Raw genomic sequence first — 228,089 nt, 5'->3', positions numbered from 1 at the left:
CTTGCATTCCCTTCCAACAGGCTTATTCTCACCTCCTTGAGCACAATGTGCGTTCATATCACAACAAGCCCCACACGCACACTCATAGGTTCTTTGTCATGTACGTATCAATCGTATTCACGGTATGTTGGGTATACTGCTGGATCTACTTGATCTACTATTTCGCCCCCAATGCTCTGGTACCTCCAACCCCTCTGACCGCGAAGAACCCCTCTGCAATTCTGGTGAGGGGATGGCCTGCATATAATAATCGGGCTGTTGCACGTAACTTGAGCTAGTTATGCGAGAGTCGTGGCCCCGCTGGTAATCCTTCAGTAATGCGTAGAAAAATGCTGTGTTTGCAACAATACAAGCGCAGAGAATCTCAATAGACGCCCACTGGGAGACCGTTAGTTTCTTGCATCCATGGGCTGTAACAGAGCCCGGGCATGACTCACCATGGAACGAGATCTCTGTGATACTGCCTGGTTCAGTATCATGGGTAACCGTAAGATGGTGATGACAACGATGAGGCCTGCAATGCTGAATAACAAGATGAGTTGCACCTTCCTTGAAGAGATGTCAGTACAGAAGTCGAAAATTGATCACAAGGATTGACGAACATTTTGCCGTCCAGTTTGATGTGCCGGAGGATGGGAAAGGGAAAAACGATGAGGGCGATATCGGTGATGATGTTGAAGACGGCCATGGTAACAAGGTTTCCAAGCGCTCGGTGGCAGGTATCTAGGGTATTGCGTTAGATTCCGGTCTAGCATGAGCGTATCATGATGGGAGCTTACTCGTGCCGGAAGGATCAGGAGACCAAACCCTGTATGGAGTTTAGTGACTAGCATCCAGTGATTCAACATTGCAGGACAACGTACAAGTGAAGTGGTCGACATTCCGCTAGAGTGGGTATCAAAATAACAAAAAAAGTGACAACGATAAACCACCAGAGAGCCGTAGTGGCGGTTTTGCCCCAATGAAAAACGTCCATAAAACGGGAGTAGAAATTGAGCAAGCAGAGCTTCAAGGACCATAGGCTAAATGGAAGTTGAGTCAGCAAATCAGGCAAAAGAGGTGGACTGCATGATCGCCGCAGCAAGTCATCATGGGTGAGACGTAAGCGACATACAACAATGCATAGAATATCCGTGACGGGATAAGCAACTTGTGTGAGATGACGTAATATTCTTGAAGCTGCGCGACGGTGAGATTCCGCGCCGCTGCCTCCTCCTCAGTAGCAGGCCCGTAGGTATGCGTTGGGTTGAGTATGAAGGAGGCGACTATGCAGGTTGTTCGTCCGATGAGTGGCAGGATGGCGAAGGCCATGTAGGCGTCATCGACGTGCCATGTCCGGTGGCAGGAGTCGTGAACTCGACAGCGCGACAAGATGCGGTAGCCGCAGCGGACGAGGATGAGGGCGACGCAGATACTGGCCGTTACGATGTCGAAGGCCACGTCTGCTGACATGTTATCGGTGATGCTGGGTGCTCGGTGGCGGCAACGATGGCCGTTATGCTGGTGCTGACATGTTGGTTTTGTATGTTTGACGTTTTCGCAAACGTTACGTGCTGTCCGATTAAAGCAGAGCGAATTGTCGTTGGCCTTTGAAGGATCCTTCCTTGGACGAAAACGGCGATCCCCAGACCTCGAATCGTCTCAATGGGGACGTAGATTTGGACGATTGACGTTGACTTCCGGGTGTGGGGAAAAAAAGGGACGCAGACGGGACGAGCTGACCAGCAGGGCACAGGCAGGAGTTTTAAGAGAGCGGGCACGCAGAACGGGCCCTGAAAGAGTGTGGAAGGGAAGGGAGGGTATCAAAGGGACAGGATTCTGAGTCAGCTACTACTGCCACCCCAGCCATGCCAAGCTGCTTTTATTCTAGCTCTTTGAGACGCCGCGCGCGCGGGGTGTGTGTTGGGGACCGCGGGAGTGGAAGGCAGGGATGAAAGGGGATCACTTGGGGCGGCACAGGAGGCGAAGAAAAGGGAAGATATGGCCATTAAAAAGATGATGGTTGCCAAGGTGTAGGCGCTAAACTCTAGGGAAAAAAGGTCATTGATGATCCGGGAGTCTGGTCAGGGAGACGTTTGATTCGCGCGATGGCCCGGGGGAACGGTAACCGGCTACAAGGGCCTGTCTATTGCGACAAGCTCTTCTCGGGCTTTCGGGCCCCTAAGCAAGTCGAGCATCAAATTTCCCCGCATGGAGCGACCCATGCCTCCAGGAGCCAGTGATGGTTCGTTCTTGTGACTAGGGGGCGGCAGCGAATGTGGTGGTGAGAGGTTTTCCTTCCAGTTATGTACTGCTTGTTCTTTGTCGAGTTAAAAAGGAGAGTTGTGTCCTGCTCACGAAGTGCAGGAAACGGATCTTCGAGCACTGGTGCCTCGATTCAGAGGAATGCTCAAGGGCCCATAGATCACCTTGCATTGTGGACTCGGCGAAGAGTACCCTGCCTAACGGTCCATAACGACATCTGGCCACCTCGTACCATCTCTTTGAGTTCAGTCTAAAAGACAACCCCGGGAGGTTGGCTTGCCCGCCCCCTTGTCAGTTCGCAACCCTAAATCACCATTGCGTCCTAGCGCCCTCGACAGATTCGCACCATCGGATGGCAGAACCGGACTGGGCATTACTCCCAGGCCATCGGGGCAGGGTTGCTGACAGAATGTTTGTCGGGGAACTTGGGTCGATTTTGTCCGCCTCCGCATGCCGCCATTCCCCGAGGGGCGCACCAGCTTGTCCTAAACCACGTTAGGGGAGGCGTTGATTAATTCAATCAGGGCTGAGGTAACATCGCCTCTAGCTGGTGCGGACTTTTGCAGGCGTCGAATTGCAGTTTCCTGACGGTGATCTGCACGCAAAATTACGTGCAGTGTTGGGCGCGGCGGCCCAACGTTGTCCGTTCGAACTTGTCGATTTCTCCAGCAGGCTGTCGCTCTCCTCGCAATGGAGCCCAGGCGGATTGATCCTCTCTGTAGGGCCTTTCAAAATGAACCGCACCTACTATACCAGCGCCACTGCTTATGCATTTGTATTGTCTTTGGGGGCCGGTCCGTGGACCGTTCCATTTTCGCATGAGCCATTGCTGTGTCCATCGAAGGAATCAATCGCTAGTGGCTGAAACTCATCTCCGATTGGCAGAATGCGATATCAAAGGTGAGCATGAGTAGCTAAACCCTTTTTTTTTTTTTCGTTTTTGCAGACGGCAGGTCAAAGGATTTTGCCAAACTGATTATCCCCGCGTGATTTCCGAAACCAGCCTCCCTCGTAGGCTTGATCTCGGCAATTTCTTTTCATCTCACTGAGAATCCGCAATAATCATCACCTCGGTGTGGGGACACGTCCGGGTCGTGGGCATCGTCCATCATGGAACTTCTTTCTCCTGTCAGCGGGCATCGTATCAGGCGATCGCTATCATTACGCTTCTGAAGGTCGGCCTAAGACGAGAACACCTGATTTCTTCCTCCAAGTCTACGCTGATGCAACCTGTACCACCGAAGAGCCTGGTGCAGGCGGCGAAGGCACATCCGGTCAACAAATGCTCCACGAAATCCTGGAACTGATTGTTCATGTGTTGTGTTGGACGACATCGCCGATTCCAAGATTATTGTGGTTAGATAACTCGGTATTGATATGAAGCATAAAAGGCAGGGTTGCTGGTGAGCAGCGATGACCAGGAAATCCCCACAGAAGCATACGGCAAGTGTTGATCTCCAGACATTGAGAACCCAAATGGCAGGGGTAGGGCCATTGATTCCCGGACAGAAATATGCTCGCACGGACTACGCTTGCGACTAGTAGGGCTATGAGATAGCATGGCTTGAGCCTAGAAAGCGGTAGCCCCACTGTGAAAGGATCTCTGGGCTAGATTGCAGGCGGTCACATCATCGGGACTACTTGAACTGAGGTTGAAACCCATGAATGAGTGTAGCATGCTGAAGAAACAATGTGTCCGAGGATCTGAAGCCGCCGAAGGAGACCGACATTCCCAGCAAGTTCCTGCGCGTGGATACTTCTGATATATCAAGCCATGCGCAATTCAAGGTCTGCTCCGAAACCTGCGCTCTTGATTGCCCGGCGTAGTCGGTGCTTCGAGTCGGCAAATACGGGGTGGCCCGGAGCGGCCTGGAACAGTCGCTGTGCGGCACGATCTGAGGCGGCCGTAGGGTGCTGCGCGTTGTCTGTGGAGAATAGATACCCGTCCCCGGGGGTGGGACATACCGGTAGAGCCTCAATGTACCGTGGAACCCTCGTTTCCGGTCTCTCTGATTCGGGTGGCCGCAGAATGAGGAGCGATCACATGATGTGCACTCGGACTCCTCGTTGAACTCTAACTGCACGGCCTGCAAGTCTTTCTTATCTCGCATGCTTATCCGGCAGGCGGCGCCGCGGCGCCCAGCGCGTTACGGCAGCCAGATAGAACCCGCCGATCCCCAATTTCGCGCCATTTCCCCCCTCACACGTGGGGGGTTCTTCGTGCACGTCATTGGTGAGATACTTTCAGGTCCAAGCAACGGCAGGGAAACGTTCCATCAAGAGTGGTGTCCGGATGCTTTTGCTACCAGATGCCCAATGAGAGGCCGTTGGTATCATTGCTTTCAAGTGCGAAATTTCCTTTCTTCTCTTGGTTCCATAGTGGTTGGAGCCAACCAGACACGCCCGCCAGTTCTCGTCGATGGATAAACCGCGCTAGAAGTGGCCAAGACAGGGACGGCCAGGGAGAGAACGACGAGGACAGCATCAACGACCGGAGACAAAAGCACAGGAGTGGACACATCTGCAACAACATTAGCCCGTGATGCGATAAAAGGTTGAGGTTTGTCCAAATCGCCCCGCATAGAGGCAACTCGGCCTTTCAACCTCCTACATCTATTTCCCTCCCCAACCATCGACTGCCCGAAACACTGCGAACAAGAGGCAGCAATGGCGGAGGCGATGATACAGAAAAAGACAATCGACTCTGGCGCACCGGCACAGCTGTCCGACATCGAAGACAGCTCTACCAACTCAGCCAAAGACATTTTAGAAAATGACGGCGAAGACCCTGTGCTGGCTAGGAAAATGCACCTTGTCAATGACGTATGATCAGACCTCTGAGCTCTCGGTCTCTCGCCCGGATGCTACAGCTCCCTCCATACCTTAGATTGCCAGATTGGCACGAGAACCGAACTGACGTGTCCAGGCGAATGACGAAATCGGCTGGACGCCCTTCCACTGGAAGCTCTTCGTCCTCAATGGCTTCGGCTATGCGGTTGATTCGCTCATCGCGCTCGTCCAGTCCGTAACAAACACCGGCGCGTTTCTCGAGCTGGCGTCGCCATCCACGTACCGAAATGCCGGCACAGTCTCGCTGTATGTCGGACTGCTGATCGGGGCGATTTTCTGGGGCTTCGGCGCCGACATCATTGGGAGGAAGATCGCGTTCAACGTAACCTTACTGATCACCTCGCTCGCGACGATTGTGTCGGGCGCGAGTCCCAACCTCCCCGCATGGGGGTTTTTCACCGCGCTTTCGGCCTTCGGAGCCGGTGGTAACCTGGTTCTCGACCCAACTGTCTTCCTGGAGTTTCTGCCCAGCAATAAACAGTGGACTGTGACGGCGCTCGCACTTTGGTGGGGCTTGGGGCAGGCCGTGACAGGCTTCATTGCCTGGGGATTTCTAAGTAGGACGCGACGTCGGCAACTATTTCGCCCTGTGATGCTGATTTTTGGGTAGCTCAGGAGCGATGGAATTGCACAGAAGGGCAATCTTGCAATTGGTCGAACAACGCTGGTTGGCGATATGTCTCATTCACCGCTGGGGCTTTCGTCTTCGCTACCTCCGTTGCACGAGTGACAGTCATGCGCCTCAAGGAGACACCGAAATATCTTCTCAGCGTTGGGCGTGATGCCGATCTCGTCCGGAACTACCAGGAGATGGCGCAAAAGTACGGTAGGGAGTGCACCCTCACAGAGGAAAAGCTGGCCGCGTGCGGGCAGATTAAGAATGCCGGCCAGGACAGGAACAGCCTCAAGTTTGTGCTCCAAGAGTTGGTCGCCCATGTCAGGGGTCTCTTTGTAACAAGGAAGATGGCCCTGAGCACCACAATGGTATGGATGTCGTGGACGCTGATCGGCCTGGCGTATCCGTTGTTCTACGTCTTCTTACCGTGAGTGCACAAATAAGGACTTTGCGACTGTGTTTACAGACTGACTTGGAACAGATCATATCTTGCCTCAAGAGTACCGAATAGCGAAGAGACGCCCTATGAGACCTGGAGGAACTTTACATTGACCAACATATCCGGCATACCAGGCCCGATCATCGCAGGCTATTTAGCCAATCTACCTCACGTTGGCAGGAAGTATACGATGGTCATTGGTGCCCTCTTGTCGATGGCGCTCTTCTTCGCCTACACAGCGGTGAAAACAGCCGAGCAAAACGTGGGCCTGAGTTGTGCAATTGGTAAGCTGTTCCACGTTCCAGCAGATAGCGCACGGTATGGAGGCTAATGTATGAAATCAGCATGCTGCATTAACATTTATTATGGCACTCTTTACGCGTACACTGTCGAGGTCTTCCCCTCGGCCCACCGCGCCACAGGCAATGGCATTGCCGTCGCCTGCAATCGTCTGATGGGTATTGTTTCGGCCTTCGTTGCTACCGCAGGCAATACGACGACGACGGTGCCCCTTTATGTTTGCGCAGCACTTTTTGGTCTAATGGCAGGTGTCTCAGCTCTGTTTCCCTTCGAACCGTACGGAAGGCGAAGTTCTTAGACCTGTAGTCTGGAAATTGTTTCTTGAAACCCTTTATAGACGCATTTCTTCTCAGACAGAGGAAGAGGTGGGTATGTTGGGAACCAGTCTACAGATGGTTTCATCAAAAGATATACGTCGGCCCTCCACAGGCCTAGTTAGAATTTTTAGCTACCGCACGACTCAGAACCACCTTTGTTCCTGGTAAGAAAGTCAAGTAATGGCAGATCGCTATGTTTGCTTTACTTCAAAAATCTGAAACGCTTTCCGCAAAACCCGCTCGCTGCACCTATTTATCGGCCATCAAAGAAAACATACGCCGCCAGTATGCTGCTCGTCCCTCCCAACCATCACTAGATTATCTTCGCAGGTCGAAGACACTGAGCAGGGAAGGTCTACGTTGGCAGGGTTGGCTCTAGCCTGGGAGTCTGCCAGGCAGGAATACCTGATAATGCTCCTTATCTTGAATCGTTTTGGCCAATCTTTTCCAGGTTTGGCGTCGGCCTCGTTATTCCAAACGGCCTTGGTAAGAACTATTTTTGAATCCTCTCATTGATTCGCTTCACATTGCTTCTCGGATGCTACGGCGGCGAATCATTTGGATTAAAAAGAAGCGGTCTCGAGCTCAAGTTTTATTTAATATCCGACAAAAACATTGTCTACCAAACCAGTCGAAGACCCGCATAACTAGAATGGGTTTCCAGTCAGTAATAGATATTGTTACCTCCAACTCTTAACGATGCGATATCTAGGATTATAGTCTCTTCTCCAAGCACATGTCAAGACTGTGCAAGTTACAGAGTGCCTCCAATGGAGGACAAATGAGTATTTTATTTGTCTTTCTTTTTAGTTATTATGATTCAACAATGTCTCTCGGGAATGTGGGTGGCATGTGACTAAATATCGCAACGCCATTGGAACTAGATAGAGTTTCTATCAGATCCTGCGTGTCGTCTCCTTGTTGCTTCTCAGAGTCACAACTTCTCGCATACAAATCCTCTGTCGTCTCTGAAACAGCATTCATTCGAACCGGGTCCTCTCTGACAGACAGGCCTGTGGCCGTGGCATCCGTAACAGCCCAAGCCTGTTATACACTGGCCGCTTCCCGGATCACAGTGTTCGCCCCCTCCTCTGGCGCGTTTTTGCAAATATGAGCTCTTCTATGCTCTTAGTTAGCTATTTATAAAGCTTATTCTGACGGCTTTCATAAAGTACTTACCAAATTATCATCGATCTTGGAGGTGTGAGAATCAGACCCAGACGTCCGTCCATTCGCAATGTCATCGCTATCAGCTGCGGGCGCGGCAGAGATATTGGCGGCCGCACTCAAAACGAAGAAAACGGCCCAAGTTGCCTTCATCGTTGTGCTGATCAAGAGGTAGATATTTTGGCGTATTTAAATTGCAAAGGTTAGTGCAAATACAAAATTTTCAATGGTTCAAAGTCCAAACATGCAATGACAACCGAGCACCAAGTACGGCAGGCACAGCTTTATACCCTAGCGCTCAAGCCCCGAACATCTTCGTTTCTTACGCGTCACAGCGTGCACCATCCGATGGTCTCTATTCTGAGGGTTTTACTCCACTGATGGAGTAAAGGCGGTCAAATGTTCGAGACAAGTTCGTCTTTTGACCTATGGGTTGTTGACAAGGGCAACAATGCATGCACGTTCAGGGAGCCGGGGTTTAGATAAGCAACGAGAAGGAACCTGAGTCACCAGACAATACCGTATTCGTCCATCAAAACTTGTTTCAAAACCAAGATGCTGTCTTCATTGACATAAGAAGCTTGTGCCGCCGTTAAGACTGTTACTACAGCCCATCTACGTTTGATAATTAATGCGGCCAATATACTTCCTACAAGTTTATGTCAAGCTCTGGAAGGAGTGCATCATGTTTGATGTTCAATATAACGATCTCAAAATGGCACCGCCAGGCTTCAACAAAAGAAAGATAAGGGAAGGAAAAAGAGCTGGGGGAACTTGGCACAATGAGGTGCACAAGCTTTTCCAGCGGATGAACGGGCTCCTCAGGACCGCGTATTAATCTAATCGATTGGGCTAGCTGGACCATGTTCGCCGCAGACAATCCTACATCGGTGATTAGTACATCAGATGATGCAGAATTGAGATGAAATCACGCCTGCGAGCCCAGAATCGACACCTCTAAGTGCCTTCGGCCTCAAGACCGACGCCGCGTCACAGCGCGGAATAGGTGGGGCGATCTCAGACTTGTTGGTCAGTCGGCACTTTAGGTGCAATGGGTTGACACAGCGGAGCAGTTCCGACATTATGTCGGACCCAAACTGGCTGTAAGATCACAAGGGTTCGAACCCTATCGCATTTAATAGGAACAGCTCTTACTCAGCAATATTTCAGACCTTTCGATAAATATTTCGAGATTGGATGCAATGAATGCGAACGGTGTCAGTGTCGGTTGAGTGACGTTGCCGCCATACGGACTGTGATCACTAATCATGGGCATTCGGCGCCACTATGCGGAACTCGGCCATACAAGGTTATTTCGGAGACGTTTGCAGGATACATGCACCAAACCTGCATGTTTCTTCGTAAGCCAACAGAATCTTGGTCATCAGCAGAATGCACACAAGACGAGAAGCCGAGGCTGAAGTTGGTTGTATGCAAAGACTAAGAGGTAGGAAGGTGATTACATTAATTCCCTTTGAACGCATCATGGAATCGTTTAAAAATCTTCGAAAAGCTCGCAGTTTGGCCTGAAATGGTGAAAGAGCAGACCATCCACTTCCTCATCCTTCAAACACCTGCCACACCTTACTTGCTTGAAGAAACATCTTGACAATTTCCCGAAGAAAGCCCACCCACCACAAACCATGTCAACTGTTATCCGAAACATCACTGTATTTGCTGTAAGTAGCTATTTACTAGTAAAGTAACCTGGCCAAGATTTCCAGAAATTTCAGCAGCTGACTTGAGAAATATAGGCCAGCGGCAGTCTGGGAACGATCCTAGTCGAAGCACTGGACAAAGCTGGCTTCGTCATCTCAGCAATTACCCGACCCACTTCCCTAGCAACATTTCCTGAGAATATAACCGTACATCGAGTCTCCTATGACGACCTCGAGGGGCTTACCAAGGCTTTCCAGGGCCAGGATGCGATTGTGTCGACTATAGGAACCTTCGGCGCCAGCGAACAATTAACAGCCATTGAAGCCGCCATTGCTGCGGGCGTTTACCGATTCTTGCCCAGTGAATATGGTGGCAACACGTCATTGGAGGGTGTAATCAACTATCCCCCCTTTGCTCTCGACAAGAAAAGAGTTATTGATCGTCTTCATGAAGCTGAGGACAACGGACTCACGTGGACGGCGCTTTGCACTGGCATCTTCTTTTCGTGGGTTAGTCAAGTCAATCGAAACCAACAAAAGTTTAGTTGTGTACTTTCGTTCAGTCGGACTGATAGACCCAATAGGTTCTCGAACAGGGCAACGGAACACTTGGTTGGGACATCGCTAAGCGCGAGGTCACAATTTACGACTCAGGCGATCAGCAATTCGACACCAGCACCATTGACCAGCTCGTTTCTGCCGTGATCTCGGTACTGCACCATCCTGACGAGACGGCTAACCAGTACGTTTATGTCAACTCCTTCACGCTCACGCAGAATCTGCTGCTGTCAACTCTGGAACGCCTCCAAGGGGTCAAGTACGACAAGAAGGTGGATACAACCGCTGCCATTGTCGCGCGCGGCGAGTATAAGCTGAGCCATGGCGATAATGCAGGCGGTTATCCGGATATCGTGACCGGCTCTGTCTACGCGCCTTGGAGGTTTTCACATTTTGAACCTGCTGTTGTTGCGAGATGGAAAGAAACTCTTGGACTGAGAGAAGTAGAACATGTCGAAACCGTCATTTCTGAAGTTCTGCGGAAAAACGAGCTGCTGTTGTGAATGAGAGCTGCAAGAATTTAGTCATCTTTTATGCCTTTATTTAATATGTCATAGTCTTTCAGGCGCTCAATACTATACTCGTCTTATGCTTGACTCAGGAGGTTGGCTGCACCTGTCTTCCAGACCCTCTCTTCTAACAAAATAAACTGCATAAGTTATAAATAGTGATATTTCAACGGGGTGTGTTTTCTTCTCAAGATCCTCAAGTTTCCAACTTCTCTGAAGGAGTACCTTACCTGGATCTTGTATTAGAAGGTGAAGTTACTTGAATTCAGGACTCTTTGAAGTCGAAGCTACCACGAGATATATAAGGCGTTAAATTCTGCCCGCAGTTAACGGCGTCGTTTTTGTGACAGAAGCTTATTGCTAAGTTTAATATAATGAATGCTTGAATTAGAATAGAACGTAACAGATCGAGCCAGGAATGGTTGGCTGTCAAGGGAGGTAGCTAGCAGCAGCTTTGGAAGGGAATCTTTGCGTCGAGCAGGCGATGAGACATTATAGCAGTACAGCTGCGTTCATACGGGTGTTATCCCGGGGTTTTCTGTTGAGGTGTTGAGATTTGTTGAGTTTCTTTTCACATGGTCATGAATCTTTTGTGCCAGTGAACATAAATTTGACTTTTTAATGCACACCAAATCCTGCAAGGCATCAAGAACTCCCATAAAAGGTAATTGGAGCAAAACTTCAGGATCGTCCGCTGGTCTCCGTACTCCTCAGAACATTCTTTCGTTCCCCAGTATAGCCAACCCTTCTCATCCACCCCTCGATCGAGCTGTCTCTATCTGGTAGAATTTTGTCGAGCAGTTCGAAATCCCGCTTCAAGATTCTAGACTTGTACAGATTGAACCAGTTGGTGAAGTTTTGCTCGTAGGTCATGTTCAAGGCGTTATCATCACTGATTGATACGTACCCAACCTTGGTTGCGCCACGCTTCGGGAGCTTCGCCCAAACCGTGTCGTTCCAGTCCTTGGCCGGGATGTCCTTCCAGACTGCCGGCTTCCCGGTCACGTTCATGTAGGCAGCAGCAAGCTTCTGAAGTGTGACGAATTCGATAGCGATACCAATGTCTTGGCCATTAGCCTCCTTACGGTTCGAGAGCGCCCAGTCGACATAGCGGCCAAAATCCTCGAGACCGACAAAAGGTATCTCACCATCTTCACCGATGGGAAGGGCGAATATGGCAGTCCCGTCAGGTGAGAAGCGGGGGCTAAGAGTCTCGGCCAAAGTTTCAGCGTATGGACCTGAGCGGAAGATGGTCCATGACATGGGACTATCGCTGCCTTGACTCTTGATCCACTCTATGCGTATTGCAGTCAGCTTGGTTACTGTGCTAAACCTTGCGAAATGATATTGTGGACCCACCTTGAACCCGAGCTTTGCCCTCGTAATGGCCAACATACAAAGCAGGGTCATAGCCGCTCGCCTTGCCGTTGTAGTCTAGCCCACTGTAGATCAAGTGCTTGACACCGGCTCGAGCGCTAAGCTCGAAAAGACGGATGCCCCAAAAGGTTTCTGCAATCTCTCCCAATGCGAACCCATCAGTGTTGACAAAGACTGCATCTACGCGCTGAGCGACCTCATAAAAGGCCTCAAGGTCGTAGCCAACTTCAGTCTTGCTTAACACAAGCTCGACATTAGGAAGTACAGCCAATGCAGTGGCGTGGGAAGATGTCATGCTTCGGGTGAGGACAAAAAGTGAGTACTTGTCTGTTTCAGACAAGCCTCTCACGATGGCTGCACCTTGAGCTCCAGTCCCTTGCTGGGTGTTAGCCCATGTCAGAGTTCAAGTGGGGAGCGATTTTGACGACTTACCACCTACAATAAGAACACTCTGCTTGGTTGAAGCCATTGCTGCGGTTTCTACTTGCGCAATAAAGAGGATTTGGCTGGACTGAGTTGGAGATTTTGCTATTTGTCTGGTATTTGGATGGTTTTTGAAGGCGTTTTCAAGAGACTGATGAAGTTGTTTTTTTACCTTCAATTATAAAACTTCTGATGGCCAACTTATATACTTCGACTACTCTCTTTGATTTAACACCCGAAGGCATCCAAAGTTTTTCGTAAACGTCATTGCTTAGAAACGCTGGCTGAGTAACATTCATGTATGCAATCTACCTTGCTGTAAATCTCACCCACAGTCTAAGTGCCGGCACTCAGGAAGACGAACCATTTTTTCATGATTAGTGATCTTTTGTGCTGTTGTGCAGTTTGGGCTTATTCTTGGAAACAAAAGGACCAATCAAAACCCCTGATGGGAAATGTCGCTCTCATTTTCAACCAATGATAACTGCCGAGGCACAAGTTAAGGGTGTTTTACTAATAAAGCAGCCACTTCAACCACCCTTTCTAACCTGTCCACAGACCAGACCGGGCCTAGGCTTCTGTCAAGCGAAAACACAACTTATTGAAGGGAGGCACCCGAGCCCGCGCCCATTTTCTCTCCGCGAATTTGTTATTTCCTTCGCTGAGAGACCTGGCCCGCCTGATTCCGGGCCCAGCGCAGCAGCTGGTTAACAATTAGTCAAGTTGAGCCTTGGGACTTGACGAGCAAATGACGTAGGGTCTCGGCTAGATTCTCGAGAGTATATTTTACATCAATGGATGGCTATCCTTCGGCATTCGGAGAACTTATGTAGTCGAAAATACAACGAGATGCGCCGAACGAAAGCACCAACGCTGAAGTCTAATCATAATTGTTAAGAAGACCACTTTGAAGGCATCATCACGGCCCAGCGCTCTATATATCCCAATTGTTTCAAGTCAATCTCAAGTCTCGCGAATATTAGCAGCACGATGATTCAAACAATCGCCGTAAAAAAACATCCGTATATTATTGCTGCATGTATAGCTATTCGTCCCAGCGTTGCTCGTTTTAATGGTGGCTGAGCATCATTGTCTAGCAGTTACTCCTCTAATCAGTCTTAGTGACAGCATTGGTCTTCTTTTCGCCTGCCCTCTTCATCTCTTTCTCTTCATATCTAATGTTATAGTTAACATTTCCACCGAGGACGTCTCCAGAACGTGTATCGTCCGGCATGGCCGGCATCAGCATGTCATAGACTTGGTTAACGTGCGTGTACTGATGGTATCCGTTCCTAGCCAGCGGCGCGGCCTTGAGAATATCGAAGAGCTGCAAAATAAGAAATTAGACAAAAGGATCTGACTCATATTCTTGACTGATATTTCAAGCAAACCAGACAGGATGAGACTGTGAGGTGAAAAGAAACGGAATGAGTAAGAGGAATGTGCTACTGACCCCTTCTCCAGTGATGTATTCTCCCTTAATATGAACTCCCAAAACCCTTCCAATGACAATGTCCGAGTTTCCAACCAAATGCGGGCCGAACATCTGCTCACCATGTTGCTGGTTGGCAACTCGGTGGATAGAGTGGACGCGGCACTCGAGTGCAACGGGGGAATCACGGACGCGGGGTGGGCGGACCAGAGTCGAAGGGGCCTTAGCAATGCCACCCTCTTCGAACTCGTCGTTCCAGGTCTCCAGAGCTGAGGAGACCACAGACTCGCGAAGACCATAAGTGGGCATATTCCACACAAATTCGTTGGTCTCGATACAATTGAGAACTGTATCCTTGGAGCGGAGCTTGTAGAGAGACTGGTGACCAACAAAACTGGAAGGAGTTGTACCGTGAGCTGATGTCACAGGATTGAAAGAGTAATGCGCCTCTTTTGCAAAGCAAACAGGGTGAGTGTCTTTTGTCACACTTACAGGATAGTAGGGGGGTCAAACGAAACGTTGGTGAACTGAGAGAAGGCGGCTAAGTTGTCTTGGCCATCACGACTCCGGGTGCTGATCCACCCAATAGGCCGGGGTACGACGAAGGACTTGAAAGGGTCGTGAGGAAGGCCTGACTTCTCGCCCTTGGGGGGTTCGTAGAAGATGTCAGAGTACGATTTCTTGGCGTCACCTGAAGGATTAGACTCAATTCCTTGCGCATGTTGGTTGGAGGCGGACATGGTAGGCAGTTTCCGATAAATTGTTGTTTTCTTTGACAGAGAAGTGTAAATAGAGCTTGAGATTGATGTTTCTGTAAGAACACGTCTTTTGCTAGATGGCAGCCGCTGATACTTTATGCGTTCCTAAATCTTGCTCAAACCGATCGATCCATGGAGTACCACATACCGGGGGAAATGGTTTCACGCATCAGTCAGTCCCAAGCTGCATCATACCAAATTTTTTTTTTTTTTTGAAATTCCCCGTATCGGGGCCGTGTGTTGTTTTCATTATTCCGTACTATGTCCGTACCTAATCCTGGATTAGGATTGCCTCAAAGCATGTGTCTCGGTCATGATTGTGTGTGTGAATTTGTCGAAAACCTGATCAGTAATCATGATTTCTTTCTCGCGACCGCCAGATCCAGCAACCCGAGCCGAGGACATAGATTGTCTCAACCCCAACGTATGACAACTAAATCAGCTAGTTATATCCCTACAAAATGTAACCATGACTGCATGTATCTTAGTAAGTGTAGTTTGAGCCACTAAGTTCCGCAGCTCGACGAAGAAAACTAAACTTGGGATGGCAGACTTCTCACACGTGGTGCTCAATGATAAGTCATGGTTTTATTCAAACAAATAGGACCAATTAGGCTTGTCAAACACGTCATGTTTCAAAATTCTGATGTACATTGATTAGTGAACTAATATGACCGAGGGGGTTCGGGATTATCGGGATGGCTACGAGTGGGATTAAAAAGGAGACGGGGAAACATGAGATTTGGCCGGTTCATGAATTTTGTCTGAAAACAGCCAGTTTTCATATGAAAGCCTACAAAGACGGAACCCCCTTCATTCTTGATAAAATATCCAGTCGGACATCTTCCAGCTCTCATACCCATAAAATCATACACCTCGTTATAAACGGTCATGTCTTCCCAACCTGATACTTTCATAAATGATCTCAGACAGACCATATTCGACGGATCTTTCAGTCCGCTGACCCGCGAGTATCCCATTCTGGTCTTCATTGAAAAATACCGCGACAAAGTAGACTCGCTCGACCTGAGCGGCCCCTACTCGGCCTATTACGCCCCTGGTGCCGTTTTTCATAACTGTGACGGCAAGGTTTACAACGGGGGCAGCGCTATATGGACATGGATGTGCGAGCTCTTCGGGTCCCGTTTCCGAGGACTGCGTCACGATATCAACGTGATCCGCGTGGTGGACCCCACGCCTAAAGAGCTGGCTCAAGTCGGGCTGGGTGGCGCTGAAGGTGCTCATGCCAAGTGGGTACAGCTCGAGACAGACACAAAGTTTTGGCTTCGTGACAACGGGGAAGGGGAGGGTGATTTAGTCGTTGCAAAACGCATGTTGACATTTCTGGTAGGGAGGTCAAGCACAGAAGGGTTGGGCTCGGAAGTGGGTGGCCAGATGCCAGTTGGCACGAATGGCTTTTGGATTTTGGGAGCGAAAGCTTGGTGGGACAGCAGAGAGTTAGTCGGAAAGTTGGGCGCTGGGCAGCATAGGACTGGTTCTAGTGCAGGAATTTGAGTTTTATCAAATGAACAGGCCATGGGTATCAGCCGAGGCTCGGCATTTCTTTTCCGCACGAACTGGAGAATCCGGACAACCGCTCAACTTCAGTATTAGATCTAATAGAATTTATTACAAATGCTGAATAGTGTGCTTACTGACAGGTAATCTAGCCTGCATACTATGGCAGCCAGGGTGTAAGTAAGCTCGAACAGGGCGGTTAATGAAGAGTATAAATTGTTGTCATCCGAGACTCCCAGAACGACAAATCCCTTCCAGTTACCAGATAAACGGTTAAGCACGAAATAAGGTGTTACTTCAAAATGATCTTCCAGCTCTCCCTCTCTGTTGCTCTCCTCGAAATTGTCATCGCAGCCGCCCTCCCTTTGACAATCAACGATGCGCCGCACCGCATCATCCACCAGTTCGACAATGGTTTCTGGGCAGAGAATCTCGCTGTCCGATCCAATGGCAAGCTTCTGATTACCATGGTCGCTCCCCAGCCCCAGGTGTATCAATTAGATCCCCTGTCGCCCAATCCCGTCCCTGAGTTGATCGCCACCTTCCCGAACCACCTCGCCGCCCTGGGAATTGACGAGATCGAGCATGACATCTTCGCCATGGTTGCCAACAACTTCACGCTTGCATCATTTGGCAGTACTCTTGGGTCAAACACCGTTTACCGCATCGACATGCGGTCCTATGATGAGCACCGTAAAGCCAACGTGTCTGTCTTAGCCGACGTTCCCAATGCCGTCTTCCTCAATGGCTTCACGACCGTCAAGAACGGCCCCGGAGCCGTTGTCCTCGCTTCCGACTCGTTCAAAGGCCAGATCATCGAGATCGACGCCAAAACTGGTACCTCCAAGGTCTGGCTCGACACGCCTTCTCTCCACTTCCCTGTCGGCGGTCTTGGTATCGGTGTGAACGGAGTCCGGTACAACCAGAAAGATGGCTTCGTTTACTTCAGCATTACCACGCGCGGCGTAGTCGGCCGTGTTCTTTACAAGCCGCACGGAACTTGCGGCAACGAGACTAAGGCTATCCAGACCGTAGCGACGGCGAACACTACCATTGATGACATCATTGTGGCCCATAACGGGGACGTCTTCGCCGCCGGGGGCCCCGCCAATGAGTTGTATCTGATCAAGAAAGGCAGCGGTCGTCTCAGCCGCATCCTAGGTGAAACTGACTCTTTGGAGCTTTCAGGTGCTACTGCTGCCAGGTTCGGACGCACGAAGGCAGATGGTCACATTCTCTACGTTACTACCGATGGAGGTGTGGCAGCTCCAATCAACGGAACGCTGACTGAACCGGGTAAGGTCGTCGCTGTCGACACTAGGGGCTTATGAAGTCTCATGGCCTTGTTGGGAGACATATTCCAAATAAGCAACTCAAAGTTGGAAATATGAAGCATCAGTCAGACAGACGAGATGGAATAATGTTTTACATTGGCTGGAAGTATGGGGCCACCCCATTTGTCCAGAGCTGTTCACTCTTTTCACTACACCCGAACTTGGATTAGAAAAAGGCCCAAATGCTGCCCTTCTGACTCCTGCACTTTGTTTACTTCAGAGCTATAAATTACAGACATCATAACCACTAATTTAGGAGGACAACCCTGGGCCACTGCAGACCAGGACAGTTACTCAAGCAGCCAGTGCCCATTTCCGAAAGACGGTGATATTATGAATGTCAATTGTGTGGTCGTGTATTGGCTATAATGGGATCCGTATCATACCACGAATCACCTTCTTGTGCGTGCCTATTTTCATAAAATTACGTGACCTTCTGTAAGATTTCAGCTCTGGGTCCCTGTGTGCTGCGCTCATGTTGGGCTCCTTCGTCAGGCCTCGCCTGTCATCCTCCTTCCCTGGTGGCTAGTTTCTCGTGGTTGTTCCAACCGGAGTGTTCAACCATTTCCCTAACAAAGCGCTCTGATCCGCGCCACCAACAACCAGGGCCTTGAAATTATGTTGAGAAAATCGCAAACATTTCCAGCGACCTACAAAAACCCCCTCCGATCCGCCTCTCGGACCCCTCGATGCCAGATCTTGGCCATCTTCTTATATCCATCATCATTCGGATGTGTTCCGTCCATCAACTCGTAGCGTTGGGGCCCATCTGAGCCATGCATGTCCGCGACAACTATCTTGCAGCCCTCAGATTCTAAATCGTCCGCAAGCTTGAGATATTGTTGGTTGGCTCGTAGAATTCTATCTTCAACCCTCTCGTCCGCGGTGACTAGCAGAGTCGAGAGTATGATGGTAGAGTAGGGGGAGGCCGCCCAGAGATGTTCGAGCATGGCCCGAATCCGGATTCCGATATGTTCAAGATCAAAATCTTGTATGCAGTCGTTCGATCCGGCGTTGACAGTGAAGAGGTTCGGCAGGATACCAGGGACACACCTTTGGGCTTTTTGGTCGATTTGGTCAATTCGAAAGCCTCGCCATCCCTCACACCAGTTTTCCTGCATCACTCCAGCCTTTCGAGAGCCAACCATCTCAGGTTTGTACCCGTCAGCTATAAGCATCTGGCGCAAATATCCTCGATACCCATTGCCGTGGCTTGACCCTTGCCCATACGTCACCGAACCGCCGATTGGCATCAGCCTCAATGCCGGAGCCCGCGAGTTAATATCTGATTCATCCATAAATTAGTAGAATCCGAGAATATGGCGCATCTAGTGAGTGACCCACGCCTTTGGAAGCTCTGAGTGGCATAGAAGCGAGCCGAGAAAGCTGGTTTGGCTGCCACATTGGAGGAAAGGACCCGGACCATCCTAACGCCTAAGGACTTTCTGGGGGTTGAAGGCATTAATAATTCTGATCGCAACCTAGCATCGAAGTGCTACAGACAGGAAACATTCAAGGATCGCGCGCGCCAGAGACTGGTGTGCAATGGAACCAAGCCAAGTTTCATCGCCCCAGCCTGGGCACTAGGCTTTCTTGCTTATGTAACACAACGCCGCTTTTTTCTCAAGGCAAATTCGGGGCCTGTACGGCTTTGACTCAAGCTCAGCATGCCTCGACTCGACCTGCTCAGCTCACGCTCACCTTTTGGTCGCCTCTTCCTCACCCGTATCTACGCTAACCTCCATATTATCCCGACCAAGACCTCCGCATCCCAGAACTCGTCCCTCAACAGACTAAAGTTGCAGAACTGGGACATCTTGATTGGTCGCGCACTATATCCAGGGCTGCCAGGGTGAATCCTATACGCACTAACGTATTGGCTGTACGTCCTTTGGGACAGTAGGCGATATCCCAGCTCATAGCATGTTCTGCTTCTGAGAGCAGGAACACATCCCATGAAAGCGTGCGACACGGGTTCTCACCGACACAATTTCAACGCATCGTGATCATCATTTAGAAGTTAGCGAGACAAGCTATCTCTATGTAAACCAGTTGTTTCAATACCTCATCCTTTGAGTGCCGCAAATAACTCTTAAACCCTTTGTGCGGCTATCGAGTATACCCGGTAGCGGAGATTTCTCACTATCTCGTTAACTTAGTATTCGCACTTGAAGCTTAACAAGGCCTCTGAGATGTCATAAGACATTTATGTGTCTCTGAATGAGTATTTTCTATCTGCAACTACAGCAGAATAGAGATAACACACGACCAGGGATCTGGATCAACACAATATCGGGTGACAGAGCAGGGTCTGCACTGTATACCGCAAACGATGAAGTGAAGTGATACGACGTTCAAGAGAATGTGTTACCAGCGGCAGCTCATTTGGTAGACGAGCAAGTCGCGAGCGTTCATGGGCTCGACGCTAGGGAAGTTCCCGGGTATGTAGTCAATACTCTTGGGGAGCATCTCGGCATTAACGACACCCTGAGCAACAGTGCGCAAGCCGAGCGGGACCATATGTGCTCGAATATCGTACGTCCATGGCGTCCTGAAAGGGATCATCTCACGTGGCTACCGTGGTCATTACAAAACTGAACATGCATGCGATAGTTAACATCTGCCCTTCACCACTTCAAGTCATCCTTACTTGTCCCTGTTATCGGGAGACGCTGCAAATGGCACATTATACTATTTGTTATCTTACAGTAGCCTATGACAACTTCCTGGTCTTTGAGTCGGAGATAAATGATGCGGAATACCATTCACCATAATTTGAGCTATATCTCTCTGAGAGCTACGCAAAACCGTCTAGCTCATCATCAAAATTCAATGCCCGATATGGCCTTGTCTTTGACGGCAAGCGCTATCCGTATCTTTCAGACTTAGGATCTCCCAAGATACCTCTTCTTCTTCTGCCGTCGAATTGGTGGATTCCATGGTTCATCCGGCTCCATGCCAATCAAACGGCGCCAATGGAAATGTTGAGGGTTCTCTTGTAGTGGAGGTATTCTGTCATAGTGAAACGGAGCCGCTTCTAGAAAATCTAATGGGCCAGTATCCGGTGTTGCATGATCTTGGAACCATCTCAATGAGACATCGAATTTGGGTACCTTTCCGAATTGGTGAAGTGGTTTGAACCACTCTTCGTGAGGCATTGGATATCGGGGGTAATAAGGGTACGCCCAGATCTGGAGCTCCTTCAAGCGAGGCAGTTTAAGCGCCACATCCGTCCACAACTCGTTCCATTTGATCCTTTCCGCAACAGCTTCTTCAGCATCAAGCTCCATATATGTCGCTATCGGAGCGCGCCATACGAGTTGGAGCTTGTTGATCCTGACGAGAGACTCGGACGCTGTAGTGATTAGAAAGCGTGAGAGGGGGTCTGTGCCGATGAAAGCGAATGTTGTATCGTCATAGATGGAATCGATTGCCTCCTCATGCATGCGCTTACAAGTGAGAAGGATGGCCAAGAAAGGGCTGAATTCTTGGACGAGAATCCGCCCCTGGGGTTGTTTGGCGTTCGTTTCCTCTTCTTTCCTTCCACTCTCTGAGCCTTCAATTGCGCGTAGAATTGGTGGTTCTTCCTCGCATTCCCAATGATGAGACCATGATGACACACCGCGAAATCGCCAATCGTTGATCGCGTCTCTTTCATCCTTTGAACCTGGACCGATGCCGCCCTCAACAGTTGTTGGGTCGGCCGGTGGGGTATTGAGAAGGCGGGCGAGCTCGGCCTCACGGATGTCTTCGGCGTCGGGGTCTGCAATGCATTTGCAGTGAGATAAGGGTGCGAAAGAAGAGTTACCGGATTTGTATACGTGTTGAATCGAACCTGTGGCTAACCAGAGGTAGCCATAAATGCTCTGGCGAATTTCGAGTGGGAGAGCGGAGAAGAAGCTGGACTGCAGCTGGGCATTTGCTGTTCTTAAGGGCTCTGTCCCAGGGTCGGCTGCGCGAGCAGCCTCTTCAACATAGTTCTTCTTATCCGCCATACTCTAGACAAGATAAACAAAGAACAGACTGGATAAAGATATGTTAAGATGAGATGGTGATGGTGATCGTAGTTGACTCGTGTGCGTCCACGACCAGATAAGTAAGTTTACTACGAGGTTGCCTGGAATTGTTTCTGCTTACTCCCCTCCATACTGAGTGTCCCATGCCACCTCCCTAAAGGGGTTTAACGTCGTTTACGACATTCTGTTAGTCCAATGAAAATGTGAAAGCGGCTCCTGAAGGCGGACGACATCATGCATGAAGTTCCTGTCACACAGCCGGCATCAACCCCCCTTAAAAAAAACACTGGAAAAAAAAACCACCCACCCAACTATTCACCTTGTAGTGGATATGTTACCAAAGTCGAGATTCGACGATGGAAACAAGGTTTGCTACTATACAAACCACTACAAATCATTACGTACCCTGACGCCCCTCAGTGGGGTTTACAAATTGGAGCTCAGTAATTGGTCAATCCTGAGATCCTTGAAGCTTTGTCTTACCCCAGATGCAGCCCAGGGAGGACGAGCAGCTCCTTGACCTATGCTTCTTATCTCCAGGTTTGCCCTAGACCGCTCCGTTAAAAAGCACAGTTTCTATCACCATATTCAACCTCTTCATCTCATGAGATAGGTCTCCATTGCCACTTGTCCGTCCGGCGTTGCTCATTTCAGCGACAGCCATGAGCCGTTCTTCGATCCAGCGGCTTGCCCAGTTGCGTGGGGCATCGGCTCCACGCGCTTCTACGCGGCTTGGCCCCAGATACCAAATCCTCTCGGCAAGCAACCCGACAACTCGGCAAAATATCCGACAAAGAACTCCGTCCGCATTCACAGCTCTGCAATCGCGGAGGCTGCTCAGCAATACGGCGCCGAGGTTCAATGCCGCAGAAGACGAGGAAGAGACGGGTAGTTACAGTGAAGCCGATCATGAACATGCCGTCATTTCTACCTTTGACCTGTTCTCTATCGGCATTGGGCCTTCGTCGTCTCACACCGTTGGGCCTATGCGAGCCGGCAACATCTTTGTCGCCGATTTAGCCGAAGCAAACTTGCTGCACAAGGTCAACAAAATACGCGTCTCCATCTATGGCAGTCTGGCGTTGACAGGCGAGGGCCATATGACGCCCTCTGCTCTCCTGCTCGGTCTCGAGAGCGCCGACGTGGAAACCGTCGACACTGCCTACGTGCCGGAGAGGTTTACCGAGATCAAGGCCACCAAGAAGCTGTACTTGGGCCAAGGATTGCCAGAGGGCAAAGGGAAGGAGGTTGCATTCGACTACGAGCGTGATTTCGTTTGGGAATGGGGTCGGAAGCTACCGATGCATAGCAACGGCATGCGCTTCACTGTCTTCGACGAAGAAGGTTATGTTTTGGCCACTAATGACATGTTCAGTGTTGGCGGCGGCTTCGTAGTCAACGGCGCCTTGTCTATCAACCCAGATGCGTCCTCGTCCTCGTCCGTTGCCCAAATGGAAGCCACAGATGGATCAGCGGAGAGTACCGGAAGACATCCGGCCGACTTGGCGGAGAACATGTTTTACAAAGAGATTCGACGGTCTGATGCCGCTGGAGATCGTCGGACCGGCGCTGAGGTCAAGCCTTTGGACGAGGCAAAAGAGGATGCCATGCTTCTGGGCGATGCACAGGAAGGTCTCTCGACCGTAGCAGCAACGTCGGCAGAAAACGGTGTTGATGGCACCGAGAACTCCGAAAGCGAGTCTCAGAACGGTCAACAACCAAGCTATCCATTCCGAGACGCAGCCAGTCTACTAGCATTGTGCCGCAAGCATAATCTCACCATTGCACAGCTCGTTTACGAGAACGAGAAGAGCCACGGCTACACGGATGAGGAGATTTACCACAAGCTGTTCAAGATCTGGCAAGTCATGGACACTAGCATCTTGGAGAGCGTACAGGCTCCATTGGACACGAAGCTACCGGGCTCGCTCAAGCTGCACCGACGTGCACCGGCTCTGTATCGGAGGTTGACCCGAGGACTGTACTCGACAGCCGGTCATACGTCAGCAAACCCTTTGGAAAAGGGCACTACAGAGAAAGCTTCCTTGCCGGGTTCGACATCAACTCCCTTATCAATCAGCAAATCAAAAGCCCAAAGCCTTAGTGTCGGCCGTCGTCAACCTCCCCGGATACTAGGTTCTCTCGACCACCCGATCACGCCCTCTCCCTCACGTCGCACAGCCTTTCCTACAATGGACTATCTGACCGTCTACGCTATCGCGGTCAACGAGACGAATGCGGCCGGTGGAAGAATCGTTACGGCTCCAACCAACGGCGCGGCAGGCATCATCCCTGCCGTGCTCAAGTACACCATCGAGTTCCTCAGCGACGATCCAGAGCGCGATATCCCGACATTCCTGCTCACAGCCGCCGCCATCGGCATGCTGTACAAGCGTGGCGCTACCATCTCGGCCGCCGAGGGCGGGTGCATGGCGGAGGTTGGCGTCGCTTGCTCTATGGCCGCGGGCGCCTTTGCCGCATGCATGGGCGCTAGCCCTGAGGCCATTGAGCAAGCTGCTGAGATTGGTATTGAGCACAACCTTGGTCTGACGTGCGATCCCATCGGCGGCCTTGTTCAGGCGCCTTGTATCGAGCGGAATGCGCTGGGTGCCATCAAGGCCATCTCGAGTGCCAACCTGGCCTTGAGCAGTGAGACTGGTACGCAGAAAGTAAGGTTGGACGACGCCATTCGGGCAATGCGCCTGACGGCCAAGGGGATGAGGAACGAATTCAAGGAGACGAGTTTGAGTGGACTGGCAACGAGTGTGCCGTTCAATATTCCCGTCAGTGTTCCTGACTGTTAAGTGTCATTGCGTTTCGAGTTGAGCCGCGCTGTTTGTAAATTGTATTAGACACAGGAAAAAAAGCCGCAATGAAGGATTGACCGCAGATAGAGTTACATTATTAAAGACTCGAGCTGCTTGATAGTCTGTTAAGAAAGTGTTCAGATTCTTTGTTGATGGAAACGGTTGTTTGCAAAGACACAGCCTTGTCAAAAGAGAATAGATTTTACTCGGTACAGATTTGAAAAGGTTTCTTTGACGCATCCTCTGTTCAAACCAAGGACTTGGCCAGTCCAAATCCGAATGAATAACAAGCAAGGTCTTTGGTTTATGTTCACAGCGAGGTTGAAAATATTGAGAATCATTCACAATAAGTTACATATGACTGTTTGATATGGGGGTTCATCACCAAAGTATCAATGAAGTCTATTGTATAAGCATGTGTCCGCGAACAATGTATATCAGACTCGTAGTCGATGTGAGTCGCAGTGGGGTCGCATTAGTCGTTGAAAGAGTCCTCAACGTAGACATTGTACGGGCCCTTGGTGAATGTAAGGTTATAAGAAGGCCAGTAATGGGCACCAAGGATACGAAAGATGCCTCCCTTTTAAGCATGGTAGCAAACCGTCGTACCTTCAACCGGTGTTCCAAAGAGTTTGCTGCCGTCAAATATGATTTCTTGGCCTTCGTGCACGCGTAAGATGATGTATGAAAGGCCTTATACCGATTTCAGTGTCGGGGGCAATTGTTCGATTTTAATCTCTTTGATAGTCAATACACATTCTTAGTTACGAGATCAAACAACCCTGACGTAACCAATGCCTCCACTGGCCAGATACACCGTATGCAACCTCACTACTGTTAAGGAATATGTGCCTTCACATCAGGATTTATAAAGTACAAGAGAAGAGTCGATGCAGTAGCATGCGGGGAAGCCTGGCAACTAGTAGGTAGGTGCAAAACTGCGAATACCGGGGAATGCAGTTGGAAGGAAGTTGCTTATCCTACCAACTCCCGAGACTAAATCGATCATTCGGGCAACTTGGCCGAGCGGTCTAAGGCGCCAGACTCAAGATAAGGGGTTCCACCTTCGCATCTTCCCCTAGCGGGGCGTATTCTGGTCTCGAAAGAGGCGTGAGTTCGAATCTCACAGTTGTCATAATGTTTTTGCCAGTATTGGGTTTTGAAGAAGGAGAGAAAGGCATGGTCCATTTCTCGTGTGGTACGATCTGTTACACTATTATATATGCGCCATCGGGATGCCCTCACAAGCTCAACAGAAATACAGAAAGGAGTACAAGAGTCACATTCAAAATTTTGGTCCCCACAGGCAGGCAAACCATGTGGGTATCTTTTGCATGTGCGACTGGAGCCGAGCTCTCGATGGTAGCGCCGGCCATTGGACAGAGCCTTTCGCTTTCTTTGGGTTTAAGTTGAACAATATCTGTAGACCACCTTAGGGTACAAACTCTTGGACTTGGAAAATCTTAAGGGGTATTTGGGAGAAACACTGTTGCAGCCACTTCATAGAAACGCTTCGCAACCCACCGCGATTGATGGCTCGTTTTCCACTTACCCGCTTTTCCGGTCAGGGCCTTCTCCCCACGGGGACATCGCGCCTTTTCCGACTCAAGAACTCATGCAGGCCGGCAGCAAGGGTGCTACCGGGGACAACCTATTCGAATTTTGGGTGGGTTTTCAATTATCTACGATTACCGGCATTGCAATAATAGCGCATATCACATCTTCAAGTCCAGTTCAATCAAGGGCTTGAAAAAAAACAGAATCTGATCGTGTGCTCAACAAACCTGCTTCCAAAAGAGAACTCCACAAGCACGTTGGAGTCGGAGAGTCGCTCGGGTTTCTTGGGCGCTATGCCACTTGACTGGGGTCCTTGCATCACCTCCGCCTTTGAGGCACAAATGAACATCAAAAGATGCAGCGGTCAAGCCGAATCTTTCTCCAGCTTCAGTGCTTTCCCCCGCACCCCTCACTCCAGACTCCTACCCTGTAACTACCCTGTACCCTGCACCTGCGTCTTGCCTTTCCGTTTACATGGTGGAACGTCCACGGGTACGATGATCCCATCTCTCAAGGTCGTCGCGAAGCGGATATACTCCAAAGCTGATGTAAATGGATACAATGTGGAGGAGCGACTGCCGTTCATCGCCTCGGGTAATCTCCGCTCTAGATGGAACTCTCCGGTGCCCAGCTTTTGCCCAGCTTTTGCCCAGCCCTTTGGTTCACAGGATCAACAAGCCCGGCTGGGTGTCAACCACCTACCCCTCAAACCCCTCAAGCCCCGGCCACGATGGTCCATCGGTGAGGAGTGATGGGGCTTGGCACTGAGATATAAGAGTGGGCTGGGATGCAACGCAATCGAGGAAAAAGGTCTAGGAGAGGTTGCAGTTCCTTTGCTCCTGAACCAGCAAGCACTATGGCGTTCGCAGTACTTGCCGCCGGTCTTTTCCTCTCAGGGATCCAGGCCCAATCTTTGGCATTGGCTGAACGGCTCTTGCCGGAAAAGGCTCAGATCATTGACCAAAAGAGCTTCAACGTCTTGGAAGTCGTCCCGCCCCCTCAAGAGGTCAATGCCACGACAGTGAGTCTCCTTTGCATGGACGTTTATTGTACCAGCATCAAATGGTTCGGCAATGACTTACATAAAGTCAGGAGTTCCTCTGGCCCGGGGTGAGCCATGAGTCTCTTACAGAGAAACCCTTCCACGTATATGACCCGGAGTTCTACGACATCATCGGAAGCAACCCCTCCTTGACTTTGATTGCAACTTCAGAGACAGACCCAATCTTCCATGAGGCGGTCGTATGGTGAGAGACTACCCGCTGACTAAGGGACTAATTCATGAACTACGGGCTGAACTGAAAAGGTACCCTCCAACGGAAGAAGTGTTCTTCGTTCAGAATGCCGGGGCTCCTGCCGCGGGAACGGGCCTGAACAAGTCATCCATCGTTCAGAAGATCTCATTGGCCGAAGCGGAGGCACTGCGTAACGGCTCCCTCGGTGCCGACGAAGTGGAAGTTGTCACTGTGCCGTCTAACCCGCAGGTTATCAATCCCAATGGTGTGAAAATATAGTCGAAGCATTCTTTCCATGGTAGCTCGCTGACCAGATATAGGTGGAACGAACTATAATGGCCAAATCATCTTTGCAGGCGAGGGCCAGGGCGATCGTATCCCATCAGCGCTGTACCTGATGAATCCGCTTGAGCCATACAACACGACTGGTCAGTCACATTCAAGTCGAGCCGATCAAGGGTAACAGTAGGCTGATGTAATACTATTAGTGCTCGTCAACAATTACTTTGGACGCCAGTTCAACTCACTCAACGACGTCGTCGTGAACCGTCGCAATGGCGATATCTACTTTACCGACACCATGTACGGATACTGGCAGTACTTCCGACCCGAGCCAGGCCTGCGAAACCAGGTGTATCGCCTGAACCCGAATACAGGCGCGCTCACCGTGGTTTCTGACGATTTCGTGTCGCCGAATGGTAAGTTGAAATCTGCGCTGGATTTGAGGACTAGCACTGGCGGAGTAATATCACACAATGTTGGTTTTATGAGAGCTAATTGTTGCTGCTATTGAACCAGGCCTCACTTTTTCGCCCGATGGCAGCTACGCATATGTAACAGACACCGGCATCAGCCGTGCTCTGTTTGGTTTGAACTTCACCCAACCGTCCACAGTGTGAGTCCCTCCATCTTTCATCGCAAACTAATAGTATCTCTCTTCGGGGTTTCATCTAACTCTTGGTACCAGGTATCGGTTCGATGTCAAGGAGGACGGAACCTGGGAGAATCGCAAGACCTTCGCCCACACATCTGCACGTTTGCCCGACGGTACGCAATTTCTGCTCTCAATAACCAGGCTTCCTACAAGCTAGTACAAATTCATTCATGGCTGACTTTATGGACGTACAGGGATTCACTGCGACTCCAAGGGCAACGTTTATGCCGGCTGTGGAGATGGCGTGCACGTCTGGAATCCTTCTGGGAAGCTGATTGGGAAGATTTACACGGGCATCGTCGCCGCCAACTTTCAATTCGCAGGCGATGGACGTATGATCATCATGGGCAAGACGAAGTTGTTTTATGCCACCCTCGCAGCCTCGGGGGTTGCCTTGACTTGATTTCGAGCAGTGGCGGATTGTATAGACTTGCTAAATACTTGAACCACGCCTTTGCGCGAAACATTCCACTACCTTCGATCACATATTGGTCTCTCCGACTCCACTGCACATTTACTACCAAATACTACTTAGCAGGGACGACACACTACGCATGAGAATACCTCAAACCATCTCACTCATTCACACCATGGGGAACCTCCAAACGCAATCCTCCGCGGTGAATAATGGTATCCACCTCCTTCATTCCAGCAACCTTCAGAAGGACATCGTCGTCAAACATGCCCAAGTAACCTCCCTCACCTGCAGCCTCTAGGATGGAAAGACTTCCCCACGCACCTCCGCCGAATAAACCACAAACACCCTTTTCGAATGCCTTGGCCTTGATCTCGGGGCCTAGAAGAACTATGTACTCCCGCGGGAATTCTTCAGCCTTAATGATGGGCTGTAACTTTCCCTGGCTCTTTCTTCTCAGCTCATTGGGGTTGAACGGGTTGTTGGGGGCCGCCTTTTGTATGTTGGCACAGACGAGCTTCGGGGGCGGAATGACAATCTTTTCTTCCGTGATAAATCTGCGCCGGATCTGGCGAGCTTTTTGAGTAGGGCCGGGCTGAGGGTGGTTCAGGCTGTCGGCCGGGTCATACGTTTGCTGAGTGCGAGAGCCGTCGGGTTTCACCCCCCGGAGTTTATCGAAGTCCTCTCTCATACCGATGCCATCGGATGCAAGATTTCGAATGCTATGTGGCTTGCAGGCCACCTGTGTGGCCATGGCGGCCAAGGATACCATAACGAGTACCTTCATTTTTGGATAGACGAGAGTTGAGCCTTTTGTTAGGGGTTGGTTATATGACGCCTGTTTAGGCGACAGAGTCGTGAGTGCAACAGAGGGTTAGCTGGACTGCTGATGGCAATTGAATTTATGGATTGATGAATGAGAAGCACAGTTTGGGAGGAAAGCCTGGGACGTGTCATATATTTCTTGCCAGCCATCGGAGTTACCCTTAGTAACCAAGTGTCCCAAATCCGCGGTTTGGCTAGTGTTGTCGTGTTCTGGCTCAAATACTATCTCCGTTGTCCCATGTCCTAGAAATGCAATCAATTCCCTTCGGGGAGGGGTTATTGTTTTCGGATGCAAAGCCAGATGCTAAATCCCACCCCGCGTCGGACACCTGGTGTAACGAGAAGTGCTCGACACGGGCATGAAGGGAGTTTTGTAATAATGTCTAGGAGTATCTGCCATCCAGCGCGCGAAGTCAACCAGGTATTCCGAAAGCAAAGAATTGAAAGGCTTTTCTCACAGATTTTGACTCGGTTATAAATCAAAGTTTAAGTAGACCACGAAACTAACAAATTAATTTCTACAGAGTACCAAAAAGCTAGACTGGCTATGAAGACTGGCTACGAGCTTCCAATCCCTTCCACTGGGTTTGGTTCCTCCCACCACACCATTATGTACTAGCTCTGAATTACTTCCAACTCTCCTTGTACCAAGATGTCAGGCTGTGCAATTTTGACACCATTGTCCACACTGTCAACGCGAACCAACTCAAAAAAAAAGACAGCCAGATATTCCCAAACTTGACGTTATCATGTCCAACAATACTTCAAATGCTGAACCAGGTGCAGAAATGCAGAAAAGGTCAGATGCCACCTTCAACGCATGGAGTCTTTGAACAAAAAGCCATCAATGAAGAGTCGACTAAAAGTCCAATCCCTGCAACATGCTCTTTGCGAGACCGTATTTTGGTTTATTTCCAAGCCCGCACGATCCGGGTAATGCGCGAGGTCGGGGGAGAGTTCTTGAGGAGGTCAAGGAGGGCCGTGGCCGTTTCCGCCTCCTTCGCAATGGGCTTAGCGTTGGTACATTTAGTCGTAAGGGGGCGGAAAGTAGCAGAGCCGGTAGCGGTGGTGTCCAATGTAACAGAGCTAGGTGCGTTCAAGAGGACCAACGAAGTCTCGACGGGGCTCGAAGCGTTGAGGCGGGAAGCCGGGAGATAAACCGAAACACTGATCAGCTTCGTGATAGTTACCGTGTTAGATTCCTCCGTCGTCATCTGTCTCTGAGTAACAGTGATGGTATCGAGCTCGGGAGGAGGGGACAAGGTGATGGTCGAGGCCGGCTGGGTGACAGAGACGGTGACAGTAGGACCGACAACGGTTACCGGCACAACCTTTTCCACGAGATGCGTGATGTGGTGAATCACGGTTTCGACGGCGGGGCTTTCAGGCTCGGGGACTTCGACATCGACAGGTTGTGGCGGCTCCGGTTGTGGGGGGACCTTGGGCTTTGGCTTAGCGTAGACAGTTAAGGCCGATAGCACAAAGGCAGCAAAGATGGATCCTTTCATTTTGATGCCGTATAATGTAAAGATATGGGATTGATTGAAGACACAATACCACAAACCCTAGGTTATCAGCTTTGGGAGGTTGGCCGCTGCGGTAAAATGTAGGGATGACGGGAGAAGAAAAGCTGTTGATTGAAAAGCGCAAAACCCAGTTCTTATATACAATCCTGGAGGGGGCTTTAACTGTGAAGGCATATCTCCCGTTGCTGAAGAGATTTAACTAACTTTGATTCCTTGCTGGTATCTTTCATCAATTGGTGGTTCATACGATGACTTCCATGGTTCAGCAGAGTCTAAAGCAAGTTCAAGAAAACTTAGGGCCCTGAACCAAGGAATCATACCAGGTTGTCAACGCCAGATTGGTCGGGGTGTGTTTGCGCCCAGCTGTTCGAAGGGCTACCTGGGACTGTGCGCTGAGCGTGATAACAATGTGTGACGAGCCCAAGGAAGTCTGCGCTGGGAGGCAGGCAGTCGCCAAAAATGCCAGTACCAACTATCATAGCGTTTGCTAGTCGGTTCCTATGTCTCTTCTTCCAAAATCTAGCGGAAAGTTTCCCGTGTGTTGGGCAAAATTCAAAAATTCCGAAGAGTGCATGAACTTAGCTACGGCCTTTTGGGGTTGACGAAAAGTCATCGAGTAGACCTGACAGTAAACGACACAAGGTGGGTTAAACACCATAATTTCTATTTTAAGAGGATGGATCGCTAGGGGAGTGGCCAACCAATGGAGCTCACACCGCACCCCCTTCCGTGATGGTCTAGCATTCGAATGTTGATCTGGCATAGGACGTGGGGGAACAACGGAGATAATATTTGCTGAGAAAACAGGAATCAATAAACTTGAGGTTCGGTTTCAGAAGCGTTCACTAGCGGTGGTAAGCTGTTCTTGTGGGCAAACAACAACAATAAAGAGAGCCTTCACTTACGCATCGTTCATATCTTGGGCCAGGGGGTCTGGTGAATTATACACGTCGAAACAGGAATAAGACATAAGGTGCATACGATTTCGTAGAGTGTGGTTCGAGGGCTCATCATAGTGGAAGTTGCCCATGGGAGAACACACAGGGGGGGGGGGGGGGGGGGGTTGATCTGCCTGGCTGGACAACGGCCATTTGAACATGAGACAGACCATCCAAGCCAGTGACATTCTCAACAACGGTCTTGTGGAGCAAGTTCTGAGAAAATACGAACTAGTGTACTCTATAGGTAGTCTGGCACGTGGGGTAAGAGAATGGAGCTCTTTTGCGGGTATGTTTGGCCTAAGAGATCATCTTTCCTGTCACCCATTCAGATCTGCCATTCATTGGTGGTAGGGCCTGGAAGAGCTCATCAATATGACCATCTCTAGATAATTACGGCTTGGTGGCTGTTCGGTCTGTTCGTGAACGCTGTCAACCTTTTTCCTGGTCCTTGCCATTCTAGCACGTACGAAGCGCCGACCCTTTCCATTTTCATGGGCGGATCATACATTACAATACTAGGCACTCTGCCACGTGAGTTACTGCCTAGATAACCCGGCCGTATGGGTCATTGCGTTTCGACAAGCTAATGTTGATTTCCAAGGCTGTTACGGCAGGGTTGCTAGCGTTCTACGGATGGAGACAATCCGCTGTGCGCAGCAGCGCCAGGGTTCGATTGACGAGAGTCCGCTCTTGAACGACCGTTTCGTAGAGCTGTGAGAAATAGAAACAGAAAGGCTTTTGAGCCCCGGAAGGCCTTGACCGGCAGGCTTCTTTTGGCCAATGATGGGGGCACAAAGCTGCTGGCTGAGGCAGTGATGTCGAGGTTCGAGTCGTCGACTACGACGACAAGGCACAGCAGATTGCTGGCCGCTTCTGCACTATGGTCCGATTGCCCGGGGGCTGGTTTAGCTTACTTTTAGTGTATTTATGCACCGGCCGCACTCCACGGGGGGGGCATTTCCAGCGCGGGCGTGGGAGACTACGGAGGGGGTCCCTGCCGTGGTGGTGGGCCCATCTACAGAAAAAAACCAATGAGAAGTTGCCGCGTTGGATGACGTAGGCTGCCATTTACACTACACGCTTCAGCAAAAGTCGCCGTGGTCGCAGATTGCATTGCCGCGCAGACGTCCAATCCTCAACTCAAATCCGACGACTTCCCCCTACTACAACCGCCCGCTCCCTCTACGACGGCTCCAAACCCGCGATTGCACCATATGCCGGAATCACAGCCCCAAGAGCGGTCATTCCGCGTCGACCACCTCCTACGGCCTGTCGAGCGACCCGTCAGCTACCTTACGCGCGCGGGCATCGCGGCCTCGTACCCCCTCCGCGGGGTATGGTACTTCCTACGAAACAAGGAGTTCTACCCGCTGTTCCTGAGCCGACTGTTGCCCCTGTCCATCATATCGTTCCTCGTCTACTTCATCCTCTTCACCTTTGCATTCCTCCCCCAGTTTGCCTTCCTGGCCATCTTCCACGGGTGGGGCGCGTGGGTCAACGCCGTGGTGCTGGTTCTCGGAGAGGGCCTCGTGGTGATCCAGGGTCTCTTTGAGGGTTTCTTTGTTGACGAGTGCCGGGTGGATGTCTTTGATGTGAGTTTCTCCCGTGCTGGTGTTCGAACTTTGAGGCAACCCGCAGCGCGCTGACAGCACCTTCCAGGCCACTCTCATCAAGCAATCACAGACAGACCTCGTCGCTCCCCACCGAATCCTCTTCCACGATGCCCCCACCGCAGTCAAGATGCTCGGCAAGCCGACGACCCCCGCCGTATTTACCCCCTGGTCGATGATCCAGATAATTGAGTTGATCGTCTTCTTGCCCCTTAACTTCGTGCCGATAGTCGGCACACCTGCATTCATCATCATCACGGGCACGAGGCTGGGCAAGCTCGCCCACTACAGATGGTTCCATCTGCGGGGGTTGAGCAAAAAGGATGCCAAGAAGGAGATCTCATCGAGGACATGGGAATACGTCTGGTTCGGGACGGTGGCTATGATCCTCGAGCTGATCCCTGTGCTGTCATTCTTCTTCTTGCTCACCACTTCGGCGGGGGCGGGATTGTGGGCAGCGAGGATCGAAGAAGACAAGAGGAGGCGGGCCACGGAGAGTCTGGTGGGAGAGGAGCCTCTATCGCCGCCGCCACCCTACGAAGATAACCCTGTGTAGATGTGGGATACTGGCATTCTTCTCACTAACTAGCAAGCAAGCAAGCAATTAATTGCTTTGACATCCGCATTTGCCTCGGCTTCCACAACGCATCATTGATACATGTATTGTCACTGCGGCCACCCTACTAGCATGCTGACCCTGAGCTGCTGTTCCCTATTTTACACTTGGGAGGATGAGAAATAACACGGCACCTATGTCCCCTGAATTGCCATTCCAGCCGTTGCAAATACATGATGCTTTGATTGCCCGTGAGGGAGGGGACCTCCAACTGAAATGAAAGTAACATGCCTTCGTCACGGTGTGTGCTCCTCATACCTTCCTTGCTCGGGTGACTGAATCCAAGATGCCGGGAGAGGACCCGCCATGGCAAGAGCAAACCATACCAACATGTCTGATTGCTGGCCATCCGCAACTGATGTGGACAAGGTGAGCGTGCCGGGATGGAACAGGGAGAGTGAGCATCGTGGTCCTTCCGTTGCCCTACTCCTACTCCTACTCCTACTCCCGCTTGTGCATTGCTAGGATTCGGTTGAATTCCATGGTTGAGGGGAAGAGGCAGCGTCGTTGTTGCCAGTAGCTTCCTATTCACTTGATCGGGCGAGGTGGCTTTTGCGCTTCGCCATGTTGAACGCAACCTCCTTCCTCCATAGACAAGCATGCCAGATGCGTGACTTCCCTTTTCCCATCTGGCCCCCTCTCAATATCAACAGCGGGAAGGAAAGGCACAGTTCCTTCTGTTGTCGTCGGGCCTCCGCACAATTTCCTCTGCCTCCCCTCCATGCTATTTAATCCCCCTTCGCCTCTGTCTTCTCTCTCCCATTCTTCTCTTCTCCATCCTCTCTCTCTACCTCGCTCACTCTTTTGTCCTCGTACAGTCGCACGTAAACACACACAGATCCTCTCTCTCTCTATCTCTCTCTCTATCTCGCTTGTCAACGTCCTTTTCGTATCCAGCTTTGTTCTGCGTATCCTACGTATCCCGCGTGTTCTTCCCACACCTAGATCAGCCAACGCTTCCAACCGCCCGAAATGCGGGTTTCCCTTGTAGCCATGACGGCCTTGGTGTAAGTCGCTCGCCTCTCGGTGTTCTGTTTGACGAATCAAGACACAAACAGCTGACCGCGACCACAGTGCTGGAGCCTTCGCTCAGCACACCTGTCCTGCGGCTGCCACCACCACGGTCTTCGTTACTGTCGGCTCAGCCAAGGACCCTGTTCCTTCGGTTGTCATTCAGACTGTCATTGCCACGGTTCTTCCCCCTGTCGAGCCCACCTGGTCTCCTGCCTCTCCATCCATCCCGGCAACTCTCACTGTTACCATCGACAGCTATGGTCCTCCTACTGGCGGCTCCCAGTTCACTGGCCCCAAGCCCTGGGAGTCCTCTCTCGCCACGTCTGCTGCCTTTACTGTTGTCACTGCCACTGTCTTCTCTCCTGGTACCAATACCCCTGTCGGCAATCCAGCTGAGCCTACGGGCAGTGATGCCACTAATGGACAAGACACGCCGACAGGCTCGACGCTTTCTGTTGGGCAGTCACCTCCCGGCTTCCCCTGGAATCCTGCCAAGACAGCCACCACTGACTGCTCGTCCATCACTGCTGTTCCCGTTGGCTCTGATAGCAATCCTGCTGGTGTCACCGTCATCACAACAACGCTGTTCAGGAACAACGCCACTCCGGGTCAAGCCACCCCGTCTGTGGATACGGTTGTTGCTTCCTTCACCGTCACGTTCCCACGACCTACTGCCACCGATTCCGTCCCCGGTTCTGCCCTGACAAGCGGCATTGTCGTCCCCAACTCTGCAGCCTCGGGCAGAGTTTTCACGTACACCGTTCCTGCACCAAACGTCAGCGATGCTCCATCTGGTGCCGGAAATGACCCATCTGTCACTTCCTTCACGACAACCTTGTACCATACTCGGCCAGCCTCTGGCCAAGGCACGCCTGTTATCGACACTCTTGTGACTTGCTTTACTGTCACCTTTCCCTCCGCAACTGGCATTGTGCCCGCTGTCACTGGCGTTCCCACAGTTACAGTCACAGTCCCTGGAGGTGCATCAGACGTTACGGTCGGCACAACCACTCGTTACGTTCCCACAATGGTGCCCGGTCCTGATGGACAGCTGAGCTACTCCGTTCAGACTCTTGTGTCGACTTTCACTGCTCCTCTTGCCGGTTCACCTTCAACGGCAGGCACCAGTATCATCACTGTTGTTGTCCCGGCTGACCCTATTGGCACCATCCTAGTCAATCCAGCTAATCCTTCCAGTGCCCCAGCGGGCGGCGTCGCAACCGTCTTCACCACGACACTTTACGATGCTCCTTCAAGCTCAGTTGTTGGTAGCCAGTCCAGTCTTTCTCCACAGCCACCTGTTGTCATCCTCACCTTGACAGTTCCTCAGCCTCCGGTCGGCACTGGTCCCACTAACCCGTATGTGTCCCCCAACATCCCCGGCAACATTGGCTCCGCCGGTGCAAGTTCTGCAGCGGTTGTCACCACCACAATTTTCCAAACAGCCCCAGGCCCTGTCTCGTCAGTCAATGTTCCAGGAGGTACCAATCCAACCTCGGTTCCTGGTGGCTACGGCGATGTTGTTGTTATTGTTCCTGGTTCGGCCGGCATCCCCGTCTCTGGCGTTCCTGCCTCTGGAGTGGTCGCTCCTGGGGCTTACCCCTCGTTGCCTTCAGCTGGATCCGGAACTTCTCCAGGTTCTGTTGGTGCTCCCTTCACAGCCTCCATCTCTGTCAGTGGCATTGACCCTACGGCCGCAAATGAACTTCCGGGTGGGTACGGCCAGACAGGCATTCCTTCTCTGGTATCCAGACCTGCGTCGACCTTGACTGTCGTCCAGCCAATTCCTGTTTCTGGTGGTGTTGCTGGTGGTGCAGCCTCTGTTGGCGGCGGCTACGGCTCGGTCATTGTCGTTCCTACAACCCTCGCCACAACCCTCACCACAATGCCCGAGGTTTCGCCTTCGGTAATCACACTCTGGCCAGTTGACTCGAGTGCTGGCGCAGCTCTTCCCGGTGCTGCGACGAAGACCTCTTGTTCCACTGCATTGATTACTGACGTGGCCTCTACGGCTGTTCTCACGAGCACTCTTGTGAACGTTGTTGCCGATGCAACGACCACGTACACGTTCCCGTACGAGTCTCTCGTCACTGTCGTAAACACCTCGACTGCCGCCGCTGCCACTGATGCCGCCACTGCCACTGATGCCACCGTCTCCACGGCCGCCATCACAGACGCTATCTCAGCCTCCACCTGGCAGAGCGTTGTAGTCCAGAGCTCCGTGATTGTTCAAAGCACTGGCGTCCAGGTTTTCACCACTGGGGCATTCACCACAGTTGTCCAATCTCCCGGCATCATGAAGCGATACATCAACTCTACCACTGCTGTGCCTCCAGTCCCAACTCCGATGTGTACTGGCACCACAGAGGTTGGCAACCTCAATCTGGACGTAAGTTAACATTGCTTTTTTTCTATGCACAACTTTCTCACTGACAGCCCTCTTACAGTTTGACGACGTCCCTCATGGCCCCATCTACAACCCTTATCACCGTTTCTGGTTCTCCAAGGGTTTCTTAGCTGGCCCGCCTCCGTTGATGCCGTTTCTTCCATCATCCGGTGGCCGCCTGGTGGAGTATGTGCCCCCCGTTTTATCCAACAGTACTTCAGATGATGCTTTCTCCGGCGACACCGCTCAGATCGGCATGGGAAGTCTTGCTTCTTCTCCTTGCTTCCGATTCGACTTCTTCGGCATGAATCTGGGCTGCCACTCTGACCTTCCTGGTCAGCTCTGCCTCTTCACCTTCACTGGCTATGCTTGGGATGCCGATAACTCCAGGGAGAAGGAGGTTGTCAGTCAAGACGCCTGGGTGAACGCGTGCACCCAGTCCGCCGACTGCCTTCTCACTCCCTTCTCCGCCACGGGTTTCGCCGGTCTCAGCTCCATCCTGGTCACCTTGCGCGTCGATGGACGCCCACAGGTCTGGTGGGGTGATGACCTCCGCGTTGGCTGGTCGAGGAATGACTGCGACACCGCAGCTTGCCGACAACAGTTCGAACCAGAGGTCTCCAAGCACCACGGACCTACTTGGTACTGGACTCCCTCTGGCTTGAGGGTTCTTTCTCCGTCCCGAATCAACAAGTACTATCTGGGTTGACTACGCACGTATTGATAAGGTTGACAGAGAAGATTACAAGGATGATGGAAGGATTCTCACATTGCTGTTTCACCATTTGATTCAATTTTCTTGGGAGACTCATCGCGAGTCGTGATGTGTGCCGAGATGAGGATCGGGGGTGGAGGAAAAGGACCAATTGCACCTATGTATGATCATGCAAGTATGCTAAATGAATAATTTTGGAGGTCCTAAATGACTAGTTCTCTCGGCTGCTCTTGCTTGACCTAGAGTGTGCCCATGGTACGACTTTGCAAGCAAGCTGTCAGCTTGGACGAGTCCCGTGAATATTTTATGCCGCCGCCAATCTCCACCTTTGTCATCTTGCCATGTTGTTCACGCAATGGCTAGGAAGCCCGGCAGCCTCTAAACTAGGCCTGGCCAGGAGATTACGTCTGGAGCTATTGGGATATCGTCGGCATGGTGGAGAGAACGGATCCGGAGCCGTTCCTGAAGCCGCTCTGTCACAGAATTCATAATGTTAAGTGGATACGGAGAAAAACTGGGTCAAGAAACGAAGGCCGAGATGAATTCGTCATTGACGGAGCATTTATTAATCACCGCTCGTTTCCAATACACCCGAACGCCGCAGCCGCACCTAAGAAGCCGCCATTGAGAATAGACAGGCAAGGCAGTCTACTCCTCGACCCTTAGCCCAGACACCTCGCGAGGCCGAAGAAATCATATGACGCGTCCCGTCGACGGCTGCGCTGCAGCCCGAGCTCGAGACGGCGAGGCGCATGCTCCATGACGGGGTCTTCTACAGCGACGTGTCGACCGAGGAGATGCGGGCCGTCTACCAGGCCATGAGACAACATGGCCAGAAAGATGTGCCCCTCGACCTCTTGCCGAGGGTAGTTCATCATCCGGGCGGTCTGGATCAGTCGCTCGCACTCCCGAATGTGGGGTGCCACATCGACCTTCGGGGCCTTGGCAGCCGGGTTGAGCCTCGAGCTACGGCACAGGTCGGCGTAGTCGGAGACCAATAGTAGATCGCACCAAAGGAGCAGCGCCAGTGCTTGTAAGCTGCCGCCCATCTGGATCGCCGCCTCAGTCAACCCTTGCCATCTACTGTGAGACCAGCTGGTGAACTTCTTCGTCGATTCTCCCAAGAGGACCTCGTGGTTGCTCCCCGACACCTGTTTGTTGAGCAGGACGGCGCAGCTGATCATAGAAGGGTCTTGAGCTCTCCAGCATTTTCGGCCAAATGCTGGGCGAGATGGTCGACACATAGGCCATTCGTGTTGGTTCTCGACAGGGATGACGGAGGACTCCCAGAACTTAGAACCGATTGATTGGTATCTAATATGACAGTCCTGTGGCTTAAACTCATTCTGTACCCTCTTTCTTTTTTCTTTTTCTAAGACGGCTGGCTGCGTTGGTGCATCATTCAACGGTGGTGAAGCGGATATCGGCCGCTCTGCCGTTGGGAAGGCCTGCAAGTAGGACTGGCTATGCCCTTGGTGTTGTGGCTTTCGACCTTGGTACTCTCCCCTGTGTCTGGTCGGGTTAATCAAAGGGTTCCTTGGCGTAGCTTCTATGGTGCAGATGGACGATATTCTTGATTTCCGTCGAATGGGCATACAGCATGTTAGAGCGTGCAGTGAGAGAAGGAACATGGAGCAGGAGGAACCTACCGGGACTGACCCCACCTTCTGTGTGCGTGGTATTCATCACTGATTATTAGCTCAGCAGTCCATCTGGCAGCATGTTGTATCAGCTGGTCTTACATTCATTTGCCTGAAGCTGGAAGACTGCCATATTTTGATATTGGTACACATCGATCCGACTTCATCTTACGCAGAAAACCTTAACAAAAACAGAAGTAGACCGCCCTGGCATGATCCAATGAAAAAAATCGGTCCACCGGCCTACCAAGCCCAGGGAACTCCGCCATCTCCAGGATTGTGTTTCCCGCGGCCCGCTGCCCTGCCATCGGGAGCCGGAACCGGAACCGGCCGGCCGGCCGACAACGGCCGACAAAGGCACCGGTGCAGGTCCACGTCACCTGCGGCTATGATTTAACGGGAATAACATGCTGAAGCGCCTATTCAGTCTCGCCACTCCACCAATCATAGCCAATCTGCTCCAGACCACCCTAGGGGTGTCATGTGGGCTGGCCAGCTATGAAAGCCAGTGCCATTAATAATTCAAGGAGGTGCACTATTGCGCGGGATATTGCTCCACCCATGCAACCCCGGATTGCGTGTGTTCCAAGGTGGATGCCTTTTCCACTCCGGTCAAATTGAGTGTCACCGTGGCCGGGGTCGGCGCTGGGGTGGACGTCGTGCTGCCATGACTCAGGCGATCCCTCAAGTACGGCGTAAGGGGTCGTTTGAGTGTTTGACACAATGTGACAAACCACCCAAAGCAGTGTGCAAAAAGTGTTTGCTTCCATCTTTATCGAGCATCGCGCCGGCAGTTCCAAAGCTATCGTAACAAAAGCATGACGACATTGGCAAACTCTGCAGAGAGGCCGCTTACCACCCCCGAGATTACCACGCTTGGGAGTTATTCGGCTCGCCTTTTTTTCCGATAATAATAAGCCATGGGCGCGCATCCGGAATGTCTTCGAGATGTTGAAAAGAGTGGACCAGACATGGTAATGACGGATCCAGGTCTGCCACGGCCTGGTGTTAACGGCGGAAAAGACAAGAAAACAGAGGAGCCGTTTGTTTCTCAACCGTCGTCAGATGACGACCGGCCTGTTGTGGGACGGGACACGGACCCGAGTGTTAGGCACCGGCCGGACACTGGCAGCATCGCGGGCCGAGTGCTGAGTCGGGCCACGTCGAGGTCGAGCATCACACCCGATCCGCCACCTGATGGAGGCGTTACCGCATGGATGGCCAGTGAGTTGCTTCGAAAGAACCCCTAAGCCTACAAGGCTAACCCCACCTAGTCTTCAGTGCCCATTTGGTTATCATGGATACCTGGTGAGTTAACTATGGGAATTTTCTACTTTTTCTCGCAGTGAGTCGCAGACCTGGGCTAATTATCATAGGGGCGTTGTCAACTCCTTCGGCGTTTTCCAGTCTTACTACACAACCCTCCTATCTCGCCCGCCATCGGACATTGCCTGGATCGGCTCCTTCCAGGTCTTCCTCCTCTTCTTTATCAGCACCTTCAGCGGCCGTCTTACAGATGCGGGTTATTTCCGCCACCTATTTATCTCCGGCTTCCTGCTGGTATTCCTGGGCATGTTAGCGACGTCTTTCTGCACGCAGTACTGGCAGTTCTTCCTCGCGCAGGGCATCTGTCTTGGGATCGGGAACGGCTGTCTGTTCTGCCCGGCTTTATCCACCGCGTCGACTTACTTTGATAAGAAAAGAGGCCTTGCGCTGGGGTTTGTCTCGATCGGTAGCTCCACGGGTGGACTGATTTACCCTAGTATGGTCAGACAGTTGCTCCCAAAGATTGGCTTTGGTTGGACCATCCGCGCCATTGCATTTGTGCAAATGGGCACGCTGGTCGTCAGTGGCATGTTTCTGAAGCCGAGGGTCAAGCCGAGAAAGGCGGGGAGCGTTGTCGAATGGGCGGCATTCAAGGAGTTGGAGTATACTTTCTACGCTATCGGGTCATTTCTGGTATGATAGGCCGGAACTCCTCACGTTTGACTTTTAACAGACTTTAACGAGACTTCCTCCACAGAATTACCTCGGCGTCTTCTTCGCCTTTTACTATCTAGCCTCCTACACCCGCGATATCATCGGCCTCAACTACAACTCTTCCCTCAACCTCCTGCTAGTTCTCAATGGCGTCGGCGTACCGGGACGCCTCTTACCAGGCTACATAGCCGACCAGCTAGGTTCCATCAACACCCTCATCCCTATGTCCCTCGCCGCCGGCTTGCTTATGTACTGCTGGACCGCCGTCTCGTCTACGACAGGCCTCTACGCCTGGACACCCTTTTATGGGCTCGCCGCGAGCGCCATTCAGAGCTTGTTCCCGGCGGCGCTCAGCCAGCTGACGAGCGATCCGAGGAAACAGGGCACACGTATGGGTATGACGTTTACAATTGTCAGCTTTGCGGTGTTGACTGGTCCTCCGATCGCGGGTGCAATTATTTCAGCCGAAGGGGGGAGCTATGTTGGCGCACAGGTGTATGCGGGGACTTGTTTGCTTGCAGGTATGTGTTTTTGGGTTGCGGCGAGGATGGCGAGGGCGAAAAAAGTAGGCAAGGGGCTCTGGATTAAGGTATGACGAGCAGAATTTTCTGTGTAGCAATGCGTAGAAATTTCATTGTCGTAATATCGTGTTGGTTGTGGCAGGATTCAGATGCATATCATGGCATTGGCCTTTAAACTTCAACAATGTAATTGATATAATATTATCAGGATTTAATAAGGAAACTAACTCCACACGATAATTTCTCTTGGCTGTATTCGGGTTCTCTCTCTCTAAAGGCTAATGGCATTCAAAGTCAATACTTAATTTGAAATTAAGGTCTTATGAGTTGAACACCTACAAGTTCAGTAGACATTGTAGACATTGAAGCCTCTCCCTGTCGTTGTGCTTTGAACTCTTTGAAAAAGTGACGATGGCTTGGATATGGATGCAAGTATCACGGTGATGATCAGAAATGGCTGAAGAAGCTGACTATGGGCTGCCAAACTAGAGTATCCGGTTCAAAAATGATGGTGGAGCTAGAGGTTGCCTTTAAGTAGGAGGCAACCGTGGGATGATGTTGAAATGGATATAATTGGGTTCTGGGCACCGGTAATGAATCGAATTGTTCGAGCCAGAGAAATCAAACGGGTGGGTGGACCTTGCAGTGCGACACAGGCCTGTCTGTCTGTCTCTCAGCAGTCAATTCAATCAGGCGTGGCCAATGAACAAAATCTCGTTATCTTTAGCATCCTCTTGTTTGCTGATCCTGCTCTTACTTGGTTAAAAATGTTGGGAGGGAATGGACCCAAGCCCCAAGACTTTACAAGCCTTACTTAATCCTCACCATCTCCAGAAGCCCAGTATGTCAACTTAGTCCACTTCAGACGGTTCAAATATGATGTCTTTTCTAGTGGTTATTCCAAAATTATTGAATAAGCTTTACAGAAAGCCAAAAAACATAGTTTGATGCTTTAGAGACGCGCAATATGACCAACAGCAATCAAACCACACCCCCGCGCAGGCCAGCCGAGCCACGGCGGCAGCTGAGCCACGCAGCTATACGTTGTCTTCATGCCGCGATATCACGTTTGACGCTTCCTATTGCGCTCTGTTTGATGACGGATGGGAATTTTGTCCAAGTCTGGAAACAAAGGCCGGGACCACCAGAGACATATGGAAGCTGTTAGCAACGCGATTTCATGTGATGTACGGTAATTCAATCTCAACTTCGGCCCGTGGTGTCCACGCTCATCTGAGGTTACCTGCATCACCCCCTTGGCTACTCGCCTTATTCACCTTTACTGTAATTTGTCGGTCAGAAGTTGAATTAGAGATGAACGGTTCAGCAAGCAAACAGAGGTGCAGCAATTAAGGAGGCGGTCTAGCATGACATGGGGGGAGGAACTAAATAACTTCATGTTAATGGAGTCGATGAAGAGGTTGGATGCGTGGGTCTCCTGCAGCTTCCCGTGACCGATATTGATTGTTTGCCGTTTGAACCCTTGGCTATGATGTTGATATAAGAGGTCAGCTATACTCGGTCATCGTATCATCTCCGCCTCAGGAGTTCTTGCTTGCTATCTTTCATTGGTTACGATTCCAGCCGTATATTCCGGGCAGCAGGTGGCCAAGGCCAGTAACAGGAAGATATCCAAAGGAATAAACAGGTAGCTTGGACAACGTGAATTTTTTTTGAAGCGCTGAGTGCTTTCCTCAACTTTACTCTGCACCGTCCTCCAAAACAGCTGCACCTGCCTCCGGCTGCCCCTTCCCCGTCTGCTTCACAACTAGCCCTTCTCCCTCCAACTTGCCATATCTGTGGCACTCTTCATCATTCACTATCCACCGTCGGCAAGAACCAATGCTTTTTGGTGCCTCAACTCTTTGTTTACCTCTAGCATTCTTCACTTTCCCATTGCACTTTTCTTTGCGCCAAATTCTGTTCTTATAACCAAGGCTGTAACGCTGCAACCCAAATCGTAAGTGCTTCCAAACCGTTTGTCGGTCTAGTATTTTCTACCTTGTTTGTTCTTCCACATACGTCTGTATATTGGACCTTTGGCTTTCTTTGCTTCTTCTACTATCCCATATTCTTCAATGAACTTACAAGTGTGGATGCAGGCAGAAAGAGCGTCCCCACGGACAACGCAGTCCCGTGCAGAGAAATATGGACACACTCCATGGCCACTCTCAAAAGCGGCCTCTCAGCTTGCTTAGTGAAGATGAAAACGAAGAAGAAGCCGGGTATCGCTCCTCTAACGCCACCAGCTCTACCATTCGTCCCCTCAAGAAGTTGAAGTTGGGTCAGAAGACCAAACTTTTCTATCCCGAGGAGGAGGCGCGAGCTGCTATAAGAGGGGAACTCGTCGCCACCCCTAGTCTCGGGAACCTTCTCGAATCCATCGTCCGCACCATGAAGATGACCAACCAGCTCGAGGGTCGCCATCTGGGGTCCAATGGTTGCTATGCGGCCACCAAGGGGGTTTTAAAGCAGAACCAAGCAGAACTCGTCGGCCTTCAGCGGTACCTCCTCGCCGAAGCCTTCATCAGAACAGATGTTTGGATGAGCGGCCCCTTGCAAGACTGGTTCGATCTGGTTCACAAGGCCGGCCTGGAGAAGATGTTCCGGAACGCGTACTGGGAGGCGAACCAGCGCGCGCATACCGCAAAGATCCGCAAGCTGTTCGATTACATTACCCGGCCCCTCATCAGATCTGATCCTAAGCTTGCAGAAGAGTATGAGCATAATGCCAAAGAGCTCATGAGTCGCTCCGTCTACGTCGACGGCCCAGATCATCCCATCATCCGAAGTGCCGTTGCCATCATGGTCGTGGCTGAAGAAGAGAAGAAAGACGATTTTGAAGCGTGGGAGAAGGTTCAGGAAAAGGTCAACCGAACCACACAGATCTGGGCGGCCTGGTGTCTTTCGCGAGACAAAGACTGGATTGAAGCAAGATATCTTGCAGCCACAATTCTCGACCGCACTAGAAGGAATAACAACGTGCGTATGTGCTTCATCCATGAGCATAACCATTTGCAGCATCAGAAGCAAAAGGGCTATGACATGGGAAATTTCAAGAAATGGCAGAAGATGCACTGGAAGTGCCATGTAATCTCCCAAAAGGAACTAATCATGAGGCCCGTCGTTGTTAAGAGTACTAGCATTGCTCACAAAGATATGTCCAATTCCCAGGGACACACAAGCTTCAAGCCGATTGGGACTGCCACGAAGAAGCAAGACATTTCTGCCAACAACCAGGACCCCCCCATCCGGAAGCCGAGCAGTGCCCCAAACCCAGCCACAGAAAAGCCTAAGGAGAACATGGATACATACGGTTCGCCGACGAAGAGCAGGAAGGATGCAGGTATGAGGCAGCAAGAAACAGAAGTTCCCGACATCCAGCAAGGGGGCTCTAGCCGAGCTCAGTCTGAGATTCAGCAGCTCCCTACTGCTCTCGCCCCTCCTGTTGCCCCCGCTGCTTCCATTGACCCGTCCACCCAGTCGATGACCGCAGCTGATTTCACGAATATGCTGACCGTCCTGATGAGATTCAGCAACATGTTGACCCAGAATGGCAACCCCGGCAACCAGGCCAACTCTCAGCAGACCGCCGGGGCCAAGACAGAGAAAGACCCGCTCCAGGAGGCCTCGACGAAGCTGAACGCCGATCTCAAAGAAAAGCTCGATCCCCTCAGTCAGATGATGAGCAACTTCGCTGCCGATCTGACCCAAGTGATCGACGCCGTGCAGTCGGTCGGGGACAAGCAGGCCGCTGTGGAGGATGACACAAGAAAGAAACTCCGTGAGCAGGACGAGGCCATTCAGAAGCTACGGGAGGAGGTGGACGAACTCAAGACCAAGGCTCACCGGAAGGAGAAGAAGCGCTTCAAGGCCGCAGAAAGCGATGAGACAACCGCCGACTCGATCGTTTGCGCCCCGGTGGCTACGATGTTTCCCTCCACCAAGGGCGGCTACTAGATTGCTACATGATCGCGAAAGATTCTACATGAAGGATGATGGATGATACACAACGGACATGGTAGCCAACATGGCGCTATCGACTATGTTAGCGACGGGACTTTGATCGGACGGCAGGAACGATGGATATACCCGTTGAGAATCACTTTCACAACACGATAGAGATGGAAAGGCGATGGCAAGAAAGTGACTGGAACATTACAGACTTGGAACGTGTTCGACACTGTTCTGAAGAATTCATTCAGTGCATGGGACAACGGGGACATGGCACAGGACCTGGCAAGACTGTAGAATAGCACGCACCATCAGGCGGATAGTAATTGTCTGCCAAAATTACTGTTTTCGTATTGTTATTCATTTCCCACCTTTTTTTTTTTTTTTGGGGGGGGGGGGTTTCTTCGACGGCATAAACAGGTTTTCTTGGCTATGCCCATGGCTGTGCCCAGCGCTTTATCATAAAATAAAACATGAGGCCAATGAGATAACTCTGGTCCCCTCAGGCGCACCCGGATTTATAAACTTGCCATGTGTGAATATCCCACTCAACTGGAAATAGAGACAGAATCGTCTGGCCCCCCTTTCTCTCATCATGCCACAAGTCCGGGGGGTAATATACAAGCATGGGACACCTACACCTCACCCGCCGCCGTCACGCCCAGGGCCAGCCCCCCTTACGCCCCTTGAAGCCCCGAAACCTACAACCACAAGTCCGTTCGCCGTAGGCAAGCTCCGACAAGGGGGCCCGACAGTACGGCGGCCAGATAGATACATCGCCTACTCGCCCACAAGGTTAAAGGCCGAGCAGCAATAGCATTTTGAGATGGAATGCCGCGAGAAACCTGTTTTTGTGTTGCATTGGGGGACGAAACACTGCTTCGTCTCCCTTTGCCCCTTTTTGGTATATCTTTTTTGTTTTCTTGTCTGGCTCCAAGTATGCTGTAGCTTGCCTACGATGATGACCACTGCAGAAGCTTGGCCATGATAGTGACGAGAGAAGGAGCAAGCGGCACAGATTCAAGGCTTCGCACTCCGGAAAGACTCGTCGAAGTGTGCTCAAAATGTTTTATTTGTCCATCGGGTGCTGTTGTACTCCCGGTTGGCCGTCCAAGTGGCGGCCCAACTGGAGTTCTATTTACATATAACGCTCTAGCTACCTCGGTATCAAAGTTGGAAAGCATTATAGCGTCAAGCGAAATTGGTATCTGAGAGAAATCTACATCACAATCTATCCCGTTTGTTAGCACCGTGGTCAATGGCGGCAAAGAGGTTGTACCTACGCAGTCCGAATCATCCTTGCCCTTAGGAATGCCCATTGCCTCGAAAGTCGCAGGTCCCTGGCCTGTCGTCTGTTTCTTTGGAGGAGGCATCGTTTGAGCACTGGGAGCGGGGCTAGGCTTCTGCTGGGGTCGCGGCTGGGAGGAGGGCGGTGCACTGCCCGTACGACCAGGCTGCTCGGCAAGGTCTGGCCGGTTAGGGAAAGGCCGAGGGGCTCCGGCCGGTCCCGGACCGACTTGGGGGCGCGGGTTGCCCGAGGGGCTAAGCGGCAGTGAATCGACACGTTGCGGTGCGCCGCCGGCGCCTCTGCCGTATCCTCCGTACTGGTCCTGGGGGATGGATGATGTTCTCGGACCAAAGTCCCGCCCAGGGTGGACCTGCTGGGCTGGTTGGCCGTAATCGCTGGGCCCGTATCCTCCCTGCTGGAACGGCGGTGATGGCTGTGGGCTGACATGGGGGTTCTGTTTGCTCAGCTTGTTTGCAGCTGGGTTGCTGGGAAGACCGCCCGACACAGGGTATGGCTGTCCCGCGGACATTCGCGCACCGGGCCCCGGACTGGGTTGGCGGTATCCGGCAGGCGGCCCAACCGGTACGCGACCGCGTGGGTCCAGTCCGGCAGGCGGGATCATGTTGCCCATCGACTGAGAAGTACGGATGTTGCCTGCGGGTCCCGGAGGACCGCCAGGGCCGGTGCGAATCCCGAATGCGCTCCCTGGGCGATCAGAGTGTGGGCCAGCGGGAGGTCGACCGCCGGTGTTGTAGTGAGGAGAAAGTTGAGGGCCTGACCCCCGAGCGTGGTGGTCATCGTCGGGATAAGGAGCCGTCGACTTTGGCCTGTTAAGGTTAAGCGGCGCAGGCCGGTCGTCCTCAGGGTACGGAGCGGCCGACTTGGGTCTCATTGCCAGGTTGGCATCAAGATTGACATTGAATGCGGCTGGCCTGTTGCCCATGCTAGTCCGCGATGGGTCGGGGAAGTCGACATTATCTTGCGCGACGGTAGGGTGTGCTCTCGGGGATGGATGGGGCGACGTCTTGGCCGATGTACTCTGGGGGTAACCGGGGTGGGCGTCGGTAGGGGTGACCGGCGCGCTCTCCGAAAGGGTCGGCATGGCCTGCGACGGCTGCTTGAAGCGATCGGGTCGCTTGCCACGTTGAGATCCGTGCTGCGACTTGATTCTCGTGAGCGTTATGGTCTCATGGTCCGCCTTAGTCAAACTCTTCTCGTGGTCCAAGGCATCGAGTCTGCCTCTGGCGTCCTTGTTGCCGTGGTCGGCGGCGGCCTCGTACCAAAACCTGGCTTGGCGGAGGTCCTTGGGCACGTGAACGCCAATCTCGTAATAGTAACCCATGGCGAATTCGCCAGTCGGCAACTTGGCCGTGGCAGCATCTTCGGCGTACTTGAAGGCGAGCTGCTCGTTTTTGTTGAAGATGCCCTCGTATCCAAACAGGAACCATCGACTAACACCGAGCGCCGCCTCGGGCTGGCCTTGCTGGGCCGCAAGTCCGTAGTAGTGTATGGAGTAGGCCGGGTTAAAGTCGCAGCCAAGTTGGCAGAGCTCGTAGGCCTGGCCAATCTTCAATTGGGCCTTCGCAAACCCGAGGTAAGCAGCCTTCTCGATGTACATCTTAGCCAACGCCAAATCCACGGGGAGCAAAGCCTCAGGGACGTCAATGTCGGGAAGATCCTTTGCGAGAAGCATGCCGTAGACGTAAGATCCCTGGGGTGCATCTTCGTCCGACAGGTCTGCGGCTTCCCTGATGAGATCCAGACCACGCTGGTAGTCTTTCGGGTGGTTGTGCTGGCCGAGCAGGCTCATCATGCCCAGGCGGTACATGGCTGCCGAGTCCTTGAGTCGGAGGCCGAGGTAATAGTGCTCGACGGCTTTGCTGTAATCGTTCGAGTTCTCGAACAGCATGCCCAGTCGATACTCGGCACGGGCATAGCCGAGCTCTGCCGCGCGCTGGTACTTTGTGTAGGCATCTCTCTTGTCTGGCCGGCAACCAAACTTTCCAAACTCGAGCCACTTCGCCTTGATAAAAAGTGCCTCGGGGTGTTCTTGGCCGACAAGATAGTTGACAATGTTAATGGCGTCGGTGCGCAACTCGTGCTCGACCTTTGGTGTTTGGCGGCCACTTTCCGGGTCCCTAGCTCTGGCGTCCATGACAATCTCGGCCCAAGCAAGGGTATCGCGAGCCCATGACAGCTGCATCGAGACATTGTTGGAGTGCAGCACATGTTCGCGGGCGTTCCACAAAATCTCCTCCTTTTCCTCGTCGGTTGGGGGCACGTTGTCGCCCTTGACCTTGGGAAATGGAGAGAACGAGGGCGCCGCGCTGGGCCGCATCTTGTTGTGGTTGCCGCTCGCGCTGTTCTCGTGGAAGGGCCTGAAGGTGTCGGATGAGTGTGCGTCGGCAGTCGACGGGTTGGGGTTCCCCTTTGGCGGCAGCGTAGGCGCACCAGGGACGTAGGGCTTGAGGACGGAGGACAGGGACGGCTCTCGGGCGTGTCGATTGGTGATGTTGGAGGCGTCTCGGTTCGGTTCGACTTCGCGGGCTTCAAGTTCCATGCGCTGAAGGTCGTTTTGCATGTTCTGGGGGACCTGGGGCGTCACACTGGGGGAAAGGCGCAGTCAGCAAAGGCTGTCCGGTGAGAAAAAAGGACAGAACAAAGACGGGCGCCAAAAACGGCCCCATCTCCAGTTCCAGCGAGCGGGCGGAAAGGAGGACCCATGACTGATCCGCCGAGATTAAAATGAGGGAATACGCGTACCGCTGAGGTGAAGGTGCAACGACCTCGGGCATGTAATAGTCGTCGAACCCTCCAGGAACGAACGTTGCGCCGAAAGAGGACATCTCGTCAGTTGTGTTTTTGGGCTGAGGTGCAGCTGCATAAATAGGAGGCTATCAGTCAGCGGGGGTGTGGTTGACTCGAATGACGTTTAGGTTGTAGCCACAGCCAGCTTATTTTTTTTTTCCTGCTTTGCCTTGCTTGCTTTGCCTGACGCTGGCTGGTACTGGATGGCCACACTGCTGAAGCCCCCGAAAGGTTGCTTCAGGACTGTTGGTCTTCTCTAAAGCACAGTCGGCAAGGGTAGGGGCGAGTGCTGTACGGGGGGGGAAATTGGCGAAGTAAAAAAGGAAAAATGGCTGAGGTGATGTCGGAGACGGAGAGGCGGAAAGGATTTTTGTGATCCAAACTTGTTACTCACCCAGTCGCTCTGCTGGTTGTTGTCTCTGCTTTCACTTGCTCTCTCTCTGTATGTCTGTCTCTCTCTCTCTTTCTCTTTCTGTCTTGAAGGACGGGCGGGCGGGCGAGAGCGCGAGGGTGTCCGGAAGCGGGGTGGAGAGTCCAGGTGGAAGCTCAAAGCATCGGAAATCGCGGCGGCGGGCCCTTTCTTTTTAGCGTGCAGAAGAGTCGCCCGTTCCCCTTTTTTATATATATATACGGTCGTATGTAGTGCGTACCCGAGCAGGCTAGTGAAACCTGGGAACAACTCCGGATGTGTGTGCCAGGTGCCAGAGTTGTACTGCGTACATGGTATTTCTCTCTTTGGCGAGAAGTGAGGGGGGGATTGCATTCCCTCTCCCTTATTGTCCAAGAGCGGGACTGACCAGGGAAGTTATAGAGAAAGGAGGGGTCGTTGCCAGAAATGCTGCTCCACCACCCAGGCCGCAGCACAAGCGCTAGCCCGCCGCAGCGCAGCTGACAAGCTGCACAACAACTTTTTTTTTAGTGTTGGGTTATGCTGCTCCAGCTGCAGCTACGGCTGCGACCCCCAAAGCTGAAGGGTACTTGGGCTGTACTTTGGCAGTGGGCGGAGCAGGGGGCGGGCCAGTCCTGAGGATCAGGTACCGAAAGGTAATCGAGGTGTGCACCGGGATGAGGCATGTAAGACGTTCAACCAGCATTGGAGACCTCTTTCGTCATTCGACAGTCGTCCATCCCGCCTGTGGCCGGGGATGACTCGCCTGACCAGCATCGACGGCATCGACGGCATGACAGTGGCAATCAGTCCGTGGCCATTCGAAGGCACGAAAGGCCTGCAGAGGGAGGAGATATAGAGAGATAGACAGAGAGAGAGAGAGAGAGGGAAAGAGCCGTGAATGGCCCTTTACATTAGAAATTTGGCATGTGCACATGGCATCCAGCATGTCCGAGCAGACAGCCCCCCTGTACGCCTGACTGTACGTATCTCGCTTGCCACATGCCATGGCATTCCGGTCGGGATATTGGTGGGCGACCGACGCGGCGCCGGGTGGTTCAGAACAGACAAGAGCAGCAGCAACCCAGATTCGGGGGTCCGTCGGCCTTTGATTAAATGAGGTGCCCCAAGAGTAGGCATCGGTAGAAGGGGGACGGACAACGAAAACCAAAAGTGGGGGAGACGTCACTGGCCACCAGCTTGTTCCTGATCAACTTGTGCTTCAGCTTGGATCTCGGAGATGGATTGCGGTCCAGGTTCATGGGCAGTTCCACCGCAACTGCGATTGCCGTAGTCGTGTGGGCCTCGAGCGGCATCCGGCGCAGGTCCCTGGCCCAAGCCGCGCGTACGGCACCGCGTTGTAGTTCGTTATCTCTTATTTTACTTTGTATTACGGATGCAGGAAATAAATTTGCTTCTTGGTTTAGGCGGCATGTTGCCAGCCGAACCGAATCAATCTGCCTAGCTAAGGGAGAGGGGGGAGCTGAGAGGGACCACCGCGAGGTCAAATGGCACATGGCGGGGAACGTGTGGGCGAATGTGGGAACTTTGTTTGGTTGGGCTGAAGGTCCTAGAAGAGCATGGCAGATTGGCAGATTGGATGATACGCGGGCATGGAGGAAGAAGACGATGCCAAAGACGAGTAACAACGGAAACAAAGGCAAACAAGGACGAAAACGTAAGGTTGGGTTGTAGACAGGGTGTACTGGCAAGGCACAGGAAGGTCCCCTCCCCGTCCAAACCCCAAACTGCGAGGCACCTTCCCGGATCCTAACCCCCCCAATCGTCCTTCCCCATGAGGGAAAACCGAATGGTCTGATGGATCCAACTGTCTGGTCTTTCCTTCCCCCCATCCCTCCCTTCCTTCCCGTGGTCGTTCCTGTCTCCGGGAGCAGTAAACTTTGGCCGGCGACCACGACAACCACGACAATGGCCGGGGCCGGAGACCATGTGGCTGACTGAGCCGAGCCAACCAATCGGTTTTTGCCCAAGGGCGTGTCAATCGCAGCCACAGCAGCGCGCTGCCGGGACACAGTGGACCAACAGGACACGCAGACACAGGCTGGGCGGCGGGATGCGGTGCCCTGCAGCCCAGGCAGCTGCATCGAGTTACAGAACCCTTCGCTTCCTTGTCCTGCCACTGAAAAGGGCAGGAAATCCTTTGACACGGCCTCTGCGCCACCCCCAACTGCTGCCGACCTGGAACCCCCCAAGGCCAAGCCAGGCCCGCCAAGGAGACCCCTCAAAGTCCAATGTTCCACAATGTCTTCCATCCATGTCTCTCCTTGTCGCGCCATCATTTTTCCCACAACGCATTTATTTCCCCCATTGCGCTGTTTTGTCGACCTACTCGGCTCTACACTAGCAGGAGCCAGTCGGTTTTATTATTTGTATCGTTTTTATTTCTATTTCTATCCTTGTCCTTATATTCTCTGTCGACGACAAAACCCCTCACCTCTGGCATCTTGCACCGTAGACCGGTTACTAATAGTATACGCGCATCTCATCCGCACTGCACTGCGTCCCCTATGGGTTGGGGTCGAAATCGGGCCATAATTATGCTGCCCCTCCTCCAGCTCGGGAATCTCGCCTTCCATAGGCAGCGCCCGCCTGCTCAGCCACAACGTCAAGAGACTCCCGCTCCTGTTTCCAAACTTAGAAGCACGCTTAGGCCTGCTTGGGTGACCAGAGAGTGACTTTGAATCGCAAAACTGCCTGCCCCCCGTCTTGGAAGGGGGGCAAACCATCGCAATCGGAATCGCTCCGTGTCTACTCTTTCTCCTGCCAGTCTTGATTGGCGTCTTGGGATGGATCCCAATCACATCGCCCCAGGTAATCGAGCAGGGTGCAAATGCGGGAGCCTACCACGGCACGCCAGTACCTGCATGCTACTTAACCATGTACCTCTGAGCTATACCGAGCTATTTCGACGACAATATCTCGCTTGGGGTTGAGCTTCTTCAGTCAAGCCCAAGGCTGCTCTCTTTGAGCTCGCTCGGCGCGTGGTTTCTTCAATGTACGAATAAGCACTGCCAGCTTCGTCGCTTGGTAAGGCAGGCACAGGATTGCCTCAGTGGTCGCCGTCGGTTGAAGGCCATTTTTGTTCTCAGGCCGCACACTATGTAGCAACGTTACGTGTTCCGTGGCTTTCTGCACGACAGGGCCCTGAACCCCTTGACCCCGCGGCCATCATCCGATCCAGCCCATCCCATCCCGTCTTCCACAGCCGGAGCGACCTCACTCTCCACCTCTCCTGGGCTGTGCCCTGTTCCACTAGCCACCACCAACCCGCCATCTCGGTGCAGTCTACACTAGCCCGGGAAGCTGGCATTCCCACAAGGCGTGTCGCCGAGGCCAGACCAAACTCTATGTTTAAACGGGAGGCACCAGGTCAAGACGACTATGTTCCCGGTTCGTCTACTAAACGAGCCTCAGTCTCATCATTCTTATCGGTTTGCCGTCCACATTCCTAAGTGTATTTCCAAGTCGTCATTGAATTGTATTCTTTGGTAGTGACACCGCAATGTCTCGACCTGCCTGCACAATCCCCAGTCATTCCCGGTGGTTCATGACGAACACTCCACTAACCAGCAGTCCCGAGTCGCAAAGGCTCAGTGCCACAACGCTAACATCTTTGTGGATTAGAAACCACAGAGAAGAAGACCAATTTTACCAATATTTTGACAAGAAATTTAAGTAGACGAACGGCAACTCTCCGCCAGAATTTTCTTGGTTTTGATTAATTTCAAGAGATAATTACAAAACCAACTCTGGACGATCCCGGTGGGAAGACTACACCATCAGATACCGGGGACGACCCGGGCGCGAGGCCCTTCCCTAGACTCCTCCTAATACACGCCACGGCCCCTCTCCCACTAACAGACCAGGCGCTAAAAGAAAGGTGGTGGTTTCGAGTTTGTTTAGCAAAGCTTGGAGGGTTCGTGGGTATCTTTAAACAATATAGAGTATTCCCTTATGAGGTTAGCAGCAGGTCGCTCGGAGGGGCATTCTACTCCTAGTGTTGAGGCTCATTTTCGGCAGCCGAACCGAGATATGCTATTCGTTGCAAGGGAAGCATATTATATGTTAGTTGGCGGTCAGGGTTTATGGCTTGGTGTCCTGAACATTCGCGTCACTACCATCCTCTGTAGCTTTTCGCGTCAAGCATTCCCGCAGTTATGGTTGTTATGGTGAAACGCATCACCCCACCAATGGCTTTATACGCAATGATACTGGAAGTCATCAGCACCTGAACATGGCTTCCCCTTCAAGCGAGGTCGCAATCCTCATAAAGGGCCAGCATAAATATCTAATACCAGACTTGTCTAGCTGCTGGGGAACGAGGGCAGTCTCCCGAACCCATATATTGCCTACCTTATGCAAGCTTTTGAAAGCCGTATTTCCCTGCCCTGGTCTCTGCCCTTGATGTCGATCCAACCTGTGCGTTTTCGGAATTCACTGTATGTCTTTATGTGCCTCTGATCTCTGCTGAACGGATGATTGAAAACTTGAGGGCCATCTCCGGATAAGAAGAGGCTTGATTCAACCACCATATTCAAGGCTGAGACTCGCGTGACGCCAGTAAAGGTGCACCACCTGACGTACGGCCCCAATTCTGGGCACTTCTCTGCAGTTTTCTACCTCTGTACCCGCCGGAAACGGCACCATTGGCGTCGAACTGGACGGGAAAGCATATCATGCCTTTCTCGAGTATGGCAATCGGCTTTGAAGAATACAACTATTCAGTTTGCTATGTGTCTATAATCGAGGAAGTTGGTGAAGCGAGTTGGGCTGGAGTGTACCACATATTCCACAACCATCATATATGCAATTTTTCCACAAAAGAGGGTGATGTTTTCTCATGCTGGAGTAAAATGAAGAACTGTGCCACTTGTGTGAAATCCCTTCAGCAATAGTAACCTGATTTGCCATTGAAGTAGCAACAGGGAAGGACCCTGAACGACTTGGCTTCCTTCAGCTTCGTGACGTACTTTCAAAAAGTCCACTCATAAGAACTTTTGAACGGATGTTTATCTTTCTTGCGTCATGCTCAAAAGGAATCGCGGCAGTCATATCCGATGTGACTGCGAAACCGCTCCAACTCCTCACCCGCGGTACAAGTGCGGAAAGCTTGTTCCAGGTAAGTTATTCTATTTATCCACAGAAATCCAAGATCATAGTGAAAAAATATAGAAAACAAATAGCTCAAGTTTAAGAGGGATTTTATTGAATCAACATTCCAAGTCTTTGGTTGAGCTTTCGTACAACACCAAGTGAGATGTGAACTGGATGAGCAACAACTATAATGCGATTAGACCACAGATTCTAAACTCCTATAAAATGGTATGACGAACACGAAAGTGAGTGTAATAACAACCCGGCACATTATCAGCGGCCAGCTCTCTTGAAGTACTGGTGACGACTGAGACCTTTCTGCAGGAAGACTGTAGCCAATGGAGTGGCTGAACATTGAAACTCGATCCTCCTGTCAACAAGCATACATGGTATTTGTCAAATTTGATATCGAATTCGTTATACAACTTTAAAGTGTGTCACAATGCCAGCATGTTGGTGCTGTCATCAAATTATCAGACCTTGCGAGACGACTATGATTTGAACCGACCAGACATGGCAACGGCCAATCCAACAGTATACAAAATAATCTCGTCGAGGGTAAAGAAAACAGCATGGCAATAGTTCTGAAGATAATTGGATCATAAACACATCATTCGTTTCGCGTATTGAAAGGGCCAGCATCACGGGATAGGAAGCTACCCCGAGCAACGTGGTCCCCGCAAGAGCGCCGACTAGATTCTTTGAGTAAATGGTGACATGGTATTCAGCAGTTACATATTTATTTGATTCGGATCTCGAAACAAAAATTCAAAGGAAGACTGATAACGTAATGAGTCCACCCAGGTCTCCTTATTGTATGGCTCCCCTTTGTTATCACTGCACTGTAGCCTGATGCCCATGATTTTTTTATTTAGACCGGCAGCCTCAGACCTGCAGGCCGAATGGCGATTGTGAAAGATAAACTTCATTGCTGTCCAAAGACTGAACTACCTCTTTCTCCTTCCAGTTCGCATTTTTTGATCGTTCGTACACCAAGTGTACTAGAACCGATAGATATGTTGCGCAAGCATGCTTAGTTCCCACCAAATTTACTAGCATAAGTCTCTCCTATGGTGAACCAGGTCCAGAATTCTTCGAGAACCCGATCAATGTAGAAGAAGAGCATGGGTGCCTACCTCCCCGCTGCCTCAGCCTCTACTTGCAAGGCCAGGAAATGCGACCACTAACGGGGTCTTTGACCGGAAATCCCATGTCCTCGTGGCCAACGACTTTCAAAGACAAACTAAATGATCTGTTATTGATTCGGCGTACCATTGCTCACTTGCAAATTTCCCCCCTTACGGAGGCGATCCTGCCATCACCGGATATCAGAGAGCTCTACTCTGTGGCATGTAAACACCAGCACGCATTCAACCGCCATTGCTGCTGAGTCATCATCCAGCGTAGCTCCGAACAGCCTAGCCCCAGACAGGCATAACGCCACGGCAGCCCAGCACGGACCTTTCCAGCTTGACGGCACCTTTCGTCAGCCTCTCAGCCTGCTGAGCCAAACACCAAAGCGACGAACCCACCGCATCTGGACACTACAACAAGACATCACCACCACCAAACCAACCTCGACTTCTCCACCAAACCGCCCAAATACCAGCTCCTTACCAACCCAATCTCGAATTTAAGACCCAAACTCAGTCGATACATCTCACCAGGGCCAACAATACCCCCCCGGCCACCAGAGCTCCCGCCAATACTACACACCCCGCAGCCGCAGCAGCAGCAGCAGTAGCCAAAATGGCCGACCGCAACCTCCAACAAGTCCTCACCCAACTCCGCTCCAAGGGTTCCTCCCTCCCCTACCCCGAATCTTCCGCCCTCCTTTCCAAAGCAAAGCTCTACCTCCTCCAGCTCAACGCCCTCACCCCCTCAAACCCGCAAACCTCGCCCCAGCTCCTCGCCCTCGCCCGCGAGACCTACGAGCTCGGAGCCCTCGCCTCCATCCGCGCAAAGAACCCGGACGCCTTCACCCGCTATGTTCAGCAGCTCCAGCCCTTCTACGAGCTCCCCTCCAATGTGCTCCAGCCCAACATCCCCGAGCGCAACAAGGTCACCGGACTCTACCTGCTGCTGCTTCTCACCCAAGGCCGCTACGCCGAGTTTCACTCCGAGCTCGAGAGCCTCGCTAACCGTGAGGGCGGCGGCGACAGCGGCGCCGTCGAAGGCGACAAGTACCTCGGCTACCCTATCCGTCTTGAGAGGTGGTTGATGGAGGGAAGCTACGACCGCGTTTGGAACGCTCTGAAGAGCCGCGAGGTGCCGAGCGAGGAGTACGGAGTCTTCTCAGAGGTATGTCCATCCCGATCCCTCGAATCACCGGCCATTTTGTAGAGATACCCGAGCTGACAGGCCCATCACAGATTCTCACCTTCCAAATCCGCTCCGAAATCGCCTCGAGCAGCGAGCGCGCCTACCCGAGCCTGCCCATCAGCTCCGCAAAGTCCCTCCTCTTCCTCGACTCTGAGGGGGATGTTATCTCGTTCGCCCAACAGCGCGGCTGGATCCTTAAGGACGGCCAGATCTTCTTCCCCGACACCGCCGAGGGCGTTGCTGCCGAGGACGGCACTACTGAGAAGGAGATGAGCCAGATGGTGATAGAGAACACACTGGGCTACGCTAGGGAGCTGGAGACTATTGTGTAGACGAGAGATAGAGAGGGACAGATGGACGAAGCGGAGGGGGATGATGGTTGTTTTTATTGTACTAATATCATGCGATAGACCATGAAAGAGGGGCATGGACACAACGGAATCCAGGCCTTTAACGTTTGATGATCTCAGCAGCATTGGTGTGCCCGGTGAGATGCGATCTTATCCTGGGATGCTTGCCCGAACCAGGCGTGGCAAGTACATCCCCGACGTATATGCATGGTTTACATGATAGGACTAAAAGGACAACATATACAAAGACGCTACCAATTGAACACTTCGAGGGTGACGCGCGTTTTGTTTCAAAAAAGCTTGATCAAGTGATGCCATATATTCGTCTCCCACAAACTATTGCTAACAATCAAAAGCCTGGGATTCCATTCAGACACTCCAGCCTGTCTACAGTAACTTTTCCCAAGACCGTCCCCATTTGGCCCAGCGTGCTGCGCCATTCTACAGCTTTCCCATCATTGGCCGGTAACCATTATTCCAAGTCTTTACGCAAAGAGCTTCAGGCCACTGCCATGCTTGCCAATCTCGCACACCTCGCAGACCTTGCAAACTGTTCCCTTGTACTTACTGTGGTACTTGGAACCGTCAAAGGCGCACTCTTCGTACGAAGTGCCACTGTAGATGGGGCTGTGACTTGCCGCGCAAATCTCAAACTCGGCAAATTGGTCGAATTCAATCTCAATCGCATCTGAGGGGTTGCGCTCGCATTGAGCCTTTGCCTTCTTGGCCTGCGTTGATTGTCAGTTGGGAACAGATTTCACCAGTAAAAAATATTGGTGGTACTCACGTTTTCGGTCAGCTTGCTCGAACCGCCATTGGCAATAATCCGGTTGGCGAAGCTCAGTGCTGATCCGTAGTTCTTGTTCCTTATCGCCAACTGCATTGCGTTGTGCAGAGCGAGTTGTCGGTGGGGAACCTCAATCTTGGGGATGGTGAAGTAGGCAGACAGCTCCAGGCTGCGCTTGAGCTCATCACCGGCGGTGCCGAGTTTGCGACGGCTAAGCTCAATCTCCATAGCAACAGCATACTCGCTGGCTGACGTGATGAGCTTCTTTGCCTCGGCCACCTCACTCTCGCTGGATACTGCATTAATGAGAATGGCGTGAAGGATACCCTTGAAGACCTTGAGACCATCCTCGAGCTTGTTTGTCTTCATAGAGTTGTAGCCCTGTTGAAGGTCGTTGGTAGCCAGGAACTCAAGGTCGCGAGGCACAACGGGCAGCACCTTCCTAGGATCCGTTTCTTCAACTGTACGTCGCACATAATTGATCAGAGGAGGAAGGTTAGCAGAGGCTGGGAGATACGTTTTTGATGCCTGGTAGACCTCAAGGAAGCGAGGCTTAAGCGGTGCAAAGTTGACTGCTCCCACTTGTCTGTTGAGGAGCTGCATCGCTGACTCGAACGAGCCACCAGCGACATGATCCGCGGCAAGAGGAGAGTTACGAGCCCAGAGGTCGGCTTCGCTGCTACCGGCACCACCAGCCTCTGAGCTGTCAACATTCACGAAGTCGCTTTCAATCTCGGGAACGACGTCATCGCCCAAATCCCAGCCTGCAGCATCCTCGTCGTCATCAACGTCAATGAGGTTACCGTTCTTCTTCGCAGCACCGACCTCTTCAACAGCGTCGTCAAAGCCGTTGGCGGCTGCGGGCTCGTCCTCCAAGGACAGACCCTCAACCTGGCCAAGCAGTGCCTTCTCAAAGACTGACTGCGACGTCGCCTTTGTGGGCCAGTTTGCCTTGAATGTGGGAACGACGGGCTTGGGTGGGGTTAGGGCCTCTCCGATTGTCGGCGTCTCCAGTTGATCTTCAGTGAGACCGGTGGCCTCGAGAATGGCCTGGCACTCCTCTTCCAGGCCGTGAGACTTAGCAGTCATGTATGCTAGCGGATCTGCCACAATATTAGTCGACTAAAGTATTCCTCACACCACTTCAACTTACAGAGGTCAATCTCCTTGAACATCTGGATACGGTCCTCCACCTCGCCAAGGAACAAGGCGTTCTGGAACCGTGCAGTAAAGTCACCACGGTGCTCAGCGATCTTGGCCATACGGGCAAGTTTGGAGTGGTCACCCGTAGACAGGTACAAGAAAGAAAGCTTGTCGAACTGCTTGAGCTTTTGGTACGCCATCTCGACGATCTGATGGTTACCGTGAGCCAAAGCCTCCGCACTTAGTCTTTGCCATAGCTTAGGGCGATCCAGCTCCTTGGCCATCTCAACGGCAACATCGAGATTGCCGCACTCAATGGCAAGCTCGAATCGGGTCGTGGGGTCTTGGACGAACTGCAGAGCAATCTCGGGGTAGCCCTTCTTCTGGAGGTAGGAGATGATAGATTGGCCGACGAGACTGGAGGTCTGTATGATGTGGAGCATCTCCTCGTAGTTCCTCTTGACGAGGGCAAGCTTGAATCGGTACTCGGTAGGGTCAACGTTCAAGACCTTGGGCTTGGCCGCTCTGTCAAGGCAGTACACATTGCGGCCCTTGACCCGAACCAAGTAGACAGTCTGGTCCAGAGTGCGAACGATGCCATTGTCGCCATTGAGAAGCGTGTACTTGATGTGGTTGAGGGTCGAGTACAGCAGAACACCGGCGTCGTCCCATGTTGCGCTCTTGATACGGATAGTCTCATGCAGGGTGCTAACCTGCTCAAGGGTTTTGGTTACAATAGTGACGTTGTGCTTGCTCAAAAGTGCTGCGTAGAGACCGTCGTTGGACCACACAACGTACTTGACGCCGTTGACAGCTAGCTCAGCGACGCTCTTCTTCTGCTGGATGTCGTAGAGGTGAACGACCGTGGGAGTGATGATGAGAAGGTTGCCGGTACCACCAAAGTAAATATCGCTGGTTCCGACAGGCGGCTTGAAAGATCGGGTCGTGTTGTTGGACAGGTCCTTGATATCAATCGTCTGGCTGGAGGTGTTCAAAACAGCAAAGCGGTTACGTGCGACGAAGATGGCCGAGTTGCCCTGACCACGCTTCGACTCGGTGGGCTCGATCGCGCCGGATCCGTCGCGAGGGAGGTTGATCAACTCGTAGGACCCGCTGTCGGAGGGAGAAGTGACAAGAACCGAGCGCTCGGCAGGGTTGTAGGAAAGAGTCCGTGGCGGGGTCCAGGGGCTGCCGAGCTTCTTCAGCGACAGTAGAGTCGGGCTCTCGATGGTCTTCTGGAAGTCGTATGACTTGACGTGTTTCTCCTTGGTGATGTAGAAGAGGTTGTTCTGGTATACCGCAGACGCCGGCCTTTCTCTCTCCAACTTGAAGACCATGACACCGTTGTCATGACCAGCGGCGAAGAGGTTGATCTCGGGGTGGGCAGCAATGACCCAGAATCGATCGTTCTCGCGCTTGAAGGATTGCACCGCAGTGCGCTTGTTGAGGTCCCAGACGCGAATGGTCTTGTCTTCTCCGACGGAGAGAATCAGGTCCTGGTGGGGGTGAAACAGACAGCCAGAGGCGTTCTGGAAGTGTCCTCTGCACGTGTCAACCTCCCAGGCCTTGGTTTCGCTCATGCGCCAAAGCTTGACGAGTCGATCATCGCCAGCAGAAACAATGAGGGGCATGGTAGGGTGGAAAGCGACCCAGTTCACGCCACGATCATGGCCTTCCAAAACAAACTTGACTACAGCGTCGGTGTTACCAAACATGTCGGTCTGGTTCTGGTTCGCCCGCGCGACCTGGTCTTCGAAGGTCATCGATGTCGGCGCCGAGTGCTTCTTGCGCAGGCCGGAAATATCCCAGACACGGACGGACTGGTCGAGGGAGGCAGAGACAACGAGGTCGTCCTTCGGGTGGAATTGGGCGCACATAGCGTAGTGGTTATGTCCTGTCATCGTGCAGACTGCAATGCAAGCCATGGTCAGTCATCCATCATGGGCGTTCAAGGGATCCTAGGGGTTGTGCGCACTAAGAGAGCGATTTTGCCAGTTCCATATCCTGATGGTCTGGTCGTCGGAAGCCGACAGAATCCACGGCAGCTCGTGATGGAAGAAGACAGTGCGGACATAGTCCAGATGACCGTTCAGAGTGAACAAGCATCGGCGGGTCTGATAGGACCAGACCTTGATCTTGTAATCGTCGCCTCCCGACACGAAGAGGGGTTGCGTCTTGTGGAAGTCAATTCCTCGAACCGGGCCATCGTGCTCTTCGAATCGATCGATCAATGTGCCCATACGGTAATCCCAAAGCTGGATGGTGGAGGAGTGAAGGGCGACGAGGATCCATGGTCTGGAAGCTATACGTCAGCCAGGGGGCACATCTCGCGAGCGGTAGGTCTGGACAGGATGCTTACCTCTTGGGGTGAAAGGCGATGCCCTTCGCGCGGGAGGACTTGGACTCGAACTACAGGCTACGTGAGCAATGAAGCCCATGCGATAGGGAGCGCCGACTCAATGCGCCGTAGACGGGGCATACCTTGGTCAACATGCCCGAGGAGGCCTGCATTTTGGCGGGGAGGTGAAGCCGGAGCTTCTAGCAACCAGCAAGGGGAACAGGCGGCACCTCTGGAGGTAGTGTTCGAGTGCAGGCCAGCTTACCGACCAAGAGAGGTTGCAGCTGGAATTGGGGAGGATAGTGACATTCACGGGTCACAGAGAGGCGCGGTGAAGGGGTTGGATGCGTAGATGTATCCGTAGTAGGTAGAGAGATACGTAAAGGCCACTTCCTCGTCTCAGAGCCCCTAGTAACAATTCCGCTTCGTGGCCATCTGTAAAGTGTGGGTTGCTTGTGGGTCCAATGGCGCCGATTGGGCTGACAAGAGCTTCCGCATCAGAGTTCTGCCGGCCTCCGGAATCTCACCGCCCAAGCTGGACGGCCCCCTTGCCGTGACTGCCAAAGTCGCCTGTGGCCCCAGGCACCTGCCCCTCCAGTAGGCCCGTTTTCTGCCGCTGCTCCCGTGGACCTAAGACCCCTGGCGTAGACGACGCTAGTCCTGTTTGGTACAGCTCTTTTTGTCAATGTGTTCAGAAGGCGCGCGGGCTCACTTACACTTGGCCCCCGGCTACGGTAGGCCTAAACGGTACTTGATTTCAAGGACCCCTCCAAGCATTCTTGCAACAATTATGCGACAGAGGCGATAAATACCACTAGATAATCAGGCGCTCCTGCCTCACTCATTCTTCGACCCACGGAATTTCCAGAAGCAACTTGCCTTGTCTGCTTCCTAGAAAGCCCCGTCCACCCAACCCAACCAAGAACGTCGTCACCACTCTCTCCCACCCCGTCAACTGAAAGCAACTACAACCCCGGAGGACAGCCCTGCGCCGGCCGTCACGTTTCCTCCTTCACCATGGTGCGCCTGGCTCAACTGCCAACGGGCCTTGCCCTGACGCTGTTGGCAGCCGTCAATGTCGCAGCAGTTCCCTCGGTCACTGTGGACATGAAGGCCGCCTTCCCGTCTGGCCCTTACCTTCTCGAACTGCTGTAAGCTACCTCGTCCGCAACTTGGATACCTTTATACCTCGCTGCATCGCAGAGCTGACCTCTTGTCCCTCAGTGAAACCGCCGCGGGTGAAAACGCAACTGCTTATTTCCCGCTGCTCGACCGTATCGCTAGCGGACACTTTAGCGGAACCAAGTCCGATAAAGAAGTCTACGACAAGTTCCTCCACGTCCTTCACGAGGATGGACACATTACCGCTCCTGAAGCGCTCTCCACCTTCAAGTTGGCTCTGTCTCTGAGAACTGCCGCCCCACGAATCGAGGCTCACTATCAGTATTACCGAACTGCCGTTGAACCGAAACTCGGACCTGGCGCCCGGGATGGTTGCGAAATATGGGCCGAGCTGGAGGGAAAGCAGTACTGCGCTCCGTCTCTCGACACGCCCAAGGACTCCAATTTTGGTGGGGCGAAGGCTCTACCCTTTGACCGAGTTCTGGGATCAGGCAACGGGGCCGTCCTTTATGCAGACCCGACTTCCTCTGCTTTCGGTGCCTTCCACAGCACCTTGGCAAAGAAGGCTCGCAACGGCGAGATTGAATACCGTCTGCGTTACACGAAGCCCGCGGGCAGCTACGAGGAACCCCTACCTGTCAGCGGTTATGGTGTTGAACTGGCATTGAAGAGGACCGACTACATCGTTATTGATGATCGAGAGGCGCATAGCGATGATTCACAAAAGACCGTTACCTCCGAGGAAGTTCTCGATGCTGAGGAGGAGGTGGCCGATCTGAAGCCGCTGGCTAAGTCGGAACTCCATGAGCTCGGCCTCAAGGCCGCTTCGTTCGTCATGCAGAGCCAAAACCCCTTCGAGGCCCTGCTCAGATTGACCCAGGATTTCCCCAAGTTCTCGACGTCAATTGCCGCCCACAATGTCTCTACAGACTTCCTTGCCGAGCACCAACAGAACCGCCAACAACTAGTACCTAGCGGCATGAACGTTCTCTGGATGAACGGTATCCAACTCATTGAGCGCCAGATTGAGGCTTTTACTTTGATTGATCTTCTCCGACGCGAACGCAAACTGATTGACGGCGTACGTGATCTTGGTTTCTCTGGAGGTCAGGCGGTGTCTCTCCTTGGCCACCCCAAGGTTGCCGAGTCTAAATCAGATGAGGAACCCCTGCGCTTTGACTGGACGGATGATGTTGAAGACCACAGTGTCATTATGTTCCTCAACGATCTTGAAAAGGATGAGCGATACGAAGATTTCCCAGACCAATTGATGTCGGTAAGTCTTCCATGGCATTTTTCTGTTGTTTCGAGGGCAGGTAAACTCATCCGTTTCTAGCTCCTCCAGCGTGTTTACCCCGGCCAGCTGCCTCCAATCAAGAGAGACATTTTCAACCTCATTGTTCCCGTGGACTTCTCCAAGATGGAAGACCTTAGCGTGGTGGCCCAGCTCAACTCATTTATTCAGCGGAAAGTTCCAATCCGCTTTGGCTTGGTCCCTCTGACGCCCACGGAAGATGCTGCCAATATCAGCAAGGTTCTCTACTATCTCCTCGACGTTTACGGCTTGGATGTGTTCGTGGAGTACCTGGACGTTGCCATGCAAGAGTCCAAGACAGAAAAGCCCGATCAAAGTTCATTTGAGAAAGCTGTCAAGGATCGCGAAGCGCTTCCAGATTCAAAAATACTCTCTTTTGATGAGGTCTTGCAGTCCGAGGAGCTTGACAAGGTAGTCAAATTTGCCCAAAGTTGGGCGAGAAGGCTGAACGCGAACACCCCCGTTCCACCCGTTTTCATCAACGGCCTGGCCGTCCCTCGTGAAAAGAACTGGCTTCAGGCTATGAGTATGAAGGCCACAGGTGATTTGCAGTTGATTCAGCGGGCTGTCTACACGGGTACGATTGACGAAGAAGGATGGATTCCGGACTACTTCCTCGAAAAGGCAGTCAAACGACGCAATACCTACATCTATCCGGAAGACGATAAATCTCTCAAGATCCTCGATGTCAACAAAATCTATACTGAACATGACAGTCTCTTCGGCAAAATCCCAGTCATTGAGGCTTACGCAGACTCTACCAAGGAGAATTGGGCAGTGTTGACGGTCGTGGGTGATTTCACCTCCGACGAAGGAGCTAACCTTTTGCTCTCAGCTTTGGCATTCCGCCGCAACAACCCTGGCGTTCGGCTAGATATTCTCCACAATCCTTCAGTATCTGCGTCAGCCTCTGCTGTCAACACAGCATTGATGAATATCGGTGACAAGCTCGCCGATGTTGAGTCTCTCCCTGATATCAAGGGAATCGTTGATGGTGCTGCTGGTGATTCAGAGGGAATTTATGCGGCAGATCTCAACGAATTCTTGTCCTTCGCCGCTATTCAGCCCGGTTCAAGCGTACTAATTCTTAACGGACGAGTAATTGGACCCTTCGCCGAAACTGAGCCTTTCCATGGCGATGACTTCCAATACGTCCTTGAGTTTGAACAAAAAGTTCGCATTCTCCCCGTCTACACAGCGGTTGACGAGTTGGGCTTGACTGATAAAATCTCTGGGCCTCTGGCAGCCGCCAAAATTACATCAGTCACGGCTTTGTCAACCATATCCGATCTTCCAGCCGGTATTTTCGAGTCTGCGCCATCCTTGCGTATCAGTGCTCACGATACCTGGAACTCGACTTACACCGCCATTCAAATTGGAAACCCCGAGACCTCAAGCATTCATCTGGTTGGCGTTTTGAATCCTGCCAGTGAGCAGGCTCAGCGATGGGCGCCAATTCTGAAGGTCCTCTCCGAGCTGGACGGAGTGTATCTGAAGCTCTTCCTCAACCCGAAGGATAAGATCGACGAGCTCCCTGTGAAGAGATTCTTCCGATACGTTTTGGAGTCCCAACCGAGTTTCGATGAATCTGGCAATGTGCGAGCCCTGGAGGCATCTTTCAAGAGTTTGCCTTCAGAGGCTCTTCTGAATGCAGGCATGGATGTACCTCCATCTTGGCTGGTTGCACCTAAGGTCTCAGTACATGACCCAGACAACATCAAGCTGAGCTCCATCAAGGCGAACGTGCACGCTTCCTATGAGCTCGAGAGTATTCTTATTGAGGGACACTCCCGCGAGGGCCAGCAAACAGCACCACCACGCGGTGCGCAACTCGTCCTGGGCACTGAGAAGGATCCCCATTTCGCCGATACTATTATCATGGCCAACCTTGGTTACTTCCAATTCAAGGCCAATCCAGGGTTTTACAACATTCAACTCAAGCAAGGAAGAAGCTCTGACATCTTCACCATCGATAGCATCGGTGCGAAGGGGTGGACTCCCGTACCAGGCGATGAGGGCACTGAGGTAGTGCTAATGGATTTCCAGGGCACGACCCTGTACCCTCGTTTGTCTCGCCAGCCGGGCCAAGAAGAAGCGGATGTTTTGGCAGAAGTTGAGGACAACAGCATCGTTGGCCGGGGCTTCAAGTTCGCCGAAGGCATTCTCGGCAAGAAAAAGTCTGCATCTGATGAGGAGCACGCCGAGATAAACATCTTCTCTGTTGCCAGTGGCCACCTCTATGAGCGCATGCTGAACATCATGATGGTCAGCGTCATGAAGAACACTAAGCACACAGTCAAGTTTTGGTTCATTGAGCAATTTCTATCTCCTTCGTTCAAAGAATTCATCCCGCATATGGCCGAGGAGTACGGATTCAAATACGAAATGGTAACATTCAAGTGGCCTCACTGGCTACGCCAGCAAAAGGAGAAGCAGCGTGAGATCTGGGGCTACAAGATCCTCTTTCTCGATGTTCTTTTCCCGCTGTCCCTCGACAAGGTTATCTTCGTCGATGCCGACCAGATCGTCCGCACCGACATGATCACCCTCGTCAACCTCGACCTGGAGGGCAAGCCTTATGGCTTCACCCCCATGTGCGACTCCCGCACCGAAATGGAGGGCTTCCGCTTCTGGAAACAGGGCTACTGGGCTAACTACCTGCGTGGTCAACCCTATCACATCTCAGCCCTGTACGTGGTCGATCTTCGTCGTTTCCGCGAGATCGCTGCCGGCGATCGTTTGCGCCAAACCTACCACTCCCTCAGCGCCGACCCCAACAGTCTGGCCAACTTGGACCAAGACCTGCCCAACCACATGCAGTTCCAGATCCCCATCCACAGCCTGCCGCAAGAGTGGCTGTGGTGCGAGACTTGGTGCTCCGACGAGAGCCAGCGCGATGCAAAGACTATTGATCTGTGCAATAACCCGCAGACCAAGGAGCCCAAGCTCGACCGCGCTCGTCGCCAGGTGCCTGAGTGGACAGTTTACGATGACGAGATTGCCGCCCTCGACCGCAAGCGCAAGGGTCTGCCGGTCGAGGCGCCCAAGAAGGAAGATGTCAAGGATGGGCGCGAGGAGGAGCAACAGAAACCGGTTGTGGAGGAGAAGAACGCGAAGAGCCGCAACTGGGAGGAGCCTCCTGCGGAGAAGACGCATGTGATAGACGAGCTATAGACGGTGATGTCGAGGTTTTTGTGTATATTGCATACACAGCATTAGATGGGAAGAAAGATGACATTGCACATATTTCTTTTGATTTGTTCTCGAGCGTGAAATGCTCTTAGAGTACCGCCACGTAGCGTGTATCACCTGTGGCAAACAATCCATCTGCACTGGACACGTCATAACATCCGATTTCATAACCCAAATACAGCTTCCTTGCACCTTGACACCATCGCCATCCGAAACTCATCAACTCCAGACACGTTCTACAAGCCTTGAACAACACTCTCTAATCATAGTACATGCAAGTAACCCTCATCTAATGCGAAATGTACTGGAACACAGCCGACACTTCGGGCTCACCACACTCCTGTCTCAATAGGAGATCCTGAATGGGCTTCAACCCCTCATTCACGAAATGGTTCCACGTACTCGTGTCACCGTACAACATGGCAGGCGATTTGATATATTGCCTGCCATCAGGCTTGCACCGCTTACATTTGAATGTGTCATGCGTGTCCGAATTTGTGCCCGGTCGGTACTGGAATAACTCGCGCAGGCTGTCCAACGAGAAGTGGCGCTCGACGTCCTCGGCTGAGTCGACAACGCAACTTGACAGAGACTGCTTGTGAGACTGACGCTGGAATATCTTCTCCTCAATGGTACCTGTGGCGATGAAACGGTAGACGAAGCAGTCCTTTTTCTGGCCGTCACGCCACACGCGAGCGAGAGCTTGCTGATCTGCGGCGGGGTTCCAATCGGGATCGAAGAGAACCAGTCGGTTGGCGCCGATGAGATTGAGACCGCAACCACCGGCCTTGGAACTGAGGAGGAAAACGAATTCTTCTCCGTCAGGGTTGTTAAACTTGTCAACGAGCTTCTGGCGCTTGTTGACGTTCATGGTACCGTCGAGGCGTAGACAGCCATATGCCCGGGAACGGCAAAGCTTTTCGAACAGATCCAGAGTCTGCGTGTAGTTGCTAATAAGCACAATCTTGTCGTTTGTATCCTGACGAATGCGGGCTAGCATGCGGTCGAGAACCTGCATCTTGCCTGAGTACCAAGGTTTGATGTCCCTATCACGTCCTCGAGCTTCTTTGGGCACGTAATCATCGGGACAGCAATTTTCTGATCCGGGCAAGTCATCTGCTATATTGAGCAGGTCCGGGTGATTGCAAAGCTTCTTGAGAATGTTGATGGCCTTAAGGGGCTGGCTACCCTTACCGCGCAAAAGCGCCTGAATGTCCGGACTGGTAATGAAGTAATTGTAAAGATCGAGCTGGAAGGGCGCAAGATTGCAGAACACAACGTGTTCATACTTGACGGGTAGGTACTTGGACAAGATGTCATTAGTGCGGCGAATGATAAACTTGTTGACAATGGCCAAGAGCTCAGACAGACACTCATCGCCCTTCTTTCTCTCAGCCTCGGTGGCATCGGCGTCTCGTCCGCGCAAAATAGGAAGCTCGAATCGTTTGCGGAATTCCAAACGAGTGCCAAGCAGATCAGGGTTTGCGAAACTGATCAAGGAGAAGTATTCCGATAAGTCGTTTTGAATGGGTGTTCCGGACAGAATAACTCGCCGTGTGACATTGAGGTTGTTCAGTGCACTAAACGTCTGGCTGTCTCCGTTCTTGAGTCTGTGGCCCTCGTCACAAAGCATTAGACCAATCTTGGTATGCTTCAACTCCTCAACATTGAGACGTAGAGTTTCGTAAGACACGATGATGACTGGCCGAGTGACTGCTCTACCACTAGCAATGGCCCACTGGCGCAGCTGTCGTGTCAGCTCCTCTTTTGATGCCTTTCCGTCGATCGCAAAGGGAGTGATGGCGTCGGCGCCCAACCATTTCACCAACTCATTCGCCCAGTTGCGTACCAAACTGGAAGGGCAGGCCACGATGGCCTTCTGAATGGTATTTTTTCCGGCGTCTGGGGATTGTTTCAAAAGAGTCCATAGCAAAGTAATGCATTGGAGCGTCTTGCCCAGACCCATCTCGTCAGCCATGATGCAGCCGTTCGCCTTCTCCTCAATCATGCCAGTGACGCATCTGTACATGAACTTAACACCCTCGACCTGATGTGGTCTGAGAACCTTGGCCAGCCGCGGGTCAATGACGACAGGTACTCGGGGGTGCTCCCCTTCAACCTTTTTCTTGATTCCGAGAATCTCGGCCAAGCTTTTGTGGACGAGAGGCGCGTCAATTTTAGTTTTGGTCTCGGCATCCTCTTTAACCTCTTTCTTCTCGGTCTCCTTGGGCTTGTCGTCTACAGTCGGGTCGTACAGTACAATTGAAAATTCGCCACTGGGGTCATGCAACGGTTTGGCGATGAAAGTAGCTCCCGTGCGCAGGCCAAGAGTTGGGGGAGGTCGATTAGGGTTCCACGACGACGAGTCTTTGTTGATGAGTGGTACGGAGAATGCCTTGCGGAACACTGTTGACCTGTCCTTGGCCTGAAATACTGGGAACTTGTTTACGTCGCGGTTGGCGAGAGCAAGTCGGTCGGCGTTGGTCCAAGGCTTGTCTGCGTCGGCGTCGCCATCGGCACCCTTGTAGTCGACCCTCCTCTTCTTTCGCGCCGGCCGATCAGTTGCAACGGTTCTCGTTGCTGATCCGGGACATTTGAATGGCTTATGTAGCCTGTCAACAGATTGAGGAGTAGTCCATTTCTTGGCGGGGATGTTCTCCTTGTTGGCGCCCGGGGTGGCGGTAACATCGACAGTCCTATGGAAGAGTTAACAAGCGGTTCTTGGGCATAAAGTAGTATGAGACAAGAAATAACATACATGATGGGCCGCGATTGACAGTTTTACAAGTCTGCAGGTGCAGAGTATGCGACACCTTGGTGAACTGTCGCAGAGAGCAAGAGAGTGGCGGATAATCATGGGAGGGGGGGAATGAATCCTGGGTTCCGGTTGTTGATTTGGAGAAAGCGCGACTAGGCCCGCGTCGCCACCCAAACACGCTGTCACCTGATCGCGCTAGGCAGGCAGCCGAGCCATTAAGCATTACGGTTCTGCTTATATAACGCGTTATGGTCAATGCTCCCGCCACCTTCCTATACTAGGTCGTTACCAAATCAAAATGTCTGCAGAGACCAACCGATCGATCGAACCGTGGAGTTGGACGGTGCATGAGAACTAGAGCTGACGTTGCCTTGGTCTTCGTCGTCCTAAACATACAGCCGACGATGGTGGTAGGTGGTGATACGCGGCCAGTCAACTCTCATGTGTGGTTACTCTCGTAGTCAGGTGTTGAAATACGACTCTTAAATCCCATTAAAACTTCTGATAATATGGCTTCACGATGCACTCTCCCCATGTTTGTAGAGTTACGAACGGACTCTGACCCGAAACAATGCATTGTGTAAACTTGGGAATATTGTTAAATTCATAGCCGTCCAGAAGAACTGTACTAACATTGTGCAAGGTTACCCCAAATTCTACGGCGCATGGGTCCTCCTCCCTCCCTTGACGTCAGGCAACATGGGGAGCTCGGAACCTCTCGGATATTTTTCCTTTCCCAATCTCAAATCTCACCAAAAATCATTCGACAGCGACAACCTGAATAAATCCACATTCCAACTCCATTGTCTCGTATCGCGTCTTGTCGTGTCGCCAGCCTGCCCTCTCTTCCACTCTTGTATCTGTCAATTGACTCACGCCCGAACTCAATTGGCTTCCTACCCGCACATCAATCCACCACCACCCACCCATACGCAACAGCATCTTCACGTGCTCGACGTCTGACACAGACACAGACGCACTGGCTGCGGCATCTCTAACAGTGGATCCGGATCCGGCCCCCGGCAACTTTCGACGTGGACTCGGTCTCGAATACCGCCCAAGCAGACAAGCACAAATGTCACAGCCTCTGCCCTCGTCTTCCCCTCCTTCCGGGACCCCGCTCCGCCCTCCTTCTGCCCGCTCCATCTGGATCGCCGACAACTGGACTTCCATCCTCGGCGGCACCATCTTTGCCCATTTCGCTCATTACCAATACCTCACCCGCGTCCGCAAACCGAACCCGAACCCGCTGAAGAATGCCCGCTTTTGGGCCATAGCCGGCGGCGGATGGATGCTCTCTTACCTCGGCATCATCACCCTAGTCGCTGTCGCCCAAGCCCGCGTCAACCACTACCGCGATCCTGACACCCGCGGCCTGTACCGCCATTCGTGATTCCGGTACAGACAACGGCATCTTGCCAATTAACAAAATCATTTGAATCCGCACCTCAGACATTGCCACAATGTCGGCCGACTTTTGGGCCGGCTACATTAGCGGCGCCGTGGGCATCATAATCGGGAACCCACTCGACCTCCTCAAAGTCCGTCTCCAAGCCCGTACCACCCTCCCCGCTGCAGGCCAAACCCCGACCACCGCCGCGACCGCGACCTCCTACATCCGCCAATTCGAGTCCCCCGCCTCACTCGTGACCGGCTCCGCCGCCCCGATCCTCGGCTACGGTGCCCTCAACGCCCTCCTCTTCGTCTCCTACAATCGCACCGAAGCCGCCCTTAACTCGGCCCTCGACGTAAAATCCAGCCTCTGGACCACCTGGGTGGCCGGCGCTGTTGGCGGTCTGGCCACCTGGGTCGTGAGCACCCCGACCGAGCTGATCAAGTGTCGCGCCCAACTGTCATCACCACCGGCGTCGAGCTGGGCCATCACCAGGAACGTGTGGCGCGCCGAGGGTGTGCGGGGGCTGTACTTTGGCGGCGTGGTTACAGCGCTGCGGGACAGTATTGGCTACGGATTCTACTTCTGGTCGTATGAGCTCAGCACACGGTGGATGGGCGTTGGCGGCGACGGGGTCAAGGAGACGAATTTCCGGGAGGAGGCCGCCAAGGTACTCTTCTGCGGCGGTCTTGCTGGGATCGTTACCTGGGTGAGCATCTTCCCGCTCGACGTCATCAAGACGCGCGTGCAAACGCAGGCGTTTGAGGCTTCGGGGGAGACATCGCCCCTGCTTGGGGCGAGGGGCTCACCGCAACAATTGCCTAAGCGTGCGGGCGCGATGCAGGTCGCCAAGGAGGCATACCAACAAGGCGGCATGAAGGTCTTCTTTAGGGGACTTACCATTTGCAGTGTGCGTGCATTTATTGTCAACGCGGTCCAGTGGGCTGTGTACGAGTGGGCCATGCACGAGATGGGCGAGGGCAGAAGACGACCTACAGCGATTGAGCCCGCAGGTCAGGCGTTATGAGTGCCATTACTTGATGCCATCCGTTGATTTTGGATTGTGTTAATACCCCGCGGTTTCAAGTACCAACCCTGATGGTTATTTGAATGTCTCCGCGTCGAAGCTCCATGGGCCACACTAGTTGGTAAAGTTGCCGAATACTCTCCGGCATGATGGGAACTTCCCAGCTGTGCTCGAACACATTGATATATCAGGATATCAATTTCTATAAGAACGTCAAGCCGCCAGGTTAGAGGCTGTACTTCTAAAGGCAAACATAGACAAGAGTAGAAACTATTGTTCCAAACCAGAAACCATCCGAAACTATGTCCTCCGTAACTGAGTCCCGAACAACGTCCCTTGCGAAGCTCAATCGCGTATTCTGGGAGTCAGTCACCTCTTGGGATCCCCGTCAGCTCCCCGCATACAACTGACAGGCAGACACATAGTGCAAACGCAGACACCTTCTTCGAGCAAGACTGGCTTAAGGCCTACGTCGAGCAACTCACCCGATTCCTCCGCATCCAGGCCCCAAACTTGGGCCTGCGGCCACGGGACTCATCCGATCCCGTCCGTCTTCTGGACTATGCTTGCGCCTACGGGGGTGCTTCCTGGGTACGTTGTGGCGCATGCATTTACTCGCCTCTCCGGCTAATATGAAGCATACACCAGGCCCTTGCCCCCTTCGTCGATGAGATTCTCGGCATCGACGTCGCCCCCGCCATCGTAGCCCGCTTCAATGATTGCGCGACACGCCTGGGCTACGACTCCTCCCAAGCCCATGCCATCGCAGGTGACTTGTATACAGATGCATCGCTAGCATCTCCTGGAACATTTGACGTGGTCATCATCTCCATGGCGTTGCACCACCTCGACGACCCGCCCGCCATGCTGAATCTCCTCGCTCAGCGTCTCAAACCTGGCGGCGTTCTCATTGCCGTTGAAGGGATAGACCACAATGAACCATCGGCGAAGGAGGTGAAAGCGGTCGGTGAATCTCAGCCTGAAGATGCTGAGGTTTTTGAGCATGAGGTGCTTAAAACGACGAATCGGCACGTCGTGTTCAGTGAGGATGTTTTCAAGCGGTGGTTTGAGGATTCCGGGTGCGATGGGGAGAAGTATGTGTATATCATCAACGATGAGGTCTGTCACATCCCTGAGAACATTGCTGGAAGACCCGGTGGTTTGAACAAAAAGCTAGTCATTGCTGCTTCGGTGAAGGAATCTTAAAGTTTTGTAAAGACCGGTTGCTTGAGCTAGATTTACTTCTTCATGAGTCTAATGTTTATGATATTGATAAGTCGCGGGCTGAAGATATAAAACTGCGTGATTAGTACCTGATCGAAGTATACGACGAGTGAGGTCCCATAATGAGTGTGCGGTGTGAATGTAATCATCAATAGTAAAGACGATAGCAACCTTCAACGATGTCACAGGCTTGGTTCATTTATTAATAAGAACCTGCCTGTTATTTTCATGCATCCCCATCACATTCACGCCAAACGATATCTTCAACATTTCTATAGTCAAGATTGACGTAACAACTGCATAGTGCTTCGATGAATTACATAGTCTGTGCCGGTTGATCACTGGACCAAATCCCCTAAAGTTTTACCTCCTCTACCACCAAGTCCTTGGCGACAAAAATAGGCTGCACATGATGCTTTATACAAGTGTAAGACTTTGAAGAAGATTTCCCAGCCTCACATATGAAACATGCTCGCGTACGTCTCTTTGTAAGCTTTTCTCGGAGAGTTTTCCCTCGCCGGGTGACCAGCCCCACATCGGATCCGATGATCTCGGCGACTTTCTGCCGTTTCGGAGACATCTGCCACGTCCGCATTTCAGGTCGGGCAGCCGGTGTCCTTTTCCATTGAAAGGTATAAAACACATACTATCCTCCTCTGCAAATTTAATCGGACCTTGCATCAACAGAACAGAAGCGCATGAAAGCGATAACAGCGTCAATTCACACTTACATGAAATCCCTTTTCAAGACACTCATCAGAGCCGTCCCATCGACAAGTCTCGTATCCCAAATGGCACCCAACAGCACAGCACCAATGCTCCACGACGCCCTCATAGTTGGCGCCGGCCCCGCCGGTCTCGCCGCGGCAACCGCCCTCTCCCGCCAGCTCTACACCTCCGTCCTTTTCGACTCGGGTCTCTACCGCAACGCCCGCGCAACAAACATGCACAACGTCCTCGGCTTCGACCACGTCCCACCATCAACCTTCCGCGCAAAGGCGAGAGAGGATATCAAGGCGCGTTACTCAGAAAGTGTAACATTTGCCGACGTCCAGGTTCTGAAGACATCCAAAGTCAAAGAAGGGCTCTTCAAAGCTGAGGACGCGGATGGCAAGACTTGGTTTGGGAGACAGCTTATACTGGCTACCGGGGTAACGGATATTGCTCCCGATGATATTTTGGGATACGATGATTGTTGGGGACGAGGAATCTTCTACTGTCTCTTCTGCCACGGCTTCGAGGAGCGCGGGGCGGAGAGCGTCGGCGTCCTCGCCTTTGGTGCTGTGGGGAATATCAAGAGGGCGACGCATATCGCGTACATGGCTCGTCCACTCGGCAAGCAAGTCACAATCTACACCCACGGAAATGAGGCTCTTGCTTTAGAAATCGCAACTCTGTCCAACAACCCGTTCAAGATCGACACGCGCAAGATCACTAAGGTGCGGATGGTAGGCCATACCAACGTCACCATCACCTTTGACACCAACGAAGAAGTCACGGAAGGATTCCTCGCCCATGCCCCTTGGACAAAGGTCAACGGGCCCTTTGCGGATCAGCTTGGGCTGGAGATGACAGAAACCGGAGACATCAAGACCTCGGCACCGTTCGGGGAGGCTAGTGTTTCCGGAGTTTTTGCCGCAGGTGATTGTGGAATTATGATCAAGACGGTCGTTACGGCGGCCGCAAGCGGTTCGCTTTGTGCCGGTGGCATGGTCGTGCCGCTGCAGTCAGAACCGAAGGCAGAATTGGACGTAGAGGCTACAGAGAACGTGCCTGTTGCCGCATAAGTAAAAAAGAAAACGGGAAAGTATATATTCCAGAGTATCCAATGTTAGTTAGCGTAGGATCAATCAACCGGGACATTTGTCAGAAGGACAAGGCACAGAATTTACGACTTGGCTTCCAAATGAATAACTTGCCACTCCTCCTTCGGCTCGGGATCATTAAAGCGTGTGCTATTATCATGAATGTCTGACTGACTAATAGCCCTGTGACAGGCATTTTAAAAACAAAAGGTCCTTTTTCCAAACAGAGGTCGACGGAGATTAACTGACGACAGTCAACACTTCCTCCCGTAATCCAGCAGGATCATCACCCTGCTCAAGCGTCGCTGGCAAGAGGCTACATAGTACGCAAAAGGTAGTTCGAGAACAACATACGTAAAGAAGCGTTTCAAATCCAGCCAAGCAATTTAGATCATCAGACGGCCCGACTCTTCTTTGGCAGGCACTGGTGCTCAGACCAGACATCCCCGTCAGGGCATATCCGCCTCCAGGCAACAGAATTAATATCATGCAGCTCCCCCTCCCTCCCTTTCCTTTCCACACACCCATTTCTCCATGAGCTGCGAAGCCGTCAAATCATCACATCCGTCAGTATCAGCTGAGCGCCACAATATCAACTGTCATCTTAGCCAGGTATCATACCAAGTCAAGCCTGCCATGCTGCGTAGCAGAATCGGCTTCAGCAGTCCATTCTTGAACACTTTTCCTGCAAGTCCACAGCCGGGAGTTGCTACCCTGGCTTCTCATCCCTGTACTCGTTGTTGGACCAAAGAGGGTTGTCTGGCCGAGCGGGTTGTCTGGTCGAGTGGGTTGTCTGGTCGAGTGGGTTGTGATTGTCGCCGAGAAGCCGCGAAAGAGGGTCTGGGCCGAGCCCTTCAGACGTTGGGCTCGAAATGCAGGAGTTGTGATTCCAAATGGTTCCATGCCTGGGTCTTCGCCAAAGTCAACCTTGAAGCTGCTGGCTCTTCCAAGGGCTGACAGACTCGAACATTGTGAGCGGTGAGAAGTTTCTGGCGGCTTGGCGGCGGCGTTCCACCATTCATCGGGGAATAAGCTTCGGTGCCGCTTTATCGGCCACGCTTCTTTCTTTTTATAGCACAAGAGAATACCCCATATACTTCGCAGGTGGTGCCTTACTCATCGCCCAAAACACCACGCTCCATCATCATTCGACTTCTGGTGCTCTTCTGTCGACTATCATCAAGCCTCGATTACTCCACGGACGGAGAATAACCCAGAATCAGGTCTAATAGGGCACCGAAAATAGCCTCCGAAGTGCTACAACGCATAGCAATATTGCTGAATACCTTGCCATTGGTTTCTTGGCCCTCCGTGGATCACAGGGATATAGCGAAAGATGCCCAAGACATGGTCCTGGATGATGCAAGAGCAAGGTTCGTTCGATAAATGTATACTTCGTAGACGGACTCTGTGTGGACTTTGACTCTATTCGCGGTTTCCTGCAGCACGGCGGCCGCCGAAGCAGAGACTCGTCGTCGGTAACCGGTGGGCAAGATCGAGATTGCACTCTATCGCTTTTTGATGACTGTTTCGTCAATCCAGATACCATCTGATAGCTGCAACGGGTTGCTGAAAAAATTCCATCAAGATCAAGACCCTCGTTGACAGGGGGGTTGGAATGGCGGAGGTCGAGGCCCCATCGACAAATTTAGAATCCAATAGTCAGGATTCTACCTTTTGCACCACTGCGGGCCTCTGAGTTTTTCACGTCTGCCATACTGCCACGTATTTCCGGCATTTGTTGGTCTAATGCTTGGTTGGTTAGCAGACGGTTCAAGTCCGCCAGCTCATCCCAAACGGGGCGCCTCGCTATCATGCCGGCAGGACGATGCAGTCGGCCGAAGTAGTCATGATTTTGTTGGAAACATAGGTTAGACTCCAAATTCGATAATTTGGGAATTGAAGGGTAGGAAAAGATCCTGTCGAGTCTGAGTTGCATTTGATGCGTGGGAAAAGAAGCTTGGGTAGTCCACCACCAACCCCCCCAATATTCCAACAGGAAAAGTCGAGCCATTTCACGGCCTCGTTCAACCAGCGCAACATCGTATAACAGGGCCTGAATTAAAACAGGAACAATCTGCAATTGGCGCCCTTCCTTCGCCGTACATACACTACTAATCAACGCCATTAAGGTCACAAGCAATATCATCCGAAATGAGACGACGGATACTGACAACAGGAGCAGCACCAATCACAGTGAGAACAACGACAATGGTATTCTTCGTTTTTGGTGATTTACCATGGCATAGCTATGAGGCTTCAATCTCTCTGATGGCACCTATTGGACTTACATGAACCATCACTAGAGCTTTACAAACATGCCCATGGACCTCCTCACCGCCGGGGATCACTTCTCTATTGCAATAAAGACTAGTTACCAAGAATACTTTTTGAGACCTGTCATGTATTCTCAAGGGTCACGGCCTTCTGACTAGTGTCCCTTACCGACACTCTCAAATACTTTCCAAACCACACCAGGCGCAAGTCACCAAACGTTCCGGGAGCTCCACCCCCTCAGCGAGGCCTACCCCTTTCACCACCCGGCTAGCCTCCTCGAAGAAGCACACTCTAAAACACAGGCCGAGCAAGACAGTCTCTCTGAAACGCATGGACTCCTACAAATGAATTTGGAAAGATCACTTGTTCCGAGGTTGGAACGAAACAGACTAGACATGGTAGACTTGACTCGTTTTGGAAGCGAGCCTCTCCAGTCTTCCATGGATGTTCTGATAGACATGCACGATAAGGCATAGAGGCTTAGAGCTGGCTATAACGGCCCGGCCGACCAGAAGTCTGTGACACAACATGTCTCTTCCAGATGATGCTAGGCGGGGCAACTGCTGCATCGTATTGCAGTGCTCCACAGAAGGAGGGCGTACCTTTTGGGCAATGCAAAATCCACTGTGCCTTGTGGGAAGATTGAAGAGAGTTGACGGAAGTGGATATGGGTTGGGTACAGTAAATAGGGACGAAGAGGCAAACCTTGAACCGGGGGATGGCAACGGGTCCCTTGTCACTACTTTATGCAGTTTTTTGATATATGTAAGTAATTGACAGCACTTAGACCTCTTTCTGTGCTAGTTTTGTGCAAAGCCGGAAGCGTACCGTTTATTAGTCAGTCGTGGTGATAACAACCGATGAGCACATGCTGCGTTGCGCCAGCAAATGTAGCATTCGGCCGCAAAACTGTTGATGCTATCGTCATGCAACTCGGCATATGTCCTTTATCAGGAAGCCAATACTTTCATGGCAATATGATGCTTCGAAACAGGGTTTAGTCGTTGCTCCACCGCGGGGGTTACCCAACGTGTCTAGATAGAAGGGGGGGGGAGGGCATCTCCGGCAAATAATATCAAGCTCTCCATATTGGGCTACGAAGATCATGCGCAGATCAGAGGGTCAAGAAGAGAGCTTAAAAATAAAAAAATAAAAATGAAACAAGGGACGTGTTTGTTTGATAGGTGCCATCCCATCAACTCCCCGCGGTCCATGAGATGAGACGAGGACAGGTGATCAACCTCCCCCCCCCCAACTGGGTTCCCCTGGTGTGGGGGTTCAGCGATCGGTTTCAAGCCATCTCTTCTAAACAGAATGGCAGCGAACTTTGCATAATAGTTTACGACCGTCCAAAACATCGTGTTGCATCCGTTGGCGATAAAAAGAACGTCTAGAAGTGTTGGCAATATGGATAGAACGTTTCAATCAAGGGTTGATCCTGTCGATGATCACGGAAGGCGGAGGTTACAACCGACGGGGCGAATAAATCACTTGCACAACACAACACGGCGGAACATGCCAAGCCAAACATACCCAAGAATGTCCAAGACCGGGTGGCCCGGCCGAGGTCGCGCCAGCGGCTATATAGGCCGATAATGGGGCCATGGCCGGCAGGAGATGGCGCGAACAGCTAGATGAGATGAGGCTCCTCGTCTCGTCGTTCAAAAGACCAGCAACTCTGGGCCGTGAAATGGGTCTCGGTCCGTCAACTCGCACACCACGGGGGGCGCACAAAAGAGGAAATTGAAGGTATGTGGTAGCCGCCACGCAACCGCTCGACGTCGAAGTTGATCACAAAGTTGGCGCCGAGTGGGCGCCGGGAGCGATGACGGCAACACATTCCTTCTTCGGGACATTCCCCAAACGTGACCAGGCGCATAAGCTTAGATGGGTGCTAGTCGAGCACAATATGCCATGTTTGTGGGCGACGACAGAAGCAGTGGGACAGCTCCATTACCAATGGCGACAAATCCTCCGAGGTGAGTGGACTAAGAGCAACATGGTGTCAGTAGGCTATTGTGGGACCCCCCCGTCCCCCTCCCATATCCCTGAGAAAGCATTAGCAGAAGAACGGGAAATTTCTGCCGCGGAATGATGCCGTGTTAGTGAACCCCATGGATACATGACACTAGACGGAGTTGCTAGCAACTAGAAGAAGGACACAAACATTTCAGCCAGGCGGAAAACCGCAACTCGATCATTTTGTGGCTGTCCATGGTGCAACTGTGGTGCCGTGTTAATTTCCAGGGTCTTCACCCCTCAGCTGAGAAACAAGCTGGTACCCTGGTTTCATAGGACAGGCCCCATGCCATGGCGGTCGGGTGTCCTAATCGATGATATAGGAGGACAATTGAATATGTAAACCAGGTCATGTTGTACCGTGTCTTCCCATGCCCCGTCATTACGATCATCAAGAGCTGGCCTGTGCAGTCCCAAATGCTCTAAGAAACTGTTACTGACAGCCCATGTTTGGATGTTGTTTCTGCCGTCGCCCATCTGCATGGATGGTCGATCACAGGCCTGTTTGATGCCACTCTTCGGTCGTTTTTTTGATTGGACGAGCAGGGGCGGCACATCTCCGGTGTCCCTTCCTACACTAGAGCAAGTTACTCCACTGAAGGGGCTGGCTTGCGTTTCTTGGGATGTGCGTGCCGAGTGGACTCATTTTCGTGAGCGAATAACTGCTGAAGGAGCTGATCGCCACGTTGGAACGGGGTATTCCAGATGGAAGGAGGCAGAGCTTTGAAGAAAATAATGTAGAAATATTATTTGGGGCCGGCGCCAAAAAGCCGCCTGCTTCCGCTGCCAGCCAAGGCCAACTTGCTAACAAGACTCGGCCGTTTTGGATATATCCTCCGCAATGACAATGTCCAAAAACTCCATATCATCATTCAGGCAAGCAGATCTTCCAGACTGCACCCTGACGACTACGTTACGCTTCCAGGATCTTCGAGACCCAAACCCATTCAATGATATCCGTACGCCATGCTTGACTTTTCAATGTTTAATTCCACTCTGTCTTCTTCTTGTCTGCTTCTCTTAGTACAAAAAGAGCTCATCGGACCTCGTAGTCAGCGACCGGTGAAGGCGTGGGCTTGCATACTCCGTCATGGGCGAGACCAAAACGCTGGGGTTATAAATCGTAGCGCCCATCGTGTTCGCATGGGCATCGTCTTGAACAGTTGTCCAACCCATTGACTCGACGTCGTTACCCAACTGCTGCACGGGGGTTTCAGGGACGGCTTCCGCGGTTGCCGTTGTGCTTGCGTACGTTGCGGACGTGTGCATGCCTCTGACTACTGCGGTTGTCTGTTGGCGCTCTCCCTGGTACCACCACTGGTCTTCGAAGCCGTTGTCCACAGTCATCATTGCTGCAGAGAGTGCCTCCAACTCCTGACGCCTCCCCGGGTCGTCCCTCTGAGAAGCTGCGGCAGTCGTGCAGTTTGCCACAGAGACGTCACGGAATTTCATCGACACCTCGGAAGAATAGTCGTCAACTTCGTATTCGTCCGGCACGCCAAATTCGCCTGGCCACGAGGAAGCTGACCAAGGCAGCTCGTCCTCTCCCAGTCGGAAACGCGAGGGTACCTCAGGCAACGCCTTCCAGTAGTCAGGCGCGTTTTGGGCTCGTGGCCGTTGACGCGGCAGTGCTGAGCTGCCCAAGGCATCTGGTTCTGCATCCCAGGGGCTATCATTCCATGGCGGAGGAGCGGAGCTGCCTCGCTCGTGTGAGGAACCCGTCGATCGACTTTCCTGCCGAGACTGTCTTCTAGGCTCAAGCTGTGAAGGCATTGGCTGGTTCTGGGGTTGGTAATACTCGTGTATAGGTGATGATGACCGTGCCGGTTGATACGGTTGGTCGACGGGTTCTGCCAGATAATTTGTGGTCGGTCGTGGGACTTGTCTGGGAAAGCTTTGGGCTCGATCACGGAAGCCACGAGAGACGTAGGTAACGGAGTGTTGGTTGGGAGCATGTCTTTGTGAAAAGGAGACCCCAAACTCGAAATGAACGAATATTTGGGGCCGGTGGCTTGCATTTGACGCCATATCGTGGTGTAGCTGAGGCGGTATAGGCTCTGTCCTCCAACGGGTGCCCATGACAGAAAGGGGGACGTCTGTGGTTGATATGAGGGACGGGAGGCGGACGAAGAGTGGATGCACTGAACTCGACGGCGGTCTGAGCTAGCGTGAAAACAGGGACAAAGCGGAGATACAGTCGGGTGTGTGCTAATAAAGTGCGTGGTATGGGTGCCGGTATCTGTAGGCACGGGGCCGAGTTTGGGCTTGGACACTAGTGTCAAAGGTATGATGGCGTTGTAATGATGTGCAGTAGAGAGTAGCGTGAGTGAGACTAATGCGTGTGGGTGAGGGAGTAGAGATGGATGTATGGTAAGATCAAATGCGGCGATTCATCCCTCCGATGTAAGCGGATGTCTGCTCTCAAGAGATGGCCAAAGATAAAGAAGCCTAGGGGTGGATGCGCAACCGTGTATGTGTAGCAAGCTGGGCGAGAGACGGATGGCTCGAAGAGGAATGCGAAGGAGGAGGGGAAGCGTGTGGCGGAACATTCAAGACACTGCCCGGCCAAGGTCCAGTCAGGAGGGTTCCCAGCAAGCAGAGCCGGCGCAGGGTGCCCGGGGGATGGGGTAAGGACGCTAGAGAAGGCCGGGACGAGGGACGAATTTTGGGCCGCGTCGGATGCTGGCGTGATGGGTGAGGCGGGAGGCGTGTGAGGAGAAAGAGGTGTGAGGCGAGTCGAGGCGAGACGCGACTATGTGGATTGGGAGGGTAGCTGAGGCAGCAGGATAAAAGCAGTGGGATTGACCCGTCTCTGTGGGTAATGGGAATTTGCAGGCGGTAAGATGAGGTGGTGAAGGTCAGGTAGTTTGATGCACAGCACGTCCCAAATGCCGTGCCCTGTCTGCAGTTCAAGCACCGCAGATAGGTCGCGTGTCTGTTGACAGAGCAGAGCAGACGGAGTACAGCCCCTCGGCGCCTCGCTCGCCTGGCGAGAGTGCCAGGTTCAGATGATTGCCGTGGGCGAAACAAGGGGACAGTCCGGCAGGCAGGCGAATAAAACAAAGTCAATGGCTCCTTCAGCTTCGCTAGGGTCAAGTGAAATGATGATTGCCTCGGGTTTACGGGGTGAGCGATGGGGAGGACTAAGTCCAAGACGGGATGACGTCTGAAAACATCCAGAGAAGAAGCGTGCCAAGTTCTAGAGCGAAGGCGAAGACGCAGACCACGGGGTGGAAAGGTCACGATTGTGGGCTGGTGGTGCCGGTCAGTACTGTTGGCGTTTGTCAAGCGTCATGGATGAAGGCCGATGTGCGCAAGCCACGGTGAGTTTACGGGAGGGGCCTGACGGATTTCCCTCCCCAGATTGATGAGGGAACGAAGGGCCAACTTCGCCTCGCGAGACGAAATGAACGGCCCTGGGACTGCACAGCAATTCGGAGAGAAAAAGGGCGGAATGGCGAGGGAGGCTTAGTTCCAGCTTGAGGCGTTGGAAGGATGAGAAACCCTGAGCGTACAACGTCTGGAGTGTGTCTGTGTAAGTCGAGGGCAGGAGGAGAGTCCAAGGTACGTATCTTCCCTCTCAGCCAAGCAAGTTAGGTAGTGTACATACTACATAATACACTAGTGCAGTTACTCCTCCGATCAGTGATCTCCCCCCCATGTCAGACATTGGGATGCTTGCCCAAGTTTCCATGCATTTCGTTTCTTTTATTTTGCGGAAGAAAAGTGTGCGGATCCATTTCGCAAGTTGCTGGAAAGTAAACCGTGCAGCTGGCAATGGGTCATCCATGTTAGACTGGTGGACTTCCGTTTGCGACTTTTGCGGCGCGCTGACTGAGAAGATGCCACCAAAAATACTACCAAAATACCACCAACATGGGAACGTTGAGGGGGCCTGCGGGAGAGTCGAGACAGGGTACAGGTGTCTTAAACACCCTAGCACGAACTAGCAGCACCTACCCCCACTATCTGGAGCCCCGGATTCATTGGCTGGCTTCGTCTGTTTCTTTTCCTGGGCGGCTGTACACGAATACTACACTAGCTCAACGACCATGGTCCTTGCCTTACCAAACTTACACTACATATAGCAAGTAATATGCGTACACAACCGCACACCTCACCTCCTCAGTGCATGTATAGCTAACAAGAACACCATTTTCGCCTGGCCTGGACTACCGCCACTCATGCAACGCATGCTTGCCTCCAGTATTTATTGAAGTTCACTCATCTTGCCACCATGAGAGAGTCAATGGCCACAAATTGTGGGGATCCATACCGTCTGGTAGAGCAAGTAGTAAGCTTTGGGCCATAAGCGACAAGACACCGTGTCTCGGGCGATGTGATGGTCGATACTTGTCGGGATGTAACTTGGGCTCCAGCTGATGATTTGTGGTTGATCTCGCCCCCTGCCGACGCCGTCTTGTCGCATCAGATCCGTGATCCGCATTCGACGAGAAGTGCCGCAGCTCCGAGCATGAGGAGCCAGAACAAAACACCCACACAAGCACACAAGACACCGGGAAACCAACCAGAGTTACGTCCGGCCGTGTGGTCCGACTCGTTCGGGCGTCCCGATGGTGACCTTTGCCCCCCGTCGTCCCCAGTCTGTCCGTTTTAACCGTCCAGGGGTGTCATTTGAGGTCACAGATCAACCCCGACTATCGCCAATCACAGCCTCTTCCGGACCCCACTGTGACTTGGTGATGCTTATGATTGGGAGTTGGCTCCGGTGACTAGCGAAGCCCCTTATGCGGCGCGTGGAACCGCATCTCGTTCATCAATCAGGCAGCCATATAAAATCTTTCCGTGAACTGCCAAAGTGCCCATCATGCTGCCAGAGTCCCTCGATAAATAGTCCCACTCTTTGTTGCCAAGGAAAGACAACCATGAGATTGCGCAGACGCGGTCAGCGCACTCCGAAGTGAGAACACATGATAGAATATTCGAACCCGGCTTCCAAAAGTGGACCGTCAGCACCCTAAGAAACCCAGCCATTCTGCCCAGCATTCGTGGTTCCGTGCTTAGGTAGATGACCCCAGGCGCGGAGGTTTTTCTCGTTTTTTCTTTTCTTTTCTTTTCTTGCCAGAATACAGTAGTGTAGATGGCAGTTCGGCAGAGTGCCCAGATCGGCGCGAAGGATCCAACCCTTAACCTTACGTAATGCATCGCTATCCATATTTATTCTAGCCACACAAGCCCGCCACGTTCCATATTCGGCCAAAGGTGGCTCGTGCTAAGCTATTTTTGTCATCTACCCAAATATGGACGAGTTGATTTCCACAAAAGCTCCATAGTATCCCTCCGCCTCACCTAGCCATCGTCCTCCTTCGCCACATCGACCCCAAACGTCATCCCCGAACCCGCCTCGGTATCATGCCATTTTCTTCTTTGGAACTTCAGTCCTGGATTCAAGTGGAAGTCGCATGCTTACCACCTGGCCACCCTTAAGCGCGATCCTCAAGCGCGATCCATCGGGTAGACGCCGCAAGCGCAGGCCGGGCCAGCGAGCACTGCCTCTCCGGTTCTCTATTTCGAGGTTCTTCTCGCACTCGGCGGTCCTCCACAAGTTTTCCAAACTATGCCAGCCCGGCTGGACAAATGTTTTGAACTAAACGGGGCGTTGCTCACTGTTCAACGTATCCCCGGTTTCGACCGGCTTCGCCATCGTCACACCTTATGACCTGGTCCGCGCTGCTGCTCATAATCTGAGATCAGCGGATATGGACACAGTCATACCGAGACTGTTTCTCTTGTTGGTGGCTTTGCCAGTTTCTATAATACTGCTTGTGCTCTCGCCGGCTCCGACTCTGCACGGACGAGGGAACCACGCCTTTCTGCCTCCGTGCAAGTGTCAATGTCCAGCTACGCCTCCTTCGCCTCGTTTGGGGCTTAATCAGAGTTGGGATGCTCCTGATACCTATGTTCTTGTCATCTCAAGTCTGAACGGACGGATCCTTGCGCTGTCGTCTCAGCCTTGCCTCGAGATACATGCTGCCGGTATTGTCAGCGCTGATGGTATAACAACATATTCGATTGACCCCGGATCTCGCAGCAAGTATTTTGGAACCGTATTCTATCAATTCTGACAGTATTTTTACAGGCTGCGCCTTGGCAAGAGCAGATTCAATACAACCCACACATATTGCAGCCCCTTCTGGCGACGCCGCTTCCGCGCCATCATTCCAACAGAACAGAAAAACAAATAAAAAGACCAAGAAACAAAACCATACACAAGCACTCGGCAATATCCCATCCAACCACCTAGACAGCATCGGACCCGCCACTTTCCTTCCGGCCATCATTACCACCCGTCGTACTAACCGTGTTCTCCCAGAACCGATCCTGTCCCCGATCCCGCCCAAGGACCGCACCGGTGAGATTAAACGGGTCCAGTACCGTCAACCAAAAGGGCCGCGGGTCCTTCCACCCGGGCCCCTCCACCTCCGTAACCCCATCTTGTGCGAGGTATACGGTATACTTCTCTGGCAGGTATCTCCGCGGGTGCCTCACGTTGAACATGACAACGTTGACCAGCATCAAGCTTGCCTCGAACACGTAAAAGAACCACTCATATCGTATCGCGGGGGATATATCCCCTACGTTCATCTCGGAACCCCAGCGCATATTCGCAACCCCAAAGTACTCTACGATCCGGAACACCGTCCGCGTGAGAATCAGGCCGACGCTGATATACAACGTGATCAATGGCCCGATGACACCGCGCCGGGACCCGACCCCCAGCCGGGCGCAGCGTCGCTGGAAGGCGATGGCCAGCACAACGAAGCAGGAAATCACAAAGAGCTGCAAAATAAGACTCGTCTTGATGAGCGCGTGGCCTGTTTGCATTTCCTTTGTGGTGAGGGATTGGTTCGCGCTGTAGGAGGCACCCCATCCACTGAGCGCCTCGACGATGCCAGAGAAGAAGGCAAATGTGCTCAGGACACGGCCCGGGTGGAGCGGGGAGCAGTAGGGGACGTAGTAAAGGACGCGGCCGAGGATGTGGTAGTTTGCTAGTTCGAGGAGGGGTCTGGGGAATAACACAGAGGTAAGTTTGTAGTTCCCTCTCGAATACGAAAGGGAGAGACAGGAGGGGTCTACTCACGGTGCCGCATAGACGAGGCACACGCTGGCAATGAAGGTGTCCAGATTATCATAATGCCACGCGCCATATATTCTGACGGCGAAACCAGCCGTGAAGAGGAGGCAGCAGAAGGAGAATAGGCCAGTAACCTTGAAGAACTTGTAGTGGCTATGTACACCCGTCAGTGACTGGTCGTTCTTTTGGCAAGGCCTGACAGCCCAGGGGTGACTAAATGTATTCTTTTTCCTTTTTAGGCAATGGAAGAGTGAGTGTTTTCTGACGGGACAACCTACTAGCTTTGCCAAAAGTGCAGTATGCCAGACGCAGCAAATGCGACAGCGAAAAAAACGGGCGCCCCCTTGTTGGGAGCGTAGAAGAAGTAGCTCCCGTCAACTGGGTTTTGTTAGAAGGACGGGGTCCCGCAAGGCCGGGCTGGAGCTGGCATACCGTAGTTGCCGTCCGTCATGTTGCCCTTTCATATGCGTATGTATATATCTAAATTCTTTTCGTCGAAACAATAGAATCCGGGTGCTTGTGAACAATGGTTTCAAATGTAGCAGGGTGAACACCATGCCAATGTCGGAGAGTCTTGGGTAAGATCTCAAGAACTCATGAAGCCTCCAGTTTGAATTAAAACGTTCGAAAAGAACAAGAGGGAGGGGAGACTACTCTGGCATATATAAGTTACAGAAATATATGTTCATCAAGAGAAATTCGACCAATTTATAAAGCCTATATCCCTCATCTCATGGAAGGACACAGCCCGAACAATCAACCCGACGAATACCTACGCTGCTCGCCCAAGATCAGCCTCATGAGGCGCTGGCCGTTGGCCAATCGCATAACTCGCTCGAATACGACCAGAGAAGAGATGACCCGATTGACGAAGGTTAGCGCAAGCCATCACACCTCTTTTGGAATGAGTTGATTCGCTTCGTGTCTTGACACCATACAAATCCGATGACGCGACCATGGAATCTGCATTTTCCCTCACACTCTCACGCATAGCACATATAGAGTGCTACTCCCACGCAGGCATGTAACTCCCTCGTCGTATTTCGCATTGGCACAAGCCAACGCACCGGAAACGTGTTGATGGCGGGAGCCGTACCCGATCCACGGCATTGAGGCGGGAGGCGGGCGCGTGTTCTTTATTGGCTAGCCACTGCGATGCCGTCAGACGCCCGGTTTCAGTGGACAGCGGCCATAGCCTTTGCGCCGGAAGTGATGGTGACCCGTCAGATCATGCCCAAATATCTGGCACGTCTGGTGCGAATGTGGCTGCGTACATTCTACCAACTGCAATAGAGAAATGGGCAGGTAAACCCCAATCGTAGCATTTTGCTAGCTTGTTGAAAACTGTGAAGCGAAATCATCCTTGATTGGACCTGCTGGGATCGGTGTCCCTGACTAAATGTCTTGCAATACCAAGAGTAGAAGATATCAAAAGGCCCCATCCCACCGTCCCCGTGCGAATACTTGTACATCAGGAAGAAAAGAAAAAAGACAAGACTAATGTACCCCCAGGCATGTTGCCGGGTACTAATCGTCGGCTTCCCGAATATTGAAGCCCGGAGCCTCCCATAATATCCAAGGCCCGCCCGCGCGGTGCCCCGCCTATTTAAAAACGCCCAAATCTTTCCATCCTAGATGCAGTTTCCTGGTGGTAAAACATACAGTTGTCATACATGTACTCATTACAGACTGACGCCTGATGGCTTCAGTCAACCTCCCAACCGCGGCCAGTCCCATTGGGGTTGTCGTTGGCCGCCTCATTATCGCTGTCGTCAGTACCAATCACGCTGTTCGCGCGAGACGATTCGACGTGGCTCAGGTAAAAGTCGTCGTTCTCACCCCAGCTATCATACTCATCATCCGAATAGTCCCATTGTACGGGAATCGTCTCTCCGCCCTCGCCGTACCCGAACATCATGCCTCGCCATTGTCCGGCTGCAATCTTAGCGGCCACCTGGAGCATCAAGGTGATGAGGTGACCCGGTGGACCGAGGAGCACCTCGCAGGTTTTGGACACAATGGCCATGGGGATCCTACGGACAAGTTCCAACCGGCTGCGCAGCGGATGGTATCTGGTTGCGACGGCCGTGGGTGCAAACAGGTTGGCTGCCGAGGGCAAAGGCGAGAGAGCCCTGTTACCAACCGATATGCTGCTCGTCGTTGACCGATGGCGGATGTAGGGGCGGCGTGCAACAGCCGTAGCAGCTGCTTCGTCCTCAGAGAGAGCAACTTTGTCCGGTTGTTCCACCGCTTCCGAAGCCACATCTGGTGCAGTGGCCGCACTCTCCTGCGAGCTGTCATCTGTAAGAGATGAGGTCGCATCCCAGGTACGCCGAGTCTCAGGGGTGACTGTAAGATCCGAAATATCGCGATAATGCCAAGGCTTCTTGGGAATTAAAATGTTATCGTGAGGGTAAGGGAACCTAGTCGGAGAGACGTCTGAAGCAGGAGACCGTGGCACGGGCGTAACTGGCGAGTGCCACGATCGCGAGCTGTGAAACGAATCTGTAGACCCAGTCGGTGACACCGCCTCTTCTAGGATTGGAGTTGATCTCATTGCAGACTTAGACGGCGGTGAGGTGACAAGAGTCAACTGTGGAGGGACGAGTGCTCGGCCGGCCCTGAACCCGCGCAGCTTCTTCCGTCTGCCGCCTACAACCCCGCTACCCTCAAGAACTGCCTCTTCATCGGTCCCAGAGTGTGACTCGTTGCCCGAGCCAGTCTCACTGACAGTGCCCACTTCAGCTTGGGATATCTCGGCAGCAGCATTGCCTTCGTCAGTGTTCGGGAGGGGTTCCGGTGTCGCCGCTGCGGCCATTTTGTTCTCGTAGTTTCGAATGACATCGTAGATATTGGTGGGTGTGGGTGTGCTGGCATCGGTTGATGAGGGCGTCTTGGGCGATATCTCGACAGTGATAAGTTGCTCCTTTATCTCATTATGCGGAGCACAATACTCTGTTAATCGTTCTGGGACCACACCAGTAACTGTGCGGCCTTCCGCTCTACTGTTACCAGATGTCGCTGACGAGCTCTCATCTCCTTTTCTGTTTGAGCTTTTAGGGGCTTTTTGATCCGTTTTAGTACTCGTCATGCCCTCTTCGGGACATAGCCCCGTTGAGGGGGCAGAAATGGTAGTCGTTGATGAATTGGCCTCGTTCGCTGCTGCAATAGCTTCAGAGTTTTTCGCGATGGCATCTACTATCGTCTCAATCTTGGCGCTGCGGGCCGATTCACCAGCGTCACGTAGTGCTTCTTCAACTTTAGGAAGCTTTGCCGATTGCTTCTCAACAGGATTCACCAAATCTGGTAGAAAGGCATGATCCTCCATCTTCACTTCCACAGCAGTCGAGTCTCCAGAGGTGACATCGACATAGTTCTCACTAGCCTTAGTCGTATCCGTGTCGATTACAACACCCTTCCCATTCTCCTGCTCGGCGGCCGGTACTTGAGGCGCCGTTTCGACATTGTGTACCAGATTCGCTCCAGCCGCTGGCTCCGGTTCCGTCTCCGCCACCGTCAGCGGGGTTGTTGAGTCGGATGTTCGGGTTTGTTCGTCTTGTTTTGATTCAACTGATTTCAATGTCTCTGCACTAGCCTCCCGCGACTGAAAGCTGGACTGGAAATCATTGCTAATAGCTGACAGGCGACGCTGCTCGCTTCGGCCACGCAGTGACGCTGTGGAGGCTCTCCGGCCGGTACTGGGCGTTAGAGCCTTCGGGGTCGGCGATGCCTCGACTTCGTGGGCTGGTGTAGATAAAACAGGCAGAGCTCGTTTAACGGGAGGTGTCCATGGCCGCTTCTTCATGGGAGTCTTTGGCTTTTCGGGGAGGACGACGGTGAATGATCGCTTAAAGGGACATTCAGTCTTCTCAAACTGCAAGATTTGATCCCAAACTCCCTTCAGTGCCATAGCGAGCGCCTGCTCACTGGCATTGGTGACTGGTATTTCTATCCTCCAATAATTAGGTCGGCGAATCTGCAAGACGAACTTGCTCGAGTCTTCTGCTAAGGACCAGCATTGACTCTTGGGTAGCATTGGCTGCAAGGCTGAACCGCAATTCAGGAAAGCTACGGATCCTGTGCGGTAGATTCGGAAGGGCCCTAACGAGACACACCTCAATCAAAAAGAGTACTTGAGCAAGAACTGTGCGGACTTACCGATTGCAATTGTCCTTTCCAACTGCGAGTGGGCAGCCAAGGAGCCAGGCTCGTCTGCGGGGCCGCGGCCCGGGCTCCGCGCTCGCCCTCTGGACGCGGCAGTGAATGCCACGATCTTGACATTGGGATGATTGTACAGGGTCTCGATCAGACCGCCGGCCGAGGAAGGTGCAGGCCGGGACATATGTGTCGGTATCGGTGCAGTCGCAACACGGCGAGGAGCGTAGGCAGGGTGGAGGGACTCCATCGTAGTGTCCCTGGATAGGGTGGATGGGATGTCCGTCGTGGGGGAGCAGTGTCGTCACGCAAGGGCGGAGGCTGTCAGCTGATGGGCGAATATGACGAGTCGGACTTGGGTCATATCGAAACCGAGATGGAGGACATTGCAGGCCCAGGAAGGAGGTATTCTCGTGGTAGGTTTTGGTTTTCCAATATCGATTGCGTTCGTCGGCGCGCCCGCCTTCGTCTACGGAGCAGAGTAGAGCAGACAGAGCAGAGTAGAATAGAATAGCGCCGGTAACAAGGGGGGATTTTCGAGGAATATGATCGACAAACGGGCGTGGACCCCCTTTTGAGCCGAGCGAGAGGGGGAAAAAATGTCTTGCTCGGTCTCAGTACCCTTCAGATGAAGAAGAAACACTTATGCCACAGAGAGCAAGAGGCTGTCCCGAAGGAGCGAAAGGGAATAAGAGAAGGAAGGGAAGGGAAGGGAAGGAGAGGGGGGAAAAAAAGGCTTTGGATAATGGATTTGAGAGAGGCCGGTCGGGGGGGAGCAGCAAGGTCATGCCCAGGAAGTAAAAAAGAAGCTTGGACGGATTTGCTCATGGTTCGACCAGGGGCCAACGATGTCACGGCTTCTTGGGGACTCGTTCGAGGAAACACGCGCCGACCGGGGGGTTCTAACGCTGCCGGTTTCCTGAGGTTCGCGCCCACTCGCCGTGTTTGATAGCGATGGGCCCCCGGTGCCCCTCCCCACGTCCCTGGATGCCCCATACTATATCTATGCCGTCCATCGGTCTCCCTTGCTTACTCTACTCAGGTTTCATTCACTCACATAGAAACGCAGCATAGCACCTGAGAGACCTAACCCGAGGCGGTATTGATTTGACTGGGACGCTCATTGCCACCAGGTTACTACAACAGAGACATCCAATGCCAGCTAGCACTACGGGAGTTCAAGACACACAATCAAGTGGCCATAATTACCGACTTTCACATGTTCTGTCTCTGGGACCTGAGATTGTTTCTTCTCATCAACGCACTTTGGCTATTTGTTGCCAGGGCCGGTGTTTTCTCGCCTCCGTCTCTTGCGTTTCCCGTCTTTTATGCACGGAACATAGGAACCAAGATTGCTGGAAACTAGGAGAATTGACTAGGCAGCCTAGGCTAATTGAAGCACGTCCTCGTGATGAGTCCGGCCCCGTCTAGACTGGAGATTGCACTCGTAGTCTCCTCGCTACCGTTGAGGGTCGCAGCGGGGACAGCCGACGCATCCCAGCTGAGTTGCGCCCTTAACTCTTGTGAGTATGGGGAAACAAGGGCGTTACAATGTTCGCTTAGGAAAAGGGCAAAGATGAGATGGGGCGCCTCAACACAATTAATTCCACTGGCAATGCGGACACAGAGTACTGGCTTGGACGGTACTCCATACGCGCTGTATTTCAGCTCCGCCTTTTGCTTCGACCGAGCTCGTGTTGCCTTGTCTCGTTGCTCTCACCGCATTCTCGAGCAGAAACCAATCTTCGAGGTTGAAGGCCTCGAGAGTTCCGGGTCTCCCATGACAACTGCCGTCTTGAATGGAACCAATGGAAACATGTTCTGTGCATATTTCTTAGTCTAAGCTGAGGCAGACAGACAAGAGCAACGTGCTGCGAGCAATGCATGCAGGGGTTACAGCTTTAGCCAGTGAAGGCGTTTCTGGGATGCAAGTTCGATCGACGCGTGCGCAATGCAGCAGCCGCAGCACTCAACATGAACCGGTGCCACATCTCTAGCAATACACTACTCCGTATCCGTAAATGACTGCTTATCCACCCGAAGGGCCAAGGCACACACGGCCATCGGAGCTGCCTTGGCGACCAGCTCACTCAACGGGCCAGCGGGTTCCTTTATTACCACTGCCTGCGGGACATGTTGCCTGCAGCTACGGAGTGCCTCCCGCCAGCAATGCCATCGGATGTCTTTCTTCCAGAAGGGGGCCTACTAGGTATTGCCCTGAACCCGGACCATACCTGCCCCGAGCTGTTGGGACAGTGTCACGGCGACAAGATTGGCGGCACCAGCTGGCAGCACTAGGGACAAGGAGAAGCTTGGGCCACACCTACCCCCGAACGTCCCGCCGACCAAGATACGTACTGGCATCTCCCTCCCATCGGCCTTTACAGTCCTTGTCCGTGTGTCGTCATCGTCTTTCGTAGCGCCAGTCAGCTCCAGCTCCAGCTCCAGCAACAGGTTCAGCCCAGCCCGGAACCGACTCTGCTCCGCCATTGCCCTCAGAGCTCGCGTGTGCCCCTCCATCTCGCGACAGTTTGTTTCTTCAAACCCAGCAACCTCTGTGTTGATCGGCATAGTCAGCTCACCCAAACCCGAAGAAGAAAAACATGGCGGCCCCGGAAAAGCGCGGAACGCGAGACAAACTTGACAAGCTCGACAAGTTTCCATTCGACAAGGAGACGTTGAAGCAGGAATTCGACCTATCTCACTTCGGCCTCAACTCTGTCCTGCGGGGCATCCAGCTGACGCTGGTTGGAGGTCAGTGAGGAGAAACACAACCTCAGATTTCTTGACGAGGCTTTCCTTCACAGTATAGGCCCGAAGTGCTAACTGCGAGCGAAGCTCATCGAGCTCTCCAGAACCCTGACCTGTTCACCTCAGACCACTACCGACAAGCCGGCATCGCCGTCTTGGCCGGCCTAGCCATCCGCCTCGTCATCTCCATTCCAGTAAGCCTATGCCTCGCCCAGAACCCATGCGGGACGCAATGTGGTTTTAATTGCACACGTTATTGACACTGCTTTCTGCTAGGTCATCGGCGTCAGGGTTCTGCTGTGGTTCCTCTCGCTATTCCTTAGCTTGGATCATGTCACTTGGGACGATAAGGTTGTTGGGGGCCTTAACTTTATCGAGGAATATGTTTTACAGGTCCCCTTCTTTCTGATGGCCTTGATGCGCTACGTCACGCCAACTCTTGACAACATGCAAGTATGCCCGTCTTCAGACGCTTGACATGTGCTGACTTAACCCAGGTTCATGGACTCTTTGAACTGGGTCGACAAGACCTACGTTCACAAGCATAAGCACGAAGACCCTGGCAAACTGCGAGATATGTACTATCCAAACCTGAAGTTGTACAAGGTCAGCGACGGCAGCACACACTCGACAAGCACTGCAGAGGCCATCAGCATGTTCCTATACCGCTTCGCACGAAAAGGCGCCATTTCCCTCGCCGTTTTCGCTCTGTCATACCTCCCAATCGTCGGTCGATTCGTGCTGCCCGCAGCCAGTTTTTACACCTTCAATAAGGCCGTCGGACTTGGCCCGGCTTCTCTCATATTCGGAACGGGTATTTTTCTACCCAAACGCTACATCGTCATCTTCCTACAGAGCTACTTTGCCTCAAGGAGCTTGATGAGAGAACTTCTGGAGCCCTACTTTTCTCGTGTTCACTTCACCAAAGAGCAGAAGCGAGCTTGGTTCCGCAACCGTGAAGGACTGCTGTTTGGCTTCGCTATTGGGTTTTATACCATGATTAAGATACCCCTCGTCGGCGTTCTGATCTATGGCATCGCAGAGGCATCGACGGCGTATCTAATTACCAAGATCACTGATCCACCCCCGCCTCCCAGCGAAAAAGCTGCCTTTGCTGAGAGTCAGCAGGAGTGGACCAACAAGCATGAGTTTCTCAACCTGTCCCTTGGCGACCTGGATGCCATTCATATCAAATCACGCCCGGCAAACCCCGCAGGGGACGCGGGAAAAGTCCAGTAAAAGCAATCAGAAACACCCGATGTGCCTTTGGATATTTCAGTTGTCTGCAGTTGTAAACGAGGGGTATCCAATGGCAGCTCTCCACCTTGACCACGACTGGAGGATGCATGGCATATGACATTCGCGCCCTAGCTGCAATAGAATGGCACATGCACCGTTCAACACTCAGATGCCGAGATAACCAACCCTGGCCTTTGAATCAATTACGTTTCGTGATAGGGGGCCATGCAACATGAGATCACCACGCCGTCTTATCGATTGATTGGTGTTGGAATCGGCCGGCGGCGGGGTCAATGCGGGGGTTGTCAGATACAAGCCTCTTACGGTAGGTATTGGGGCAGTTCTTATCGAGCTCCAAGCTGCACCCTTCTCCGCACTGCTCCCGGCGCCGGCACAACCTAATCTACAGCCACCCTTCGTATCATGCCATACCTTACTTCAATCGATAACCGACCAAGACAGGCGAGGTGTCTTATTTGCTGGAATAACCAGCTTCTAGGTGACCAGGGCGGGGTAGCTTGGGGACGTTGGCTTGGACGCATGTATATCTAGGAGGGCCGGGCTGATCGGGATGACCCAACTCTTCAACTGTCCAAAGAAACGGCCCAGTCCAATGTCTTAAAATTTAATCTGCTTCTCAAACCAATCACCTTTCCACGCATTACTCCACGATGGGCAAGACTGGCATTCGATCGGCTAACAAAGTCAGCTTCGAGAAGCCGGCTTCTGAGCAGCCAGGCCTGCATGTAAGTACAACTAGCCTTCTATAATGGAAGAAAATGTTGACAATCGTTCCAGAACAGATGGCACCCTGATAGTAAGACAAGACTTGGAGCTCACGTTGGGAATTTTGACTGACCTGCCTCAAGTCCCCTTTAGTGGTACCATCAAGAATGGCGAGACCGTCAAGATCGAATGTGTAGACTGGTAATCAACCTTCCGTGCGCCTTCAACAGATATCACCCACCATGCTCATTCATACGCTTCTAGGACTGGTGGCCAAATCGGCAACAATGACTCAGCGGACGACATGCTCAATGTCGACTTGACCAAGATCCACTACCTCAGTGGCCCCTTCGAAATCGAAGACGCTCAGCCCGGAGATCTACTGCTGGTGGAAATCATGGATGTGCAGCCCTTCGAGGACCAACCGTGGGGATTCACGGGCGTCTTTGACAAAAACAACGGCGGGGGGTTCCTGGATGAGATCTACCCCACGGCGTAAGTTTTCACGTCTTCTCACTCTCGCTCGTTCATGGTAGACAGATAATGTTCCTTTTCCATGTATGCCTTTACAAATGACTGCTCCTTGAATAGCTGACTGACACGGCGATTCGATTCACGAGGAAACAGTGCAAAAGCCATCTGGGACTTTGAAGGAATCTACTGCAGCTCGCGACACATCCCGCACGTGAAATTCGCCGGGCTCATCCACCCAGGCATCCTGGGGTGCGCACCCTCGGCTGAGGTGCTCGAGACATGGAACACGCGCGAAGGGGAACTCATCGCTGCCAACAAGCTCGAGCGAGACGTCGCGAAGCCGCCTGAGCCGGTCAACGTCCATGCCGGCAGTGCGGACGCTACTTTGAAAGAGAAAGTCGGCAAAGAAGGAGCTAGGACAATTCCTGGACGGCCTGAACATGGTGGAAACTGCGAGTGAGTGGATTTCCTGCATTCCTGTGAAAAGTCATGGCCCGTAGTAGTAGTCAGGGAAGAGACGGAGAAGATAATGCCAGAAGCTCGCTAACACTGGGAATAGTATCAAGAACTTGAGCAGAGGCAGCAAGGTTTATCTCCCTGTCCACGTTCCCGGCGCTAAGTTCAGCGTGGGCGATCTGCATTTCTCCCGTAAGTTGAACCGGACCAGTTACCCCGGTGCTGCTTTCGCTCTTCCAGTATCAGACTGTGCTGACCATCGAGGGGGGGGGAAGAGGGCGACGGAGAAATCTCCTTTTGCGGCGCCATTGAGATGGCGGGCGTCATCACAATCAACTTTAAGGTCATCAAGAACGGCGTCGCGGATCTTGGCCTCAAGTCGCCCATCTACATCCCGGGCCCCGTCGAGCCACAGTTCGGCCCCGGTCGCCACATTTACTTTGAGGGGTTTTCGGTTGACGAGCATGGAAAGCAGCATTATATGGACGTCACCGTCGCGTATAGGCAGACGAGCTTGCGTGAGTCACCCCCGGTTGCCTTTCCAGCCTTGTTTTGCTCTACCCTAAGCGGCAACCTTGGGTCATGATCCGAACAACCGGAAAGCTTGACAATGATGGTGGGAGTGTAGGAAGATCATGGGCTGAACAACCAACAAACAGGCGTCATCGAATACCTTCGTCGCTTCGGCTACAGCGACTACCAGGCTTACCTCCTCATGTCCTGTGCGCCAATCCAGGGCCACGTGGCTGGCATTGTCGATATCCCCAACGCGTGCACGACGATCGGCGTGCCCATGGACATTTTCGACTTTGACATCTCCCCCGCCGCAGGAAAGGTTGAAAAGAGAGACATGGGCAGCTGCGCCTTCGCGACGGGCGTCACGGAGGGGAAAATCGAGAAGGGAGGTGAGAATAGCGAACATAGCTTCGGTGGTGGGTTGACGTATAAGAAGAGTGCTGTGGAAGGGGTGAAGGATAAGATCATGGGGGGTACCTGAGCGTGCTTTCTCCGTAGGAAAATCGGAGGTGTTACGGTAGTTAGGCGGGGTCGGAGTCAGCTTAGTGACGAACTTTCATCGTGTTCGTAGTTCATCTGTGTACGGGATATGAACGCTGAAAAACCTAGTCTGAGCCGCCCCGGCGCCTGCTACCACCGCCTGACTTTACGCACATAACCACAACCCCATGGTCCCAAAACCCTGTGCCACCAACTCCGGCCTGCCATGTCACGCAAATCCTCCAAACATGCCATCAAAAGTCAGGAATCTCAGTCATAGACGTGTGCCCTGTCTCGCCCGTGTGAGTCCTGGCCTCAGCCGCACTAGTGCCGAGCCAATCGCAGTTGGGAGCGTTGCACTTGCGCAGGGCATTGTCGCCGGTATTCGCCGCGGCGCCGCGCGAGGGCTCATCCTTGATCTCGTCAAAGCCCATGTGCCCCGTCTGTTGAGCGTGCTTGTTGGCCTCCTTTTGGCCGTTGCCGAGCCAGTCGCATCCAGGGACAGTGCAGCGCAGCAGGAACTCGACCGTGTCGGTGAAGTAGTGCATCTCGTGCAGCTTGCGGATGAGCTCGCGGGTCTTTTCGAGAATCTCGTCGTCGGAGGTGCTCCAGTTGGTGCGGTCCAGCTCGGGCGGAAGGTCGGAGTGGGTGTAGGGCGGCTCCGAGGGGCTGCAGGCGATGCGGTCGTAGTGGATACCCGAGTAGACGAGGATGCAGCGTGAGTCCTTGTTCTCGCCGAACTTGAGCGGATTCTGGGACTTGACGTCGAAGGCCACGATCTCGAGGTCGAAGAGATCCGAAAAGATGCCCAGCTCAATGGCGCCGCCCCAGCGTTCGGGGTCCTGAATGGTACGGCAATACTTGTCCACGGGCATGCTCAGGATGGCCTCGGAGTAGTCGTCGGGGTGCTGGCGGATGTAGTCTGCAACCATTTTGCGGAGCTCCTTGGCCTCAAGCTGCTTGCCGGGGATGGCTCCGCCAAAGGCAGTGAAGAGACAACTGTTGTCATCGGGCATGACCCGGAGGACTGGAGGGTTATCAGATGAGGATTATGATGCGAGTGGCGGACTGGAGACTTACGCAGCGTTGACTCGCGCTCCGGCCAGGGAATGCTAATCTCCGATGGAGTAGCGTCCGCCGCTGGGTCGAGGCGGGCCTTCTTGGATGCCGGGCCATCTACATCAGGGCCCCGGGAGGAGACCGGGGGAGCCGCAGGCGGCGGTGTCATGGAACGGTGCTGGGCTGGTTCAATGCTGAAAGACTGTCCACTGAGGCCCAAGTCCTTGGCGTTTGCGTCCTTCTGGTCGAGGGTCAGAGTCTGGAGAGGCCAGCCGTATTTGAGACTGAACTCGGCGATCCCTGTCTTATCCTTGATTTCGTTGAAGAGATCGCCGACAGTGGCAGTATCCTCGAGCGAGACCACGCCGGTGCCTCCCGGGCCCTTGTATCTGGCTCTCATGGTGTTACGGTGTGGTGGTTAGATGAGGGCGTAAATGAGACGTTGGTTGTCCGAACAAAGGTGAGACCGGGACCCGACAGGTTGGGGTTGAATGGCAAAGGAAATCCAACAAAGGGCACAGTTTCGGAAGTAGCGTGAATGGTAGAGATCAGCTCAGCCGGAGACGGACCCGGAAGACAGCCGGTGGGCACCGAGTGGCCGTTGTTGGAACGGCGGGGCCCAACGGAGGGGTTCGTTAATCTTATCGCAAGGGAACACGAGAGTGATTGGGGGCCGAGAGCAACGTGGCTGGGTTGGGGCTGGAGGATGGGAGCTGGCGGCTCAAACAATCCTTGGAATGAGCCTGGTTCGAACGAAAAGCAGCAAGCTAATAAAGCAAGAACGTTATAATGGAGTGGAACAAACCGAACCCCAAGGTGATGTGACTCGCAGCGCAATGATTGCTGATGAGGTGCTGAGACGCGCTAGAAGCTTCTTCGCTTATTCAGTAGTTCCAGAAAAGCGGCGCCGGCGTGGCTGGGCGCGTGATGTTGAAGCTGCAACAACAAAATCACGGGTCTGAGCGTTATAATGGCGAGATGCTTGGAATATGTAACTAGGCCAGATCTGTATCCTGCCGAGTATGTTTGGCGTTTAGTAGGAGGCTGTCTAACCAGGGGAATTCAAGAATGACGTTGTATAGAGTACTGGGGTTGGAGATGTGGTGGCTTCACTTGATCTTGGGTGGAGAACTACTCCGATAAATACTGAGCTGCGTTGTCCAGTGCCGATGCGCCAGTGACAATGACTTCATTGCTGTTCCCTTGTCATAGCCGCCCACGTCATCTTTCTGCACTGAGCTCTCATTTAGGCGCATGTGGATATCCTGCACTTGTAATCATTGCGTTGTGAATTTGTGGGATTGGGCTTCATCAAGACCCAGTCCCCCTTTGAACAATGGAAGCCAGCAACTTAACGAAATAAAGGTTTGGGATTTGAGAAGCCCCAGGCCCATGCTACAGGGCGACATTTGAGACCTGCAAAACGGCGTATCATGTTGAATTCGCTCTGGGCGGCCATCATATCTTGTGGCTTCTTGGATGCAGAGGAGACTGAGTCGACTTATAAGAAGGAAAGAAAGAAAGAAAGAAAGAATGCTTGTGTTGTCAACCGTTTACTTTCTCTCAACAGGATCATGCATATGCAGGTGGACTAATTAACAAACTTTACTCGAAAATAAGTGCTGTCTGCTGTCCGCTCCCGCTACTATTATTGCTGGCACGCAAACTGCCAGAGTGAAGAAAGAAAACCACTTGATGGTAGGACTGCATAGTGGCCCCCTTCACTTCAAGTGCAGGCAAGGTCGACCGACATTGAGTCTAGACTCTCGTTCGTTTAACCGGCCACTCACAAGATATCAGTTAGCCGAGGTGGGCCCGAAACGAGGCACGGCAAGCCCCGGGCCCTTTCCATGCTAACACCCCTCTCAGCACCACTTGTACCCGTTGCACCCCGGCCCAGCTCCCGTCTCACTGCTTTCGCAAACCTCCAATTCCTCAGTCCGAACCAACTCGTGCTCGAAAATTTGACCGTTGCGACACAGGACCTCAACCCCGTATTTTACCCGGGCTTTCCAAAGCAGAGGGCCCAGTACCTTGTCTGATCCCTTGCGCCCCCAATTGTCCTTGGAGAAGCAAAGTCCAGCCGCCTTATTTGCGACCTCGAGAGGTGGAGGAAACCATGTCGACGCGCAGCGACGCGCCCGAAGTGCGCGAGTCCATCGAGGCCAAAGTCGCCAACGATGTCGAGATGACAGATGCCCTAGACTCCAACACTGCCGATGCCAACGCTTCCGATTCCAACAGAGCCGAAGCAATTGTCACAGCGAGGACGGACGCTCCCGAGAAAATGGATGTCGACGCCAACCCAGGTGCCGACGCAGATGTCGACGCGGACGCGGACGGTGAAGCCGATGTAGATGCAGACGCGGACGCGGACGCCGATGGAGATGCCGATGCCGATGCTGATGCCGACGCAGACGCCGATGCGGACGGAGACCCCGATGACGGCGCCGTATCACCCGTAGAATCCGAGCCTGGCGACCTCTTGGATGTCATCCAGACTCTCAACTCGACCCTCAGCAACCATAAGGACGCAGAGTACGTTTCGGCCTGGCAAATTACCTGCTCATTAAGATACTGACAATTGGTGCTGTAGTGGCGAATGGTGGGCGGCTAGTTTCCAGCGCATCCCGAATAAGCGACAATTGCCCGACTATTTCGAGATCATTGAGAACCCCATCGCATTCAGCACGATTCGTGTAGGTCATGCCGCTCGAGGGATATTCTGATGACCGAACCCAACTGGTTAACAACCTGCAGCACAAGATCCAGAAAAAGCAGTATACCGAGTTTTCCGAGTTCGTCCGTGACGTTGCCCAGATCTGCCACAACGCACAGGTGTACAACCGATCTTCTTCTGCCATCTTCAAAAGCGCCACTGTCATCCGAGACCTGCTCAAGGAAGAGCTGCAGAAACTCGTCACCAAGGCTACTATCAAGCCAGAGGAGGCTGAGCTGCCAGACTTGGGTGAACTCCCACCCGCTGAGGAATCTTCTCCAGAGGCTGAGTCTGAAGAAGATGAGGAGGAAGAAGAAGACGAGGAGGAGGAGGAGGACGAAGACGACGATGACTCAGACGATGATGGAAGGCGTCGTCGTAACAGGAGGCGAGGCAGAACTTCTTTTACGAAGCGCCAGGTTGATGAAGCCAGAGAGGATGACGAGCATAAGAAGCGGGGCCGTCCTCCCAAAGTCTTGACGCCCCTCGAGGCCCGGGTTCATAACGTGATCAAGGGTTTGCGCAAGTTCAAGTCGGACGACGGCGACTTGCTCATCGGCCCGTTCGAAAAGCTTCCTGACAAGACGATGAATCCGGATTACTACCAAGTCATCAGCAACCCCATTGCACTGGACAACATCAAAAGAAAGGCCAAGAGGAAGAAGTATTCGACCGTTGACGATGTTTTGAAGGATATCGATATCATGTTCGGCAACGCCAAGGAGTACAATGAGGAAGGCAGTGATATTTACCAAGCTGCCGTCGAGTTGCAAAAGCAAGCACATGAGATGGTCGCACAGGAGAAGGCAAGACCCGACGATGAGTTCCGAGACGAGGATGGTAAGCTGCCGTTGTCCGAGATTCAGCACAACGGCCAGACGTGGAAAGTTGGTAAGTCTTGAGTCCGATCTGGAAAAGAGTTGGCGGCCACTTTTGTCTAACGGCTATCCCACAGGTGATTGGGTGCATATCCGCAACGTCAACGACATGGCCAAGCCCATCGTCGCCCAAATCTTCCGCACCTGGCAGGACCGCGCTGGCCAACGGTGGATCAACGCCTGCTGGTATTATCGACCTGAGCAGACTGTGCACAGGTACGAGAAACACTTCTTCGAGAACGAGGTGGCCAAGACAGGCCAATACCGTGACCACCAGATCGAGGAAGTACACGACCGCTGTTTTGTCATGTTTGTGACGCGCTTCAACAAGGGCCGGCCGCGCGGACTGCCGGGGGACAAGGAGGTGTACGTGTGCGAGTCCCGGTACAACGAGGCGACGTGCCGCTTCAACAAGATTAAAACGTGGGCCAGCTGCGTTCCTGACGAGGTGCGCGAGAAGGACTATGAGATGGTTCTATTTGATCAGCCGCGGCGGCTGAGGAAAGTGCCCAGTCCGATCAAACACCTGCTGCAGGCCGACGCGAGGGAAACGGATGAACTGCCCAAGCCGACGTGGGGAGCTGCAAACGCACCACCAATTATTGGTGCCGTGCATCGGCGACCACGAGAAGCAAACGTAAGTCTCGATGGATTGATTTCTTTTGTTTTCCCCTCCTTCACACCGTTCTCGAACCGGCTTCCGGCTCGCTACTCACTCCCATCGCCTGCCCTCCATTTCCATCTACGCACATAGCCTTATCGTGCCGTCTCCTGGGTGTATGTGTGTGGGCGGACAAATTTTCGAGCCTCCAACAACACCACACACCCTCACGCCTTCTCTTTCGGTTATCCAGTACAGGTAGATAAAGGGAGCGACGCGTGGGGGACAATAACAACACCCTGCAGCTCGTCTCAAACCACTCCCACAAAACTTGCGTTCCTTTCCACACCCTCCACACTTTGTTCACGTCACATTTTCCTACCATTTTATTTTATTTTATTCTTCCTTTCACATTCTCTGGGTCTCCCGCCTCACCTCGTCTCTATTGCATGAACTGACCAGGTATGCGTTGATGCAGGAATCTCCTCCGCCTGAGCCGACGCCTTCGCCGCCACCAATGGCCCAAGACGCCGCGCGACGCCCTTCGGTGCTTCAAGCCATGCGCCAGACGCCGAGCGACATGTCGATGGGAAACCCTCCCACGCCGTACGGCCACGGCATGGGAGCCGCCCCGTCTCCGTCGCCAGCCATGTACGCCCAGCAGTATACACCTCAGCATGCGTCAGCATCTCCTGTTGCGGTGCCGCATCAGACACCGGTCCCTTTACCCCAAATCCCACACCAGCCGTCTCACTCTCCGCAGCAGCCCATCCGTCCCATGTATCAGCAGCAGGGATTCGCGCCAAGCCCATACCAGCAGCACCAGCACCCGCACCCGCACCCACAGCATCCACAGCACCATCCCCACCAGCACCAGCACCAGCTCCCGCACCAGCAGCACCAGCAGCACCACCAGCCGCCGCCGCCGCCACCCCAGTACCAGCAGGCCCAAGCGCCTGTCCCACAGCACCAGCAGCACCAGCAGCACCAGCACCAGCACCAGCACCACCAGATGCATCCACAAATGATGCCAGCAAATCCTTTGGGCCAGACCTTCAACCACCATCAAATGCAGCCTCACCCAGCTGCAGCCCGCACCCCCATGGCGTCTACACCCAATGCCATGCAGCCGAACAACGCCTACAACCCGCCACGGCCCCCTGAGGTTTTTGTTCTGCCCGACCACATCAACGACCAGATCCCAGAGGAGGTGCGCAGCCAGTACAACAGGGACGAGAGCGGCAGAATTATTTTCTTCACCACACCGCCCGTCGCCCGCCCCGGCCACGGGCTCGCACCGGAGAACGCCAACTCGGGCCACAGCCTCGCGTATCTTGCTAAGAGCAACCCGGAATGGCTGTCGGAACGCACCACCCGGGCCAAGGCCTTTTCTGTCGCAAAGCAGAAGGAATTGAAAACCAAAATGGTCATTGACGAGATCACCAAGGGGAAGACGCAGGAAGAGTTGCGCGATTGGGCGAGCGATTCCTGGGCTCTCTACTGGAAGAGCCACGCCCAAGAGACGCGTCGCATGCGGGAGGAGGAGGGCCTGGACGAGCATGAGAGGCTCGTGGCAGAGCAGCGGGCTACTCGGGTCAAGTCGAGAAAGGCACGCGAGGAGGCGGCCGAGAGGGCCGAAGAGGCCAAGAAGGCCAACTATCTCGAGGAAGTTTACCACGCGCACGCCAGTCTGCGGTCTTCCAAGCCTCGCGGCGGATGAGGGCCGCCGCGCGGGGCGACGAGAGCCGTGATTGATACTGCGTCGTCGTTCTCGGAGGGGCAGCAGGATATGCACGGCCTCGCGGGTAGGACGGACGAGGAGTTTTGGCGGATCGGACTGTTGTGATACCTTTTGACTTGGGGAGTTCACGGGAACCAACGGCTCACTGTATCAGATACTATTAAAGGGGATTCCACGATACACTGTACATCAATAATACTCAAAATTGCAGAGACAGGCGGAGTCGAGGGAAGAGGGCTGGGTCTCTCCATGTATGTGGGGGCATGTGGTGATTTTGATACCATGGCGGGCTGCAACAAATTCCTGTTTCCCAAGAAGCGCTCACGATGTTTGACGATGTAGCCGCGGTCCAGCAAAAACACGATGAGACTCGGGCAAGCTTTGTGTGTCTTTGTTCGGCCCTTGTCCTCTGATGGTATATTCTTTTGTTTGTCTGGGATAAAGAAGGAAAGTCTGGCTGGCGGCAGTCGTGTTTCATCTCAAGGTGGCGCCGAAAGTCGATTCTGGTAAACCCCACATTGACAGCTGTCGCAATAGTCCTTGCTCAGTGTGCCCGAGGGGGCAGCAGTGCAGTGCAGTACAGCTTGATGAATCAAACCGAAGAACGTGGTGAGTCTCGTCCCGGGTGCAACCGACGGGATTGGATGAAATGGAAAAGACGTGGACGGAGACGACGTGGACGGAGACGACGTGGACGGAGCAGTCGAAACGAGGCGACGCGATGCCATGCCATTCGGTGCGATGGGTGCCCGTGGCTGGGCTGGGCCGTTGAGTGAGTGTGACTGGCTCTCCCCCTACTCCTCCCTCCCAGCCTGTCAGCTTTCGCTTTGCCTTTGCCCTGGGACCCCTGTCCTGTCCTGTCCTACTCACCTACCTGCCTGCTCACAAGCGTTGCGCCAGGGTATTAACGGCGAGCCCCGGGTAGGCTAGTGCAGATCTGATTCGCCCCCTTGGGCTCAAAGTGCCTGCGTCTGCCTGCCTAACGGGCATTGACGGGCCCAGCCATTGGGGACCGGCCGTTCCTGACCCCATTGTCTGTACCTACACTGACCGACTTGCGATACAATACCTGACCGGCACTGCCGCACTGGCGAGAATTGGGCCTCTTTTGACCGGACACACGCTAATCGTGCCTCAAGCGCGCGGCCAACTGCTGACGTTGACGACTCGCCAACTTCAACCTTCCATTTCTACCTCACCTTCTCTCTCCTCCTTTCACCACTACCCCAACTTTCTTACCTCCCTCCCTATCGCATACTGCTGGTACGCCTCGCCCTTAAAGCCCTCGAGGACCCCGGCCCCGATCACGTTCCGATCACGTCCCGATGATCATTATTTCTTCATTTCACTTCATCCTCTCCGTCCTGCGTCGCCACTTCATTTGGTATCACATCGGGCCAACAAACTCCCTTCCTTTGGCTGTTATTTGACCCACTGTCTTTTCGTGCCCTTTCTACTTCATCTTCCCCATGTGCCGGTGAGGTACAAGCAAATAGTTTTGGTTCGAGGCATATACAGCTCTTTTCTGCCTTGCTTTGGGGGTGCTTTCATTTTCCCCAAGAGCATTATCCGTCTTTCGAAAGAGGGCTCGGAACGGAACCGACCCAACGCCACCCAAGTCGCACGCCTGTCCACCAGGGCCACGATAAGAGTCATCTACCACAACACACATCTCCGATACATCCACCATTAAAATCTTTAGACTTTGTCAACGGCCATTTTGGCTTCAACGGTCGTGTCAACCAGCCTGACACCAGAGTTAATCACATTTTGCACCAATCCCGCCGCCTACCATACAGTTATTTCTACGGTTCTCACCTGACCTCGGCGACAAGCTTCACGGTATCAGGAACACTGCCAACTTTATACAGTTCTCCATGATAAAAGTAATAAATACGCTGGCAAGATGGCGTCCGCAATCCTCTCCCGCAGAAAACCTCGTCAGAGACATCCATCGCCCAGTCCTGTCATAACAACCTCGACTGCACAGAGTCTTCCCAGCACTTTACCGTCGTCCTCATCCTCGTCCACCTCGCTTGGAAACTTCTCAGAGATCTTTGCCCTGTTTCAATGTCACCAGGCACCACCCGCCTCTGCTAAAAACGAAACCCTTCCTCGGCCGCTTCCCTCTTCGTCCGAGCAGAAATCTCAGACACTGAGCTCATCTTCCAGCTCTCGTGTTCTTTTCTTCATCCCAGATCAGCTCATCCGACAAACGATGGCTGGAAAGGTTGACAAGAAGACGCTGGTCGTCACCAAGAAGTCAAAGACTGACCTCAAGCCCGAGGCCAAGCCCAAGGCCAATGGCGTTCAGAAACCGTCTTACAACGCAATCGCTGCTCTCCCTCCATCGCCGGCTCCCTCTGAAATATCGGGTGATGCCACCAGCCATTCCGACTCGGCTTCTTTCAAAGGAGACTTTGATTCGCCCACCGTGGCTCGTGAAGGCGGCGCAGCCTTGTCTGACATCACCACGCCTCCCGCAACCCCTCCCGCCCAATCAACCACGTTTCCGCCCTCGACAGATGGCCTGGATCTTGCTGGTGAGCGTCTCTTGAAGAAGCAAACAACTAAGAGAACCCGTCTCTCTCCGGAGAAGACATTCTCGGCTCGCCTCTTCGATCGCTTTGGTACCCATGATGCAAAGCTCCGGCATCAGTTCCCAAAGAACTACGCCGAGGGTTTCCATGTGTTTATTGACGGTTCCAACGTTAGCATTGGCTACTACAACACTCTCAAGAAAATTCTCAACATGGATAGGAACGAGAACCTCCCAGCAGACTTTAGCCTTTCTGCCTTGCAGCAAGTGCTGGAGCGGGACAGGCCGGTTGTGAAGCGCTTCATTGCCGGCTCAAGAAGGGAGGAGGGTTCCGAGCCAGTGTATCTTCAGCATGCGCAACAAAACGGCTACGCCACAAAGGTTTACAGCCGGGTGCCCAAAGCTCCGACCTACAATCCGAATTCTTCTTCCGACTCTGAAGATGGGTACCGAGGTCTTCGGAAAATGAAGATGCGCGAGCAAGGCGTTGATGAGGCGATTCATTTGGGCATGTCTGACAGCATCATCGACACCATTGGCAACCCCGGCGTCATGGTTGTCGTTACCGGAGACGCAAATCAAGCCGAGTTTTCAGAAGGGTTTCGGGTCTACACTGAAAAGGCTCTGAGAAACGGCTGGGTCGTTGAGGTGTACTCCTACGGGGGAAGCGCCTCAGGCCGCTGGAGAGATCCTTCCTTTCTCAACAATGAGGAATGGGCTGGTCGAGTGAGCCATCACTACCTGGACAGCTTCGTCTGGGATATGCGTGACCCCAACCACGTGGACAAGCGCTCCGCTCGGTCTACCCAATCTGCTACGGGACCACGCACGAGTACCAAGAAGAGCAAGCAGAGTAAGTTCTTCAACTCCTCGGGCTATCTTTCTGAGCAAACAACCACCCAAAAGACAGCCAGTACCTGGTTAGCACTCGACACGCCGGTCGCCCGACCAGTTCAAACGACGACAGTCTATTCCTATGGACCACCCATCGCCACGCCTACCCCTCAACGGGGCTTCACTGGCGGCGTACTTGGGTCCTTCAGTGCTCATACTTCTTCGCAGTCATTCACCGGATCGGCCTATCAACAGCATGTGCAGGGTTACAGCACCTCCCTGACAATGGAGGGACAGACTGCCATGTTGACTGGCTGCCCAACCGTGGCCTACAGCGCAAGCTGGAACCTTTACTGAACACAACTCTTTGACAGCGTACTCGCCGAAAGGTAGTACTCACACTGTCAAATTTTGTGTGGCAGAATTTGTATACATTGGTCTTGCGTGAAAATGAGATCTTTGATATACACTGGATACAGACAGCCTGCTCGACCCCGTATCCTGCATGATGCGATACACACATTGGGGGAGAAAAGCATGTAACAAAGCTTGATCCGGAGGGAACAAGAAATTGCCTCCTTCGGTTGAAACCACCCATCTACTTGCTGGCGTTTGTCTAGACATGAAACAAGGTCTTCGCACTCGTTGACACACCGCATTCTTTTTCACATTGGTGTTCTTCGATCTCCAGAGGCAAAATCAACACGGTCGACATCTTGGCAGTCTCTTTTGGTCTTGGCATCTACCACGGCGTCTTCGCGATGGATTCGCTCACATGTTCTTTCTAAGCGTTTGGTTTCAGGGCTTGATTCAGTGGAGTCAGCGTTGTCGTTTGCGGGATTAGTTGGTGTCTTTTTGGTCTGTTTTGCTTCGTCTATGGGGAAATGAGCATAAAATGTCTTCCGGGAGCAAACGAAGAGATTTCACCTCACATGAGAGCAACCTTTCGTTACTTGGGTTTCATTGTTCGTCTGGATTCTTTCGAGGGGAATAAACGAATGAGCGAATTTCAGATACCCCTTTCCTGCTTTTTTTGTCTAATTGTCTTTCTTGTGCACATACGTCATACAAACCACGACTATGATAACGACGTTTGGATCACGCAGGGGCAGGCAGGCAGGATAGAAGGCAGCATTGGACCAGTAGAGACGCGTCGATGAATTCACGTGTCATAAAATCATCATAAAATAAACGCCGGAGGCAGTAATCTGCCTCTGTTTCCAAATTATTTTTACATTGGTTGTTGCATGATGAATGCATCCTTTCAGTGATTTGTGTGTCTATGGGCGGCGGCTTGTCCCTCTATAGAACAACTCATCGGCTTACCCACATGGCAGTAAATGCCTTTAACAATCCTCCAGATCACTCGACTCCTCCCCCCCCCCCCCCCCCCCCCCCCCCCCCCCTCCCGGGAGCAAACAGTCCGTAGCTCAATATCGACGTCCGGCGCAACGACGAAGGAGGGGCAAAGCAACCATGTCGGTCTCTATGCGCCACTAGCATCACTATCACAAGGCCAGATATTAGAACCGTATGCCAGCCTAGAGTAGAGATGTTGCATATCAACGTGGGGTATTGTTCCATTCAACTACATCTCGTTCGTGTGTAAGTGGCTAAGACCAAAGCATGACTGAATGACGACCACCGCTGCCCTTTCACTCCCAGACCACCTTTCCAACATACATAGCAGGAGAGGAAGGGAAGACAGGCGGGGGAGAAAGAGAGAAAACACCGCTCCACCCCCACCCTTTCATAACGCTTGATCGCTTCTTTTTCTAGACCCATTCCCGCGCTGCCCAAACTTCCGCAGCTAGCCAATTCTCAACACAGAAGCCCTTCGATACTGAGGCTCAAGTATCCTTGACGACACAACATCTAACCCCCTAGAAAAAGAAGGTTGCTTTAACCCTCCCTCCTTGTGCAAAGAAGAGCTCAAATGACATCAGTGCTAGCCAGGTGCAAATGTGTGTAGTGGCTGCAAGCCACACGTGCAAGAGCGAGGCGTTCCGTATCCCAAATCTCACCCGAAACGCCTCATAAATGTTGTTTATAGATCATAATTCAAACCCCACCAATCTCCAAAAATCAAAGAAAAAACCAGATGTAAAATCGCCAGTTAAGTCGGCTGATCTGCCGGCACAGATTGCGCGCGTCTTGAAAGGGGAGGGGGTATACTAGGCCTTCGCCGTGAAAGACCCAAAGAAACGGGGGGGGAAAAGAATAGTAGCATATTAGGCGGGGGATGCGATCAAAATGATCATACGGATGGCTGGACCGAGTACGAAACCCAAAGGTAGCGAAATATCAACCAGTCCCTCCTCATTCCCGGATGGATGTCATGCCACCGCCACTGCCTCCTTCGAGAAGAGGCTGGCTTGGAGGGGGCATGTTGTTGTGGCCTTTGGAAACAGAAACGGTAGTGGCAGGTGTTGCGTTGCCAGAAGATCCATCGCTGGGCCGAGCAGGTGTACTGCTGCTCGCCTTGGCTTCATTTTGAAGCTGAGACGAGTGTATTGGAGAGTTTGACTTCTTGCTCGATGCGTCGGCATTGGTGTTTCCACCTCCTCGGGATGAGTTGCGCGGCGAAACCCGCCCAACCTACTCTTGATTAACATCGTGATCCTCTGATCGATCCACTATAGAGGGCTCAGCGCTTCTCACCTGCTTTGCCCAACGCAGGCCACAGCTGTTGCATAGATCTCTTTGGCCGCTCGGTCCTCGCCGCCATTCAGGTGTGTTGCGTGTATGGCAGTTGGCGCAGTCGCGAACGACATTGCCGACTCCCTTTCTTCGCTTTCTCTTTTTCTTGTTTGAAAGTAGACCGCCCAGTTCCTCGGCTAGGATTCTGTTGACCTTTTCCATCTGTCGCAATTCGAATTGCCAGCTGGAGCACTTTGTCGTCCTCAGCTCATCAAAGATGTTGTCATCAGCGGCTAGAGCTGCCTCCTGCGAGCCTGGAATGGCTTTACTACCAGATGCCGAAATAGGACCGGTCTTCTTCAGATCTGCATTGCTGGTGGGCTGCAGGACCTGTGCGTTTGCTTGAGAGCTTGATTTCACGCTTCCAGGGGGTGTGGCTGCCGGTGCGATGGCCCTAGATGAAGCTTTCAGGAGTTTGGTCTGAGCCAGCAAAAAGGTGGGTTTCTGGCCGTCCGCGGCATCTCCGGGGTACAACGTGGTTTGTGCCTGGAGAACCTGTCCTCTCCTGTTATGAACTTCGTGCTTGCAACTGACAATCTTACCCCTTCTGGCCTTCTCGATCGCCCGGCCGAATTCGGCTCGACTCTCCCTCCGCATCAGCTCCTGCATACTCGTGCCTATCAGGCTATCTGGCTGCAAATCGAGCAGAGATCGGATGTTGGAGGAAACGAAAAGGAACATGCCGGATGCTGAAATTTTTGTCCATAATTCGCTGTCGCCGATACCTCCGTGGGCCTCTAGGTCTCGACGGCTCAACGCGAAGACGGGCCGCTTTCTCCCTACCAAGATAATGCATTTCCTGCCCTTGCCGTGTTCGAAAAACAATGAACCATGGCTTTCGAACCACGTGTAGCCACTTTGTTTTCGCCTTATGCGAAAGACAATGTTGACCGAATTGCCAGCAGTGGCATCCTTCAGTTCTCGGGTTACGGGAACTATGTCGGAGGGGTGGCAAACTGTTGAAAGAGAGTTTCCAACCAACTCTGTTGCGTCATACTCCAAGACCCGCTTGCATGACGGAGAAAGATACAGGAACAGCCCCTTGAGAGAGAGGACATGCACTACGTCATCAGTGTTCTCAAGGAGCATCTTGTCCCAGGACTGTTTGTGCCAGTCAGACACAACGCCCTTGGGGTTGAACTGTTGTAACAATGTAGACACGTCGTCAACGCCAAGTGTTTGTCCGTTTTCAGGCTCAACGTTGTTCACCGTTGGAGGCGTCCAAACATACTGGCCAATATCACTATGCTTGTAGTTGACTTTGACACCGCCAGCCTCTTGGCCCTGGGCAATAGCATCCGGGCACTCGACCAGGTCGATTTGGAAGCCGACAAAGAATCGCACTTCGTTAGGGTCGTCCCAGGGAATGGGAATCATGGTCAAGAGATTAAGAAAAGGCTTTCCACCTTTGCGATAGTTGATCAAACTCTGCTGAACCTCTCGACCCTCGGCAATCTTTTTCTTCAGATTGAAGACGGAAGCGTCATCCACAAACTCGCGCTTGGAGCCGGCCTCCACTTTGCCATCCGGGGCTTGAAGAAAGCGGCAGTTTTGGCCAACAATTTCATGGCGGCTGTAACCCGTCAAGTTCTGGAAATTATCGGAGACGTATATAATGGGGCAATCGTTGAGTGAGACGTCGCAGACGACAAATGCACAGGACATATCCACGGCGCCTAGATGAATTTCGGGGTTTTTCCGCGTCGCAACGTACCACAGCGCCCGAAGCATGTCGAAGCCGCTCTTAGAGTACACGTTCTTCTCCTTCTCCTTGGCCTCGGCACGAGGCGTCGGAGGCCCCATGGCTGGAGTGGAGTCTCCGGTAGGAGGCACGGCAGCAATTTGGTTCACCGCCGTTATGGAAGATGCCCGGTTATTGGGAGACTGAGACGAGTTCTGCGTCGAATTAGTGTTATTGGACATCTTGCGTGATAACGATGGTGTTGTCTGCGGGTTGCTGTTTGAACCAGGGCCAAAGTTCCCGGCCTGATGGCTGGCCCTGGAAGTGTTGTCTGTCGGTGTCTGATATTGCTGGCCCATATTGATGGGATCATTGTCACCGTCATTCATGTCCAACGGGGTATTGAGAGTGCTTTGCGGTACGGTTGCGGACGTTTCATCAGCGACGATGTCCATGGACAGTTCGTTGGTGTTTGTATCATGAGGGCTCGGAAAGGCATTGGCCATTAGCCCCTGACCGTACATGTTCATGCTAGTCGTCGTAGGCATTGTAGGAACCGACATGTTGGAGAAATTCGACGGCATCATTGAACTGATCATGTCCGGAGAAAAGGTGGTGAAGGCATTCGTAGGAGACATCTGCAGTCCGTCTTGGCTGGCATATGCATCTAGAGAGCCCGGTATTGATATGTTGCCGGGTACATTGCTGCCCATACCTCCAACGCTGTTGGCAACGTTGTTGGGCATACTGCCATCCATGCCACCGTCCATGCCGTTGCCTAGCTGGCCGGCCATATTTGTGAATTCGCCCATCATGGCTGGGTTCTGGAAAGGATAATTGATCAGCTGGTTGTCGCCAGCGCCGAATTCCATCATGGACAATCTCCTGTCCGAGACCCCGTTTTGACCATTCTGGCTCGGGGGGATAAACGTCTGATGTACGCTACGGCGGCGTTGGAGTTCATGGTGGTTAGCTCGGATGATGTCGTCGAGAGAATCGCCGCCGTCGCCACCCCCGTTGCTGCCGCCCATCATAGGCATGCCATGGCCTTGGCTCATCTGCTGGAAACTATGGCCACCGGCCTGACCTGTGCGCTGCATTTGACGTTGTTGAGTCTGTTGCGACATCTGTCGCTGCAGCTCCTGTGGAGTGAGCTGGGGATAAAAGGCCTCCATGGCAAGCGCATCTGTGTCCGTGGGTCTTCCAAGTTGATACCGGGCGGATGTTTATCGGCAGGTCTTGGTGGGGTGCAAAAGTCGTCAAGCCGTATTCAGTCGTTCAGCCGTCCAACTTGTACTTTTCTCTCCCAAGGCGCCGGCTCAAATGGGGCCACCTGTGCATACGGTCGGGGGTGTAATGCTGCGTCTCAAGTGCCGAATTTTCGTAGCGGAAATTGGGAGATGTCGAGTAGGATGAAGAGGAGGGTGGTTGCGGAAAGAAAAGAGGCGTCGGCTCCGTGACAAAGCAAGCTACGGCGATTGATTGTCGTCCAGATAGATGGGTACTGGCGGAGGTTTCGCGGAAGAATCGGAGCGAGCGTCAGGCGAGGTAGTCGGCGAAGCGAGGCAGCTATAATGGAAATGAATGTAGCCGGGGTTTTTGTCAGCCAACGCTGCGTCGAAGGTCAGGCAATGGTCGTCTCAGGGCCTGGAGGTGGTGGAAAGTCGTGGAGGAGACAGGTTGGGTTTATTGCGGGGAGGGAAGACGGAGTTGTTGGTGGTTATACGGAACTGTTAGGTAGTCGGAGAGGAGGGGGGCTGAACTGGGAGTGGTACCAAAAGTACATGGGCCGCAGGTAGTGCTAGCACCCTGGGGCACCTCCTGCAGGTGGCGAGGTATTCCCTGGCGCGGGTATTGCTTTGGGTGTTGGCGCTGTCGCTGTCACTGGCTTTGGCTTTGGCTTTAGCCCAAGGGGTGAGAGAGAGAGAGAGAGACAGAGGAAACGATGGGTGGGAGAGACGACCTGGGCAGCATGGACAAGGCAATGCAGAGACAGAGGTGCATCCGGTCTGTATTATTCTGCATACGACACCGGGGTTTTTTTGTTTCCATATTCTAGGTTTCTTGTCCCTTCATTGTATTGGATCAGGCACGTCAAGTAGGATAAGGCTCTGGAGAATTAACTGGTACTAGGCTGAGGTATCGAGGCCCAAAGTCTCCTATCTCTACAATGTTTCTCTCTAACTGGACTTGTCACGCAACGTGGGCGGGTACTTTAGGCTGCTGTAGGGCAAGGCAATGCAGGGGAGGCATCATAGTCAGTACTAGATGCATAGAATTGCCCACAGACACCTCTCTACCTCACTTGACTCGCATGCCTTAGCTGTAGCACCTCGAAGGGTCCTTGAGGTACGATAACGATATCTAGGTATGAACAGCCAGGAAGCGTGCGTTACGAGCTGCAACATCGCAAGACAATAAATGAAGTTGTGGGTAACACCCACTCACTCGGCGGAGAGCCCCAACGGGCGGTTAGCTGCATGCCTCTATAATGTAGTACCCTCACCTCGTCTGCCTCGCCGCGCTGGCTTAATTACTGGATACTAGACTCGGATGGACCCGAGCAGTTGGAATGATGCATCCGGCACTATCCTCTCAACAGTGTGAGCTGGGGTACGGTGGGAAGAAGGGTAGTAGACTGATTTCAAGTTGCTAGACAGTGAAATCGTCCGGTTGATTTGGGTTGTCCATCTTTGGGTTGTCCTCGCCAAGACACCGCGAGGCGCGGATGCACAAACGTCCCTGAAGAATGCGGGAGACAGACGGCAATACGATTGCAGTGGAAGTGCGGTGTGCTGGAAGAGCCAAAATGGCGTTCCGCAGGATCAAGTTGTGTGATAAGGAAAGGCACATGTACTTGTCTAACAATTAAACGCTACATAACAGAGCAGAGCTGGCTGCGAGCAATATCCTGGTGTACAGCACAGCACAGCATGGCACAGCACAGCATGAGGCGGTACGTACACCGGACGTTTGCTTGGTATCTGCGTGTCGACTTCAGTGCTTACATAATATTTGATTAATATATAGAGGGCAGGGGTGTATGAGGTTTTCAAACTTAGATTTGGCACGCCAAAAATCAATTTCGTCATACCCCCAATCTTCAGACAGCCTAAACCATCCGACCCCAGACCAGACCAAAACAGCTCAGGCGCCACCACCACTACCATCAAACTTGAACAGCAAAAGAACCGTTGGCCCCATCTCACATCGCACCACCTTCCACCTGCTGGCGTCCACGCCAAGGGACGACGGGACGGTACTGGTATCCCACTAGCATTCCCTTCCTATCTTTCATTCGTTCACTCTCCCTAACTCTCCTTCACCCCTTTCTTCCTCCCTTCGTCCTTCAGACTGCACTCTTCAAACTGTGCACCACTACTACACAGGGCTAATATTTACCCTTTAGCCGTTGATCGGGCTCTGCCACGATCTTCAGCGGTAGGTAGTTAGTTCGACGAGGATAGATAGATATCTAAGCCGCTCATACCATAGCGTGTCCGTTGGAATATGACCGCCGCGGCGTATGTTGGGGGGGGGGGGGTGGGGGGGTGGGCGCATAGGCGTATGCTGCCTGGTGTCCCTCTTCTACACACATTCTCAACCCCCTTCTGTCCTGATCCGTATCCGTACCAAGTGCCTGTTGTTTGCGATCTGCATGTCCTCGACCCGTTGGACTGATCGCCGCCCACCTAAATCGCTCGCAACAGCCTCAAAACCTTCGGTCTCAGCCCGCCTCGCGCAAGCGCTTTCTCCTGTCATTCCTTTGCCCCATCCAAGCCCTCTTAACATAATGAAATGATACGCTCCTACCCGAATAAGTAATAGAAACTCGATTAATGCCCGCTCGCATCCGCACTACACACACCACACACACACACACAAAGGAAACCGCCCTGCGGTACGTGGCTACTCTACACCTTACCATGCGCCAATCGCCTCCGCCATGTGACGAACCAAAGAGAATCCCGGATGGGGTAATGATCGACAACCCATATTCTGTAAATTGTGTTGTCTGCCAGACGGCTTGCTTCCCAACACTGTCTCTAGTCATCGAGGTATGCTTCTTTCCGGGTCAAATTGTCTTGACGGCCAATCCCGTCACTCAGTCATGTGCGGGTGGAATCTAATCCCTTCAACCTGTATAATAAGTAGGATCTCTCCCTGTCTAGGGGGCAATCGCGCGGCAGTTGTCCGCTTCGTCTTCCAGCTATCACCCCTGCACCAATATGTGCGACAAGGGAACAGAAACGTTTCTGGTTTGCACCTGCATCTTGAGGAACCGCACCCAATCCTTCTAGGCCCAGCAACCCAGATACACGGCTTCCCATGGCCTACCGACGGCGAGCTAAAGAGAGGTAAAGAGGGAGAGAGAGAAACAGTGAGTGAGTGTGTGGGTGTGTGAGCGTGCTGGAGCCCTGAGCTCTCATGATGCACTAGCCCGTGAGTCGACGGTGCACTCCATACAGCGGCCACCATCCATCGACGACGAGCCTATGTGCTACCAGATCTCCATATTTAGGATCCATCATCGGGATCGATGCAGCACGGTAATACAGGGCCTGCTCCTCTCAAGACATATCGGCAACAGTGCCACTGTCCCAGGCCGTCAAGCCAGGGGCGGCGGTCGGACCTGCCAGACCAAACGCCTGGGCCGACAGCTAGGAAAGAAGGAAGTAACAAACCAGAAAAAGTCGGTGGGTGGCTTGACCGTCTCGTCGAGTAATGGCGGTAGAGGCATACGAGTCTGAGCCGGCCCCCACCCTATCTGCTCCCCCCCCCCCCCCCCCTTCCCCCCTCCTCGGAACTGCATTGACAAGCAGCATGGCAATTACATTTGCCCATGTTTGGATTTTCCGTCTTTTTTCGCCGCCAGCGCTCGTCTCACAGAGGAGCCCGAAACCTACCAATCAGACTCGCGGCGCCCAACCGAGCCTAACCCACCAGGTTTGGTCACCTGGCCAAGCTGTGGTAGTCGGTTCAATCCCTCGGTTTTCCCCTTGCCCTTTCTCTTTTCCTTTCTTTCTTCTGACCGACTGACACCGCCCCCCCCCCCCCCCCCCCCCCCCCCCCCCCAAATCTCCCAAATCTTTTCCATGCTCCGAACCCATAATAATAATACTCTAGAGACGATGCCTGTGTGTGACTCACAATCGTGCATCTGCGGTTGGCTGGTGAGAATTTTCGGCTCTACAGCTGACCGTAATCACCCACCATTCCCACACACGGACGGACAGTTCCAGTGTCCAAATGGCTGATGTCGATGTTTGCTACGTGATATGGTGAATGCTGAGGCGCTACCGCCAGCTCCCAACTCCCCTACTGGAGCTTGGTGCCCTACGTCATCGCCCCCAGAAAGCCGCGTTTCAGATATCAAAGACCAAATGTCGGACCCGAATAAACGGCTCCGTCTCCACGGCTATCTCTCTGGCTCTCAAGGGGGTCTTTTGTCCCAAGCAGACAAGGCCAAGATCAAATACCGTGAGTTTCTCTCTCGCCTTGCGGTCCAGCGTCGGGAGCAATGTGCGTACTGTCATGTTTCATCGCTCGCTCGGATGTTTAATGCAATTCCACAGCGGTGCACATTTGTCAAGTCCTAGTTCTTCACAACGCCCATTCACAAGCATCGCACACGCCCTCCAAGACAAAGACTAGCCATATCTCATCTGCGTAAATTTCTATCTGCAAAACAACCACTCCTTTATATCATCGTATCGGCATCACTGTTGGCGTCCAAATGAAAGTGGCGGTGACAAGATGACCAAAGGACGGGCTGAACCGGCCACCTTGCAACCACGCCCACCGCCTAGTACTTCCCTATTTGATTTGCCAACGGACTCGTCCGTACCGGAACCTGGCTCTGGCGAGGCAGCTATCCAAGCCCAGTGCTGTCCTTGTGTCAGGGGACTTTTTTCTCATTTCGGTGCCTGTGGTATCATCGACTGCTCCCCCTCTAATACGACACCTCGCCGTGGTGTTCCACCCGGCGCTGGATTTCCCCGAAGGTTCTTCCATACAAAACTCATCCATCAAACAACCTAAGAGAAGTACGCCGTGATGGTCTGCTGTCCCTCGGGGGAAAATTGCTGCAGCAGCGGCGTGGGGTCCACTCCCGCTTGAGACAGGAGGGCCTTGATGGCGGCCACTACGCGGCTTGCTGTTTGTCCTTGGAGAGTGTCCGCTTCCAGAGCCTGCGCAGTGAATACAAAAACCTTGCCAGCTTGGCCAAGAACAGCCGGGTGACGTCTAGAGATCACAAGTTAGCTAAAGTATGGAGGCCTGCTTATTTGACATTTGACTTACTGGTCAATCAGTTCTGCGAGGTAGGCATAAGCATAAGGCGCTGCCTCTTCGTCGTTTGTCACAGGGAGAGTCTCAATCCACTGTGCAACAACGCTGTTGGGGTCCTGCACTGAGCTGGCATTGTAGTGGAGAATCTTGGCAATGGCGGCACAGGCGTTCTCGGTGGCGTAAACATTGTCCTCGTTTCGTGCATCGGGTACTTGCGTAACTTGGAAAAGGAAGGGCAGGGCGCCGCCCAGGAACTGAGCCCAGGGAGCACCGCCGCGGTGCGCAGCCACACCAATGCCGTAGGCTGCGGCTTGTCGAATGGCAGGCGAGGAGTCCCTACAGCCATCGACCAGGGGCTGGGTGATGTAGTTGGCATACCGCTGGCTCTCAGGGCCACAGTATTCGAGCACATCGTCCATGATGCAGAGACCCCATTGGCGCTGCGTGGGGTCATCCGACTTCAAGAAACCCTCGTAGGTGCTCGACAAGCGCTCCCACGCCGGGAGGAAGGCGGCGCCGTGGTTCTTGAAGATGGCATGGAAGGCCTTGTTCATATCAGACAGGAGCGTCTGGTCGTCCTCAATGGCCAACAAAACATCGTCGGCTTCGTCTTCCGCATCCTCTGCCGTCGCGCCCTCCTTGTCATCGAGACGCTGAGCAACGCGGTCCTTGTAGTCCTCAATGGCAGAGTGAACCGAGTCGATAAAGCGGGAGAGGTGATCTGCCGAGAGACACTCCTTGCCAACAACTTCAACAGACTCGTAGAAACATTGGTACATCTCTGCCAGTGTGTCAATAGCAGGCTCTGCCGTTAGTACTTCAAGCAGTTTGTCCACGGTCGCCGCCCAAAGTCCGTTGAGCTCGTTCGAGGGGCTACCGTAGGTCTTCTTGTAGGAACTGAGGAGTTGCGGCACCAGCTTGGCCGAGATGAATCTGACAGGGTCGTGGAAGAAGAAGGCGAGACCCGGAAGGGCAATCTTCTCCATGATCTCAGCCACGTACGGCGCGAAGCTGCCCTCAAGAACCTGAGCGTACACAACCAGAAGCTCGATGGCCATGTTCTTGTCCTCCATGGTGCTAGTTCGAATACCAATCATTTTGCCCTTTAGAGGAACGAGCTCCCAGCCGTCCTCCTGCTGAATCTGTTCGACCTGGTCCTCATCATCGAGAAGCTGAATGTCGGCCTTGGCGCTAGCGAGCTCGAGAAGAGGAGGCATGACGTTCGGCAGGAAGGGAAGGAACTCTTGTCCGAGGACTCGACACATGCGGCCCCAGCAGTGCATAAGATACTGGGCCTGCGGGTCATCGGAATCCGTAATGCTCTGCTGGATGGATGCAAGCAGCTGGACCAGGGTCATGGCATCCTGACCAAGTCTCTCCTTGCCAACTGCCAGAGCGATCAGAGTGGCACACTCCATGGCCTTTGCACGGAGGAGGCGGAACTCCTTCTCATTCTCCCTTTGCAAAACGCTGACGAGCAGCGGCATCAGGGTGTCATAGTACTTGGAGAATGCGGCTTCGGCGGCGTCGGCAATGGTCGCAATAGTTGACAAAGCCTGCTCCTGAACGTAGCGCTTTTCATTCTGCAGCAATTGGAACAGATGAGCAAGCAGCTGATCAAGGTAAGGTTCCAAGATAGACTTCTCGGCCTCCTCGCAGAAGTTAACCAGAGCAGCAGCGGCATGCGACTTAACGCGGGCTTCGGGAGATTCGAGGACCGGGATGATGGCAGTGAGAACTCGAGCGTAGTAGTCGGTCTGCATCTTGGGGGCAAAATCAGTGCTCATCTGGCCCAGTGCATTGCAGCCAGCCCAGCGCACACGAGGATGCGGGTCTTTCAACGCAGGAACAACAAGGTCAAGGACTTGGCTGAGTTCACCGATCATGAGCTCGCGGCAGCCTTCGGATATGGCAGAGATAGCCATAAGTGCCGCATGTCTGTCCCTCCAAGCCATAGAGGTCATCATTCGAGGGAGCCAATTGAAGGTCGGGGCCAGGATAGTCTGGCCACCAAGCTTGTTGGCAAGTCGGTCCATGCATTGCTCTCCCGCAACGTGGTTCTGGTCGCTTTCCTCTTGGTCCAACTGGATAAAAGTCAGAATCCAAACACGGTCTGCCAAACACACAACAGCTACTTACATCATCGGAAGCCAGCCATTCAGCGGCATCATCATCGTCCTCGCCAAGGTCGGTCATAAGGCTCAGGCACTGCGTGATCATGTCATTCGTGTAAGTGGCATCCTTCCGACATAGCGAGGGCGCATAGTCGGCGAAAGTGGCCATCAACTCAAGCGCATTTTGGCGGCAGAGGTTATCGAGTTCCTTGTCTTGGATAACGGACACGCTGAACTGGACAAGGTTGTGGAAAAGGGGCTTGAACATCTTGGGCGCCGTCTCGGCCATATCGATCAGTGCGACAAGGGCGCTGCTAAGGTCCTCGGAATCGTGGCTGTCCTTGATTGGCGGTAGGATGTTCAGGACATCGGGAATAAGAGGATAGAATTTAGGCTGCGCCTTCTTTCCCAAGCTTCTGAAGAAGGCTGCGAACGCCTCCATAGCGGCGAGGCGCACCTTGTTGCAAGTCAGCTGGTTTGTGTCGGATAGGGGCTCTCGCTGGGGCTGTCATACCTGAACAGAATCATCTTTGAAGCCCTTCTGAAAGGCCTGGATAACCGTATCCTCGTGCTGCTTCTCAATAACACCAGGGGTAGTAGCGAAGACGCGGAACGCAGTCTCGCGCTTCTCAGCGTCGGGCGCAATGCTGAGCTGGAAAAGACCTCCCAGCAGTTCGGGCCAGGAATCATCTGCCATGGGGTCAGACTCAGGGCTTCCGGAAAGCGTCTGGGGTAGTATATGGACATCGGCGACGTACTGTTTTCAGTGTATTGTCTTGCAACCTCGGCGACAGCGTCGCTGATTTTATTCCGCACCGCACGCTGGAAATCGCCGCCGAGGCTCTCGAGAAGCTTCTGGCGAATGACGGCAGCCTGGTCCTTGGATAGGGACAAGAACATGTCGACAAGCTCGCCGCGCTCATTTTTGCGGCTCTTCGAGGCGATTCTTCGGAAAATGACTGCGGCAAAGGAACGTATCTGAAAGGCGGTATGGTTAGCACGAGACAGCAGTGTGAGGGGCAGGGGAGGGCTAGAAAAACAGAGCGCAGAGGAAGCCTACCGAAGCATCGGCGCCAACTTGGATTTGCTCGGCCAGGCCCATCAACAGAACCTCGGGGCGGTTGGCAAACCAGTTGTTTTGAAGATGTTCTTCTGCCTGTGTCCGAACGGAGTTGTCTGGAGACTGCAGAGCTTGCAGCAGCTGAGACAGCTCTGCGTGGACGTCTGGGGGGAGCACCGACATGATTGCGACTGTGACGGGTGGTGATCGTTATCGAGTCGATTATTTTGCTAATACCAGCCCCAAGACAGCAGGGGCGGTGGGATGTTGTCGGAGCGCGAAGGAGGGTGACGTGGGGGGGGAAGGCGGATAAGAGTCGGCGTGTTTTGTTCTGAGGGGTACTTTTTTTCCTCGTTTCGGTAGCTTAGCCCAAGTGTCTCTCTACCCTTGGTGCGCCAGAGTAAGCGAACGCGTGTCGGACGAGGATAGGAAGAAACGCGGGTAGATACAGTCTACTAGATGGAGAGACTTGTCGTAAGTGGCACGATCTGCTTCAAGTAAACAGTAGTAGAGAGAGAGGGTGTAGCAAAAATAACAAAGGAACTTGTTGCAGGAGTCAGGAAGTGAGGCAGCAAGCCCACGATGGTGAGGGACTGGGGGGTTCTGCCGTGGAGGGGAAAGCAAAAAATGTCAATAATTTTGGTAGGTTTTTGGCGGGGCTCTTGCTGTGCTCCGCTCACAAACCGCCCGCTGAATGTGTACTGCACGGAACCGCGGTGGGAGGGGCTGCGCCTGGTCCGATCAACAAGTGGTGTGTGTGTTGCTGGTGGTGTATTAAATTGTTAGTGGCTTGGACATTTGACTGGCTGTCATTGCTTGTGAATATTGCTCTCCACTGATAGTTCGACGTTGGCTAATTGCAGCATGGCAGCAGCAGGGCAGCTAGGTAGAGAGGTACCTTTGCTGCCTCAAGGTACTGTAACTATACTCTTGTTGAGGTACCGCGGTTTTCGACCTGTCAATGTCGGCCCCGTCTAATTCTTATTTTTATTTTGTTCACATGATACGAGAGGTCCGCCCCCTGGAAATTGATTGTTTTCATCTTGCTTTCTTCAAAAGAAAGAGACACGGAAAAAAGATCATCTATTCCCGCATCCACGTCGCCCATAGCTTTGTCTCTTTTGTTACCAAGTAAACCGTTGGTTGGCATGCCACGACATGCCAAACTAGACTAGAAGCGTGGCACCACAGATGCCACCGGGGGTCTATGTTGCTTCTGGTAATATCCCAAAAATGAGATATGTCGGGACAGTCCGTCGGCTAGACGATGGGACACAGGAAGAGACAAATGACGAGAGGCACACAAGAGGCCGTAAAGCAAAATATCAAAATACCAAAAATTTATACGCCCACAAGACAAAAAGAAATAATTCTTTCTGGCAAGCTACACCATGCAGAAGATCTAATGCATGAGGTTGGAAGGTTCACATTGAACAAGGAAATCCATCCATATTTGAGATCCCTTGCATTCCGCTCAAGCTGCTCCCCTGGGCCAGTGGTGGCATCGAGGGCGCAAAGTCGCGCCATAAGCTAATTCCCGAACAAAGCCTCTCGCTTCCATCTTACAGTCCCGCGTGCCCTTGAGGTTTGGCGTAACCCTGTTTTCTTGGGGCAATGGTTGCCTGGATGTAGTAAACTTCTAGGCAACATATATGACAGCTTTATGATATGTCACTGTCAATGCCGAAGGACAACTCGAAACAACAGAACGACGCACAATGCATACATTAGCCAGATGACGTTGGCAATGGAGCGGGCGAGAGACGTCCCGCGGAGTGTAAGCTTCCAGGGAGCTGCAGCCGGTAGTTGCCGTCACCTAATCTAGGGCGACACGTTGGCTAAGTTTGAATTCTTCATCCGCACTTTCAGCCCAGCACTTTTACACAGTATATGCAACAATAGGGGCGGCTGCAGCCAGTTTGCGGGAGGGGCACCGGACCGTCTCTGGTCCGTTCCAATCCGGAAAAGCGGGTCGTGTGAAGGAAAGAGCCAGTCAACCCCCAGTGTGTCAAATGAGGGGTACATGAGAGGTACGTACCTGCCTTCCCTTTCTCTGAGCTCTTAGAGGCTCGGCTGGCCTGAAGAGCTCTCTACCGGTACTTCCATCATCGGGGTTTCCTCATAATTCAGCGCCCCAACTCGCCCAGCGCAGTGTCTCCGCGGTGAAGCAATGCCACGGTTTACGACCTTTAGCGTAGCCCAGGCTATTCCTCCACACAACACCGGGGGTGCTTCGCAGCACAGGTTTAGCGAGCTCCGACCCCTCACCCCTCCCTTTTTCCTTTTTCCCCCCTTCGCTGGAGGTGTCATCGGTGTCTTGGTCGTTGAGAGGGTTCTGGCAAGTAATCACTTTGCATCCTATTCAAATTACGTCCAAAATTGTTCTTCCCAAATGCCACATCATCCGATATCGAAACATCAAGCATTCTAGCCTCTTTGTGCGAGTTGGGCTCAGTCTCATCCAATGGTGACGTTGTTCGCGGGACACTGAAGTTTACTGAACCACATGTCACATTCGGCACTCCCTGTCGCTGTCGGATCCATCAGATTACCGCAGCCCCTCAATTGCGATCCATAGCTCTACTACTATTACTACTACACGTAAGGCGCCGTAGCTTCTTTGGCCAGCTGCGGCTCTCAAGTGCAATCAGCCGACCATCGACCTCTTCGTCTCTCGGCGCCTCGTCAACAATCTGCTCAGCCACCACGCACACGCGCTTGATCCAGCAAAGCAAGATACTTTTGGAAAAGGAATTGAATTGATTGATTTTGAAGCTTCCATACAACTAGTGAGCCGAAGTTTCCAGAGGCGAGAACACTGCAATCGAGAACATTGTCTCCAAGACCCGCCTCAATCTACAACAACTCCGCTCCCGAATAGAACAAACCCGAATAGAACTAAGACTGCCTCTCCAAATAGAGCCATGGACACAACAGCGGCGTCCGGGTCGCCAAATGACGAGGCCATCGCCACATCGCCCCCAGTTGTTCCCCAGCGAACTCCTTCCCAGACAAACCTGCACAAGACCACTCATGTCCACGCGCATCGCCAGAGCTTCGCCGAGAATCTGAGGAACGCACCTGGCTCGCCTCGTGCCCAGCGTCACCCCTCTTTCACCCAAGCCGCCGTCCAAGAGCTTCTCAACCATCCCCCTGCCGCCAACAAGCACGCTAATCCGCGCTTTGCCGGCCGCGACTGGCGCGATATCTCTGTCAACGAACTCGTGGCCCAGGATGACTTCAAATGGGTCACCTTGGACACTAGTGTTGAGGAAGCCTCCATGGTCTGTTGCCCTGCCCGTATTCGAACCCGTCAAGGACTGTTTCTGACAACATTATGATAGACTTTGGTTAAGCATAGCCCGTCCAACGTCGTCCTTATCCGAGAAGATGCTTCGGCCAAAACCGCCGTTTCCACCTTCGACTACAACGACCTCAACACCTACCTGCTGATTGTTGTCGGATTGGCAAGGCCTGACGAAGAGCAGGTCGCAATTTACGATGACATTGTGACAAAGGCCCGAGATGGCGCTCGCATAGCTCTGCGCGATATTCAACCCCTGTGCAGGAAGGAGTCGCTCATCACTCTTCCATTCGACGAGACGTTGGACCGGGCCATTGAGGTATTTGGCAGCGGCATCCACCGTGTGCTGATCACCAGCCCCGCGGGTGATGTAGTCGGTATTCTCAGCCAGCTGAAGCTGGTCGAGTTTTTCTGGAACGAGGGCATCAATTTCCCTGCTATAGACAGACTATACCCCGTAATCCTGAGAGACCTCGGTATCGGGACAAAACAAATTGTCGCTGTCAAGTAGGGCTTTCCATTTCTTCCCCTTCTGCTTGGGAGACTAACGTCTTGCAGCTCGGACAGCACGTTGGGTGACGCGCTGGCCTTGATGAACGCCGAGGGACTGACGAGTGTCGCTGTCATTGACAACGGCCATAATGTCGTGGGTAATATTTCCACCGTAGACGTCAAGCACCTGACCAACGCTGCCGATGCGCCTCTGCTCAAGTCGACTTGCATGCACTTTATCTCCGTCATTCTTGGCGAGCGTGGCGTTGAGCACGGCCGCGACTCCTTTCCCGTTTTCTACGTGAACCCCTATTCGACACTGGCACATACTGTTGCAAAGCTTGTGGCAACCCAGTCTCATCGTATGTGGGTGGTTGAGTCGGCATCCCCGTCCCCGTCCGCCCCGGCGACTCCTTTGTTGGCTCCTACGACTTCAACGGTGCTGGTACCGGGCTCGGGCTCAGTGCCACAGTCGCCCCTCCCTACCCAGGTGCACAACGTGGTCCCTGCTGCGGCCATGCCTGGCGCCCATCTCTCCGGGCGTCTGACCGGTGTCATTTCGCTAACCGACATTCTGAACATGTTTGCAAAGTCGTCGGGTCTGCGGCCATCTGATCCGGGCGAGCAGCGAGCGCGGCGTCGCAGGAGCTCGAGCAGCTCCATCCGGCCGAGCCTCGATTCGTCGAGAGCGAGTCTCGACCTGCGTCGGTGAATGGAATTCAGTGTTGCCCTTCTGGGGATGCCTTAGTGGTGAGCTTTATGAGCTTTTTATGAACGGCGTTTTGTGGGTTCGCCGCATGGGGGTCACTTGACAGAGCATAATTTTGCTGAAGTTTATGCTTTTCGTTAGACGGCCGGGACTTCAGATTAGCCCAATTAGGGAGGGCAACAATAGATGGCATGCTCAATACTTGGGATCTGTATGGGTCATTATGCCGCTCAGCCATGGCACATGGGATGAAACCCCATGCCGTGACCTTTGTCCACTGGTTGGTGCCTACCTGGGCCACGTTTGTTGGTCCGGTGTACTGGCACCGGTGGCAGGGGTGATACAGCAACTGAATAAGCCAAACGCTTCGTTCTGTAGGACGGATAATCAAACGTTGGGTCATTGAACTAGTAATAGTTCGTACGACATGCGGAGAATCTGCCCGTGGCTGTGCAATAGTAGCCATCACCACAACTGACCTTTCAAACTCCTCAGCCTGATCCACGTTCGTCCATCACCTTAATACCTTCGAACACTACGACTAAAACACGGTTCTGCTTCACTTTCTCTCGTTCTTTGCGCAGAGGCAGGTGTGCTGATAGATCGGTCTTGGAGCCGCGTTCATCCTTGCTTGCCGGCGTTCTCTGACGCGCCCAGATTATATATAGCATGGCCGCATGTGTCGGTACAGAAGACCTGTGTAAGTTCCGCCATGTAAGCCGTCACCTTTGTCTGTAGGCTTTCTCGTTTGTCAAGTGTGCTATTTCTGAGTCCTCAAACGCACGAGTAACGATTTTCGACGCCGTCGACACAACCCCCTTGGTGGAGCGAATGGCGGTTTCATCAGAAGGGCTTCAATGGACACGGTTCAATACTGGTTTGAGCCATACTCATTTCTACGTGCGAAGACGTTTTCGATTAGACTGCCATTATTGAATTTCAAGTACGATGTGTACTAGAGCCCAAGTCATCCGTTAATGTATATACATGTGTATATCGTAGACAGGTCCAGAGCCCCCATCCTATTGAACCCGACCTCATCAAGAATAGCCTTAATGGCGACGTTTTACTTTTTCAGATCCTGAAGGGAACGCCGACGGAGTCGCAGGTCTCAGTAGCCCAGTTGAGAGCAGCAAGGCTGTTTAGACAACGTTAGCTGCTTTTCTTGCTTCCATCTATAAGGGGTTCCGTCTTCAAGAGGCTCATGGGAGGTAGTGTTTGAACTTACACGTCAGAGATCTCGCATGCGCCCAGGACGCAGGCAGTGACAGCGTTGTTATACTCGGTGGAGCTGGAGGCTCATATGTCATTATGATGATGTGATATCTTATGGGCATGGAAAAGCTCACGCGCAAATGCAAGCAAAGTCGGTGTCCGAGGCACAGCCCGAGACGGGGAAGTTGTCAACAAAACAAGGGCGCTGTAGTTGAGGGGTTCTTGTCAGCCATCTGCGAGAACGGGGTGCACCCAAGGGCACAGAGTGTCATACAGCGCAGTCCGGGAGGAGGGAGAGGTCTTGGGCAGCGACAATGCTGGCGAAGAAGGCAATGGCGGCGGTCTTGAACTCCATGTTTCCGAAGGTATAAGATGTGCCCGGCAGGTTGATGACGATGTAAATATATGGATGTATTCAGGGATGGTGTTGTGTAATCAATGGGATCAATCACGACATCCAGGGAAGAAGGGTAGGTTTATATACACGCCAAGTGCTTCAGGTTGAACTGCCATCCTCTTTCCCCTTTCCATCATTACTCTGCTATGAGATCTCTTCCGTCAAGCAGAACGCCCCTGTCACCCAACAGCATATCCATCTTCGGCCCACCTATTCTAACCGCCCGGCTCTGGACTCTGACGCTTCCTCCTGAAAATATTACTTATGACCTTCACATGAAGCCGAATTACATGACGAAGGCGGGGTTACGGAAAGGAGAAGGTTGCCAAGATGGTCATCACCGGCAGACGCAACCCCAGGCGGATGTGACATCCCAGAACCAGGGCAAGGCCGGTGACATTGCCAAATGGAGCACCATGGGTTCACGGAGAAAATGCCTGAGCTCTTGATCTAGAGTTAGGTGAGTATAGCCCGGCAATGGTGTTGAAGCCGAATGGGTATACCGGAGCTGGACTAGGCTCAGATTCAATATGCAAGACCCACTAGATTTCTCAACGAGCTTGTAGTACATACAGGTCCACTCGTTGATTACCATGTGATGAAAAGCAGCCAGAGGCTGAAGCACCTTTTCCTGATCTACCATCGCCATTATAGTGTGCAACTGCTGCCTTGTGAGTTGGGTTTGCCACGCTGTTCACTGAAGCATCGAATCCCCGAGATGGCAGAACGCCAATAGGCAAGCCAGCTAAGCAACGGCATTCGTGCTGGGCGCAAGTTTAACCTGGTCATGAAGTCGTCTCCGACACCAGCCATCTCGACCGATGTTACACTGCGGGAAGTTGGGGGGTGGGGGGGTATAGACAAAAGGGAACAGTAACGGTTCATCTAACGCAGTGACAACACAGGCCACACGAGAAAGTAAACATCAGCCAGGCACATCGTGGATGGGATCGTCCCTGTTAGGAACCCGGATAGGGAGGTGGTCTCTGTCCCCGCTTGGGGCTCGAAATCCGGGGTTTGCGGGGAAGAATGCGACACGGGCACTTGTTGATGTTGCAGTCGGAGGAGGTGGCCAAGGACGAGTTCCTGCATCGGGGGAAGCATCGGGAAAAGACGAGCAGCGGGAAGAGCTCATACAAGTGGCTTACCGAGGTGTGATGTCGTTTGAATGCTACGAGAAAGCATCTGATGGTGCGAACATGTCTTTTACGACTTTCATTTACGAGAGCAATGGACCGTTATCCTAAACCATTATTTAAAACCAATGGATGCAAACCAGTCTGTAACCGGTCACCCGCCGACAATGTTCCCTTTCAGAGAGAATTCTACAGGGGGGGGGGTCTCTGACAGACTAAGCTCCCCGCGTCGGCAGTTGAATGCTGCTTTGGGAAGCTGGGGGCCGCACGCAGTTCGCACTCAGTTGAGGGTCGGGATGTCTATACCATCTAGAATGGAAAGTGGGTCCCTGGCGAGTATTGATGCTGCTTCGTATGCTCAGCTCGGACATCGCGCTTCAATAGTATTAGGGAGATGGACTAACCAGTAAAGATGCCTATTTGACCGGAAAACATTCCAAATCAAACTACCGTGGAAAGTGAAGAAGAGACAGACGATTGGAATCCCTATGCAAAAAAAAAAAAGAGGTTTGAACGAATGGGATGGGCAAAAAACAAAATGTTCCGAAACCGAGAATCGAACTCGGGGCTATGCCTAACCTTTCAAGTTAATGAGAGGGCATCATGTTGGCCACTACACCATATCGGATGTGGATACACATTCTGGACCACAACCCCTCTACAGACCTAGCCATCATTGGATTGGAATAGCAGAGAGTCTACGAGCTGAATACATGGCGGGCATCATGGTGTCTTCAGCTTCATACTCACAAGGTATTCAACCACAAAAAGTGCGAACTATTGCAGTGACAACTACTCAGAGCATCGGCAATCTGAGATGGTTCGGTGGCTGGCAATTAACGATGGGGTGGTACTGTGTTTAACTATTATAACACTGTAAGTAATACACTGTGTTTCAAAACTTTCACAGTGAAGATCTCACAATCCATCTCATCTGCAAATTCCCCCAAGACTTACACCCAACCCCTACTTCAAAACATTCCAACTTTACTGAACTAAAAATAAGCCTCTAAAAGACGTAAAAACTCGGAACTTAACCTTTTTCCATCGCTTAGCCGCCTGAAAGAATCGTCATGGCCCAAACCACTACTTCCGCCTCCCAGGAATTCACCGCCTTCTATCTCCAGCGGACCACCCAAGAGTTTGCCGAGGATCTCGACAAGGTCCGCGAGGCGGACGACTTCAAGGCAGAGTCGTTTCCTTTCCTGGTGCACGCCCTGCAGCAGGGGATTGCACTGTACTCGGCCAAGGATCAGGAGCGGGTTGCACGCCCTGCTACCCTTGCTGCTACTGGTGTCGATACTGTCGACGATGAAGACGTGGACATGGATGGGTCAAAGAACGCCGGTAGCAGCAGTAAGAAGGAAAAGAGCAAGAAGAAGAAGAAGACTTCTGGTTGAGGCTGTTTCCGTCTTAGGGAACCAAAAGAGATGCCTCAGGTGAAAAGTTCGATGCGCGCCTAGTCGATAATGGCGATGAGAAGGAGAGGTCGGAGACTCAGCTCAGCTGGAGGAAGCTCAGTACGATACGGAGCATTAAAGACTCTCGATATGCCATGGGAGTCGCACTCAGAGGACCGACGACAAAAACCACACGGGCAAAGGTCTGACTCGGACGGCTAATACGAAGCATTGACAAGATAAGCACCCTTGCTATCTGAAACCCTAGAAACCTCGCCAGCAGACTTGTGTTCACGCCTCTTGGGAAGAGGTCTCGCTCGTCTCGACCGCCCCCGGGGAACAGACCAAAATGTGTAAGAAGCGCTGCGTGGCCCAACGGAGTTGGGGAGGAAAGTTAGGGGGTGAATGGGGAGATATAGCCAGTGGCAAAGATACCAAAGCGGTGCAGGGAGGCTTCAATAACAACAATTTTACATGGGAAAGCAGTGCAACAGAGGGAATCAACTTCGTTCTCGACTTGTGCTGCTCAGACGTTTTACGGCGGTGTGCTGTGTATTGTAACCCGAGCTGCCAACACCCCCCCCCCCCGGCCGATGCTCATCACAAAACCAAGAAATGTAGTAATTCAATTGATATTAGAGCGACCTTTCATCAGTTGGTCAGCGGGTCATAAGGGTATCTCTAAGTGTAAGAACCAAAAACAACAGGGCCCCCGAGGCTCTAGCAAGCGCCGCGGATCCTATCTGTCGCACTCACTCATCATGTTTCCATCATTGCGCCGTTGCCATGCCATTCCACGCAGCCTCTCACATTATTGAAGTGACCATCAGATGGGCACCTCCCACATTGCCTTATTTGTCAAGTCAGTTCGACTGCCTTCCGATCTCCTTGCGCACCGCCCAACCTTTGATAGCCAGGACAATGACCGTCCATGCCATCAGAACCCCCACTAAACCCATGGTTACCGTATACATAAACATGGCATCCAGATCGTAGTGTTCCATACCCTCGACTGTGTCGCTAGCCTAAGAATATGTGAGCCTTTGCCAATTGGCGGGTATGTGTGTTCGAGTTGTGACTTACACTTGCCATGAAGATGATGCCTCCGGAAATCAAGCCAAAGGCAGCCAGGAGCTCGGTAGGAGGGCGGGAGGGCAGAACCGATCGGGGAGGCTTCAAGTACATGATTACGTACGTGAATCCACGAGCAAAAGAAGCACCAGTGAGAAGGTTACCCCATTGCTTATGAACCATACTTGAAACCATCGAGTGCTGCGTGTGGGAGCTCATCATGAACCCCAATAGAAGGATGACTAGAGCCGGAATCGGGTTGATGGAGAACTCGTATTGCTTCGGCGGTTGGAGAGTCTCTCGTTCTTCCTCATCGTAGGTTCGCTCAGGCGCAATAACAGCAGCATCGACGACGGACGCATTCAGGAGGTCTCGTACGCGACTCGACTCAATGAGCATGCCGAACTGTCATCACCTTGTTAGCCAATTTGTTCGGCCGCCGGGTTAATCCACGGAAAACGTACTAATCCACCGCCTATGAAGAGAACAGTGATGGAGATGTGCTCCAAATCTTGCGCGCTGTAATTACCTCCCCAGTTCCCAAGATGCTCGAGGAAGATGTTGGTCGAGCCGTATACGAAAATGAGGGCGCTCTCGACAAACTCGGCCGAGGGTCGCCATTTGCCGTCGGCCTGCTTCGGTCGAACGTTCCACGCCTGCGGAGCCAAAGTCAGCAAGCCGGATCCGGCAACAGTCAGCAATGGGCTGCGAACTTACCCATCCGAGCTCGCCAAAACTGCCGGTCCATCGGCCAAGAGTCAACAAGCCTAGCCAGAAGAAGATGCCACCCTTGACCCAGTGCGCAAGGCCGCTGAAGATTCCGTTGCCCTCCTACACAAAATAAGCACCTGATCCCAACGGCGCAACACAAATTTGTCACTTACAAAAAAGCGGCCGTAGGTTATGATGCCCAGGCACAGCGCAACAAAGCCGAGAAGCAGAATAACCCGGTCGATGAAGTTGTAGACGGAGAGGAGTATCGTCCAGATGCGAGAGGAAATCTTGCCCGCCACCTTGACAAAGATTGAATTAGACTTGTTGCCGTTTCTGCTGCTGGGCATAGGCATGGGCAGACCGTCTTCAAGGTCGTCATCACCCTCAATGTACTCTTTGCGGTGGGCGTCGGAAATGCGCGGTGACACCTCGTTGGACGACGAACGGGAGTGGCTCCGCAACGATTCAGTGCAAGGTTCGGTGCCCTGGCCGCTGTCATTGGAAAGCCGGTACTCGTGGGTAAACCGAGATTCGTTAATTCGGTGGTGCTCGGCCATGGCGGCAGTTGAAACCGGGATGAAGGATTGATACTCGCTCTTGTTGGCTGTTTCGCGGCTCTCGTTCTTCAAGGCGCCCGCGAGTCTCCCCAACAAACCGATCAAGACCTGCGCCAATACAACCCAGGTCACGAGCCAACCAAGTTTATGGTGCGCATTGTTGGGGTAGAGGTCAGGGGTGCTATTATTGTAAATGGTTCCCAGCAGCACACCCAACGCGTTTGCGGCGAGGAATACGAACTGCAGCGCGAGTGTATACCTCGAGCGTGCTATTGAGAGCATGACAGCTACGAGTCGCGTGTAAGCCGGCATGGTTTTCTCGGCATTGTTTTGGCAGACTTACCAACTGGCAGTACAAAGACCCATGCAAGCACCATTGCTACAATGTGCGCATAAATCAGTCCTGCATGGTCGGCGAGCGCAAAATACGTTGGCGGGTAGCTGTCGGGATCGGGCTTCGACCCGCCTGCGCCGTGAGATATGTCCATGTCCATGTTCATGCTGTCCCCGCCGTTTTCGTTTGCGCCGTGTGCGAGAACCAGAGGCACCAGGCCCAACACCACGGAAGTGGTGAGCTGCTTGATTGATGGTTTCATTAAGGTTCTATTCGCGACCGATGTATGCTGAAGAAGGGCAGCGCTGGCGCAAGCCAAGCAGAAGGGCAGCGATCTGGTTCGAGGGGGGCGCAAAAGAGTATCCCAAGATTCTCTAGGGTCTATTAGAGGAGTGGAGAGTCCGGTAGAAGTATGCAAATTGTTCGTTGCAGCTTTACATGCGTTTAAGTAAAGGAGATAGGAGGGCGAGCTCCAAAATGCTCTGGACAGAGCGAGGCCGGGTTACATATGCTCAACGGCAAGTGGAGGGTCCTGCAGGAGAGGTAACGCCGGCGCCAGCACCATAACGGAGGCCGAGAGAAATCCTTGCGACGAGAGCCTTGGTAAGGCAAGGTCACCAAGGTAACTGGTACGTCAGCTACGGCTTTCTTGGAGGCAGTCGGGTCGGTACATGGCGATGACATGGCCAGTCTCTGGGCAGCCAGGCCAGCCCATGCGCGTCTCCCCGCTGGCCTCTCGGATGGATAGAAAAGATGCACGATGTGTACCTCGGAGCTAAAAAAGAACGTGGCAAGGCGCGAGAGAGAGCCAACGTGGTTCTCGGCAGGGCGAGGCGAGGCAAGGCTAAGAACACCAGGGTTGTGTGTAAGTCCTGGACCACCAAAAATTCAAAGCTCGATCCCGAGGGTTCCGGAGGCATCCACGCGTGACATGCAGAGACCAAGAGAAGTCGCCGAAGAGTGAATGGAAAGACGCGGCGGCAGGGTTGCTCCAAAGATGCAACAGCCCGCCACCGGCCCGAGCTACGGGTGGGCGAGTTTGTGGTGGAGGTGAAGGTACAACTGTGACTTCACACATGGTGGTGGAGAGAGAGGCTCATAATTGGAGATTCTACACCTAAAATCCGTTCTGTAATTTATGTTTTGGGACAAAGGGAGCTGGTGGGGATTTGGAGCTACAGCTAGTGTTGATTGCTGGTTGCATGGCTGCGTGGCTGTTCCCTGGATGCTATCCGTACGTACACTACATAGCTGATGCTGATGCCAGTGACGTTTACAACAAAAGGGGCCTATGCAATGCAGCGACTGATGCCCTGTGCCAATGGCGACAAAACTGCAGCGGTGGCGCCACCAGACCCTGTCACACCCATCTTCCTCTTTATTAGAAAAAAAAAAAAGGAGAAAAAAAAAGAAGGAGAAACCCCCCCCCCCGACGACGGATTTTGAATGAAAATGTTGTAGATGCCTCTCCCGCGGTATTCGAGCATGAAAAGAGGGTATTCGCAAGAACCGTGTGTTACAACCCATATATACACTGTACACAGTAACGACTTGTACCCTCCCGGGACGAACGGCGGTAACTTCAGGTGGATACAAACGTAGCGCAACCATAATTAAAGTCATTGCTAGTTCGCCAAGCTTTTGCAGCCGAATTACCCTACGTCGTGGTCTGATTACTTTGCTTTCGTCGCCTCTTTCATATCTGTTAGGCTGAGGATCGGCTCATTGATGGATAGATGTGCCTTTGGTTCGTGACTTTGTTGATGCGCCGGCCGAGATCCGGAGAATAAGAAGAAAATTGCACAAAAAGAAGGAACCCCGTTCGCAATGGGATACCAGTTGGGACGGCCGACTGGCCGCCCCGAGTTTGTGATGTCTTGGAAAACACGATGTATCTATGGTTACAGCGCCGGGAAGTATACAGTACAGCAACATCTCAACGGTACTGGATGGTGCAAGTCATCCTATCCCCCCCCCTCCAGTTCTTGTCTCGCCGCCCAACGGCGCTGCCCAGAGACGCCCTCATCGTCGCATTGGCAAATCAACCCTGACGGCGGTGACAACAACACCCGGCCACTCCACGTAAGCGCATTCCTGCATGGGATTTGTGGCGCCTCTGGTTTCCAAGTGTTTGCATCCGGTGTGCAACTGAGTCACACGGAACGAATGCCATGGTGGGCCATCCCTACTTTGTTTTTTTCTGGTGGGTGCGGTAAGCAACGACCCAGAAGGGCGGATGTCGTTAATAGTCAGCAGTCCAGTGCCGGCCGATGCGGGAAGCGCGAAGTACCGACGCTGGACGGCGCTAGTCGAGTGCTGGTGGTCGCTTGTCCGAACCTCCGCCCGTGGGCCGCAGCCCACTTGACGTCCATCACCTCGCTTTACCTTACCTACAAAAAACTTTGTCTTACAAACCCGCATTATACCCACAGCCAAACAGACGAAGCCATCGTGGCCACGAGGCGCCGTGCAGAATTGAAGCCGACCCTCTCCAAGCGCGACAATCTCACAGATTGGCAATGCTTCCGAGAGCCCGTAACTGAGCAGGAAGCACAATCAGACAGTTAAGAAGACCACCCAAGCCAATATGTATTTCGCTCTCGCCTACTGTATAGCACTGCGATGAACATGAACCGAAGGTGGCAGTATGATGTACAGTATCGCTCCGTCTTACACCTGCGCGCCCTTTCCGGCGGTTCCCACCCGATGATGACAACAAGGGCGCCAACACAAGGCAGCAGACAAACGTCTCGTCGTTGGATGGCATTACTAATGTCCGAAAGCACCGATAAACATGGAGAACAAACGGAAAAACTTTGAAAAATGAATAACCACATAGTAACCTCGTGGTATTCGGCCACCCCCACTAGACATGGGTGCAAACCCACTGGTACACTTGACACCCTTGCCTCCGATCCGTCCCTCAAAGTCGCGATCCCGCCCTCTTACCCTAGCTCCACTTGGTGTCTTTGACCACAGTATGTGGGTACCTCATGATACTTCTGGAGGTTTACCGTGAGGCCCCCTCTTTTCCCGTTACCGCCCGCTGCCGCCCGGAGTCGAGTTGAAGTCCGACGCGCATCGGTCACGGGATCGTAGGCACCCGCGTGCATTTCGAGCATAGTCGCAGATTATTGGCCGCGTCCAAGAACGGAATGCCTAGAAAGAGCTCAGGACGCCAGGTTTCAGCTTGGACCGAGGTCAAATAAGGTAGGAACGATGTCGATGACGATGTAGATATGTTTGGTGATGCACCATGCCAGAGATCTGGGGCACACGCGGGGAGGACTCTACGTGTCCAGGTTCCTCTATTTTCCGAGGCACCAACATGGGGGGTTCTCTTCTTCCCTCTTTGCATAGCTACGGTGACTGCGAGGCCATCATGATTCCTCTCGACATTCGCCATTGGGCTGCAGCATTCCTGGACACACAACGACGCCTAAAGCCCTGGCGATGACGTTCCATGTCCCGTTACTGCTGCTGCTGCGACTGTAACGGCGAATGACTAACATGCGGAAGAAGGCCGCACGCCAGGCTATTTTGGCGCCCGTCTTCAAGAGAAATTACTTACCCAGGGAGAAAACAAAAGCCCGTCTGCGGATCCATTAACAAGGGACGACTCCACCCGACTTGTAGATGGTTGGTTGTCTTTGACCTCATCGCAACATAACGTGCGCGCCCGTCTCATTGAATGTAGCCGTGGTGGTGGGTAAGTAAGTGGGTGGGTAAGATTTTGACTTGGCTCTGGCCGCCTTTTCCAAAGAGACTGGCCGACCGCCTTTTCATTCTCTGTTTTGCTTTGTGACCAAGAAAACTGACCATCGCAACTCAAATCTTTCCTTTTTTGTCCTTTTTGGAAATATTAGTTGTGCCAAACCCCTCCATTTAATAAAAAACCCCAATTCGAAGCGTGCATCAGATCAGAGATGGACGGGGAAGAAATCCATGCCATTGCTGCCAGAAGATAAACAGCAGTCAGTATACAATACATGGTTGAGATTCCAAAGCAGTCAAACAATCCTCCCAGCCACCCAAGAATGGATGCTCCACTGTTACCCTCTTCCAGAAGACCCGTGCCGCGACCTTTGGACGTCATCCCGCAACTCCGCTCCATCACAAGATCTGCTTGTCCGAACCTTCCGGAGGGTATGTCGCCTGCCTCGTCGCATTGACTTGCTGACCCAACCTTGCTCTCTCAACCAACCCAGCCTTATCAGTGACACACATCGGCCGCGGTCCGACTACGCACAGGCGGCTGTTATATGATCCAAATCCTCAAGAGTGTACGGCTTTCCCGTCTCATTGCTTCAGCTTCGTGCAGTCGCTTCCTCGATGACATGCCACGTCTTACCATGACCCCCGCGCGATGCTCTTGTCCTCGGAGCCGAGATCCCAGCCATAACCCATCGTGTCCGTTACCCCACCCGGCCTTCGTTGCTCGCATGCTACACTACAACGACGATCGGTCCTTCAATTTCCATCTGTGATTGCTCTGCGCCACCCGGTCTTCCCTTTCAAGCTTGTCTAGAATTTGCATAACCCCGCCGCTCGCTGGAACGTGTAACTCCTCCGGAACGTCATGGTAAATGACTTTGACAAGCTCCATTGGCGTCCAGCCACTGGCCTGGCCCTCGACTTCCCCGCCTTGCCTCGTCGTCCGTAAAGTGCGGATGACTTGCTCCTCTCGCGCCTTCCTGTGGTTGATATACTCGAGAATCTTGGAGGGCCCATTGTCAATCACTGGCCCATGGCCTGGGTACGCCCTCCCCTTGAACAGGTGCCGCATCTTTTCGAGGCTGTTGAGGTAGGTGGCCAGATCCTCAAACACGGCCGTCCCCTGGCCCAGCACGTTGTCCGCCGTGAACATGGCGTCTTCCTCCTCCAGGATGAAGGCCATGTGGTCCACAGTGTGTCCCGGGGTAAACACAGCCGTAAGGGTAGCCCCATCTACGGTAAACGTTTGCCCGTCCGAAATGTCCAATTGGCCCTCCTCAGGCTGGTTCTTGAATATCTTGGAGTCTGGGGACAGCTCCAGCAGGTGTTGGATGCCACCCTGGTGATCCCTGTGCCAGTGGGTAATCAAAACCGTTTCGACAGCAGCCTTCTCCTGCTCCAAAGTGGATTTGACAGCCGCAATCCACGCCGGTATGCCCTCACCGGTGTCGATCAGGATACGGCGGCTGCCCCGACCGAGCAGGTACGTGTTAGTGCCTTGCAGCGTGAACTTCCCCGGATTCCCCCCCAGAATGCGAATGCAAGCTGGGCTGAGTCGCTCAACCTCGGGTAAAGAAACAAGTTTAGTGCCCATTGTCTTGTTGCTGGTGCGAGTTGGAGTTGTATTGTTTCTAATTCCGTGGACCGATGAATAGTGTCGTCGTCCTAGTCACAGACCGGCACTGGAGTTGCACTTGGAGAGGGCTTCTTGAACAGGACCCCGGGTCATATTTGTGCGGCTGAAGAGAGAGAAAAAGACCACTCTGCTCTGCAGATCGAACTTGCCGTGATGGGTTAAGTAGGTTGGAGTGCATCAAGACGCACGCAATCGAGGGGATGACGCCAAAATGCCGAGGTTCAATCGGAGCTGGACACCCTTACTAGATAGGTACGGTGCAGAACAGGTCTTCAGGGGCTTAGCTCAGCAGACCTGCACTGACTTGAGGTGAGGGTAGCGGGACCATCTAGTGTACCTCTAGGCAGGTGCAAATTCATTGATCCATCGCAGCGGGTGACCTCACCTTTTCTGGCCCAGGGTGGCCCATCCCGGCTCAACTCCACTAAAACGGTCCCTGTCGCTTCCTCAGGACCACTGGAACGAGTCGGATTTCAGGGGCATCTCGGCAGGCGGATAAGGCCGTTCTTATCGATAAGACATCGACCCCGATCAGGTGCCGATAAGATGGAATTATTACATGTTGGCCGCTGGTACGACCGAACTTGTCTGTGCACGCGCCGCCAGCTCCAGCATTTGCATCTGCCAGGGATCGTCTACAGTCTGGAGTTGCGCTTTCCCAACGATTACGAGGTGGTCTGCGATTGTTGCAGGCCGAGGCGATTTCTGGCCCGATTTTCACTGCTTTGGACCGATCGCTTTTGTGTGCCCGAAGCGACGGCACCTTCTCGACGTTCAGCTTGCGCCATCGAGCCCACTCGAACAGCTTCACCACCAAGACAAATCGCTCTTGCCCCCAGCCAACGTACTCTAGCTACCTTACCTCAGCTGGTGAGACAGCGCCCCCCTCCCCTCTCCTCTCCCCTCCTTGCCGTTGTACGGATATTTACCCATTCGTGATTTACTTGAAGCTGACAATTGATCTTGATCTTGTTGCTGCAGTTCCTTGCTGCGGTGCCCCGGCTGCCACCGTTGCCGATCTTCGACGCCTTCCTTGCCCGTCGACGAAACATCGAGAGTCTCTAGTCCATCTCCAACAATAAATTGCCAAAACTTGCATGCACCGAAAAGCACTGCCGCAGTAATATGTTCAGAGACACAAAGGATTATTGAGCAAGGACATATTCAAACACGGACGACGACGGTAGCCGACTACAACAGTGCACACATACAAGATGGCTGCACGACCAACAACACCAATGTCCCCAAAGACCGCCAAGGTCAAGTCGCCAATTCCTGGCACACCTGTATTTGGTTGCGGTTAGTAGGAGCCTTTGTGACTAGACATAATGGCGAGGAACGTCCGAACCAGGCTGACAGATTGCAGAGCACGTTCAGCGGTTGTTGTCGCAGTCCCAGGATGTCACGACCCAGTCTGTTCATCACTACAAGATGATCCTTAAGAACATCTTTGAGCATACGCCCATCGTTCCACAGACGTCCAAGAACTCAGATGGCCAGGTCATGACTTCTCTCACATCCAACTACCTCTGCCTACAATGCTCGACCATTGTCACAGAAGACGACCGTCTGAAACACGGCACAAAGAAGCAGCATCGCTTTTGTATGTTGGTTCCATTATGAGAGAGTCAGAAGTGCATTTGCTAACAATCCCAGATGTCGACTCCCGCAGTGGCGCGCTCTACTGCCAAATTTGCGATGATTTGGTCTGGGACCCTACGCTTGAGGAGCTTCGCGTGCGCAAGATGGGGACTGGAACCTTTTCGAGTAAGTCATGCAATGAAGGCATTGGTTCGAACCTGTCGCTACCCACCTTGGCCCATCATACCCCGTTTCATGTCTCATTGTAAGCTAATTATGGCCATAGACCGTAAGAGGAAGCACGATGAAATGTTCTCAGATAGTGTAAAGGACAACGGTGTGAACAATCCTGGGTTTATCTCCAACAACACCACCGCCGCCTCTTGTAAGGCAAACGGCCTGCGCGGTATTTATAATGCTGGGGCAACATGTTATCAGAACGTTGTACTGCAGAGCTTCCTTCACAACCCCCTGTTGCGCAACTTCTACCTCAGCGATGGACATCAGAGCAATGACTGCAGCATCTCAAACTGCTTGAGCTGCGCCATGGACGATATGTTCCAGGACTTTTATGCCGTCGAAAATACTAACGGATTCACGGCAGCGAGTATCCTTTCTGGATTCTGGATCTCGGAGAAGAAGGCATTCGAGAACTTGGTGACAACGAAGGAGCAGGATGCCCACGAGTTCTTCCAGTTCCTTGCAGAGGAGTTGCATGAGCGCAATGGAGATGGCAAGAGACCCGAGACGGGCAGCGAGCACACATGCAACTGCATCATCCACCAGACATTCTATGGCAAGCTGCAAAGCTCTACAACATGCCAGAATTGCGGAGGAGTCACGAACGCAGTGCAGTCGTTTCTGGATCTCAGCCTTGGACTGGAAAACCTTTCCCACAAGAGGAAGAAGGGAGGCCAGAAGATCCCAAGCCTGACTCTCCAAGAGTGTCTCGATGAGGAGTACGTTAAATCGGACAAGTGCGAATACCGATGCCACAATTGCAACTCAATGCAGCAGGCGAAGCGAGCCACTACCATCAAGCGTTTGCCCAACGTGCTTGCTATTCAGCTAAAGGTAATTTGTTGTGGAATCCCATTTAGATCATGGAACCTTGCTAATAGCCATCGCCAGCGATTTGAGTATAAACAAGGTCGCCATGACCGGGCTCCGTCCAAGATTGATACAGTAGTCAATTATCCGCTGCAGCTCAACATGCTGCCTTATACAACTAGAGGCAGAGGGGCTGACCCCAAGGACTCTTTTGAGTTAGGGAGATCCTGCACATATGATCTGTTGAGCGTTGTTGTCCACGTTGGCGAAATCGACACTGGTGAGTGTTGATGTGACTCAACTCAGACACCTCTGACTGACTGAATTATCAGGCCACTACGTTACATACTGCCGAGTAGGCGACCAGGTAAGCCGTCCGTTTCAACTTTTAGAAGAATCCACTAATTCTTGAGAAGTGGTTCAAATTTAATGATCACAAAGTCGAAATGGCACCCAAGTCAGACGTACTGAGCGCCCAGCCCTACCTACTTTTCTACATTATACGGTCCCTTTCGTAAACAGTGCCGCAAAGGGGAACCAATCACGCCGAATATATGACTAATAATACCACCAGAGAAGGGAAGTGGTGGTGGCCAACAGTATGGGACGGGGCGAAAGGGGTCAGGACTAGCATCGTGTTGGCGTTGGAAACAACCATGGGCTTACATCAACTTGGGGCCTTTTGGCAAGCAAAAACGCATTGGATGGCAGACAGTGGGCATATAATCACTGGAAATCAAGAAGTCATCTTTGTATAGAACAGCGAGAAAATAGCGTATGTACTTGTTCATGTCGGCATTATATACCAAGCCTTTCATCTTGATCTGCTATGTGAAACTGAGCTACATACTACGATGTCGATGTGCTTTCCGTCAGCTCGTTGGCGCCTCCCGCCACGTCCAGTCCTTGCATTCGAAGTTGGCATAGCAGTAGAACTCGTTGCTCAAGCCTCTGTCGTGCGAGGGTTCATATGTGGCGGTCTTGACACCCAGGGCCTTGTACACCTTGGTCACCAGACTCTCCATCCTCTCGCCAGTGGAGATGATGACGCGACCCTTGGAGGCCGCGTCTGGCTTCATCATCCAACGGACCGTTAGGGCGGCTACGCCGACGGTCAGCAAAAAAGAAAAAGGACACTTTCTGTATCCTGTACAGTTTATTGTGGAGCACAGGTTCTCTTACTTTTGGTCTGGCAGTCGTCACTGAGGAACGGTGGGTCGCAGATGGCGCGGTCGACGGTGCCCTTGAGCTCGACTGGGTCACGTATGCTGTTAGTATTCACGCGATGAAATGGAACCGGGCTTGGCCTTTTTAAATGTGCTCTGGAGTGGCAGGATCTTTACCTGGGAGCTTGAAGGGATACTGGAAGTCGTAGAAAACGAATTCGGGGAAGACGTTGAACCGCGTGTCGTGCTCCAGTAGGACAACCTTTGGCCGTCCTTGGCTCGGGTCCCGTGCGTTCTACCATCGGTCAGTCATCACATACCGAATGACATAATGCAGACCTATTCATCTGGGAATCGTGCTTACCAGTAGGTTGCGTACAGCGACGAACACACTTGGCGTAGACACCACGGCGATGGTCGTACTTTCGTCGGCGCCCTCGAGAAGTTGCTCCGCATACAGCTTGGCCGTCTCATCCGAGTACTAATTTCACATTAACAACGTCAGTGAATCCCCGCAGGTTGCAGAGGTTGCAACATAAACAGCCTATCAGATCCGGAGGCTAGACCCCGTACCCAAAACTGCGACTTGTTCCAGTCCTCGGTAAAAGCTTCCATGGACAGCGGCACTTCTCCGGCCGCATCGGCCTCGGCCTGGGCCTTGAGTTTCTCAAATTTCTCCCTGCGAGAATCTTTTTCGGCGTTGAACTGGGCCAGCGCCGCGAGGGCATGCGAGGAGAGCGTACTGAGACAGGTTAGCTCCGTGTGTGGTGTTGCAGCTTGTGGAGATGCAAAAATTTGGAGCGTGAGGGGGAGACTTACAGAGGCTCATCGTCGCTGTCTGAGTTCGTCATGTTGGCAAAGAAAGATACCAGGTGTAGCCTGGCTCTCAGAGTAAAAGGAGTATAACTAAATGACCGTGTCAAGAAATGATGGGTTTGATCGGGTGAGAGAATTGTAGTGTAAGTTTAAGAGGAGTGTTATGGTCTGTGTCAAGGACCCAGTTTGAGCGCCAAACTCCAGATGAATCTCGACGAATCAGCTACATCATTGAATGGCAACCCTTTAACTAACTAACAGCAACACAACACAGCGCAACCTGTCTGTGATACACAAATCATATATGCTCGACGTGCATTCAAAACTGTACATGGATTCCTCGACTTTTGCAACTGTCTAGTTGACTTCTATTTACACTTTAAATGACTTGCTCGCCCAGAATCATTCCCCCCATACAAATGGAACCCAGGCTTACTGGTCATCGAGAACGTGCAAGTACTTGCGCTCCTCCTTCTTCTCCTTCTCCGTCGCCGGGGGCAGGTCGTAGAAGTTGGCGCTACGGAAACCTTGCTATAGGGTAGTCAGCATATGCCGTTGAAAATCCACAAAGTGCGAGCAGTCTTACCAGGTAGTGGTAGGTGAACTTGCTAATATCACCAGGCTCAATACCGAGATCCTTGAAGGTCTTGGCAGTTTCGTCAATCTCCTGGTCAATGAACTCACGCTCGACCTCGTCGGCAGACATGGTAGGCCACCAAAGGTACTTGTTCAAGAGACCGGCAACAGGCTTAAGAATCGACTTCGGGACGTTGATGTGGCGGCGCTTCTTGAAGATCTCGCGGTCGGCAAACTGAGCAATCTCGGCCATGGAGTATTCCTGGGGGCCGTAGAGCTCGTAAGTTTGGCCTGCCGTATTGTCGTCGTAGAGCATCAGCTCGAGAGCCTGACCGACGTCGATAGACTAATGGTATTAGAATCTATATAAAGCAATATCCACTATTAAAAACTTACGTGAACGGGCCTGAATCTCTCCTGCATGTTGTTTGCGGTGAAAAGGTTCATGACGCTGGCAAGCTTCAGGAGAAGGTTGTCCTCGAAGCCGAAAACCGGTGCCGGTCTCACGATGGTGGTCTCAGGGTAGATACTGCGGGCGACCTGCTCTCCGCGTGCCTGTAGAAAGGGTTAGTTGAAAGGCTGTTTGCGCAGCTATTTGTTCAGCTGACCTTAGTGCGGTAGAACTCGGAAGGAGAGTCCAAGTTGGCGTTGTAACTGGAGACATGGATAAAACGATCCACGTCGTACTTAGCCACAGCCTCGGCTATCCGCTCGGTTCCCTCCACATGGACGTCTTCCAAAGAGAAGTTCCTGGGTACGGTCTTAGCCATCATGTCGTCGTTTGTTACATCGCCTCGTAAACCTACTTGGTGGGGTAGTTGCGGCCGACCAGGTTGTAGACAACGTCTGAGTGCCTAACGCTCTCCTCAATCGACTGGGTGTTATGAAGGTCGTACTCCTATAGTCTTGCCTTTAGCCTCTACATGTCACAAAGCCTCAGTATAGGAGGGGGGAACCATACAATGAAGACCACACGTCCAAGATCACCGGCAACCTTCAGATGGCGTTTGGCCATCTCCTCGCGGAAGGGAATGACAACGGTACATCCTTGACGGGCTATTGAGAATGGTCAGAGTTGAGGCGACAAGTCCGCGAATAATTTGTTCGTACCGAGTCTGTTCACGATGTATCGTCCAACCTGGCCCGTTGCGCCAAAAACAGTCGCAGTGTGTCCTGTAAATCGTTCTTAGACAAGCTTCGTGATCGGTTGGGAGAGTTTATTCGTACCACCGAGGGAAGATCTGTATGTGATATCGAGTCAGAAACGCTCTCGAGAGACGCAATTGATCGGTATGCCTACCTTCCGCCCTGGGTTCGCAGGATGGGCTTGCCGGTGCGGGTAATGGCAATATCAGAGATGGGCTGCCTTCTCAGCACATTGTGCGCAACCTTTTGGGTTGACCGCACGGCGGTCGGAAAGGAGGCCATTGTCAAATATCGAGACGGCTGCAAGGAAGTGCGGTGGCCTCCCAATTGACTGGCAATTGAATGCTTCAATACAAGCCGAAAGCTCCAAAGTCGCGAGCTTGATCCAGAATCCCGGACGGAAGGTGAGCGGGTCACGTGGAAAGCACGGTCCAGTTTTGGTCATAGGATCGGAAAAACAACTATTGGTCACCGCATCCGAAAAGGCCCACCAGCAACTTCTAGGTCCGAATCGGTGATGAACTACGTACCTACCTTAGCTGACTGACCAGGCTGCAAGCTAGCCGCGTTATGTGCATCGCCCCTCCGGAGCTGCTTGCATTCATCAACACATCCACATAACTCGAGACGAACTTTACTGGCGCTACCAACGACGATAACCATTCCACTCGACTAGACTACTGCTTGCTCAGCTGTTACCTGATAACAGATCTGCGAGCAATCTATACGTACACGATTCTGTCGTTGTCCCGGGCACTCGAAGCTCCCCCACACACAACTCGAGCCTCAACCTCAACCTCCACCAATATGAACGTTGACGCAATCCCCGACTTCCTGGCGGAGCAGCGCGATGAAGCCCCTGAGGAGCTCCAGCATCTTGTTCTGGAGTTTGAGAACTACTGGGAGCGAAAACTGTGGCACCAGCTCACCGATGCCCTCGGCCAGTTCTTCAGCCACCCGGGCAGCAAGCCCCAGCGGCTGTCCTTCTACAAGGTCTTCATTCTCAAGTTTGCAGATAAGATCAACCAGCTCAAGCTTGTCGATCTGGCTCTGAAGGCCGCCACGGAATGCAAGGGTGAGGCATCGCTGCATGGGAAATATTTATAACTTGGGCGCTGACATGTGCCCCACAGATGACGAAGAGCGCCTGGCGTTCCTTCAGAGCGTCGCGAAGAAGGTGGACAATGAAAACTCACAAGACGCCCTTGTGTATGCTTCTGTTGCAGTGGCTAGAGTAAAGTTGGACCTGGAAGACATGGACGGCGCCCGCAAGGACCTTGATACAGCCGAGAGAATACTGGACAGATTCGATTCGGTCGAGACCATCGTCCACGCAGCGTTCTATGATGCGAATGCCAACTACTACCAGGTATGGTTTTTGCTGTCCCATTATCTTCCAGAGTTTCTGCTAACTTGGAGTTATTCCAGCGCAAGATGGACTTTGCAGCATACTACCGCAACGCTCTCCTATACCTCGCCTGCATCGACATCAACTCCCTCACACCCCAGGAGCGCCACAGACGAGCGCTCCACCTCAGCATTGCCGCGCTAGTCTCCGACACCATTTACAACTTCGGCGAGCTGCTTCTGCACCCCATCCTCGACGCTCTCAAGGGCACCCAGGACGAGTGGTTCCGTGATCTCCTCTTCGCCTTCAACCGCGGTGATCTCCAGGGTTTCGAGGCTCTCTCAGCTCGCATGCGGTCCAAGCCACTGCTCAATGAGAACGCCTCCCACCTGCGTCAGAAGATCTACCTCGCAGCCCTTACCGAGGCCGTCTTCCGCCGGCCGCCTCACGACCGTGCCATGTCCTTCACTGATATCGCACAGGAGACCAAGGTGCGCCCCAACGAGATAGAGCACCTGATCATGAAGGCCCTGAGCCTGGGGCTTCTGCGAGGAAATATTGACCAGGTGGACGAGGTCGCGCACATTACCTGGGTTCAGCCAAAGGTGCTCGACATGAAGCAGATTGCAAACATGCGCCAGCGGCTGCTTGACTGGGACTCGCAAGTGAACCAACTCGGAAACTGGATTGAAACTGCTGGTGGCGATGTGTGGGCTGCTTAAGGCACAGAACGGGAGGGGGGGAGGGGGTTATGGGCGGATAAAAATTACGTCTGTAATATTGGTCGAAGATGGCAGCGACCAGTGTACACCACTAGACTTAGAGAGAGGAGTTGAAGCCGGCCTTGATCTCGGGCCGAGATGACTTTGATGACAACGCCGTCGCCCCGTTGCGCGATATGATATTCCCATGTTTTACTGTTGCTCAATTGTTTTGATTTCATTTCCCAAACTCCTCCTAAATAATGCATGCAGAAACACAACTTGATCTGGCCATTATCCTCACTATGCTGCCTTCGATTTAGCTGCAGGCTGACCGAGTACGACAACGGATCCCATGAGCCACGCTGGCCACCATACGCCCCAGATAATGACTGGAGTGTACATTCCCCAGACATCCCAGCCAAAGGCCGCTTCCTTAAGAACCTCGCCGATGCTAACGTTGAAGTACGTTGAGACAGAGTATAGCGCCGCCGTCGGAGACGCGAGCTGGAGGAAGGCGGCACATGCCCAGCGGACGGCTGGGTGGCGCGGCCAAGGCTGCATGAAGGACAGTGGGCTAGCCATGACGCCGACAAGGAAGGCCAAAGAGAAGTTGAGAGTCGCCAGAGCGGAGAGGAACATGCCGAGCAAGAGGAGGGAAAATGATTTGATGAGCTGATATTGCTGAACAGTAGGGTTGTATGTGGAAGTCAACAGCGAAGAAATGAGGAACGGAAGAGCACAATTGCCGAGCGCAAAGGCTGTGTAAGCCCCTGAAAGCATCTACAAGACGAGGGTCAGCGCAACATCTTGTTGAATGAGGTATGAAGCTTACATTTGCGGGCATGTGGTTGAATATGTACAACGGCACCACGCCCAAGAATTGAGAGATGACCACGACACCCAGAGGCAAGAACAGATCCCGCTCAACTGCTGGCGCAGATGGCGTCTGTAACTCTGCCCCCGTCGCGGCACATTCGACAGACTCCTTGGAGGGAGCGGCCTCCGTCCCAGACTTGGCCAATGTGCTAGCCGTGGCCGACACCTGTTCCTGGTGACCGCTCTTCACCCATAGGGAAATGGCGGTAATAGTGAAGCTAGCTGCCAGTATCATAGCACTGGGGAGGTATGTGCCGATGCTGACAAACCTCTCTTTGTGCATGAGGAGATAGAAAAAGAAGCTCTGGTGGAGGTGCTCAAGAAGGTTGTTCAAGCTGCGAAAAGTTCCTTCAATCAAACGGCCCATGCCCATCTCGTCGTGCCAGCCTTCACCAAAAGGTTGCAGTGTAACTGCATCTACGTGGTAGGGAATGAAGCTGCTGTGCGGGCCAGAGGCGTGGCCGAGGCCCTGGTTCAGCATGCCGCGAAGCATGGTACGCAGCCGATCCTGATACTTGTCAGAGTGAGACCACATCTCCTGAATGGCAGTTCCCATGCCCATCTGCCCACCCGCGATGTTGACAACGGAGTTGATGAGATCGAGATTCGGAAGCTGGCCGTTGATGCCGTCGTAGATGATGTGGATAGATTCGAAGCGGTGCTCTTGCGGGTAGTCGATGGCGATGGCACCTTGCAAAGCACCGGATTTAAGGGGCAGAGAGTTCACGCGAGAGGAGTCGTGGGAGTCGTGATAGGCGTCCACCCAAGCTTGGGTCCCTGTTCTGCTATCCGGGGGAATGACCAGGATAATATCCTTGGACCAGAGTGACCACCGCTTGAAGTATCGGGCCAGGGTCAATGCCAATGGCACGCCGTTCTGGTTGAACTTGTCATCAACCGTCTTCCAGGCTGCGACGAGCACAATGGCTTCCGTCGCATCTCCGCGCGGGGCTTGGAGAATGGCGTAGATGTTCTCGCCCGTGTATACATCGCCGGCGGATTCGTAAGTGTAGTTCTGGCGGCCGACCTTCAAACCAACATTTTTGAGAATTCCCTCGAGCTTATCGTTGATCCTACATTGTCCCTCCATTAGCCCACGAGCCAGTAGCACGAAGAAAATGGGTGTGCCTACTCGTAGTTGGACCTGTCCTTAACGGAATCGACCTCATGCTTGTACGCCCGGAGAACGTTCTGGTCGCTTCCCCCGAAATAGGTGTGCACCTGGCCAGGAAGCAGCGCATTCTCGGATATATATGTTCGTCGGGAATAGTCGTTCAGCGGGAGGAGAAACAGCCATGCGATGCCGCCGAGGATGCAAGCCAAGGAAAGGTATGGTGGGAGTTTGAGGATGCGTGGATCGCGTCGCAACGAGAGAGCCGAAGCTAGGAGGACCAGGTCAGCATAGCTCGGCCGAAGGCTATCAGTAGAGGGTTTTCTCACATATTAGACGTGACATGACGAAGGCTATGCTACGGCAGCTCCAGACAACTGCACAATGGCACAATCAGGTCGACTTCTTTACGCGGTGACTTATTGGAAGGACAACCGTCATCTTCCAGGGGTGGTTAGTAGGGTACTTGAGAAGAGTGAGGGTCCAGATATTCATTTATCCGGGCGCGTCGCCTTACGTTCCTGACTTTAGCTCACCTCACCCGACCTGAAGGTCGTCATACTCAACCCTAGCTTCAGCAGGTATTACAGCGCCTTACAGGGAAACGTCCCCTTACAAATCAGAATATGATCCCCTAACGCCGCCCCCTGTCTACCCCCCTGTTTGTACTTCTGGTATTTAGACTCGTCCGAACTAATGCATGCTTCGACTGCTTACTTCATTGCCTATTGACACATAATAGATTCGGGGCTAGATGGTTATATGCCACTCGAGTCGTGCTAGTAGTATAATCTATGTATCATTGAGATCCGTTGAAAGGTCTGGGTTTCCGACCAGTTGTCTAGTCTAGCACCGCCAGCAGTCTTCATTAGAGCAGAAGTGTCTCTGGTGCATACTCCAACATAAACCACCTACATCAGGCACGACACAGTTAGGTAATATACAGTTGTAAACAAAGGGAATAAACTGCATGGCAACGTCAACCCTTCCTGTACAGATGCCACTTTTGTCCCCGGTAGAACTCCAAACGCCGATCGAGATGCAACCTAGCCACAGTAGGAAATGCGTCATATAGTGAGTACATGTTCAAAAACGAAGCCATCATGGTCCGAGCCTCTGCGTGCTGCCAACAAGGGCAATGGGCGCGCTGCCGCCACCAGCATGACTGTTCGAGGGCAAAAGACCGAATCGGCCGTAGGTCTTCTGGTCCACACTTACATAGTGAGGCAGACGACCCAACAGGTTCAACTTCGATTCGATCCAGCGCAAAGCTTTCTCAGGCGGACTCAAAAATTTAAGATAGCCGAGGCCGACTGGAGACTCAACATTAGCGAGATGTCAACCAACGAGAGGATGCAGAGCCATCGTACATAGATACCCCACCAAGACACCACAAAGATGACCAAGCAAACTTGTGCCAGGAACGAGAGCCGTAACGACCAAGATGAGAATCAGGGGGGTCGTCCACATAGGAATCGAGTACGTAACGATAGTCAGGTAGGGGTTCGTCTTGTAGGTACGAATTGCCTCCATGCCGAGAAGCAAGAAGACCCATATACTATGTCAACCCGACTTGTCAGTAACGCACGCGCCGGTTGTACCGCACGTAGAGTCCTCACCTGGCGCCCATAACCGGAACGTTGCTCTTGAAAAGGAACCGCTCGATCAAAACGTAAAGGACAGCCGGAATTGTAGTGAGAGCTGTGATATGTTAGCCAAAGCCCGCCATTGCGCAAGGCGGGAGTGGCGTACGGCCAATAAAGAGTGAAATGGAGGTAAGGGTACCGAATTCCGCCTCGAAGCGCTCCATCAGTGGTGCCAGGGCTAGCACGTTCAGGATCGCGTGAATAAAATTTTGGTGGATGAATGGGAACGTGTTCATTCGGTATGCTGGAGGCAGAAACAGTCAGAACACATGCCTGTAGAGGAGGGCAAACAACGAAGAAACTAACAAGATGTAAAGGACAGCTGGTCAGGGATCAACGCGCCCCATTTCCTCAGGTCCCAGACTGACTGGATGCCTGCAATCCACGCGGCTACAATGATGAACACGACAATTCGAGTGAAAAGCGGCAGCCGAAATATGTAGGACCGAGCCCGAAGGGTGCTGAAGGACGTAACGTTGGAAGCCATCGCGCCGCCGTCTCCGGGTCTCACGGGGTTTGACAGTAGCACGTTGGATCCGTTGTTGTGCAAGCCTCGATTGCCTTGATTCGAGGTCGAAGAGTATCCTGACGGTCGGTCCAGTGGTCGGAGTCAGGCAACGGAGGAAGCTAGGGTTGGACCAAGCAAGTTGCTGTGTTTGACGACAATTGGGAAATTGTAGACTGCCTGGAGCATGCCTACGGTCCACTCGGACCTCTTCGGATGATCGCCCAAAAATGCCAGATAGGATTCGATGTTAGAGTCCTTGCTTATCGCCACGTGATTTTCTGCTCTCGCATATGGGGTAATATCGGCGGTTAGTCAGCTACCTAGGCTAATGGTGGTTTTCAGCGTTGCAAGCAAGTGGAGTTCCCTTGGTTTTAGACACTAGGTAACATGCCTAGGTTTTTAAGTGCTTTAGGAAACAATCCGATTTCGTACATATATATGATTGATGAAGGCTGTGTGTAGTTGATCTTTTGAACTGTTCAAATTTGTACATACTAGGAAATCATTGGCCTACATGACATAAAAAACAAGGTCCCACAGGTATGATTGCCCGACCAAAACAAAGGGCATGACACGGCCGTAGACTTTAGTTATACCGACCGACACCCCAGAACATGCTATAAGTAAATAAAAAGTACGCCTACACCACCCACCCAATCACGTATCAACCCGACTTATCGCTAACGTAACACTCCCCGTTTATGACTTGCCAGCAGCGGACTTGGCCATGGTGTTCAGAGCGCTTCCGTTCTTGAACCACTCGATCTGGGGGGCGTTGAAGGTGTGCGACAGCTTGACCTCAAAGGACTTGCCATCCTTGGGGTGGACGACCATGGTCAAGGGCTTGCCAACCTCGAGCTCGGTGGCAAGGATGTCGACCTTGTCCTCGGGCTTGATCTTGTCGTAGTCGGCGGGGTCGGAGAAGGTAAGGGGAAGCATGCCCTGCTTCTTCAGGTTGGTCTCGTGGATACGAGCGAAGGAACGGGTGATGATGGCAAGGCCACCAAGGTGACGGGGCTCGAGAGCAGCGTGCTCGCGGGAAGAACCCTCGCCATAGTTCCAGTCACCAATGACGACCCACTTGATGCCCTTAGCCTTGTAGTCACGGGCAACGGCGGGGACGGCATCCCACTCGCCGGTGGTGAAGTTCTTGATCTTGTTGGCCTCGCCGTTGGCCTCGTTGATAGCACCAATCAACATGTTGTTGGAAATGTTGTCAAGGTGGCCACGGTACTTCAACCAGGGACCAGCCATGGAGATGTGGTCAGTGGTGGTCTTGCCCTGGGCCTTGATCAGGATGGGGATGTCCTTGACGTCCTTGCCGTCCCATGCCTCGAAGGGAGAGAGAATCTGGAGACGGTCGGAAGAGGGGGAAACCTGAACGTTGACGGAGCTGCGGTCGGCGGGAGGGGCCTGGTAAGTGTTCTGGCCCGGGTCGTATCCACGGACGGGGAGACCGTCGCCGCTGGGGGCCTTGAGCTTGAAGTCCTTGCCGTCCTTGTCCTTGAGGGTGTCGGTGAGGGGGTTGAAGTGCAGGCTGCCGGCAACAGTCATGGCGACGACCAAATCGGGGGAGGCGACGAAGGAGTGGGTGGCAGGGTTACCATCGTTACGTCCCGTGAAGTTACGGTTGTAGGAGGAGATGATAGAGTTAGGGGTGCCCTTCTTGACGTCCTGGCGATCCCACTGACCAATGCAGGGGCCGCAGGCGTTGGCAAGGACAATACCGCCGTACTCCTCGAAGGTCTGGAGCTGACCGTCACGCTCGATGGTGGCGCGGATCTGCTCGGAACCGGGGGTGATGGTGAAGATGGCCTTGGACTTGATGCCGTGGTCGAGAGCGTCACGGGCGATGGAGGCGGCACGGGACATGTCCTCGTAAGAGGAGTTGGTGCAGGAGCCGATCAAACCGACCTTGAGCTCCTCAGGCCAGTTGTTGGCCTTGACAGCCTCGCTGAACTTGGAGATGGGAGTGGCCAGATCGGGAGTGAAGGGACCGTTGATGTGGGGCTCAAGCTCAGAAAGGTTGATCTCGATGAGCTGGTCGTACTCGGCGCCCTCGTCCTCGCGGAGCTCCTTGGCGTAGGTGCGAGCAAAGTCACCAATATCCTTACGCTTGGTAGCGGCGAGGTAGTCGTGCATGCGGTTGTTGAAGGGGAACAGGGAGGTGGTGGCACCAATCTCAGCACCCATGTTGCAGATGGTACCCATACCAGTGGCAGAGATACCATCGACACCCGGACCGTGGTACTCAACAATCGCGCCAGTGCCACCCTTGACCGTCAGAATACCAGCAACCTTCAGGATAATGTCTATAGAATGTTAGTATGAACAAAATGCAGCAAGATCATTCTCGGAGCAAGCAACATACCCTTGGGAGTAACCCAGCCAGACATCTCACCAGTGAGCTTCACACCGATCACCTTGGGGGCCTTGAGCTCCCAAGGGAGGTTGGCCATAACATCAACAGCGTCAGCACCACCGACACCAATGGCACACATGCCGAGACCACCAGCGTTGGGAGTGTGGGAGTCAGTTCCGATCAGGAGACCACCGGGGAAAGCGTAGTTCTCGAGAACAATCTGGTGGATAATACCAGAGCCGGGCTTCCAGAAACCGATGTTGTACTTGGCGCAAGCAGAGGCCAGGAAGTCGTAGACCTCCTTGTTGATACCGACAGCACGAGCAAGATCCTTCTCACCACCAATCTGAGCCTCGATCAAGTGATCGCAGTGGACAGTGGTGGGGTTTGCGACGGAAGGCATGCCGGCAGACATGAACTGAAGAATAGCCATCTGGGCGGTGGCATCCTGGCAAGCAACGCGGTCAGGGCGCAGCTTCAGGTAGGACACACCACGCTCAATCTCTTGCTCATGGGGGTTGTCGAGATGGGAGTAGAGAATCTTCTCGGCGTAGGTGAGGGGCCGGTTGAGACGCGAGCGCACAATGGCAAGGTTCTCGGACATCTTCTTGTAGTTGATGAAGTTGCTCTCCTCGTGAATGTTTTGTCTGACCTGTTCCCGACGAGTCAGTGACTTGGCCCATCATGAAAGAACACGTAAACGAGCGCGATGAAGCTACTGGAGTACAAATACGCTACGGCAGAGCAGTTTGTAAGGAAGGATATCATCTTACCTTCCTGTCCAGGGGCGAGTCAGAGACGGTAGCCATCCGGCGCAGTCCCAGGCTGGCACTGGCGGCGGTGCGGCTCCGGGCAACAGAGCCCAGGAGCTGTCGTGAGGCCAACATGGTTGGTGTTGACAAGCCGAGCAGTTATTACACTGTTCAATTGAGATAGAGTGGAGAGTGTCAGAGCTGTGATGAAGCTCAGGACGGGTATCTCAAGTGCCCTGGCCTTTGTAAGGGACTTTGTGTGAGGATGAAGAGAAGGAAAAGAATATTAAGAGGAAGAAAACAAGAAGGTGGAGAGGATTTTCGGCGAAGACGAGAAGTAGTAGAAGAAAGGCGGCAAAGCAACCAGTCTCCAGATGGGGGTGGCAGTAAAAGCTCGCACCTTCCGCCCTCGCCCTCACCTTCACCTGGCACACCCAGCCAGACTATGGGGGGGAGGGCTACCGCGGTGCGTGCTCGGCTCAAATTGGGCTTTGGCTGCGTGGTTGCCGCGCTCCTGTGTGGACTGTGGAGAGGGACAGGGTCAGGCAAAGTGGGCTTTTCGGCTATGACGAAGGCGACAGCGGGCCAACGGACGAATCAGCGATAATGGATTATTTTCACTCAGCAGCAAAAAGCAGCAAGGAGACTGGAGTGGGGCTTCTTCACCTTTGGTGCGGATTCATCTGCGACGGTACGTACCGGTGGCACCGAGGATAAGGCACCTTGCACTGCTTGCACCGCAACTGCTGCATGCTTGTCGCAGTCCCAGCCTGAGGTACCTTATTCCTCCTAAACAGCAGCGACTGACCTTGTCATCTTCCGGAATCCTGAAGTACGTTCCACGACACCCATGCCTTCTGCCAGTCACCCTTTGCAATGCATTTGTCTTCTGTGTCTGGACCCGGTGGCTACCGTGGCTTGTCCTCTTGTTCATTCCCATCGCCGCTTCCTTCGACCCCTCTTGCCTGGATGCTTGCCCGCTGAGCCGCGCTGCTCCTCATACACAGTTCCATCTCCATCCGATTTCTCAATTGAGGGTAGCACGGATATGTCCCCTCAAAATCAATCCACCGGGCTTGTTTTCCCCAGGCAACTGTGCTTGGTCTGGGTCAACCTTGAGGTGGCTGGCCAGGTATCTTGAATTATAATATGGAGTAAGCCTAGGTACCTCGGGCAGCCGTATGTACATGTACTTACCAACAAGCAACCTACCTACCAGTACAATGGCAGCAGCGAATTGTGGGAGGGCGAAACCAACGTCACTGATAAACATTCCATGCCATATTTCCTGCCGCATGCCGTCACCCTCTGCTCGTTATGGCGCACTACCTCAAAACTTGGCCTCTCTGGAATGAAGAAGTGTGTCCCGTTCATCCGTAGATCAAATCGTCCATTTGCCTCGTGCCTTTGCTGTCTTGCACAAATCCCCCAAATTGACAGCATGATAGACATATGCCGCACCGTCCGACCGCCCGTCCGTCCGTCCACATGAAGACGGCTGGCTGGTCAAGGAAAAGAGAACAGACTGGACTCTTCGTCTCAGCTTCGGTCTCCACCCGAAAACCAGGCTAATCCCCATGAAGGAGGGTCGCTCCTCTCCATGGACCCCGGGACCACCGCTGCTAATGCAGCTGCAACTGCATCGTTCATGTCGCATCCACATGTGAAGAGTTGTACCTTGGCTGGTACCCGACCACGCCGGCCACCGCCTGTCCGGCCTTTACTTACTGCGACAAGCTCAAGGCATCTCGACATCCACCGCGACGCGGGTTCTTCCCCACGCAGCCGGAGGGACAACATCCATCGCATACGGCCGGTACAGATCAAGGTCGTGATCGGGCAATCATTAACTATGCTACACAGCGCTCGGAGGAAAAGACGGGGTTTCGGCCGCCATTGCAGGCAGATGCAATGGCCTTGCCTCATGGTTCACCATCGTAGCCATTGAATGCAAACCCCAGAGTCATGTCCCGGGGCTATGACCGCGGGGAGGCACACGACATGATATTCTGCGGCATTGTGCCTCAAAGCTGCCGTCCAGCCGGCTCAATTCCTGACGATTTCCGCTGCAAAATGAGGAAAGGCGCCTTTGGTAGGTACATTATCAAGTCGAGTCACTTCCCTTGTCCAAGGCAGCCGGGAAGAGACGGCCAACCACGCGCTTTGGAACTGTTTCACTGACCCCACGATCCAACCCCCAGCCACAGCTTTTGCTCCGTCAAGTACATAAAAAAGTCCCGCAAAAGGCAAAATAAAATAAGAACAATAAAACCCATTTGCTGTCCTTCGTAAGTCGAGGCGTGTGGTCCCTCGTGTTAGTGTCGTGTCGTCGGAAATGTCACCGGAAACAGTCAAGGGAGATTGTGCAGATGCCTACCCTGCACTAACGTGCGCTACTTTGCTTCTGCACCCAGCGTAACGTCCAATCATCAGGGGCAATTACAATATCAACCTATTTTTTCTGGTCTGGAGACGTAGATTTTTTTTCACTCAAGCCTGCAGGACCGGGGCAGGAGGGGGGAGGAGGGACTCCTCCTGGAGGAGAACCTGGGACGAGCCTCCTCTTTGCGGACCTTGGACCCCTGTTCGTTGGTGCTCCCGTCCGTGGTAGTGGAGCTCCAATTGCCTCGGAAAGCCTTCGGTCGCAAGTTCGAAAGCTCGCAGTTCCGGACTTGCCCTCGGCCACACGAGGAGTTATGATAGGAGATATCATACAACCTCCGAGACAATAGCCGAGCCCGTCGCTTATTATCTTCACGATGCTGATTGCTCTGTTACAAAAAGAGGCCCCAGCCGACGACACTGTCGCCGCAACCACGGCCATCTTCCGGTATGGCGACTCTTGCTGCGTCTTTGCTCCGGCCACCCCCCGTATAAACAACGGTTGCAAATTTCCGGTTGGCTAGAAGCCATTTGATGCTATCGTAGCAGTATTCACAACCACCGTTGCCACCATTTGCTCTCTTTCTCATCAGAGCATCTGACCGAGCAAGCGCTCACTCAGTCTGGCCTTCGGTCTGCGGTTCTTCTCCAGGTTCGCGTCCCGTGATTCTCATCTGCATGCCTGTAAACACCGTGTGATATTTGATTGCACTGTCTATATCTCACTGTCCCCCAATCGAGATTCCAAACTTTTTAGTGGGTCCGTTCTCATGGAAGCACTGGAATTCGTCCTTCCTGAGCGGTGAAGGAGCTTTTTTGCGGTCACCATCAAAATTCTGCCCCGCCATCGCCATCTCGAGGCATACTTCGAGGATTCTGCCACCAACTGCCCGTCGAACACAACACATCGATCTACACCTACTCAAACAACATCCGCCCAGCAATTACATCTCTTAAGCAGGCAAGATGGGTGTCGGAAACAAGCGGACCTTGACCAAGACGCGGAACAAGACGAGGTAGGTCTACCGGAAACTGGCGACAAACCCGAACGCCATCATTCTAACGCCAAAGGAACAGGGACGTCGACCAAATCAAGGCCGATATGCGGTCACCGAAGCACCTGCGCCAATTCAAGGAGACCAGAGCGATCGAGGATCTCCCCGGCCTGGGCCTGCATTATTGTGTGGAATGCGCCAAGTGGTTCGAGACCGAGGTCAGCCTCGTTGGCCACTGGAAGGGAAAGCCCCATAAGCGCAGGTTGGTCTTCTATATACGATAACAGCGACTTTTGGTTGCTAGTTTTATAATACGCCATACTGACACCCCTTCAGAGTCAAGCAGCTCAAGGAGGAACCTTACACCCAGAAGGATGCCGAGGCTGCTGTCGGTCTCCGTACGGATAACAAAGGTTCCAGTAAGGACGCCCATGAGAGGGCTTTCGATCAGGAGATCGAGATGGAGACTTGAGTCCTGTTTTCCTGCCCACTAGTCTACCGTGGCTCGAGAGTAGACACTAGATGATACCCTTTCACGACGACATAATGAACTGGTCCTTAAATCATCCTTTTGACCCTGCCAACCAAGGAGGCTTGCAACCCACCCCTCGAGGTCCGAGTGCAGGGAAACTTGCAGTTTTCCTTAAAGGACTACAGCAGCGGGAGCCCTTGGATGATGCTCACCGAATACCGCGACCTCGGGGCCTGACCAGTCCACTGCCCCTGCCCCGTTGTGTTTCGGCGCCTCCGCGGCCTCCTCCGCGGCCCCGCGTTGCTGTGCCGCGGGTGGACGGAGCCGGCATGCGAGAGCCCCTGGTACCGGATGTCTTGTATTTTGGGGTGGGCTTGGAGGAGGCGGGCGGGTTGTCGATGAAAGAGACATCGGTAGTCCTGCTGGTGGTTAGAACGATGTTCTCTCAAATATTAGAAGACGGGAACAGGAGAATTACATAAAAGTCGTCTCGCCTTCATTCTCGGGAGCGGGCCTCTCTGGTGCACGAGGAATTCCTGCCAATCTCCACGTTAGATTCTTCAACGGACAGTGAACGTGTGTTGCGTGAAAACCATACCTGTTCCTGCATTTACATCTGATTCTTCTTGTTGTTTTGCACGTCGAAAGGACTCTGCAATAGGACCCTTGAACCAGTGTCAACTCGAATGAAGGCAATAGTCTTCGGCTTGTTTTTCTTTTACATACTTCCTGGAAATCTACACAAAAAGCGTTCATATTGAGGCCGTAGAGAAAGCTTGCGAACGACTCGCTGAACCGGGCCAGACTCTCGTGCATCAGCTGGAAGTGCATCATATTTGCCTCGAGGTCGGCCATGGCGTCTGAGAGCTCCGCGAAGGCCGGCTCGAAGGTATTCAGGGGAAATGGTTCGCCTCCATGTACACTATCTCTAGCTGACTCTCGAAAAGACGATCGTGACGAGGGGCGCAGCGGGGTCGTGGGGCGCATCGGGGTCGTAGGACGCGAATTGCGCGTGTGCGAAGTCGATCGCTTTACGCTGAAGTCGTAGGCTTCGGACATGGCGGCGGCGCAATACAAATACTCGGATAATGGAGAATGATACAGAGCATTCAAATGACTCCCGTAGTGACCTGAACTAAAGGAAGCTTTCCGTGCGTCTTGAGGTGTCAGGATAGTCGCGGTCGGCAGTAACGGATCGAGCAGTGGTTATTGTCTGGTGGAAATCAACAGTAAGTCAACATCAACAAACGACCTCACTGGCCATAGGTAGTCGATCGAGCGCACGGCTGTCATTATTTTTGGCGGGGTCCCAATGGCTGTCCCCGCACTCTGCTCCAAAAGAAAGGCTGTAGGATGCCTGAGGCTGGATGCTGCAGCTGAGTAACTTCATCTTAAATGCCCTGGAAGCTGCCTCCCCAGAGTTACCAAAACTGCAGCTCAGCACGTGTTGCCAGGGGGCAGGCGCTGTGCAAGTCGCCCTGTTGTCCCTAAAGCTCCTCCCCGGTAGACAGCTAGTCATCAGGCGGGATGACGCAAAACTGGGCTCTTGGGGCTTCTCCAGGTGCTTGTACTTTAGCGTATGTTGTGTCCCTTATCGGCCGTTCGCTTATTGAGGTCGCGTGGCCTTTGATTACCAGTGATACTGCACCTGCTGATTTGCGTTGGTTGGTTTTCAAAGGTGCCAGTGGGCTGTGGGATTCGAATACGACGTATTGCGCTCGTTTCCGGGTCCTCCTAGCCTTTGTGGAAAGACAGCCGTCGACTTTCACTGCAAAATTACACTCATCCCGCCCTCCCCCTCGTCCATCTCGCCCCCTCCAATTGACGTCCCCTCACGGCATCCCACCACCAACGACATTTCCAGCTGATCGCAAAGCTGCGTTTACTCCGAGTTACCTTACTGTGCCTTAGCTACCTCTCCCTTGGCTACCCACAACTGACACCCAACAATTGCTCAAAAGTTGTAACGTCCCCGGAACGCTCGGAAATTGAGCCGCAACCTCAGCGCGCCGAGTATCCTCTCAAGCGCTCGATCCTCGCGACGGCGTCGTCGTCCTCGGCCGTCTAAGCCTCCCTCCCCTCCCTTCCCCCCGTCGCACCCGTAATCCCGTCCATACATCCCAACTCCGTCTGTGGCGATTCTCTCAACAACCCGAACCTCCAGCCTCAACCGACGGTCTCGTTGCTACTTTCAACCCAAGCCCACTCCAACTTCAGCATTAATTATTCTGTGTCTGAGCTAGCATTCCTTGGTCACTGCCAGCCATCCCACAGCGTCCAATATTGATATTTTAGTCCGCGTAAGTAGCCTCGCCCCAGCTTCCAACCCCTCTGTATATAGTCAGCCCGTCGTTACCTAAACCGCCAGCGCGAGGCATCTTTCCCGCCATACGCGCTCCGCTTGCTTGGTCAATTTCACTTTGCGCCCACCTTTATTTCCCTCGCCAATCCGCCGTCTTTTGCCAACACGGTACAAATTGGGATTGCCCTGCTGACACTTTTAAGATCCCCGTGTCAGCACCACCAAAATAGCCAGGGTAGTTACTGACGTCGTCGACTGATGCCGGTCAGTTTGAAACCACAAACTTCGGCTCTGCGTCGCATTTTCACATTCCCACAAAGGTACCTCCTAGCAGACTCCAGTAATCGCCTTACACCATTGCCATTGAATTCACAATTTGGACCGCGAACCCTGGTCAAACCCAGTGTCGGGAGACTCAACTGCGCCTCCACGTCGTCAAACTACAGACGATTCCACTCATTTGGATCAGAACAGTCACCGGACCCCTCCAACTCTAGGGCCCCGCGTGTCTTACTTCAATCTCGAATCGACATCGTCGCTCTCTCCGTAGCCATCCTCTTTGTGTGCCTTGGATTCGGTCTGCAGTACCAGCGCTCCGATCCCAAGCACCTTGCTGAGACCGAGACTCAAGCATCAGAAACATATTCATCAGGCGCCATGGCATCGGGTTTACCCCCCGGCAGACCGGGAAATCTCACCCCGGAACAAGAAGAGAAGTTGCGCAAGCTATGGAACCTCGTTTTATCCCTTGGAGAAGATGTCAGCAACACGACAGCGGACAGCGCATCTGCCAGCATAGCTCCGAGCGAGACATCGACTGCCGGGAAGAGCGAGAAGCCCAAGAAGAAGCGCGTCTCACTCTTCAGTCGCAAGGACAAGAAGGAGGCCGGGCCAGCAAGCTCATCGACTTCTGTTCAAATCAAAGAGGGCGATGACGACAAGTATGGTCAGACCAAGCAGTTCCAGGAAGCTTTGGCCAACCAAAGCCCTGATGCCCTACGCGCCACGATATGGGCCATGGTTAAACATGATCACCCGGATGCCTTGGCGCTGCGTTTTCTCAGAGCACGGAAATGGGATGTCGAAAAGGCATTCGTTATGATGATCTCCACGATGAGCTGGAGATTGGCTGAGATGAAAGTTGACGAGGAAATCATGAGAACCGGCGAGGCCGGCGCACTGGAGGCCTCGAAAAGCTCGGATGCAAGCATAAAGAAGTTGGGAGAAGATTTCATGGCACAATCCCGTTCCGGCAAGACCTTTATTCACGGTATCGACAAGGCAGGACGACCGATCTGCCAGGTTAGGGTTCGGATGCACAGACAGGGAGATCAATGTGAGGAGAGTCTCGAAAAGTATACTGTTTTCTTAATCGAAACGGCACGCATGGTTTTGGCTCCGCCCGTGGATACTGCAGTAGGTTTTACCCGGGCTGTCGGTTCTGCTTACGCTAACAGGCTGTAGACCATCGTATTTGACATGACCGGCTTCTCCATGGCGAATATGGTAAGTGTTCCTGGTGCAACACGGGCTGGTAACAAACTTTTTGACCATCATCTTAGGATTATACCCCAGTCAAGTTCATGATCAAGTGCTTTGAGGCGAACTACCCGGAATCACTTGGTGCCGTCTTGGTGCACCGAGCCCCGTGGGTCTTCCAAGGTTTGTTATCATTCACCGAAGCTGGCACAGAAACAAGCACAACTAACAGGGTGCAGGTATCTGGAAGATTATCAAAGGATGGCTGGACCCAGTGGTGGCCAGCAAAGTCCACTTCACCAACAACGTTAAGGAAATGTCCGAGTTCATTGAGCCAAGCCATATTCTCAAGGAACTTGATGGCCAGGAGGATTGGGACTACAAGTACGTTGAGCCTGTTGCCGGAGAGAACGACAAGATGAAAGATACGGCGACACGGGATTCTCTGCTGTCGGGCAGGGAGGATCTCATCCACGAGTATGAAGAGGCCACCCTGCTTTGGATCAAGGAAGCTGGAACGGACAAGGAGCCAGCTATCAAGGCACAGCGCGAGGAGCTTGCCCACAAGTTGAGAGATGACTACTGGAAACTGGACCCTTACGTCCGCGCCAAGTGCGTCCTGGACCGAACCGGCGTCATCAAGGAGGGCGGAAAGATCGACATGTATCCGAAGGAAGTCCCCGCTCAAGTCACTAACGGCACACCCATTGTCGATACCTCGGCCGACGATGTAGACTAGAATCCGGTACAACCGGTATTAGAATGATGGCTGGGGTATACACGTAGTTTATGAGGATGAATTTGAGTCACAAAGACCCTGGTGAGGTTAAACTATGGGGTCAGATGTCCCTGTTGCCGAGTTGAAAGCGGGGTTATCGAATATACCATAATTGTCTCTATTTACATCTTGGACTTGATCTCCTCAAATAGAGCCTTGAGCTTATCCATATCGGTCTGCTGCTGAGGCCAGCCGACGCCAAGACCCTCAGTCTCATTCGGCTTGGGAATCTGAAGTAGACATTAGCATGGGGGCATGGAGTATCGTAGAGGGGAGCTACCATATGGAAATGAACCTATGAAATATTAGCAACTAAAGATAAAGAATAAGGGTCCAGCCAGGGGAGGGTATGCTTACGTGGTCGACCACCTGGTGGGCGATACGGCCATTGTTCTGGAGGATGTTGTAATCCGTAGCGCCAGTCGCGGCAACAAGCTTCTTCACAACGGGCTAATGGCACAAGTCAGGAAGCAGCATGAGGCTGAGGTGTTTAGAGCAAAACCTACAAGGATCTCACTGAGGTGTTCATCAGGAATATCAGACAGCTTGGCGCCGTGGTGCTTGGGGATGACGAGCTGCGGGGGGATGATGTAAGTCGACCGTAAATACGCACGGGTTTATGAACGGTTTGGAAGGAGACTGCTTACAGCATGGCCGCGGCTGAGAGGGTTGATGTCGAGGAACGCAAAAGTCTTGTCGCTCTCAAAAAGCTTGAATGAAGGGATCTCGCCTGTGAATGGGTCAGTTGGAGGGAAAACGAATGATCGCGGGGGTACAGAGATGTCTGGGGATCATATTCGGAAACGAACCCTTGATGATTTTGCAGAAGATGCACGAGGCCAAGCTGGAAGTCATAATTGCTAGCTTCAATTTTTCAGTCTAGGGAGGTTCCGTATGAGTGGGAGTAAAATTGTCGCTGAATTGGACCAGAGAAAAGCAAGTTGATCAGTTGTGTAAGAGAAGGATTCGTGAGATGCGGAGGGCAACGTAGTGAGGCGGGGATACGGAAGCTGAGGAGCTTGTGTGGGTCCGCCAGGTCATTAGGGTAGGCTGGTACTTAAGGGACAAAACAGTGACAACGTTTCGGAGTGGGACCTCCTATCGAACTCACCTCTTGCCTTTTACCAGATGTGACCGTTGGATGGCCCAACAGACTCCATTCCACCAATCTTTGGCACAACCTCATCTGGAGCTTCCAGGTTCGAATTTTACATTTTGCACATTTTTGCACCGTAACAGGAATTGCCTATGTCAGGCGATAGCTTCTATGTGTTTTTAGATGTGTTTTTTGCTCGAAAGGCAATGCAGCAATGGCCCTAAAAGCGGCGCGGCTATGCAGCTCGCAATGTGATGTTTCCCACTCGTGAGCTGTGCCTACCTACCTAGTAAGAGGCCTGATCCCTGACGGAGCCGTCGTCATACCCCTCCATCCCCTCCCTCTCTTTTCCAACCACCCCACCTTGAATGACTGGCACTGAATAAACCGGGACGAGGCTCGCTCGGCACCTGCAAGTAAGGCAGACACCCAAAGTCCAGCACTGCGCCGCTCTTCCTCTCCAGTAACACCCTTCTTTAAATTCTGTGATACCCGACGCCTGATCGCTTTAGGCCAGCCTGTACACCTAACTCTAATCACATTGTTTGTCGATCCTTACCAGACCATCAAACGGAGCCTGTTTGTGACAACAGATACCTACCCGCCGAGCCAACTCCAAGCCAGACGGTTTCCTACGTGGACATCATGACCCGATACAAGAGTACTCCTCTCTACGGCGGCGCCCTGGTGTCGGACCTTCCCGAGAAGTTCGCTGACGTCAGGTTCGTCCTCCCTTCTTCTCTAACACTCTTCTATCTCTCCAGAAACACACTAGCTAACAACACGTCGTATAGCAAATTGCGCGAGGTTCCCGACAACCAGGAAGTTTGGATCGACTCGGACGGCTTCACGAGCATCATCTTCGACATCACGGAGCGAGTCGGTCCCGCCGGCAGCAGCCCCGAGATCGATGGCCGTGCCATGACGACGCACCTCGAGGAGCTCGTCGGCGACGAGATCGACACAGTCAAGGTCTGGAACACGACCGAGACATCCTTCTCGCGACTCAGGTGGGTAGCTACTTCATACATCACAGACCTTGGCGCACTGCCATGTTGCGAAGTCGAAAAGAAAAAACACTCCATATAAAGCTAACTAGACTTTTCTGTTTTTGCGTATCACAGCTCTGACGTCCCCGCCTACACCCTCATCGCGACGCAGACGCCGCACTCAAAGTCCGGCTCCTCGTCGGCGCCCGACTTCACCGCCATCATCCTTACACTGCTGCGTCTCGAGAAGGAGTCGACCGATATCCTCATCACCATCAACGTGCCGCACATCAAGGGGGAGTACGACGAGGCGGACGTCGATCTGGAGCTCGGGAAACAAGGCAAGTTGATTGGCGACGCCGTCGAGTATGCGGCGCGCATCTGGGAGACCTTTAAGGTTAAGGATTGGACGCTGTTCCAAGAGGTCTGAGGAACTAACATTGATGGGTTATGGACGGAATGCGCGTGAGATATCGAACTGATGAATGGGTGGAATACTCTCTGTTTATCTTGTACGGGCGTTTGGATGGTTAGGAATGACTTGCACGAGGGACGACCAGTTTGGGTATGACGAGGGAGGGAGCTGCTGTACCGTCTACCAGTCTGCCCCGATATGCCTTGGATTATCTCCATGAGAACACATCAGATTTCAAAATGCGATTGATATTACATACCATGCCCTAGTTTCAATAAACCTAGGCAATAGTGTTACTTGCAGCTGACTATAATGATAAGTCGCCCAAACGAGAACCGACCTTGTCCACGCCGGGCTCTGAAACCGTTGCGGACTGATCATCTAAGTCGGGGGTTGCGCGGTTGCTGCCACCTCGTTTCGCCCATCTTTCCGCAATGATCTTCATCACTTCTTTCTGGGGACTCTTTGGATGTTCCTGCTTGACCACCTTCATCTGCTCCTTGAAAAACAACTGGTAATCGGACGGTTTCCCGGTTGCTCGCGGCACTGGCTTCGTTTGCTTCAGCTGGGCCTTGCAGGAGCCGCAGCGGTGGCGCTCCGTGTTGATGCTCTTGGAGTGGCGTTTGTACTCAAGCCCGCACTCGCAACACTCCCAGACGTATTTAAAGTCGATTTCGTACGAGTGCTTTGTCGTCACTTCGATGCCCCTCTCGCCAAAGGCTTGCGAGCATTTGGCTGCCCAAACCTTAAACTCCTTGCCATGCGGGTTCCCCGTGATGCCGTTAATCATGAAGTTGGCAAGGTGGCAGAACTCATGCGCGACGACGTTGAGGAGACGATGCTCATCGTCAATGACCTTTTCGGCCAACTCGATGGAGGCGTGGTGGCGGTGCGTCACCGACTTCTCGGTTCCGTCGGGCGACTTACTACGGACCGTCTCCCGCCTCCAGTTGGCCCTGCCCGCTGTGGTGTTGAGCTTAGTCGACCAGTTGATCTTGATTCCGCCCGTAGACTCTGCTAGAGACTGTAACCTGCCCTGGGTTATGGTATCGTCAAGTTCTCGAAAGAACTCTTGGGCGATTTCATGTTTGCTCTGCTCGAACGCTTTCTTCGTTTCCTTCTGCTTGGCGCTATCTGACTTGTTCCCCTTTGCTTTGGCCGGACCTTTTGCCGGGCTTTTCTGTGCTGGGGGCAAGACCAGTTTCTTAGGGGAATGCTCTTCGTTCCATTCATCTACAAATTCCTGGCTCCAGAATAGATCCATGCTAGGTCTATGGGGTGTTTTCGGGATCCCAAGGAGCTTCTTAGGAGACCCCAGCGTTTTGATCGAAGGTCTTGGTGGTGTCAGCGGCGGTGTTGTTGGTTTGATGTCGTCCTCTTTCGTGTTCCCATCCTGTTTGTTTGGTGCTTTAGTCGTGCTGCAAACAACAATTAGAAAATTTGAAGTGTCGATGACCTGGTTAAGCTTACATGTCCAGCTGACGAAGAGCGTCGGTCATATCGTCGGTCAGATCGATGATGGTTGACTTTGGATGCGGAGCATTCTGACCAAGCGTCCTCTCCACACTAGGCTCCCTCTTTGCAGTGCCTTGTTGAGTTTTGCCTATTTTCGATGATTTGGGGTTCGGTAATTCAATACCTGGCGCGAGTCTTCGGGGTTGTTGATATTCTAGTGTGGGCACTTTCTCCTGGCTCCGGCGTGGAAGTGGCCGAGGGAGGTTCGACGCTGGCTTCCCACGCCCGGAGAGCGTCGGAGGCTCATCTTCCTCAAATTCCGATGGCGAGCCCCCAAAGAACTCAGAGATGTCGGCTTCTGTGATCTCGGTTGCCGCGCCCACACCGTCCTGTGATTCATCGTCCGTCCCATGTGACGAGAAATCCGACGGAGATGGGTCTTTACCCCGGGCGCGCAGCTCACGTATGCCTACAACCGGTGGCTTCTTGGTTTTGACTGGGAATTCCAACAAATCGTGTCCTTCATTCCTTCCAAACGCCCCAAAGGGCTTCAGCAAAGGGTTGTCTGCTTTTGCGCCGAGCTTTCGGCGCCGTACAATCAAAGGCGCAGTCGTGTTACCAGATTTGTTCCTCCTAGGTTCCTTTCGTTCCGGTGAATTCCAACGAATTGCCTCCTCCTCAAGCTGTCTTGATGGCGACGGTTCATCGTCTTTGCTTGTCGTTTCCTGTGTTGATGCCTTGCAGGCCCGGCGGACCTGTTTACTCCTCTGTAAGACAACATCCAGGTCCGGGAACTCGTCCTCACTGGACGAGGCGAAGTTAACATATCCGGTCATCGTAAAAGTACACGGCTCAATTACTGTTGCAAATAGTTAATGCCATTCGAGGTCGCAGGCGGGTTTAGGTTTGCATGTAGAGCCGCATTGTAGATCGATCCGTGCATATTTTTGTTGCGAGGGGCAACCGGTTCGTGAGAGACCAGCCCCACATTCTAGAACATTGCCCAATTGAGTTGAACGATGTGAGGATGATACTGGCGCAGGATTGGATGGGTTTAAAGACACGTAACCTTACGGCGAATTTACATCTAAACAAAAATTCGCATGGCGCAAGGATATTGTTCCATGAGGGCTGCGCGTATCTGTTTCGCAGACATATCGATTCATTCTACACCTTTGACTTAATGCTGGAGTACCAGTCCTGCTGTCTGTGAGGTTCAATTGCTCGGCAGCGCTTTCAGCAATGAATGGTTCGGGTCATGTTCGAGGCTGTCAAAGAGCCCTCGACTGACAGACTCCAGGACCCCTGGAAAGCTTGACACAATACACTGCACTGCCCTCGGCTAGGAAGGGGTATGATGTTCCACAATCGAGTCGGTCCCCTAGATGCTCCGAGTTTCGGACGAAAGCTCCTTCGAAAAGAAGAAAAATAAGGGGAGTAAGAAGGGGATTGTTGAAATCACGAGCTCGTGTGGAATCCGGATGACGGATAAATTCCCAAACCCCGGGCCGCAGAGTTCCTATGGGCGATCGGCACGCACGGAAATTTGACAGCGTAGTCAGATTACTTTGAGTGCAACGAAGTGGCTGCAAGAGGGGATTCGACAATAATCGTGCATTAAAGATACGCGAGGCGTTGAAATGAGACCCCCACTCACCGGCTGAGAACTCGAGCACCTTTCAACTGTAACAGTCCAATTGAAACCGCTCATATCCGACCAATAATCTGGGGATGTGAGGCCGCGCGCGGGAAAACGCAGAGGCGATGCGACATTAGGTCAAGGACCTTCTTCCCGGGCGAGCTTCCGGGGCTCTTTCGATTTGCCACGCCCTACTGTATCAGGGCTGCATTGGACTTGGATCCAGGACAGGCCCTATACGGCACGGTGTCGACAAGACAGGAAAAGGAACGGGACGGCTTGGTTATGTCCTACGCAGGCGGGACAAAGAAATGTGCCGGTTGTAGGGATGGAAATCGAACGTCGTCCGTTGCGCCACGAAAGCCACTGGACGTACGGAGTACAGCACTGGCCGACTGGTGGCACTTTGTGGAGGGGGCTAGCATGAAACGCAGCTTCGGGCGATGATCTGTGGTTCGTCGCCTTTTTAGCACGATACTGACTGTGGACTGTTCGATGCGGTGGAAATGTTGATACACAAAGAGTGGGAGGCGATGGGACGATGCGATGTCGTGCGGCCCAGTCTCAACTTCAACGGGAAAGAAATGATGTCAGACCGCTGTGTCGGAAGGCATGGTGGGTTTTGATGGCAGAAGGACCGAGGCCAATCTGGGCAGATGGATTAAACCATAGCAGATCGAGATGGTTGCATTATTCGGCTTTCAAGGGGCGCAGAGCGGACACAAAGCAACTGATCTTGGTGTGGCGCGCTATCGTATATCTCAGGATATACAGTCGCTTTGTTTGCTTCGCCGTAGCATACCTTGTTGTAGTGTAGGATGCAGCCAACGTGGGAATATTCTGCCGACAGAGTGGGCAAGGGAAGACGTGTAATGACGGCATTATCATCCTTGACTGGGAGGAGACTCTTTCTTTCCTGTTGGCGGTTGCGAGATGCAGGCAAAAGAAATTGACAGACAAGGCGAGGGGTTGACGCTAAGGCAGCTTAGCATATTGCCGGGGCTCTGAAGGCTTTGATTGACTCGTTCTAGGCCGGTACCTGCATCCGACAACACATCCACATCGAGTCGCATTCCACAGTGTCAACTATTAGCGTCTCGTTTTGCCCGCCTGGCGTGTTGGAGTTCCTTGCTTTGAGCTTTTATTAGCCCCAGCCCCTCCCCACCCCGCCCCCCTTCTTCCTTTGCCCCAAACAGACGGGGGGGCTCCGGAGGCCCCAATCTTGTGGATGAATATGGCATTGGATGCAGACAATAGGAGGGGATTGCCGCTGTTCCTCACGGCGCGGTACGGATACATACAATCAGTAGTGTATGGCTCCATGAATGTGTCCCTGCTAGTTGATGCTGGATCTGGATGTGGATGGCCAATCGTCGGTGTCCCGTCTTGCCGGCCCGATCTGGGCCCAGATAAATAATACCGGAAACGTTGAACTGCCAAATGAGATTGTGAAGCTTCAGTATGAATTTCTGAAGGAGAAGGGCCGGCTGGTTGGAAATAAAGAATGGGTCAGTCAGGCAAGCGATGGGTCCTGGCAAGGAGCATCTGATGCGAATTGGGCTTTGTGTATCGAAATGGAAACAAAGCGATGAACCATTCCATCGCCCTATGGGCCCATCCTCTCGCACAACGATCCGCGGTCGAAGGAGCGTAAGGAGCCTGTGATTGTGCGACTAGATAAAGCTGGGGTCGCAATATATCAAGGCCAACAAGCTGCATGAACCAGCACCAGCGGATTCGAGTAAACGGCCATCAGAGACCAACATGGCAATGTCTGATTCAGGTTGCGATTTGGTGTCGTTGTTGATCACGTCCTAGTGGTGCTGATCCGCCCGCACTTGCTTTTGCTGGTGTCGCGACGCCACTACTCGCACGCCGCGTCTCTTCCGTGAAGACCAAACGGTGCAAGCTTCAGTACGTACACTGAGCTAGCCGCATGTGCGTATCTTGAGATAGATCATAGGGTGTCGATGCAGGATGTGCTGGCTGCGGGTACTATGTACTGCATACAGCACCTGTGTAGTGTGACGCGTTCTGGACAGGTATGTTTCTGGGTTGTCGCGGGAGAAAAACCCAGCCCTGTGCGAAGCAACACAGCAACACGAACTGCAGCATACGAGCTGGTTGGATTAGTTGGGACGTCAATCAAGCTTGTACCCCCGTCCCCGCCACAGCCACAATAGACGCGCAATTAGTCGTCGCCTCTAGCTTTTCAGTTCCGCTAATAGGTGCAGCTCCTTTGCGCCCGTCTGCTGTGTGCTAATATACATTGTGTCTTGGCCGTGTTGGCATGATACTGGGTGAACAGGCTGTGGTAAATTTTGGTGCCGATTATGCCACTTCGCATACACGACCACGGCAACCCCGGACGGGATAGTAGTAGAAGGACGTGCATGAGGATGGACACCGACATGTTAGTTGTGGCTAGGCTGGCGAAGCGGCCGATATCCGATGATAGTATGTTGTAAACCTGCTTATGCCCGCTCGGAAGGCATCCTTTCGCCCACTAACAATTTAATCCAACCTCTTATTCAAGCGACCAACGTCTGCTGGATCCCGCTTCTGTCTCTGATTGCAAGTAGCAGGTGACAGCTCGCTCAGGCCGAGGACCAAAACGTCCATGCAGGGGAAGGGAGAAAATCCGGATTTGCTTCTTTTGGGGGTTGGCTAAGGTTGAAATGTTGGAGGGCGAGTCCACCGAAATGCAGCTGGAGTCGCAGTGCATGCATAATAACTATGCAGTAGCGCCCCAGAGACGAAATGTTACCGACCCGCCGCTGTTGATACGCAGAAGTTCGTACCGCTCTTGATTTCTGCCTTCCCACTCACTGCCTTGCTGAGGCTGGACGACGAAGCTGACATCAGCCTTGTAACGCGCAAGATAGCTTCTTCATATCAATTCGGAAGGTTGGAAATGCTAAGGGGTGCCTGCAATGCACCCCGAGGTGCGAATTGGAGTCTAGTGCATGGTAGGTATCGGGGGAAAAGAGGACCAAGGCGCCGCGAGAGAAAAGTGGACGACTGTCGGAGGGTTAGAAGGAAGCACATGAGGCATCAGCTCGGATCGCCGTCGCCGCGAACAAGGGTGAGTATACTCGGAAAACAGCTTGATTTGGGGGGCGAGCAGAAGACGCCGGGCATGTGAAGTAGAGCGGGTTCGACGAGGGGAGGGAGGACGTTTCCATCACTCTTCTTTATTCTAGAAGGAAAGCTTCTCTCGACGCTGGGTTTGTCAACCCGCTGTCGTAAATAATCAGGCGCTCATGGACAAGGCCGAAACGGCCAGTATGTAGACCAGCAACACTGGGACCAAGGATCAAACGCCAAAACACCAGACGTACCCGCGACGAGACGAACCCTCACACTCACTCTCAGCCGGACCGTCGGACAGTCCTCACCTCCAGTTGCCCAATTGCCCTTGACCTTAGAGAGATGATTTGGAGATGAGTTGGAGATGACCTGGAGCTTCCCCTGGTCTGCAAGTACCGGAACAACCGGCTCTGCTCTATGCAGAGTCTATAGTTTCCAGGTGTCAGGCACACCAGGCAACCTTACCCCGGTCGCCCCTTCGTGTGGTGTTTGTCAGCGGCCAATTGATGGATGGAGTGGCAATGGAACATCCCCGTTGTGCCCCACGAACCAGAAAGGCAGATTGACAGATACAGACTGACAGCTCTTCGAGGGTGGGCAAGCCAAGCCGCAATGACGACGCGTTTACTGACTGCTCTACTGAACTGATAGGTACGTTTGGCATCCTAGGAGCCAGCCAGGCCAGGCACGGAGTTACGGGCTGCTAGGAACCGCCTAGATGATTACCTAGGTAGTGTACATGGTACGGCGTGCCGACAGGAGGTAAGGTACGTACTGTCGTTTGATCCTGTCACATATGCGTCGAGTAACCCTTAGCCCACCCATGTCTCTTGAATAAACACTGTGAGAGATTCGAGTTTGGTTCCTGGATCATGCGCGACGGGACAGAAGCAAGGCATCCATCTCCCTTTCCGGATTGAACTACAAGATGCGTCCTGTCCTTTTCATACAAATTGCAGGTGTCTTCGTATTATACACGAGATTAAACATCGAGCGGGATCACTACGATGTAGGACAAAGATAATGCCGAGTCAGTTACTTTTGGCAATAGGGTGGAACGCTGGCAACAATAGGATGAGAAGTCGAAAAAGCCAAAAAGTCATAACTAGCCGAGGCTGAGTATGAGCATTTTGCACTTGGTGATTCCCTTCTTTTCCAGTGAGGGGGAGGAGGGAGGCAGTGCCTGCTAGGAAGAGAAAAAAAAAAAACACTGCGGAGGAGTTCTTTTCTGCCCTGTCGTGCCTGTCATTGCTCCCCCTGACCTAGGCACGAGGTTTCCCGCCCTGGTCTGGCTTGGCTGGCAGTCTGACACTGTCACTGCCGGCCAAAACCTAATGGCAGTGGCAAAGACAGCTCTCGCCAGCAGTCGAGCGACCGGCAACCTTGTCTTCGGCGTTGCGCCAGCATTTGAATGATGTAGCTTACACTGTGATAAGATGCGTACTTTGTACACAGTGTGTAATTTGGGCCCATGAGCGGCACTTACCATGGTACCAACCCATCCCACCTCTCTCCCGTCGCCCACAGACACGATGAGTTGCCCGCCCCTGCTCCACTTCCTTGCCCAGCTGGGCCTGGCTTCCCCGTTCGACCAGTTAACATGCAGGAATCACCGCTCAGCCACGCTTTCCGTCCCAGAGAACGACTGAAAATCCCACTTCCAGACGTGTTCCACTCGCACCCGGGCACTTCCTTGGATGAGATCGGCCCTCTGCGACTCCTGCCCCCAAACCTGGACAACAGGTGGATCACGGCTCGCTTTGCCTTGTCTGACTTTGGTTCTAATTCTGGGTTCTGGCGCATCTAACTCCCGCCTGCTCTCGCCTATCCACCCATCCTTGTCCTGGCCTCTCTGTCTCTCCTTTTTCTCCTACCAGACGACGCAACACTGAGCAAGAAGGAAGGGTGGGAGAGAGAGGGGGGGAAAAAAAAAAAGGAAAAAAGGAGACACGCCTTGATTCTTGTATTCTCCCCTCTCTTTTCTTAGTGATTGTGTACCTTTGATTGACCAGTGACCCAGCCTCCCTCTTCCCTCTTCGTTGGTGACGAGCGAGTAATCCTCTCTATCTCTCTCCCACTACAGGCTGTTTCTTTTTCTCTTCCACTACCCGTGCCACCCCCCCCCACCCCTCGCTCTCTCTTCTTGCACCCTATCCCTTAACCGCCCTAAATCCTCCCCCCTTTTGTGGCGTGGCGTGGGTGTGTGCTTGTGTAAAGGTACCGACACCTTAGCTCAACTCCAGTAGCACCACTGCCACTTCACCTTCTTCCTTCCTCTTACCTTTACATCCCTCCTCCACACCACAACCGGTTCGCACCTTCTACCAGAACCCGCGTTCCGTCACCCCTTTCTTCCCTCTTACAACTTTTTTTTCTCTTGGACCTTAATTCATCACGCTCGTTTGTGAGACGGCCAACCCAGGCAGTCGCGTAACCAACCCCATCTCTACATCACAGTCAATCGCTTCGCCTTCTCCAGAGTTGGCTCAGCTTTTGAACTACTGCAAGGCCAGACAGTGCTTTGCTTCCAGTAACGCACCGCAACTTGCATCTGTCCCCGGCTCCCCAACCCCTTTGGTTTGTCACTTCCCAAAGCATCACCAAGCCAACTCCGCCAGTTGCTTTTATTTTGCTTCCACGGCCCCCTTCCCTCTTCCAAACGGATCAATATTTCCACGCCATCGAGCCACTTGACAGTCTTCGACTCGGCAACGCAACCACTGTCGCTATCTACTCTGGTTGTGCCGGCCACATCAGTTTGGGCTCACAAAAACCGGCCCTTTCCCTGATCCCTCTACCCCCCCTCGAATCCAACCTCATGAGTTTTAGACGGTTAGTCGACCAATCTTCCACCGCGAATGCCCGACTTTCTGCATTTTGCACAATTGCCGCCAATCATTTCGCTATCGTGGGATTGACGCGCTTAATACTTACACGCTTGGCTAGATAATCGCCTACGAAAATGTCGGGATACCCAGCCGCCGGAGGAGGCGGTGGTGCCGGTGGCCACCAAGACTACGATGATGGCTACGGCCAACAGGGCCGTGGTCACGGAAATGGAAACGGCAACCAGCAGACCGATTCGTACTACCAAGACGATCAGCAATACTACGACCAACACGGCTACGACCAACACGGTCAGCCTCAACAAGGTGGCGATGGCTACTACGACGAGTCGTACGTACCTCCAACTTCTTCCAGTCTTGTCTCATAACTGACCATGCGCGCGCGTGTAGGGGCTACTACAATGCTGACCCGAATAACGCATACCATCAAGATGGTGGCTACTACGACAACAATGAGCAATACCAGGACGATTATTACAACAATAACAACAACAACAATGGCGGCAACGGGTACTATGATCAAGACTACAATCAAGGATATGGCTCTGGAGCTCGCCGACAGGGCTCTGAAGAAGATTCCGAGACTTTCAGCGACTTCACCATGAGGTCGGACATGGCTAGGGCCGCCGACATGGACTACTACGGCCGCGGCGATGAGCGTTACAACAGTTACGACCAAGGTGGTGCTCGTGGTTTTAGGCCGCCGTCTTCTCAAATTTCCTATGGCGGCAACCGTTCATCTGGTGCTTCTACCCCTAACTACGGCATGGACTACGCCAACATGATGTCGGCTGCATCGCGGGAGCCATACCCTGCTTGGACTTCGGATGCTCAGATTCCCTTGTCTAAGGAGGAGGTTGAGGATATCTTTCTCGATCTGACCTCGAAGTTCGGTTTCCAGCGTGACAGCATGCGAAACATGTACGATCATTTCATGACTCTACTGGACTCGAGAGCTTCACGTATGACCCCTAACCAGGCTCTGCTGTCTCTCCATGCCGACTACATCGGCGGCGACAACGCCAACTACCGAAAGTGGTACTTCGCCGCCCACCTGGACTTGGACGACGCAGTGGGATTCGCCAATGTGAATGGCAAGGGTCTGCGGCGCAAAACCAAGAAGAAGAAGAAGAAGACCGAAGCCGAGAACGAAGCCGAGGCCTTGCAGGATCTCGAGGGCGACAACAGCCTCGAAGCTGCTGAGTATCGCTGGAAGACTCGCATGAACCGCATGTCTCAGCATGATCGTGTGCGCCAGCTCGCTCTGTACCTGCTCTGCTGGGGTGAAGCCAACCAGGTTCGCTTCATGCCCGAATGCTTGTGTTTCATCTTCAAGTGCGCCGACGACTACCTCAACTCTCCCGCCTGCCAGAATCTGGTCGAGCCCGTTGAGGAGTTCACCTTCCTCAACAACGTCATTACGCCCATCTACCAATTCTGCAGAGACCAGGGCTACGAAATCTCGGACGGTGTCTACGTTCGTCGTGAGCGCGACCACAACCAGATCATTGGATATGACGACTGCAACCAGCTCTTCTGGTACCCCGAAGGCATCGAGAGAATTGTCCTGGAAGATAAGACGAAACTCATTGATGTTCCTCCTGCCGAGCGCTACCTCAAGTTCAAGGACATCAACTGGAAGAAGTGTTTCTTCAAGACATACAAGGAGACTCGGTCGTGGTTCCACTTGCTTGTTAACTTCAACCGTATCTGGATCATTCACCTGACCATGTTCTGGTTCTACACTGCTGCCAACGTCCCCAGTCTAATTGTCGGCCCTTCGTACGAGCAGCAGGCCAACCAACAGCCCTCGAAGGCCCAGTTATACTCTTTAATCGGGCTTGGTGGTACTATCGCTTCCCTTATCCAGGTTTTCGCAACTTTGGCTGAATGGGCATATGTCCCTCGTCGATGGGCTGGTGCGCAGCATTTGACCAAGCGCTTGCTGTTTTTGATTCTTATCCTGGTCATCAATGTCGCCCCTTTCGTCTACGTCTACGTCATCCCCAACCCCAACAAGAAAATCGCCGAGATATTGGCCATTGTGGAGTTCATCATTGCGCTCCTCACCTTCATCTTCTTCTCGGTCATGCCACTCGGCGGTCTGTTTGGAAGTTACTTGACGAAGAACTCGCGCAAATATGTTGCCAGCCAGACTTTTACCGCAAGCTACCCACGATTGGCTGGTAATGATATGGCCATGTCCTACGGCCTCTGGATTTGTGTTTTCGGTGCCAAGTTTGGAGAATCATATGTCTACCTGACCCTCTCTCTTAAGGATCCGTTGAGATACCTCACCATCATGCAAATCGACTGTGTCGGCGACAAAATTATTGGCGACATTCTCTGCAAGAACCAACCGTACGTTCTATTGGGTTTGATGGTCTTCACCGACTTGATTTTCTTCTTCCTCGACACGTACTTGTGGTACGTTTTGATCAACGCTCTCTTCTCCATCGCCAGGTCGTTCTACATTGGTTCCTCCATCTTGACGCCTTGGAGGAACATCTTCTCTCGTCTGCCGAAGCGTATTTATTCCAAGATCCTCGCCACTACGGATATGGAGATCAAATACAAGCCAAAGGTTCTGATTTCTCAGGTGTGGAACGCCATCGTCATCTCCATGTACAGGGAGCACTTGCTGGCCATCGACCACGTGCAAAAGCTTTTGTACCACCAAGTTCCCTCTGAGCAGGAGGGCAAGAGAACCTTGAGAGCACCTACTTTCTTCGTCTCCCAAGAGGACCACTCATTCAAGACTGAGTTCTTCCCCACCGATAGTGAGGCTGAGCGCCGTCTGTCCTTCTTTGCTCAGTCGCTGTCAACTCCTATTCCGGAACCCTTGCCCGTTGACAACATGCCGACCTTCACGGTCCTCATCCCTCATTACAGCGAGAAGATTCTTCTTTCTCTCCGTGAGATCATCCGCGAGGACGAGCCGTACTCCCGAGTCACCCTGCTTGAGTACCTCAAACAACTTCACCCTCACGAGTGGGACTGCTTCGTCAAGGACACCAAGATTCTTGCTGACGAGACTTCTCAATTCAACGGCGACACGGAAAAGAATGAAAAGGACACGGCCAAGAGCAAAATTGACGATCTGCCATTCTACTGCATTGGTTTCAAGTCTTCAGCACCTGAGTATACACTTCGAACTCGTATTTGGGCATCTCTTCGCTTCCAGACTCTGTACCGCACGATTTCTGGCTTCATGAACTATAGCAGAGCCATCAAGCTTCTGTACCGTGTGGAGAATCCCGAGGTTGTTCAGATGTTCGGTGGTAACTCTGACAAACTGGAGCGAGAGCTGGAACGCATGGCCCGCCGCAAGTTCAAGCTTTGCGTCTCCATGCAGCGCTTCGCCAAGTTTAAGAAGGAAGAGATGGAAAACGCCGAGTTTCTGCTTCGCGCGTATCCCGACCTTCAGATCGCCTATCTCGACGAGGAACCTCCCTTGGCCGAGGGTGAGGAGCCCCGCTTGTACTCTGCACTCATCGATGGACACTCTGAAATCATGGAGAATGGCATGCGCAAGCCCAAATTCCGTATTCAGCTCTCTGGCAACCCCATTTTGGGAGACGGCAAATCCGACAACCAAAACCACTCGATCATCTTCTACCGCGGTGAATACATTCAGCTCATTGACGCCAACCAGGACAATTATCTCGAGGAGTGTCTCAAGATTCGATCCGTTCTCGCCGAATTTGAGGAGATGAAGACCGATAATGTCAGCCCGTACACTCCCGGTGTCAAGAACAATACTGCGGCGCCCGTCGCCATTTTGGGTGCTCGCGAATACATTTTCTCTGAGAACATCGGTATTCTCGGTGATGTTGCTGCCGGAAAGGAGCAGACCTTTGGTACTCTCTTTGCTCGTACCTTATCTCAAATCGGTGGTAAATTGCATTACGGTCACCCTGATTTCCTGAACGGTATCTTCATGACAACTCGCGGTGGTGTGTCGAAGGCCCAGAAGGGCTTGCATCTCAACGAGGATATTTATGCTGGTATGACTGCTCTCTTGCGTGGTGGCAGAATCAAGCACTGCGAGTACTACCAGTGTGGTAAGGGCCGTGACTTGGGTTTCGGCTCCATTCTTAACTTCACAACCAAGATTGGAACTGGTATGGGTGAGCAGATGCTCTCTCGCGAGTACTACTATCTCGGAACCCAGTTACCCTTGGACCGTTTCCTCTCCTTCTATTACGCCCACCCTGGCTTCCATCTCAACAACATGTTCATCATGCTTTCGGTTCAGATGTTCATGATCTGCCTCCTCAGCTTGGGTGCCCTTCGCCACGAGACGCAGGCCTGCTCGTACAACCGCGACGTCCCCATCACTGACCCTCTGTTCCCCACTGGATGCCAGAACACCGATGCGCTCATGGACTGGGTGTACCGCTGTATCTTGTCCATCATCTTTGTGTTGCTGTTGGCTTTTGTGCCGCTAGTGGTTCAGGAGTTGACAGAGAGAGGTCTCTGGCGTGCCGCCAAGCGTCTCGCCAAGCAATTCAGCTCGCTCTCGCCGTTCTTCGAGGTCTTCGTTTGCCAAATTTACGCCAATTCGGTACAGCAGGATCTCTCGTTTGGCGGTGCCCGGTACATCGGTACTGGTCGTGGCTTTGCGACTGCTCGCATCCCCTTCGGAGTCTTGTACTCGCGTTTCGCTGGTCCTTCTATCTACTTCGGATCTCGTCTCCTGATGATGCTTCTTTTCGCCACCGTTACCATTTGGCAAGCGGCCCTCGTCTACTTCTGGATATCCCTTCTTGCTCTGGTTATCTCGCCGTTCTTGTATAACCCGCATCAATTCGCTTGGAGCGATTTCTTCATCGACTACCGGGACTATCTCCGATGGCTCTCCCGCGGCAACTCTCGCTCTCACGCGTCATCGTGGATTGCTTTCTGCCGTTTGTCCCGAACTCGTATCACGGGTTACAAGCGCAAGGCTCTCGGTGATCCGTCCGGCAAGATGTCGTCCGACGTACCCCGCGCGGCTATCACGAACATGTTCTGGGGCGAGATTCTTACTCCCCTACTCCTTGTCGCTGTTACCGTGATCCCGTACCTATACATCAATGCTCAGACTGGTGTTAGCACAGACAATAACCCTGGCAAAAATGTATGGAAGACCAACTCGTTGATCAGAGTCGGTGTTGTGGCGCTCGCCCCTATCGCAGTCAACGCCGGTGCCCTGATGCTCTTTTTCTTTATGGCCTGCTTCATGGGACCTCTTCTCAGTATGTGCTGCAAGAAATTCGGCAGCGTGCTTGCGGCAATTGCCCATGGTATCGCTGTGATCATGCTGCTTGTCTTCTTCGAGGTCATGTTCCTCCTCGAGTCGTTCAACTTCGCGCGGACTTTGCTCGGCATGATCGCCGTTGTGGCGATCCAGCGATTCGTCTTCAAGCTGATCATCTCGCTTACCCTGACGCGTGAGATCAAGACGGACCAGGCCAACATTGCATTCTGGACGGGCAAGTGGTACTCTATGGGATGGCACTCGGTTTCCCAACCCGCTCGTGAGTTCCTTTGCAAGATCACGGAGCTGAGCATGTTTGCCGCCGACTTCGTCCTGGGCCACTTCTTACTCTTCATCATGCTGCCGGTCATTCTCGTTCCCAAGATTGATATGCTTCACTCGATGATGCTGTTCTGGCTTCGCCCTGGGTACGTAGTCGCTCTTTTCTTTTTGCATAACCGGATATATGCTAACATTTTGTAGACGCCAAATTCGCCCTCCTATCTACTCCATGAAGCAGTCCAAGCTGAGACGCAAGCGTGTGTTCCGATACGCCATCCTGTACTTCACCATGTTTATTGTTTTCATGGCCCTTATTATTGGCCCGGCTGTTGCGCGTGACCTCATTCCTATGGACATCTTCAAATCTCTCAACACCGAGGATCTGGCCCTCATTCAGCCCAACGATCTGGAGAACGACAACACCCGGAACGAAACGGAAACCGGCACAGGAAACCCATCATACTCGGGAGCTTATCTCACTATGCAGTCAACAACAGGGAAGGCGGCAAAGACTGCCAGCTCGGAGAGAGTTCGCCTGTTTTAGTAGGGACTTGTACTATAAACGCATTGGAGGAGGTCGGTCAATATCGCAGTCGCTTGTTTGCGGGGTTCATGGTTCGTCAAGTACTGAGCCACTGTGATCCGGGCAACGCGACCCGGAATTTTAATGTCCATTGTCAGGCGTGTTTAGTTTCTTTTAACGGCTAGCTATTCGCTTCTCCCTTCGTTTTTTTCTTTTGGTTCGGTCAGGGAAATATGGCTGGCATGGAATCACGGCTGCTTTTTTAGAACTGCAGACTACGTATATCGTCAATAGTTCAGAATAAGACTGGACGGGCGTATAATCAAGTCAAATTTTGTTCAGAAGACCATGCATAAGCGGTGATGTCTAGTATCTCATAGAATGAGTTGCTGCACGCCCCCCCCCCCCCCCCCCCCCCCCCCCCCTGTCCCCTTCATTTTTATTTTTGATGTAAGTCAATAAATAGGTGTTCATTCGCTGAGCATGCATGGGTGCCTTTCCTGGGTTTACCAGACTTCAACAGAGCTGCTGGGTCCAGGAGTGCACTTATCTGATGAAAACCCCTTGGACGCGAATGAAGGGTGGATGCCGAGAAGCAGAAGCAATGGTCATGGATAGTCTAGATAGAGATGGAGCATGTGTAGATTGGCTGAGTTGGCATGAAGAAGCTGACCTAGGACACCTTGCTTGGTTACCACCCACTAATACGTTATTCTGTGGCAAAGAAGCAAAATCCCGGGTGCCCCCGTTTCTCTCTCTCTCTCTCTCTCTCTCTCTCTCCTCTCGCTGTCTCAAGACCGGTCAGAGGAATCGTCCTCTTGCTGCGGTAGTGGTACTAATTCCATGACACTCGCGCAGCTCGAGGTGGTGGGTAGCGCACTACAGCATGCATGTACACTATCGCTGCCCCTGAATTGCATGCAAGTAATTTTGAGCCAATCAGGGCGGTGGAGACTTTGGCCAGGGGCGCGCTTGGGGAAAACCCGTGTCGGAAGTCCTGTCACTTTTGGGCACATCAATTAATTAGCACCTGAGCGCACTTTCTCCCACCTTTTGTCGGTTATTGACGAAGGTATCTGTCTATCTACCTGTGTCTGCATGACACTACTGCCGTCACTCGTAATCCGTTACACCGCTACTTAAGGGACCCTAGATGGCGCAGTTCCCGATTCTGGTTTGATCTGTTCCACCTTGCCTTGACAAGACCCGAATCCAATCCCGGCCGTTTGACTTGGGAACCTTTGCGCCAAAGATTCTCCAATACATCTTTCGGCACTCACCGACTCCCGTCTAACACGATCCTCTTTTTCTCCCAGCACCGGAGTCTCCGGCCGTTGTCCACCCGACTGACGACGCACTGCACTTCACCTCGCCTCGTCTCTAACGTTGCCTGCTGAACAATCGCTTCGCGGCACTTCTATTGTCGATGCTGTAAACCCCGCCCATCGACCGTCGCATCTTCCCCAGTTGTTTCGCCGGAAAGCGATCATGGACGCAGGCGCAGCCCAAACGAAGGTGGTTGCCTGGCTGCACGAGGCCTCTGAGGCCTTCCAAAAGGTCCCCGGATCTGCCGTCCTCATTCGATACGTCCAGTCGAGTTACCAAAACGATCCTATTCGCTCCGGTATCGAGCTGGTCCTCTTCATATTCTTCGTCCGCTATCTTCTCTCGCCTTCATATTCGACCCAGAAGCAAAACTTCATCAAACTTCGCGATGATGTACGCTTGATGATATCACCCCACTCTCCTGAACTTGACGCCGCAGCGGCCGCTAACCATAGTTGCTAGGAAATTGATGAACTGGTGGAAGATTGGACTCCTGAGCCTCTCGTGGCTCCCCAAACGGCGCTCGAGGAGCTTGAGGCCGAGAGGTTGCCTGTCATGGTTGGGTACGCTGTTTCCCCATGTACTACCCTTCTTGGAGCAATCGAACTAACTTTACATCCATTAGACCTACCGGACCCAAGACCAAGCTCGCAAACGGCCGCACCGTCACGAACCTTGCCTCGTACAATTTCTACAACTTCAATGCAAACGAACAGATCAAGGACAAGGCTATTCAGACACTGCGCACCTATGGTGTGGGCCCATGCGGTCCTCCCCAATTCTACGGCACCCAGGACGTGCACATGAAGACTGAGGCGGATATCGCAGCCTATCTTGGTACGGAGGCCTGCATCGTCTATGCCCAAGCCTTTTCCACAATCTCGAGTGTCATCCCAGCCTTTTGCAAGCGTGGTGACATTATTGTCGCCGACCGCGCTGTCAACTATTCTATTCGCAAGGGTATGGAGGCCTCCAGAAGCACCGTCAAGTGGTATGCTCACGGTGACATGGACGACCTGGAACGTGTCATCCAAAAGGTGGTCAAGGATCAAAAGGGCAAGAAGCTGACACGAAGATTCATCGTCACCGAGGGTCTGTTCGAGACTACGGGAGACAGTGCCGACCTACCCAGACTTGTGAGTAGTCTATCTTGATGCTATCGATGCCGCCTGGCAGGAAACAACTCGTCGACTAACCAGACTCGAAGGTTGAAATGAAGGAAAAGTATAGGTTCCGCATCATTTTGGATGAGTCTTGGTCCTTTGGCGTCCTTGGCCGAACTGGTCGCGGTCTTACAGAGGCGCAGAATGTCGATCCTTCTCAAGTGGATATGATCGCAGGCTCCCTCGCTGGTCCTCTGTGTGCAGGCGGTGGTTTCTGTGCTGGGGCTACGGATGTAGTCGAACATCAGCGCCTCACGGCAGCGTCTTATACTTTTTCGGCTGCTTTGCCTGCCATGCTTGCGGTTGCGGCCAGCGAGACTCTCAGCGTCTTGCAGTCTAACCCGGACATTCTTACACAGTGTCGGGAAAACATCAAGGCCATGAGGGCGCAGTTAGACCCTCGTAGCGACTGGGTTGTTTGCACGAGCTCGCCCGAGAACCCAATTATGTTGCTGGTGCTCAAGTCCGAGGTTGTCGCAACGCGCAAGCTCACAAGGGAGGACCAGGAACGGCTACTCCAAGACTGCGTCGATGAGGTGAGTTGAGCCACTCTCGTGTCTACTCGAAGGAAAAGACACAATGCTAACAGCAGATCCTTTTCTCTTCAAGGCGCTTGCCAACGGGGTTTTGATCACGCGTCTAAAAAGCATGCCTATTGCCAACAATCTCGACCCCAAGGATGACAGCTGGCAGATTCAGCCGGCGCTCAAGGTGTGCATTACCACAGGCTTGCCGAAAAAGGACATTGAGAAGGCAGGTGTGACGATTCGACACGCTATTACCAAGGTTTTGACCAGAAAGCCGAGCACTAAGTCATCATAGCAAGGCCCAGGGCATGCTTTGAACGACGCGATGGCATGTACCAAACTGTATGGCTTTTTAGAGCAGTAATCCGAGTGGCGAACATCGTCAGCTTTGCTTGGGATTCAGATGGACATAGAATGGACTGCAGGCGATAGAAGTACGATTTCTTTCCTGTCTCCTGCACAGCAGAAGACCTTCAGGCGCGCTCAGGCTATTTGGGCACTTGAATACCCGGTAGAGCTCCTGGTTTCGCATGTAATGACATAATACATACTACTAATTGATAGAATCTGGTCGGGCTGGTAACATGGAAAGGCTGTCGCACCACTCTTGAAACCCTCGGGGTGCAGCAGTGAGCCCAAGCCTTCGGGATTGCAGCAGAGACTGACTGGTCTAGAAAGACGGGAGAGACAAAGGCGGCACACCCACTTCCCGTCTGCAAGTCGGCGCCGGATCCATCCTCGGCGACAACCAACTGTTCCGGCACCTAGACTCCCTCAATCGTTTCCCTCCCCGGATCCCCTCCCCCCGCATTTCCTTCGGGTCAGGCAAAGCATTCAGGGCTTCCGCGGCCTCGGCTTCCTATATGTTCTAGGCTAACATACCTTGACGAAGCCTTTCTCCGTCCATTCCTGACCTAACCCGACAGCTTTGATGACTTGTTGGGCGAGCCCCGCCTTATGCACCCTGTCTTGACAACCTGGAAGCCGATCCTTGACAAAGCTCACACCTGGCAGGTACGGTACGGGCGGTCCGGTTTAGTAGCTTGCTTTGAAACAGATATCCGTGAGAAGTTACCCTCCGAAGACGGCTTAGTACCGATTTAGTCACCTGCCACAGCGCGGGGGCAGTAGTCAGTCGCCCACCATGGCCTATGATGTTGCGATATTATTTCGATGTTTCGAGGCGAGAAAGGGTGAGCATATAACCTCAAGATACCTTACCTTGCCTCGGGCTGTATAAAGACACCTCGACCCCTCGTCCCTTTATGAACTCTCGGATCCATCCATCACACAATCGTTCTGCGATTTGGGAAGACCGTCTTATTTGCTGCTCGTTGCCCTTCTTTGTACCTACAAGCAAAACCATCACTCATTAACTGTGGGTTAACAAACGAGCATATTCTTGCTCGTCTCTCTTTACACAAGAGCTCCATGCCAAGAACACTTAGCATTCCCATCACCGGGGATTGATATGCTGACCTTTATTATGAGGAAGGGGGTCGCCAAGGTTCGCAATATCAGCTATTTCCTCTGTGACCAAGCTGAACAACAGCTGTGGTGTTTGGGCCCTTGAAGATCAAGCTGTATTATAGTCGGCAATTCACAATAATTATAGCTCGGGAGATCGAATTTTGGAGTAAGTTCGAGACACGCGTTCCTTCTTGCAGGTACCCAAGGTAGTTGATGGGCCTTTCCTCACTTGCGCCGCATGTTACAAGTTGAGCCCATCATTCCTGTCCCTGACTAAGTCTCTCTCCCTCCATCCCTCCATTCCTCCCTTCCGGTTCGTCTCCCACGAACTCCCCCCATGAGCTTCATCTTAGCACGTTCCTGTGGCTCTTGGTATTTACCAAGACTGCCTGAGGAGCACCCGCCGGGTTAGTGGCCAGGTGCCACGGGCATGGGACACGGCGGGCCAGAGAAATATTTGATTACGCCGTGCCTCCCGCCCCTCTCCGCCCAACGTTGGGTTTCCCTCCATCTCGTTGTTCTTCTTCATCTCGCCTTGCATCTTCGCCTGTCCGTGTAGCCCAAAGCTGTCTCAACGGCCATCCGTTCTTTTTTGCTCATGTCGCTGCTTTGCTTGTAGTCTCTCGTTTCCCCTGCCATTCTTTACACTCATTCAACTTGATTAACTCACACGCTGTCATCGTTGCAGAAACCCACTTTGAACAATTCTGTTACGACCGAACACAGCATCGACAAGAGTCTCAAAAACTGTCTCTATCATTACTTCCTCTAACACGTTTGCTTTGCCTGTGTTGGCCTTGAATTGATCGCCTACGGCTTGTCAGACTTGTTCAAGATGAAGCCAGCCGGTCTCTCAACAGTGCTGCTCGTCGCCCTCGCTAACTTATCGGCTGCTCACCCACAGGGTAAGAGATCATGCACATCCCCTGGCCGCTGCTTAGGGAGATAACGAGTATTAACAGGTACTTCTAGGCACTAGAGGTGCCAAGAGAGCGATTTCCATCCTCGATGAAATCGTCGTCACTCAGAGATCCCGTACCGAGCCCACCGAGGTGCCGCAAATTGTGGTTTACGTCGACAAGGAGGGGGCGCCTTTGGAAACGGCTACCAGAACAGTGCGGTTCGTGCCCGCGTCTAGGGCGCTCAAGCGTCCCTCCAAGGCTTTGAGCTTGGACACTCGCTCTGGGGATGTTTCCTCTAGGACTGCCTTTCCACAGTCTTACACTGACTACTCCCCTCCAACCTCGAGCATTTCTGCTTCGCCGTCATCAGCATCCGCTTCGCCAACCCCCTCGACCTACCCTGTATCGAACTCGACCATTCCCGCGTCGAACTCTACCCTCAATGGCATTGCTTACGCACCCTATACAGCGTCGGGGCAGTGCAAATCGGCAGCGCAAATTGATGCTGACTTTGCCGAACTGAAGGGCAAGTACTCGATTGTTCGCACCTACGGCACCGACTGTGACCAGATTACGAACGCCCTCACTGCGGCCAAGAAAGCCGGTTTGAAGCTCTTCCTGGGAATCTTTGACATCAGTTCGATTGCAGCCCAGGTTCAGACCATTGTCGCGGCAGTCGGCAGCGACTGGTCTGCCATCGATACCGTTAGCGTGGGTAACGAGTTGGTTAACAATGGCAAAGCCAGCGCCCAGCAGATGGTCACGCTCGTGGGCCAGGCTCGACAACTTCTCCGGGCTGCTGGGTACAACGGCCCCGTTGTTATCGTCGATACGTTCGTGGCGGTACTTGCCAACCCCGAGCTGTGCGATGCGTCAGACTATTGTGCCATGAACATCCATCCTTTTTTCGACAGTAACACGGCGGCGAAGGATGCAGGCCCGTTTGTCACCAGGGTGGTGGGCGAGGTTCAAGCCAAGCTCTCGGACCGAAGCAAGCGAATCGTCTGCACTGAGACGGGATGGCCATGGCAGGGGAACACCAATGGTGCAGCGGTGCCAGGCATCAATGAGCAGAAACTGGCCATCGAGTCGATCAAGGAAGCTTTCGCAAGTCACCCAAATGATGTCATTCTCTTTTCGGCCTTCAACGACCTTTGGAAGCATGCCGAGGCAGCCACCTTCAACGCAGAACAATACTGGGGCATTGGGGGTGTTTACTCGGATTCTGGAAAATAAGTCTCGGAAATGAAAGCAACAGGTTTGGTCGCTGTACGTGCCGGCTGCGGGCAGACCAAGGACGAGACAGATGCGAACAAGAGATGGCTGGGCCAGTGGCGATTCAAAAGATTATTTGTCACCTATGCACAAGACAGTTTCCTGTGATCAGTTTTCCCCTGAGAAGGCGCACTTCTTATTCTGTCAATATTACAGTAGCTGCGTAATGTTTCGGGGCGTTGCAAGAGTGGCGTCAATGAGCTGTTGATATGTTGGCTCAGAATTGCTCCAGAGACGTAGTTGCATATATTCCGGCCTTGGCTCAGGTGTTGCTAGGCTTGAGATAGCCCGTGCTCGGATTGACATTGCGCCCCTCAGGCATGTACTGGTACTTCTACGTCTAGGCCCTGGGTTCTCCCAGAGCGACCAATTCAACGTATCAGGTCCCATGGGAAAAAGGACAATAGAGAAGCCCGCGGCACGGTGCGGTGAAGTTCCGGAGAGGACGGATGGGACGAGAGAAACAGAAACATACAACTGTGGACCCTTCTAGCGCTGTTTCTGGCATGATTTCCTCAGGCCAATTGTGGCAGTGGCTGCGACCCTGGAACGATGTGCAGGATCTAGCTCTTCCCGATCACCCGACAAGTCAAGGTACCCTACCTATTCGTACATGACGAATACATGGTACTGGCAACTTGGCACCATCCAGGGGGCCAAGACACCCCTGGAACCCCTCCAAGAGATTCCTGCATCGCATCTACAGGGACAGACTTCCCAGTATTGTCGGTCTGGTTTGATTTACACGCGTCCCACGGCCTACGTTCAAGAGCTTTACACAGACAGCAATCTACACTATCCCAACTTTGGCCAAAGTACGGTATGGTACTTTGTACAGTACCTGATTTGGCAGAGGGAACCCTGCCTAGGCATCCGGATCAACAATATGCGGTGAGCTTCAGCGAACCATCCCATTCCCTTTCCTGATTCTCGATTTTATTCTCAACCTCGTCCCATTCAACCCATTCGTCGCTGGCAGCCGCCGCTTCAGTGTTCCATACTTGCTCAATTGGTTTCAAGATTCTGCCTCAGCGGCACTCTATTCTCTATCCTTCCCACAGCACCACTTCCGGCGGCTCAGTCGGAACTTCGGGACCATCATAATGACTGCGCCCGTCACCACCGCCGCGGCCGCCGCGGGATCGGCACCACGTGGGAAGCCAACAAAGACGAGGGAATACCAGGTCATGTCGCGCCGCCACATCGAGGCCTTGATCGCTCAAGGGAGAGTTGTAACAATCATTGACCAGTTTGTTGTTAAGCTGGACGGGTGGCTGGCATACCACCCCGGCGGCGACAAGGCCATCCAGCACATGGTCGGTCGAGACGCTACCGACGAGGTCACTGTGTATGTGCAATCCTAACCCTTGGCCTGCTCTCAACTTCTTCCCACTATGGGAGAAATACTTGCTAACACGTCTCGCGGCGCCGCAGACTGCACTCCCCCGAGGCCAAGGCGCAGATGATCCGGTATCGAATCGGAAGGATCGAGGGACACTGGAGGAACTTCGTGCCGCCTATCCAGGGAGGCAAGTTCAGGACACTGGAAGAAGGCGGCCCCGAGATCGATGATGTTGAAGAGGATGACACTTTGCGCTTCTTCGGCGCCTCCTCCCTGAGCGACGTAAGCTCGCGCGAGGCCTCGCCTATCTTCGACAACAATGAGAGCCAAGTCCGCCGAAGGCACGGCGTGGTGCAGAGCCCGAGCTCGGCCTCCATCTCTTCGGCGACTTCGGCCGACGACGACCGCGATAAGGAAATGGATGGGACCGCCTTCTTGGACTCGGAAACACGCAAGCAGATCCGTCTCGATCTCGACAAGTACCCTGCCCTGGACGATGAGACGCAGTCGGAAATCGTGCGCAAGTACAGGCTCCTGGATGAGCGCATCAAGGCCGAGGGGCTTTACGATTGTGACTACCGCGCCTACGCCATTGAGTTAATGCGCTACACAATTCTCTTCGCTGGTATGCTGACATTCTTGCGCTGGGGTTGGTATTTTCCCAGCGCCGCCTGTCTGGGCTGCTTTTGGCACCAGCTAGTCTTCTCCGCCCACGATGCCGGGCACATGGGTATCACCCACAACTTCCATGTTGACACCTGTATTGGTATCTTCATTGCCGACTTTTTGGGCGGGCTGTCCATTGGTTGGTGGAAGCGGAACCACAACGTCCACCACATCGTTACCAATTCCCCAGAACACGATCCGGACATCGAGCACTTGCCCTTCTTCGCTGTGTCTCACCGCTTCCTCGGTAACTTAACGTCGTCATACTACGAGCGTGTAATGGAGTACGACCTCGCAGCCAGGTTCTTCTTGTCGCTGCAGTCGTATTTGTATTACCCAATCATGCTATTTGGTCGCTTCAACCTTTACCGGCTTTCATGGGACCATCTCATTATGGGACGCGGCCCCAAAAAGGGTATTGCCTGGTGGCACCGCTGGCTCGAGGTAGCAGGTCAGATCTTCTTTTGGGCCTGGTTCGGCTACGGCATCGTGTACAAGTCCATCCCCAATAACTGGGACCGCTTCGTCTTCGTGATCATCAGCCACATGTTCCAGGCGCCGTTGCATGTGCAAATCACCCTATCCCACTTCGCCATGAGCACAGCAGACCTGGGTCCCCACGAGTCGTTCCCTCAGAAGATGCTGCGGACGACCATGGACGTTGACTGCCCGACATGGCTTGACTTCTTCCACGGCGGTCTGCAGTTTCAAGTCGTTCACCATATGTACCCGCGCATCCCGCGCCACAACCTGCGCAAGACGCAGAAGCTGGTGCAGGGGTTTTGCAACGACGTGGGCATCCCTTACGCCCTGTACGGCTTCGTCGACGGCAACAAAGATGTCATTGGTCGTCTGGCTGAGGTGTCCCGACAGGCCGCCATATTGGCCAAGTGCCAAAAGGTCGCGGCCGATCACATTCAGGGGCACCACAGTCGCTAAGTGTGGTTGATTGCTTGGTTGGGTTCTTTTCTCTCTCTCTTTCTCTCTCTCCTGTAAGCAGTTGGGCGGGGTGATTCTGATATTACCGGTATAGAGAAAGACAATGCTGATGCTGTATGTGCCTGCAAGCCACGGCGTCGAGCTCGATCGGTCGTAATGTCTAGGAATGAATCGATATGGTATGCATCCGGAGGAGTGTGCGCATGTGATGGTATACGCATGTGTGCCGCATAGCATGGGTCGGGATTCCCGGGCTGAATCCATCGCTCATGTTGCTCTTTTGTACCCCAGGTCCATGGCGGCATCGCCTCTAGTCAGACCGGTTCTGATCTTCATCTTATTGATTTCCAATCACTTTTTAGGGAAAGGAGAACAGAAGGGGTGGCGGCAAGAATCGCATGCAAGCCTTGAATCGGCCACTCGGCGATCATAAGCTTGCGGGGAACGGCCAGCCCGACCTCAAGACGGTCCAATGATAGAGTGGCAGGCGAAACGGTAGGCTGCGATGACTGCACCGTCATCTCAAGAATACACGTGTCTCTCGTTGCATGCCTACACTTGGTGTACGGATGACATGCACTTTGTCTCGCCCTTTTTTTCTCTTTGCCATTTTACCCTTTTACTCCTTGGGCGCATGTGCGACACCGGGCCCCATCCCCCCATTGGATCTGTGGATGCAATCCGATGCGATGTGTTACGTGCACAATGAGGCTGCCGGCCGAGAGGTCACGCGGGCTACACCGACTCGAGCTACTTGAACATTGGGGCCGGGGGAAGGTCTAGAAGAAATGAGAGAAGAGGACGATTGATCGTTAGAGCAAGCGAATCACTGAGCAAAGCGCACGAAGCAGATTGTTTTCCGCTTTTTTCTTCTTCTTTTTTTTGCCCCTCAAGTACCGTGACGGCTGAGTTAGCCAAGGACAAGGGCCTTCCGTTATGATCTCCCTGGTCAGAATCCCGGTCTCGTCATTCTCCGCCATCCCACTACGCTACCACGGGACGACAGCAGTTGAAACGAGACCCAAAGTAACCTCCTCATGCTCGCTCGTCAGGGGACATGAGAGTGACGAGCGCCTCTGTTGCAAGTCATGATTCGTACGGAGTCCTCGTGCGTCAGGGTCAGGATGTTAAGCGTCTTGGCCACAGCACGCAGATGCAGACGGAGGCGATGGCGCAACCCCTTGAAAGCGATGCAGGGCGGCCAGCCGTGAGACGGTCGGCCTCGAACACAACTCCCCAGCCAGAGTCCAAACCACGGAAGCGAGATATTGTCTTGGGATCAGCCGTTTGACGGGCCACTTGCATTTGACTAGCTGTCAACAGCCACATCTGGCTGCCATTTTCACACCGCCGCCGTTAAGGTTCCTTCTCAACCCTCGAAACCACTTTTATTCCTTAACAGCCATTGGGGAAAGCAATGCCAGCGAGGCTCTGGGTTGTTAGGGACCTGGCCTTGTATGAAGCAAACCCCCTAAGCTATAATCCAGGCCCCGGGGTTGCAATGGATCGCGGGCACCGAAGGGTTGCTGTCATTCGGTGAGGAGGGGGAGTGGTGGGCAAGCTGGTCGAAGCTCTTTGGAAGGTCTTTTCATACATCCTCCACCCATGCACCCATCGAGTATTAAAGGCCAGGCCGTCGAAAGTATAAAGGATTTAAGATGGCCCAGAGAATACCCAGTTTGGGGTTTGCTTCTCGGAATTTGTCAGTCCTTTTCAGATCTTTCATCCAACGTTGTATACTGCGAGGTACTCGGCTTTCAGTACTGCCGTTACGTCTCCAGCTAAAAAGCCCCACGTCACGGACGACTTCGTGTTACGAAACTCTTGCCAGTTCCCGTACCCAATACTGCCGAACTACAAAGAGGATCGAGCACCTGCACTTGCTGACTATCAGAAGACGGTTGGAGCTCTTGACAATGGGCAAGAGTAAGATGGACGACGCAGCAGCGGCTCGGATACGCAAGGCCCGGGGTGACAAGGTAGGTATTCGGAACGGTTTCTCTCTCAACTGTGAGCTCCCATAATGGTCACCAACTAAAACATACACAGGATGACTTTGCAAAACGGGCTGCCGTGGCTGCTCAGGCGAACAGGGACAAGAAGACACCAAGTGGAGAGCAGCAGGGGGGCCAGTCAAGCGGTGGAAGAAAGCAGGAAGGGGGGAGGCAGGAGTGAGGGGCGCCGTGTCTCCAAAAGAAAGGAGGGAGCGGAGAGGTCTTGGGTATAGGATTACTCAATAGAATGCTTAATTGGAGCCTGCTTGATTCCGTACTCATGAGTCCTGGGACTCCTAAACAAGTGACATGGGCGGAACAGGTACGGTATTGCAGGAGAAGGATTGGCGGACGTATGACAGAAAGACAAACTTCTTCAGCCATGGGGTGTCTGTAGTTGACAAGACCCAAGAATATGGAGGGCGAGCGAAAAGGAAATGCATGGATGCACGGTAGACTGTCGATTGCCCCATCAGTCTCCAACAACTCACTAATACAAAAGACGGTACAGTATCTAGCACATCAAATACACCGGTCTCTCTGAGGGCCGATCAGTTCTGATCAAACAACGGAAGATTGAGAAGAAGAGAAGCGATATTCCCAGCAGAGGATGCTGAGAGCAGGGGTAGATGAAGTTGTCCGGGACGACCCAAACCACTGGAATTTTGGGGGAAGTCCATACAACATGAGTGGCTGGGTTCAGCGCTGTAACCTTGGCCTGGATGCCAGGGTCCGTTAGTCGGTACAGCATGCCATTGGCTCGATACTTGACCACATATCACTCCTCATTCCGACGCCCATCAGGGAGGGGCTTTACATAGTACTCGACAAAAAAAGCTAAAAGGGGCAGGAAGAAAAGACTCTCTTCCCGCGTACTTGTGATACAACCTCTGGTTGACCATCAAAAGTGGGCTGCCTCCCGTCTTCCTTGCTCGAGGTCCCAAGGCACGAATAGACGTTGTTCAAAAGGGTCCTTTTCTTCTTCTTTTAGATTCTTTGCAGTATCTATGCGCCAGGCCGCGACCCGGGTTCAAGACAGATAAAGAGAGGGCGAGAGAAGATGAATAGGCGGAGGCCGGGATTAGTTGTGAGGCTGCATCTACATAGTATTAGTTGTTTCTATCAAGACCGGCTTCGGCCATGCGCATCCAGAAGTAGGGCAAGCGGCAGATATGATGATAATACTCATCGCGTTCGATTTCTTGGATGAACTTTTATCGAACGGTACGGATTCGGGCGACCTTGACGGTGGTCAGAGAGCGGACGCGTGATCGGGGCCAGGGCTAGCTGGGCTGATGGAGATGGATCCTTTTGGGGGCAACGGTCAATAATCATTTGAATTAGGTTGATGTCGGAAACCAGTGAAAGAAAGAACAGAGAATGGTTGAATAGTGTTGGTTGGTTGGTTACTTGGTTACATGGTACTGCACAATGCACAATAAGAAGGATGCAGCCTTGTGCAGACATAACTAATTACTATTCTTGAACTTGTTATTGCGAAGATGGTTGCTGGCGTAGACATTAAAAACTAGACACCGTCGGCGCAGGTACTACTATGTATAACAAGGCGATTGCATAGTGCAATGGAGAATTAGAGAATAAGAGAGAGCAGCACCAGACGGGAAAGATCTGGGAATGTCATGTCTCCAGCTACCCCGCCAGGATGTGGAGTGCTGGCTGCGCGTAAATTAGCGACCTCTTCAGCTGTATCTGCCACTACAACAGCTCCATTTAGCGTCAAAGCCCGCCCCCAGTAGTGAGATGTCTTGGGTAAGCAACCTCGCAACCCGAGGTAATTGGGAAAGGGCCCCCCCTGTCGCCTCCAGCGTTTGTGTGGCGGCCTCATGTACGCCCAAGGGCACGCGGCCTGTGTTTCTTCCTCTTCTCCAATCAACCGTGACGTGACGCCACAACCGCCCTGCGCTTGCACCTGCACCTGTACGCGCCTCGTCTCGACATCCTGTGATTCTGTCTCTGCCTGCTCTGCCCGGCTGCAGCCTCACTTCCGCGCCCATTGTCTACCTCGCAGCCCGGGTTTTTGGCTTTCTGCTCCTCCTCGCGGCCATTACCCCCTATTTTCCCTGGCGCTTCCCGAACCCCCCACCAAGTAATCGGTGCCTGGGAGTTAATCCAACTCATCACCGCTCATCGTCGCTCAACTTCAGCTCTTTCGGCCCAACGCAGAACTAGCCAACTCAACCAACCCAGCCCTGCGTCGGAAGACCAGGGGATGATCCCGTTGTTGCTGTTCTGATCACAGCAACAACAATGGAAGTCAGTATCCAGCGAGCTCTGAACGATAAGCTCTACGACAAGCGGAAGGTCGGCGCACTTGAGTATGTCTTCCTTAACACAACCCGTCAGAACCCTTACCCCGTCTTATTCCACTCGTCTTGTCTCATTCTCTGCCTGCATCCACATCCGTCCTCAGAAATCTTCGCTTGGTTTCTACTAACTTCTTGAACCTCTCAGGCTTGAACGAGTCATCCGTGAGCTAGTGGTAACCAGAGACTACCCCAGAGTCCAAGCCATTCTTGAGCAACTCTGCAACGAGTTTGCCTACGCCGTTCATCAGCCCCATGCCAGAAATGGAGGCTTGATTGGCCTGGCTGCAGCTGCCATTGCTCTCGGCCACGTAAGTTTGCCTCCTTCATGCATTACTGTCTCATCTACCGCTACTGCATCTCGTGTCGTCTCTCTACCGGATATCCGACTTGATCCATCGTCGGTGCTGTAAATGGTTGGCTGACATCACCCTCAGGAGCTACCCCGCTACCTTGAGAAGATTGTGCCGCCAGTGCTGGCGTGCTTCACCGATCAAGATGCCAGGGTCAGATACTACGCGTGCGAGGCAATGTATAACATTGCCAAGGTCGCCAAGGGGGAGATTCTGATATACTTTAACGATATCTTTGACGCCCTCTGCAAGGTAACCTGACCCCCTCCCCCCAATAGCCACTTCGCATCCCCCGCTGATCTCCTCCGTCTCAGTTGGGTGCAGACTCTGAGCTATCCGTCAAGAACGGCGCCGAGCTGCTCGACCGCCTCATCAAAGATATAGTCTCTGAGTCGGCTGCTTCGTATGTGTCAGTCCTAGAAGGGGAGCTGAGCCAGGAAATCACCGACAAGGAAGAGGTCGACGACCGCCCTTCTCCCCCCACCGCCTTCTCCTTGCGTCGCTTCATCCCACTCCTCCAGGAACGTATTTGGGTCATTAACCCCTTCACTCGCCAGTTTCTGGTTGGTTGGATTACTCTACTCGATTCTATTCCCGATCTGGAACTAGTCACTTTTCTTCCTGACTTTCTGGGCGGTTTGCTCAGGTTTTTGAGCGACCCCAACCGAGATGTCCATGTCGCAACTCGCTCTTGTCTCGACAAGTTTCTCAATGAGATCAAGAGGATATCTAGGATCAAGAAAGGCATTGCTGAGAGCAAAAGGTCTCGCGAGGGTGGTAAACGAAAGCGCGAGGAGTCAGTCGACTCGGGTAGTGTCCAAATCGGCCCGGAGGAAGGCGACGAGGTTGATTCTCAGACCGACGATGACGAGGGCACAGACGAGGAAGATTGGATACCCGGTCAGGATGTCCAGATCAATTACCGCAAGATTCTAGACATACTGACTGCCACTCTTGACTCCCCCCTCGGTAAGCCTCTCAGACATCACAAACCCTCGTGCTCTTCACAGCTAACCTATAGCACAGAGGAGGATTCTCTCTTGGAGTCTCTACGGTGGATTGTCGAGTTCTTGGATATCTGCCCTGAGGAAGTGCTGCCATTCACCCCAAAGGTTCTAGCTCACATGCTACCCGCCATGGCCAGCGGTGTTGAGTCCATCCGCCAGGCTGCCGCTCGTGTCAATGCTGGCTTGATGGATTATGTTGTCTCCTTGTCCGACGAACCTGAAATCGGCGGCTCTTCTCAATTCGTGCCTCGTGTTCCAATCACTGGTGAGCGACAAGACGGGGCTTCCAGTGCACGAGCATCTCTCTCCAGTTCGCGGGACCTTGAAATGAGAAGCCCGACCCCAGCCCAGGGCCACCATGGTCGCTCCCTCTCAACACCGATTGCCCCTCCCTCAAGCACCCACCCCCAGGTGGACCTGGATTACGCCGCGGCAGTGAATGCTCTGACACTTCTTTTCCTCAACGACCATGAGGCAACACGTGTTGCTGCGCTGACATGGCTGATAATGCTTCACAGAAAAGCTCCTAGGAAAGTGCTCGCCTTCAACGATGGAACTTTCCCCGCCTTGCTCAAGACATTGTCAGATCCAGCCGAGACCGTCGTTACCAAGGATCTGCAACTGCTCTCGCAGATTTCTCGTAACAGCGAAGACGATTACTTCTCAAACTTTATGGTTAACTTGCTCCAGCTGTTTGCTACAGACAGAAAACTACTCGAGACGCGGGGAAACCTGATCATTCGCCAGCTTTGCGTGAGCCTCAGCGCTGAGAGGATATACCGCACGCTTGCAGACTGCATAGAAAAGGAGGAAGATGTCGAGTTTGCCAGCATCATGGTGCAGAACCTAAACAACAACCTCATCACAGCCCCAGAGCTGTCTGAGTTGCGAAAGAGGCTTCGCAATCTGGAGTCAAAGGTGAGCAAACCGGCATTTGAATGTTCTATAGTTTACTTACGAATGATGCACAGGATGGCCAAACCTTCTTCGTCGCCCTTTTCCGCTCATGGTGTCACAACGCTGTCGCAACCTTCTCACTTTGCCTTTTGGCGCAAGCTTATGAGCAAGCTTATAACCTCTTGCAGATATTGTGAGTCTTTCACTTGCCGCTCGCCGCCCTCCGTTTTAGGCTGACCGGACAACATTAGTGCCGAGCTGGAGATGACAGTGAACATACTCATCCAGATTGACAAGTTGGTCCAGTTGATAGAATCTCCTGTATTCACCTGTAAGTGTCCTGTGACCCTATAAGCCTCCCTTGCAACAACTAACACGCGGAAGACCTTCGATTGCAGCTGCTTGAGCCCGAAAAATTTCCTCACTTGTACAAATGTCTCTATGGCCTCCTGATGCTCCTTCCGCAATCCTCGGCCTTTGCTGCTCTCAAAAATCGTTTGAATGCTGTTAGCTCAATCGGCTACCTTCACATTGCACCCAAGGTGTAAGTATCAAAACTCCTCCTTTCGCCGTAACCGGCAATAACAGCCGCGTCTAAACTTGGCGCGATCCCATAAACAATGTACAGCAGTAGCTGACCTTGCTTCACTAGGAACCCCCCATCGGCGACTAGCTCGAGCTATGATAGGCCGAATAGGCTCAAAAGCCGAGAAGACAGCATCATTCGGTGGAACGAGTTACTGGAGAAGTTCCGCACTGTGCAAGAAAGGGCTCGACGGGCTCAGAGACACTCGGGCGATGTAGAAGATGGTCGAAGCAGCTTCGGTGTCGCAGACCTGCGCCTGGGCGAGGGTCTCGATGTGAAGGGTTCAAAGGAGGTGCGCAATCCGAGCGGACCGCCAGTTCCTGTGAAGGATCCCCCCCCTCCAGCTGCCGCGCCGCCGCCGGCCAAGAGGGCAGGCCTGGGGATGCGGCAGATTAGAAACCTTGGAGGTGCCGTTAGGGGAAAGCGGCCTGGTTGATGGGTCGTCTGGAGGTCTCAGTGTCTTTAGCGTATAGTTGTTCTAATACCCCTTGATATAAGCAGATGCCAGGTTGTGTCTGTACTTTAGATCGTATAAAAAAGGATGGTTATCAACAACCCTTGCGAGGACTTTCGCGTTCAACGAGCCCCTCGAAAATGGCGTCGCGGTGTTGTGTGATGGCGCGGACCTCTGCGCGAAGATTTTCGAGCTCGGCTCTGGCTGTCTTGATTTCGTCGGGAAGACCCGAGAACTGGTCGACTTCTGCATCCAACCCCTTCTTTTGGGCGAGAAGTGTAAGGTAGTCGGCCTCATCCCGAGCTATCTTGCCAATGGTTAGATGAGAAGCGACTGCAGACTGGCTGAGGTTGCACATGCGGTCCTTGAGCTCGGGGATGCGTGCGGCCATGGCCTTGATTCTCCTTTGCATATCTAAATTCTGCCGGGCTAGGTCATCGGCAGGCTTATAGTCATCGCTTCGCAAGGTCCGCAGTAATTCATTGGCTGTGGCGGACTCCTGCTCAATGTATTTTTGTAGGATGTGCACGCGGACCCTCATCTGCTCTAGTTCCGAGGCTTCGGCGTGGAGAGCAATCATTGAGCGACCAATAGTATCAGCATCCGGGTAGGCAACGTAGAGCTGGCATGAGAGAGTGGCCATTGAGTTGAGGGCGGTGCGTCCTTCCCGGGTGAGGTGATCCTGGACGGCGCCGAGTAACCTCTCCCGAACAGTAGTGGAGGCCTGGAGATCCGAAGGGTTCTCCAACTGATCACGGGCAGTGCCGAGTTCCTGGACAACGGTGGCCTCGGCCCTGGCGACCAGCTCACGCTCCTCGTCTGCTGTCTCGTTCAAAGCAGCCAGCGAAAGGAGGGCTTTGAGGGTATCGGGATTGCGCTCGAAGGGGGGAACCGCCCGACCTTGGTATTTGGAGGCGAGCCAGCCGTCAACGTAGTTCCAGTCTTTGGCGGTAGAGGCGGCGATGCGTGCGATTGAGGGTGAGAATATGGCCGTTGAGGGTGGGAGGTGGGCCATGATGGAAGTTGTGGCGTGAGATTTGTGTCTCTCGTGTGAAGATTAAGGCCGTGTTGAATATGAACAAGATAGAACCCCTGCTTGGATGGCTTTCTTGCCGTCATGCGTCGGCTGGAAACTGAATTGTCAGTTGCTGAGACCGCCAAGGACTCTTGCTGGTTCTGCCTCCAATTGGTGGCTTGGAGTTTCCGTCTGTTGTGGGCATCCGGGGAAGCAATGCGAGTTGTCAGACGACAAGTAGACGACGGTGTACGTACCCTTGCAGCACGGGTGACAAGAGCGGGAGATGCCCCTGCATAGAGAGACGCGAAGTGGGTCTCATCTTTTATCTAGTGTAGTGTAGTTCCGTGTTCTGGACACTTCAGCGCGTTGCGTTCAACTGGCGGAATGAGTTTGAGTGTTCGACTTCATGGAAAGTGATCGTGTCCGCTTCCGGTACGTACCATATTAATAGAATTCATTTAAGGCTATACTGCAACATCTCCCAGAAGTGACGAGAGACAAAGGCTGTGCCACTTGAAGTCTCCGTTAGGGAATACCAGCCCCACACACCCATATCCAACCCGCTTACTTGTACATTTCATCCCATCGCGACTTGGCTTCCTTTGAGGACAACATTTCCAATTGTCCTTTTGCCGCCCCTCCCTCCATTTCCTTCCCCAGCCTGGACGGTTCTCTCTTTCTTCTCCAACTTGTCCGCTTCCTCTACTGGGTTCATTTTCCGTAGTAACAAGGTCTCAATCACTTCGTTTTCTCCTTCTCCTGGTGTCAGCCATGCACGTCCGACTCTGCGCTCTGGCTATCGCGGCCAGCCTGCTCTCTTCGCCGGCTCTTGCCATCACACCCGACGAAATCCCCTCCGATACACCTGTGTCCTCTCTACTGTCTACCGCCCAAGCTCATCTGTCCAAGGGCCAGACCTCCGATGCCCTGGTATACTATGATGCCGCCGTTGCCCGCGATCCTTCCAATTACTTGACTTTATTCAAGCGCGCGACAACCTACCTCTCCCTCGGCCGTACCAATCAAGCAACCGACGACTTCAACAAGGTTCTTTCGCTCAAACCCGGCTTCGAGGGAGCACACGTGCAGCTGGCCAAAATCAAGTCCAAGACAGCCGACTGGGATGGCGCAAGAGAGCAATACATCCTGGCCAAGAAGGACGCCGCTTCTCCTGAGCTTGCCGCCCTTGATGAGGCTCAGGGTGCCGCCCGCCTCGCTGAGTTGGCCGAGAAGAGCGGCGACTGGGAGGCATGTGTGGGCCATGCTGGCGAGGCCATCATGACCGCCAATCGAGCCATTTCCCTGCGCGAGATGAGGTCCCGCTGTCGTTTCCAACGTGGCGAAGTTGAGGAAGGCATGAGTGATCTGCACCATGTATTGCAGATGAGACCAGGCGACATCTCGCCGCATATCAAGATATCTGCCATTACGTTCTACGGGCTTGGGGACCTTCAGAACGGCATGGCCCAGACCCGGAAATGCTTGCACTCCGACCCGGATTCAAAGCCCTGCAGGAAGCTACTGAAGCAACAAAAGGTTATCGACAAAACTCTGGTCAGGGTCACGAAGGCGTTCGACAAGAACCAACCCATGACCGGTGTGAAGCTGCTAATTGATTCCGCCGACGACACTGGTCTGATAACTGACATCAAAACGCAAGTCGAAGAGCTCCGAGCCGACGGCACCATTCCCGTCGGCGCACAGTCAGCATTGTATATCCAGGTTGCGGAGATGGCGTGCCAGGGTTACTACGATGTAAGTAAAGAGTTTGCAAACTGTCGTTAGCTGAATGCTCACAACTGTCACAGATGAACGGCAAGAAGGCTAAGCAATACTGCGAGGATGTTCTTGCTCTAAATCCCCAATCGTTCTATGGTCTTTTGTACCGAGCTAAAGGTATGATGGAGAACGAAGAGTTCGAGGCGGCCATCAGGTCACTGGAGGAGGCTAGCAACATCAGGCCCGACAAGAATGACGTGGTTCAACCCCTTATGCAAAAGGCACAGATCGCTCTCAAGAGGAGCAAGACCAAAGACTACTACAAGGTCCTCGGTGTAGCGCACGATGCCGATGAGCGTCAGATCAAGCAGGCCTATCGCAAGCTCTCTAAGCTCCACCATCCCGACAAGGCCGCCAAGCAGGGGCTGACCAAGGAGGCGGCGGAGAAAAAGATGGCATCCATCAACGAGGCGTACGAAGTTCTGAGCAGCCCGGAGCTCCGCGAGCGGTTCGACCGTGGCGACGACCCGAACAACCAGGAACAAGGCAACCCCTTCCAAGGCAGCCCTTTCGGTGGTCACGGTCACCCGTTCATGTACCAACAGGGTGGCGGGGGCGGAAGCCAGCAGTTCCACTTCAAGTTCGGTGGCGGAGGCGGCGGCTTCCCCTTCTAACCAAGTGTGCGGCTGGTCTGTTTGTTGGAAAGTGCGGCATGGATCAAGGAGTTATATCGGTCAAAGCCTGGAGTTTATGGGGTCCAGTTCATCAACGGCGAACATCATGCGTTACATCATCGCCATTCGTAGTAGGGGCTGGAGAAATGGATTCCATCCCCGAGGGCACCACACTAATCGCACGTATTCTCCCCAATTTTGTGTGGCGATTGCTTAACCCTATCAATGTACAAGAAACACGGACATGTGACAATGTATCCATCCTTGGAAGAATAATCGTGCTGCTTCGTTGCGTGAGTTAGACATTGTACAAGAACCAAACTATGGCGGCAATTTCTCTTATACATTGCCTGCCCTATCCCCTATTTGAGGATACGACGTTGAGTTGCTGACACTGCCAGATCTTCATGCTTGAAATAAGTAAATTAAAAATTCACCTTGCCCTAGATGGTCGACCGCTAGCCTGTCTGTTATCGTCTCCGGAAGGTGAAGATGCCCCCGGATCCCCGCATCTCCGCACACGCCCGAAGCCTGACTTCCGAGCTGCCCCCGACCGAGAGCATGTCATGGAAAAGGGCCCCCAATCTAACGCGATGAACCACCTCACCTCATTTGGTCTAACACCGCCATCAATTGAGGAATGCCTAGCTGACGGACCTGATTGTCACGCTAAACAGTCCCAGGCAGGTCGTGGTTGCACATCACGGCTCTCCACCCATGTGGAAGATGTGCTCCGTCGTCCGCACTGTTTACCTGGTTCCTTCGCACACACTTCCCGTATGGCGCCGGCCTTCAAAGTCTGGCACTGTCATCATCCATGTTTAATACCCCGTATTCCCCTAGTTCATCACGGATTTCACATAGGGGGGTCGCGAGGTTGGAGGAGAGTGAGACAGTATTCCAGATTAGCTTCTGTGAATCCATCCGTGGGCCTGCCAACTCCAGACAAGTCTGTCATTTTCCGACGCCAACATGTTGAATATCCTTTCAAACAGTGCACTTTGCCAAACCACCGGTTCTCCGGTACCAAATACAAATGGCTCGCGAGACCTCCAGCATAAACCCTCACGCCGCAACCCAGCAGAATATGCATAGAAACCCTTGCTGGGCATGGTATCGTCCCCTTGTGCCCTCCGTTACTGAAACCCCAGTCCGGGGGCCGACTTCCCCGGGGGCATTGATCCCGCCTTCTAAAAATTTACACGACCGCTCAACTGGTGATCAAATCGCCAAGAACGTTCCTCTCTATATGCATAACGGCGTAGCGATTCAAGGGTTCGGGTTGTCGTTCCGTGCGATGAAGTAGGCCCTGCAAGATCATCATGTCAGCGTCACGCCATTCCTACAAGGGAATCGAGGGCAACCTACTTGCAAGCCTCATATGCGGACCAGCAGATAGCCGTGCTGGGCATTGTAGTCACCACGCGAGGACGCACGCCCTTGAAAAATCCACGGAAGCCCTCGCGCTCATACAATAACCGGCAACCAGCCATGAACCCATTCACATTTCTCAGCGCCGGGTCAGTGGCAGTTCCTCGAGTTTGAAGCATGGTCTTGATGACATCCATGGGGGTGGTCAGAGCAGCGGCAAATCCACCGGCAACGCCACCGGCCAAACAGTGCGTCGTGGGATCGTAATTCTTGCTCGGGTTCATGGCCGTCGATATGGACTCGTAAGCGAGGAATTGAAGGGCAGTAAAGGGCACCGTCATGGAGAGAGTAGTCGGGTAGGAAACGTAGAAAGCCGCCAATCCTTCAGTTTTGTAGACATACTTGGCGCAGTCGGTCATGGTGCGGTAAACCTTAGCCGAGCCCTGGATTTGCATGCGCTGCTTTATGACTAGAATTAACTAGAGGTCAGCTACCAGCAAGTTCGAGTCAAGCCGGGAGTGTCGATGAAGCACATACCGTCAAAGGGGTTCATCAGTGCATCGCTGGCAATTGTGGCACAGGCACCGCTGGTTGCTTGCGAGGGGAGAGAATGTTAGCCATATCGTTCTTCAGCAAGGTTCCGGAGAAGATCGACTCACCCGCAGCTAGAGGATGGTGGACACCAGCTTGGTTGCCACCCATAACATGCTTGACGGCCTCATAGGTTGCAAAGTAAACGGCGTGAGCAGGACCTGGACTTGTCAGCAACAGAAAGGACCCCTCGAGTGAATGGTATTTTCGCTCATATGGGACGCCTTACCAGCGCCAGCAACAACGCTAGACATGCCTCTCCACAAGCTAAGAAAGCCTTCACGACTGGCTATGCGGTAGGTACCCTGAATAACGCCTTTGTAGACTGCCGAGGGATTGGGGTTGAGGACCTGCATCCGGGTCTATAAATAAGGTTGGTATTAGCAAGTGATGAAGCAAAGTCAGGTCGAGCATTCGAGTTGCGGGAGGGGGTTCGCATCGTACCTTGATAGCGTCAATGGGATACATGACAGTATGCTCCTATACAGGTGTTGGTCAGTTTTGTGTTCCCTAGGATATCAGACAGACAGGCCCAGGTCGGATCAGGTTGTGAAGGGGGCAGGATGGCGTACCGCTATGCCGGCAAACGCCCCGGCTGCCATGTTCTGCACCAGGGAGAAGTTAGGAGGTAGCGATTCATAGCTAGCAGGAAATAAACCCAGAGTCAGCGATATCGTTCTTATCGAGAGATAGAGATGAAGGCCAATCATAGTGTATAGGATGGGGGCATTACGCACTCATATTCCTCGACGGGCTCTGCATTGGGCTGGGCCATTGCGGCCGCAGCAGATGCTTCGCCGTAGGGCTTGGGCTGAAGAGCCGCCAGATTGACAGCTGGGGGGAGGGTCGAGCGAATCGGCGAACGTGTCCACAAGTGTGGCAGGAGAGAGCTCTTGTTGAGCTCGACGCGGAGATGGCGTCGTTGTTTGCCTCGGTGGCTTCCTGTTCCTTTGGGGACCCGAAGGTTTGCGCGGTTGCTGTGAATCTGGGGTAGCCGTATTGACGGGGCCGGGCGGGCGGAGAGTCGTCGCTAGAACAATCGCAGAGGCGGTAAAGCTATATCGAAGGAGCAAGCCTTCTGTGAGCGGCGCCGTGGGTGGAAGCTGTGATGCACGGTTTGTGTGATAGATGCAAAGGTTGAGAGATTGAGGTAGCAGAGGCAAGGTAGGCCAGGCCAAGTGAAAAAAAGTCCAGCTGGAGCTAGCAGAGTCAGGTAAGGTGAGGTGGGTGGATGGGAGGTGAGGTACCTACCTCCACTCGCAGCTGGCTGCGAGCACGGTACTTCGGATACGGTGGGTGAGTGGCTGAAGTGGGTGTGGACAGTGCCCAGATATCCAGCTGTACTAAGTACTTCTGATAGCCTCTGATAGCCTCTGGTAGCTAGTTCTGGCTGAAGCAGGGTCTACAGGGTAACTAGCTGAATACTTGTCCGAGTAAAATAGCCCGTTTCATTGATTTGGTAGGAAGAAATAAAACCCTGGGGGGTGGTCAAACTATTAACTAGCTAACTCTCTTGTCAAGAATACCGAATTTTTAATATAAAAAATTGAACATATCCCACTTGGTCCAGTGCCAGCGTCAGTGCCCATCCAGTGTCGGGGTTCGTCTGCGGCCTCGGAGACGAAAAGGCCGTGCTCATCTTCCTAGCTAATGCCCGTCTCCCGTAGTGCTGTATTTTAGGTTTATTTTGTTTGGTACTTCACTTCATAGTTCACTGTGTCTCTTATCTTCGTCGAGTGTCTTCTAGTATGATGTCTCATCTACGTAGTGTACTTACTATGGTTTGCCATCTCGGTACCTTACGGTGATATCGGCAACAGCTCATTCGATCCTGCCATGCCGACCTGCTACCCTTTCTGACAGTGTAGAAATTCAAACAATGACGCTGACGTTACTTATCGAGGAGTCACTCACATCCACCTACTCACCTACTCACCTACTCACCTACTCACCTCTCTCTCTCTCTCTCTCTTTAAAACCAGTCCAGGACAGCATAGCGATTGAAGGGATGACCCCAGGTCCGACTGCGCTGCGTCCAAAAAGCCGAAGCTGGAGGCGCATATCCCAACTAGGCTTAGCGGACAGGCAAACACTCCCATGCTTTCAGTGGTTCGGTGGCCCCTTACCAAAGGCGCGTGGCCCGAAGAAACAGAAGCTGTGCAATAAGAACCACGATTCGACACTTTGATCCATATGTGCCCCATAAAGACTACCCACTCGAAATCTCAAATCTCAAATTGTGCACTTCAACTCCATTAAGGCCGGAGATGCAGCAGCACATCCTGCGTCTGCTAGTGCATGTATATGTGTCTCCTCCACTATACTCCACAGTCTCGGGGTACGGCATATTCCAACAGGAGTAAATACCACGCTACAGTAAGGGATCCGTAGATGCGGATGGTTCCCTCATTTTTCTAGAAGCCTTTCTCCTAGAGGTGTCTGCTGGTTTCATATCTAAGATTAATAACAGCCTGCCAAAGTTTGCATCTTCTCAATGATGACCCTCCGGCCTCGGCTATTCGATCTCATGGGCCCTTGCCATCAAAATCAAAGGTGTTGCTACCCTAGCTATGAATTGGATAATGTATTGAAAGTACATGACTAGGAAGCACTCTGTCCTCGGTACGTACATTATATACGAATACTACTACGCAGATAATTCAGCAGCCAAGCGCCCCCTCCCCCCCAAAAAAAACCGAACACAAGGTTTAAAGACGGAAATCTCGCCTACAGAGTAATTGCTTGCGCAACCGATTGTCATATACGAATAGTTGGAAACTTGGACTCGTCAATCTCTGCTTTCATGGAAGCCTTGGTCTCGACTCTCACTTATCTCATCTTATCAATCGATCCCCCACCCACTAATGCTCCCAACATTTATAACTCTTCCTATCTCGGAACGGATACTCAAAGACACTCACTGCCAACTGGCATGGCACTCCTTACTGCCTGCCACGTGGGCTTCTTCCAACGAGACGAGAAATTTCCATTGCATTGCAAGTTTCTTGGCCCATTTCTCTGACAAACCCCTATTCTGTGTCCGCTCTATCCCACGTTACTCTCGTGTGTTGACACCCGGAGACGCGCAAGTCCAAATGTCGGTTCCTCGGAGATACGACCTCTCCCTCTTCGGTCCGGTACTTCCTCCTTCTCACAAACCGACAGCCAACACAGGCCCTGTCGACTGTCGCCAATAGCCCAAGCTGTCGGCCGTGGGCGATTTTGCCTCACTCGAGTTGTCACACCCACCTATTTTTTTTCCCCAACTGTTGTCAGAGTGCTTATTGCATTATCGTCTATTTCTGTCTTGCATCTCGAAAACCGGCTTGTGCTTAACGATTCTAAACCGACCATCACTAATACCCATGTCCCGGGCGCTCAAGCTACAAGACGCCATAAAATTCATTGCACATAGGGGACGATTGTATTGTCTCTCGCTGCCTGTTTTCCGAGCTCTCATAATGCTCCTCCGCTTTGCCGGTTATTACGATTGGCCTGCTGAAATTGGTGAATCAGGCCAAGAACTCCCGCGTCCTGCTCTGCCGTATCTGCTATGCTGTTCTCGCGACTCAACCCTTTTGGGGGCGAAGTCTCCCATACCGATTCTCCCAAGGGGCCTGAGCCTTCGAATGCTTCGTCATCGGATAGGCCCTGTGATTGTACACGACCGTCTCTGCCTAAGCCATCTTCCGTTGACTCTTCGATGATGCCCTCGCCCTGGTATCCGCCCCGCGCCGCTCGGCTCCGATGCATGCTTCGGACGCCGAACCCTGTCGCCGCTGGCTGGTGATGTGGGTCAAGAAGCATCGATGCCATCGGCGACGGGGCTGTCATTGAGGGCCCAAACCTAGGGGTCCGGGTTTGTTGTCCAATCCCGGCCCCAGGAGCCCGGCTTCTTGCAAGGTCGTGCCGACCCAATCTGGAGCTCTGCATGTCAGCCGCCAACGTGGGCGAATTCAGACCAGGGAACGCCGGGGGTGGGTGAAAGGCGTGTCGACTTCCAGGAGGCAAGTGGCCTGGAATGCCAGTCTTTGGGTTAATCACATAGTTGTCCAAGAAGCCGTAGTAAGATGCCGCCATCTTGTTGTGTTTCGTAGAGTAATAGTCTTCTCGCACATCGCCAGGGCCTGTCTGTTGCTTGGCCTTGCCCACACCCTTCTTGAAGTCGAACTCGGCGAAGGAGCAGGTGTAGCCAACGCCGTCTACGTGAATTGTGAATTCTCTGAAAAAGTCGATGATCTGGTCACTGCATTTAGGTGCTGAATATATCAGCACCAAGGAGGCAGTGAGGATGCCGATTATCTCCTCGATTAGAATCACCATCTTGAGCTTGTAAAGCTCCGAAAACTCCCGCTTGACATCGGCTGTGTGGAGACGATCTTTCCAGTGATCTGGCATGTACCGCGTGTATTCAACAACATTGCGCAGGGCGTAATCTGGATCAAATACGGTTGTGTCTTCCGATATCATACCCCTGGCAGCGGCCCAGATCGCAGCAAACAAGCCAATATAAAACAGCGCGGTTCGTTCTTTTGTAATCTCGAAGCCTAAAAAGAGTTGAGGGTCAAGGAAGGAAGCAACAGCCAGGACTGAAGTGATGGCGCCTGCGATGAAGGTAACAGTCCTAGCAAATTGTTCCGTCATTTTCTTCGGGAATTGGTCAATGTAACGACTAGCAAACGGATAAGACATGTTGATTCGCTCTTGAAAGAGGTGCGGAACCTCGTTAAATTCTCGAAACTTCCACTCCGCTAGAGGGGTATACCGTCTGTGACTAAAGGTTGACGGGTCTTTCTGATACTCCTACAGCCAGCTGTATTAGCGCTCACAATAGAAAGCAACGCAACGAAAGCAAGGTGATCTTACATTGTAATATGTGAAAGCGTGAACAACAATGAGATAGGCAACCACAAAAGGCCCGATCAAGAGATTGACGATCCCGGCAAACATGAGCCGTGACTTCAACTTTGTGCTGAGCAGTCCTCGACGATCTGCTTTGAGAAACTCTTGGTTGACCTGATTGTTTGCGTCAAAGACGAAACTTAGAATGCCAAAGTGTAGGTTCCACTCGAGACTTCTGGAAAAGAATTGATGTTTCCGCAAGAACGGGATTGGAAGTGTAAGATCGAGGACGTCTTTGTTCATCATGGCTATCAGGTAATTCTCTCTGCGCATTAAACGGTTGGCGATGTCTGCGGCATCGAGCCTCTCCTTGGATTGATTGCGCATCCATTGTCGCGCCGATGGTGTGATGTTGAGAGCAGTCTTGGGATTCGCGTCCCGCAATGCCATAACTCGGGCAACGATGTCTTGCCAGGAAACCGTCTGCATGTCTTCCTCGGGTATCTCGAGCAGGTAGATGTAAAAGTTACGCATGTGTGTTAGTCGCCGGAGATCCACGGTAAACTGGACCGCCTTCCATATGAAGTAAAAGACGTATAGCCATAAGCCGAGGTTCCACAGAAAAGACATCTTTCTGGTGCATTGGGGGATCGTGACCTCCCTTAAAGAACGGCTGCTGGAGATCTTGGTATATTCAACACACTGTGTCAGGAAAGTGAAGAACACAGCGAAGAAGGCAGATTCTCTATATATCGTTTAGCGTCATCCGGCTGCGCTGTAGGTAACTCGCAGGGCATTCCACTTACACCAGATGTAGCGCCCGCGCGCACACAATGCACCAAAAGCCGCTACCCCGGTAGTAGTAGTAGACATCCTGGACAAAAAAGTCCAGATTTGAGACATTCACCCATCTCCAAAGAGCCTTCTCCTTCTCGTTGCCAGACGCGATGCCCTTAACCAGGCGTTTTGGTTGAGACTTGGTTGGGTTGACATTATCTTTTGGGTGAAGCCTCTGCTGTGCCTGTGTTGTTTCCCACTGAGCATGGGTTCGTCTGTTTGAAGGGCCTGGAATGGCGTTTTGCTTTGTTGGAGCGACTGGTTTCCTGTGCGCCGCTGCTTTTGTCTCTGCCTCAGCCTCGTGCGGCTCAAACAGCAAAGATGCGGGAACATCATTATCCCCGTCGTCTTCCTGGGCGAGCCATCGCGAAGCTGGCTCGCGTCGGGTTTCCCCGCGCTGCATCCCACGCCCAGCTGTCTCTAGCGGACTTCTAAGGAGGTTTGCGTTGCTGTCGAGAGTCGCGCGGCTGTCCTCGGTCGCAAGGCCTTGTATGTGATCTAAATCATAATCTTGGAACTGCTCTTTGAGATTCTCCTCGTCGACATTCAGGCCAGCTTGCTCTTCAATATCAAGATCGCCATCACGTCTACTTCGTAGATCCTCGTAGAATGACCTCGAGCCCCGTGATGGCGGGGCGAGCCGGGAGAAGATGTTGGAAGCCATGGCCAAAACGAGGCGGTGGGAAGTCTATCGTCCGGGTGTGTGCTTGTGGTTCATGTCGTTCGGCGCATATTCGAAGGAAGCTGGGAAACGACTCGCGCACGTACAGGAGATCAGATTCGAGAAATCAGTCGGCTAGGTATTACATGCCTGGGGCAGGATAGGTTAGCCTGAAGACCGATGAGCAAGAAAGACCAAGTTGATCAGTGCTGAGAGGGTTGCTGTCATTTGGCATGTGGTTCGGCAGTCATGTGGCCAGCTCCAACGCTGCAGGTGACAGGAAGCTTTGGGGTGTTCTGGGGAAGACTGAGACTCACAAGCTCGTGTGGAGTCACTCGTGCTCAACCCTGGGGCTTGAGAATAAATACAGCTCCTGAAGTTGGAACAATAGATGGGTGGCAACGCCGGGGCTTCAAGGACTGTCACACGACCCGTAGTATTATGAGAAGGGGTTTGTTGTGACGGTTTAATCGATTTGGGGGGGGTTGTGCTGAAACATTTGGTTGTTCGATAAGGCCCTGCACATGCCTCACTAGGCAGGGGATAGAGAGTAAAGTATCTGTATCTTAGATAAGAAGCCGCAGCTGTGGCATAAAGTTACCTTTAGGAAAATGGCGGAGGTGGACGCTTCGGCTTTCTGCGAATAGGCATCACAGGCGCTGTCTGAGCTGAGTTACCTTGACGGCTATGACGTGGGCGTTTGGGGGGTAGGCGGTGAGGAATAGTTTTGCCGGATTTGTTCCATGCCGCCTTCCTCTCTAGAACTATGTACGACTAACTGATCCGCCCTTGTTCTCTGAAAATAAGTACCCTCCGGCGATAATTGGGTAAAATATACAAGTGCATCTGGAAGCCCCCATACAATGCACATCCCATCTTACCTTACACTAGCACCCACGACTCTCAAGGTACGTACCTTGCAACTGCAGAGACCATCTCATTGAGGCAGCAGGGGTTGGCTGTGGCCAATCTTCACTAACAATCCTGGTCCATCTCAGCACGGCATGCCATTCTCTTCATAACTGCAACTGAGGCTGTCATTTACTCTAAAGTCGACTGGCTTTTTGAGACTGGCTTGGTGGGCTCGGCTGACTCACTCGTTTCTGCCCATCATGGTCTCAACTCACGCACCTTCTTCACTGAGGGCATTGCCTAGCAGAGATGTGTCCATTTCAAGCATCACCACACCTCCGTCGCCTTCCACGCCATCGTCGTCGAGAAGTCTGAACCCGCTATCCTCCAAAGTGACAACCGTCCTCTCAACATCATATGCCGATTCGGAATTTAGAGACGCATTGCAACTTCTTGATGGCCGTGGTCTCAAAAACACTGCCGAGACACGCCGACAGCTACGGTTGGATCTGCAAAAGGAGGTGGTTGACAGCAACGGAGAGATTGTCTCTCAATTTGGTCGAGTAGCAGATGTAAGTGCCGACGCGCCCGACAGGAGGACACGGCCCATTGTCGCGTATTGACATCCTCTCTCAGCAACTGCGCCGTATAGGAGCTACTCTCGATAAATTAAACAACAACTACCAAGATGTGAGAGGCCGCATCGTGGCCGCGCACCAGGAGACGGGCCCAATATTGGAAGAGGCTTCGTCGTTGATGAAGCGACGAGCCGAGGTCGATTCCAAGCAGCAACTGCTAAAGGCGCTACGCAGTCACTTTGTTCTCACTGACGACGAAGTTGCCTCTCTGACTTCAACTGCTGAGCCTGTCGACGACCAATTCTTTGCTGCCCTTCACAAGGCGAAGCGTGTGAGCAAAGATTGTGAGATCTTGCTCGGATTCGAGAAGCAGACCTTGGGCTTGGAACTCATGGAACAAACCTCCAAGAACCTCAACCTTGCCTTTCAAAAGCTGTATAAATGGGTCCAGCGCGAATTCAAAACGCTGAATCTCGAAAACCCACAGATGAACTCATCCATCCGCCGTGCAATTAGGGTCCTGGCCGAACGACCCTCACTATTCCAAAATTGTCTAGACTTCTTTGCCGAAGCTAGAGAGCGTATTTTGTCCGATGCGTTCCATATTGCCTTGACCGGCACGACGACTTCGGGCAGAGAGGATCCCTCGGTGAAACCCATTGAGATGGCCGCTCACGACCCGCTTCGTTATGTGGGCGATATGCTCGCTTGGACACATTCGGCGACTGTGAGTGAAAGAGAGGCTCTCGAGATACTCTTCGTATCTGAAGGCGACGAGATTGCCAAGGGCCTCCGGTCTGGCCGGGCTAATGAGCTATGGCAACTTCTCGAAGAGCACGAGGGCGAGGCGGCAGGCAGTTTTGACGCTCTCCAAGCACTGAACGACCTTGTGGACCGAGACGTATCCGGGGCAACGAGAATCCTACGACAAAGAGTCGAGCAGGTCATTCAGTCCAACGAGGATACAATACTCGCATACAAGCTTGCAAACATTCTTGGGTTTTATCGGTTCACCTTTGCCAAGCTGCTAGGCAGCCAGTGCGGGCTTTTGGATCTCATGTCAGGACTTGAAACCGGGGCGTTGAGGCAGTTCCGATCACTTATGAGGGACCACATTGCTACGCTACAAGGCGAATTTCAGCAGACGCCTTCGGACCTCGTTCCTCCCGACTTCTTGCTCGAAGCTCTCAAGCAGCTGAGCGCCGTCATGAAAACATACGAGATCTCGCTGGCAACGTCCTCGGACCGCGAGAGTGACTTCCAGCCGATCCTTGCAGAGGCATTTGAGCCGTTTATAGCGGGCTGTGAGAACATGGCCAAAGGTGTAGGGTCACTGGCAGGTGCCGTATTTCTGATAAATTGCTTGCTTGCAGCCAAGCACACGCTGGATCCGTTTGAGTTCACGCAGAGGAGAGCACAGCGGTTGTGGGAGCGAGTTACCGAAGAGAGTAAAAAGCTCACGGAAGGACAATATCAGTTCTTCCAGCGAGGATCTGGACTTGAACGGATGTTCGGTGCACTCAGCAAACTCACAACAGAAGACAGCGATGTGAACAAAACGATATTGCAAGAAGCTATGCAGCCCGAGGCGTTGAGCAGTGCAAGTCAGACGCTTGACGACTTCCTACCATCAGCTCTTATGGACGCCATGGACAACGTGAAGCACTTGCAAGATTCCAATTTGGCGCGGGAACTTACGGAGAAGGCTGCTAGGAGGTTCTGTGACGAATTCGAGCACATCGAGCAAATGCTGCTCTTGGCAGATGAAGTGGCTGCCAAAAAGAATGACTCGAATGCCGATGCGGATCAATCCCAGTCGCTCCGTGCGCTGTTTCCCAGGACAACTGGGGAGATTCGAGTTCTTCTGTCATAAAATACATCCTGTTGTTTTACGTGTAAGAAATCACCCAACAGTGCCTCTTGATGAAGCACAAGGCGGCATGGATATGGCAGATGCAGTTACAAAGATGATAACCAGCCACCCCATTCACAATGCTCAGAACAGGCTGCGAAACGCAAGAAATAGAGGATGTGATATATTGTCTTATTTGGGTTTTCAAAGCATTCCCTCGGTGCTTAAATCGGATGGCACCTAACGTGCTTATCTGCTTTGAGCTGCTCCCGTGAATAGGCAATATACTGAGGTGAGGTGGATGCCGACCGTGGTAGTCACAGTGGGGTGGTCCTGTTGCTCCCCCACTCAGCCACTGCACCGACGTCACTTTGGCCCTTTACGCTAGTATATCCCCCCCTCCATCCATGGATCAATCAGCCCGTCAATCATTCACCTGCACCCGCATTTTCCACTTCGAGAAAAACAAAGACTACCTTACCCGACCTTAACCTCACGTCTGGGCCTGTTCAACTACCTTGCTTCTCAAGCCTGGTGTACCTTGCATCACATCGGCCCTTACTGGCTCTGGAAACTTTATACGACATACGGCGCTGTCTCATCATCAGAGCTCATCTGCGCACGCCGTCACACTTACTATGGTCTGGCCACCAGTACCATGTCACGATCCCGGGGCCTCGCCATCCTCCAGAAGACTTATGACGACAGCTATTTAAAATGCTCCACCGCTGTGTACTATGAAAGCCAGGTACTGTACCCAACTCCTTGGCTCGAACTGCGCGAGAGTCTTTGCTTGCTGATCCGCTTGTGCCAATCTTGTAGGGTGACGAAAGCGAAGCGATGCGGTGCTGGAAGAATGCTCTGGACCAGCTCAATGACCAGCGCATCACCAAGGTGCTGCCCAACTACGTAGTGGGCACCGAGACGGAAGAAGCCTTAATAGACTCCCTGCGCAAACTCGAAATACAATGCAAGGAGCGCATTGACCTGCTTGAAGCGTTACGAATATCCCGACATGACGCCTTGACTCCCCAAAACTTGAACTTGTCCGCGCCAAACTCATCAGCCTCTCCTGATCGATCAAACATGACCACACCAGAACGAGGCTGGATCGGCCAAGGCACAATTCCAGCCATAAGATATCCCGAACTGTCGCGACCTGCCTTGCCCAGAAGACCCTCCCTGCCCAACAGGACGTCGTCTGAGAAGGCAGTAGTGGGTCGTGGCCAAAGCCTTGCGAACAGTTCCCCTTTCGTTGGGTCTTCGGGCTCGCCACGCCTGACTGCCAAGATGGACCATACCACGAGGTCTCCGAGTCCCGAAAAATATACCATGCGGACAACGCTGCGATCCGGGAAGCCAGGAGAGAAGCCATCCAAAACGAATCGCAAGCTAGCAAGGAGTGAAGGACCCGGAGCAAGTAAGGCTGCCACGCTGGCTTGGAGTGCCCTTGGCTCCAGAGAACGGCTGGTCAGAGCATCCCCAATGGCAGCGGAGCCTTCATCATCCGCCAATATGCCTGGTACGCCCACTGAGCAGCATCGCAAGCTGTCAGGCACACAGTGGGACGTTCATACCAGAAGGCTTGTCACACCTCGTGACATTCCATCTCCCTTCTCAGACGTCGCAGGGAGTACAAGAAGCTCTGATGATCTTTCGGACAGGCGGCCATCTGCCTTATCCGTGAGCGCGGCATCGAGCGCTCTGAATTCCATGTCCGGCCAAGACAGTTCTCCGGTCGAATATACTACACCGAGGCAAGAAAGATCGTGGCGACCACGAGACCAGTCATCCTCAGTTCCGCGACCCAGAGCACCGCCACATGAACGGACCGCTTCATCTGATGCCGATGACTTAGGGGCACGTCGCAAGGGCACACCCGACGTAGCTAAAATACGGAGGAAGCCTATTGGCGACACCCCCAATCGAACCAGCGGCAACATGATGGGTGGTTCTGAGCATGATAAGGCCGGTAGGTCACGACGTGTCGTTCAGCGTTCGAGGGAAAATTCGTCATCAAGTTGCTCAGAGGACCCTAAATCAACTCCTAGGACGTCGGACAAGAGACGTAAGGCCAAGCGGAAAGAAGACGCTGTTATAGCCGACGCTGAAGCGCTCTCGTCAGAAGAATCTGTGCAAGGCGACAATGATGATTCTTCTGCTAAATCGGCCTGGAAAGCGAGGCAGAAGAGAATAATGAAAAACCTGCCATCTGGCGTGGACGAGACAGCGGCTAAGCAAATTCTCAACGAGATTGTCGTTCAAGGAGACGAGGTTCATTGGAGTGACGTTGCAGGTCTGGAAATAGCCAAAAATGCTCTACGGGAAGCCGTAGTCTACCCCTTTTTACGCCCCGACTTGTTCATGGGACTTCGCGAGCCTGCGAGGGGTATGCTACTCTTTGGCCCACCGGGTACGGGCAAAACAATGCTGGCTCGAGCTGTAGCAACAGAGTCCCAGTCTACATTCTTCTCCATATCGGCGAGCAGCTTGACGAGCAAATACCTTGGTGAATCGGAGAAGCTTGTGCGGGCGCTTTTTTCGCTGGCGAAAACTCTGGCTCCGAGTATCATCTTCGTCGACGAGATTGACTCATTACTGTCGCAAAGGTCCGGTTCAGGAGAACACGAGGCAACGAGGAGAATCAAAACTGAGTTCCTTATCCAGTGGAGTGACCTACAACGGGCCGCGGCTGGCAGGGCAGTTGACGATAAGGACAAGAATCGGGGAGATCCAAATCGAGTTCTCGTTTTAGCGGCAACTAACCTCCCCTGGGCTATTGACGAAGCCGCACGCCGTAGGTTCGTACGACGCCAGTACATACCGCTGCCCGAATCAGAGACTCGCTCGACGCAACTTCGAACACTTCTCGGACAGCAAAAGCACAGTCTATCTGACTCGGACATTGATAAACTTGTTCTTCTTACGGATGGTAAGTTTATCCTCCAAATTAGCTGGGTACGGCGAGATGTCGACTGTTGGATATATCTAAAATGTATACAGGTTTCTCTGGTTCCGATATCACTGCGTTGGCCAAAGATGCAGCTATGGGTCCTCTTCGTTCGTTGGGCGAGGCTCTTTTGCGCATGACTATGGACGAGATCCGACCAATTTCTTTGTCGGACTTCGAATCGAGCCTGATGACTATACGCCCTAGTGTTAGTAGGGCAGGGTTAAAAGAGTACGAAGATTGGGCTAGCGAATTTGGTGAGCGAGGAGGGTGATGTGAGGCAGTGTGTGGCTTGAGAGTTTATGTAATATAGTTAACGGCTGCCACGAGAGCGTGGGTGAGCGTGATACCCTCCAAGAGCGCATGATTACTGGCAAAGTAGAACATGGAGTTTTGAAAGCTTGTTGTATATATGAAGCCTTTTCGGCTCGGTCAAAAAGTATGAGATTGTCACACTAGCACTGGTATATATATACACAACTACCCTCGGAAGTTTGGTTCTCGCGCGTCCCAGGCTGCCAGGAGTCACTAGCATCTGTACTTGAATAAGATAGGGCCACAAAAATCCTCGGCAGACGTCTCCTCGTCATGTTATACAGTGTGGCGTCACCGTTTAACGCACACAAGTCGGTTGGTTTTAAGTCATGACAAACCAAGCTTAGTCAACCCTATGCGCAGGGGTAACGTTCAATTTGTCTAAGGCACCCTCCTGTCTCCTAGCAGCCCGTCTAACATCTTTTGCTTCCCTCTTCTGGACCTGGACGGCGATTCTGTCTTCCTCGCTAGGGATTGGTGGCCTCTCTGAGATGGGTGTACCGTGTGGCGCAATGATGCTTTTGACAACATGACGCTTGTGGCGGGAGGTCCGCCATCCAGGCACAATTGAGACAACATCGCCTGTCCTGAGAGATGAGTTCGGATCGTGGACAAGGTAGTTCTTGGGATTCGTGAACATCTGAAGGGAAGCAATGATCAGTCCTGGTGTAATGGCTAACTTGTGAAGGGTGCGAGATGGGCTCCAGCATACCTTCTGGACTTTCGGGTTCCATTGCTGTCCACCGACGCGCACTTTTACCGTCTTCTGCATGAGACCAGCGCTCACCACAACGCCATTGAGCTCGCGGAAGACTTGGCGCACCGCTGCGGTAACCTGGCTCGACATAATGCCTGATAAATCGAGAAACTATCGTGGTGCAGCTAGAGGTAGGTCGGGTTGGCCGGCACTTCTAGCAGAGATGCCTGCTCAAGTAGAAGAATTTAGGTCGAATAGACGTATGATCAAAATGGGTTTGATGTCGTTGTCCGTCGAATCGGGTCCACGGTGATCGTAAATCTGCGAACTACTCTGGCCCGTGGTAGTGTCGCTCAGAAAATCAAAGTTGGAGCCTCCGCTACTGATTGGGTAGACGGATTATTATTCTGCCGATGCTCCAAGCTCGAGCCAGGTGGGCAGTCTGCTCACCACAATGGACCCGGCGGCACGGAATGATGGAACGCTAAGATAACCTTAATTAGTGTAGCTTATCTTTGGCCTTGGCCATTTTCCCGACCTGGCCCCCTATCTTCAAAAAAAGATATTATAAGTAAGAAGTTTCGACACGCTCGTAAGTTGCTTAGGCGGCATAGCGTTTAAACTATCTTGGGAAGTCGAACTTCTGGGTTATCTAAAGTCTAGGATTGATTGTTTTGTAATGCCCTCGGCTGTAATCAACGTCCACCTTGTTCAATTTGAATTATTGACACAGTCTTCCTGACAACCGTTCCGGATCTGCCAGAAGGGGTGAGACTGTCGAGGGATCGGAATAGGTCCCGAGAGGTCGCAATGTGTCACAAACGAAGAACACACCGCGGCAGGCCAGAATGTGAATTTTCGAGCGCACAAGAAAACCGAGCTGTGAGACGACTTCCTACTCCCTCTCGCCTTGGGTCTATTGTTAGAGGAAGAAAGTAGTGCTAACAAGATCAAAACTCCTAGAATTCTTGGAAGATTACATGGCAAGATTGCTATATCGGCATAATCATCTACAGAAACAGAGTGTGGGCTCAAGCACGAAATATATACCATTAAACACACCCATTAATTGAACCATTAATATCGGATGTGTCTGGAACACGCGCCCTCGATACCAAAAGCTTTGGAAACACCGGGAGGCTTCGAAATTTGTGTCAGTGACCAGAGTTGAGGTGTTAACTAACATTGGCAAGTACAATGCAAATGTGTCATATGGACCCGAGCCAATTTGCGAGCGGTATGGAAGTGTTGAAGGCAAGATGGCTTGTAGAGGCAAACAGATGTACGCTGCAGTGCCCCAGGCAAGCGTGAGAAAAGTTTCAGTTTATGGCTCTTTACAGGGATAGCGGGGCCTAAACTTGCAGACAGGGTTCGCAGACAATGGCCCATTCTTCTGGGCCATAAAACAATACCTTCCGTTTTGGGTCAGTACCATCCGGAAAGTAGGATAAAGGGGCCCATGGATGGTCACGAAGGGAGAGCAACGACAGTCAGGGGGGTCCAAGGATGGGGCTATGGAAGACCAGCCCAAGGTAGGTAGAAACAGCGACATGGATGAGCCAGTCCTTCGCGTCGGATGTATTGATTGGACTTCCTTAATATACATATTATTCCAACAAAACGAACATAAACGAACGGGGAGCTCAGACTCCGCGCAATCCGCACAGCCATTTATGTAACAGACAGTTGGTCAATGTCTCGGCATGGTCTGAAGCCATAGGATGAAAGGAAGGAACTGTGACGAGGCAATAGCGACATTGGAGGTACAGTGTCATTTGTGTCACGGCTATGATGGACGGACAGAGGTAAGTAGAGGATGGACAGGGGGTATGTCCCACAGGGGAGAAGCCAACAAGACATCAGCCAATCAAAAACTTATGCCCAGAAGGCAGAAGTTTGCGCGGGCTATTTGCTTGCGCTTAGCGGGACCAAACTCAGTTGGCTACGTACCGTTGCGTGATAGGCACGGCGACATCGTATGAGATAAACGGAATATCTTGGGTGAATGGACAGCGGCGAAAACACACACCGAGCTATTGATGGGACCAAGACAAGTCTGGTTTGGGAAGAGGACGGGACGAAACCCTGCCAAAGTGCAATTGCGGGAGTGTTCCCATGCTATCGGAGATCGCATAAGTTCTCGGACGAGAGACGCGCAATCTCGGTGGTTCGGTTGATTGGTTGCTTAGGTGAAGAAAAATGTAACAATTTGCAGGACTATTGCATGATACGGTGCATATAATGCTCGGGTACCCAATATGACATCGTACTTTTAATGACCCGGAAGGAAGGAGGAAGGAGGAAGGAAGGATGCTTGGGCTATCTTGGAAGAAAACAGAAGAACAAGGGAAAAATGGAACCACACTTCGGCCGCCAACTCGAGAGGCAAGGGAACTTTGGGTGGTCCACAGTTGAGAGTGAGGTAAGCCCCGCTGGGCCCTGCCTGCATCAGTGGCAGGTCCGACCGTGATTCCGGCTCCCTCACCCCGCCCTTCATTCCATTGGTGGCCACGTCCCATCCCTCCCTCTTGTATGTGTCTCTCGTGGCTCCCTCGTTCCTTCTCTTCTACAACCTCTATTTGACCTGGGTCACTTCTCCAACCCCATCCAGTGTGAAAAATTTAAGGCCACATTCCTCCCTCCCGGCCCTTTGTGGTTTTGTCTTTCTCAGCTCTTTCCCTTCGCTATCTCGCCTCACAAATCTTGTGCGACATCGCGCCTGGCTCTGTGCTGCGCGAAAACCTGCACCAAAAAATTTCACCCGTTCGTTCCAATCGATTGCCCTACCCAAAATGTCTTCTCCCGAGGCCCGTGCTGGAGTGAAGCGACCTCGTAAGTTCCAATGCCCTCTTAACCTTTCTTCTCTCTTCTTCCCTTGCATCTTGGCCCTCCCCAAGTCCCGACAATAATTGTCTGCCACTGTCAACTTTGCGAACCCCCACCGCTCGGCCTTGTGACATTGAGACTTTCGCCCGGCCGTCGCCTCGAGGGCAGTAGCACTCAACTATAACTAGTAGCACTACGCGGCCGTACACTTGCTTGCCTAGGATATTCACGGTATAGCAAGCGTAGCAAAAGTGACAGACATGGCAGATAATTTGTCAAATGGCAAGACTACATGTCGTTGAAACTGCAATTCCTCGCTTGCTGACTCTACCATCCTGCCAGGCACTCAATCGCTCCCTCCCCCGGCTCTTCCCCAGTTGGTCGCTGAACAGCAGACGCCGATTCCCCCGACCGACAAGGACTCTCAGCGACTCATCGTTGTCCTTTCCAATGCCAGTCTCGAGACATACAAGGCCTCTCACGGCGGCGCCGGCCGCAATGGCGTTCAGCGCGAGGAGAAGTACTCCCTGCTCAACAGCGACGAACATATTGGAGTCATGCGCAAAATGAACCGCGACATAAGTGATGCTCGACCAGATATCACTCACCAGGTTGGATACTACCAGTGCACTGCTTTGCATTTCGAGCGCCTCAACGCGCTTTGACTTGTCTGCATTCAACATGCTGACCTCACTGACCAGTGTCTCCTTACCCTGCTCGACTCTCCCATCAACAAGGCTGGCAAACTCCAGATATATATCCATACTGCCAAGGGTGTCTTGATTGAGGTTTCGCCCTCTGTCCGTATCCCTCGAACCTTCAAGCGTTTCGCCGGTTTGATGGTTCAACTTCTGCACCGCTTGTCCATCCGCTCGACCAACTCGCAGGAGAAGCTTCTACGCGTAATTCAGAACCCCATTACTGACCACCTACCGCCAAACTGCCGCAAGGTCACACTCAGCTTCGAGGCCCCCCTCGTGCATGTTAGGGACTACATCGACACCCTCGGCCCTAAAGAAAGCGTTTGCGTCTTCGTTGGTGCCATGGCCAAGGGCGCCGATACATTTGCCGACGGTCTGGTAGACGAGAAGATTTCCATCAGCAACTACAGTTTGTCCGCCAGCGTTGCGTGCAGTAAATTCTGCCATGCCGCCGAGGACTCTTGGGATATCCAGTAGTTGAAATATAATTACTGAACATCTGTTGATACTCCCAGGCACCGAGGGGTAGCGGCAGAGGGGATAAGCCAGCACAGCCAGCGCAAGTGGTGGCACCCCGGCACGTGGAGCTACACGCCACGCCTGTATTATGGAATCGGAAGTCAGGAGCTAGCTTGTGAGATCGCGATACAACATCGTGGTGCTTGCCTGTAGCCTCGGGAACTTGGGTTACCTGTGCTTTGCACTGTCGCTGTTTTTACAACCAAAACTGGGGCGTTCAACAACGGGTCCAAGACGATTTCGTCGTCTGGGCGAGTCATTTTCAACCTGGCTCGCAGTTTCTTCTTTTCTGTCCTCGCCATACGGCTAAGGTCATGTACTGAGGCTGGCGGTGGTTTGGCCTCTGTCTTCCCTGGTGGCGGGCTAAAGCCTCGCTGCTCGCGGCAAGCGCTGCAGCAGAGAAGCATCATGCCGACTGTCAGTTAAAGGCCCGGCAGCCTGCCGAGATACCAGTGCAGCCATGGATATAAGGATGCTGTGAAAGAAGAGAGTAAACATGGAAGAAATCGTGGCGGATGGCTGAAGTTTGCAATGCGAAGTGTGTACATATTACCGAGGGGTTTCTCCTTCAATGGCTGTAGACAGTAACATTGCCCGGTTAATCAAATGATACCTGCACTGAGAGGAATCTGACGTGTGTAGTATGTAACTGATGTTGGCACCTTTAAGAGTAAACTGAACGTTGGGCTAGAGGCCCGGCTCTCTTGTAATCAGAAGGACAGGAAGTAAGGGGAAACCGACAGACGGCACGCACCAAACAACATTTGTTTAATGAGACCAAGAATGTGAAGCAGCGGTGGTTGGGTGGTGCTGTGCTATGATGCAATGGTTGCGTTGTCGGTGACTCTGCCATTGATGCCCAAGCGGAGAGGAGAATGGTAAGGAGAGTGACTGAATAGCGGCACCTAGAGGGATAATGGGCCGCGTTTGGCCGCCTCACTTTCCTAGGGAACGTATGAACGCAATGAAGCGAGATAGGGCTTGTCCGTCCGGCCGCCGTCCGGCCGCCGTCAGGCCCCTAGTAGACTCATACTGCTGCACGTACAAGGGCATCCACAACCCTACGCTTCGGAAATATCAACACGAGATGAAGGTCGCTGGGGAGGCGGGCTAAGGTGAGGCAAGCGTTTGACCCGAGTGGCTGGTAGAGGCAAGGTACCCGACTCACGTTGGACGATGGAGCTTATTTTGGAAGCTGGGCAGCGACGACATGGTCATTAGGGCGTGCCCGTGATGGCTTGTTTGTAATGGAGTGAGTTGAGCGATGGCGGTCAACCCAGGTAAGCACAGAGGAGCGCCGCCAATAACAACCCCGAATATTGTGAGGTTGGGCGCGGGTAAGCAGGAAAGCGAGGGGGGCCGCATATGGAAATGGGGTCAGCGGCGCGGACCACCTATGACTGCAGTATAGGTTGAGGTGAGAGAATATGACGCTGCGACGTGATTAGGATACGGACGTTGCGGTGAGTTGAAAGGTAGCAGTACGGACGGATGATGCCTTACCTAAGCTAAGGCAAGACGCCTGGGTAGAGTCTACATGCACTATGTAGGGTACGTAGCTACCTAGTATCAGTAGCTATGGCGGTAGACTCGGCAAGGAACGGGCATGGGACCCTAGAAAAGAGCTATTTGGTTTGCTGTCTCGACCGCGGGACACGTCTGCACTAGCCACGTTCAACCAACGAGCAGCCAGTCAAGTCTCTGGGCGCAACGGGCGGCATTTCTAGCCAGGCCTTTTTCCACTTCCGCTGCAGTTTACGCCAAGTCTGTTTTCAACATGCGACACACGCACACACCTAGACCCAGTGACAACCACCATCATTAAGCACCTGGGCATTGTGTTGTGATTTGTGACTAGCCTATTTGGCCACATACCTCGATCTCCGATGCGGCATTTCCCGGCTTGATCATGTCTTTCGAACATGTCAGCGACGACGCTCCTTGGGTACCTGCAAGTGCGGGAGTGCCTTTTTTGGACGCTTCTACCGCCCCCGAATTCTACACGAGCCACGAATTCCTTCTCTTTCCCTTGATGTGCCGAGCCGTTGAGACAACGAGTTGCAAGGCCCAGTCTTGTGGGAAGCCAGTGGAGGGGCAAGGCGGGTGGGCCTTGGGAGCCGAATGACAGCCAGACACAACGTGACACGATGCCCCCGTCCCACGATTGTGAGATGCGGCGGTAGGCCTTGCAGGCGAATTGTCTCCAGTACTAGTGTGGTGCGTTCACCTCTTGGCTGTGCCTCAGCTCCGGTACGCATGCCTAACGAGATGGAACACCTAGGGGATGGGCTCACGAGGCACTTTCAACTGTTCGAATCTGGGCCGGCCCTGCCCAACCTGCCCACTTTGCCAGTTTCGTTCACCTATGGCCGGCTCTATTGCCTGGTCGCGTTCCAGCACCATGCCCGTGTCGTCCAGTCGAATCTGTACCTTGGCTGTGTGGTCTACACCGCGCGGGCAGCTGCATCATGGATGCAGACAGAACAAGGTGGGCTCCTCCGGCTGCGTCCCCCGGTGCGAGGCGGTTCTGTGCTCCGTCTTGTGTATTCGCCCTACACAGCAGAAGGGGCAGGTTATCGCTGCCATTGGTTGCAGTGCACCACCCACACATCATAACAGTGGCATGCAACGCCGTGCTGGGTTATTCGGAATAGACTGGCTGCATATGGGAACCAACTAGACTGGGCTAGACTAAACTGCACTAGAGCTGAGCAACTGACTTTTAATGGGGGATTGGGCACCGCGGCAAGAACACGCATGCATGCCTTGTGGGTGGTGGCGGTTATGATGATGATAGACACGACACACTATAGTAAGATGTTCGAGAAAACAAAGTACTTTCACAGCTCTTCCAGGTGCCTGGGCAAGCCAAGGTGCATATTTAAAACATGCATCGGTGCTCGCTGTGGCATATTGCCTGTTGTATGTGTGTGTATGTATGTGTGTATTGCACACCTTTCTTCACTGGGTATTCAACAATATCTGGGAACTCAAGCTTAGGTAAAGTCCAACCCCGAATCGAGTGCTTTGTTCCGTCTTAGCTCTATTTCGGATCTTCAACCGCTAGTACAACGCTGCATCTCGCATTGTCGACACCGCCAACCCCGCTACTAAAACCGTCAACTGTCATCCATCAATATCAATCTTCTCCTAAACACTGCCTGCACTCATCACACACCACACCACACCACACTACCACTCTCAAGGGCTCATCGATCACAACCACGCATTAGCTTAGTGCAACCTCCTTTTATCGAGACTATTCGACCTCAGCTGTCATCGGGCGCGAGCGCAAGGTACCGAGAGGCGCCACCAGCCCGTATCACTGCCTACCTGGCCTTACCTAAACCTACCCTGCCTGGATTTCAATCGCTAGCCTGCAATCCCTCCCACACCTTCGACGCGGTTATCTGCGCCTCTTTTTCTGCCTCAGCTCCTTAGACTATTCCTAGGTACTCATTTCTTCCGCTTGTTCCTGTGGTACTTACACACACTCCTCCCTCACTGCCTCGCTTCACCCTCGCCAAAACGGCCGCTTTTCCATCTTATTAGCCTTCCTCGCCTTGTCTTGCCTTGCCTGGTCTGGCTTGGCTCGTCCAATAACCCAAATGGTTCCCTACTTCGACGTCTCCAACCTCCCCTCGTCAGCCTCCTTCTACTCGGCCATCCTCCAACCCCTTGGCATCCACTATATATCCGCGGACGCCTTGACCGCTCCCCCCGGCGCCAACGCCAACGCCGACACCGACTCCAAAACGACCATCACTACCTCCAACCCCGGCAGACTCCCTACCGCCATCACTTACGGCACATCGTCCCCGCCTACCCCCATCTTCCAGATCCGCGAGGCCCGCAATTCTCTTCAGCCCCTGAAACTTTCTCGCGTTGTCTTCTCTGCCCCGTCCCCCACTGCTGTCACCGACTTCCATTCGTTTGCTTTGCGGGCCAATCCTAGCCCCCATCCTCTGGCCTCCGCCCCAGTCGGCCAACAATCTCCACCGACCACAATCACTCAAGGTGGCGATATCCACCGGGCCACCGTGACCGACTTGGACGGTAACACCATGGAGGTTGTATATCAACCCCCTCCCGGCTACCCTTCTTCCTACGCAGGTTCTACTGTTCGAAAGACACAGTCCACACACGAGGAGGTCAGTCGTATTTTGGACTGGAACTACGACGTTGCAGCATCCGAGCCATCGCCATCTGTTTCGGGTTCCGCTGCCGCTGGACCCTTCGCTTCTGCCCTCGCCATGACCGCCCGCCCCGGCCACTTCCCCGGCAACGAACCGTATACTGTCCTTCGTCGCAGCGTCACCACCTCGGTTATTGAGTCACCGTCCAAGACTGAAGTCCCGGCCTCGGCGTCGAACGGCCTGGCTACAAGCACCGTCGTTGGCAGCCTGCTGGGTGCAGCGGTCGGTGCTGCCGCCGGCGCCGCCATTACGTACGGCATGATGCGAAAGGAACGTGCACGAGCTCCACGCCAGGAGTTTGACAACACCGGCCCCGCTCCGACTTTCCAGCGCCGTGCCACCTTCCCCGATCAGTATGTGGACCCGCAGGCCGGATCCGGACGCTACGTTGAGGTCGAGAGGACTGTCGAGAAGATCCGTTACCCCGAGCACTACCCGGCACTCCCTGATAATCACGCGCCTCATTACATGGCCAAGTACAGCCAAGTTGGCGCCCGCAGTCGTGCTCTTGAAGACGTGTACGATGATGGGCGCAGTCGGCACTCCTCGCAGTACCAGCTCGAAAGAGGCAGTAGCGTCCGTTCTCGCAGCCAAGCGGCAGTTCCAAGGACTGCCCCTCTAATGCTCACCGACTATGAGCACCAAAGTAACGTAGGCTCTAGACACAGCATGGCTGGTAGATCGGCGGTGCCGCGCTCTGCTGTGCATGACGACGGGTATGAGACTGGGACTTACGTCTCAGCCCGGAGCGCAAATTCACAGTCGACCATCCGCCCCCCACCGCCTACAGTTGAGACCGAACTGTCCATCCGTAGCAGAGCACCCAGCCGCGCGCCGACCCAAGCCCCAAGTATTGTTCCGAGCCGTGTACCAACCCAAGCCCCGAGCATGGTTCCGAGCCGCGCGCCTACAAAGGCGCCGAGTAGGGCCCCGACTGTTGCCCATAGCAGAGCTCCTACAGCGGCGCCCAGCCGAGCTCCCAGCCATGCACCAACCCATACGCCAACTTATGTACCAAGCAAGGCACCAACTAAAGCTCCTAGCAGAGCTCCTACGGCAGTCCGAGTACCCAATTCACAACCCGTTTTCGCATACCCGCCTGCCACGCGAGCGCCAACCTATGTGTCGGCGCGCAAAGTTTCAGTACCGAGAAGTGGTGTTGGCAACAGTCATGCTGCCTGGGAAGATGACGCTATCAGTGTGGCACCGAGTGACAGTATTAGCTGCATTGGCAGCAAGACGAGCAGACGCCAATATCAATAAGGAACCCGGAATGTGTGATTGGAGTGCTCCTCGACGGAACGGCCCGACACCGCACGGCGGCGCTCGCCTGACTATGTCTATATAATTCATGAGCATGAATGCTCGCAGATGCTCGACAGCCGAGTGGTAGGCAATCATCATTTGACTCGGCCACACAGAACGAGGACCGAAGTTGCTGCATCATTCTTTCCGCATGCATAAATGCATATCAAGGGTACTCGAAGTGTTCCGAAGAAACAGGGAGGGGGCGTCGGATGCATTATACAACATTGTTTATTTACGAAAAAGATCAGGGGGTGGACGAGTTTGACCTAAGGATATTGAAGGATGTGAACCTGGCAAAGTATGTTGGGTGATGATTGATCACACTGCTTGCTGGCCAGGGTTAGATTTTGGAAACATGTCTTAATCCCTTGTCAAGCATGAAGTTGTCATAGTCTTTTCTTTGGTCCCTTGTTACTGTCACGCCAAGTTGATAACTGTCACGAGGCAACCATTGAGTTTACCAAGGACTTGACGCCGTGATGACAAATCTCTATCCCGACTACCAAACTATCAAAAGAATTGTTCCCATGTGAGTCAGGTCAACCTCTGGAACAACAAGATCATTTCATCTGTGAATAGCCAGCTGTCGTTTGCGCCGAATGCGAAACCCAGCCAGTGCAGGCAGGTGTTGAGTCACTGTAAGTTAGCTAGCTACCTTGTGGAGAGAGACTTAACAGGGGGAAAGCGACAGGCTGCATGAGGAGTATTTCTGGTGCTCGGCGTTCGGACGCGACCAACCAGTCGCCCCCGCACCCTCCGATTGTCGGCGCCCCGCAGGTCACGGCCTGAGACGGTCTTGGCGCCGAATCGAGCATTCGACTGTGCGAGGCTTTGGGCTGCCCCACCAAAAGTTGCCCCTTCATTGCTTTCCATGGACTTCTATTCGTCCATCTCGAGTCAAGTGCCGGCACATCGGCGTCGGCTTGATTCGCAATTCGAAGAATCTTTTGGCGTTCAAATCACGTTCCCTGGTTGTGTTTGCACCATTACGGTTACTGCTGAGTCCATCCATTGACCGAATCGTCCTTTACACCGTTATTCTGCTAGTGCCAAGTGGGGGCATTTCCCATTCCATCAT

The 228,089-nt window shown here is 52.9% G+C and overlaps 69 protein-coding genes across 69 annotated transcripts; 37 read left to right on the top strand and 32 right to left on the bottom strand.

Annotated features, from left to right (window-relative positions):
* Window positions 1-274: 274 nt before the first annotated feature.
* On the bottom strand, window positions 275-1,452 carry EsH8_VI_000786 (uncharacterized protein; the record flags this gene model as incomplete). The annotated part of the gene is made up of 7 exons (XM_083272039.1): window positions 275-300; window positions 351-378; window positions 438-549; window positions 603-723; window positions 780-808; window positions 864-1,022; window positions 1,115-1,452. The coding sequence occupies 7 exons, from the start codon at window positions 1,450-1,452 to the stop codon at window positions 275-277; spliced, it is 813 nt and encodes a 270-aa protein (XP_083127213.1).
* A 3,459-nt stretch (window positions 1,453-4,911) lies between these two features.
* On the top strand, window positions 4,912-6,747 carry EsH8_VI_000785 (MFS transporter; the record flags this gene model as incomplete). Its single annotated transcript, XM_083272038.1, has 5 exons — window positions 4,912-5,067; window positions 5,171-5,651; window positions 5,705-6,137; window positions 6,192-6,433; window positions 6,494-6,747. 5 exons carry the CDS (start codon window positions 4,912-4,914, stop codon window positions 6,745-6,747), a joined length of 1,566 nt encoding a protein of 521 aa, XP_083127212.1.
* Window positions 6,748-9,576: 2,829 nt separating this feature from the next.
* EsH8_VI_000784 (aromatic alcohol reductase) lies at window positions 9,577-10,652 on the top strand (the record flags this gene model as incomplete). The annotated part of the gene is made up of 3 exons (XM_083272037.1): window positions 9,577-9,612; window positions 9,688-10,101; window positions 10,176-10,652. The coding sequence occupies 3 exons, from the start codon at window positions 9,577-9,579 to the stop codon at window positions 10,650-10,652; spliced, it is 927 nt and encodes a 308-aa protein (XP_083127211.1).
* A 687-nt stretch (window positions 10,653-11,339) lies between these two features.
* Window positions 11,340-12,504, bottom strand: EsH8_VI_000783 (uncharacterized protein; the record flags this gene model as incomplete). The annotated part of the gene is made up of 3 exons (XM_083272036.1): window positions 11,340-11,953; window positions 12,018-12,410; window positions 12,468-12,504. The coding sequence occupies 3 exons, from the start codon at window positions 12,502-12,504 to the stop codon at window positions 11,340-11,342; spliced, it is 1,044 nt and encodes a 347-aa protein (XP_083127210.1).
* A 1,062-nt stretch (window positions 12,505-13,566) lies between these two features.
* EsH8_VI_000782 (flavin reductase family protein) lies at window positions 13,567-14,630 on the bottom strand (the record flags this gene model as incomplete). The annotated part of the gene is made up of 3 exons (XM_083272035.1): window positions 13,567-13,785; window positions 13,912-14,284; window positions 14,383-14,630. The coding sequence occupies 3 exons, from the start codon at window positions 14,628-14,630 to the stop codon at window positions 13,567-13,569; spliced, it is 840 nt and encodes a 279-aa protein (XP_083127209.1).
* A 909-nt stretch (window positions 14,631-15,539) lies between these two features.
* EsH8_VI_000781 (uncharacterized protein) lies at window positions 15,540-17,497 on the top strand (the record flags this gene model as incomplete). Its single annotated transcript, XM_083272034.1, has 2 exons — window positions 15,540-15,957; window positions 16,521-17,497. 2 exons carry the CDS (start codon window positions 15,540-15,542, stop codon window positions 17,495-17,497), a joined length of 1,395 nt encoding a protein of 464 aa, XP_083127208.1.
* Window positions 17,498-18,150: 653 nt separating this feature from the next.
* Window positions 18,151-18,926, bottom strand: EsH8_VI_000780 (SGNH hydrolase-type esterase domain-containing protein; the record flags this gene model as incomplete). Its single annotated transcript, XM_083272033.1, has 2 exons — window positions 18,151-18,785; window positions 18,845-18,926. The coding sequence occupies 2 exons, from the start codon at window positions 18,924-18,926 to the stop codon at window positions 18,151-18,153; spliced, it is 717 nt and encodes a 238-aa protein (XP_083127207.1).
* Window positions 18,927-20,385: 1,459 nt separating this feature from the next.
* On the bottom strand, window positions 20,386-21,495 carry EsH8_VI_000779 (uncharacterized protein; the record flags this gene model as incomplete). The annotated part of the gene is made up of 1 exon (XM_083272032.1): window positions 20,386-21,495. The coding sequence occupies one exon, from the start codon at window positions 21,493-21,495 to the stop codon at window positions 20,386-20,388; it is 1,110 nt and encodes a 369-aa protein (XP_083127206.1).
* Window positions 21,496-22,178: 683 nt separating this feature from the next.
* EsH8_VI_000778 (serine dehydratase alpha chain-domain-containing protein) lies at window positions 22,179-24,320 on the top strand (the record flags this gene model as incomplete). The annotated part of the gene is made up of 1 exon (XM_083272031.1): window positions 22,179-24,320. One exon carries the CDS (start codon window positions 22,179-22,181, stop codon window positions 24,318-24,320), a length of 2,142 nt encoding a protein of 713 aa, XP_083127205.1.
* A 2,416-nt stretch (window positions 24,321-26,736) lies between these two features.
* On the top strand, window positions 26,737-28,452 carry EsH8_VI_000777 (uncharacterized protein; the record flags this gene model as incomplete). The annotated part of the gene is made up of 8 exons (XM_083272030.1): window positions 26,737-26,901; window positions 26,973-27,127; window positions 27,187-27,380; window positions 27,436-27,543; window positions 27,604-27,813; window positions 27,914-28,010; window positions 28,083-28,162; window positions 28,244-28,452. The coding sequence occupies 8 exons, from the start codon at window positions 26,737-26,739 to the stop codon at window positions 28,450-28,452; spliced, it is 1,218 nt and encodes a 405-aa protein (XP_083127204.1).
* A 172-nt stretch (window positions 28,453-28,624) lies between these two features.
* On the bottom strand, window positions 28,625-29,251 carry EsH8_VI_000776 (uncharacterized protein; the record flags this gene model as incomplete). Its single annotated transcript, XM_083272029.1, has 1 exon — window positions 28,625-29,251. One exon carries the CDS (start codon window positions 29,249-29,251, stop codon window positions 28,625-28,627), a length of 627 nt encoding a protein of 208 aa, XP_083127203.1.
* Window positions 29,252-30,197: 946 nt separating this feature from the next.
* On the bottom strand, window positions 30,198-30,797 carry EsH8_VI_000775 (uncharacterized protein; the record flags this gene model as incomplete). Its single annotated transcript, XM_083272028.1, has 1 exon — window positions 30,198-30,797. One exon carries the CDS (start codon window positions 30,795-30,797, stop codon window positions 30,198-30,200), a length of 600 nt encoding a protein of 199 aa, XP_083127202.1.
* Window positions 30,798-32,970: 2,173 nt separating this feature from the next.
* Window positions 32,971-33,922, top strand: EsH8_VI_000774 (uncharacterized protein; the record flags this gene model as incomplete). The annotated part of the gene is made up of 2 exons (XM_083272027.1): window positions 32,971-33,348; window positions 33,416-33,922. 2 exons carry the CDS (start codon window positions 32,971-32,973, stop codon window positions 33,920-33,922), a joined length of 885 nt encoding a protein of 294 aa, XP_083127201.1.
* A 1,032-nt stretch (window positions 33,923-34,954) lies between these two features.
* On the top strand, window positions 34,955-38,091 carry EsH8_VI_000773 (uncharacterized protein; the record flags this gene model as incomplete). The annotated part of the gene is made up of 3 exons (XM_083272026.1): window positions 34,955-34,989; window positions 35,057-37,385; window positions 37,444-38,091. 3 exons carry the CDS (start codon window positions 34,955-34,957, stop codon window positions 38,089-38,091), a joined length of 3,012 nt encoding a protein of 1,003 aa, XP_083127200.1.
* Window positions 38,092-38,759: 668 nt separating this feature from the next.
* Window positions 38,760-39,281, bottom strand: EsH8_VI_000772 (uncharacterized protein; the record flags this gene model as incomplete). Its single annotated transcript, XM_083272025.1, has 1 exon — window positions 38,760-39,281. One exon carries the CDS (start codon window positions 39,279-39,281, stop codon window positions 38,760-38,762), a length of 522 nt encoding a protein of 173 aa, XP_083127199.1.
* A 1,376-nt stretch (window positions 39,282-40,657) lies between these two features.
* EsH8_VI_000771 (uncharacterized protein) lies at window positions 40,658-42,312 on the top strand (the record flags this gene model as incomplete). The annotated part of the gene is made up of 4 exons (XM_083272024.1): window positions 40,658-40,961; window positions 41,012-41,045; window positions 41,114-41,696; window positions 41,761-42,312. The coding sequence occupies 4 exons, from the start codon at window positions 40,658-40,660 to the stop codon at window positions 42,310-42,312; spliced, it is 1,473 nt and encodes a 490-aa protein (XP_083127198.1).
* Window positions 42,313-44,386: 2,074 nt separating this feature from the next.
* Window positions 44,387-46,198, top strand: EsH8_VI_000770 (uncharacterized protein; the record flags this gene model as incomplete). The annotated part of the gene is made up of 1 exon (XM_083272023.1): window positions 44,387-46,198. One exon carries the CDS (start codon window positions 44,387-44,389, stop codon window positions 46,196-46,198), a length of 1,812 nt encoding a protein of 603 aa, XP_083127197.1.
* A 1,213-nt stretch (window positions 46,199-47,411) lies between these two features.
* EsH8_VI_000769 (uncharacterized protein) lies at window positions 47,412-50,326 on the bottom strand (the record flags this gene model as incomplete). The annotated part of the gene is made up of 3 exons (XM_083272022.1): window positions 47,412-47,423; window positions 47,476-50,086; window positions 50,244-50,326. The coding sequence occupies 3 exons, from the start codon at window positions 50,324-50,326 to the stop codon at window positions 47,412-47,414; spliced, it is 2,706 nt and encodes a 901-aa protein (XP_083127196.1).
* Window positions 50,327-57,540: 7,214 nt separating this feature from the next.
* On the top strand, window positions 57,541-58,445 carry EsH8_VI_000768 (proteasome regulatory particle lid subunit RPN12; the record flags this gene model as incomplete). The annotated part of the gene is made up of 2 exons (XM_083272021.1): window positions 57,541-58,092; window positions 58,164-58,445. The coding sequence occupies 2 exons, from the start codon at window positions 57,541-57,543 to the stop codon at window positions 58,443-58,445; spliced, it is 834 nt and encodes a 277-aa protein (XP_083127195.1).
* A 503-nt stretch (window positions 58,446-58,948) lies between these two features.
* Window positions 58,949-62,904, bottom strand: EsH8_VI_000767 (coatomer subunit alpha; the record flags this gene model as incomplete). The annotated part of the gene is made up of 6 exons (XM_083272020.1): window positions 58,949-59,191; window positions 59,251-60,353; window positions 60,404-62,302; window positions 62,369-62,688; window positions 62,753-62,802; window positions 62,875-62,904. The coding sequence occupies 6 exons, from the start codon at window positions 62,902-62,904 to the stop codon at window positions 58,949-58,951; spliced, it is 3,645 nt and encodes a 1,214-aa protein (XP_083127194.1).
* Window positions 62,905-63,748: 844 nt separating this feature from the next.
* EsH8_VI_000766 (UDP-glucose:glycoprotein glucosyltransferase-domain-containing protein) lies at window positions 63,749-68,342 on the top strand (the record flags this gene model as incomplete). Its single annotated transcript, XM_083272019.1, has 3 exons — window positions 63,749-63,882; window positions 63,956-65,129; window positions 65,190-68,342. 3 exons carry the CDS (start codon window positions 63,749-63,751, stop codon window positions 68,340-68,342), a joined length of 4,461 nt encoding a protein of 1,486 aa, XP_083127193.1.
* Window positions 68,343-68,649: 307 nt separating this feature from the next.
* On the bottom strand, window positions 68,650-71,561 carry EsH8_VI_000765 (DNA-dependent ATPase RAD54; the record flags this gene model as incomplete). Its single annotated transcript, XM_083272018.1, has 2 exons — window positions 68,650-71,056; window positions 71,515-71,561. 2 exons carry the CDS (start codon window positions 71,559-71,561, stop codon window positions 68,650-68,652), a joined length of 2,454 nt encoding a protein of 817 aa, XP_083127192.1.
* Window positions 71,562-72,193: 632 nt separating this feature from the next.
* On the top strand, window positions 72,194-72,511 carry EsH8_VI_000764 (uncharacterized protein; the record flags this gene model as incomplete). Its single annotated transcript, XM_083272017.1, has 1 exon — window positions 72,194-72,511. One exon carries the CDS (start codon window positions 72,194-72,196, stop codon window positions 72,509-72,511), a length of 318 nt encoding a protein of 105 aa, XP_083127191.1.
* A 70-nt stretch (window positions 72,512-72,581) lies between these two features.
* EsH8_VI_000763 (mitochondrial carrier domain-containing protein) lies at window positions 72,582-73,538 on the top strand (the record flags this gene model as incomplete). The annotated part of the gene is made up of 1 exon (XM_083272016.1): window positions 72,582-73,538. The coding sequence occupies one exon, from the start codon at window positions 72,582-72,584 to the stop codon at window positions 73,536-73,538; it is 957 nt and encodes a 318-aa protein (XP_083127190.1).
* A 302-nt stretch (window positions 73,539-73,840) lies between these two features.
* EsH8_VI_000762 (class I SAM-dependent methyltransferase) lies at window positions 73,841-74,744 on the top strand (the record flags this gene model as incomplete). The annotated part of the gene is made up of 3 exons (XM_083272015.1): window positions 73,841-73,902; window positions 73,964-74,129; window positions 74,187-74,744. 3 exons carry the CDS (start codon window positions 73,841-73,843, stop codon window positions 74,742-74,744), a joined length of 786 nt encoding a protein of 261 aa, XP_083127189.1.
* Window positions 74,745-75,553: 809 nt separating this feature from the next.
* Window positions 75,554-76,549, top strand: EsH8_VI_000761 (uncharacterized protein; the record flags this gene model as incomplete). Its single annotated transcript, XM_083272014.1, has 1 exon — window positions 75,554-76,549. One exon carries the CDS (start codon window positions 75,554-75,556, stop codon window positions 76,547-76,549), a length of 996 nt encoding a protein of 331 aa, XP_083127188.1.
* Window positions 76,550-81,883: 5,334 nt separating this feature from the next.
* Window positions 81,884-82,636, bottom strand: EsH8_VI_000760 (uncharacterized protein; the record flags this gene model as incomplete). Its single annotated transcript, XM_083272013.1, has 1 exon — window positions 81,884-82,636. One exon carries the CDS (start codon window positions 82,634-82,636, stop codon window positions 81,884-81,886), a length of 753 nt encoding a protein of 250 aa, XP_083127187.1.
* A 4,488-nt stretch (window positions 82,637-87,124) lies between these two features.
* On the bottom strand, window positions 87,125-88,410 carry EsH8_VI_000759 (uncharacterized protein; the record flags this gene model as incomplete). Its single annotated transcript, XM_083272012.1, has 4 exons — window positions 87,125-87,890; window positions 87,966-88,112; window positions 88,238-88,337; window positions 88,392-88,410. 4 exons carry the CDS (start codon window positions 88,408-88,410, stop codon window positions 87,125-87,127), a joined length of 1,032 nt encoding a protein of 343 aa, XP_083127186.1.
* Window positions 88,411-89,664: 1,254 nt separating this feature from the next.
* EsH8_VI_000758 (inheritance of peroxisomes protein 1-domain-containing protein) lies at window positions 89,665-92,364 on the bottom strand (the record flags this gene model as incomplete). Its single annotated transcript, XM_083272011.1, has 2 exons — window positions 89,665-91,964; window positions 92,118-92,364. 2 exons carry the CDS (start codon window positions 92,362-92,364, stop codon window positions 89,665-89,667), a joined length of 2,547 nt encoding a protein of 848 aa, XP_083127185.1.
* A 2,353-nt stretch (window positions 92,365-94,717) lies between these two features.
* Window positions 94,718-96,104, top strand: EsH8_VI_000757 (EI24 domain-containing protein; the record flags this gene model as incomplete). The annotated part of the gene is made up of 4 exons (XM_083272010.1): window positions 94,718-94,868; window positions 94,953-95,059; window positions 95,142-95,314; window positions 95,363-96,104. The coding sequence occupies 4 exons, from the start codon at window positions 94,718-94,720 to the stop codon at window positions 96,102-96,104; spliced, it is 1,173 nt and encodes a 390-aa protein (XP_083127184.1).
* A 671-nt stretch (window positions 96,105-96,775) lies between these two features.
* On the top strand, window positions 96,776-98,757 carry EsH8_VI_000756 (Acetamidase/Formamidase; the record flags this gene model as incomplete). Its single annotated transcript, XM_083272009.1, has 8 exons — window positions 96,776-96,850; window positions 96,903-96,921; window positions 96,974-97,031; window positions 97,095-97,325; window positions 97,458-97,760; window positions 97,864-97,952; window positions 98,036-98,278; window positions 98,420-98,757. The coding sequence occupies 8 exons, from the start codon at window positions 96,776-96,778 to the stop codon at window positions 98,755-98,757; spliced, it is 1,356 nt and encodes a 451-aa protein (XP_083127183.1).
* A 253-nt stretch (window positions 98,758-99,010) lies between these two features.
* EsH8_VI_000755 (ubiquitin-specific protease OTU1) lies at window positions 99,011-100,215 on the bottom strand (the record flags this gene model as incomplete). Its single annotated transcript, XM_083272008.1, has 2 exons — window positions 99,011-99,783; window positions 99,837-100,215. 2 exons carry the CDS (start codon window positions 100,213-100,215, stop codon window positions 99,011-99,013), a joined length of 1,152 nt encoding a protein of 383 aa, XP_083127182.1.
* Window positions 100,216-101,934: 1,719 nt separating this feature from the next.
* Window positions 101,935-105,733, top strand: EsH8_VI_000754 (uncharacterized protein; the record flags this gene model as incomplete). The annotated part of the gene is made up of 5 exons (XM_083272007.1): window positions 101,935-102,353; window positions 102,412-102,514; window positions 102,576-103,425; window positions 103,490-104,049; window positions 104,492-105,733. 5 exons carry the CDS (start codon window positions 101,935-101,937, stop codon window positions 105,731-105,733), a joined length of 3,174 nt encoding a protein of 1,057 aa, XP_083127181.1.
* A 2,239-nt stretch (window positions 105,734-107,972) lies between these two features.
* EsH8_VI_000753 (NYN domain-containing protein) lies at window positions 107,973-109,484 on the top strand (the record flags this gene model as incomplete). The annotated part of the gene is made up of 1 exon (XM_083272006.1): window positions 107,973-109,484. The coding sequence occupies one exon, from the start codon at window positions 107,973-107,975 to the stop codon at window positions 109,482-109,484; it is 1,512 nt and encodes a 503-aa protein (XP_083127180.1).
* Window positions 109,485-111,446: 1,962 nt separating this feature from the next.
* On the bottom strand, window positions 111,447-114,683 carry EsH8_VI_000752 (white collar 1; the record flags this gene model as incomplete). The annotated part of the gene is made up of 2 exons (XM_083272005.1): window positions 111,447-111,725; window positions 111,789-114,683. 2 exons carry the CDS (start codon window positions 114,681-114,683, stop codon window positions 111,447-111,449), a joined length of 3,174 nt encoding a protein of 1,057 aa, XP_083127179.1.
* Window positions 114,684-119,546: 4,863 nt separating this feature from the next.
* Window positions 119,547-123,156, bottom strand: EsH8_VI_000751 (importin PSE1; the record flags this gene model as incomplete). The annotated part of the gene is made up of 6 exons (XM_083272004.1): window positions 119,547-119,754; window positions 119,812-121,883; window positions 121,939-122,370; window positions 122,428-122,603; window positions 122,672-122,891; window positions 122,974-123,156. The coding sequence occupies 6 exons, from the start codon at window positions 123,154-123,156 to the stop codon at window positions 119,547-119,549; spliced, it is 3,291 nt and encodes a 1,096-aa protein (XP_083127178.1).
* Window positions 123,157-125,897: 2,741 nt separating this feature from the next.
* On the top strand, window positions 125,898-127,481 carry EsH8_VI_000750 (CBS domain-containing protein; the record flags this gene model as incomplete). Its single annotated transcript, XM_083272003.1, has 3 exons — window positions 125,898-126,257; window positions 126,318-126,784; window positions 126,836-127,481. 3 exons carry the CDS (start codon window positions 125,898-125,900, stop codon window positions 127,479-127,481), a joined length of 1,473 nt encoding a protein of 490 aa, XP_083127177.1.
* A 1,071-nt stretch (window positions 127,482-128,552) lies between these two features.
* On the bottom strand, window positions 128,553-129,048 carry EsH8_VI_000749 (CFEM domain-containing protein; the record flags this gene model as incomplete). The annotated part of the gene is made up of 4 exons (XM_083272002.1): window positions 128,553-128,616; window positions 128,707-128,769; window positions 128,828-128,898; window positions 128,968-129,048. 4 exons carry the CDS (start codon window positions 129,046-129,048, stop codon window positions 128,553-128,555), a joined length of 279 nt encoding a protein of 92 aa, XP_083127176.1.
* A 2,251-nt stretch (window positions 129,049-131,299) lies between these two features.
* On the top strand, window positions 131,300-131,626 carry EsH8_VI_000748 (ribosome-assembly protein 3-domain-containing protein; the record flags this gene model as incomplete). The annotated part of the gene is made up of 1 exon (XM_083272001.1): window positions 131,300-131,626. One exon carries the CDS (start codon window positions 131,300-131,302, stop codon window positions 131,624-131,626), a length of 327 nt encoding a protein of 108 aa, XP_083127175.1.
* An 863-nt stretch (window positions 131,627-132,489) lies between these two features.
* EsH8_VI_000747 (Ytp1 family protein) lies at window positions 132,490-134,564 on the bottom strand (the record flags this gene model as incomplete). Its single annotated transcript, XM_083272000.1, has 6 exons — window positions 132,490-132,651; window positions 132,710-133,102; window positions 133,162-133,353; window positions 133,415-133,528; window positions 133,582-134,255; window positions 134,312-134,564. 6 exons carry the CDS (start codon window positions 134,562-134,564, stop codon window positions 132,490-132,492), a joined length of 1,788 nt encoding a protein of 595 aa, XP_083127174.1.
* A 4,188-nt stretch (window positions 134,565-138,752) lies between these two features.
* EsH8_VI_000746 (beta-lactamase-like protein) lies at window positions 138,753-139,610 on the bottom strand (the record flags this gene model as incomplete). The annotated part of the gene is made up of 1 exon (XM_083271999.1): window positions 138,753-139,610. The coding sequence occupies one exon, from the start codon at window positions 139,608-139,610 to the stop codon at window positions 138,753-138,755; it is 858 nt and encodes a 285-aa protein (XP_083127173.1).
* A 1,256-nt stretch (window positions 139,611-140,866) lies between these two features.
* On the top strand, window positions 140,867-142,801 carry EsH8_VI_000745 (uncharacterized protein; the record flags this gene model as incomplete). Its single annotated transcript, XM_083271998.1, has 7 exons — window positions 140,867-140,951; window positions 141,019-141,255; window positions 141,309-141,419; window positions 141,520-142,307; window positions 142,365-142,563; window positions 142,616-142,650; window positions 142,700-142,801. The coding sequence occupies 7 exons, from the start codon at window positions 140,867-140,869 to the stop codon at window positions 142,799-142,801; spliced, it is 1,557 nt and encodes a 518-aa protein (XP_083127172.1).
* Window positions 142,802-143,155: 354 nt separating this feature from the next.
* Window positions 143,156-144,300, bottom strand: EsH8_VI_000744 (protein-lysine N-methyltransferase; the record flags this gene model as incomplete). The annotated part of the gene is made up of 6 exons (XM_083271997.1): window positions 143,156-143,385; window positions 143,466-143,537; window positions 143,627-143,744; window positions 143,814-143,930; window positions 144,023-144,191; window positions 144,269-144,300. 6 exons carry the CDS (start codon window positions 144,298-144,300, stop codon window positions 143,156-143,158), a joined length of 738 nt encoding a protein of 245 aa, XP_083127171.1.
* Window positions 144,301-144,697: 397 nt separating this feature from the next.
* On the bottom strand, window positions 144,698-146,269 carry EsH8_VI_000743 (complex I NDUFA9 subunit family protein; the record flags this gene model as incomplete). The annotated part of the gene is made up of 9 exons (XM_083271996.1): window positions 144,698-144,796; window positions 144,852-145,187; window positions 145,238-145,396; window positions 145,450-145,591; window positions 145,648-145,739; window positions 145,803-145,897; window positions 145,952-146,014; window positions 146,069-146,082; window positions 146,142-146,269. The coding sequence occupies 9 exons, from the start codon at window positions 146,267-146,269 to the stop codon at window positions 144,698-144,700; spliced, it is 1,128 nt and encodes a 375-aa protein (XP_083127170.1).
* A 525-nt stretch (window positions 146,270-146,794) lies between these two features.
* EsH8_VI_000742 (proteasome regulatory particle lid subunit RPN9) lies at window positions 146,795-148,057 on the top strand (the record flags this gene model as incomplete). Its single annotated transcript, XM_083271995.1, has 3 exons — window positions 146,795-147,062; window positions 147,121-147,356; window positions 147,416-148,057. The coding sequence occupies 3 exons, from the start codon at window positions 146,795-146,797 to the stop codon at window positions 148,055-148,057; spliced, it is 1,146 nt and encodes a 381-aa protein (XP_083127169.1).
* A 282-nt stretch (window positions 148,058-148,339) lies between these two features.
* Window positions 148,340-150,371, bottom strand: EsH8_VI_000741 (GPI-anchor transamidase subunit GAA1; the record flags this gene model as incomplete). The annotated part of the gene is made up of 4 exons (XM_083271994.1): window positions 148,340-148,819; window positions 148,872-149,988; window positions 150,048-150,297; window positions 150,356-150,371. 4 exons carry the CDS (start codon window positions 150,369-150,371, stop codon window positions 148,340-148,342), a joined length of 1,863 nt encoding a protein of 620 aa, XP_083127168.1.
* A 756-nt stretch (window positions 150,372-151,127) lies between these two features.
* On the bottom strand, window positions 151,128-152,159 carry EsH8_VI_000740 (putative rhomboid protease RBD2; the record flags this gene model as incomplete). The annotated part of the gene is made up of 5 exons (XM_083271993.1): window positions 151,128-151,339; window positions 151,397-151,584; window positions 151,646-151,727; window positions 151,779-151,916; window positions 151,979-152,159. The coding sequence occupies 5 exons, from the start codon at window positions 152,157-152,159 to the stop codon at window positions 151,128-151,130; spliced, it is 801 nt and encodes a 266-aa protein (XP_083127167.1).
* A 720-nt stretch (window positions 152,160-152,879) lies between these two features.
* Window positions 152,880-155,429, bottom strand: EsH8_VI_000739 (aconitate hydratase ACO1; the record flags this gene model as incomplete). Its single annotated transcript, XM_083271992.1, has 3 exons — window positions 152,880-154,492; window positions 154,552-155,194; window positions 155,316-155,429. The coding sequence occupies 3 exons, from the start codon at window positions 155,427-155,429 to the stop codon at window positions 152,880-152,882; spliced, it is 2,370 nt and encodes a 789-aa protein (XP_083127166.1).
* A 3,213-nt stretch (window positions 155,430-158,642) lies between these two features.
* EsH8_VI_000738 (uncharacterized protein) lies at window positions 158,643-159,143 on the top strand (the record flags this gene model as incomplete). Its single annotated transcript, XM_083271991.1, has 3 exons — window positions 158,643-158,692; window positions 158,754-158,933; window positions 159,008-159,143. The coding sequence occupies 3 exons, from the start codon at window positions 158,643-158,645 to the stop codon at window positions 159,141-159,143; spliced, it is 366 nt and encodes a 121-aa protein (XP_083127165.1).
* Window positions 159,144-159,351: 208 nt separating this feature from the next.
* On the bottom strand, window positions 159,352-160,202 carry EsH8_VI_000737 (DASH complex subunit Dam1-domain-containing protein; the record flags this gene model as incomplete). The annotated part of the gene is made up of 4 exons (XM_083271990.1): window positions 159,352-159,562; window positions 159,622-159,679; window positions 159,742-159,808; window positions 159,870-160,202. The coding sequence occupies 4 exons, from the start codon at window positions 160,200-160,202 to the stop codon at window positions 159,352-159,354; spliced, it is 669 nt and encodes a 222-aa protein (XP_083127164.1).
* A 1,501-nt stretch (window positions 160,203-161,703) lies between these two features.
* On the top strand, window positions 161,704-163,663 carry EsH8_VI_000736 (CRAL-TRIO domain-containing protein; the record flags this gene model as incomplete). Its single annotated transcript, XM_083271989.1, has 4 exons — window positions 161,704-162,861; window positions 162,910-162,951; window positions 163,008-163,107; window positions 163,164-163,663. The coding sequence occupies 4 exons, from the start codon at window positions 161,704-161,706 to the stop codon at window positions 163,661-163,663; spliced, it is 1,800 nt and encodes a 599-aa protein (XP_083127163.1).
* Window positions 163,664-163,824: 161 nt separating this feature from the next.
* Window positions 163,825-164,557, bottom strand: EsH8_VI_000735 (adenosine 5'-monophosphoramidase; the record flags this gene model as incomplete). The annotated part of the gene is made up of 6 exons (XM_083271988.1): window positions 163,825-163,932; window positions 163,983-163,997; window positions 164,060-164,152; window positions 164,209-164,277; window positions 164,350-164,432; window positions 164,512-164,557. 6 exons carry the CDS (start codon window positions 164,555-164,557, stop codon window positions 163,825-163,827), a joined length of 414 nt encoding a protein of 137 aa, XP_083127162.1.
* An 886-nt stretch (window positions 164,558-165,443) lies between these two features.
* EsH8_VI_000734 (Ran GTPase-binding protein MOG1) lies at window positions 165,444-166,217 on the top strand (the record flags this gene model as incomplete). The annotated part of the gene is made up of 3 exons (XM_083271987.1): window positions 165,444-165,520; window positions 165,593-165,808; window positions 165,923-166,217. The coding sequence occupies 3 exons, from the start codon at window positions 165,444-165,446 to the stop codon at window positions 166,215-166,217; spliced, it is 588 nt and encodes a 195-aa protein (XP_083127161.1).
* A 292-nt stretch (window positions 166,218-166,509) lies between these two features.
* Window positions 166,510-167,466, bottom strand: EsH8_VI_000733 (SprT-like family-domain-containing protein; the record flags this gene model as incomplete). The annotated part of the gene is made up of 1 exon (XM_083271986.1): window positions 166,510-167,466. One exon carries the CDS (start codon window positions 167,464-167,466, stop codon window positions 166,510-166,512), a length of 957 nt encoding a protein of 318 aa, XP_083127160.1.
* A 7,882-nt stretch (window positions 167,467-175,348) lies between these two features.
* EsH8_VI_000732 (1,3-beta-glucan synthase) lies at window positions 175,349-181,300 on the top strand (the record flags this gene model as incomplete). Its single annotated transcript, XM_083271985.1, has 3 exons — window positions 175,349-175,563; window positions 175,623-180,902; window positions 180,958-181,300. 3 exons carry the CDS (start codon window positions 175,349-175,351, stop codon window positions 181,298-181,300), a joined length of 5,838 nt encoding a protein of 1,945 aa, XP_083127159.1.
* Window positions 181,301-182,767: 1,467 nt separating this feature from the next.
* On the top strand, window positions 182,768-184,590 carry EsH8_VI_000731 (serine C-palmitoyltransferase LCB1; the record flags this gene model as incomplete). The annotated part of the gene is made up of 5 exons (XM_083271984.1): window positions 182,768-182,998; window positions 183,068-183,168; window positions 183,231-183,741; window positions 183,813-184,304; window positions 184,378-184,590. The coding sequence occupies 5 exons, from the start codon at window positions 182,768-182,770 to the stop codon at window positions 184,588-184,590; spliced, it is 1,548 nt and encodes a 515-aa protein (XP_083127158.1).
* Window positions 184,591-186,600: 2,010 nt separating this feature from the next.
* EsH8_VI_000730 (glycoside hydrolase superfamily) lies at window positions 186,601-187,903 on the top strand (the record flags this gene model as incomplete). The annotated part of the gene is made up of 2 exons (XM_083271983.1): window positions 186,601-186,670; window positions 186,738-187,903. 2 exons carry the CDS (start codon window positions 186,601-186,603, stop codon window positions 187,901-187,903), a joined length of 1,236 nt encoding a protein of 411 aa, XP_083127157.1.
* A 1,142-nt stretch (window positions 187,904-189,045) lies between these two features.
* Window positions 189,046-190,889, top strand: EsH8_VI_000729 (fatty acid desaturase-domain-containing protein; the record flags this gene model as incomplete). The annotated part of the gene is made up of 2 exons (XM_083271982.1): window positions 189,046-189,290; window positions 189,377-190,889. The coding sequence occupies 2 exons, from the start codon at window positions 189,046-189,048 to the stop codon at window positions 190,887-190,889; spliced, it is 1,758 nt and encodes a 585-aa protein (XP_083127156.1).
* Window positions 190,890-192,805: 1,916 nt separating this feature from the next.
* EsH8_VI_000728 (uncharacterized protein) lies at window positions 192,806-193,064 on the top strand (the record flags this gene model as incomplete). Its single annotated transcript, XM_083271981.1, has 2 exons — window positions 192,806-192,868; window positions 192,939-193,064. 2 exons carry the CDS (start codon window positions 192,806-192,808, stop codon window positions 193,062-193,064), a joined length of 189 nt encoding a protein of 62 aa, XP_083127155.1.
* Window positions 193,065-195,151: 2,087 nt separating this feature from the next.
* On the top strand, window positions 195,152-198,486 carry EsH8_VI_000727 (vacuolar protein 14 C-terminal Fig4p binding-domain-containing protein; the record flags this gene model as incomplete). The annotated part of the gene is made up of 9 exons (XM_083271980.1): window positions 195,152-195,219; window positions 195,356-195,518; window positions 195,645-195,812; window positions 195,875-196,529; window positions 196,587-197,485; window positions 197,539-197,657; window positions 197,716-197,795; window positions 197,849-198,008; window positions 198,117-198,486. The coding sequence occupies 9 exons, from the start codon at window positions 195,152-195,154 to the stop codon at window positions 198,484-198,486; spliced, it is 2,682 nt and encodes an 893-aa protein (XP_083127154.1).
* A 112-nt stretch (window positions 198,487-198,598) lies between these two features.
* On the bottom strand, window positions 198,599-199,519 carry EsH8_VI_000726 (uncharacterized protein; the record flags this gene model as incomplete). The annotated part of the gene is made up of 1 exon (XM_083271979.1): window positions 198,599-199,519. The coding sequence occupies one exon, from the start codon at window positions 199,517-199,519 to the stop codon at window positions 198,599-198,601; it is 921 nt and encodes a 306-aa protein (XP_083127153.1).
* A 774-nt stretch (window positions 199,520-200,293) lies between these two features.
* On the top strand, window positions 200,294-201,915 carry EsH8_VI_000725 (tetratricopeptide repeat protein; the record flags this gene model as incomplete). The annotated part of the gene is made up of 2 exons (XM_083271978.1): window positions 200,294-201,277; window positions 201,331-201,915. The coding sequence occupies 2 exons, from the start codon at window positions 200,294-200,296 to the stop codon at window positions 201,913-201,915; spliced, it is 1,569 nt and encodes a 522-aa protein (XP_083127152.1).
* A 1,269-nt stretch (window positions 201,916-203,184) lies between these two features.
* On the bottom strand, window positions 203,185-204,652 carry EsH8_VI_000724 (mitochondrial carrier domain-containing protein; the record flags this gene model as incomplete). The annotated part of the gene is made up of 8 exons (XM_083271977.1): window positions 203,185-203,224; window positions 203,284-203,755; window positions 203,824-203,880; window positions 203,946-204,038; window positions 204,107-204,239; window positions 204,322-204,357; window positions 204,450-204,519; window positions 204,615-204,652. The coding sequence occupies 8 exons, from the start codon at window positions 204,650-204,652 to the stop codon at window positions 203,185-203,187; spliced, it is 939 nt and encodes a 312-aa protein (XP_083127151.1).
* Window positions 204,653-207,333: 2,681 nt separating this feature from the next.
* Window positions 207,334-210,220, bottom strand: EsH8_VI_000723 (autophagy protein ATG9; the record flags this gene model as incomplete). Its single annotated transcript, XM_083271976.1, has 3 exons — window positions 207,334-208,680; window positions 208,744-209,464; window positions 209,526-210,220. The coding sequence occupies 3 exons, from the start codon at window positions 210,218-210,220 to the stop codon at window positions 207,334-207,336; spliced, it is 2,763 nt and encodes a 920-aa protein (XP_083127150.1).
* Window positions 210,221-211,329: 1,109 nt separating this feature from the next.
* Window positions 211,330-213,520, top strand: EsH8_VI_000722 (conserved oligomeric Golgi complex subunit 6; the record flags this gene model as incomplete). Its single annotated transcript, XM_083271975.1, has 2 exons — window positions 211,330-211,641; window positions 211,706-213,520. The coding sequence occupies 2 exons, from the start codon at window positions 211,330-211,332 to the stop codon at window positions 213,518-213,520; spliced, it is 2,127 nt and encodes a 708-aa protein (XP_083127149.1).
* A 637-nt stretch (window positions 213,521-214,157) lies between these two features.
* Window positions 214,158-216,723, top strand: EsH8_VI_000721 (uncharacterized protein; the record flags this gene model as incomplete). The annotated part of the gene is made up of 3 exons (XM_083271974.1): window positions 214,158-214,247; window positions 214,322-216,431; window positions 216,503-216,723. The coding sequence occupies 3 exons, from the start codon at window positions 214,158-214,160 to the stop codon at window positions 216,721-216,723; spliced, it is 2,421 nt and encodes an 806-aa protein (XP_083127148.1).
* Window positions 216,724-217,107: 384 nt separating this feature from the next.
* On the bottom strand, window positions 217,108-217,611 carry EsH8_VI_000720 (mitochondrial 37S ribosomal protein uS17m; the record flags this gene model as incomplete). The annotated part of the gene is made up of 2 exons (XM_083271973.1): window positions 217,108-217,404; window positions 217,477-217,611. 2 exons carry the CDS (start codon window positions 217,609-217,611, stop codon window positions 217,108-217,110), a joined length of 432 nt encoding a protein of 143 aa, XP_083127147.1.
* Window positions 217,612-220,253: 2,642 nt separating this feature from the next.
* Window positions 220,254-221,465, top strand: EsH8_VI_000719 (18S rRNA pseudouridine methyltransferase; the record flags this gene model as incomplete). The annotated part of the gene is made up of 3 exons (XM_083271972.1): window positions 220,254-220,293; window positions 220,630-220,898; window positions 220,989-221,465. The coding sequence occupies 3 exons, from the start codon at window positions 220,254-220,256 to the stop codon at window positions 221,463-221,465; spliced, it is 786 nt and encodes a 261-aa protein (XP_083127146.1).
* A 3,650-nt stretch (window positions 221,466-225,115) lies between these two features.
* EsH8_VI_000718 (uncharacterized protein) lies at window positions 225,116-226,966 on the top strand (the record flags this gene model as incomplete). Its single annotated transcript, XM_083271971.1, has 1 exon — window positions 225,116-226,966. The coding sequence occupies one exon, from the start codon at window positions 225,116-225,118 to the stop codon at window positions 226,964-226,966; it is 1,851 nt and encodes a 616-aa protein (XP_083127145.1).
* Between the last annotated feature and the right edge of the window lie 1,123 nt (window positions 226,967-228,089).

Source organism: Colletotrichum jinshuiense, chromosome 6 (genome assembly GCF_051148585.1).
Source record: "Colletotrichum jinshuiense chromosome 6, complete sequence".
Taxonomy (NCBI): domain Eukaryota; kingdom Fungi; phylum Ascomycota; class Sordariomycetes; order Glomerellales; family Glomerellaceae; genus Colletotrichum; species Colletotrichum jinshuiense.
This window is presented reverse-complemented; position numbering and strand designations above follow the sequence as displayed.